Below are 248087 nucleotides of genomic sequence, written 5' to 3' on the forward strand. Positions count from 1 at the left end.
TACTATACGGAGTAACAAATTAGGCAAGATCGGTCCAAATACTCCTCAAACCAAAATCGATCTTGATCTATTGTTAGACAGTTCGAGTACGTCAAGTTCTTCCTCAAACCAAAATCTAGCACATGAAGTAGCAATAGGACACGATTTTGTACACATGTTACATGTAGAAGTGAGCGCACAGACAGAAGAATTCAGGTCTGACTCATAATTGGAGCAAAATAAACTTTTATAGGGTCGATCCAAATTCTTCCTCGAACCAAAATCAATCTTGACCCATTTTTAGACAATTCAAATCGAGTTCTTATTTACAAGAGACTTTTAATTTTTTGGATCGAGATCACCACTATATATATATATATATATATATATATATATTCTAATATCTGTGTTGCTTTTATGGAGTTAATCCATCCTTTTCCAATGGAAAGTGATGATCTAGCCAACTGTGATTGTGCAAAGCAACAGGCAAGGTGGACCTAGCCAACTGACACGTACGTACTTTTTTGAGGGGAGAATCTCCAGCCTTTCTTTTTCTCTCTTAAACAATTATTCATTTCTAGATTTTATTCTCCTATGCCATCTAACTATATATGCTAGCTACCATAATTAATTAATTATTCTTTTTCTTTTTTATAATTCCATTTTTCTAATTTCTTTAGATTATATTTTAGATTCCATAAGCCCATATTACTGCTGGAAATTATGAAATTTCCGACCAACTGAAAGTGATCTTAAATCAAGTTGAAAGTAAAAAGTGGTCGAAAATAATAAAGGTTTTTCCGAATACCAAAAGTGGTCGAAAGAAGACTTTCAACTTAATTTAAGATCACTTTCAGGGGTGGTCGAAAATTTCATAATTTCCAGTAGTGTATCCCTAATGTTCGGGGCAGGAATCGAACCCGGCCTCATATTGCCACTGGGAGCAACTGAGCAAGTCTTAATGAGGAGTTCTCATTTACTAGATCATAACATGTGGACATTGTTTTTTGTTTTTTAATTTTCTTAAGTAAAGAGAGAAACCCACAATCGTTACTCGATGGTGTGGACTGGGTAGACCTTGCTCTTATGTACTAGCTCATAAATCACAGACAAAAGGTAAACGGTATTGCATTAGGAAGGGTCTGTGCGACAGGCTCGACCGAGAGAGTGTTGACAAAGATAAAATTTGTGACATTCTAATACGAGAATAATGTTTCATCCTCTTGACCATTTTTTTGAAGTATTAATTATTACGGTTTTTATATTAAATTACTGCACAAAGAAGAAAGAGAAAAGAAACAAATAAAGACTGCGTGCCATGCAACGTTACTTTAAAGATACCATAACTCCAAAATCCGACCAACCATGTAACAATTATTTAATATTGTAACAATAATTATTTAATTACTGGCATTAAAATATGGATTTTATGCGTTGAAGTAAGTGAAGAAGAAAAAGGGTGATTTGGAATGTCGGATTCGAATGTTTAGTGTCGCACCAAGATTAATTTGATTTTACATTAATTAATTACTGCGGCCGCCTTTTAACACAGTAATTAACAAAACCTAAAAAGCTGCATTTTCTGATCTCCTGATTCGAATCTTACTGAAATTAATATTATGTAAGAATATGCACTCACAAACGGTGAATTATGCTGTGTAGCCGGACCCACCTTGCATTTTAAACTTTTAAAAGTTAGTAATTAAACTTATAAACATGTGCGAAGCACCTCGTGCTCAGATGACATGTAGTTATCTTTTTCATGTGGTGAGATTGAGCCTCAGTGGAGGCATTGTTGACTTTGTGTATCTCATTAGGTTGGGAAAATATGTTTGAACAAATACTACAATATAATAGAGTCAGTAGTATTCAAAAAAAAACTTATAAACATGTTATTTTGAAGCATTTAAGTCCAGAATCGATTAGTAACCTGTAATTACAAGTTACCTAGGTTCCAACGACTCTCCGGTCGTCGGTCGCATTTGGAGGAGGCAACCAACTGGTCTGCCTTCTCCTCCAAGGCGACCAGTTGGTCATCTCCTTCAAACACGATCGGCGACTGGGCGAAAAGTGTAAGAAAGGTCATCGAAATCCTAGGTAACTTGTAATTACAGGTTACCAATCGATTTTTAGGCTTAAATGTTTCGAAATAACATGTTTATAAATTTAATTGTAACTTTTGAAAATTTAAATGCCTAATTAACTTTTTTAGTAAACTTCTGAGGTTTATTTGAGTGTTTTCAAATTTAAGAATAAATATGTGTTTTGAACATGGAGACAAAGCAACAGAAGATGTATAATGTCTCCGACCTCATCACATGTAAACCTGGTAGGTACTACATCCGAACACATGTAACATGCTGTCTTTGATGAATGAATAAAACGCATGGTGGAGTTCTATAATTAATTTCATTGACCTAACAGCTGATAGGATTCAAATTTCAATATCTTGTTAAGATGCTAGTTTGATTAATTAAAATACTATATATATATATATATATATATATATATATATATATATATATATATATATATATATATATCGTGAGAACAGTAAAAGGTTGATCTTGATTGAGTTGAAATGAAGAGTACATGAAGATGATAGAAAGATAAACACCGAAATGATCTATATATGAATGCATTTCGAGAGTAAAAATACTCTCTTGGCATGGCGGATCATGATTAGTGTGCTAGTTATTTAATTAAAGAATCACTTGATTAGACAGTGAATCAATCACAATGCACCAAATCTATTTAATTAAAGAATCACTTGATTAGACAGTGAATCAATCACAATGCACCAAATCTATCATAGAGTACGTATTGTTGCTCGCGAAAGTTTGTCTTGAAAGATTTTTCCTTATTAGATATATATTATATAAAAGGCCTCATGTGGTGCAAGTTTAATTAGGCCAATTAGAAGTTTGGTTATACCAGATTATTAAGTATTTAGTTTGGTTATACCTAAATATTTAACGCGTAAAATGATGGCACGTAGGCTTCTAAGCATAGTACTCCTCCCATGGCTCGTGCATGTGAATAATCACTACACCATCTAGTTCTATAGGAAATTAAGTGGTAGACAATATTTCCAAAAACTCTATTCTTCATGCAATACAACGATGATAAAATCGACTATGATTGAAGATAAACTTAATCTGTTATTACTTCTAGTCCACTGCTATGAGGTTAGAGTTATGTATTAATTTATGTTTAACGTGTCTATCATTTTTGCACTAAAAATAGGAGAGACATGAACACATGAACATGAATTAGAGTGTGATGACAACTTTAATTAGTCCAATGGTGTTTAATGAGAAACCTAACTTAATTTGTTCAAACTTTCACATCAGAGCAAGACAATTTCACAGCTCATTCATTTAATTAACACATGATGTTCTCAATCAGTGTTCTTATAATTCATTAATAATGAATGGATGCTTCATGATGGATTCATCATATATTCATGGGCCACTACATAGCTAGCTATCCTCCTACTATATATACCTATAATCCTATGCAAATTATTAGGATAATTTAATAATATCTATTAATAGAACTTTCTTTCATTTATTTTTGTTCTTAGTATCTTCCAAAATCTTGGAATGCTTATCATGTTGTGTTCCTATTTGTGTCATTTTGTGTATACATGAGTTGTCATGTGTGTAGACGTGTATGAGGTTCAACCTAATTGGTCCTCCTAAACTCGAGAAAAGATTTGGTATTATTGAGGGATTTAGTTATATTCCTCCTAATTATTTAATTTTATATGAATTGATATTTAACTAATCTATATATATATATATATATATATATATATATATATATATATATATATATATATATATATATATATATATATATAATAATTCATGACAGGATCAATTAATCAATCAATTAGTAAATAAATATACTGAAGCACAGTACAAAGAGTCAATGTTCCTACTGAAGTTCGGAACCTGTGACCTCCCATTTGAGGGAGTCACAGTTATGCCACTCGATTGCAAAAATTTTGACAATTTAACTAAAATATTAATTAAAAAGAATCAAAATTTTCATATTTAAATTAGCAGTTGCATGATTAATTAGGTCTAACCAAACCAAATCACATTACATACATACATATACTCATTCCTATGATCTATATAAATATAAAATATGTTTCGTTGATGAGTTATTCATGCATTCATTTTTTGTCTCCATTTATGTAGTTGTCCAATAATTGAGCAATGACCAAGAAAATTGGAGTCAAGTTATCAACTATTTGCAAGTTGAATATTCAAATAACTATGGAAGAGTGAACATGGCCAAATGATGTAAACATTATAATTTATTAGTACAACAAATTTTACTTTTAGTTCTCCAATATTGTGGCATTCTCCCATTTAGTTCTATTCTTTTAATTTTGTTGCATTACATGCATCATCAACTTTTGTTTGTTTGTCACAGTTAGTTCTTCATTTAAAATTTTGTCATTGAGCCTTTAACAAAGAGAACTAACATGTAATTTAACAATTCAAATTAAACTACTTGCCCCAATATATAATTTCTCTCCATCGCTCATAAACTCTTTTAATTGACAATGAAATTATATGTTAACTCATTTTTAATTTATTAAATCGTAGAGTGATAGAAATGTAAATAGAAGACTAATTATGATGAACAAATGGAAGTCAATCAAGGATGTAATGAGACAAAATAAAAGCATCGGACTAAATGCGACAGTGTCACAGTATTCAAGGTTTAAAATTGGAATTTGCTCTTTATTATTAGTATTATATTTGATGTTGGGTATAAGTAGGTCTTGGTTATGATGTCTATATATTCATCCAAGCATGCGAAACCCTAGTTAGAACTAAAGATGTTTGGTGACAAGTGATTTGATCGATGAATGAGCAATATAATAGTCCCTCATGGTGCATGCATGCATGCACCACCACCATACACACATCAAAGCATGCATGCTTTTGATAGGATTTGACATTACATCAATCAGGACTACCGTGTTACTAAACATAAAGTCTTCTTAACGTTAAGTTAGATAAGATGATTAATTGATACTGATCGGTCGTTGAATTAGTCATAATTAAATTATATTCTTGGTCATATTAAGAAAAGAAAGAATAATTTAACGCTATAATATTTCTCTATTCAAAGCATGCTTTGATAGGATTTGACACTGCACCCATGATGATCAGTGAGCTAGAAAACATAAGGTCCCCTTGACATTAAGTCATATCAAACAATCAGTTTCTATATATTCAAAGTAATTTTGATTCCAATACTGTTGATATTGATACGTTGAAATAGTCGTAATTAAATTATATTCTTTGTCATGTTGAGAAAAAAAGAGAGAATATAATGATATAATATTTCTCTATTCAACGCATGCTTTGATAGGATTTGATATTGTACTTACATGACACCTATCGATCGAGTTAGAAAACATAAGGTTGCTTTGACGTCATGTCAAATTAGACAATCAATCTTTATTCATATAGTAATTCTACTCACAGTATCATTGATATTGATAGGTTGACACAATTATAATTATATTAGATTCTTGTTTTATTGATATGAGAAAAGAGAAAACAATAATAACATAAATTTCCCCATATAATGTCCGAGTAAAAATATAAACTTATAATCATATCATAATTCAGAAAAGTTAAAAGTAATCTTTTCACATACGAGGAGAACAAGGGTCAATATTGAGATTTCTAATGAGTGTCCATATATAAGTTTCTTATATAAAATCTGTATATGTTAATAGTCTTAATCATAACTATTTTGGTTTGGACAATGAACTATATATTTTAGATAAAAATTACATAGTTAGGAATGAAAACCCTACTTTCGTACTAATGATCAATTAGTACATCAAAAACGAAATCGATTTCAATATAGGGCAACTTATCTTCCCACCATCACGGCAAATTATATCATGCACCACGGTGCGCGTCCTTTTTTTAAATGAAAAGAAACGGTGTTTCTTTTTCGCCATTTCGCACCCTTTTGCAAAAAGTAACCATGTTATTCAGTGTCATTTTGTATATACTGCAGTTTCAGTTCAACACAACTACAGTTTCATTTCGATATAAGTATAGTTTCATTCAATATTTATAGACTCAAATATGTGAAAATGTTATTTAATTTTATTTTATATACACTATAGTTTCATTAAAACACAACTGCATGATCATTTTGATATAATTACAGCTTTATTGTACAATATACACTCAAATATATGAAATATTATTCAGTTTCATTTTATATACACTGCAGTTTCATTTCACTATAACTACAGTATCATTTTGATATAACTGCAGTGTCGGTTTAGATATACTGTAGTGTCAGTTGGTGTTTAATACACCAAACAAGCAGACTCCGTTAACTATAACGGCGGGCCGTTTCTTTACTTAAAGAAATGGCGCCGTTTTTTACCACGGTGCATATGCACCGCGGTCTATGATATAACGACTCCACCATCACCCAAGCCATCACATTGATCCACCTCTAACCTCACAATTGGGAAGAGATAGGACCCATTTTCATATTGCCCCATGGGCTTTTGTCTAGATGATTGGGGTGGTTAGTGGACTTAATTGGGTGAAGGGAGGAACCAAAAAAAGTTGAGTAGACATTGTGAGTCGCCCAATGTAGGATCTTGCATTGTTTGGGAAATATGAAATCTTCAATAATTGAACATTACGAAATTTGACTAGATTCATGTCGGGTGTTTTACGACAACGTACGTGATTTTTATCACTCTAAGATGTGACTGTATGATAAATGGTTGTTAATTGTTAGCTGATTGGGTTAATTTGAGGGTATAATTAGTTGATAACATTAACTGATTGTAGAAAGGTATTTGATAAATGAGCTGTTAGCTGATAGCTGTTTGGTATAATTTCTTTTCTCAAAAAGTTAATTGAAAAATTTACTTTGAACAACTTTATGAATTTTAGCATTTTGGAGTTACAAAAAGCTAATTAACCAAACACTTGTATTGATTTTTTAACCAAATTAAACAAATAATAGTGGTCAAATAAGTCAAAATTTAACTGATAGGCTAACTATTTTACCAAACAAGGTCGTAGTCATTATTGTAAAACTAGAAATACCATCACGTGAATAATTGTATAGTTTCGATTGCATAATTAGATAAAGAGAGAGATATAGAAAATACAGAGAAAACAATGGATTCTCTTACAAGATATACATAGTTAACTATGTATATAACCATATTATAATACCCACATCTAATTATTTAAAACAGTCATCGTAATTTTATTTTTTTTGAAATACTCGTGATTGTTTACAAATTAGTATTATTTATTCTATATTTTTTTCAGTCCCACCACCGAAGTTTGAACCTATAACCACCCATTTGAAATGATAACCGGAATGCTATCATACGACATGTTACTTGGTCAAAAGACCTTATAATTGAGTGGTGTATATGTGCTTATATTTTTGGATAAAAGATTACAAATTTAATTCCAACTTCTTTAAATAATTTTATTACCGCTTGCTTCGAGTTATTAATGAGTTGATAGAGAGGTATTGGCAATGTATTTAAAAAAAAAAAAAAAAAAAAAAATTGGCCATAAGTAGCTCATATTGCCATAACTATTGATTTAGTTTTAAATTTGATCATTCAGTTATTTATCTATTGAGTAAATGTTAAATTTAAGAGTAACAATGTAACAAATTTGCTTTTTTTTTTTTTTTTTTTTTTTTTTTTTTTTTGGTAGAGAAAGAGGAGCTATAAAAGCTCTAGAAAAGATTAGGAGATTCTTCTTGTTAAGACGGAGTTGGCATCACGAGTCAGAAATCCTTGAATCCCATTCGGTGGATGAATCAGAACTAAGGTCCCCCAAGAAGAATGTTAATCCAGGTTGGTCAAAAAGTCGGCAACAAATTTGCTTGTTAATTGTTACTAAGATGAGCAAATTGAATTCATAAACTTCATACACTAGGTTTATCATTAGTCAAAATGTGAAAGAACAAGTTGATGTATAAGCCAATTTAGACCAAGCTATGATAAGACTTTGCCCCAAATTTGAAGCAATTATATCATTTGTTTCAACGACCTTAAATATGCAAATCTAGAGAGGCGATTCTACTAGTTAATTTTTACATTTTGACCATTAGATTTAAGAGCAAATATCAATTTTGGTTCCACAAGTATTACCAAAATGACAATTTTAGTCCACATGTTTAATTCTTATCAATTTTCATCAACGACTATTGTTTTAGTACCAATTTTTATCCACGACTATTGTTTTAGTGACAGAATCCATCACGTTGGTCACCCATTCGTTTAAAGCATGCCGAAAAATGAAATTATTAAGGGTATTTTTCGTCATTTTCAAATTAAGATCCCAATTTGAGCATGAATAAAGGATTTAAGCCATAAGATCTGTCCAATTCATAGTTCTCCTCCACAAATTAAGGTAGGATGAGGAGGAGAACTGCGAATTGAGATCGATTTTTGGGCTTAAATCTCTTTATTCTTGCTCAAATTAGAATCTTATGTTGAAAATGTCCTTACAATTTTTAGATTTCGGCATGTCTTAAATGAAGGGGTGACCGACGTGATGATTTTTGGTACTAAAACAATAGTCGTGGATGAAAATTGGTACTAAAACAATAATCGTGGATGAAAATTGGTAGAAATTAAACATGTGGACCAAAATCGTCATTTTGTCAATACTCGTGAAACCAAAATTATTATTTGCTCTTAGCTTTTAGGGTTGGGGATCAGCCTTTTGGAAGAATATGGAACAAAATCAATAGTTATGGAATCGGATATGATCAAATTGAATGACCAAAGTACATCATTTTGTTGGGCCATTGACCTATTCATGGGCTTTCAATTGGGCCAAGTGTTTTGAAGTTGGGTTTTCAGCCCAAAATCAATCCATGTAACCTGCAAACAAAAAGCTTTCTTGTAGAAGGCTCCAACTCTACCAACCTTCCAAATCATCATTATAGAAAGCTTTCAACCGCTGTAAAGACGCCATTTTTATACTTTCTTCTGTTTTCCGATTCACGTCAGCTCCCTGAACTTTCTGAATTCCGATCAACTCTCCGATTCGGGCGATGAGTGAAGGAGAAGGGGAAGATGCAGTTCGACGCCGCAATGCGACGGCGGCGGAGTACCGGAAGAAGCTCCTTCACCACAAAGAGCTCGAAGCTAGGCTTAAAACAGGTACTTCCGTTGCTAATTTTTTAAACACATTATTTATTTCCCGTGTTGCTTTTGTTATGATTTTGAGTAAGAGGGCTTTTGGTTAGTTTTCGTCAATTAAGTTTTTTTTTTTTTTTTTTTTTTTCTTACTTAATAAATGATTGAAAAACTTGCAGTTAGGGATAATTTCAGAGCTGCGAAGAAGGATTTCAACAAAACTGAGGATGATTTGAAGTCTCTTCAGAGTGTAGGCCAGATAATTGGTGAAGTTCTTAGGCCTCTTGACCATGAACGAAGTAATTGCTCTTATTTTTTATCTAAAGCTTTGATCTTTGACCTTTTGCTTTTATAGTTTTATTTCCCAGTCCTCTTATTTCTGATTCTGTTTAGAGGCTTATAATAAAGAAGCAAAAAGTTACTTAAATTATTGAGATCAAAGTGCATGAAGAGTACATAATGGGGGTGTTTAGTAAATAGCTGTTGGCTGATTGGGTTAGTGGGTTTGACTAGTTGATAGCATTAGCTCATTGTAGAAAAGTGTTTGGTAAATTAGTTGATAGCCTATTACATACAAAATGACTTTCTCAAAGCTTATTGAAAAAGCTATTTTGAGAAGCTTTTTGAATTTTAGTATTATGGAGCAATAAGTTGTTATAAAAAGCTAATTAATCAAACACTCATATTGATTGTTTAACCAAGTCAAACAACTAATAGTGGTTAAATAAGCCAGAATTGGCTTATAAGCTAACTATGTTACCAAACAGATGTCTACATATTCATCCCCTCTTCTCCCCCTAAGGGAAGAAAGAAGAGAATTTTCTGCTGATTATCAGTCTTATTCATATATGCATCTTCACCTCAAGAATTGGTTAATGGTGAATTTGTAAAAGCTTGAACTTTTTGTGGTCCAACATTTGTGATACTTGCATATAATTGCTACATTGAACCATTAGACCCATGGTTGTGACTTGATTAGGCCTCTTTTCGCTAAAGCATGATAAAGATGGTTAATAATGGCGTGCGTTTTTGCTCTAGTGATTGTCAAAGCGAGCAGTGGCCCGAGATATGTTGTTGGCTGCCGAAATAAACTTGACAAGGAAAAATTGATTGCTGGAACTAGGGTGGTCCTCGACATGACTACCCTCACAATCATGCGAGCTCTCCCACGCGAGGTTTGTTATTCACCCCTTTTTTTTGTAATATGAGTTCCATTTTTGGTACATAGGAGCCCGGGGGAGGAATTTGAACTCTAAAGTCTAACTAGATGCTCAAAGAGGGGCTTAGCCTACCTTTAGGCTGAACCAATAACCAATTCGAGAATGTTGTTTGTTGTCGGTGATTTGACACTCAGGTGCCGTTTACTAACTGAAAATTTCTGGAAACTGGAAAATAGAAAATAGAAAACATGTTTACTAGCACATTTTTCCATTTTGAAAACTGAAAATAATTTCTGGAAATTTCTGGAAAACTGGAACACTCTTAAAAACTGTTTTCTAAATGGAAAACAGAATCATCTATCATCTATTTGTTATATGTCCCTATAACCACGTACATATTGTTATGTCATTGTCCAGGTTGACCCTGTTGTTTATAGCATGCTCCATGAGGATCCTGGAAATGTTAGTTACTCTGCGGTAGGTGGTTTATCGGATCAAATTCGAGAACTTAGAGAATCTATTGAACTGCCTCTTATGAATCCCGAGCTGTTCCTCAGAGTTGGAATCAAACCTCCAAAGGTATTCCTCTTTCCCATCTCGAAAAATTAAGGGTTTCGGATCTCCTTTTCTTCAATGACAAGTAGATGTACTCTGGCTTAAGAAGCATCATCTATGATTTCAGGGTGTACTTCTCTATGGGCCTCCCGGTACGGGGAAGACGTTGCTAGCAAGAGCTATTGCCAGCAACATAGATGCCAACTTTTTAAAGGTTTGTACACATTTCCCATTGCTCTTGGTTTTCTAAACCCGTTTTTCGTTTTGGATCTGGCTCACTCTTCACCATTCTCTCATTTCCTCATAGGTTGTTTCGAGTGCTATAATTGACAAATATATTGGAGAAAGTGCGAGGTTGATTCGGGAAATGTTTAATTATGCTCGTGATCATCAAGTAAGTCTGTAATCCGGGACAGTTAATCAATGAATTCCCACATCTAAAGTAGACGCTCATCCTTTTCTTCTTGTTACCAGCCATGCATAATCTTTATGGACGAGATTGATGCAATTGGTGGAAGACGCTTTAGCGAGGGAACAAGTGCTGATCGAGAAATTCAGAGAACACTCATGGAGTTACTAAATCAGCTGGATGGATTTGATCAGCTCGGAAAGGTACGTCTCTATTCAAGTTTTTGGATATTTATGTTGAGCATATAATATATATAAACCTAAATGTACAGTCCATCTATCAGTTTAGGCTTTTAGTTGAGATGGTGCACATACTTCAATTTGGTATCAGAGCCAGACCAAAGGTCACGGGTTCGAATGTCACGTGTTGGGGGCGTGTTGTGCATATAATATATATAAACATAAATGTGCAGTCCAACTACCAGCTTAAGCTTTTAGTTGAGATGGAGCACGTGCTTCAATTATTTAGTTATGCAAATATACAACTAAATAAATCCTGTAAGAAGTAAGATCACATTTTCCAGATTTATCTTCAAGATTACGTATTTGAAAGCTTAAATAGCATCTCTTTTAGAAGGAGAAGGAAGAAACAACAGCAAAAACAAATTTCTTGTGCAGGTAAAAATGATTATGGCAACGAATCGACCTGATGTTCTTGACCCTGCACTTCTTCGGCCTGGGCGTTTAGACAGGAAGATTGAAATCCCGCTGCCAAATGAGCAGTCAAGAATGGAAATTCTTAAAATACACGCCTCTGGAATAGCTAAACATGGCGAAATTGATTATGAAGCTGTTGTTAAACTTGCCGAGGTAAAACTGTGCAATCTCTAAAACAAAAAGTTATTATATGGGGAGTAATTATGGTACACAATTAATCTTAATTATTCTTAGGGGTTCAATGGAGCTGACCTTCGTAATGTATGTACCGAGGCTGGAATGTCAGCTATCCGTGCAGAAAGGGATTATGTTATCCACGAAGATTTCATGAAGGTAAAATTTCCAAATTTTACATTCATATCTTGTAATCTTCTCCAGTGGCTCATTTGTGATTTATATTTATCGAAAAAAGCTTATACTGTTGACATGGTAACTATTATGTATTTTGTGACTATTTTATTTTTAGGCCGTTCGAAAGCTCAACGAGGCCAAGAAGCTCGAGTCAAGTGCTCACTACAATGCAGACTTCGGCAAAGACTAGGGTCAAGATTCATGGAAGCACAGGTAATTAATTTCCTCTTTTGCCCCCCCGGGATATTGAAAGCTTAGTAATATGCTGCCTCTTCGGACAACCCTACCCTCCAAAACAGCGGATTATGCTGTTCAACCATCCATATTCCATGCCTCCTTCAACTATGCACTTGCTCTGATCTTGTTGTACATTCTTGTTTTTTTGCCAATGAACTTGTTTTTGTCTCGTCTTTTTTTATTAATCATTTGCGGTGGATACAGAACATCATTTTTAAGTAGAAATGAAGCATTGCATATAGCCACATTACCATTACCAGTTACCACTCTATTTTATTTCGATCAAACTGGTATAACAACAATGGTTTTGTGAATCAAGATAGCGGGATTATTATACCATTCTGCACTGAATTCACAAGCTCTTCGAGGTGAAACTCTTGGCTTTTCTCTTCTTAGACAACTTGTATATCACCATTCTCACAATCTTGTAGAACCAGAACGCACTGACAATCAACAGCCCGACAGACATCGCCTGCATAATGCCCGACCAATTGATAGTACGATAAAGATTAATCCTTTGACGTAGCGAAGAACATGGAAGAACAGTTATACCTTGATGAGGATTGGATTTTCAGCCGAGACTGTGAGATATGTGAGGTAAGTGCCTCCTATCATCCGAGATATCGAGAAAATGACTGCAAAGCATATCTGTCGAAAATCAATACAACATCAACTATTTGTCCGACTTCTCCTATATAATCTTGCATTGATATACTCTGAAGTACTTATTTTCCTTATATCTCGGTTTTTTTTTCCAAAAAGTAGAAAATAGAAAAATTATGGAACTCACATCAACTGCAAGATTGAGGGCAGTGTCCCTATAACCAAGCTCTTTGAGAATGTCCCTTAGGTGGAGGAATGGACCTGAAATCTCTGAAACCCACAATGCTCCCACCATTTCTGATCCACACTAAAAATTTCCCAAATCAATAAATTAAAAAAAAAAAAAAAAGATTGACTAAACAAATTTAGTAGAACAAAACTTGATCTAAGAGCCATTCACCCTTTGATAGGCAAGTCCAGCTCCCAGTCCAAAAATGGTAACCAAATGGTGCACCAGATCCTCCGTCTTTAACTCGTGATGATACACACAACACATCAAATCATATATCATGTAGCCGGTTGTGATGGCTATCGCCCGGTTCTGCACTTGTAGTTTGGCACCGTTAGTAAACAAGGAAATCGCGAAAATTGCAATTTTCCCTTCAAACAAAAACGCATAACATCTTCTAAAGCCGAGAACTAAAACTGAAAACGAATCAAAACCAAAAGACAAAAACTTTAAGAAATCATTATAGTCGAGACACCAGAAACTCAACCAAGAACAACTCACTTACAACCTATATATCTATATTTTCAAAAGACAAAAACTTTAAGAAATCATCATAGTCGAGAGACCAGAAACTCAACCAAGAAGAACTCACTTACAACCCATATATATATACCTTAAAAACCAGAAGAAGTAAAAGCTTGGGGGCACAAAAATGGCGGAGCAAATACCTGCTGGGGTGAAGGTTTGGTGGCCAGGGGGCAGAGTGGGCAAGACCAGTCTTGAACACACAGAGAAGCCAACGTTATTGCCAATAATGCATGGAAAGTGGCGACGATTCGGCTCTGGAAATCGAAAGATCGCTTTGGCGCAACCTTTGTTGTCGCCACAAACAACGTTGCCCATGAAACTGAGCTCAACGCCACTGTCTTTATCGCATAATCTTCCATCTATTAACTTCAATTCAATGGAGTTCTGATCTGACAGAACAACCTTAGCTAGCTTAGCTTAGCTTAGCTTGCAGGGTTTCTCAGGAAGAAAACATTAAACTGGTTTTATAGAATGAATTATGGAAAATAAAGGGAAACAAAGAGGGAGGTTGGAGTATTAATGTAAGTAGTTCAAACTTCTTTGTTTCATTAATTCTTTCGAGTATATATATAGCCATACACGTGAGCTGGTGAGGTAGTTTAGCCTGCTTTTTGTTTTCATTTTTCGGGAAAGCAACATTTTTCGTCTTGTGACAAAAGGTGGAATCGCCTACCCCAGTCGTCTCGTACCCCGGTTCGACACATCCTTAATCTCTTGTGATAAATTTTACATTTTCGATCAGTTGATGAGCTGCCCATGTGGGAAACATTTTTCATCTTGTAACTATATATGTGGTCACTTTTTGGCTATGTTTGGTATAACTAGCTTGAAAGCTAACTTAAAATTGAAAGTTTAAAAGATGCTAGCTACTAGTTTATTTTGAAACATTAATAATAGTAAAATTTCAAAATAAGTTAATATTTTAAACTCTTCTTGTTTTACCAAACAAAACTTATAGCTTATTTGTAGGTTAAAATAAATTATAAACTTTTAAAATAGGTTTTGCCAAATATAGTCTAGAAAATGACTTTCTTATTCATTCTTGTTTCCTATAAAAAAGGAGGGTTGTGTAAAAAAAAAAATATAAAATAAAATTAAAAAAACGACTTCATAGACAATTCCGGGGCAAAAAAGTACGGATAATTAAGGGGTAAAAAAAAAGGAATAAGGTTCAAATTGGCCACTGAACGTAACACGAAAATGTAATTAGGCCACTGAACGGAAAAAAGTGCAATTAGGCCACTGAACATACAAAAAATGTGCAATTTCACCTGGTAGCAGGTTACCTTCAATTTTAGCAAGTTACCTGCTTACGTGGCAGCTGAGTTGGCATTTTTAATAAATTTTTAATAAATTTTAATAATAATTTTTTATAAAATAAAAAATAAAAAACGACTGTATTTTGTTTTTTATTTAATTTTTTTTCATTTTTTAAATTTATTATTAAAATTAATTATTTAAATTTATTAAAATTCTTTAAAAATTATTAAAAATGCCAACTCAGGTGCCACGTAAGCAGGTAACCTGCTAAAATTGATGTTAACCTGCTATCCGGTGAAATTGCATACGTTTGGAGAGTTCAGTGGCCTAATTGCACTTTTTTGCAGTGTTCAGTGGTCTAATTGCACTTTTTTTTTCGTTCAGTAGCCTAATTGCATTTTCAGGTTACGTTCAGTGGCCAATTTGAACCTTATTCTTAAAAAAAAAAAATGATGACACTATAATTTGTGGGTGAAAATATTATTTTTCTATAATTCAGAAACAAAAAAAAAAAAAAAAAAACAAAAAAAGAGAGGCCATTTTCTACCTCACCCACAAATTTTTCATTCTTTATTATCTATTTTTTAAATCATAAAAATATATAGGTAAACATATATTCGATTCACATTTTTATTCTCATAGAATAAATAATTTCTCTCATGGTAGCCGCCGCCAACTATATTTCCGGTGCAACTAACGGTCATACATTTTTCTTTTTTAATGTTGGAACATTTAAAAAAAAAAAAAAAAAAAAAAAAAAAAAAAAAAACCTATTTTGTTGGTATGAAAGGAGTGGGCATTCATTATCGTTTTATCCAATGGCACGGCAGTGCCACCGCTCATTCTTGTTCTATCTGTATCGAGAAAATCGCTCGCTGTTATTTAAATGTGCGTTTTGAGTAAACTCATTTAATGACCGTAGTTAATAAAAATAATAAAAATAAGTAAATTAATTTAAATTATTCGTAGTTGAGCTGGTTGGACAACATTTACAAAGGTTGTTGGCTATAAATTTTCAGTCCTGTCCTAGTCAACTTTTACTTCATGATGTGGCAAATAATAATATACTATTTTCATAATATGGGTCCCAAAAAAAGTGTTTACATCAAAAACTTCTGAGAGAGAGAGGGTAGAAAATTAGAGTTCAACAAGTATTTCCTTTTGATTAATTATTTAATAAACGTCAAAAATCTTGTGGTCAAGAGACATAACAATGGCTCTCCCAAATGGGAGGCCATGGTCCTGGTAAAATGGCTGTTTGCTGTTAGCTGATTGTGTTAATTAAAGGGTATAAATAGTTGATAACATTATATGATTGTAGAAAAGTGTTTGGTAAATTAGCTGTTAGCTAATAGCTGTTTGGTATAATTTCTTTTCTCAAAAAGCTAATTGAAAAAGTTGCTTGGAGTAGCTTTTTGAATTTTAGCCTTTTGGAGTTGCAAAAAGCTAATTAACCAAACATTTCTATTGATATTTTAACTAAATCAAACAATTAATAGTGGTCAAATAAGCCAAAATTGACCTATAAGCCAATTTTTTACCAAATAGGGCCTATATATATTTAAGAAAGTATGTATGGACAGATATTACATTCTACGGAGTAACATCTATGGTGCATAGAAACTCTGAAGATAGGAGTGTTTGAGTGTTATAAAAAATGTTTGGTGATAATTTTCATATTGAAAACATTTGGAAATGTATTTTCCAAAAGAAAATACATTCCTTTGAAGAATCGTGGAAGGAAATCACAAACACAATACGCATGCACAAGTATGACAGTTAATTAGTTTCCTTTCTTTTTCAACATGAGAAAAAAAAAACATATAATTATAGAAATACATTGAATATTCTTTACGTTAAATGAGATTTCATGTCCTAAATGTCTTAAAAAAACAAATTTTCGTATGTGTATTATTATCGAAAATATAATATGCACCTACCGAAAGCATTATGTTAGTGAGGGATGCATTAAGAATGGTCTGCAACGAACCGGCCTAAATTGATGTTAAGGAGAACCGGCTCGAGAAGAGGTGATGAACAAACCCGGGCTAGGCCGACCCCAAGGTGGTCTGACCTGAGTTTATGGGCAATTTATATCATGGATCATAATCTGCATAGCATTATGGATCCGAGATCGAAACGACGAGTTACATAATTCATATTCGTAAAGTACAAAATTTTATAACACATGACACAGAAAATTACAAAACGCGCAAGACACATACACATGTTATATATTTATTTAGTTTTCAAATATGATTTAGGTACATAATTTGTGTTCATAAGCACAAAAATTCATAACACAAGACACAAAATTAAAATTCATAACATAACGGCCTTGTTTGGCAATTAGCGGTTAGCGGTTAGCGTTTGCGGATTGTATTAGCGGTAGAGGTGGCCACGGGCCGGTTCAAGGTCGAACCAACCCTGAATCGACCCGGAAAAAGGTGGGCCTGGGCTTTACTGGGCCTGGGCCGGGCTTAGCTCGAACCTGAACCGAGTTATTAAGGACCGGTTCAGGTCCCTTAAAAAAAAATTCGGGGCCCGGCACGGAACCGGCCCAGAGCCCAGGCCCAGGCACCCAGGCCCCTAACCGGCCCAGGCCCAGGCCCGGCCCAGGCTCGGGCCTAGGACCGGGAAAACGGAACCATGGGAGATTGGCAGCAAAGCTGCCTCTCCCATGGCTAATGCTAAAAAAAAATAAATAAATAAATAAATAAACTACTTTTGGCCAGCTGCCACAAATGTGGCAGCTGGCCAAAAGCAAATTTAGATTAGCTAGCTAGCTGCAAGCCTGCAACGTGCAACGGCCAAATATTTGGCTGTTGCACGTTGCATCATGTCAATATAAGTAGTCTCGCCGGAGGCTAGGCTAGGCCTGGCCTCCGGCAGACTACTTCCTCAGTGCAACGGCCAAATTTTTGGCCGTTGCACTGGATGAAGTTTTTTTTTTTTTTTTTCAACTAATAAACTCTATAAATACCCTTACTCAATTCATTTTTATTACACCAAAATTTTCAATCCTACACTCTCTTACTTCTACTCACAACAATTCTCCATATATTCTCTTAATCTTTACAAATTTTATTACTCTTATTATTTATTTTTCATTCTTTAATTTCTTCCAACCTCTCAAATTTCAATACTTCAAATTTTCAATTTCAATTTATATATTTTTAATTTCTTATAATATCCTATATTTTTAATTCTTATAATCTTATATTAGTCCTATATTCTTGTGTGTTCAAAATAAATTATTAGTCTTATATTTTTTTGTTCAAAAAAAAATATTTGTCTTATATTTTTAATTCTTATACTCCTAATATCATATGGCTTATAGTGGCAATCCCGGTAAGAGGCCAATTAATTTTTCTAATGTAGGAGGAGATTCACAACAAATTGATCAACATCAATTTGTTTCTACTCAAGGTGACGGCAATCTTCCTCCTATTCCTCCAACGGAAGGGGGGAAGAAACAAACATCATGGGTTTGGCAACACTATGAAAAAACACTCGTTGAAGGATCCTCCAATCGATATACAGTAAGTTGTAAAATATGTGCAAATATGAAGAGGAGTCAAAAACCATTTTCTTGGCAATCCGGATCAAGTGGCACCGGAACTCTTAGTAGGCACTTGACTTCTTGCCACAATTTGAGAAATGATGAAGGACAACTCGAGAGAGGACAAACACAAATTTCCGGGTATGCTACCCCCGGCGGAGGTATTTTTACTTATTCACGAGAAACAATGATTGATGAATTTGGTAGATTTATAATTAGTGATGAATTACCTTTTAGTCAATCCGAAAGTCCTCATTTTGAAAGATTTGTTAAAAAAACTTTACAACCACAATATAAAAAAGTACCAAGAAATACTTTAAAACGTGCTATCTATAAAAGTTTTCATATGTCAAAAGTTATGTTAATTAATTATTTTGCAAATTTTAATGGTCGTGTTGCATTAACTAGTGATACTTGGACAACTCCTCAAGGTGAACCATATATTTGTGTTACTTGTCATTGGATAGATAATAATTGGATACTCCAAAAAAGAATTATCGGTTTTGAATTAATTGAAGAATCTCATACTGCTTTTAATTTAAAAGAACGAATAATAAATGTTTTGGATGAGTTTGAATTAAGAAATAAATTTTTTTCAATTTCTTTAGATAATGCTTCTTCTAATACTAGATCTATAGATTATTTACTTCAAAGCTTATCTTTACCTGTTAGTGGTAAATTATTGCATATTAGATGTTGTGCTCATGTTTTAAATTTATGTGTTCAAGAAGGACTAAATAGCTTGAGTGGTTTAGTTGAAAAAAATCAAAGGGTAGTGGTAGTGGTAGTGGTAATTCTTCTGAAATAGATACATATTTGTCTTGTAATTTTGAAATAAATGATGATTTTCATATACTAACATTTTGGAAAGGAAACGAAACAAAATTTCCTATTTTGTCAAAAATTGCAAAGGATATTTTTGCATGTCCTGCTTCAACAGTTGCATTCGAGTCTGCTTTTAGTGCCGGCAAGAGAGTATTAGACGATAAAAGATCAAGTTTGGCACCGGATTCCATCAAAATTTGTGTCATGAAGAAGGATTGGGACGCTGCCGAAGAACGCACTCAAGATCAACTTGCACTAATGGAAGAAGATGAAATAGATGAATGGTTGGCCATGAATACATCATGTGAAGCCACGCCTAATGCTAGTTCTCGTGCAACCTCTACCGGTACTTCCGATCAAGAATGAAAATGAGCTAATCAAATGAGGTACGTATCAAGAACTACGAGGGCTTTGATTCCTCTAAATTATTGAGGATACGTAGACATCTTAATTTTTTACAATATTAAGAGCAAGCCCAATTATTTTTCTAAATGATTATAAAAATAAAGAACTACGTGGGTTTTGATTCCTCTAAATTATTGAGGATACGTAGGCATCTTAATGTTTCTCAATATTAAGAGCAAACCCAATTTAGAAGTCTTTTATTAATTTTTGATATTAAGTGAGTAAAAAATCAAATGAAATTTATAAACTATAATACATTTTATAATACTTATAAGTTATCAAATAATATTAAGTCTTATATAAATAAAATTTAGTGAGTAAAAAATCAAATGAAATTTATAAACTATAATACTTATAAGTTATCAAATAATATTAAGTCTTATATAAATTGAATACTAGTACAAGACTACAAGTTTAAATGATATTAAAGTCATTTATAAAATTTAATTTAGTAGAAAATTGTGTTAATTTTTAATTTTGAGATTAATAAACTTAATTGGAAAGAACTTAAATTAAGAGTAAACTTAATTTAAAAGTCTTTTATAAATTTTAATTTATCAGTAAAATTTAGTGAGTAAATAATATTTATAAGTTATCAAATAATATTAAGTCTTAAATAAATTGGATACTAGATTTCTAGTACAAGACTACAAGTTTAAATGATATTAAAGTATTAACAATTATTAATGTAACAAGAGGTTGAATTAGCTTAATTGGAAAGAACTTAATTTGACAACACAAAGGTTGAGGGTTCAAATCTCATTTCAAACAAAAATATTTCAACTTATAAAAATTATATATTTAAGAAAAAATATAAAAAATTCTGGGCCTAGCCCGGGATCGGCCCACAAGAGGCCCGGGCCGACCCGGACTAGGCCCGGCACGAGACCGGCCCTGAACATTATGGGCCGGTCCCGAGCAATGTTAACCGAGGTCCGGGCTCGGCACGGGACCGGCCCAGGCCCGGGTTTTGGCCACCTCTAATTAGCGGTTAACAAATAGCGTATTATATTAGCGGGTTTGACCAGCAGATTGTATCAGCGGTTTGTAAAAAGATGTTTGGTAAAATTAGCTGTTTAGATTAGCGGTTAACATGTAAAATGACCAAAAGGGTATAATAATAATAATAATTTTTGAAATAATAATAATAATAATAATAAAATTTAAAAAAAAAAAAAAAAACAAAAATGATGTGGGATAAAAATCCCACATCGAAAGTTTTATAAAATTAATGGCGTTGAGCTCCCTTATAGGCTCAGGCTTCTTACGTATTAGTTTAATTTTTTTATTTTTTTTTTAATGGAGGGTGTTTTGCGGAAGGAAAATCCTTCCCCAAAATGCCAACCCCAAACGCTGCTCCTAGCAGCGTTTGGGATTTCAGCGGTTTGGAGCAAACTGCTACTCCAAACCGCTGATAACTAAACATGGTTCCCGTCAAAACGCTAAAATGGTGGATCCGCCAAAAATTTGGCAGATCCGCCATTAACCAAACAAGGCCAACATGTACACATACACATGTACCAGGGTCCTTAATGCACTATGAACCCTGGTCCATGGTATAAGGATTGGAGCTCATGGGCGATCGGGTCGGCCTCCCTAAGGTCAGTCCCAATGCCCAAGGCCGACCTCAAGATGAGCCCAAGAGCTCACGAGGTCTGGTTAGTCGAGGCGGGCGAAAGATTCGGTCAAGCTGGACCCTAACCACCCACCCCAAGTGGGTGGCGCCCAGTCCACACGGGCAGTTACAAGGACGCCATCATGCCTAATGGATTAGGATGGTAACACATCCGAAACACTAATCTCCATTACTAATTTAATATATAACTTTCCAACACTCAGTTACCATTTTAGTTTAGCTTTTATTTCTGTGTGAACTTTTTTCACTCCGTACTTTTCTTTCTTTCTAGCATCCTTCCCATCTTGGTTCATTGCACTCTTTGAACAAATAATTTTTTTATTCCTTTCGTTCCGAAATTATGAAAGTAATAATCATTGGGTTTGATTTACAGGAGATCATTCCAACCATTTAGAAAATAATAAAAATAATCACGCAGTGGAATTGAAGTGTTCAAGACTACATTACATATTCAAAGGTAACACTTATATAGTTATATATATAACATTATGTACCAGACTAGTGAGACTACGTTACATATTCAATTTCTTGTATCGCACAACATTATATTATATATATTTCTCTCAAATGCATATTACTCATACATGTTAATTACAAATTAGTGCACAACTATATCTTATACTGCAGTGTTGTTGTTGTTGTTGTTGTTTTTTGTTTTTTTTTTTTTTTTTTAATATTTTGATGAAGCTGGTGTAAAGAATATTCAGCAACTCTGATCTTTGAGGTGAAACTAAGTCTTAGATTTAGTGATGTTTGAGAATTTGAATGTCCAAAATCTCACAAGCCTGTAGAACCAGAATGTACTCACTGTCTGCAGCCCAACACTCATTGCCTGCATGCATAAAAACCAACCAGTATAAGTTGTTGAGCATATAATACATATAAACATAAATGTGCAATCCAACTATCAGCTTAAGCTTTTACTTGAGATGGAACACATGCTTCAATTTGGTATCAGAGTCATGCCAAAGGTCATGGTCCGCACACATGAGGGGGCGTGTTGAGCATATTATACAAACTAAGTTGAGATGGAGCATAATCCACATTAAAGAAGATGTGGGAGTGCAATAATAGTATACCTTGATGAGGATTGGATTATTATGAGCAGACACGGTGAGATACATGAGATAAGTAGATCCTATCATCCTAGCAATTGAGAAAATAACTGCGAAGCATATCTGTAAGTGCAAAATTAAATCAAACAATTTGTTCGATTTAATAAGTCAAAAATCTTGTAGTACAATGAAATTGACATAAAATTTTTATATAGCTGAACTCGATTTTATGACATAAACAAATAAATAAAGCTTACATCAACTGCGAGATTGAGGTTGGTGTCCCTATAACCAAGTTCTTTGAGAATGACTCTCAAGTCATCAAATGGACCAGAAATCTCTGAAACCCACAATGCTCCCACCAATTCTGATCCACACTAAAAATTTCCCCACTCAATAAAATTATGAAACAACAAGATCATCAAGGGTATGGTAGGTGGACCAGATTAATTACCAAAAGGAAAAAAAAAAATTATTGATCCAATTTAATTTATTAATTACCATTTGATAGAGAAGTCCAGTTCCAAGTCCAATACAGGTAACCAAATGGTGCAACACATCACTACCCTTTATTTCCTCATAATAAAGACAGCACACCAAGTCATGTACCATGTACCCAAGTGAGATCACCATCGTCTGCATCTGCATATATTATTAAACAACCAACTATACATATATATAATAATGATCATACAAGTGGCCTTGGTTGGCAGCCTGCTATATAGTGAGCTGGGTTTTAAAATCTATAAATAACTGGCCCGACGTAATTTATGCTTGTTTTAACACCGTTACTTAAATATTAAAATTTTGCCCAAAAGAGATGGTCAAGTGTGATTTTGTATAAGTGCAACAATTTAACTCTTTGGTATAGTTTATTTAGTCCACACATTCAGATAGTGGCTTCAGTTTTTCTGATTTTTTTTTTTTTTTGGTTGAGGGAGGGGGTTTAACCACAATGTGTTATGAGTAGGTGGGTCCTAACTATAAAAGGTAAATTTAAGTTCGTATCATTTTTAGACTAATCTTTGTTCACATCAAGTTGGTCTAGGAACAAAGTGCTTGCCATATTGATTTTTTCATGGCAAATTATGTTGTGAGCACGTGCCCACCTTGCAATGTGGGCACGGTTCCATATTCATAAGTTCTATACTGTATATCAATAATTTCTATACTGTAGATTCATAAAATTTATACTTTAGATTTCAATTGTTGAACTCTGTTTTCACAAATCAGAGAACTATATGTTCATAATTTAATAACTATATAATATAAAAATTATGAATCTGTAGTATAAAAATTATGAATCTACTGTATTTAAATTATGAATCTACGGTTTAAAAATTATGAATCTACAGTATAGAAATTATGGATATAAAACCGTGCCCAAAGCACAACGTTTCTTTTTTCATACGAGGGAGTTTTGTACTCCCAATCCTCTGAAGGAGAAGAATGTATGACCGCTCACACTAACAAAGCTGGTTATATCGGGTTTTTCTTTGTCACCCAAAAAAAAAAAAAAAAAACATGAACCAAATGTTGGGAGTGGTGCAAAAACTATACCTGGAGAGGGGAAGCTTTGGAAGCCAGGGGGCAAAAGGGGCAGGTCCAGTCTTGAACAGACAGAGAAGCCAACGTTACTGCTAAGGATGCATGGATGATGGAAATGATTCGGTTGCAGAAAACGAAAGAGCGGTTGGACAGAAACCTTGTTGTGAACCGAAACAACGTTTCCCATGAAACTAAACTCAACACCAATGTCGTTATGATGTGATAATTATAGTGTTCCATCAATCTATGAATTTCAGATTTTCTGTACACTTCTGAAACCCGGAATATATATATAAATGTATGTTCGTTGCAGAGATTCTCAGGATGGAGGAAACTGTTAAGAATTGAGATTGCTAAGCTAGCTAATTGAATTGGGTTTGAAGAATTGTGGACGGAAGTCCTAAGCACAATACGCATGCAAATTAGTGTTTAATTATATTAGGGAAAAGGGTCAAATAGGCCCTCGAACTTTAGCTTAAAAGTCAATTAGGCCCTTAAACTTTTTAAAGGTTCAATTACACCCATCAACAATTCATTTAGGTGCAATGAAGTCCAAAAACAAGTTAATGACCTGCTATCACAGGTCATTAGGGTTCAGGCCACCTTCCGGCGAATTTCTCGACATAAAAAAGGTGACTAGCAACCGACCCAAATTTGCCGAAAATTTCACCGGTCACTTCTTTTGTCAAAAATTTCGCCGGTCACTTTTTTTTTTTTTCGCCGAAAAATTCGTCGGAAGGTGGCCTGAACCCTAATGACCTGTGATAGCAGGTCATTAATTTGTTTTTGGGTTTCATTGCACTTAAATGAATTGTTGATGGGTGTTATTGCACCTTTAAAAAGTTTAGGAGCCTAATTAATTTTTAAACTAAAGTTCGAGGGCCTATTTGACCATTTTCCCATTATATTATTATATTATCAATATTACCAAAAGAGGTGTCTACAATTCAGCAAGGGGATTAGCGAGTCCGACGGTGAAAACCCTAGTTACATTCAAAAAAAAAAATATTGATGTTGTTCGGCACCATAAAACATGATATATATGGTATATATATTTAATTATTTTTGCGGAGGTAACTCAAGTCGAATTGGTCAGACATTGACTTATAATCAATGTACTTATTAACATTTTTAATTTGAGATTATTAGTTATGAACAATTTAGGCTGATCTTTCACCTTGTGACTTTTTGCCGACTAGAGTTTAAATTTTTTTTCTTGTTTAACATGTGAAAAATGCATGCAATATGCTATGATGAGTTTCGTTATTTGTCCCATTAGCTTAATGTTTTCTGTTATGAGCATTATTGTTGTTGTTTTGGCAATGTAATGACTATCTTATTGGTCAACCGTTGTATGTTTGAACTCATATGTATGTATATATTATGATAATTGAAAATGAGTATAAACTAACCACACCAACAGCATTAAGGGTGTGTGCAGTGAGTGTGTTTGGTTAACATATGAGAATCAAAATACTTGGTAATGGTAATGAATTTTAGTGAAAGTATTTTATATGTTTGGTAGTAGGGAAGAAATTGGAATGATTATCAATATTGATGTTTGGTTACATATGATCATATAATAGGAATAAAAGTTTCAAAAAAAAAAAAAAAAGACAATTTATTATCTTAATATAATGACATCCAAAGCACTAATATTAACAAAAATCAAAACAAAAATTTGAAAAGCACTAATCCAAACTTAAAAATCAAATTACTAATATAAAATGAAATGATACCCCCTTTTAATTAGGGAACGAGGTTCTTAATTCAATGGGTAATCAAATCCCCTAGTTGTGTTTTGTTATATGCATCTTGAAGGGACTTACACTATCAACGAAGCAAAAGCTATTGGTCTGAGAGAGGCTTTAAGCTGGTTGAAAGTTACGGGAATGGGTGGTGTAGATGTGGAAATGGACTCTCAAAACATTTTTTACTCTCTCTCTCTCTCTCTCTCTCTCTTCCTTCGTTTAATTCTACTTTTGGAATTATTATTGATGATGTTAAAGAATTGGCATCAATGATTGATGATGTTAAATTCTATTTTGCTAAACGATCTGCGAACTATGCCACTCACACTGTTGCTAGGGAGGCTAGTTCTGATGCAAGTTATGGGGAGTGGTTTGATACCCCCGCCCCCCCCCCCCCCTCCCTCCCCCCGCCTTCTTTCATTGTAAGTTGTTTTATTCGTGATTTAATGCATTAAATTTTGATCTTCAAAAAATAATTTTGATTATCATTTCTAGTGTGTAAACCCATGAACCAAACACACCTAGGTGTAAACCATGGATAATGAATTCCATTAGAAGGATGATTGATTCACTAGTGAGTTTAGCACACACCGTAAGTACTCCAGGTCAACACACACTCAGTCAAGTTGATCAAACAGTTAGCTTGATAATCACAAGATTTCAAATTCAACTCTTAATTGTCTATTAATTTTTTTGGTACTTCCTTGTGATCTTTTGCCGATTAGAATCACAAAATGTACTACACACAGAATCCATCTCCAAAAAGTATAGCGGCTATAGGCTTAACAAGTAGTCCTAAGGTTTGCATGATCTTTCACCAATTAGAGTCATAAGATGTACTACATATGTATAGTGGTCATGTTGGGCCAACCCACTACTGAATATTTCATCAATCATCAAACACACGTAGATCCAAGTCTATTGAAATTTGTTTTAACTCAATTTACATAGTTATTAGCTTCCTTATAGATAAGCCTGAACAGCTAACAAAACAAGGCCCATAAACTATGCAAAACAATAGTCTACAGTCCAAAAAGAAATTTAAAGCCCAAAGACACATCACAACTAAGCCCAAACCCAAGTGGCCCAAGGCTGCTAAATCGAGTCGTTATGCTGTGCACCATGCATGATGCACACGGATGTAAAAACGACGTCGTTTTGATGTCGACTTAAAAAAAAAAATCAGAAATGCATAACTACACATCCAGAATTGCATAACTACACATCCATAACTTCATTACTATATACATCCAGAATTGCATAACTATACATCCATAACTTCATAACTATAAATCCAGAATTACATAACTTCATAACTATACATTTAGAATTGCATAACTACACATCCATAATTTCATAACTATAAATCAAGAATTGCATAATTATATATCAATAATTTCATAGCCATACATTCAGAAATTATGCAAAACATAATGTTGTTGACGGGAATCGAAACTGATTTTCTTTGTTAAGTTGGACGCGGGTCATTTTTAATCAAAACGACGTTGTTTTTGCATCCGTGGACACTATGCATAGTGCACACAAATGCACAACATAATTTGCCTACTAAATCACATGGGTTCGAACTTATATGACCTCACATCTCGAAAAGCTACAGTTATACCGTTTGATTATAAGATGTTTAGCCCATCACATCTTATTTAGAATCACAAGTTTAATTACTTCCTCCAAGAAACATTGAACGTAGTAAAAGATGGAACATTATGTTCCCAACGTTTCTAATCCTAAAAGCATAAACATATCGTCGTCCAAAAAGAACAGTGCCGCAAACTTTGAGGGGGATATTCCACCACTTTCAACGCCGCCCGTGCCCTGCATCCAGACCAAAAGTAAACATTATTGGTTACCCATGAAATCACCCAAACTATTTTACATATATATATCATATCGGACGGTCAAGAGATCGATGCTCGAAAACATCATCATCAGATGCTTATCTTGACTTTAAACTCCTCAAAAGATTTTACTTTAACCGACCTCCCCTTAGTCTATCTGTGTAGGATACTAGGATGAGATCCTCATGATGATATATATATATGGCTTTTCTTGAGGTTAATGAAAGTTTGAAGAAAAAGATAAAAGAAAACTTCCAAGATTTAATGCTCAACATAAGGCTGAATGTATGGTTAAAGTTGAATTATAGTTATAAGATAACTTTTGTGATTAGAATAATTTATTATTAGCATTTGAGATTGAGAATAGGTTTGGGTTATGTTATGGTTTGGTGTAAATTAGATTGGAACGGGATTGATGATGATATACAGAATGTATATATACAGTAATTTTTTATTATGTCCGACTTAATAAATGCATTTTTTTGATCTGTCAAATTAAAAAATCAGTTGTTCCATTTAGACAAACAAAGGACTCCTGAAGTATCTTTTCAGTTATATATATATATATTCTATCAGCTTGAGTCAATTTAGTATAGACACGTGGTGTGATCAACCTGATCAAATTATAGTTGAGCCTCACATGCTCTTGCCAACGAAAATTACGACATGTGTTCTTCACCTAGCGTTATAAAATTTAAATAACGTAACGCCTAGCTTAAATGGAGGGATTTTTGGACCGTCCACCGAGCACCTGCTCGAGCTTGACTGGTAGACAACTCCAGGGTCGACAACTCAGACCCCTAGTACAATGTTAATGTTAGAGATGAAGAATTGGATTTATGTTATGATGGATATGAGTATGAATTATAGTCGTCAATTTTAGATAAAATTTAGGTTCACGTCTCGTCAGCCTAGCTAAATTCATGGCTCTGGGTCATTCGATGTTTGTAAAAAGTGTTGGAAAAGGGATAGATATATATATATATATATATATAGCAGGACATTTGTGTGTTAGTTGCAGGTAGTCTGAGTCGTTGAGGAAAAAAAATGAATTGAAAGGTAATATATCCAATCATGGATCCATTCTGGCAATCCATAATATAGTCCCCTAACATCCAAACAATTCACGGCATGACGGCAAGTCCGGCCCCCTGCTACATTAGTTGCACATTACTCTAATTACATTACAATATTACATGCTCCACTTCAATTTAATTAACACTCATCTATTCTTTTTTTAATATATTATTATCGATCTCAATCTAACTAGTTCGCCTCATTATGATACTATGTTAGAGTATGTCTTATTTATTTACTCTCAACAAATATAATGCAACGTATTTTTTTGATTTTATAATTCTCCACTAGTTATATCAATTAACACCGTCATTGGTTATGTTTTAAATTATTATTTTTTCATACTTTTTGTTGGTTTTGTGACCTTTGGGCTGTTGCCAGCAAACCAATCTAAGTATCTAAAGAATCGGATATGAAATAAAATATAAATATTTTTTATGGTATTTATAGGAGAGCAGGGGAACACATGCCAGAGGCCCGGCATGCACAGGGGCAGGTTGGAGGCTAAGCTAATTTCTCCACGTGGACTAAGGTTCTTGACGCCCTCGTTCTTGCTACGATCGGGTTTGGCTAAAGGGGAATGAGGTTCTATTTTCTAAGTGGGGAAGGTCGAGTGCTTCGTCGCTGACCTAAGATCGTCGGAGTGACCCTGAAGGTAGGAAACTACTGCCTCTAACTAAACTCTTGCTCAGTCAGTCGGTCCTGTATAACAAGTCAGGTCGGTCAACTTCTATGTCAGTAAGTGCTCAGGAATGACTCCTCTCGACAGCCCGTCCGGGTACCGAGCACATACGAGATACGTACAGGTATTGAATCCGGAAAATATTCCCTATCATTGTCCTAATTATCTCTCAACAATTTTGACCGGGCCACTTTCATAAACTGAATCGCCACAACTATCTTAAATTTTTATGCCTTTTGGACTATTTACCGAGCACCTGCCTCAGTTCAACTTGTAGACCACTCCAAGGACAATCACCTAAGCCCGAGTATCTCATCCATCATTTGTCATATAACGTATGAAGCAAGAATATACTTGGGTTAAAGGATTGAATATTGCAACCCTAATTCCGATCCGGCTCACCGACCGACTTCTATTTTGTGACCTACCCGTCTAATTTTATTTTTTTCTAACGACATCTATTATTAGAGGTCATCAATATTACTGGCCATATTGACTGGTCAATAATATTAACGGATATGTACAATATCATTCTTCATATCCAACGTTGCCCCTAACTCACACGTTGCCAAATATTTGTATATACTAATGTCGTGTCAAAATTATTTTAGTATCTCACTCTTTAGTTTTTAGTAAGAATCGAATCTTGCACCCTGCAACTACTAATTAATAAAGTGAAACTATAAATTTATTTAGGATTATTGTAGGTGGTCAAAAATCACGGAATTCCCAATTCTATTGGTTCAACTTGGCATTATTCCAAATTAAAATTCAGCAATTTGTTTATCTATATCCGTACAATTCCTCATATCCACCCCCACTCATTTTGTCTACAAATTAAACCTCCCACCATGCTCCTTTCTATTCTCCAACCTTGTATGCTCTCCATCACCAAACCAAACAAAGAATCTATCCAAGAACATGAACATGATGGAACAACAACAACAACAACAACCTCTGCAAATCCTCCCAGATTGTTTCTACCCAACCACCCCAACATTAATCCCTCCCACCTCCAAAACCCCATCCCACTCTCTCCCCCTCTCCAACCTCGACGATCAGAACTTCCTCAGATTCTCCATCAAGTACCTCTACCTCTTCCGGACCTCCGTCGCCGTCGACCGCCTCAAATGCTCCCTCGCCAGAGCCCTCGTCGACTACTACCCCCTCGCCGGCAGGCTCACCCCCTGCCCAGACGACCACCGGAAGCTCCAGGTCGATTGCAATGCCGCCGGCGCAGTCTTCGCTGAAGCTTTCATGGATTTGACCGCCGATGAGTTCATTCAGCTCTCCGGAAAGCCCAACAGGTCTTGGCGAAAGCTGCTGTATAAAGTTGAAGCTCCCACTTTCTTGCATATCCCTCCTCTTGTAGTTCAGGTCAGCTCATCTCCATACTCGCTCTGCTTCACTAGTACAAAAACAGCTTTCTGCGTCTACAACAGACCTATAACAGACCTTTCTGCACTTTCTTGCATATCCCTCCTCTTGTAGTTCAGGTCAGCTTTCTGTTGTAAAGACCTTTCTGCATCTACGACAGACCAAATTGATAGAAAGATGTCTGATAAATTAGCTGATTAGATACAAAATAATTTTCTTAAAAAAACTTTAAAAAAGTCACTTTAAGCAGTTTTTTTAATAACATTTTGGAACAACAAGTTGTTACAAAAAGTTAATTAATCTGTGCATTCGATGTTTAATCAAGTCAGATCAAACAGCTAATAGTAGTCAAAAAAAAAAACTGATAAACTAATTATGTTATTAAACATGACCTATAACACTTATCACAAATTATGTTATTCAAACTAAAATTAGGTGTAAACAATTTAAGAGTAAGAAATATTATTTTCTTTTGAAAGTATAACTAAGAAAAAATAATTTTTGTAGTGATGTGTAAAATTTGCAAGAATATGTACTAAGTAAATGTAAGTCTTATTTAATATAGATAACTTGTATTATGAAAATTTTTTGCTACAAATTCCATCGAAGAAGAAAATACTAGTGACGATAATCAAATTAATAATTTTTTTTTTATATGGAAATTATAATTTACCACTCCATCACTTTAATATTACCAATTGTGGTAAATTTACGCAAAGGATAACAGTAATCGAAATCACAGAGCTTTCCCTTTCTATCGTACGAGTTGTTTGGTGAAGTGTGATGATTCCAAAACACGACACCTGTAACCTACGTACACTTGGCACTTCCCACTAACCTTGTAAGAAGTACACTTCATTGATACCACTGCATAAGTACCAAGTAACACAAGAAAACTACTTTTTTTAAATTAAAAATCAAGTCAATCGCATATTGTCACATGTAATTGTCGGTAACAATAATTTCTTTTTCGAAAAAAATAAGAATACTAGATAATGACTTTTTTTAAAAAATAATTGCAAATGGAATAAAACAAGTTTAATTTGTATTTCGTAAGGTTTAAGAGTGAGTTTGATGGATAAAATAAACGATTATTGTAGCTCAAAGAGTAGAATAATGAATTACTAAGATTTTCTTGATCATATTACTCTCAAAAAAATATATAAAAGATTTTGCCTATAAAATTTGATAGACATGACATTACTTCTAAATCTAAAATGTCATTTTTTTTATTTTGTTTTGTAAATTGAATGTTGGGAAACCTGTAAAGTGTTAATTGATATCGATATTTTTTTTTTTTGACTATATATATATATACATGTATATTTTTTGAGTTATACTAAGTATTGTTAACTCTTGTTACATTAGTTGCCCCAAACAGGATGCTTGAGTTGGTAAAATATAAATATCATATCGTACTATAAGATTATAAGTTCAATTATCGTTAATACTATTTCAAGTTCAATTATAACACATAAGCGGAATTTATCCAGCAAAATAAAATAAAAAATCCTTAACATTATATATAGCCTTGGGATTAGGCATGGGTAGCAGCTTGTTAGGGTTAGTACATAGGACATTTGTTGGGTCCATTGAAACTGACCTAAAAGCAAGAGGCCCTACCTCTTATATATCACTATTGCTACTGCCTTTCTATCTTATGTTCCTATCACTGGCCGGTTGTAGTAAGACCTTCGTACAAAAATGGCGTCACCAAATATTCCATTTTAAATAGACACAACCCTTGGGCAAATCCTTTAAAAAAAACAAACAAACAAACAAAACAAAAAACTTGGGTAATTTTTATTTTACCGAACTAATCATAAGGCTACAATACCCTACACTTAAAGTCATTGTGGAGGTAAACTGTACCGCAATAAGAGATCCAATCCAGACCTTTCAGTAAAATTTGAACCTCACATAAGCGCCTTCTGTCGTGATTTTTAAGTCATGCAACGAACGAACTACACTAAGCCCCGGCACTTATTTCTTTCTTTCATTAATTAATTATTGTCATTTATAAAATTATTCCTTATTATTATTTATTTATTAGCTGAGTGGCGGTTAATACAGGTAACAAAGCTCCGTTGCGGGGGAATGATTGTGTGCACGGGGGTGAATCACTGCCTGTGCGACGGGATCGGAACGGCCCAATTCTTGCACGTCTGGGCCCACTTCGCCAGGGATGACGTGGATTCACTCATCACCCCTTTCCACTCGCGTCACGTGTTCAACCCCCGGGAGCGGGAGAGCCACAAACTGACGTCGTTCCACCCGGCGTTTTCCAGGTCTGCCCCCGGCGGCTACTGTAATTCCCATTCTGCCCTCGACGTCACCAGATATTTACAGTCCCAGCCACTGACCCCCGCGTCGCTCACGTTCTCGCAATCTCAGATCCTCCGGTTGAAGAGCCAGTGCGCGCCGCCGCTGAAATGCACCAGCTTCGAGGCGCTGGCGGCGCACACGTGGCGGTGCTGGGCGAAATCGCTGGATCTGCCGCCGTCGCTCGCGGTGAAGCTGTTGTTTTCGGTTAATATCAGGAAGCGCGTGGAGCCGGAGCTGCCGGCGGGGTACTACGGCAACGGATTCGTGCTGGGATGCGCGGAGGCTCCGGTGAAGGATCTGGCCGGCGGCGGCAGCGGTGCAAACCTGCACGACGCGGTGAGGCTGATACAGCGCGCGAAGCTCGCGCTGACGGACGATTACGTCAGGTCCGCCGTGGATCTCCTGGAGGATAAATCGGTGACGACGGATCTGTCGTCGAGCTTGGTGATTTCTCAGTGGTCGAAGCTAGGGTTAGAGGATCTGGATTTCGGAGAAGGGAAGCCGCTGTTCATGGGTCCTCTGACCAGTGATATCTACTGCTTATTTGTGCCCCTTGTCGGTGACCCGAACGCTGCTAGGGTTCTGGTCTCTCTGCCACAACAAATTGTCGGAAAATTCGAATATTACATGACGGAATTCCTGGACAGCAAGCCAAATGAAGGTACCATTAATGGGCATCTTGAAGTGGAAAATCTTGAAATGGTTTTAGCTTGACTCATATCTTTAAACTTTTTTATCAATCCACTTGTTAATTATATGAACTTCATCCCTCTTTCTCATCAATCTAATGAGAATCCCTAGTTTTTTATTTCTTTTTCTTTAAGATAACAAAAGAAATTCATAGTCACGGGATAACAAAATATAATACTTGAGAAAATGGTTAAGTAAACCCTCAAATATTTACTAAAGAGTCAATTAGCCCCTCCAACTTTTTAAAAATGAAATTATACCCATAAACAATGCATTTTGATACAATAAAAATCAAATACAGGTAAATGACCTGCTAATCTGCTATCATAGGTCATTGAAGATTCGATCATTGAAGATCCGGTCATTTTTTGACGTACTTTCAGGTAAAAAAGTGACCATCAAACGGTCGCCGATCACGGAGTCCGGTTACCACCTTCTCGCCGTAGAAGGCAACCCAGATTTGGGTCAAATATTCATATTGACTTGATTGTTTAACCAAATTACGACTAATAATGATCAAACAAACTAAAATTGACTAATACGCTAACTATGTTACCAAATAGGACCAACATCTTACAAATGAGCAAGCGAAGATGAATTGACCGACATATTTCCCGACTAATCGTACTTAATTAGGTTGATTCTTTCAATCATTGGACCGAAAAGATCTAACCTATGTTTGAGTTATTGGACTAATTGTGATATCTTTCAACTCCATCGCACTTTAATAGACAAGTTTTATTGACAAAAAATGTTTATGTCGTAACACGACTACATGACTAAAGTTAAACCATTTGAATGGCCGGAGTCTCAAACATACATTATTAATTCACCCCCCCAAAAAAAAAAAAAAAAAAAAAAAACATACATACATTATTAAAGTACACAAGAGTTTTCACCTTTATATGACCATGCTCCTTGGTTTTCAATAAATTAAATATATTCCCTTTCTGTGGAAAGATTTGCATCTGCATAAGATCATAAGATGACAAGATCGATGGAAATTAAAGAATATGCATGACACTGCATGCGTGGAACAAACTTTTTGATTTTTTTTTTTTGACCATGTTGATCTTTTTATTTAAAAACAATATCAAAGAGACATAGAATACAATCTATCCTTTGATTAAAAAAAAAAAAAAAAAAAAAACCTTGCAGTCGCTATCCGAATATGCACTCTGGTAAAATCCCCTTTAAGACCCCAGCTAATCATTGACAAATCACAAAGAGATCAGATAAACTAGCCTAGATTGTTTATACCGATCTTAACCGACTCAAACTGAGAATGTCAATAGTTGACCACATTTGTGACGACCTAGCCAGCAAAGGACTACAATATAATGAAGTAAATTAGCTTAGATTGCCCATAGCTGACAAACTCAAACTAAGAATGCCAATAGCGGACTACCTTGTGACCTATCTAGCAAAGGACCACAATGAGATAAACTAGCTTATAGGTTGTTCATAACTGACCAACTCAAATAAAGAATGCCATTAATTGATCGACTTGTGACTTAGTCGGCAAAGGATCACAATGAAGTAAACTAGTCTAAGTTATTCATAATTGACCAGTTCTATCGAGAATATTAATAGACACCTCTCACAAAGAGACACAGAATATAGTCCATCCCGATTACATTATTGGTATGTATATGTACGTGATGGACATGATGGTTTGCATTTTGCAAAGTGTTCATAAAAACAACTTGACACAAAGTAAACTTTTTTATTTTTTATTTTTTGAAATCCAATTAGGGATTTTATACTTGTATTCCCTTGTGCATTTTGGGCTCAATTTGCGGCCATCTTACGCTTGATGTAGAAAGCCAAATATCCTAAGATTGACAACATGATCATGAAATGCTTATAAAGGAATGGTTAGGCGTGGGTGCATATGACCTATATGTCACAACGCATCAACCAATTCAATTATCCCAATTTTAATTAGTCTCATCAACATGCTTGTAATTATGTGGATGATGATACAAACCCAAATAAAGTAAACATGACCTATAAGCCACAAGCTAAGAGATTTATCTCCATACTGTCACCAATTTGGAGAGCCCAATCTCCAATCTAGGAAGTCTAATTAGAGTTCAAACTCTAATTTGAGGAGAGTCAAATCCCCACCCTACCGCTAGAGTTGTGTGACTTTAGGTCAAATGATTTACATGTCTTGAGCAATGCTATTTTATATTTCTTTTTTCACATTCAATTAAGCTCTTCTTATACATTGGATGACAAAGAAATTTATAGTCACTATTCGAAAGCATGCACTAGATAAATCTCTCTCCTGTGTAATATATAGCTGGTAAATCACACCAGAAATGTAAACTACACAAGAAAGACCCTATGTGACGGATTCGATCCTTAAGGTACACATAACTCCAAATAAAAAGTCCCAAATTTTATCTCTGTTGGCCTCAACTTTGATTTATAGAAAAGTCTGCAATCACTATCTGAATGTATTATTTTAGTGAAGCACGCCTTGTGATCCTAAATAAAAGATCACAATGATATGAACCAATTTAGATTCTCAATAGTTAACCAACTCAAACTGAAAAAATAAATAAAATTTATTAAAAAAAAAAACAAAACAAAACAAAAAAATAATAAAAAAAAAAACTCCCACAATGAGTTGAATTTAGAACCTTGTAACGTAAACTATTAATACAAAATTGGAGTAATTGTAACCCGCCGTCATCATCACCCAATATTTGGAGTGGGAAGTTATTGGCATAATTATTCCTAGATGCAATAACAGAGACATTTGATTATATTCATATATTGTTCAATCATAATATGACTTCAATCAAGAAAAGATGGAAGAATATGATATCTTTTCTTTCTTTCTTTTTTTAGATCGAGCGTCGGCTTCAAAGTGGTAAAAAATATATTTTAAATGTTCAAGGTGGGTTATGCAATAAATGGAACATTTTCAAATGGAACTTGGTTATGACTTATGATTACCCTACATCCAAATAATAAAAATTTGTTAATAAGTAAAATAGTAAGAATAATATTAGTATAAAATGTTATATATATTTTTAAAATTGATCGAAAGTGGTAGAGGTATATTTTGAGAACATGAGATTACTCTTTAGTTATTATTAGCTAGTCTGTTGAGAAGGTTTAATTTTGAATAGGGAAAACGAGAAAGATTATCCACACTTATATTAATTCCATATCATTGGAATTATTCGAGAGATTTTAGAGTGTGACTAGAGGTGTCATGCATGTGTGTTTCAAAGTTAGACTTGTCTCTTTAGATCTCCGCCTAACAATCTCCCTCCCAACATCTACCTTGAACTCGCAACTAACATGCTCTAATATATAATACAAAAAATTATCAAGGCTCAGTTTGGTAATGGTTGTTAGCTGATAACTGATAGTTGTTAGCTGATTGTGTTAATTAGAAGGTATAACTAGTTGATAACATTAGCTGTTGTAGAAAAGTGTTTGATAAATTAACTGTTAGCTGATAGCTGTTTGATATAATTTATTTTTTGAAAAAAGCTAATTGAAAAAGTTGCTTGGAGTAGCTTTTTGAATTTTAGCATTTTGGAGTTGCAAAAAGCTAATTAACAAAACACTTATATTGATATTTTAACTAAAATAAACAATTAATAGTGGTCAAATAAGCCAAAAATGACCTGTAGGCTAATTTTTTACCAAACAAGGCCCAATTAAGTGTTTATCACTTTGTTGAAAGTTATAACAAATAGTAAATACACAATTTATTTTTTATACTTGCGTAGTCAATGTTACATTATTTAAATAACAAGATGCTAGCGTTAGTAATCCATACGTATGCCCAACAACTATTTCACTAGAATAAAACTAATATTTGCATTATCTTAAGGTTTATGGTAATGCATGTTCATCCTCTTACTTTTAATCTCTTAATTAGCCTCCAAAGTAAGCTAAGCTTGGATGGAACATAAGTGCATAGATAACTAATTAAAGATTCCCTAACAAAAGTCAAAGAATTATATTAATTAACTAAATCTTGAAGACATTCATAACCAACACTTTGTCTTGTGGTGGTATTCACACTCACTTTCATCTCTTACATTCTAAGATAGAAGTGCATTGTGGATTATTAGGTTTTTATTCTTATTATAAAAGTTGTTGGTAGTTCTTAATGGGAAGAATAACATATTATATATTCATGGATATCTATCTAGTTATTTGACATATGCATTTTTAATCTTAATAGTATTAAAAACTTTAATTTTAAACAAATAAATGCTTTTATAAATAATACTTAAATGGCTCTAGGCCCCATATATAATACTAATAACACCCACCATATAGGCAATCTCTCTAATTACTTTCTTGTGGTCCTTTACTGATTAAGGTCACAAAACGAAATTTACCAATACACATCCTCAACTAGTAATTATGAATTTTCCTTGTCATTCAGAAAGGAATTCTTGAACATTTTCGTCACATTAACTCGTTTTTTTTTATACAATATAGTATATATTATAATCAAATTGGATATGTTAAATTAAAAAAAATACGCATATTATGCCCACTAACCCACTATACAGATAATCTAGGCCACTTTGTCCAAATCTTGAATTCCAAAAACCAGAACCTTTTGTGGATCCACACAAACGCATGCTTCCAATTTTCTATGTATGATACCTATGACATGTAAACATTTTGTTTGTTCTTAACAAATTAAATAATAAGAGTTTTTTTTTTTAAAAAGAAAATAGTGCTACGAGGTACATTATTCAGTGAGCACGATTGTGCCCATGACCCATTATCCCCAATAAATTTTTAAAGTAATTAATTACATAAAATAAATTTATTCACATGTACAATTTGGCACTTGCATATGGCCAGCTTATAGTATTTAAGTCTAGGAAGTTAAAAAAATGAAACTATATATAACGTGTTACAATTTGTCAACTCAATTGGATGACCAATTTTTTTAAAAAAATAAATAAATGAAAAACATGCATTAAGTTACGAGGTAGGACCGCGACAAGTTCGCTAGCTTCCTTCTCTTTTTCAATTTTTGACTCATTCTCAACTACGTGTCCTTTGGACCTTCGCCCGCTCCATACGGGGAAATGAAAGCAGAATTCATTCGGTATAGTGGTCGATTCCTACCAATGAGAGATATGAAATTAGTATTGTTGTGAGCATTGGTTACACGTATTTTAAAATAAATCATTAAGACATATCTCATGATTTATCTTCTTCACCAAAACTCTGACATTCTGTAATTTACTCATCCATTAAACTTTCGGGGACAGTAGGGTCATCATTTTGAGTTCAACTTTTTTCCTTATAAATCAGCTAAAGCCTAATTGTAGACCTTATTAGGTCCGGCCCAATTTTATTAGCTGGCCCATCATTGACTATCTCTAGTTGCCCAAAAGTTCTTTCTTCTCGTGAGCACAATGGACCGTTCTTCAGGCCACATTAGAAGCCTAGCATTTAATCAGGCCCAACATACCAACTTCTCTGGTCCGGCCCACTACCCTTTCTCTTCTTCTAGCCCTACAATCATTATTGGAGAAATTATGGCAAATTATGCTGTGGAATCGTGTCCGCCTTGCAATGTGTACACGGTTTCAAAACTGTTCATAATTATGAATATATAGTTCAAAAATTATAAACATATAGTTCTATAATTATGAACATAATTATGAACATATAGTTCTGTAATTATGAATATAGAAATTCAATAATTGTGAATATGAAGTTCAAAAATTATGAATATATAGCTTTATAATTATGAACATAGAGTTCTGTAATTATGAATATAGAGTTCAGTAATTATAAATATATAGCTTCATAATTATGAACATATAGTTCAATAATTATGGACATAGAATTGTGTCCACATTGCAAAATGGACACTATTCCACAGCATAACGATTGACAAATTATTGTGTGGACCATGGTCCATACATTGCCCCCATGACAAAATGTATATTTTTAATATACTAAAAGTACAGTATTTGTACAATTGTACACTGAATGTACATTATACAAAGGGAGTGTCTGGTAATAGTTGTTAACTGATTGTGTTAGTGGGTTTGACTAATTGATAGTATTAGCTGATTATAGAAAGATGTTTGGTAAATTAACTGTTAATTGATAGCTAATTACATGCAAAATGACTTTCTTGAAAAGCTTATCAAAAAATCTGCTTTGATAAACTTTTTGAATTTTAGGTTTTTGGAGCAATATGCTGTTACAAAAAACTAATTAATCAAAGTTGTTTAACCAAGTCAAACAGCTAACAGTAGTCAAACAAGCCAAAATTGACTGATAAGCTAACCACGTTACCAAACAGGACCAAAATAATGTACTTCTAGTACTCAAATAATGTATTTTTCCTTAATATCATGTACATTTTAATATACTAAAATATATTATTTGTGTATTGAATACATATTACTTGATACTATGATTCATACAATTGTGTAGACCACCCACCGTCTCAAAACACATAAAGTACATTATTCTAACACATAAAAGTGCATTATTCAAACTCATAAAATACACATTATTTTATCAATTGAGACTTGTCTTCCAATTTTGAAGTCTTCTGGAGTTCTCTACCAAAGATTAGTTTCTACTGCTATGTAACCTCTACGTTTTTCATTTTTTATTAAATATGGACATCTGTTACTTAGAATGTCATTACTGATTGGCAATGTCTATTAAAATAACTGGCTTGTTTTAAATCTTGTCACTTTCAAGTGTTGCACAATTTAATTCCAATATAAACTACTCCTTAAGATTTAATTTTGTAATCACCAATTTCAGTTTCATAATTTAAAACTTATATTTCCAATATAAATTCAATGCAGGAGATACAAACTTATATTTTAGCACAAAATTTAACTCTTTATCATAAAATTATTTAACTCAGAACTCATTAACTGGACAAATGGAATCCATAATCAGTAACAAAAACACATAGACCCTGTTTGGTAAAATGGTTGTTAGCTGATAGCTGTTAGCACTGCTAACAGCTATCAGCTAACAAGTAATAACACAATCAGCTAACTATTTATACTCTCTAATTAACACAATTAGCTAACTACTAGCAGTTAGCTGATTGTGTTAATTAGAGAATATAAATAGTTGATGACATTAGCTGATTATAAAAAAGTGTTTGGTAAATTAGCTGTTAGCTGATAGCTATTTGGTATAATTTCTTTTCTTAAAAAGCTAATTAAAAAAATTGTTTGGAGTAGCTTTTTGAATTGTAACCTTTTAGAATTGCAAAAAACTAATTAACCAAACATTTATATTGATATTTTAACTAAATCAAACAATTAATAGTGATCAAATAAGCTAAAATTGACTTATAGACTAATTTTTACCAAACAGGGCCATAATATTATTTCACCTATCATACTTCCAAACGTTGTCATTGAATTAGCTTTGGTCTTATCTATATATGTATTTATATGTAAATATTTAATAATAAATAAATTTATAAAATAAACTCCATAGTCCATACTTCATGTCTTCTTCTCTCTCTCTCTCTCATATTATAAAAAACTGTTTTTTCCCATCACTCCATGCTTTCACATAGTTGAACAAAGTTGTCTTTCCTTTATCCATTTCCATCTGCCGGCCGCTAAAATTATCCAATTGTCCTTCTCTGGGCTCACTCATTCCTCTTTGGGCGTCTACTGGTTTTTTTTCCCAGACGAAATTATTCGAAAAGCTGAGACTTTGGTGTGGTTTAAGCCACGATCGCTGTTCATAAGCTCTTCATTGCGTGATTCGTCGAATACCCAGAGTTTCCCGAGAAACTTTTTGGTAATTCAGGTGCTTTGTTTGCGTAACGCGATTGTTTAAGCTGATTGTTTGATGCATTTGTTTAAGAATGTTAAGATTTATGTTATGATGTTTTGATCTGTGATGAATTGCTCTGAAACTTTGAGCTTGAGGTACAGAAATGGACCTTCATCTTCTGCTTTATTTGTTAAAAAGAATCTGTTTCTGGCTCTTTGAACTCTGTTTAAATGATCAGATAGTATTTTATTAGGCAAATAAAAGCTAATGGAAAAAACTACTTTGTGCATCTTTTTGAATTTTAGTATTTTGGAGCAATAAGTTGTTAAAAGAGCTAATTAATCAAACACTTATATTGATTGTTTAACCAAGTCAAACCGCTAATAGTAATCAAAAATTCCAAAATTGGCTGATAGGTTAACTATATCGCGCCCGTCGTACAGATTTTCGGTTTATTGTAGTTTACGGGCTATTACACATTAGCGGGCAGTGGTTTTAGTTTCCCTCGTCATCTAAAAAATATATATATTTATGATTCTCCGAAATGGTTAGTTTGTATAGAAATGCACTGAGGTGATGCTACAAATTGAGAAAAATGAGAGTCTGTATGATCTTTCATATCAAAGTATGCTGTAACATATAACAGAAAGACTACTATTAGAAGGCCAAAATCAGGTTGATGATCAAAGAAACTGATTTCTTCCAAATCAATTTCAAGTTTTGTGTAGTATGCAGGTGAACCTTTTGGGATATGAGAGCCATGTTAATTGGATTAATGTGCCATGTTAGTTGCGTTTGCATGGTAGCCTTGTGTAAATTGCACAAGCAAGTAGAAAAAAGCATGCACGCCATGCTATGAATTAGCAAATTGATGTCTACTTTACAAGAAAAAATATGGGATTTTGTCATAATTCGTGATTTTTCATTGACTTTGAAGGGAGTTAAAATGACCTCTGTACAAGGGCCAGTTGTTTGCCCGTTAGTTCGTGCTAAAAGAACGGGTGAATACTCTGTTCTGGTCAGTTCACTTTCAGTGAAGACTACTAAAGTTCTTAGAAGTGGGTTTAGAGGGTCTACTAGACGAGTTCGAGTGGCTAGACTACCACGACCAGAAATAAGCACGGTGATCAAATGCAGTTTCAGTTCATCTTCCAATGGCAATGGCAGCAGAGCTGAGAACTTTAGCGAGAATGATGCTGACTATGTGAATTCTATCGTTCTTGAAGCTGGTATATAAATTTTCAAATTGCATTCGTGTGTGTGTGTGTATACTAGTATTGTGTATTTGGATATTGCATGTGGACCTTTTTCCACTTGGCTCTGTTTGGCAGATCTTATTTAGGAGCTTATAGCTTATTTTAAGCTACTAATAAGTTATATTGTGTTAAATTTTGAAGGAATTGTCATAATCTAGACATTTTTCGAACTCCCATACAATTGACCTTTTCAATATAGTATCACGAGCAAATCAAATTGACACCTGAACAAATTTTCTGGTAACCGTGTTTTTGCTTTGCTCAGTTCAAGTACAGAGTAGCCGAAATGGTTTCCTGATCAAAATGAGAGATGGTAGGCATATGAGATGTGTCCATAACAACCCTCAAGGCGACCATCTTCCCGAGTATGAACCACATCCCGCAATAGTATTGAGAATGGAAGATGGAACTGGCCTTCTTCTTCCTATCATCGTTTGTACGTCAATATTCATCTATTATTCTTTTCGAGATCTTTTAGGTAAATGCACTCAACTTCCTAATTTCACTTGATCTGTTTTATTTGACAGTGGAAATGCCAATTGTAACGCTCATGGCTGCAGTTCGAAATGTCCAAATTGTATGTTTAGAATCCGTAATTTAATATCCCAATTCTGACTGGTAGTTATGGAAAACAACAAATATTTGCTGCTTTGCAGGCCCGACCTACAATGTACCAAGTGTTTAAGGACATGATTGAGAAGATGGGCTATGAAGTAAGTTTCTTATTTGGTGCGTTATTCTCCACTCTTCCCGTGGATGCATTATCCCTTTTTCTTTTCTTTTTTTTAAATGGTGTAACCTGTTTTATGAAGGTAAAACTTGTTCGTATTACGAAGCGGGTAGATGAGGCATATTTTGCTAAATTATACCTCTCCAAGGTATAACTTATATATGATTTGGTATGTTAATTGCGTTGCTTGAGATCCAAACATCTTTTGTTGAGTATTGATTAACTTGCATCAATGTTATAGCAGGTGGGTAATGAAGGTGAGAGTTTCACCCTGGACCTTCGACCTTCTGATGCCATCAATATAGCTGTCATATGCAAAGTAACTATTCTCGTCTCTCCCTCCTTCGTGTCTGTATGTTGTCCTTTTTAAAAGCTACCGCCTTTTTGTTCCCTTCTTCTTCTTCCCTAACAGGGCGATTGGTTGGAGGGATTTTAAATTCCCTTCCCACTTAATTCCCACATAATTCCAAAGGCTATTAAATTCCGTAGTTTGGTTGGAGGGAATTGCAATTCCCCCATTTTCATGGAATTAAAATCCCATGTCCCCTCCTAGGATTTTAATTCCTGGGAAAAAAAGATAGTGATTAGTCAAAATTACCCCTTCTTTTTTTAATATAAAATTAATGTCTAACAACAATAATGGACATTTTTGACTTTATACTACTTATTCCCTTTCAATTCCCATGTATACCAAACATTGGAATTGAAATTCCAGTAATTATATTCCTGTCAACCAAACACTGGAATTTAAATTCTCGCTTTATTCCCAGTAATTCAACTCCCATGGAATTACAATTCCTTTCCCACATAATTCCCCTCCTCCAACCAAACGCCCTGTAAAGGTTGAATCCCCAACCCCAAGGGCTCCCCACACCCCGGCCCGACGGAGCATCTGGGAGGTTAAATCACGGTAACTCAGCTGAACACAGAGACTAGACCTTTGCTTACTGCGCACAAGGAGCCCCCCTCACTTTGAGAGGTTGCTCCCACACTGCCGCTGGTGAGACTCAATCCCTGATCATTCTTCCCAAACTTCACCCCTGTGGCCAATTGAGCTGCCCATGTGGGCCGCCTTTTTGTTCCCTTGAGCTTATATGTGGTCGTCTTAGAATATAAGGTATATTGCAGTTTTCTTGTAATCACTTCATTGGGTTAACACCAAAGACAGCTTGTGATTGCTTAGGCTGAAATCTGAATATCTGGTCATTGTTTGGTCCTCAATGGATCAGAAAACTCTCATAAATGACAGTACTGGGCTGAGGATAATTAAATCAGTAATCTTATGCAAGTTTAATCCTTACGTATTGTTCTTCCAAATCAATAGACGTTTTCTCATTTTTACAGGTGCCAATTCAAGTAAACAAGTATGTGGCGAATAGTGATGGCATGAGGATAATTGAACCGGCCAATTCATTGGTTCTGGGTTCAACTTCACATGGATCATTGCTCACCGATCTGGACAGGTATATTAGATTCATTTCCCCCCTCTCATAACCGTGGTTCTATATTACCGATCTCCAACAATCAATGCTTTTGGAACGTACATATTTTCGGAGAAAAAATAAAACTAATCCAATGTATTGATTCATGCTTGACTATGCATTTGTGTTCATCTCATGGATTTAGGCCTACTGGCCGGCCATGCTTCGTGACCGAGGAGTTTACTCTCTTGCGCAACATGGATAATGCTGCAGCCGAGGGACGCTACATAGATGCAGGTACATACACTTTCTAACCATGTCTAGAACATCTCGGACTATTGCATCTCCCCTACAGATCTCTTCCCGTTTTTCTTATATCATTTCTGCTCACCGGTTAGTCTATACAAAAACGCAAATGGAGAAGGAAGAAGAGGTAGAGTAACCATAATTTTTTTGTCTAGTTTGTTGGGTGTCGGCCGGGTTAGCCGAGTTCAGCCCTTGCTCGATTCGAGACATGGCGATGTGGCTTACCATAGAGGGATGTGGTTAAATAGTTAATGTCCACCTACTTATCACCAATTGGTTTTAAGTAGGATATGGCAACTTAATAGCCAAAGAACTCTGTGGTTAAGCGTGCTTGACTTACAGCAGTCACAGGATGTCTTTAAAAGTCTTAAATAACTACACTTCATTCCAATGTGCTTTCAAGCCGAAAGGTCTATGTATTCCTCATGGAACTTTACCTTTTAGCATTATAGAACAGTGGGAATCGCTGTTTTTCTACTTTTTCTATCCCCACTCTCCATTAGTATTTGACTGTGATGGTTTGCTTCAGCTATGTGGAGGGACAAACTCGCTCAACACCGCGCCAAGAGGAACTGGACGTAGCAGGTACGAGGTCTGTCATCCTCTACTGTATAATGTAATTGGATTTATGCCCGTTTTGGTTCCACGAGTTTGGTGGCATTCCCACTATTTGGTGCACAAGTATAAAAACTACCACTATAGGTACACAATTTCTGGGTTTTTTTCCACCTTTGGTCCTTCCGGTGAGAAATCTAGTGAAATCTCACTGGATTTTGTCATGACTTACAAGTTACCAAAGTTTATGGGGAAAAATGGGTAGAGCATGACTCTCGTACCTGAAGGTCACGAGTTCGATTCTTACTAAAAACCCTCCGGTCGAGCTCGTCGCGCATGGCTTCCTAGTGCGATATACCTCTCTTGTGTAGTTTGTAAGCTATTACACAATAGCGGGTTTACCCATTACACACTTTTAGACAGTGGTTATGAGTTTTTCTTGTCACCAGAAAAATGTCAATTCGCATGACATACTCTTGTAGAAAGTGTGATTTTTGCCTATAAACTTTAGTCACTCATGGTTTGATAAAATCCGATGAAATTTCACCGGATTTCTAACCAGAATGATCAAAAATGGGGAGAAAACAAAAGGCATGCAGCTAACTTTCAATGTAACTAAACTCGTGGGATCAAAAGTGACAAAAACTCGTGCAATTGCAAATGTGAAACAAAATAAAACAAAAACCCTATTGCTGGGTTTTCCATCTATTTCAAGTTTTCTAGTGAGAACATAATGGATAAAATGCAGTTTTATTGGTTATCATATTGCAGTTGCTGGATGATGACGTGTACATAACTGAAACCTGTCGGAGGTTTATGTGGTTGGCTTCACCGGTCTCCTATCACATCTCTTCCTCAATATGTAAAGCCTGTGAATAAATGTGTACAGATAGACTGTAAATTAAGGTTGTGCTACTTCAAAAAACATAACTGTTTGTGTAATGTGTTGCATTTTTTTTTTTTTTTTTTTTTTTTGAGAAAATAATGTGTTGCATTTTAAGTGTTCTGAATTTTAATTTTTTAATGTTCATTTTTTGAGTACTAAAAGTGCATTCTTAATATACTTATCCAAAAATGAGTCATTCAGTATATTAAAAATGAACATTTAATATACTAAAAATGAAATATTTATCAGTAGTCCACCTCGCAATGTGGCCTATAGTCTTACCGTATAATTTGCTCAGTTAGCCAGAAAAACTAATTCAAATACTCAAATCACTAACAGCTTGTTTGGTTCGCTGAAAAATATTTGAAGGGAAATTGAATTGAAATTTCATGGAAAATAAATTTCAAGAAAATAGATTCTATTGTTTAGTTGGTGGAAAAGAAATTAATGGGAATATGAATTCCATTGTTTGGTTGAGTTTGGAATGATAAGGAATAATGAGTATAATGACAAATATAACCCTACACAATAATAATAATATAATAATAATAAGAATAATTAATAAAGAATGGTTTGGGTAAAATTGTCATATTAGTTTTCCATCCAACCAAACAACATAAAACATCATTTTCCTTCACTTTTAGGAAAACATTTACTGAGCTTAATGTCTGATGCACCCCAATAATATACATGATCAAAATAGTCTAAGAGGACAAAATCAATACATTCTACTATTCTACAAAAGATTCACTGTTATATAATGTCATTTCTATATTTCAAAAGAAAAATGGACCCACTTTGGTGAAAGAAAAGGAAACCAATCCCTTGAGTACATATTAATAGTGCATTACCACAAATTCCATGCTATCACCTGCTTCACCTCAAAGCTTCAACTGATCAACTCAATACAGAAGAAAGTGTCATGATTTCCAGAACTGCAGTTTTGTTCTTTCAATAAGATTGAAGTCTTCACACAATAGTAAGGGACCTTCGCTTTGGCTGTAATAAGTAAAGCAAACAAGCTTAGCACTTTGGTATTTAATTTGGAAATATTAAATATTGCACCAGAATATATCACAATATATAGGTAGCTACCTAATGGAGTAACCTATTTTCAAGTGTTTGTGATGTGATTGAATGTGTCTAGACAAAATTTCAGGTGTTTTAGGTGGCAACCCCAACCAAGTTGGTCAGACTGTTGGCTTGGTAACCACAAGGTTATAAGTTCGACTCATGGGAGCGGCCTTTGGCCTTCTTGGTTTTAACCAGTCAGCTATGAGCAACCTAAACTGATCTACCTCATTGTGGTCCTTTGCTGGCTAGGGTCACAAGGCTGGATTTACCAAATGCACACCTTCAGGTAGTAGTTTCAAGACCGACAACTCCTTAACATCTTTTTGTGTAAACTAAAATATTTACTTACATATTTTCTTTCAACTTCTTCTAGGAATTTCTCAGGGTAGTCAAAATACTGTTCACAATCTTTCTTCACTCTTTTGGCAACTTCTTCATGTTTGGTGTCTTCAAGGTTCTTTATCATGATTGTCATGACCAACTTATCTGGTACACAATGTGATGCCTTCATCAAGTCATACGTCTCGATGGCTTTTTCTATCATATCCACTTTAAAGTACGTTCCAATCAGCTCAGTGTATGTCCGGGTGTCGGGTTTTAAGCCCTCTTTCTTCAGGTCACAAAAGAGCTTCTCAACCATTTCAATTAGTCTGTTCCTTCCCAACAACATTAACATGTCATTGTATATGGAAAGATCGGGAACATACCAAATTTCATTCCTCACATGGTTGAAAACCTGCACCTTAAAGGCAGTTCAGATTAAATGCACAATTATGTGAAGAACTTTTAAACGATAATCAATACAATTTTAGTAAATATCCAGAAAAGAGGAGATTATGTCTTCCCAAAAATATGCCCCCAAAAGATGATATAAATTATCTCAAGATTTTAGCTTCCCATGTATGGTAAGAGTCGAAGAGATACAGAACTGTTCAAAGAGATAAAAAAGTGTACTAGCTTCAACTTATAAAGCTAAAAACTGAACAGTTATTGGAAAATGAGGCATACAGTTAATGTGAAAAAACCAATATATGCATAGGACCAAAACTAGAATTAATTCCTTTTAACCCTAAACAACTGAAATTATTAAAAACCCCAAATACAATGCTTCAGAAAATTGCAGAGTTAATTCAAAAAATCGTATTAATCTTTGCATGATAATACCTTGAGGGCTAGCTCCAATTCGTTTTGCCTCAGCAACTCAGTTAAGGCATCCAGCAAATCACCCTTCAAGAGTCTGATCACTTGGGTCTTGAAAACTTGTTCCAGTTTATTAGGTGTTTTTGCAGCTAATTTCATGGACTGGACTGCTTGTATAGTCTCTGTAGACAATACCCTTGACCTCCACAAGGGCTTTCTTGGCCTAGTCCTCAAACCACAGATTACTTTCACGGAAGAAATTGGAGAAATACTGAAACGTTTAGGTTGAATTTTGGGAAATTTGATGTTTGGGTGTAAACCCAGTTGAGGAAGATGAACTCTTAGACAACCCATAAAACCTAGGTGCTAAAAAAAATCAAACAGAGACCAGTCATTATTTGATTAAAAAGCACTCCAAATTTTTCACACAAGGCATATGGCACTTTAGAAAAAGTTCTAAGCATGTAATTCATAAACAAGCAACATTCACATTTTGTAATATATACTTCATGTAAAGAACTTTGAACAAGGGATTTAACACTAACACACATGTATAAGATTAGAGTTTCCTTAAAATACTTTGATAATTTTTTAGTATTATTATCTATAGTATATTTTTCAAACCCCATAGTGTTATAATGAACCTAACAGGTACAAAAACCAAGGAAAATTAACAGAAACGTGCAAGTTTTGAAACCTTTGGACAAAAATGTGCAACTTCTGAAAATTGGATATTTTTGTGTAAAATTCATTTGGGAAAGGCTGTCTTTTTTTACAAACAAACTCAAACGCATTTGGCAAATACGTTTGAAGTATTTATACTACATACACAACACATTTGGGAAATCTGTATATATACATCAATACGTTGATGTCAAAATGAAGATGGCACTGGTCACGTGATGATATCATCTTCTTCTCCGAAACCTCAAATAGCAAACGACGGCGACTGACGCAAAGGCCACAGAAACCACAGCTGCCGCTAGCGGCAACTGAGTCATGGACCCCTCCAACTCTTCTTCCACGTTCTCTTCAATTATCTTGCGGTCCAACTCCGCAATCCTGTTCTTCTTCACCCTAATCCTTGTCGCCGTCATCTTTGTGTCTCCATCCCGACGTTCCAAATCCATCTTCTCCAAATCTCCCATGCCTGCAAATTTTAATCAAGATCTACTCAAACTCCACCCGTATGCGACATCACTTTCTCCACAATAGTTCAGACGCCTAACTAGCAAATAATTACTCGTAATAGTTATCGCTTTAGGAGTTTTCTGTTGAGAGATACAATGACAAATAATTCAATATTATATAAATAGAGAAGCTGAGTGATTGTGGTAGAAGTTTCCAATTCCTTTTGTGACTCTTTCCTTGTTCAAGCAGCCAAATGTCAACAACGACTCTAGCACTCAACACCAACGCTTGTCTCAGCTGAGGTTTTGGATATTGTTTTTGGGTCTTCCGATTAAAAAAGGTAAAAGGAATAGCATTTGGCATATGCAATTCTGGATTTCTGGTACCTAACCAATGCCAACTTCACTTTGATGTATATATAAGTCAAATGCATTTCCCAAATGCATTTGACAAAATTAATAATAATAAGTTTTTAAAACTGTCAGTGTAAACGCATTTGGCAAAAGTGTTTGGGGCTGAGTTAACACTAACCTTTTCCCAAACGAGTTATACACAAAAATATCCAATTTTTAACAGTTGAACATTTTTATCCATAGGTTTCAAAACTTGCAATTTCTGTCAATTTCCCCAAAAACCCAAGCCTTCCTCCACACAACTCTTATTCTCACTGAATTATTTCATCAACACACTTTCCTTCTGACATTGTTTCCTACTCAATTTCATTCTTATTCATTTATGATTTAGTGATCAGAGGCATCAAATTAATCATTCATTAATTTACTCCCAAGTAGTAATTAATTTACGGCTACTCCAATCCACCGCTACCAGCACCAGAAGGGAAGTTTGAATTAGCAGGCCAGTAACTAATTTCCGCTACTCCAATCCATTACTACCAGAAGGGAAAGTCGAATTAGCAAAAGAGATAGAAGATGTACCAGGGTCAAAGGGCACTTTCTAGTTGAATAAAACTCGTCCAGATAGAGGCAGAGCAGAGAGTCAGAGTTGAGCGCAGAAGCTATGGAAGATTGAAGGTTTTGGCTTGGAGCTTGACGGATGGGAGAGCAATTGAAGCCGAGAGAGAGCAATCGGTCGAGAGATTTATGGCGGTGATGGGAGATTTTGGCTTGGAGCGGAGGTAAAACCCAAGATTTTGGCCATGGGTGACGTCAGGGGTTATACTCCTTTCGAGTTAATTCCAGCATTGGTCCCCCGACTATGTTGATTTTCCAAAATTAGTCCTTGACTTTTAATTTGGACAATTTAAACCCTCGACTATCAAAAAGTTTTCAATGTTACTCCTTCCGTTTCCTTGGTGTTAAGTTGCCGTTAAAAACAAGGCTAAACGAGTCTTTTTGCGTTCAAAGTGTATTATACGTTTGTTTCTCCTCGCCGGAATTATTTTCACCTCCCATTTTCAATATCATAGAGCGACGCTCTCCGGTCAGGTTCGACTCTTTCTATGGAAACTCGTGTATGCATATATTCTCTGATCACCTTTTCTCTCTTTTCATAAGAAGAAGAGCTGAGAAAGAAAAAAAAAATGCAACCATTGTTCGGTTACAGAGAAATCTCCAGAAACGAACAACCATTATTTGCTCGCTCACGCAACTATATATATATATATATATATATATATATATATATATATAGAGAGAGAGAGAGAGAGAGAGAAAAGAGATGTTGGATCTGAATCTGGAAGCTGTGCCGGGGTCGGACTCCGCTTGTGATGATGCCGAAACAACTGCCACCTCCACAATCGTCGGCGGCGATTCCGGAACTTCCTTCACCGCCTCATCCTCCAAAGAGTCTAACAGTTCGTCTCACACTCTCACTGATGGCAGCTACAATTCTCTCTGCACTCTTAATTTCTCCATTCTGAAGAGCAATACCGATCAGGCGATCGAAGCTGAAGAGGACTACAATGGGGACCACTCGGCGGTTACGGATCAGCTTGTTCCCGTGGCCGAACAGTCGTGTCCTTCCACCGTGGAGCCGTCGCCGCCGCTAGCGCAAACCTGTCCGGTTGCAACTCACCGCGGATGCCACAGCCGCACCAGCCGGCCGTAAGGAAACCCCACTGTGGGCCTCGTTCCCGGAGCTCCCAGTATCACGGCGTGACATTTTACCGGCATACAGGAAGATGGGAATCACATATCTGGTCAGTACAAACATTTATTACACACAGTATTTACTACCTGCACATACATACGGAGTATATCACTATACGAATTCCTACCTTCTTGAAGATAAAGAAGAGTTGTAGCTGCTATATCTTCTAGACATAGTGGACGAACGAAACACTATTTGCTTCGACTGGATTTTTGCTGGGTTTCCTGGAGATTCTAGGTCTTCATTTGGTTTGCTGCGTCTTATGAAGATTCTAAGGCTATAAAAACTAAAAAGGGGAGTATTCGACTTTAATTGCGTATATGGAGGGAAAACAAACGTAATATATGCTTTGAAGGTAAAAAGACTCTTTAGTCCTGTTTTTTAACGTCAACTTAACAGCAACGGAACGGAAGGACTAACATTGAAAACTTTTTGATAGTCGAGGGTTTAAATTGTCCAAATTAAAAGTCAAGGACCAATTTTGAAAAATCAACATAGTCGAGGGACCAATGCTGGAATTAACTCTACTCCTTTCTCTCATTATGGTAAAAGAATGTTTGATTGAATTTATATTTAGTAAAATGATATATTTTCCCTCCTGAATTTTACCATATTTTTTCTCGATTTATATTTATTGGATGGATTGGATTGGATGTCAATAAATTGACTAACCCGCTATTAATTAAAAATTAAGATAATAATTATTCAATAAGAAAATATCATGTAAGGATGAGAAAATTTTGGAAGGGTGAGTAGCATTACTCTTATTTTAATTTCATTTTCTCATAATATATTTCGTTATATACTTAGGTGATTTCAAGATTTTTACTTTTGTTGGACTAATTCTAAGCTTACAAGCCGTCTCAGGATGAGCTTTAGCTTCAACTTTGACTATACAAGTTTAAACTTGATTTATTTACATCCCTACTATTGCTTACATTATGTTTCCTCCCATAATAGTATTTCATTGTCTAATTCTTTTTTTTTGTTTTGTTTTTTTTTTTTGTTTTTTTTTGTTTTGTTTTTTTTGTTTTAAACATACATTAATCACAATGTTCCCATTCAAAATAACTAGGGATACCAATAGGTAGGGCTAGAGTGTAGATTATACTTCTCGTCTCCATCCCCGTCCTCGCCAAGAATTGCAATAAATAGAAACTTCTCCCCATTAAAGCAACCACACTAATATTTTTTTTTTTTCATGATTTTTTGAAGTGAACAATTTTACTTTTCAAGCACAAAACTTATGGGAAGCTAAGTTTTTTGAGAAACCTTTTTCTACAAAGAGAAGAAAAAGAAGAAGAAAAAAAAGGTGCATATCATGTGTTTGGGGCGCACTTCACGGCCCATCAGGTGTTCCCACGCGTCCGTTGGGGCGCGTCAAAATGGTCGCCAGCTGGCAGGCACTATGACTGAAACAGTTGATTTTTTTTTAAAATTGTCATAATCTCTCTTTTTTTTTTTTTTTTTTTTTTTCTCCCAAGTAGTTTGGATGTCCTTATCATTCTTGCTGAGAATTTTTAATGACGGAGAATCCCCACCCTTGATTAATCTTATATAGTCAAAATAATAATTTAGTACCATTAATTAAACTCGTGACATATTTATACAATAATTTAGTACATTAACCCGGCCACCTCTTTCCCGCATGTGCACGGCATTTTTATTATTGTCTTGATTGCTTAATCATTAATAATTTAAAAGGTCTTTTATTATTATTATTTAGTTTTTTAATATAAACAACTTTTATTTCTTAACCCCAAAAAAACAAGTATAAATTTTATCAATAAAATTAGGCACCTAAAATAAAATATCTTCTTCCACTACGACAGAAATCATACGAAAATTCGTGAGAAATTCATGGATCCCATGAGCCCATGAACGAAACACTTCCCATATTTAGTGGTATATATATGTGAATGTTACTGCCAAATGTGTTAATGTCCGATTTCAGTAGCGGTGGGATTTGCATGGCAGCCTCTTGAAGAAGGAAAAGACTCGCAGCAAATCAGCTCTCTCTGTCTCCATTGTCACTAGGTATGATCACTGTCAGACAAGACACCCTTTGGTCGTAATCTCGGATTTTTTGGAAGAAAAATTGATTATTTTTATATGATTTTTTAGGGTGTGTGTGTGGGGTGGATCTGATTCGATCGTTTTAACTGACCAATGTCGGTATCTGTTGTTTCGGGTGATTTGATGATTTCATTGTAGGTTATAGGAGAAATGCTTTAGATCATTAGATGTACTATGTATTTGTTTGGAAGAAATGGAATTGGGCACAATCTTGCGTAGGAGATGAGAAATGTGCTTGAAAACGTGTATTTTTTAATTTTAACTTTTTGGTTTGGAAACCCGCAATCCTTATCCAGGTGTGTACGGGGTAAATTCTGCCTCTAACCCTAGCTCGTAAAGGACCACAAGGTAAACTAGGTTGCATATAGCTGACAAATTCAAACCAATAAGGCCTCTCCTGCCCGGAGTAGAACTTGTAACCTTGTAATTATTAAATAAACAGTCTTACCAACTTGGCTGGTCTATTTTGTTTTATAGACTCGAGTCATGAATCTTGCAAATGCTAACAATTGGTTGTGATTTGTTACAACATTTGAAATCGAGTGCAATTTTGGGAAGAAATGGTACATTTGTTTCATGAGGAGAGCTCATTTTTGTTTTATTGTTTTTGTTTAGTGGAGCAGCTCTGGGGATCTTGAAAATGGTGGGGGGATTCTCTGGTTTCTTTTAATGCAATAGATAAAAAGGGGAGGGGGTTGCATGTTGTAGTGTTTAGCTAAAAAACTTGAATGATTTAAGCATTGATATTTGATTGAATGAAGGATTTGAGAATAACCTTGAGATTCCTTGATCTACCTATAGTTTCAGAATGAGCCAAAAACAATTTTTGTATTTCGAAAGAGGTGTTTAATCTTCTGGTTCCAAATTTAAGGAATCTGAGAAAGTATAAGCCAAAATCAAGTGCCTCATTGTCATTACAGTTTTGAAGAGCTTAGTTTTAAGGTTCAATTATGTGTGCGTTTGTCTTAGGTTGCCGCTATATTTGTTCTTTTGATATGACCAACTTCTGACAGTGATATCTAGCTACTTGATGGCAGTGGGTGATTCATTTGCAGTTGTGTGTGTGATACTAAATGCGAAAGCCTTTCTTTCATTTTTATTTCTTCGGCTTTTCTTATTGAAAGTTGTATTTATCAACTTGTGGGAAATGGATCTTTACAGCAGTCAATGAATTTAAATTACTACATTCCTATGAATTTTAATCTTACAGGTAAAAACTAGAGAATACCAGTAACACTATCATCACCATGTTCCGTCGTAAAAGTAATTCTCATCATGAGCTGGGGAGTGACGACCAGCTGCGAAAGGTAACGAGTAGCTTTAGATTTCAGCTTCTCTGTGTCTGTAGTAAAGCTCGTCTTACTTTAAATAGGTAAAAACAACGTAAACATGTCAAAGATCTCAGAACTGATCATGGTTACCGTAATTCTGGCTAGACTATCCTCATTTTAGAAATGATTGCTCCTTTCGAAAATGAGTGTTCTAGCACATAAAAATCACAGCAAGTATTGTTATAAGCTCAGATGTTCAATCCTTGTTTGCAGGTTAATGAGCTTAGGACTTCTCTTGGGCCGCTAACTGGAAGCAACTTGCAGTACTGTACTGATGCATGCTTGAAAAGATACTTGGTTGCAAGGAACTGGAATGTAGACAAGTCAAAGAAGATGTTGGAAGAGACGCTTAAATGGAGGTCAACTTTTAAACCCGAAGAAATTCGCTGGGTAAATGAGAACCAGTCTTCATTTTGTAGTGTACACATAATATTCTCGATCAGTTACTTTTTCTGTAATCCTCTTGGTCTTCGAAGGATAGCTTCTTAAAGATTTTGCTGATTATACAAAACTATTGAATTTTCTAGCACGAAGTTGCTATGGAAGGGGAGACAGGAAAGGTCTACAGAGCAAATTTTCATGATTGCCATGGAAGGACTGTTCTTATATTGCGACCGGGAATGCAGGTGGTGCAAAAACTAATACAATCTTTTATTTAGTATCATTAGGTTTAACATCTTTTTCTACGATACAATCTATTTGGATTTTTGACAACAATTTTTGCATTCACAGAATACGACTTCACTAGACAACCAGATGAAGCATTTTGTTTATCTCATAGAAAATGCCATACTTAATCTTCCAGAAGGTCAAGAGCAAATGGCATGGTTGATAGACTTCACAGGATGGTCTATAACCAATAATGTTCCAATTAAATCTGCTCGGGACACAATCGGCATATTGCAAAACCATTATCCAGAAAGACTAGCTGTAGCGTTTTTGTACAGCCCTCCAAGAATTTTTGAAGCATTTTGGACGGTCAGTTTTAGCCTTAACTCTTTTCCCCTTTCCTGCTTCTAGAGTGCTAACTTCAATTGCAAAAATGTCAATTTCATATGTTTTCCATTTACATTAATGGTTATACAAGTTTGCGAAGAAAACATTGTTGCAACTATCAATCAGCATGCTACCTAATCTCGGGAATTGGTATCTTATGCTTCTGAACAAACAAAAGTTTTTGCTTGTAGATTCTTTGATGTAATCGACACGCTGGTTTTGTGTTCATCCTAATAAGGTGTTTTTATCACCTGCATTTTCTCCATCCTCTAATAGATGCATGCTCGTCTTTCCTCTGTAGATGGTCAAATATTTTCTGGACCCAAAAACATTCGAGAAGGTTAAATTCGTCTACCCAAAGAAGAAGGATAGCGTGGAAGTGATGAAATCTTATTTCGACATGGATAATCTTCCGATGGAGTTTGGAGGGAAGGCGACATTGAACTATGATCACGAGGAGTTCTCGAAGCAAATGGCTCAGGATGATGCCAAGGCTGCTAAGTTTTGGGGTTTGGAGAAAAACCATCCCATTCCCATTCCCAGTGGCTTATTATCTGTGGCAGAAGCTGCTGCTCCTGTAGCCCCATCCTGATGCCTTCCTAAGATGAAATAATGATGTTACAAATGTTAGGTGTTAAGGTTTCCTTTGAGTATTATTATAGGATTATAACTGCTCCCTAAGATGCTTTCTAAGGTTTCATTTGATCATTTGATGGCAGCTGTAGTCCCTTATACAGTGATGATACTGTCTGATGCTTATGGCAAAACTGCCATTTTTAAAGCCTATATTTACTCTTGTTATTTGTTCTTGAGTAATAAATTCAGTTCTTCTCTTTCCATTTTTACAAATTTGATTATTTAATTGTTTTAAAAAGTTGTAAATTCAGTTTTTTATTTTATTTTATTTTATTTTTTATTTAATTTGCACATGAGGATTTATACTGGATAAATTTCACCTTGTGACTTCACTTGGCGAAAGACCCACAAGTAATGATGTCAAAACAGGCCCAACTCAGTTGGTTAGGACTGTTTAGCGCGATTCTCGTTTAACCCGTGTGGACGGATTGTTCTATTTTAACACCTCTAACTACAAGGAAGTAAATGAATACGTATTGATGAAAAATATACCTCAAATATCTAATTACGTAGGTGCTTAGCTCGCATACTATACGCCACAAGGCACACCTCCCGACCTCATTCGGGTTCGCCTCGACTCGAGTCAAAACACATTTTCACCGTGTGCAATATTATCTTCTGTACGCATTCTTCTTGACTCGGTACCGACCCCGAAGCTTGATTTGGCGTCCCCGAGCACACAACCCCTTTTAAACTAGAGGACAAATGCAGGTATCAACATCATGTCCGATCACATTGAAAAGGAGTGTGTCAAGAACCTCTTAACACGTGGGTAAATCTGTGTGGCCTCCGACCGCCTGAACGCATGCGCTACACGTGGCATGCATGCGAAGCCCCGTCATGTATTCTCCTCAGGGACAGAGGGAGAGGGGGGCAGGGAGGGCGGCTGCCCCCCTCACCCCCCCCCCCCCCCACCCCATATATAGTATTTGTATGTATATATGTATATATGTATATATAGTACATGTTTTAGTATTAGTATAAAAAAACTATAAAATATTAACAAGAAGTGAGTTAGAGTAGGTGGTGGAGCACAATTTTGGTAATAATAATGAGGTTAAGAGTTCTAATCTTAGCATCACATAGTTTTACAATTCTTTTTTAATAGTTTTTTTAATATTACACACACTCTATAATAAGATGTGTAATTTATAATGTGTTTTCTATTCAAATTATTTTATTAATTATGTTTCATATTTTGTTATGAATATTTTTATAAAGTTTCGATGTGTTTTATTTTTTGTCCATATCCAACAATATTTACAATTATATTTCTTAGGTAGTTTATTTATTTATTTTTAAATTATCTCTTTTGTTTTAATGTTTCGTCTTTTCTAGAAAAATTTTCTGAATCCGTCTGTACTGTTTCTAGAATGGTGTTACGTCTAGAACAGCACATTAATGCTTTGGGAAGCCCGTCATGTATTCCCTTCAGCCCTCTATATAAAGCACATTAATGCTTTGGGAGGGGCCGGAAAACTTTGAGACTTTCACCTAATCTATACCAGGTCATCAGTTCAGGAACCTCCGACTCACTGTCGTTCATTCTCGAGCCCACATACTATTATCAATACAGATGTACAATTTAATGTATTTACACATCACCTATAATTGACTGGCTTAAATCAAGAAGATCAATAGACCGCTCCTTATATCAAGAATGGTGTTAACTACAACCCAAACATGTTTAACTACAAACATTATACATGTAATCTCAGTTCCCATATTCAATCAAGGATGAATTGCCACACTTTATATCAAGAAAACTTCCCAGTGAAAGATTTTTAAACAGAATGAAAAATACAAGGAAAAAGGTAAAGAAGGCAAAGAAATCTTACAGCAAAAGAAAAGGTTAGCAGTGTAAAATGTCTACAAAGTGAAAAAAAAAAAAAAAAGGCACTCAAAAACCAACCATCATCCCTTTTTGTTAGCAACTCAACAACATTAAAATGTAGAAACCAGCAAAACATGGTAAATCATCATCCCTGTCATATAAACCGCCTTCTGAAGTTCCTAGTAGTGGAATGGTAACTACGGACTAGCAATCCAACCCCTATCCCGATTCCCACACAAATCCCGAGGCCAATCCCAACTCCTACTCTGACCCCCGCGTTAAACCAGGAGAGTTCCCCGTCTTCGCCATCCAGATATTCTGTGTGTCGCCAGTATGCATTGTCGTAGTCTTCTTCGCTTTCTGGTTTGTAACTCGTATAGTCCGGTACCTGCCAATTCAATGGAGAATGCTTAGAGACTGGATACTTAACATTACAGGCTCCAAGACGAATAAATCCCAAGCGGGAAGATTCTAGTGGATTAAGGTTTTCACCACACAAACATGTTTGGAGATTCATGCCACTCCCCCTTCAAATATTTTCAGGGGAATCTACACATTTCTTAGCTTAAGATATGATAATGTAAAGATGAAAACTAGCTTAAGGTGTTTCGGGAATAGTTCTTCAATCATCGGTCATGATATGGTGCTCTCAGAGTCTCAGATGATGATGCACGATTTATTTTCTTCCAAAAATGTTTACTTTAAGTTCAGAATGTTAAACTTGGGTAAACTTCAAAGCTAAAATACCCTTCAGGGAGGCCGCTAAGGAGATGTGGGCCCCACAAGCTTCCATAGTGATGATACATGTGTACATCTATCTTCAAGCAGGAAACAGATAATGTGACAGAAAACAGAAGGAGAATTAGAGCATGCACAGTTGCACACTGCTTAAAAGTATGTGCCCACCCATATCTAGTGGCACGAGATAAGATTTTGTCTGCAGTTAAAAATCACGCTAATAGACAAAGTCCTTATGGTCATTATGCAATAAAAAGAAAAACATGTGTCATGACAGGAAGCATGAATACACTATGCAAGGAACCATGTGAAGGTCGGTCTTGTCATGAAAGGTGTAAAAAGTAATGATAGATATAACGAAATGTATCTCGAATTGGACCCAACATCCCCTTTCTATGGAAATCTCCATGTTTGGTAAATGGCTGTTAGCTGTTAGCTGGTTGGGTTAATTAGAGGGTATATAATTAGTTGATAACATTAGCTGATTGTAGAAAGGTGTTTGGTAAATTAGCTGTTAGCTGATAGCTGTTTGGTATAATTTCCTTTCTCAAAAAGCTAATTGAAAAAGTTGCTTTGAGCAAAAAGCTAATAGTGGTCAAATAAGTCAAAATCGGCCTATAGGCTAACTATTTTACCAAACAGGACAATGAAATGTCGATAGTACCTGCAGATCGAGTCCAGAAGAGGCGACATCTTTTTGTGCATCACTTGTTCCATCATCTTCGGGAATTGAACCCAAAATCCCCTTTCTGTGGTGTTTCTTCCAGTGGTTAAGCTGCAAACTCTTGGTTAAGATGATTGGAGTCCCGGAGAAACATCCAGCAACGTAAACTTCGATTGTTGGTGAATCAGAACCCGAGATATGTTTTCCCTTCAAAAATCCAGAGCCAGCACTCATCACTGGTTCACAATTCATTTTCCATTTCCTGACACCGTTCTTTGATTCCCCTATAACACCGTTGCTATTGGAAATCTCCAAAACCCCAGAAAGCACAAGATCATCTCTATCAAAAACCTCAAACTTCACACTCCCCGTCAATCTTATACTGTCTGTGCTCACAAACGTAGCTTCTTCAGATTTCTTATCCACCCGGTCCCTCCGCAAAATGCAAGATGCTCCTTCTGAATGCATTGAACACCTCGCGCCATTCACTTCAAGGAGTGTATCGGGGCTTAGAGGTATATGGTTAAGAGTGAGACTCCCCGGAGTTGAATCATCGACCATGAAATTGCTGACTCTGATATAGAACACCCTTATATCAAGCCAAGAAAGTAACGATTTGCCATAGGACTGGTACAATAGAGGGTGCTTGATAATCTGGAGACCCGAAACATCCAGTTTTCCATTGGTCAAAGATTCATGAGAACTCCCCATCTTTTCGGGACTTAATCCCAGCTTAAATCCTTCGCCACCCACTGATATAAGGACAAAAGAACAGGGTAAAAATCTCGACTCATGCAGCCCAACAAACCCTGTTCAGATCAGCATGCTCTTATCATTCAGTGATTCACAAAATTATTCAGAATTTTGTACAGACAACAACAAAAACGGATAATTCTTTCCCAGCAACTTTTCATACATCTTGCTAAGCCAAACATATCATATGAAGGTTTTAAGGTTGTTAATAGAACACCTGTTTTAATAACAGAAACCCATGATACGAAGGAGGAAACAGACTCATAACTAAAAAGACCACATATGACAACAAAAACATCAACTGACCAACAGGGACTAGGATGTAATTGCCACTGCTTTATGCCAACAACTATACTTAACAAACACATCTGATCCACTAAGAAAGGATCCTAATCATATAAAAAGCCAAGCACAACAATGATTAATAATGTTTTAAAACACACAAGCATAGAACACACTCCACACAAACATGGGAAACAAATTATCCACCAAACTAATATGAATATAGATATTCCAAACAATCAACTTCCTCACCCCACCCCTCCCACCACACTAAGTAAAAGGGGAAGCTTGGGGGCAACTCCAAGTTAGTCACGAGGTTACAAGTTCGACTCTGGAAGCCTAGTGACTAGTTTGAGCCAATCTGCTAGATTCTTTCCAAAAGATTGAACCCCAACCCTTAGGGGCCCCCACACCCAGCCCGACAGAGCATCTGCTAGATTGGTTTACTTCCTTGTAGTCATTTACCGGTTAGGGTCACAAAGCATGTTTACACCCTCAAGCAGTGATTGAGGATTTCCCCTTCACTCAAAAAAGGGGAAGTTCATAATTGAAGTATTATTAAGAGAGAATAAATGGCAACCCACCAATACACTCATTTATGGAAACCCCAAACACAACCAAAGCTGAACCTTTTTCTGCCTCTTCTTAATCTCTTCAAATTCAGAATCAAGCAGAAGTGACTGAGCTGAAACATAACCTCAGTTTCTCAGAAAGAGCAGAGAACAAAAGTTCAGATAGCATAAACAAATTGTCAACAATTAACAGCACTACAAGTTACACAGTCCAACACGCCTCCCCCTCCATCACCCTCAAACTAGAAATTCAGAAATGAAAATAAAAAAATTAAGAAAACCTTAATGAGAAACAAAGTACAGTGCAACACAGACAAACTTACCAAGAAAATCTTGTATCCTATATCTTTCCGATCTATTACTGATCTTTAAATTCGTTTTCAAGCTCCAAGGTAGGAGCTTTTGATCTTCTGCCACCCAATTCTTGCGGCGCAAATCAATCACAGTGATCCCTCTCCCTGTATCTCTCCACTCAATCAAATCCCCCCTTCTCTCTCCACCTCTATCTATTTATCCTACTCTTAGTCGTGGACCGTGGACAATAGGGATAACTAGATAAGACAAGCAAAGCTAGAGTCTTTAATAATAATTTGCGGCAAACAAATCTGGGTTTATTTGAATATTCGAAGATGCAGCGCTAACCATACGTATCTAGGTGTATAAAATCTACCGCAGTAGTTGTAATAGTGACGATTAAACAAGCACAGAAGAAATGTTGATGGTGATGGGCAGAGCTGAGTATTTGGATTGCAATACTCTGATCTTATCCACAGAAAAATTGAATTTCAGAATTACGAGGTAGGTTTCTTTAAAATTCTGGAAAGGGATGACTAGATTTCTTGGGGATTTTTGCTTAGTTTGTTGGATTAAGAAAACTTGTCAACTTTAAATATCCTTTTTTGTCATGACAAAAGGGTGGATTCAATTAAAGACTTTTTAGATTTTTATAAATTTTAATATTTTAAAAATATTTAATTTAATTTTTTAGAAAAAAATAAATAAATGTCTAATCTAGTGATTTTTGTAGACGTGGCAGAGAAAGAAGGGAGGGTGAGAACTATTGCTTATATATATTGAGGGAAAATGATAAATGTACTCATAAAATATAACTCTCGTCACGTGTACAATTTGTAAAATAATTCAGCGCATTAGCGGCACATAACGGTTTCCCTTTTTCTTTTTTTCTCATAGTTTCATTTTCTCTCTCCTATTTGACACCCAAAAAAAATGGTGAAAATGTAAAAATATTTTCTAAAAAATGATTAATTTTATGAATTTTTTTATTGTTTTGAACTAAAGTTTAAAAGTATTTTTCTATTTGATTCATTTAAAAAAAAACGAACATAAATATATCACAAAGTTATTTTTATAAAATATTACTCCGTATTATTTAATGATGATAATAGTTATTATTTATATTAAAAGTATAAATTAAAATTGGCAATAATTTTAAAGATTAATATAAGTATGTAATAAAAATGTAAATAAATACGGAGTAATTTTTAAATATGTAAAAGAAAAAATAATAATGCAATTTTTTTTTTGAAAATATAATAATGCAATTTACTGGGCTATATATAAAATTCAATCTCTTTTAAATTTAGGTGAAAATCTAGCCCACTTAACTGGCTGGTTAATGGCCTAATGTATTAGAACACTTTTTATTGGGTCATTGCAAATAGCCCAAATCCCTCTGTATTTTTTTATTATTTTTTTTTTTGGGAAAGGAAATCCCTATGCTAAATTTGTTTTCATTATATAGTTTAACTGTACTATTCGCTTTATTTAACATTTTAAAAGAAATTATATATTTGTCTTTTTATAATTACTTTAGGTAAATATTACGTATGCATAAATTTGGCATATCCATGCAACAAAGCAAGTTCATAACGTTGATTGATGATGTGAAGAAATTGTCAAATTTATCAATCAATAGCTTTAATAATTCATCATTATTCCCCTACATGTCAATTCTATTTTTTTTTTTCTTTTGAAGGAATGTCAATTCTATTTTTTCTCACAAAAAATTGAATTCTTAACTCCAATCCAAGGGCCCACATGCCCCGGCTCCCCACACTGCTGTCGTCAAGGGTTGAACATTAGTTTCTTCTCTCAAATATTATCTACTGAACCATTGAGTTAAGCCTATGCGGGCATGCCAATTGTATTTCTAATACACCATCTTTCTTGAATTTTTAGATGACGACAAACTCATAATAACTATTTGATAGTGTATACTCGATACATCTTATTTTTGTATAATAGTTCAAAAATCAGATAAAAATGTAAATCGTATTATGAAGATTATATGCGATAAGCTCGACTAAAAAAATATCGACAAAAATTGATCTTATGATACAAAAATCATACTCTACCAACTCAATCATTCTTTTCAAAACTTCCTTGGATTTTTAGTTCCATCCGTTGAGAAAAAATTGCACCCCGTTTTAATAGAAAGTAAAATATGTTAAGTAAAAAGACGGAACAAGTTTGTTATTAGTTATTACTCTTTTTTCCCCACTTTATTATCCTCTTCTTTAATTTAAGAAAACAAGATATGAATTTTCAAAAAAAAAAAAAAAGAAAACAAGATATGACTATCCACCTAACAAGTGAAAGGTTATGGATAAATTGAGGAAAAAATAAAAATGCCAATGGTATTCATTTTAAGGAGGTGGATGTAGTTTTGGTATGTCTGTATATATACAAACACACACAATATGAAGTAATATACAAAAGATGAATTGGAGTTACATAAAAACTCATGAATTTTTTAGTGTTCTTGAGGTCTTATTCGGTACAAATGAAATTATTTTCGAACTTTTAGTGTATGATCCTAGTTGACAGGGTTGAAAAATCAATGGTTAGACAAAAAAAAAAAAGAATGTTTGTTATGTTATACACGGTCTTATGCTAAAGTCTATGGTGTGCACAATTCGGTGAAATATCGATTAATATGTGGATCAAGTCGATAAATTTTGGTCAATGTATTTCAGTTCAGTTAATGGTTAATGATTTTTTTAAAATTTGATTATTGGTTAATTTGGTTTGAAAGTGTTAGTAACCCAATTAACTGATCTGTTAATTGAATTGTGTGTGTATATATATATATGATCTTGAAGAAAGGAGATCACGTTGTGGCCTAGCAATAATTGAATTTGTAGTCTGCATGGGCAGTTCAACTGGTTGCAGAGGTGAAATTTGTCACCAAGAAACCAATGATCAAGTATCACCAGCGACAGTATGAGAGAAACCTCTCAAAATGAAAAAGGTTTCTTGTGCACGCGCAATGGACAAAACTCACAAAAGTCTAGCATCTGTTAGTCACTTGAGTCATCATGATTTATTCCATTTACCCATTTAAAAACTGTCGAGTTGAGGTGTGGGAACACATGGCGTTAGCGATTTCACCTTTTGTTATAGTGTATTGAATATCTTGGAAATTTACAGAACCCTATCTTTTTTTTCTTCTTCCATTAACTTGTTCCCCAATAAAGGCAATTAGAATATTATGACCCGGTCTCAATTCTCTTAGAATAACTCTATGATGATGAGACATATTTCGATTGCTTCATAAAAAGAGATGAACCATTGTTTTATTCATATTCTTTATCCAATCAAATTTATATACATATTATTTTTTATTTGTTTTTGATTTATCATGTATCTCAACTTATAACACACAAAAAGTCTTCATCTCTACAAAAAATTAATTTTTTTTTAATGTTACTGACTCTATTACATTGTAGTATGAGTCAACAATAACTCCACTAAGACTTGATCTCATAACCTCTCACATGAGAGAGATCATTACATGCCATCTTAACACGAAATTTTTAACAAAAAAAAACTGAATTAACCCTGCATGAATATTATTTTTTCATATTAAGAGTACATTTATCATTTTTGGAAAGAAAAAAAAAATTGCCCACAGCTTAGCAACCAGACAGAAGTGGTCACTGGTCAGTCCTGAGACACTGAATCCCTGACCAGCACACAAAAAGTTACCCACACTACCCCTAACCCTCCCCCCTCCCCCCCCCCCCCCCCCCAGTCTGACCACCATGGTCCATGGGTCACAACACTCCAAACTAACCATGGTTGAGTCAACACAACCACACCCTATTTGTCTCTCCCTTTTTTCTCCACATCACAACTATTTTGTAGCCTCATTTTCTTGACCCCAGTCTCCTCTCCTCTCCTTCTCAACAGCTCCTCCTAGGTACAACACAGGACAACTCCACAGTAATTTTCATATGGTCCTTGTGTATATATACATATACCTGTATTCCACATAGCAGATATGTAGATAAAATACATACTATAATAATGATAATATTGTATGGATATAGTGATAATACATATATCATCATTTATAATAGTTGTTTATGTTACATGTGGGCAGAAAAAAGGGGGAAAAGAAATGAGGAAATAATAAGTAGACCAAGAAAAGGAAAGATGTGGGCTTAGTGGCTTTTCTCCTTTTCACACACACATAAAATATACTTCTGTGTGCTGATTCTGTTGAATTCAAGACTTGTTTTCATTGGGTTTTGGAAGGTGAAGATTAAAGTTTGGATTTTTATTTTTTTGGGTTCCCTTTTTGAATCTTTTCTGCTGCTTTTTGGTAGTTTAGGGTCAATTATATGCTCTGATGATAACAGAAACACTTATGATGATGATTGTTTTGTGTCTGCTTATTTAGTTTATAGAATCAGAAAGCTAGCTTCTTCAAAGATTGGGTTTTTCTTTCTGGGTATTTCAAGATTGGATTTTTTTTTTTTTTTCTGGTTTTTTGTGGGTGATTTGATGGGGAAGAAGAGGGTTGTGAAGAAGACAAAGGAGTTATCAGTTGCAATTGCAGAGTCATCTTCCATGACTGGAGACCATCATCATCAACAACAAACTCCAAGAAAGAGAGGCAGGCCAAGAAAGATTGTGCCCAAAGAAGATGAATTTGAAGAACAGACTGGTAAAGAAGATGTTGCAGAGAATGAAACCAAGAAGCCCAGAGCCAGTGGAGAAGAGGAAGAATCATCAGAACATAAAGTGGAGATTACAGGAAAGGTTGAAGCTTCTTCATCTTCACCATCCAAGAAGGAAGATGAAGAAGCATCACAGAAACAGCAGGCTAGGAGCAGAGGCAGAAGAAAAAGCAAGCCAAGAAAGAGCAGCTGATGAAACCCTATTTGCTTTTGTCTTTCATGGGTGACTAGTGATCAACAGAAAATACTATTGAAGATTAATGGGTAATTTTAGTTTGCTGTTTCCCCTTTGTATCTATAAACTATATATGCTTTATAATGTTGTTTATCTCCTCTTATTTTAGTCTCTTTTTGGTGGGAATGATTGAGTCAAACAGGAAATGATCATGTTTTTATTCCTGATTCAACCTTATTCTATAAGGTGAGTAGAACATATGACTGAACTAATGTTAAAAGAGAGTAAAATGTATATATATCGAAGGGAAAATTGCATTTTTAATTCTCCAGTTATACCGGTGGGTACAATTTTAATAGTGAGTTACATAGGTTCGAATCTCTATGTTATGTGTAAAGTGGTGATTTTAATTTCTCGATAACTATTTCTGCCACCAATAAGTCATTTAAAAAGTGATTGATTCGATCTTTCACGGACTAATATTGCTACTTTATGCACAAAGACAAAATCTATACTACATGTATAACTGGATGACACTAAAAATGCAATTTTTCTTATATTAAACTAATCAACTCTTTTATAAGAATAGTGTTTAATGGGAATAAATGATTTTTTATAATGAATTTACTTAATTTTTTATTAAATTTATTTTTGATTAGTCTGGTGGATACCAATGTAATATAGGGGGAAAAGAACTGCAATCTCAGTAGAGTAGAAAGTGTTGTAATATGCTATTTTGTTTAAACTATTCTCTTAAACAGAGAATTATATCAACCTGTAAGATCAAACTATGTTTCAGAAGCTATTTAAATGTCTCATCATCCAAAAGAGGATGATGTATGATGATCAATATAATACTATAAGTTCTATAACATAAACTTCTTCAGCAATGGCAGATAAAACAGATAATAGAATGATCAAAATTGTAGGCCATCATCCATGGCAGTAAAACAAGAAAGCTTTCAGAAGCCATGGTAACATTCTCAGCGAGTTGATCTGTGATGCCTCTCCTTTTTGTAGCGCGATTGCTCTGGATCAAACCCGCCTTCCTCTGCTCCATACACCGCCCACGATGGTGTGGGAGCCATGTAATCTCCGCTTCTAAAGGGTTTTCCAGAAGCGACCTGAAGCACCGGGGAGATTAAAGAGAAAGAAAGAGTGGTTATTGGTTAAGCAGAGAGTGCATTGAAGTTTCAGAAGTGGGAAAGAAAGTAACGAACCAGATCGTGAAACTTCTCGTAGTCTATCCACGTGAACCACTGGCCATCGATCTTAAACTTCTCGACTTTGGCTAGAAGGACACAACAAGAATGCACGTGTTCACATGCAACTTCATACTCCCCGTTGCTTTTTTTAGCCAAGGCTTCGGAGAACTCCTTCACATCGGAATGCCATGGCACATTCTCCATTGTTAACTTTGATGTAGCAGACCTGTAAGGATTCTTTTGATTATATGTTGAGATAGGACAAGGATAAACAATTCTACAAGGCAGAAACTTACGATCCACAATAAGTAACACCCTTGATTTCAATGAAATCGGGGTTTCCAATGCTGAATAGGCTAGAATAGGCGTCTACATCTTCTGTATTCCACCCTTTAACTAGTGTCAAGCGGTAGACAGTTCGTTGTTGCTTCTCCTTAAGAGCTTTCAAGGAGTCCTACAATAATTTGAGAAATCCTTACTAAATTCACCAGGCAACACAAATAACATTTAGGGGGCTCCCTGCAAACTTTCACCACGAAGGCCACTAATCTAGTAGATTAGTAAAAGGTTGCAGGAGTTGAAGAACTTCTAAATGGCCAAAGCCATTTTGTTGTGCACCAGTTGATCTCTTGTTCACATGAAACACCAACAAATATTATAGAATGTGTGCATTATAACGTTGGATATCATTGATCTTATTTAGACAAATAGATATAGGTTCATTTCCTACTTGTAAAAAAGAAGAAAAAAGTTCAGTGTTCATTGCCTGCCTTACTTTCTTATCCTTATTTGATTCGTTTCTCCATCCACTTACCACTAGAACACTACAAAATCCTGTTTACCATCTATCACTGACAGCAGTTTAAGAAATAAAAATGAGAGACAACTTTTTTTGCATATCCAGAAAGGTACTCACCATAAATCGCTCCCAGAAGTCTCCAAATAGTGGTCTATCAATTGCTTTCAAACTCTCCTTTGTAGCAGCATCAACACTAACATATAACTGCATATTTTAAGAAAGCAATATAAAATTCACAAGTGAAATGATTAACGAAGCGTCTCAAACTTTACAAATCAAATGATGAGAGATGGATCATCATTCATCACAAACCTGTGTGATTGGTTTTAGCATCATTATCCTTTCAGGGAATTGTGCATTTGTTACTAGAAAAGTTGAAATCCGCTTCCGATGCAACTCATCTACAAGTGAATTTATCTCTGGATACATAATAGGTTCACCAACAAGTGATAATGCACAATGCCTAGGAGAAAGACCCTCAGCCAAGCGATCTGCTTTAACACCTGCAAACATGTGCCAATAACAACTGTGATATTTGAAGTTCTAGGAGCCAAAATGCCAATAATAAGTAAATGATGGTGAAGAAGTTTTTCTTCCTTTTTTTCCCCTATACTTTCATTTTTATACTCTCTTCCACAGTTTACACTTTACTTCCATTGTCTACTGGTTTAAACACCATGTGTGGTAGATTTACAAAACAAGTTAACTACCTGGAACTCCTTTCATTTGTTTTATCATTTTCGAGTGCAACTCTATTGCAGTTTCCACAATTTCCAAAGGAGCATCCATCTTCCACCGCCAGCTTTTCCCTACAGGGTTTGTATGATGTCTCCAACAGAAAACACATTTGTTGGCACAGGCTAAACTAGGGGTTGCCTCCATGCACCTATATAGTATAAATCCACATTGAAATTGTAACTCTTCAAGAAAGTTGGCATAATCCCAAACCTAGAAACTATGCAATACAATAATAGAAAAGACAGGCATACACAGTATAAAAGCTAACCTGTGGCTCTCAATGCCATAAAAGGAATGCTTGTAGCAACCTCCACGCCCTCGAAGTTGTGATTTTGTCCATCTACAAATTTTCACACCACTATGTGAACCGATTATTTTATACCCCTAGAAAATATGGATAAAAAGAAAGAGGATCAGTTAACAACAATGTATCTATAGAAAATTTATATAATAAAAAGAAGATTTGGCTAACAATAGAAGAAACGAAGCATGGAAAATGAACAATAATTAGCAAACTCAACCGGAATCCTAAATGATTGTGAATAGGGTGATTAGGGTCACACATAAGCAGTAAACAATAATCTAAGAACAGGTTTAGAAATGAAAGACAGTATCTTCTATCTTGGATTCTTGGTGCTCTCTTGCAAATCAAGATATTTTCGAAGCAGTTTTACACAAACAAACACTAAAAGAGCAATGCCAAGTAACCTAAAAAGGATACCTGCTTCTCCAAACTGGCCCTGATAACAGGAGTAACCATTTCTTTCTCCCCATTTAATGTTTCGCCATTTGCCTTCCCATTGGCCTTAGGTTTCACCATTGTTTTACTTGATGGCGCTTTACCGGCAATATCCTCAAGATCAACAATCCCATTGTCCTCTCCATTTTCCTCTATCTCACTATCATAATCATCATAGTCACTGACCTCACCATCACTCTCCTCAACAACACCATTAGAAGAGCACCTTCCATTTTCACCACAATTATTACCTTTCAAAATCCTAGCCAATCTCTTACACCATTCATCAAACACCTCATCCACATTCCCCTCATCTACATCCCCCTCACAGACCCCCAAAACCTCAGCACCCCCAAGTTTGCGCAATCTTTTCGAAAAATCTTTAGCAACAGCATTAAACGTCTCACCATAAGACCTACTGCCAACACCAAAGATTGCAAATTTACACTTGCTGAGCAACAAAGCTCCAACTCTGAAGTCATCAGAGCTCTCGGTTAACCAATTCCCTAAAAACCCACCATTTTTAGGAGGCTTCCCGTCTTCCCAGGTGGAGGCTACAATGAGAACTACACTTTCTTTATGCAAATCCTCAGGCTCATAATCCCTAGGGTCAACGAGGTCAAACTGCAGATCCTTGAGGGCCAGGAAGGCGCGCAGGCGATGAGCTAGGGTTTTGGAAGTGCCGGTTTCAGAAAGAAAGAATATTTTGCCTCTAGAGTTACGGGTAGGATTCTGGGCAGGGAGTAATGTGGAGGCCTTGAGGCGGCGGAGGAGGTGGCGACGCGACTTGTAGAAGAAGAAGATGGTGGTGGCGGAGAGGAGGCCGAGCACGGCGAGTCGCGTAGAAAGAGAAGTGGCTGAAGGAGACATGGTGAGAATTTAGGTTTTCCCGCGTTTAGCTTCGGGGAAAGAGAGCAATCACTGATCAGCGTCAACTTAAATGCTTCATCTTCGAATCCACCCCTGCAACTGAAGGAGTTCCGCCATGAAAAGGGGCCGTCTTTGCTGTAACCTCCCGAGTCCTATACTTTTTTTTTTCTTTTTTCTTTTTTCTTTTTTAACCAAAAAAACAAAAAACTCATTAGCAACGTGATAATATGCACTAAGTAAATTTTATTTATATATAATTAGTGTTGTAAAATCCCGTCTAAGCTTCGGCTGATTACCTAACGTATCATCATAATCGATAGTCTAGGCGGCCGATTAGATCGCCTACGCACCGTCTAGACCTTGATTACCTAAGCCTCTTAAGCACCGACTAGACCGCCTAGTGAGTCCATTGGCTATTGTTTTTATTTTTAAAAATAAGTTATTTCATTCAAAACGATATCTTTTTGAACCAAATAGACCATAAATTGTTTAAATTCTATATGTTTTTTATGTTAATATTTAATATTTTAATATTAACTATTAAAATATTAAATAGTTTATAATTATTAGTTTTTAAAAAATATTAGTTTTAAAAAAATATAAATATACATTTAAAAATAAAAAATAAAATAAAAAATGCATGACGCTCCGGAGCGTTCAACGATTTTTATTTTTATTTTAATTATAATAAAGTAAAATACCCTACATATACATACTATTTGTCTGCCACTTGGTCATGCATATAACAGGTTATAAATTATATTGAAGATTTTGTGTGATGAGCTTAACTATAAAGACGTTGATAATAATCGAACTCGTAATTTTCAAATACAACAAATTATGTTTCACTCAATTGATCATCTCTTTTGAACTTTTTTTTTTTTTTTTTTTTTTTTTTTTTTGGTTCATGGCAATTATTGTTCCTAAACTATAAAAACTAAAATATGTTTTGCCCATCATTACATTACCATCACAAATTCTAGGGATGAAACATGATAATGATGTAACTAAATGACCAAAAAGTATTATTTCTATATAATTTAGAGACAAAATGTATCATTTTCCCTCTATATTTTATAAGTAAGTTATAAGAAATTAGCTAAGTATGATTTATTATATAAAAAAAAAAAAAAGGATTTTTTTTAATAATTTCGAGTGTTTTGTAAAGTTATAATCTCTCATATATATTTCTAATAGACCTTGTAGTCGAGTGACATGACTTTAGGTCTCTCAAATTTCATATATTATTCTTGATTGACATTACTTTATAATAAAATGTAACTTAGAATTTGACAAGATGATACAATGGTTAATCTCAATACTGTGTAATAATCTGCAAAGTGACTTAACAAGAAGAATGACAGCAAGAATCAAACTCGTGAAATTCACGTACAAGAATCATGCTCCTTCCACTCAGTCGTCCCGAGACAAGATGCAAATTCTTGTGTGCATAGAAATACAGGTGAAAGAATGTGTGAAACCAAAAGAAAAAACATTCTCTTTGATGAAGCAATGTTGCACATATGGTTTGGAATTCTGATAGCCTCAAACAAACAGAAACAATCTCTCCTTGAATTATACAATGTAGGCAAGAACAATTCAGTAGCCTGACAAAAAACATCATTAACTCTAAATCTATACAACCTCAACAACAAAACCACTGAACACCATGCATGAACAAAAAAGTACAGCAGGGAAAATTCCAGTGTTAAACTGTAGGAAAGACGACTCTTTTCGCGTATGTTAGAAGTCGGTACAACAATAAGTACAAAGAATGCATTCCAGCAGCTAATCTGAGTGCCAGCTTAATCACGAGCATTGGCGTTTTCCTCTGTATCCATCCATCCAGACACAGTATATATATATATATATATATATATATATATATATATATATATATATATATATATATATATATTGCTTCGTTTTTTCCTTTTTGGTTTTGGACAAGTGTGATAAAATCAGATGGTTCGATAAAAATTTCAGGGTCGCCATGAGGTTTTCTGTGCACAGAGGATACCCTCTTTGTTTTGAGCAAAAGTAAGTCGAATCTCCCAGTTCAAGCTTCTTAAGATTCTCTCGAGTGGGTCGAGTATCTCTACTTTGTCACGTATAATGACCCAACCGCCTGGCCTTAATATACGATCCATCTCAACTACAATAACTACAGGCTGCTTACACCTGCAGAACACGTTTTACTCAGAATCTATATTATATGCTCAACACGTCCCCTCACGTGTGCGGGGGCCACTTACTTTTTGATGGGCTCTAAGCAACACGATGGGGTTGGCACTGATACCAAATTGAAGCATCTGCTCCATCTCAACTAAAAGTCTAAGATGATAGTTGGATTGCACATTTATGTTTATATATTATCTAACCTGTTCTTGAGCCTCGAGAATAGATGATCAGCATGGAGAAGGTCGTAAGATCTCGGGTAAGTTCCAAATGACTCGCACCAGTCGTGGTATATGCCAACGAGACCACGTTCGAAGATTATTGGAAGGGTGTTCGGAGCATGTACAGGGACAACGTTCATTACCCAAACCTTCTGCTGTGCGAGAGCAGCTGCAAATCTGCGAGTTTTAGCCCCAATCATTGAATAAGCTTTGAAAAATGTTAATATTTAGTCGCTTTGAATAAGCTTTGAAAAAAAAAATGGAACTTGATTTACTCGGCTTACCCTCCATTGATTGCTTTCATGTCCATTGCATTCCGAATTTTGGACCAGTCGATACCCAAACCAACAAGGTAAGATTTGTCCACTATAGCTTTCCAGTGTGCATCGTCTGCAATCAACTTTTCTCTATTGTTCATCCAGTCGGGAAAGGTTTCGAGCCTCTTTGGCCACTCCTCGGGCCACTCACTCCCTCGTTCTTCAATTGCTGAAGGAATCTGATGCAAGCAAATTTTGATAGGAGCATTCCTGAAGCATAAAAACCCGGAGAGTGAGGCTATCTGAAGCAAATACTTCCATTTCTATATTTACGAGAAATCACAAAATCAAATGTTCTGCAATCCCTTCTTACCAGGCAGAATCTGGGTTCTCTTTCACGTTGCATAAAGGAGGAACCTTTTTCCTTCTCACTTCATATAAATCATTTGCTTCGGGCTTTTGATATACTTTAATGCCTATATCACTTTCTTCATCGGTTTTATCAGCCAGGATATTCCAACAAATAGATACGGTGAGCGTGGACATAGCTGGAAAACAAGAAGAAACATTACGGGAAATAAAATCAACATAGTCCAATAATGAGGAAACTCAACAGGTGATTGTTTGCGAGTATAAAAAACATTCTAAATCTGCAAAGGACTAATGGTAGACTAACGATGTGTACATTAAATCTCTGGATTGCTGATGAATCTTACGAGTTATGAGATGTATAAAAAAAAAAGAACTTTTTTCACAGGAAATGAATAGAGAGGTCAAACCTTCTTCAGCCTCGACACTATTGTGTGTTGTTGATAAAATAAAATAACCTCCGGGTCTCAGGACCCTGTTCATCTCGAGAAGAAGTTTGCCCCCTGAAAGAAAGAAGGGTTAAGTTCTATTTTTTCTTGATAACGGATGACATAATAATCAAAATATGTGCCGAGGAAAGGCACTAAGCAATTACGTACGCACCATTAGAATGCCAAGAAATGTGGCATTCGCCACAATGAATTGCGTCAAAAACACCACTAGGGAACGGGAGTCTCCGGGTAGCAAACGGGCTAACCACTGCGGGAAAACCCCGCTCGAGGGCGACTTGTGCTAGGTCAACAAGGTCATCTTTCAATCCCAAAGTAAGTGCCAGTACATCCTTTTCAACTAGAGATGCAACAAAGCTTGAATCTTTGCACCCGATATCCAGCACTACACGGATATTCTTTCCCCACATGATGTCCGGGACCATCTATTAAGTTAAAACGTGTCAAATAGTCAGATTTCACATTATGATATGATTGGCAACTAGACTATCTGTTCACAGAAATTGAAGCATGTGCTCCATCTAAAAGCCTAAGCTGATAGTTGGATTGCACATTAATGGTTATATGCTCACACGCCCCATAACGTGTGCGGGCCAATTACTTTTGGGCTCCAAGCAACACGTGGACATGTGCTCCATCTCAACTAAAAGCCTAAGCTAATAGTTGGATTGCACATTAATGATTATATGCTCACAACAGACATGACCATTATGCTCTAAGTATGCCCGCCCCATTGGCTAGTCATATTTTACTTCCTATACTAAGACATTTAAACAAGAATCACTTGATCTAAGCTTGATCGTTTCCCTTTTTATTCTCAAAATGCTGATTTGAATTGCAAACTTTTCGATAAAAATAAATCTGGCATACTAGAGATCATAAGACATGTTGGCAGGTATTGTAGTTTGGCACTTTATATCAATTAAAGTTGCTTACTTCCTCGATGGAATCCAGGTAGTGGCGAATTCCACCCTTCAAAGCAGACTGGTCCTGTGGAAAAGTGAGATATTCGCCAGACTCCACTACCCAGTTTTGAGTCTTAACAAACTCGGCCAATTTTGGGTGTGCTAGATTCTTGTATATTATCTGCAGGGACACAAAGTAATGCAAATTTAGCTCGATAAACATCAAACATTCCTCGAATAGCATGCTGCAGACCTATTTTACCTTAGAAATGCTTTCGGGCCAGCTTACTGGAGTCTCGTAACCTTCGGGGGGGAGTGGAACAAGACACAATTGATGTGCCTTAGGGCAAGTCCTTTCGTGGTGCCTATAACTTTGCACCTTCCGGGTAGAGATCTCAATGTCGATGCAAGGGATGTAGTTATGTTTGCTTCTCGTGTTACACGATTGCCAAGTGTAATGTGGTTTTGGATCAAACAAGGGCCCCAATTTCTTGGTTTTCTTATCATCCACCTTCTCTTGAGGTTCTTGATCCAACCCATCATCACTAACCATATCCTCATTCCCTTTCTCCTCAAACCCCTCCCCTTGATCTACATCTCCATTCTCTTCATCTTCTTCTTTTTTCGAATCCTCGCCTTCGGGTCCATGATCATCCTCCTTTTTCTTCTCTTCCCCAACCTCTTTGGGAACCTCTAAACCCTCTCCCTTCTCTTTCCCTTTCCCTTTCCCCCCTCCATCATCCAATTTCAGCTCTTTCTTCTCCTCCTTCTCACCAGATTCAGCCTTTAATCTTTCATTACCCTCTTTCTCCTCCCTCTTTACTGGCTCTTCCTTCTTGGGATGAATAACCCCAACCTCAACCCCATTAAATTTCTTCCCATTCCCAGAAATTGGCTCAGCAATGTCATCAAAGGTCTCTCTTTGAGAGGCCACCGAGTAAGAAGAAGGCGAAAACACCGACCAAGTCACCACAAAACAAAGACCCAAGATCACAACCGCAGTTAACTTCACACAGAACCCAAACGACTGATATGAACGCTTCACTTGACGCCCAAATCTTGCAATAGCCATCCCCCCACTAAACCTGAGCTCTGTAAAATCTCTGGCCGGAAGATAAAAACCCAAATGGCGTATAAGATACAGAAATAATAATGCTGGGAATACTTCGGGGTGAAGTTCTAGGACGACAGATAGATGCGTTTCAACTGAAAGAAAGTGAAAAGTTTAAAGTACAGTTAATGTATGTAATCGGCTAATCGGCAGTTCTAAAGTGGAAAGTACTATTACCCAGTTTGTCATATATATATATATATATATATATATCTATGAAAATATACAACTCTCAGTTAAATTACAAGTTGTATATAGGCTGCAGGCTATTTATTAGCAGTGAATTTTATGTACAACATTTTTAATAGGCATAAATTTTGATGAGTTATAGAAGGGAATGGATAAAAGGAAAAAAAAAAATAATTACTCTCAATAAGCGCGTAGAGTGCATGTGTCCGACTGCGACAAACACAACAGTCTTTTCAATTTCGGTGGGACCGTCTGTGCGGATAAAAACAAGGTGCATAGAGGGTCCGGTTGCGACAAACACAACAGTCTTTTCAATTTTGGTAGGGCCGATTGTGCGGATAAAAACAAGGTCTTCCTGTTAAAATCTCAAATATTTTCTCTCCTTACTCTCTCTTCTCGACATGTGCATCAAAACCAACAAAAATCATCTAAAATTCTCTATTGTGAATGTTTTATTCCTCTTGTACACATTATTAGTGGGGCTGACTGTGCAAATAAAAACAAGATCTTCCAGCTAAAATCTCAAATCTTCTTTCTCCTTCACATGTGCATTAAAACCTGCAAAAACCATATAAAAATTAACTATTGTGGTCATGTGGATGCTCATAGTACATATTATTAGAGAGTGGTTGTAAATTTTTTTTAGTTAGTCAAAAAAAATTTAGATAAGTTTATAATAAAAATTTGTGACAATAAATATATTTTTTACTTTTGTTAAACGCGTTTAAAGAATGGTGAATATATTGACATATTAATTAGCATCCTAACTATAATTTTTCCAGCTAACTCGAGTGCATATTTTTAAATATTTCCCTGTAGGAATTTACACTTTAATTGATGGTTGATGCTAGTAGACCAGTCCAAAATACATGTCTAATACTCCTAATTATAAATAATCACTTAATTCATAAGGATGATCAATCAAAGTTTCAGAAGCCAGAAAAGTACACTATCTCAGCCTCATTGAAGAACAAGATCCTGCAGGCAGAAGAGACTCCTCCTGTGAAGTGTTTATGTTTATCTTTATCCTGCAATCAATCAATCCAACACTGTTAGAATTCAAGATTGGGATAAACTTGCAACTTCCAGGATTCTGGGAATTTTTAGTAACAGGAAACCGTAGCTACTATCAGACAATGTGTACTAAGTAGACCTTGCCTTGTGACCATAGCCGGCAAAGAACTATCTAAACTAGTCTAGGTTACCCATAACAAACCAAAAAGACTAATAAACCGCTCCAGTTGGGAGTCGGACTTGTAATACATATTGTCTAATTTGGGGATTTTTGAGTAACAGGGAAATGGGAACCCATAGCCACTATAAAAAAGTGTGCACTGGGTAGACCCTGCTTTGTGACCCTAGCCAGCAAAGGACTAGGGGTAAACCAGTCTAAGTTACCCATAACTCAAATAAAAAAGACTAATAAACTGCTCGGAGTCGAACATGTAATATATTGTCTAATTTTGGGATTTTTGAGTAACAGGGAAACCCATAGCCACTATCAAAAAGTGTTCACTGGATACCCGGCTTTGTGACCCTAGCCGACAAAAGACTAGGGATAAACCAGTCTAAGTTACCCATAACTCAAATAAAAAAGACTAATAAACCGCTTCAACTGGGAGTCAAACTTGTCTAATTTTGGGATTTTTGAGTAGAGGGGAAACCCGTAGCCACTATCAGAGAGTGCGCACTGGGTAGACCCTAGCCAATAAAGAACTAGGGGGTAAACCAGTCTAGGTTACCCATAGCTCAAACCAAGAAGACTAAGATCACTGAGGCTGGGAGTCGAACTTGTAACCTTGTCGAATTCTGGTACTTTTACCTGTTGTGAATGTTAACATATTCATCAGTCTCATCTAGTATCTCCTCCTGACATTGGGGCAAAAATGACAGAATCTCAGCAACACAGACAGTAAGCCATGAAGCAGTAAAGATTGATTCAGATCAAGATAATATATGAAAACTGGATTTAATTTCTCTCCATTTCTTGGGCACCTGAAGAAGCTCCTCAATTACATCTTCCATTGTGATCACACCAACCACTTGTTGATCATCAGGGAACTCGCGAATCGGAGAATTCTCTGGCTTATTAGACTCACTCAGATCTCTATACACAACAGCCATGTGACTGTGACCTTTCTGAAACTCATTCAGAATATCATACAAAGGCATGTCTTCTGAAACCCTGAAAATTGCAGAGAAAAAATGACAGAAAAAACTCAAACCTCCATGAAGATCTGGAGAAGCAGACATTACCCATACCTGGGAATCTTTCCTACCATCATCTTTCTTACTGCAATGGAGTCTTCTGGGAGGATTGCCAAGAGATTCTTCACCTGCCAACACGATAAAACTTCGTTTACCAAAACTCAAAACAACATTCTTTTTTGCAGATAATTAAGGTACCAGAATCAGTCCAACAATGTTGGTAGGATATCTGTGGTAAACAGGAACTCTACTGTGCCCCATTGTGACTATAGAACTCATCGTCTCCCTGCAAGAAACAGAAGATCAGTACATATATGGCCTCTGAAATCCAGAATTTTACGAACAGGAAGGCAATAGAAAGCCCACAAATCAAGAATTCCATCCAGATCAAGACAAAATGTGTTTGATATTGGGGTCATGACATCTTTAGCAGTTCTCTCAGTCAGTTCAAGTGCTCCACCAATAATTGTCGTTTCGTTTCGTGTCAAATCGCCTCCTTTCCCAGCCTAATGCCCAGAATCATAACACACAATTTAGACATACATATATACAAACTGATAGTCTGATTGTACATTTATAACGGGCTTACAGGAACACAGATTACCTCGTTGCTGTGAAAATCTACAAACGTTTTCAGCTCTGCTCGACGCAGAAGAACAGCATGGCCTTTGCCCAACATCCAATCCAAAACCTGGAAACACAACCACAACATCTAATCCATTTCTGCAATCCAAAATTACATTTTTATGCAGCTTTCACTACTGAAAATTATGGAATTTCCGACCACCTGAAAGTGATCTTAAATCAAGTTGAAAGCAAAAAGGGTCGGAAATAGCAATAAAGGTTTTTCCGGATATCAAAAGTGGTCAGAACTTGGCTTTCGACTTGATTTAAGATCACTTTCAGGTGGTCGGAAATTCCATAATTTCCAGCAGTATTTGTATCCGAGTACGAACCTTACTGATTGGAAAGGCGACGGGGAAGAATATCCAGAGAAGGAGATGAACAAGCGGCGCTGCTGCTGCTCCAACCTTCAATCCATAGTGAGGAATTATGGCATGAGGCAAAATCTGCAAAAAAAAAAATGCAGAAATATTAGTTAGATTAGAACAGTTGGTAGGTTGAAGATATGAACAAATATGTATTATTACCTCTGCAAACATGAGAACCAGTGTGATAGAGACAAGAATTGCAGCCCAGGAAGGGAGAAGGCTGTCCAAGAATATGGGAAGAGACTACAGAAGAACAGTGAAGAGAATCAAGAAAACGAAAGAATATTAACAGACAAACAGAATTAACTAACTACCAACAGGAAAATGAGGTTGTTGTTGTTGTTCTGCAGACCTCCATTGCCAGCCCGTTGGCAATCAAGAGTGTGCAGAGCAAAAGGTGCTGCCTTTTCACCACCGGGAGGATCTTAGCTGCAAAAAGAAATAAACTTTAGACATCTGGTTTAGAAACACACATACAAACCGGATATCCACAGCCATTTTACAAGCATGAGAGCGGTCTATAGGGCGCCCGGACTTGCTGAGAACTTCAAGGTCGACGAGGCTAAGAGACATTAGGGCGAGGGTGAGGCCAGCAGTGAAACCTGCGAAAACCACCAAACCCACACAGGCAAACACGTTTAACATGAACTTTGGACCACAACATGGGATGTCAAGCTTTGTCTCCCTCATTCTGATCTCCATTCCATTCCTTTCTTTGCTGAGTTTCAAGAAAATAGAATCCTGCAATCCCAGAAAGAATATGCAGTCTTAATTAACTTGCTGGATATGCTGCACCATTTATAGTTTCATAATTTTCACTAGCATGAGGTTTTCTTTTCTTGTTTCCTTAGCCACACAAGAATTATGGACAAAGATGAACTGAGTTTACTAGAGAAAATCCTCTGGGTGTAAATACTCCAACAAGTAGGAGTTGTGCAGATGGAGCCATGGAAGTCTGGTGGCAGAAGTGCAAAATTTCGGAAGCCACTCTATCAGAGCCAGGTTTCGATCCTGGGACCTGTGGGTTATGGGCCCACCACGCTTCCGCTGCGCCACTCTGATTTGTTGAATGCTATGCTATTATTTATTTTTATCAACATCCACAGATTCTACTTTGCTTACAACCTCAACTTTTGTTTGCAAGTTGCAAAAGTTTGTTTATCTTTTAAATCTCAATACATTATAAGACTTACATATTTTATTTTATTTTTCCTTTAAATTTTCACCTAAAACATTATGTCTCGCCATCCTTCTTTCTATATTTATATTTTAAATGTATTTTCATATAAATTAACACATTCCATCAAACTAAAAAAAAATAAATAAATAAAATGGAGTATTTTGTAAATAATTTAATTTGAGCATCATTATAGATGAAATATAATGGAAAGAGTATCAAGTAAATTGAAATAAGCTTATCAACTTAAGTTTCAAAACTAAATTTGTTAGATCAACACCGTACCCCAATTGTTCATCACACTATATTGAGTGATTTGAGTCTATACATATTATTGGCATATTAATTATTGGAGGTGTTCATTCCGTTTATAATTCGATCAAATTTTGAAAAAGATTTTAACCATGTTTTGCGAATTTGTAAAATGTTTTAATCGTGATTTATGAGAAGTCCATAACAACTACTCGAAGGTGTGTTAGGTAAAACTTACCATGTGACCTTAGCTAGTAAACTATCATAATGCTGTAAACCGTCTCAAAAAAAAAAAAAAAAAAAAATTATAGGAAATCAAATTTATAAGGAATGAGGTTCAAATTGGCCATTGAACGTAACCTAAAAATGCAATTAGGCCACTGAACGAAAAAAAAAATGCAATTAGGCCACTAAACACACCAAAAACGTGCAATTTGACATGATAGCAGGTTACCACAAATTTTAGCAAGTTACCTTATTACATGGCAGCTGAGTTGACATTTCTAATCATTTTAAAATAATTTTTAATAAATTTTAATAATAAATTGAAAAAGAATTAAAAAAATCGACCTAAGCTGCCACGTACAGATGCAAGACCATAAAGTTAATTATTTTTTTTCAATTTTTTCAAAATTTATTATTACGAAAATTTATTTAAAAATTATTAAAAATGACAACTCAACTGTTACATAAGCAGGTAACATGCTAAAATTGATGGTAACCTGCTATCAGGTGAAATTGTATGTTTTTTGAGTGTTCAGTTGTCTAATTGCACTTTTTTTTTTTCGTTTAGTGGCCTAATTGTATTTTCAGGTTACGTTCAGTGGCGAATTTGAACCTTATTCCAATTTATAATATTATGATTATCAAATCAATTGTTTGATTAACTTGGTTATGGAGTTTATATTTCACATTCTTCCACATATTCATATCAGTTGTTGTCTCTTGATGTTTTCAATTTTTAGAATTATTTTAAATATTGTTATTTTTCTTCAAATTGTGTAATCTCAATTTAAATTGACAATAACATTAAATATTTAGATGTAATATAGTTGAATTGTGTCAACATCAACGAAATTGCACTCTTTGACACACCACCTCCTCCCCTCCCCCCCAAAAAAAAAAAATCACATTTTTTGATTTATTGATTACAATTGATTTATGTAATCTCGAGTAGTGTCTTAAAATATAATCTTATTAGTCAATATAATTTCACATTTGGTAAACTAAAAGTTATAAAAATGTGGAAATAATTTGGTAGAATTTTGTATTTTGCATTAGTACATATCACATATTCACATTTGCGTGCGCGGATATATATATTCTTATTTTTTACTCTATATTTGTACTCGTCATATCAAGTAGCCAGATTTGAAAGTCCACTCAAAATGTCGCTACTCAGCCTTGTCCGATATGGTGTTTTCTCCATTTAAACTCCTAACACGCCACGACACGACTCCCCGTAAAATTTCATCCCAATCCAGAGAATTTGAGGGAAATCCAGTGGCGTTAATTTCGCCTTTCCTTTTTAACCTCCGGTGAAAGAAATTATTACTCCGTATTTTGTTGTTTTTCTTTTTATATTTTAAATACAGTATATATTTTATTATCGATAGAAAATTACATCCTCCGTATTACAAAATCCAAATCGTACTTAACCCTGCATTCAGGTGGTGTTGAATGTATAGACTATAGTACAGTACACGTCGGACTTCGATTCGCTGCTTTGGCCGTGTATGCATAGCGTCATTTTATCGTCAGCATCAATTATAGCTCGGATTGGGTGGTAGCATGAGCAATTTAGCATATTCCGTGTTATCCTCAACCATTTGGATGTGGAAATTCTGATTCACGCCCCAAAATGGTTTCCATTTAAGGGAAAGATGCGGCTTCTGGAGCGTTCCATTTCGTTTTGCCTCTCCGGGATCCCTCCTCTTCCTCCTCCCGACTTCCTTTCTTATATTTCTCCAAATCTCCGCTTCCGGGTACGCCCTTTTCGGAGCAGAGCCACACGCATTCGTTATCAAGGTGCGAGCTTGCGCTTCATTTCTTCCTGTAAATGTCTGCCATTGATGTATGTGGGTGGTTTTGTTGTGATTCTAGTTTTGTTTTCCATTTTTAGCATTTTAGCAACTCCCCGTGGTTTAGGCAAAGAAGTTTTGCTTTTCCAAATGTTAAAGGGCCAGTCTTTGCTTCTGGTGGCTGTTAGATGAATGCTGGTGTGAAAACTTCAGTTTATTTTTCATAACCAGTGCTTTTGATTGAGGATGTTAAAGGAATTTCTTTGCAATTATAGAAAGAGTCAGTTTTGTAATGCATTTTATAGAGGATATAACTGTTGGTGATCGTTCTATCTGTCCCTCTCACAGTCATGCTCATTCGATTTTGCATCCTGTATCTAGGCTGTACTTTTGGTGAAAGTTTGGGCTAACTAGTCCTAACACTGTACTAAAAGTTCTTTCTAGGTAAGCAAATTCAGTGTAAGGAATTCTAACTGTGTGAGTGAAATATAGGTTTTCATTGGAGCATACCTTGGAGTATAGGTTTACAAGTTGGAACATAACTCTTGGTGCTTTCAGTTGGTTTTACATTGGATCCCGAAGGTAAGCTTGTAAGGTTTACTTTAGGGAAGAGGCTCGATTAAAAAAAAAAAACTTTTACGTTGTAATTTAGGTTATCAATTCTCAGTATATGTAAGCCTAGTTGTTTGATGAAGTCATTTTCAGTATCTATGGCAAGTTGATAAGGTTAAAGTTGTTGAGTTTTGGTGTCTATTGCAGTAATTTGATCAATGAAATTGATGCAAGTGGGGTTTGGAACTTTTGAAACTGTTAGCTTACATGTACTCTAGATTCCAGACTAGCTTTATTATCCTGCAATGGTAATTGTGTTAAGGATGCTATGCTTGTTGAAATATAGAAATTAGGAACCCTAGCATAGCCTTAAGTCGTAACCTAGCCCATTAATGTGTGAGTATAGTCTTCTGTACATATATGCAATTGCATCATTTTTCATTATGCTGTCCTTGGCGAACATCTAAGTGATGTTGTTAATTCAATTAGGAAGAAATCAGCTGCATACAAGAAGTTATTGTGCTATGGATGGTATTCGCTTGGATGGCAATACAACACAACTTGAGATAGATAATGGTGCATTTGGTGCTCAACGTTCCTGTATTTGGTCATCTCCAGGAGGGTGCAAAGTTGATATTGGAAAACAGATCTTTTGTAATAGATCATTGAACATGAACAATATAGTTGCAGTTGGTTTTGACATGGATTACACTCTGGCACAGTACAAACCTGACACTTTTGAATCTCTTGCATATGAAGGAACCGTAAAAAAGCTTGTTTATGATTTGGGATATCCTGAAGAGGTATGTGCATGGCATTATTGCCTATGGCTTATGTATAGTCTTATGGGATATTCTAAATTCTAACATAAAATAATGTCTCTGGCATTCATCTCTTGGCATGTACATCACACTGCTAAAGTGATTCCTCTGTCTCTAGTCCCACCACCCCAGTATCAGTTAAATGTATTGATAGTGATGACTGATACTTTGTAAATGCATTCATATTTTTTATAGCTGTTACAATGGTCCTTTGATTGGAGCTACATGGTCAGGGGTTTAGTTGTTGACAAGAAGAGAGGGAATATATTGAAGGTTTGTATGTTTGTTGATAATTTTGTCATATTTTTCCTCTTGATGTATAATTTGTATACGTTCCTATTGATTAGGCTTCTAGCTAAAGTAAGTATTCCTTGTCTAAATTTATTTTCCAATATTGTTTGTATCTATAACAGATGGACCGGCACAAATACGTGAAAGTTGCTTACCATGGATTCAGGCAAATGTCAAAGGGGGATAAAATAGCAACTTATGGCAATACTTTGATACGAGATTCATTTGATGAACCTGACTATGCACTTATTGATACCCTTTTCTCCTTGGCTGAAGCATACTTATTTGCTCAACTAGTGGACTTTAAGGACAATAACCCAGGAAGAATTCCTGAAGAGTCTGAGTAAGAGCATAACCAGCATTATTTACTGTTAATATAGAGCATAGTAGCAAGCTAATCTTCTGCATCAATATATATTCTGTATTCATTCTCCCTTACTTTCCTATTTTTGTGTCCACACATTTATGTAATCTGATTGTCAGTTTCCGGGATCAAGGCAACCACCTATACAACTGCAATGTATAGATAAAATATATAATCTGATCTACTTAAAAGTTTTAATGGTTTAATGCAGTGCATAATTCTTTATGTGATTATACCTGAATTGGTTGAAATTTGACTTTTGAATGCCTCCTTAACCTACACCTGCTAAAGCATTTTTTGGTTGACTCATATTGCATCATTGAAAAACAATCTTTTTTTTTTTTTCAAGATGATTTCATCTGTTTCTAATGTTTATATACCATGGTTAACTTTTTCCATGTCCCCACATATCTTTTCTAATTCTACTGTTTTATTTATTTAATTAACCAAAGTGCAATGTGGTATATTGCGATGGCTTCCAGTTCTCATTTCTTCTTACTTGTTACATAATGTTTGCAGCTATGCTTGTATGCACAAGGATGTTCGTGCAGCTGTGGACTTGTGCCACCGTGATGGAACCTTGAAGCAGACAGTTGCACAAGATCCTAAAAGGCATGTATAATATGTTTTTCTTTTTGATATTGTAAATAAAATTTGTGGCAACTGGTTAAGTGTCTTTGAACTTTGAAGATACGATTTGGTATTATTACATTAAAAAAATAAAATTGTACAGCTCTTTGAATAGTAAGACACCCTTGCTGTAAGAATAAAATTTTTCCCCTTATTTAATTTGATACATATCGGTGCCCTATAATAAATCTTCTATGTTGTTGAGGAAGTGAAGGAAAGAGTGCTCCTGGCTTTCTTGATGCACTTATTTTACATGTAGCATATTTTAGTCTTGGTTGAATCTCATTCTCCGTATTTGCTATCAACCAAGAATAAACTAATTCATTAACATGCATCAAAGATTTTTTAACTATGTGAATCTTATTTGTTGCCATTTCCTACAACAGATATATCAACGATGATACCTCAATTGTTCCCATGCTCAAAATGCTTCGAGAATCTGGGCGTGCTACCTTTTTGGTGACTAACAGGTAATGTTGTTTTTCTATATAGATTAGTATGAAGGTTTGCATTGCTAGCATTTAGTGCTGCTTGAGAACTTGTTTGAAGACTAGTGGAAACTGTCGCATGGACCTTCTAGTTCAATCCCATTTCAGTTCAATATATCTTTCTTTTAGTAAGTCACAGTTTCAACTTTCAATGAATAACATGGAGTTGTGCTATGTAATTAATTATAATTAATTATCAAACATACTGAAAAAAAAAACTTGAAATGGTATCTATATGATTTTATGGTACTTAACTGTTTATTTATTTAGAGATTGGCAGTTTGGCACAGAGCCTTCGAAGTTCCCTGAATAAAATTTCCTTCTCCCTATAACCCTCTCACAGAAGGAAAAAATATATGCATTCTTTTTATTTCAATGGTTTCTCATCTAAAGATACTTTGAATTTTTCTATTTGTTGCCCCTGAATTCATGTTTCTTTATGTTAAGTGTAGTTGAACCTTGACTTTGATTTTGTTAGACGTAAATTTGAATGTTTGCAATATTGTTTCATTTTATTTAGATTGCTTAGAAACTTGATTCTACCTATGCAGCCTTTGGGACTATACGAATGTTGTCATGAACTTTCTCTGTGGGCCCAAGTCAACAGATTGTTGTTCAACTCTCACTTTTGAGTGGCTTCAATATTTTGATGTTGTCATTACTGGCAGGTCATCTTCCTTCCTTATAAATCAAAATGTGTTTCTGCCTTTTTCCCTTCCACACCTGATATATTCTATTAATTGGTCATTTTGCTTTTTCCTAATGACATTACTCATCAAGAAAATTGTCTACAGTGCGAAACCAGGCTTTTTTGATGAGGAAAATCGTGCCAATCTTTTTGGGGTTGATCCTAAGACTGGGATGCTTATGAACACCGATAATGGGACTCCTATGGCTCAGGTGAGCATAAATTTCGGTACTTTTCTGCTTGTGATCTCTTTATTGCCTTTGCCTACATGTTGACTTTATTTCTAATTAACCAAATAGGTAGGGAGCACTTCCATAAGATTGCCAATAGAAAGCTTAACCGAAGGATGTAGAGTTTTCCAGGTATGAGAGTTCTCTTCTATTTTGTAACCCCACACTGTTCTTGCTCTTTGTTATGTCAAAGTTGAGGCTTTTAATTGTTAGAGGCCTTATTTTGTAGTTTATATCAATGGCTTCCTTTATACTATTTTCAGGGAGGAAGTGTTGGCCATTTGCATAAATTACTCAACATTGAATCAAGCTCACAGGTATCTTATTGATCGTCTCGTTACTGTAAAATTTCATTCCCAATCTCTTCTTTTAGTAGCTGTTTGATTTGAAACTATTTAGGGGGTGTTTGGTAAATAGCTATTAGCTGCTTGGGTTAGTGGGTTTGACTAGTTGATAGCATTAGCTGATAGCTGATTACATGCAAAATGACTTTCTCAAAAAGCTGATTGAAAAAGCTGTTTTGAGCAGCTTTTTGAATTTTAGTATTTTGGAGCAATAAGTTGTTACAAAAAACTAATTAATCAAACACTCATATTGATTGTTTAACCAAGTCAAACAGCTAATAGTGGTCAAATAAGTCAAAATTGGCTGATAAACTAATTATGTTACCAAACAGGGCTTTAGACAAACTGTGTAAGCAATGTTTGTATGTTCTATACCAACGGATGACTGTTGCAAAGTTACTCAAGATGTCTTATCTAACCTTATAAACCATTGTGCTGATAATTTGAAATTATGATATTGTTTGTAATAATGTGCTTTTGTTGCATAAATTTGAAATTATGTGCTGAAACAATTGCGATTATCTAGCCAAATTTCGTGGTTGTTATTATACTGAGGTGTTATGTTTTTGCTAGATTCTTTATGTCGGGGATCACATATATGGTGACATCTTACGCAGCAAAAAGGCTTTAGGTATACATGCTCGATTCAGTTATTATTATCGTCCTTATTTGTTTCATCTCACAATTGACATTCACTGTATTCTCCTTAGAATCTTAAGATTATTTATTAGTTCATTTGAGAGTTCGGTATTTGAGCAGGTTGGAGAACAATGCTCGTTGTTCCCGAGCTTGAGAGAGAAGTTGAACTTCTCTGGGAGCTCAAGGATACACGCAAGGTATAAAGAACATATCGTCTCGAAGTTCCGTTCCAGCTGCTTATTCATCAGCAAACTTGTATTTTTGACCACCGTATCCATTGCAGCATCTTCAGTTGCTGAGGAGTGAGCGGGATCACATTGAAGATGACATAGATCATTTGAAGTGGCGTCTCAAGTAATTCCTTTTATTTATTTTTTTTCTTTCCCTAATTAGGTGCCGACATTAAAAGTTTGTATTATGGAAGCGGTTACTAGTTTGGTGTAAATTCATTTTATTTCTACTAGTATATTATATGCTCGGTGCCCATGACCTTGTAGTCTAGTGGCACGGAGTGACTCTCCCAAATGGGAGGTCATGGGTTCGAGCCTTAGTGGGGGCGGTATTGACTCGTTGTGCTTCAGTAGGTTGAGAAAGTAGTTATGCACAGATACTACATTGTAATAGAGTCAGTAGTACTCAAAAAAAATAATAAAATTGCTCGGTATTTCACGCATACAGTAATCTCTCTCTTCTCATTCTTGATTCTTGTCCCGACCACCTTTGTATTCATCTTTGCCTCGTTTCCTTTTGTTCTTAAATTTCTATTATTACATTTCAGGTCTCAAGGTGCTGATGATGCCGAGAAGGAAAGGCTGTCATCCAAGCTTGTCGAACTGCAGGTTGGCATATTCGACGTTTGTCATTAATAAATTTGACCAATATCCGGGGACTTCCCCGCCAATTGAATTGTAGTAGAATTTAACTGATATAGTCTACATTACGTTATTTTAGTCACATAGAGAGCAAGTGAGGGTCATTCATAAGCAGACTCAACGCGAAAGTCATAAGAAGGTAAGGCAATTCTCAGCTTGTTTTCAGAGTCGTAAAAAGAGTTGTTCGGCTTGTTTCTTAATGGCGTTCTGTTCTGTCGTGAACATTTCCAGTTCCACAAGGTCTGGGGACAACTCATGAAGACTGGCTATCAGAATTCCCGCTTTGCACATCAGGTCACATAAATATATTATTTACGAAAACTTGTATATAACATTGATCCATCGGCTTTAATTACTCGATATAAAGTATTGTGTTTGTTCACAGGTCGAGAGGTTCGCGTGTCTGTACACCAGCCAGGTTACGAATCTGAGCCTTTACTCTCCTGACAAATATTACAGACCAAGCGAAGATTTTATGCCCCATGAATTTGATATCCTTTCTCTGTAAAAACGACAAATGGATTATGAATATCGTCTGCATTAGGGAACAATTGATTATCCCCCGCCATGATTAAAGGTTTGGCCGAATCAACATTTCTGCTGATTCTATTGTATTGGAACTGAATCATATTTTCTTCTGTGTCAGAATTCTCATGAAACAAAGAACGAACTAGTTTGAATCTATACTCTTTGCTTTCGACAAAGTATGAATCAATCAAACGTGCATTGTTTTTGATTATACTATACTAACGATGGAATGATTTACACTTTTTTATGTTATATGTCAACATTCTTGAGAGCTGATGATCAAATTCTCAGGTTTGAACAGGAAAGTATGAATCTTGCTGATATAGAAATCTCCTTCTTTACAATCTTGTGGCATCTGCCATCATTCTTGAAAGCTAATGATCAGAACAGGTTTATTGAAACCAATCAAGTTTACAGGTTTGAACAGGAAAGTATGAATCCTGCTGATATAGAAATCTCCTTCTGCAACCTGCATGGGCAGCTTAACTGGTAGCAGAGGTGAAATAAGGATAGCCTTATTGTACCTAGTCTTACATTACGTGTGATGGGATCAATATATGAATATACTCTCCATCTTTACGTAGCGTAAATACAAAACTCTATCCCGATCTAATTCTGAATATCAATTATATTTTCACATTCATCATTGTTTACAAATGTGCTTTCTTTAGCATTGTTTTAGGTGACTTTGAGTGATCCAAAAGTTTTGTTACTTTGTAGTTGCAACAATGGCTTTAGGAGCATAATAATCTTACAAAACCAAAGAGCTTATCTAAAATAAAATCCTACTTTTGCAATTTCCAGTTGAAAGTAATTGTCTTTTGAGATTTGAAAAAGATATCATGATAGATATTGGATTGTGTGTTGGAAAGATATGCATACTAATTAAGGGCTAAGATGCTTGTAATGTAATCTAATGGTTGAAAGCAATTGTCTTTTTGGGATTCGAGAAAGATATCATGACAGATATTGGATTTCGGGAAAGATATCATGTCAGATATTGGATTGTGTGTTGGAAAGATATGCATACCAATTAAGGGCTAAGATGCTTGTGATATAATCCAATGGTCGAAAACAATTGTCTTTGGGATTTGGAAAAGATATCATATCAAATATATAAGTACATAACATACAAACTTATCTTTCATCCATTTACCATAGCAATTTTGACTTCTTGAGATATGAATCCCCCACACCCCTTTTCAACCTCACCCCGACACTCATCTTCATCCTCGCAAGAGGATGACGATGATCTCATTGCTATAATACAATCACAACAACAAGCACTACTAAGTACGTATGCTCACAACAACGCTGCCATGGCTTACTGTTTGGAGATTATGTGTACTCAAGCCAACCCAAGTCATGGGGGTTCGACTCTTGGGCATAGAGTGATTCACCGTGAGGTATAGATGCAAATACTATATTTTAAGAGTTTCTTGTTCGGTATAGATAAATTATAGATAAAGAAGCACATTATTCATAAAATTAAATGTAATAGATATTCTATGATTTATTATTTTTGGAGTACCAAAAAGGATAACGAAAGTAGTGACCTAGTCCTAGTAAAATACGATGAGTAACAAATTAACAATCTTGCATTTTTTTCTTAATGGTTGGTAATTGTGAACCGTAGGATTTGAATTAAATCGTAATTGGATATTCAAATAAATCGGTTTAGGATTCACTAAAATAAAAAAATCTTAACTGTAATCGTAATTTTGAGTATAATTAAATGGAATCTTACAACCCCACTTGCTGAAAAACCATCAAATTTCACTTTCATATGTCTGCCATACTCATGAAACATACCATCTTGATTTTCTCGAACCAACCTTAATAATGGCGATTCTCTCTCTTAAAACTAGGGTTCTTTCTTGCATTGGAATTTGGAATCTCCTTTGCTGATAATAATTAAGGTTTCTGGTTTATGTAATTGTGTTAATTAGACTTCAAGAATGGCATTGACTGGGGAGGGAGAGCAAATCGGTGGGGGAATTCAAGGCGGTGTAGATGACGCGCCGCCGCGGAAACAAGAAAATTCTGTCGCCGGACCCAGAGTGATCCGGTACCGGGAGTGCCTGAAAAACCACGCGGTTAGCATCGGAGGAAGCGTTACGGATGGATGCGGCGAGTTCATGCCCGGCGGCGAAGAGGGAACGGTGGCGTCCCTGAAATGCGCCGCCTGTAACTGCCACCGTAGCTTCCACCGCCAAGAAACCACCCACGGCAGCGGCGGCGGCGGCGCTCCTCCGACCAATCCCCCCGCCCTTCCCTCCTTCGCTTCCATGACCCACCGCCACAATGCATGGGCTTCCCTAGCTGCCCAGTCCCCGAAAACCCCCGCCTTCGGCGGCGCTGCACCCCCAACCCCTTCCGCCGCCGCCGCCGCCACGGCGGCGGCGGTTGATTCCTCCTTCCAAGAACCAAACTTTAGCCCCCACAAATGCTTCCCCTCCCCCGCCAGCACCGCCGCCGCTACCGTGGCGGAGACGAGGGGCAAGAAACGGTTCCGAACAAAGTTCACGGCGGAGCAGAAGGAGAAGATGTCGGAATTTGCTGACAAGATTGGGTGGCGGATTCCCAGAGAAGAAGAAAACATCCATGGAGTGGAAAGATTCTGCGGCGAGATTGGAGTGAAGAGACAAGTGTTCAAAGTTTGGATGCATAACAACAAATCCTCTGCTAAACCCAACGCCGCCACATCACATCCGCCATTAACGACGACATCATCATCATCATCATCAATCAACAACTAATAATCATCATCATTATCAATCAATCAATCAACTATATATCTTTAATTAGCTAGTCAGCTTCTTCTGCAAGTATGTAAGAGTAGTTATTAACTTATTATGAGGTTTTAATTATGTATAATGTTAATTAGGTAGAAAAGGAAAAAGTGAATGTGTATATATAAAAGCTAGTAGGTAGCTAGTATTGTCAACCTTAATTAGCTTGTCCGATATGGCTTTGTTGAGTGTACCAAATTTGGTATATATGTGATATTAATGTGAAAAATGTTTGGTGAGTGTACGAATATATAGTTGGGCTGCAACCCAAAATCATAGCTCCGATTAGGACACATTTTGTAGTGGATGGGACGATATCAAAGTGGGTACACTTTCTACTTTGTACATATGGAGGAAAAAACCTTCTAATGGAGGTGGTATTAGTTTATTAGATAACTTAAAATGGACGGTCCCATGCAAGGTGTGTTTAAAGTTTCTTTTTTAAAAAAATTTATTTTAATCTTGACGTATTATAATATTATACGAGTATCCTCATCCTCGTTTGATTGAGGAAGAAGACGTCATTATTATTGTCATCTGTCGTCATGGGATTACAACATATATATAGTCATCTATCCTCATGGGACTACAATATATATATATATAGCCAACTATATACATATAGGTATACACTTTCAAAAAAAAAAATATATACATATAGGTATACAGAAACACAAAACAACTCCAAAGAATAATGTGTTTTGACCATGTCAACACGCATTCCCAATTATATTCACTTCTGCAAATCTTCCATTTCTTTGGTCCTTAGAAAAAGATCAGTCTGTATTGGAGAAAGTACATACCTTACAAGTCACGCTATAAAAAGGGTATGTAGCTGTAGGTTTTCCTCGTCACAAATGAAAATACGTTTGAAAATTGATCAAAAACTTGTGATATTCTATTAGAAAATTGAGTTTCATTTTAGTCACCAACCACTTAGAAAGATGACCAGAAATTTTAGAGAGTAAGTTGATGATGATGACTGGTAATGGGTAATCAGAGAAGTTGATTTTTCATTAATGTTACAATAGATTAAATTACAAGCTATTAAGAATCTTGAAACAAATTAGGTTCAAAGTTACAATAGTTCTTTTTGCAAGAAAGTTTTTCCCATGAATTATTATATATGGAAGACAAGTTTTACGTGAAGGGGATGTAGCTCAGATGGTAGAGCGCTCGCTTAGCATGCGAGAGGTACGGGGATCAATACCCCGCATCTCCATTTTACTATCCTGATCTCTCTTGTCGTTGTTTGTCCACTACCTTTCGTATGTTATAGGTGCTATTACTGCTTACTCCTGAGGAGACTAGGAGAGGCACTGAAAAAAGGGTACAAATTGAATTCAGTAATAAGAATCAAAGTTTGAGAATTTTGTGGGTTTATCCCTTCTACATTATCATATAATTTCATTCCGTATAAATTTTTTTTTACACAACTCACTGACAGATAGTGACTTGGCTATGTTGGAGTTCTGTCCAAGCGCCATCCACTACGATTTCTGTGTGCCTCCTCCTTCCCTTTTCAACGAGATATGACATTATTACGATATAGTACCCGACCAGCTCTCCCTAACTACTCATTCTGAGTGTTGTCTGGTTTCCTCTCTCTCCCTCAGCCATCACCTTTGAGTACCTGCTACATACCCTCCCCGTCTTCATTCAGCTCTTCTAGGTCGTTGCAGAGGGCAAGAGGTCCCTCGACTTTGTTACTATCTCTTAGTGCGACGGTCTGTGCTTTTATTCTCGATAATATTCTCATTTTTAATCTCAGTATATTGTAATAAGTATGTGAGCTTGTACTTGTCTTAACATTTAGGAATAAATCATCTTACATCTCATTACATGTTTTGCATATTTTCATTCATTTTATTCTAATCATCCCGTTTCTGGGTGACCATTGATTTAAAAAATCACCATTTAAGTAGTAATATTGTTGTTTTTTTTTTTTTTTTTTTTTTTTTTTTTTTTTTTGAAAATAAGTAGTAATATTGTTAATCTTTATCTTGTAATGATAAATAATTAATGAGATAGTATTATATGTTTGAATTACACACTACACATAAATAGTTTGAAGATTATATTCTTCAATAACTTCTAGAAGAAGCTAAGTATCAAAACCTTAAAGATCGTTTATCATTAGATAAAGATGAAGAAGTGAAGAACGCATGTGATAAAGAAGTTCAATATCATGGGCTTGTCATATAAAAGGACAAGGATTTAGGAATCTTTTGAAGGGTGTTTGGCGTTAGAATGAATTCAGCATATATATTTTATGGAATTAGGGTTAAAAGTAATAATTGTACAAAGAGTTCTATTATATGCGCATGTATTTTCAATTCTTACTCTCTCAATTTTATTCTCTAATGTTCTATAGTACAATGTCTTATTAACTAGTACGATTTACTTATTCTTTGTGATTTGCGAACTATTACTGTATTACATAGGAGTGACGTTTATCGGTGTGTACTCTAAGGTAGTGGATATGAGTTTCCTTCGTTATTAAAAAATTAAATTAAATAAATAAAAGGATTGGAACATGATTCTCGTATCATAATATCACGAGTCACAAACCCGTTGCAATGGGTCTTCCTACTGCTTTACATTTTCTCTGTGGTTTGCGGATTATTATACAGGACTAGAGTTTACTTAGTGTATATAATCAGATAGTTTATGCAAGTTTCTTTCGCCACTCAAAAAGAAAAAGAACTAAAACATGATTCTCATATTAAAAGATCATAATGAGTTTGATTATTACCAATACTTTTTCATATCAGTCCGTCACACAGTCATTTTAGTACAATTTACTAATCATTCTTCTAAATAGGTTATACTTAAAGCTCACACAACATTGTGGAATAGATGGATTTGAATTTCTCTATGAACAAAAAAAAAAAAAAAAAGGAATGAATTAAACTAGTACAATTGCTTATTGTCTCTACCTAGTTCTCTCTAGGGTTTTCACGTCGGTATCTCGACTTTCCGGCACGGACGATCTCTCCGTTTTCGATCAAGCTTCTCCAGCAGCAGGTTGGGCGAGCATGGCTACCAGTCACACCAGCAGCGACGTAGCAGGGTTGACGAGGAGATGAGCGGATCTTGTTTTGGAGGAGGAGGCCGCGGCTTTTATGCCGGCGGTGGAGGAAGGCGAAGGCAGTGGTGAACCGGACGCCGTGGAGGAGGAGTGGGCGGTCGTCGGCCGTTTCTTGACACGAAAGCTGGTCAGGTTGGAATTTATGAGTCAAGTTATGGCATCTGTATGGCAACCGGTCAGTGGTGTGGAGGCGACGGAGGTGGAACCTGGTCGTTTCTTGTTTATCTTTCACCATGTGATGGATATGCAGCGTGTTCTGAATGATGGGCCTTGGTCGTTTGATAACAACACTTTTGTATGCAAGTAGGTCCCGGATGGAATGTCCCCGTGTGATGTTGAGCTTGATTCGGTTGATTTATGGATACAACTCCATGGTTTGCCGAAGGGGTATGCGTCTGCCGTAATATTGGAACAGATTGGGAATTTCTTGGGGAAGTTTGTCAAGGCGGATGACCGTTTTGATAATGCACCATGGAAGATTTTTCATCGAATTAGGGTTTCGTTGGCTGTTGACAAACCGTTGAGGAGGCGTATGAATTTTATTAAGAGGGATAAGACGAGTTGCTGGGTGAATTTCAAGTATGAACGTCTGCACACATATTGCTATTTTTGTGGACTGTTGGGACACTCATACAAATTCTGTCGGGGAGCGAGGGATTCGGTGCTACCGATGGAGGAATATTTGTATGGCCCGGAACTGAAGGCGGGGGGATCTCGGGGTCCTCGACCGGTCGGTGGGAGCTGGTTGTTACCGACCGGCCGACAGAAGGAGCCGAGGCAGACGGCGGATGTGGCGTCGGGTGGTGCAGCGCCGGTAGAAGCTAGCCGGGCCGGTAACGCCAGGGAGGCGGAGCTGGTGGCCGTGTCTAAGCGGCGCCGTGAGGTGACGAATGAAGGAGGGCGGGGAAGGGTGGAGGAAGATGTTGTTATGGCAGAACAGTCAAAAAACTTGCAGCAGGCGGGTTCTGGTTCCCAGACCCGCCCGACCCAATGAGTACCCTTAGCTGGAACTGTCGTGGCTTGGGTAATCCACGGACAGTTCGTGAAGTTCTGGACTTTGCGTCCCGTAAGAAACCCGACTTTATTTTTTTGATGGAAACTATGGTTGATCGGTCACATGCTGAACGTTTACGTGTCAAGTTAGGTTTTGATGGTCTTTTCTGTGTGGATAGTGATGGTGTGAAGGGTGGTATAGCATTGTTGTGGCGAAGAAATAATACAGCTAGTCTGCTCAGCTATTCGGATAATCATGTGGATATTGAGGTCAGTATGCATGGCTTTCCTAAATGGCGAATGACTGGTTTTTATGGCTTGGCACAGCGACCCAGACGTGAGGAATCATGGGGAAAGTTACGATCTTTGGCTACCAAGTCTAACCTGCCTTGGGTAGTAGTTGGGGATTTTAACGACCTTCTTTTTCAGCACGAGAAACGAGGTGGAAACCCACACCCTGATAGGCTCCTACGCGGTTTTGGGGATACTATTGAGGAGTGTGGCCTATCTCAGATGGCTATGCAGGGATATCCGTTTACATGGGAGAGGGGAAAAGGAACGGCGGACTGGATAGAGGAACGTTTGGATAAAGTATTGGCCTCGGATGAGTGGCGCGAGATTGTTGCAGGAGCCAGAGTATCAAATCTTTTAACCCGCAAGTCGGATCATTTGGCTCTCTTTCTAAGCATCCATGACTCCGTAGGGAGGGGTGGGGCTAGTAGGAGGGGTTTCCGTTTTGAGAATGCATGGTTATATGATGAGGGATGTCGGGGTGTGGTGGAAAAAGCATGGGATGAAGGAAAGGACCGTGGACTACAGGATTGCATAAAATTCTGTGGCTCTCGGCTATCTCGGTGGGGGGGTGACAGGTTTCATATGTTTGGAGAGAGAATTATGAGATTGCGGAAAGAGCAGCTGCGTCTGAGAGGAAAAACGGATCCAGCCTCGTTAGCTGAGTTCCGGTCGTTGGAGGAATGGCTATGCCGAACAGAGACGCAGGAGGATGCATTCTGGAGACAACGAGCTAAGCAACACTGGCTCAAGGGTGCCGATGCCAATACAAAATTCTTTCACAGGTATGCCTCTCATCGTAGAAAGAAAAATAATGTTGATAAGCTTATGAATGATAATGGGGATTGGGTGGAAGGTGAGCCTATGAGGGGGATTGTTTTACAGTATTTCCAAGATATTTTTGCCTCGGGAAACCCGGAGAATGGGGAAAATCTCTTTAATAGTATTGCCCCGCGTGTTACTCTGGCACAAAATGAATCTTTAGTCCGGCCGTTCACTAACGATGAGGTCAAAACTGCTCTCTTTTCTATGTATCCTGACAAGGCACCAGGCCCGGATGGAATGAATCCTGGCTTCTATCAACATTTTTGGGATGTGGTAGGAGGGGATATGTCATCCTTTATAGTCAATTGTTTGAATAATTGCAGCTTCCCAGCAACTCTGAATGAAACGGATGTGGTATTGATCCCAAAAAAGCAAAACCCGGAACGAGTATCTGATCTTAGGCCAATTGCGTTGAGTAATGTGATATATAGGGTAATGGCAAAGGTGATGACTAATAGAATGAAACCCTTGATGAATGAGACTATATCGGATTCCCAGAGTGCGTTTATACCCGATAGGCTTATAACGGATAATATCTTGATAGCATCGGAGGTTGGCACCACAGGAAACAGTGTGGTGCTGTTGGATGGGCTGCACTAAAATTAGATATGGCAAAGGCATATGATCAAATGGAATGGTCGTTCCTACATGGGATGCTTGTGGCCATGGGTTTTGATAAAAAATGGGTGGATTTAATTATGTTATGTGTGTCTACTGTATCGTACAGGTTTTTAATTAATGGCTCTCGTACTGATTCAGTTACACCTACTCGTGGATTGAGGCAGGGGGACCCATTGTCTCCGTATCTATTTATTATCTGTGCAGAGGGACTCTCTATGATGTTGCAACAGGCACAATTGAATAATAGTATTCATGGATGTAGAGTGGCTCGGGGAGCTCCCCCAATATCCCATCTCTTCTTTGCGGATGACAATTTGTTGTTCTTTAAGGCCAATTTGCAGGAAGCAAGTGTGATAAAAAGATGCCTAACGGCATATGAGAAGTTGTCAGGACAAGCGGTAAACTATCATAAATCCAGTATTTGTTATAGCAAAAATACTACTGAGGAGGACAGAGGCATGGTGGCGCAGGAACTGGGGGTGTTGCAAGCCCCGAATTTTGGTAAATATCTGGGGCTTCCGTCTTTTATTGGTAGAAATCGAAAGGCAGCTTTCTCGTATATTGAGGAAAAGATTAAACAGAGAATTGGTTCATGGAATAAGAAGTTGCTCTCTCAGGCTGGTAAGGAAATATTATTGAAAAGTGTGGCTCAATCTATGCCTACCTTCTCAATGAGTGTCTTTTTACTCCCTATGAATGTTGTTTCTTCTATTGAGAGAACCATGAACAGGTATTGGTGGAACTCAGGCACTAATCAGGGAATACATTGGAAGGCATGGGATAAATTATGCATCCCTAAGAAATATGGAGGTTTGGGTTTTAAGGAACTCAGGGCATTTAATTTGGCAATGTTGGGAAAGCAGGCATGGCGTTTACTCACAAGGCCAGAATCCCTAGTGGCACGTATTTATAAGGCCAGGTATTATCCGAAAGATACTTTCTCACAGGCACATCTTGGGAATAATCCAAGTTTTTGTTGGCGAAGTATTATGGCAGCAAAAAGCATGGTTTGTACTGGCGTGAGGCGGAGGATAGGGAATGGCAAGGACACGAGAATATGGGATCATCCCTGGCTGCAGGATGAGCAGAATCCAATTATTCAAACATAAATGCCACCACAACTCGCCGATGCACGAGTTTTTGGATTAATTGACCAAGAGACGGGGACATGGGATACTTCCATTTTAACGGACATTTTTGTGCCAGAAGATGTACCCAGAATTCTGAAAATTCCCATATCACCAGATTATGAAGATACGTGGTATTGGCATGATGACCCAAGAGGATTGTACTCTGTGAAAAGTGGTTATAAGTGTATTGTTGGCAGGTATGATAATACGATTACTCCCTTTAATAGATGGCAAGTGTTATGGAAGCTCAAAATCCCCCCAAAATGGAAAACCTTTCTATGGAGAGCTTTGAGTGACATTCTTCCCACTACTATGAATCTGCGAAACAAGAGAGTTGATATTGAGCCTAGTTGTGCTATGTGTGGAGTGTTATATGAAGATACCATGCATGCCCTGGTCACGTGTGACTATGCCAAGGCTGTATGGGGGCAAGCTAACCTCCCAATCCCTATTATCCAGACGAATATTTTTAATGAATGGTTTAATATGATTTTGGATAATTTGGACACTGATGGTCTGGTGTATGCAGCTGCAATCTTATACCATATTTGGAGAGCAAGAAACAATGCCGTTTGGGACGCCTATATGCCGATGCCGAAGAAGACGCTAAGGACGGCCACCATCACGATGAAGGCATGGTGCGCCGTGCACCGTGGAACCGAGAGCAACCCTGCACCGCCGCACACCAATACAGTCACGGCCACGCCAGGGCAACACACTCGCAGGTGTTATGTGGATGCGAGTTATCACCATGCCACGAATACGGCCTCGGTAGGTGCAGTTCTTTTGAATGGAAACGGACAATATATCTCTGCCTATGTCTCTTCACTTCCAAATTGTTTCTCGTCTCTTATGGCGGAAGCATTGGCATGCAAGGAAGCTTTGTCTTGGCTAAAGAATCGTGGAGAGGAAAGCTTGGAATTACTCACGGACTGTTTAACGGTCAAACAATACCTAACTACTTCAGCTAGTACCGATCGATCATATGTTGGCTACGCAATAGATGGTTGCAGGAATTTAATTAATTCTTTACTTTCTTGTTTAGTTGTTTTTATTCCTAGATCAGAAAACTATTTAGCACATGCTTTAGCTACTTCAGTTGTTAGTCAAACTTCAGCTATGTACTGGGATGCGAACCCACCAGCACAAATCTCGCATTATTTTGAATAAATTGCCACCTTGGCTCCTTTAAAAAAAAAACTAGTACAATTGCTTTAAAGCCTTAAAGATTAATTCTTTGGATAGCATTGGACCACGTATCGTTATTTAATAATCACTTATTTATAAATCATGCACCTTACAAATATTAATTACTAACATTAAATTTGAAATGCATATAGAATGATATCATATTTTTATTCTTATTTTGAGAATGAAGTTAACATATTTTTATTCTATTTTTTTAATCTTCAAACTTCCAAAACTCCATGGTTATATTTATCATTAGTTTCGTCTCTAAATTGTACTAAAATAATGTATCTCTTCGTTATACTATCGTTACACTTCATCTCTTAGTTATACCGTTATCACTTTTCATTTTTCATTTATTTATGAAGTGACTTTTTTCTTTTTTTCATCCATCAATTATTTGGAGAGTGACATTCTTAATCTAATAACAATAATAGAACTCAATCTATACCGACTATTTTGAATTTAGTTCTGATCGTAATTGTTGAATTTGACTCTTAATAAAAAAAAATTAAATATGACTCTTATAAAAATGTACCTTTTACAATACTCGAATCAAATTTTTAACATTACAGAGTCCTATTAACCACATAAATTATATTGTCTTTTTATTATAGTTAGTATAGTAGTATATACTTAACATAATTATTATTATTTTAGATATGTAGGTCAAGTGACAAATAAATTCTCTTTAATTTATAAGAAAAAATTTTAAGATAACTTGAGTTTAATTTTAACGAGTGATGATTTCTTCTGAACCAGCTTCCGTATTTTCAAAGCCAGCAGAGATTAGTCCGGTTTACACCAAAAAAAAAAAAAAAAAAAAAAAAAAAAGTTTGTAATTTAGTATAGTACATTAGTACTCCATACTATCTAATCAACATGATTAGTTTGGGAAGAACATAATTAATTTTTTTAAAATGTGTTTTTTTTTTCCGCAGCACGTAGAAAACAATCAGCGCCTCATGGCGGCTACTATAAATAGGGGATGCAAGCAAAGGAAGTGCGGCGGAGAGGGTGGGGAAGATAAAAGTAGGGGAAATTCTCCAGGAAATTTCCCTTTGCAAACTCTCCAACCAAAGCGACTATTTGTAGAAAATGGGGGCTGAATTTCAATGCAAAATCGACGAGAACGAAGGAGAAAGTCCCCAGGAGAGTTGTGTCGGAGGCGGCGGTGGTGCTGCTGCTCCGGTGGTGGTGGGCCTGCAGCCCGCCGCCCTGGTGGATCATGTGGCTAGGGTCGATTTGTGTCTTCTCTCCCAAATCCCCGGGGAGTGTGGTGGTTCCTTTCCTGTATCCCCCCCCCCCCCCCCCCCCTCTCTCTCTCTCTCTCTATTGAATTTTTGAGCTTTTTTTAGGTTCTGTTAAGAATGAGAACTCTTTCTGATTTCTTCTGGTTCATAACCTTTGAATCTAGCAGTCAGGAACTGAGTTGAAATGCCTAATTGCATCAAAATTGAATCTTTTTGGTGACTGAGGAAAATTCGCAGCCACTACGAGAGTGTGTATTGGATAAACTCTGCTTTCATTTCATGCCTTGTGAATTGTGATCCTAGTCAACAAAGGGTTACCTAAACCAACATAGGTTGTGTATAGCGGAACCTTCTTAATAAGAAGGGTAATTGGCATTTCTTGCTGAGAATCGAACTTGTAACATTATAATTACAAGTGAACAGTCTGACCAACTTGGCTTGGTTGCCTATCAAAATTGAATCTTTGAATCTTTAGGAGTGTGTCTATAACTCTGTATGCATGGTCAGTCAGGAGCTGGGTTGATAACTATGGTGAATTTTCAATTTCAGCTGACTTGTAAGAAACTGTTTGTAGGATTCATTACATCTCACCTTTAATCAAGCAAATAAAGATGCAAAAGGTTTTGCTTAACTGCATTTTTCTGCTTATAAGTGCCACAGTAGAGTCTCCATTCAACAATTTAGAACTTGCAAATCACCTTATGTATACTTCCCAAAACTAACTAGGGGAAACAAAAATGGCAGTATGATTCTCGAAATCGAAAACTGACTAACCTTTGTGAATTTTAGCTGCAAAACTGTGGATTTAGAGTGCTGCTATCTATATGACTTTGGTAGATTTTTTTAGTTCTGGCTCTGATTCTTGGCACTACTTGTGTCAACTGAAGGTTGCAACTGAGGAGCTGAATCATATTTTGGATAAGGTTAATGCCTATATCCTTCCTACCACGGAAAATCCTTCTCCGTTGAAGACCATAGCTGGAGGAAGTGTAGCAAATACTATCAGAGGCTTGGCTGCTGGATTTGGGATTCAATGTGGAATAATTGGGGCCTACGGGAATGATCAACAAGGAAAGTTATTCGTAAGTAACATGAGCTCTTACAAAGTGGATATCTCTCGGTTGAGGCTGAAGAATGGACACACAGCTCAGGTAAGCATAGTTCTGATATTTTAGCTCTAGATCATTGATACCAAGTGCTGAACCCGTTTGAACTTTGGTGTAACAGTGTGTCTGTCTGGTTGATGAACATGGCAATCGCACAATGCGTCCATGTCTTTCAAGCGCTGTGAAAGTTCAGGTGCATGCCACCACTTTTTCCTAGTCAAAAAACGAGTTCATGATTCTCAACATTGCCTAATGTGAATCTTATTGTGTCATCCCTATCAGGCAGATGAATTGAAAAGAGAGGATTTCAAAGGATCAAAGGCAAGTGTTATACTCAACATGAGGCAGTTTTTTTTTTTTTTTTTAATATAATTTAAAAGAAATTCCTGTTAGTAACTTGCTGGACCATGTTTTTTTGATGGTGGTTGCTTTTACAGTTTCATCATTATCCTCATTTCCTTTGTAACAGTGGTTAGTGCTAAGATATGCAATACTAAACTTTGATGTTATCAATGCGGCCGTTCAGATAGCCAAACAAGAAGGCCTCTGTATTTCGCTAGATCTGGCCAGCTTTGAGGTAACACCTTGCTCAGACTCTATGTTAGATGTGATGGTGGCGGGCATGTGGGTGGGTTTGGTTGGGGGGGGGGGGGGGGGGGTTTGTCGCTAATTTCATAAGTTTTGAGAACTGGAATAGGAAAAACATTTACACATTTTCTTGAAAACCACACTTACTGTTTCCTTCAGGTTGTTAAGAATAACATATGAATGAAAATGAAATTTTACATTAAAATTATGAGAGTTACTATCCTACTATATTAGACATACGAGGTATCTGGAGTTTGTATGACAAGTTTAACATTTGTTGACTGTTTGCGATAACCTTCTACTTGAGCAGATGGTGAGGGAGTTTAGGCAACCACTTATCCAGTTATTAGAGTCGGGGAATATAGACCTTTGTTTCGCGAATGAGGATGAAGCGAAAGAGCTGCTAAGGTGATTGCTTATTGTTTTCTGATTTTTACTTTAAAATAGACAATGGAGCTTGCACAAGTAGTTTTGATTTGTTTTATCATTTCATCAGTAGTGAAGAAGAAGATACAGATCCTGAGGTGGCACTTGAATTCATGGCCAAACACTGCCGGTGGGCAGTTGTAACACTAGGCCAAAACGGATGCATTGCAAAACATGGAAATGAGGTAGTTAACACGTGGTTTTCCTATCTCTCTATGCCCCTTAATTGGGCCGGGCCGGTGCAATTGAGGATTAGTCTAAGTATGGTACGGGCTTAAATGTGTCTCTTACAGTTAGGGTACGGGCTTAAATGTGCCTCTTACAGTTAGGGCCTGCTCAAGACACCTCATGGTCTAACCCAAAAAAAAAAAAAATAGTTTTTACTGTTGGGCTGTCATGGATTGTATATTTGGAACTATGTTGTCATTTTAGGTTGTGCGGGTTCCAGCAATAGGAGAGTCAAAGGCGAGCGATGCTACTGGGGCGGGAGACTTGTTCGCGAGTGGATTTCTGTATGGGCTAATAAAGGATCTGTCTCTCGAAGATTGTTGTCGTGTGGGGTCGTGCAGTGGGGGGTCTGTCATTCGAGCTCTCGGAGGTGAGGTGACACCTGCAAACTGGCAATGGATGTACAAACAAATGCAGGCCAAGGGACTCTGCACCCCTCACCCCATCAATCATCAGAAGCTCTTTTGAAACAGGAGAATCATAGGACATTTCTATGTTTTTATTAAGATGTTTGCATACCTAGTTCTCTTCTCTTCCAATCCCCCTCTCCACCCTCTTCCCCTCAAAAGAAAGGATTAGGAAGAAGAAAATGAAAAACAATGAGGCTTTGTTTTTTCTGTGTTATCTTATGTTTGAACCTTTGTCAGGGATCAAGATTCAATACAACTGTTTTGGTTATGTTTGGATCAAATTAGATACAAACACATATGAATGTGAATACTTGTTAATCAAATTAAACAGACACATTAGACACAGATAGATATATATGTGAAAATTCGTTAACCAAACTAGACACAGACACATTAATGTGAATACTCGTTAACCAAATCAGACACAAACATATTATGTGACCGAGAGAGTAATTATAATGAAACTTGAGGATTATCATATAGATAATGAGTTAAACAGAACACTTTGCTAAAGTCTGGACCAATTAAACAAAAGATGGATTGCATAAGAAAACATTCAAATAACCAGGTGGTACCATCTAGGGTCCAAATCTCAACAAACTCCAATTGTGACAGCATAAAATCTCTTAAAATGAAAGGAGAATGACTAAAAGATAGAACATCATCATATATCCATTGGAGCGGCGCCTTCAGCAGTAGGGGCTCCCTCCTCCGGAGCAGCAGCACCTTCTTCGGGGGCTGCAGGGGCGTCATCAACAGCTAGCTCAAACTCGTTGATTAATGCATGTATAGCTTCTTTATCCAATATGTGGAATGCCTCTCCTACTCCTAGCACAGCAACTGTGCATACTGAGCTTGTCAGCTTTTCTCCCTGCAAGGTTTCCCTCAGTGCAAACAGTGCATCCTTGAGCAGACTTTCTCGTGAAGAATCCATGAAAGTCTCAAATCTGCGCTCCAAGTATGTTTTTGCAGCTTGTGATCGTGATCCAATGGCAAAAGCTTGGTACTCAAAGTAGTTACCGCTTGGGCAGTTATAATAGAGGTGAGCTCCAGACTCATCCAACCCTCCTACAAGCAGACCAACCCCATAAGGCCTTTTCCATGACCTTTGTGTGCAAACCTGTAAACAGAAGTGTTAGCAAAGTATAATAAAAAGTAACCACTGGTTCTTTTTCTATAGCCATAATAGAGAGCTGCATCAGGATCTCCAGTCATTTTTAGCCAACTAAATAAATACCATTTCATGCCTGTACACACTGGTTGTTTTTATATAGCCAGTCCCTTGTCAACATTTTCAGCAAGCCTTAGATAAAACCCCCTAAAGCTATTAATTGAGCTTGTATATTTAGTTACTTGGTAAAGAAAGAGAGAGGTGTTTATAAGAACAGAGGCTTCATACCACGTTGTGATGCACAACACAACAAATCAGAGAGGTCATGACAAGCCACAAAACTAAAAATGATGGAGATAGACTTTAACATAATAATATGATGATTTTATGTAAATCTCAAACAGAGTTAATTTTGTATTTGTTTCTGTTGTCTTTGAACTGCAAACTAGAGGTTCCCCTTATTCTTTATATTTTATAATTAACATCAAATGCTGCTTCAGAAGTAAAAAGTTCTGACGATTAAAAAAAAAAACCTTTGAAGATAACAATTAGTTAGAAGTATCTCCACGCATCCAAATCTCCAAACAAAAACACTAATAGATGATTAGTTGACAGAAAATGGCAAGAAACACACCAAGCAAGTGGGTTTGTGAGGGATCCTTTGAGACAATAAGAACCTAAACATTGTCAATCAAATATGTAGTTGAATTTAAAAGACTTGACAAGTAGTGATCAAAACACAAACTGTAGTTCCTAAACCATACAATTGCCTAATTTAGGAGGTTATATGTTTACCATCATAATAGTTGGGCAACAAGTAGTTCCAAGATTCACCTACTTTTATTTCCCTTAACATTCTCTTCAGAAACCAAGGAATGTGAACAAAATACACTTATTGCTAACTTTATCTCTTTAATAGCTAATACATATGATGAACCAACTAGCAGACAAACAATTGTCTCAGAAAGTCACAAACACATTAGTGGAAATGAACATAAAGCAATTTGCTTGTCTGATATACCAAGGTTTCCTAGCAAGCAAGTAAAGTTTTGATAGCAGAACTATTATTCCCAAAAAAAAAATTAAAAATATATTTATTTTTCTTATCTTCCTAAGAATTACAGTAACATTTAACAACCAGAAATCAAGAATATAAACAAATGGAACCTAGAGATTCAAATTCAGCAAATTCTCTTAAAATATGAAAGGAAAGAAATGAGCTGGAGTATCCAATTGAAGCTCATTTGGAAAAAGATTCGATCAGGTGATACTCAACTTTCAAACTCATGCAATCAAAAGCTCAACTGAAGAGAAAATTAAGCAAAAATTAGGGTTTTCGTGGTAGACCTGCGCTTTATCGGCAAGCTGAACAACGAGGCGGCCAACGGGGAGCGGAGACTCGTAAGAGTAACTATAATTAATACACTCGTTGCGCATATACCGGGAGAGAACGCGGCCATCGGCGGTGAGGCCAGCGATGGCGACGCCAATGTGATCGTCGACCTTGAAGATCTTCTTCTGGTGAGAGGAGAGCTCGGAATTGGCTTTGTTGACGCACGCGAGGACCACGTGAGTCTTCGATCTCAGACCTATCGCCGCCGACCCCTGCTTCACTGCCTCCATTGCGTACTCCACCTGGAACAGCCTCCCCGCCGGCGACCATGTCGTCACGTCCGTGTCGTACTGGTTCCTAAACATTTTGCAAACTCTCTGCGATCGATAATCTCGCCCTGCTTCGTTCCAACTGAGTCGCACTCGTTACCGAGTCTCTGACTCGCTTCTGCCCTTCGTATAAATAGCTTTGATTTTCGTTTCTTTTTCTTCAAGACAGGAAATTGGAATGAAAGCAATCTAATAAGGGTTTTTGCTGTTTTTTTTTTTTTTTTTTTTTTTTTTTTTTTTTTAATTTCAATTTTCATAGTTTTGGGCTGGGCCTATTCGCGGGCTGAGGTGACTCAATGGGCCTTATATGATGCAAAAATACTTGGATCAAAACTAAACATGTTTGGGCCTTTAATCAATATATCAATTTTTTTTGGGTTTAAAAAAGAGTTAATACCCAAAATAATCCTTCGACTATGTCGTAATTACCAATTTAGTCCTCGACTATCATTCTTACCCAATTAAGTCCTCAATTATATAAATTTTACCCAATTTAGTCTTTTGTCAATTTGACTGTTTGTTGACTGTCAAAAGTGGAAATAAAGTTGTAATTTTACAAGTTTTCTCCTTCCTCCTCATTTAGTAGCGCCAAACCATGTAGCAATAAGCTCCGATTGGGTTCTAAACATGTCAGTATCGAAGTAGTGGTTATGCATCGGATAGCCCATGAATTTGATTTCCAACGATTTTTTGACGATCGAAATTTGATCGGAGTGTATTGTTGCATGGTTTGGCGCTGCTAAATGGAGAGGAAGGAGAAATCTTGTAAAATTATAATTTTATCCCGACTTTTGATAGTCAACAAACAGTGAAATTAATACAGAGGACTAAATTGGGTAAGAATTATATAGTTGAGGACTAAATTGGGTAAGAATTGTATAGTTGAGGACTTAATTGAGTAAAAGTTACATAGTTGAGGACTTAATTAGGTAAGAATGGTAGTTGAGGACCAAATTGGTAATTATGGCATAGTCGATGGACCATTTTGGGTATTAACTCTTTAAAAAAAAAACTTTTCACTAATAAGGGGTCGTTTGGTTCACGAAATGTCAAATTACCTTAGAGAATGTTAGATTGCTGGGAATGTTAGATTACTGGGAATGTTAGATTCCTGTGTTTGGTTAAAATTGGGGTATGTAATATAATCATGTTTAGTTTAAGGTTACCTTTTATTCACACACTATAATATCCTTAACATATCTTCATATATTTTAATAAATTTAAAAGTTAAAATAAATAAATAAGATAACGGTATCATATATAATTACATGATTTTAAAATATTAACTAAAATCTTGAACTTGAGAAACAAAATTATTTTATATGCTAACCTAACATAATAAAAATAAAAAATATATAATTACAAAAATAATTATGTGTGTGTGTGAGTGGTAAACTAACATAACCAAGGTTATCTTACATAACCTTAGAAATTGAAGGGAATCACATTCCCTCCAAAATCCTATGTGGAGGGAATGTGACATTCCTTGGGAAAGTTAGATTCCCTGAGATAATATGAACCAAACATGGGAATGTGAGCTTTGGAATGTTAGATTCCCTTGGTTATGTTATATAACCTGAACCAAACGCCCCCTAAGAGTATCCACACAATTGTGGATTGGCAAATTATGTTGTGGAATAGTGTCCACCTTGCAAGGTGGACACGGTTCCAAAAACTGTTAATAATTATGAATATAAAGTTAAACAAATATGAACATAGAGTTGTGAACATATAATTCTGTAATTATGAATATAGAGATTCAATAATTGTGAATATAAAGTTCAAAAATTATGAATATACAACTTTATAATTATGAATATATAGTTCAGTAATTATGAACATAGAGTTCTGTAATTGTAAATATAGAATTCAATAATTATGAATATGAAGTTCAAAAATTATGAATATATAACTTTATAATTATAAACATATAGTTCAGTAATTATGAACATGTTTATTATTTGGAGTCACAAAACATGTTTCATATAAAATGCATATTCATATAATTAATAATTTCTCCTCTTTGTAAATCAAGAATGTGCTAAGAATGTTAGTGTGGGCGTTGTCTTTTTTAGAAGTATTGAACTATAGATAGTTTCTTAGATGTTGACATTATGTCTGGACCATACTTCCATAAACACAACCATTGTTTGGCCATGTTATACCACGTGCTTTTGACAATGTTCAAATGTTAAAAGAGAGAGATGAAGAAGAAAGAGAATACTACAACTTTCGTTAAATACAAATAAAACATAGAACAAGTAGAGTTTTCTTACTTTTTTTTTTTTTCATTTTATAATTTTTTTTGGTACATCAATAGTCAAAGATTAAATCCATGACCTTAACAACAAACTTTCGACTAATATGGCTAAAGTGTAAATTGATGACTTTTCATATTTATATAATTTCAAACTAATTTTTCGTCCACAACTTGTGTAAACCTAATAACATCACCAAATAAATAACTATTTTGTTGTGATAAAACAATTTTTTCTTTCACAATAAGACCTAGACAATTATCCCTACTTTCGGTAGCTTACGAGTTTACGTCCATCTCTGGTCGGGTATATTTTCCTTTTGATTTCTCCCTTGTAGTCGTTACCCAAATTCACGCAAGTGTCTTCACATACCCTCCCCCCCTCCCCTCCAAACTTACTTTACGAGAATTCTTTTCTTGCGAACAAACACAACCCCTACAGACACTAAGAGCACCCCTTCCTAAATATCCATACAAAACCCAAGTAAGCCCGCATGTCAGAGGTCCTACGAGGTATCCACTATTCGGAGTACCATCTCAAAATGAAAAAGATGTGTCTGTTAGGTTCAGTTCTTATTAGTTGGATTTGACGAACATATTTTCAGTTAAACCGAACAACAAAATACATATGAGCATCACATTATATATTAAGGGATAACTCCAATTGTAATCCCTCGATTATTGTACTTTTATTGTAAATTATCTAAATAGTCTATTGACTACCGTGATTTCACCGCTTTGATCATCACATTTTAAATCTAGTCCGATGATGTTTTCAACTATCAAAATTGTACATATTTTTGACCATTTGAAGATATTATTTCGCCTAAATTTTTACCAATTTTAATTCTCATAATTCATATTATCAAAGTGAGGGGACAAGATTGACTTGAAATATACTAGCCCGTTCCGCCCTCGTTAGGGCTCGTAGGTCATGACATGGCAACACAGTTCCCTTTTTTTGGTGATAATTTAAATATTCATCTCATCTCCAATTTATTAGGTGATATGGCCAGTAAATCATATAAAAACATGAGATCTGTTACTAAATTTGAATGTAAACAGCCACTCACAATATTTGTACTCATCTTCAATCTTTTTATCTCTAAGAGCATGTTTGATTGGATGAAAAAAAAAATTCTTAAATTTAAAGAAAATGAAATTTTTTTATAGGGTTAGTTCATGGAAAACTTTTTCCACAAGAAAATGTTTTTCTCCTTATTTACTTTTGAAGAAAAAGTTTTCGAAGGGAGGGGTGGTATTTTATTTTCCATTGAAGTTGGAAAAAAAGTATCACACTATTACATGATTGAACAATTTTGCCCTTATTACTTTTATTATCATTATCATTGTGTATTTGTGTATAGACATATTAGTCTTTATACTCATTTCAACCCCAACCAAATAACGAAGCAATATTTCCAGTAATTTCATTTCCTCAAACCAAACAATGAAATCAATCTTTCTTGTAATTTCTTTTATATAAAATTTCAATTCTATTTTTCTTTAAATATTTTCTGCAAACCAAATGGGGCAATTTGAATCTCCATCTCATCCTTAATTTATTAGGTGATGGTGCGAATAAATCATATAGAAACATGAGATCTATCACTAAATTTGAACATAAATAGTCCACTCACAATACTTGCACTCATCTTGGATCTTTTTATCTTTAAGAGTGAGATGTGATTGGTGAGTAAGAATTGAGATAATGTGAAAGAAGTGGACATGCATAATCCAGATCTAATGACAAGATAAAGGAAAAGTGAAAGTGGTTATGAGAATCCACTTTAGCTCCCTTAAACACTCTATAAATTCTTTTAGTTCATCATCACTTTATCTTTTCACAAGATTCTATTCAAAGATTGTTTCTTTAATCATTCCTCACTCACATAAATCTTTTACTTATTGTAAATTTTTCTTTTTTATTAGTAATAATTTAAATAAGTGTACCCTGCATGGGGTCTACACTTGGGCTGAGGGATCTCCCACCAATACTTTACCACTTTGAATCAATTTTTGTATTATTTAATTTATCTTTATTATATGATCTATTTGTAATAGAATTATATTAGACAATATAATTTACAATAATAGATGCATATGAAGAATAATGCTATTTACTTTTTAACATATATGCCTTGTGGTCCAATGGCACCAAGTTGCTCTCTCATATGAGAGGTGGTCCAATGGACCCAAGTTGCTCTCTCATATGAGAGGTTGTGGGATCAAGTAATGTAAATCAATGGCTCAACAGATAGGACAAAATGCCGGTGCACACAACAAATTTGTCCATTTTGAGCATAATTCCCACACTGTCACTAATGTTCGAATTTTGGTATCTTCTCTCAAATATTGCTTACTGAACCAGTGAGCTAAGCCCGTGTGGGTTACTAATACAACATACAATACCCATTTTGGGCATAATTCCCACACTGTCACTGCCGATGTTCGAAACCTTGGTATCTTCATCCAAATATTGCTTACTGAACCAATGAGTTAAGCCCGTGCGGGCTACGGGATATGAATACTAATACAACATACAATATGTGTGAGATATTTGTACATATGCTCACAATATTATATTTAATTGGACAATTTAGTTTCTCATTGGTTTTGGATGACAAAATAAACTTACAATCACAATTCGATGGTGTGCATTGAGTAAACTCTACTTTTGTTTAATAGTCAATAAATCATACATAAAAAGTAAACTACACTAATAAAACTTTATGCAATAGGTTTGATTAAGAGAGTGTCGGAGTTTGATATTTGCTTTTGATTTGAATCTTGGTTGATGTATAGTTATAGTTACTAAAGATATGGATAGATAGATTGGTAGGATGAGATATATGGTCCATATATGAGAGATATCTTTTGGTATATTAATATGCCAATAATGTCATAGGAAAAGACACACCCCACCCTTTCATAAAGACAACAACTTTCAACCCTGGATTCCACTTCTTCATTTCTTCTTTCCTTTATTGTGTTATACCTAACTACTTCAACTTGAATGTGCCATTCTCCTATCCCACAATATCACATAACAACAAGAGATATTTATATCAACAACTACATATGCAAATATCTACCTCCTAGACAAAAACGTTGGCTCATGAGGGGTTTGAAATTTGAATCGTTTTTATTTTCAAATGGGATTTGACTAAAACTCGACCAGATTAGTTTCATTATGCGAGACACAAATATCAGTGTAACATTATTTTTAAAAAATCCCCTTCCAAAAAGAATCATAATTTAAATAAAGAAAAACAAAATATTGTTCCAATTACTTTTCATCTCCGAATAATTGTTATCGTTTTTATCAAATAGTAAAAAATAACCATCAAGATGCCAAGTAATTGAAATAATGCGCTAATAAATCCGAACCATAAACTTAATTGTCTTTCACCATTCATTCTTCCAAAAGGTTGAACCCCAACCCTAAGGGCTCCCCATACTCCGATCCGACAGAGCATTTGGGGATGTAAATTATGGTAACTCAATTGAACATGAACCACATAGGTTAGACATTTGCTCACTGCACACAAAGAACCCCTCATTTTGAGAGATAGCTCCCACACTGTCGTTGGCGAGACTCGATCCCTGGTCTTGAACCGGACACTCTGCAGGTAAAATAAAATCTTTTAATTTATTTTAATTTAATTGACCTGTTAAATTATGTCAGGTAAATTATACGGAGTAAGAAATTAAATATTACCAAATAAATAGTCTGAATTTTTGTCTCTCGTAATTGGACAGATTTCTCGAGCTGTCGCATATGAAATTCTCAACAACATGTGGGAGTGGGCCCAGACACTTGGTATGATTTTGGTGTTTGAATGTGCAATAATAAATCCCACTTTCTAGTCAATTATAATGACATGCAATCTCCTTGATTTAAACATTTTTGCATATATGTCCAATGCTTAGATTACTTTGTTCTAAATTTTTATACTACATGTTAGATTGTATATAATTTTATATTAACTTGTTCTATTTATTTTTATGATGTAAGAACTGTTGGAAAAATAGCATTAAAATGGCATAAAATGACATGTTAAGTAGCTATTTTGTGGTACAATTATCAGTGGGGTCCACTTCCAATTTGGATCGGGTGAAAGTGGATTCGGATTCTTTGTAGTGAGACGAAGAGATTGATATATTGTACGCTCAAAACGGATAATGGGTGAATGAGATATTGATTCTCAAAGTAGACCCATTGAGTTGGAAAATGTAAGGGAAAAGTGAGTTTTGTCCCACATTGATTTGGAAAGAGGATTTCACCCCCTTTTATACAAGAGCTTTTTTAGAGCTTGTAGAATTGTATAGCATAGAGGCTCTCTCGCGCGGGGGGGGGGGGGGGGGTGCAAATCAAATTCCAACTAGAGATGACTTCGGAGAGGTGTGTGCCGGCACGAATGTTGGCCGAGTAGTGCTGACAGTGGAGATTTAATTCATTTTGAATTAAACCTGCACTAATGACCAGCTGTTTCAGATTTAATTCATCCGTTACACTGTATTAATTCATTTTGAATTAAACCTGCACTAATGACCAGCTGTTTCAGATGTTACCAACGTGCTGCACTAATGACCAGCTGTTTCAGATGTTACCAACGTGCCATGAATGCCTCACTAATGACCAGCTGTTTCAGATGTTACCAACGTGCCATGAATGCCTACTAAATGCTATTTAGTACTCCAATTCCTATATAAGAAGAGGTAGGTAGTAGGAGCAAGTGATTTACAACAAGTGTGGGAAGAACACGAGAGTACACAACACACAAAGATAAGCAATTTTCCTTCTCAAAACCTCTGCTCCTACTCTTTTTCTTGCTACTGTGTTTTGCCCGTGCTCTAGTTCGCCGGGTTCGTTCGTTTGGGTGCTCAAACGTCGAACCGTTGTACGTTTTATCCTGGGAAACCTAGGCCACAACGCTCCTAGCACTTTTGGGAGGTGGCAAATAAGGTTTTAAGGAAAGACAAACACTCTGCCTAACTCGTACATTTATTTCTTTCTTCTTCTTTCTTGTTTTAGGATTATGCTCTAAGCAAAAATCCGTTCTTTCTTGTTGATTTGGAGTTATAATCTGAGGATTATAAGTTCCTTTTGGTTGATATATATTGTTATATCTTTCTCGTAGATATATACGTATATATAACCTTTGGATCCGTTTTATATATATTTGTGTGTATATATATATTTCGGATATATATATCCAATAATATTTTATATATATTTCGTGTGTGTATATATATAAATATTATTTTAAGGGATATTAAATCGATTATGGTTCATTATCACCAACAAGAACACAATATAATATCTTTTTACAAACTCAAAGTCTCACGTTCAAGTTATTGACTATAGTTGTAGGGTTAAATAGACCATTGAACTACACATGAAATTGCAATTGGACCATCGAACTCAAAAAAATTACAATTGGGTCCCTAAATAACGTAAAATCATGCAATTAAACTAAAAATGACATGTTTACCTGTTGATGGCTGACATGGCGATTAGCGGATTAAAAAATAAAATTTTAAAATTTTATTTTTAAATTAATATAAAAAAACCGTTGGACCTCTTCGTCTCCGAGCTGCCTGGAGACGTAAAATAAAAAAAAAAAATTGTCAATCCTCTTCATCCGCGACAACTTGGAGACAAAGAGGTCTCTTCATCTCCGAGCTTTCGGAGACGACGAGACCTCTGTCTCCTTCGTCTTCGTTTCCTGGGCGACCGGAGACGAAGAGATGGTATCTTCATCTCCGGCGGCCCCGAAAATGAAGAAGAAGAGTCCCTTCCTCTCCAGGCAGCCCGAAAACAAAGACGAAGGTCTCGTCATCTGCGGGCTGACGAAGGTTTCTTTTTTTAAAAAAAAATTATTGAAATAAAATTAAAAAAAAATATATATATATATTTTTAATTCGCTAACCGTCATGTCACCATCAACAATAAACATGTCGTTTTTAGTTTAGTTACATAATTTTATGTTATTTATGGATCTAATTATAATTTTTTTTTGAATTAGATAACTTAATTGTAATTTTGTTTGTAGTTCAATGGTTTATTTGACCGATATTCCAAATAAAAATAAATAGTGAGAAAGAAAATAATTGGGAAATGAGTAAGAGGTGAGTTGGAGGGAGTGTAAACTCGCAATTTTCCAGCCCTGCAAACGCATTTTCTTTCTCATTTTTTTCTCAAGTGTTTTGTTGTCTTCATCTTTTCCTTTCTCTCTCTCTCTCTATCTCTATCTCTCTCAGTCACTGTCTACAGGAAATTTTTTTGTGTGCAGACAAACAACACAACCGAAGTGAGCAGAGAAGAAATTTCCCCAAAAAAAAAAATAAAATTTTGGTTGGGGAATCAAACCCTAGCTAGAGCCTCACAGCGCTCTGCAATGGAGTCTTTGTCAAGGCCATCGCAGAGGCGGAAGCTGCCCAGCGCCACCAATGGCGTGTCTTTCTCTGCTAAAAACGCGTACGACGACGTTTTCTCGGGCCAGCCGAACAAGCGCGGAGCTGCGCCGAGCAGGGCGGTGTGGGACTACGCTGAGATTTTCGGAGCCTCCCGCGGGTCGTCCATTCCTGTTCTTGATCTTTCGGTTCTCGAGGACCGGGCGGGCGGGTCGGGGGAGGATTTTCGGAGCTCCAAGCTGGATTATTCCATGATCTTCGGTGGGTTTGATGATGAGGATATAGCTTTGCCGTATGAGGACGTGGTTAGCAAAAGAGGGAAACAACGGTCTTCTAGTAAAGCTCGGTGAGTTCATCTTCCGTGATGATTTTTTTTTTTTTTTGAACTTTTATTTCCAATTACGTTTGTAAGGAGAACAAAAGTTACTAATTTAGCACTGATTTATGTGACATTTTGGGGGATCATGTTTTTAAGGAATTATTTTGTGATGATATTTTCTGCAGTGGCAGTTCAACGTACAATGCCTTCTTTGATGGGTGAGAAGTGTTAAAAAAAGATATATGGAGTATATGTTTTTTGGATTCATATGGCTGCCTTGAAGATTTTTCAAAAGATTTTGCTTTTTATAGTCTTATTACTCTCTGTACCAGTCTTGGCTTGAAGGAAAATTTTGTGTTCCTTTTACTGGTAATAATATCAGGTGCTTGATATAAAAAAGCAGTGACTTTAAGGACAGCTCTAAGCCTCTAAAGTGTTGATTTTTAGTTAACTTTGGACCATTAAGTGTATGAAGGATGAAACTTGAAATGCTTTAATCCTTGAGTTGTAATGAAGATGAGCTGTTGGGTATTTCATATTTCATATGTGAAGTAGTGGGGTTTCATTCAAGCATTTCTTTTGGTATGAGGTTAATTTACTTGAACTTGAAGTTGGATTTGGATATTTGTCTCTGGGGAAATGGTTGTGGGCTGTGATGATTGTGTAATTTGTCAAAACTTATTCGCCTCTTGTGATTTGCCACGTGTCATGACTGAAGGTATTTTAGTACTTTTTTATTGATAGTATCTGACAAAGTTCTGGATTATCGTACACGTTCTTCACACGTGTAATTCTTCTCAAGTATAAGCGTTTGTTTATCGTGTGGAAGTTTTATGTATGTGTTCTTTACACGTAAGAATGTAAGGTTCTTCTCAAGTATATGTGTTCTTTACACGTAAGAATGTAAGATTCTTATCAAGTATAAGTGTTCTTTACACATAAGATTCTTCTCAAGTATAAGCGTTTGTTTATTGTGTGGAACTTTTACATATGTGTTCTTTCACATGTGATTCTTCTCAATACAAGTGTTTGTTTATTGTATGGAAGTTTTACGTATGTGTTCTTTCCACATGTGATTCTTCTCAAGAATAAGTGTTTGTTTATTGCATGGGGAAGTTTTACGTATGTGTTCTTTACACATGTGATTCTTCACAAATCACAAGTATAAGTGTTATTTATTGCGTGGAAGTTTTACATATGTGTTCTTCACACGTGGCATTCTTCTCAAGTGTTTGTTTATTGCGTGGAAGTTTTATGTGCATTTATGATCCGTAAATGCAGTTTCCTTTTTTCCTAGTTAATATAGTTTCCTCTTTCAAAATCTTTATGTTCATTCATTCAGAGCTGTATGACATTAAATTGTGTTTAAAACTTGTGCTAGCAACAAATTGGTTGCTAACCTTCTATAGTTTTTAACTGTTCGTGTTTGAAATTATTATGATTATATGTAAAACGATGAGTGGGAGGGATATAATGAATTTTCTGACTTCTTGCAATAATAATAATTTGCCAAAGACCTTGTGGTCAAGCGGCATGACTTGACTCTCCCAAGTGGGAGGTCATGGGTTCGAGCCTCAGTGGAGGCGGTATTGACTCGTTGGGCTTCAATAGGTTGAGAAAGTATATATGAACAGATACTACATGTAACAGGGTCAATAGTACTCCAAAAAAAAAAATCATTTTGCAATATTAAAGATTCTCGGGCTAATTGAATTTGTAGGGTTGTATGATATCATTGTAGATGTATAAATATATTTTCCAATGTTCTTTTAACTTTCTGTTGAGGTTCGTTGTTGATAATGTCTCTTGTTAGCACATCTTCCTTTACAAACCTGCCCCTAATTCAAAATTAGTTACGATATTTACATTTATTATGTATTGGTGTTTTTTGTAGGACTCGTTCCCAAGGATCGGATCACTCTACATCTTCTGAAACGAATAAAGTCTTCTCATGTGATCCTTCTGATCAATCTTTCGATGGGAAAAAGCACTTTAACATGTCATATCATAAGACCAGTCAAGGAACCGATGATGGGTCAAATGGGATGACACACATCGCTGAACTCCATGCTGTTCCGGGATTTACCTATTTTATCGATGAAGCTACTCAACTAAAGACCGCTGGTAGTGGGCCCCCGCCATATGTAAAAAGTGAAGCCTATCGCAAGAGGAGCTTAAGTGGGGAAATAAATAAAAGATCTGCACGGGAAAGGGATCTCCGCTTCAGTGGAGAAATAAATAAAAGACCTGAAAGGCAGGCGGATCTCCGCTTTAGTGGCGAAATAAATAAGAGACCCGGAAGGGAGACCGATCTCCGCTTCAGTGGGGAAATAAATAAAAGACCTGGAAGGGAGATAGATCGCCATGTCTCACCAAAGCAAAGTTCAGGAGATGGGGAACCGAAACAAAGTTCAGAAGACGCAGTCAGAGATAGGGACAGATCGAGTTGGGATAAATTCCATTTCAGTGGTAATATATCTAATGCACATGAACCTATTCCGGAATCAGATCTATCTAAGGGAACAAAACCTTCAAGTTCAAGGGTTAATGACTTCGGCCTTCCTAAACAATCAAAATCTTCAAACGTTGCTTCTAAAGCTGATGGATTTCAGAGAGCTGCTGCTGATTCCTCGTTACATTCTTCCGATGAGGAACTTGATGTAAATTCAGATGCAGCTGTTTCTGCAGCAGCTCTGAAGAAGGCTATACAGAACGCTCAAGAGAGTATAAGGCTGGCGAAAGAGCTAATGGAAAGACAGAAGGAAGGCATTCCATCCCGTCAGAAGCGAAGTTCTAAAGGCAGCTCGAAAGTTGGAGATAAAGAACATAGAAAGGGGCACAACTCAGACAGTACAAAACCCAAAAATACGATATCTAATAAGCATGCATTGGAGGAGGGAGCTGCCTTCAGGAATGGTGCTATTGCTTCACACTTCAAACAAAGTGGGGAAATTTCTACCGATGGGGACTTCAAACCTGAATGCCACAAGGAACACATTGTAGCACCTGAGAGTGACGCTGCAGAAAAATGGATTTTTGAAATGTTAAATGGTGTAAAACATGAAACAGCCACAGTTACGTCTCTGCGTGTAGAAGAAAAGAATAATCCTGTAGCTCCTTCAGTAGTTATGTCTCAGCGTGTAGAAGAGAAGAATAATCCTGTAGCTCCTTCACTAAGGCAGGCATCGGAGATTGAGGATGTGAAGAGAATTGATGAGATCGGAGATCTAGGAGAAGGAACTACCAAAGGCATAGAACTTACCGAAAAGAGTCAGAATAATCCTGTAGCTCCTTCACTAGTTATGTCTCAGCCTGTAGAGGAAAAGAATAATCCTGTAGCTCCTTTACCAAGGCAGGCATCTGAGATTGAGGATGTGATGAGAATTGACGAGGTCATAGATCTAGGAGAAGGAACTACCAAAGGCATAAGACCGGCTGAAAAGACTCCTGATCTGGTGGTCTCAGAGACAAAGATAAATGATCTTGGAAGAGCTGAAAAGCTGGAAGAAACTGTGTCTAACTTGGATTCGGCTTGGATTGTGCCTGAACCAGGAAAAAGTGAGAATTTGAGTGTCATTAATAAACTTGAAATCAGTAAGAAGACTGACAATAATTTTGATGATTTGGGGAATCTCGAGAAAATTCATAAACCGCACAGAAAAGAAAACTTTGAGTTCCAAGAACTGGAGAACAATACTCTATTTAATGAATCAGACAAGCCATTGAAAAATGAGAAGGAAAAGCAGGAGTATTTTGAATGTGGTGAACTGCCTAAGGTAGTAGAAGATGTTCATCATTCTAAACAAATAAACAAGAGGGTACGGAAAACTTGGGATAAAAAAGAAATTGAGCTTGACCATAGAAGAAACGTTCTATGGGTTGAAAATGAAGATAAGTCACAAGTAGGCTTCATTGAAGAAAGCTGTGAGAGCAGCCACCAAGTTTCCCAAGAGGGAGTAGAAAATGATGAGAGATTAAATGGAGTTTGCAAGACTGAAATTCATGAATGCAGAGAAAAACAGAGACTAGAAGAAGAGCATGTAAGACTACTGAAGAGAACTGAAGAGGGTTACAAATATGAGACACCAGATGGGATTCACAAGCCTGAAACTCATGAACTGGAAGACTCTGAGAAGAAACTGGATGAAGAACATGTCAGAGTAGAGGAGAGTGCTCAAGAGGTTTGTAGCAATGAGGCAGTTAATTGTAATGTGAGAGAGACTGATGAAGGAACAGAAAATCAACACATTGAAGAAACGCAAGGGGATGAAGGAATTGAGAATGTGGAAAGAGCATCTGATACAGACGAACGATATCAGAAGATAAATGTAACTCGATACAGGGAGGAAGAAACCAGGCATATGCAAAGTGAAGCTGATAAAAGTGAAAAATATCAGGGGATAGATGTTGCTTTGGAGGCTGCTAATGAGCAAGGGGCTGAAGAAATTCAGAGCAAGGAAAGAGCAACTGATGAAGATGAAGAATATCAGGAGAGGAATGTACCTCTCAATAGGGCTGAAGAAACTGCATGTACTCAAAGTGGAGCTCATAAGAGTGAAAAATATCAGGGGATAGATGTTACCCTGGAGACTGCTGATGAGCAGAAGCCTTACCCAACTTCTAGTGCATGCAATGGCTATTCAAGTTATTTGTTTAATGAGATTCGAGAAGATTGCACATCCCAGGTAAAAGAAAGCAGTGTGGAAACAAATGAACAGGCTTCTTCCTATAATGAAAATGAGGGACTGCAGGGGCGTGCCGATACTTTCTGCAAGCTTGAAGAGGATAACATGGATGATTTGAAAGAAAATAAAGAGCCATGCAATTTGAGGGAGAAAAAGGCATCTGACACTACTGGTGATCTTCAAAGTGCTCTTGAAAGGGATATACATCTGAATGGAAGGCAAGGTACTGATGAGGACCACTTTTGTGATGCCTCTAAAGCTAACCTTGGTTTTTCTTGCAAGAAAAATGGACAAGAAATTCAAAACGAGAGGCAGGATTCTGAAACAGATGGCTTGACTCACAATGCAATGCAAAATGAAAGGGAGGATATTGAAAAAGATAGTGCAACCAACATCTCCAATGAGAATGTCTGTGGGTTCAAAACAGATGATGTACCCGAGATCCAAACTTCTGAAGAAATCGCAAAATCTGCTTTTAGTGGCGTAAACCTTGGGGAGAAAATAATTGCTGAGAATGGTAAAGAATCAGAGCTAACCTCCAATGCTGTCAATGGTGAGAACTTGAGAGTAGAGAAATCTGCACAGGACAAGGAAACCATCAAGGAGAATGTAGTCTTCTTTGATAATGAAACAGATAAAGATGATGTTCAAACAATTCATAAAGAAAGTAGCACTGCTGAAAATAAAAAGGAACAGGAACCTTCTCAGTTTCCCTCGAACAAAAGTGAGGAATCTAGAGTTGGTGATAAAGAAATTAAAACAGAAGAAAGTAAGGAAACAAGCAATTCCAAGAAAGTCTTTGTCGCTGAAGAGAATGAAATTAAAAAATCTGGGCAAAAAGCAGTAGGAGATAAAGATCAATGTAGAAAAGTTGAAGTAGGCAAGAAAGAAAGAGAACGTGACCGAGATAGAATAGCTGTTGAAAGAGTCATCCGTGAAGCTCGTGAGAGAGCATTTGCTGATGCCCGAGAAAGGGCTGAAAGGGCTGCGGTTGAAAGGGCTACAGCAGAAGTTCGACAAAGAGTAATGGCTGAGGCAAGGGAAAAGGCTGACAAATCTTCTGTAGGTAACAAAACATCAGTTGACAAAGCTTCTGCTGAAGCAAAGCTTAGAGCTGAACGTGCTGCTGTAGAGAGAGCAACTGCTGAAGCACGTGAGCGTGCTTTGGAAAAGGCTTTGTCACAGAAGACCACTGCTGAAGTAAAAGTGCTGGCAGGAAAACTTGGTAACGAAAAGTATTCTGGTACTTCTCGAGAGAATGCATTAAGGCATTCTTTTTCCTCTTCTGTGAGTATCTCTTTCATTTCTCCATTGTTTACTACTTTAGCAAGCATACAGCACCATAGGATAATGATTACTTCATGCAGGACTTGGAGAGATTTGATGAAACCACTGAATCAGCTCAGAGGCGTAAAGCAAGGTTGGAAAGGCACCAAAGGATTATGGAACGAGCGGTATGTCCATCTCATCATATGTTTGTGATAATCACTTTGTGGTCTCATCTGATCTTTTGTTTCCTCTACACTGGTATTTTCAGGCGAAAGCTCTAGCAGAGAAGAATATGCGTGATCTTCTAGCTCAGAAAGAGCAAGCAGAGAGAAATGTAATTCTTCCTTATATCATTTGTGCCCTTGTAAAGTTTATTATTTTTGCACAGCAGTGTTTCACATTCATTTAATTGCAGAGACTAGCAGAAGTTCTGGATGCTGATATCAAGAGATGGGCTAGTGGGAAGGAAGGGAACCTGCGGGCACTTCTTTCTACCCTGCAATATGTATGTATTATCCCTTAACTGCATGTTACATCTTCGGTTTTCTCTGTGCTTGCTCACATATTTAGTGGTCTAACACACAATTGGGTCTCAAGCAAATTTCACCCCCACTCCTATCCTTGCATCATTTGTTTTCCTTCACACTTAGCCAGTTTTTCACTAAAAGCAAACAAATAGGTATTCATGCTGTGTGGTATTGTCAGATAGGAACTGCAAGCTCTAGATGTGAAACCAGAATTAGTCAGAATCACCATGTTGTATACTCTGTTAAAAAGAGTCCATGTGGCCCAGTTTTAATCTTTAAGCAGCTTTATAAACTCCCGTAAATGAAAATAGACTGTTGTCAATTAAACTAAATCTGTGCTTGTGTTTGGACCAACTTTTTTGCTCACGCAGATCCTTGGACCAGATAGTGGTTGGCATCCAATCTCTCTGACTGAGATTATAACCACAGCTGCAGTGAAGAAAGGTTATAGGAAAGCTACTCTTTATGTTCATCCTGACAAACTGCAGCAAAGGGGGGCAAGTATTCAGCAAAAGTACATATGTGAGAAGGTTTTCGATCTGCTCAAGGTGTGTGTAGTTGAATACTTCGTTGTGTCATAATGCATGGTGCAGTTACTTCCATTTCGTGATCTGAATCACTAGAAATATATGGATTTCATGTGTTGTCTTTTGCTGTGAAAATGCAGGCTGCATGGAACAAATTCAACTCAGAAGAGAGGTAAGGACTGAAGATGGCAGTTCCAAGCAGGCCATCTTATGCATACTCTATGTGCAGTTCTTTTCAGAAGGGGAATGAAATAGAGGGTCCAAGGCATTGCCTGTAATTTTGTCCTGTATTTACATTGGACTAGCTTAGAGATTATAATTTAACTATTAGAAGCATGTAGCCATGCCAGAAATCTGAGTTTCATGGGCTCATTTGAAAAGATGAGATGATTATTTCAACTGAGTCAAACCCATGTAGATGTGTAAATTTGATATGATTGAAGGGCTTAGGGAGAAGAGACAGTTATCATGTCAAGTTCTACCCATTCCCCTCTCTTGCATTCTTGAACCAAATGTAGGATCAACTAAAATGAATTTGATCCTTAGAGATATGAAAAACACTTCAAGAAGAAAACTTACCAGTCCTTCCAAGGGAAAATTCTGTACAGCATTTGTTGTGACAAAATTCCCTATTTCTTGCTGAAATTGAGTTGTCATTAGCCCAATATACACAAATATGAACCCAGTGGATGAACAGTTGCACCTGAAACTCTCATCCAGTAGCAGGGTGGAGTTTGAACTTCACTGACACCATTTTATCTGAAAGTTAATTACTGAAATGGTCTCTTGACTATAACGAAATTGCCAATTTGGTCCTGAGTTAACGGATGTCTAACGGTTAGGACCATTTCAGGTATTTAAAAAAAAAGAAGACATAGTCTGGAACTAAATTGAGAAATTTTGAAAGTCGAGAACCAGATTGGTGAAATCCTCATAATCGAGAGATCAAATCGGTAATTAACTTATCCTTGTTAGGATTCATTGCCCCAATCTAATTTATCAAGTTTAGTGTTGTGTGTTTCGCTAAGTGAGATTTAGCTAATAAAGTAAGATTAATGAAGATAAAGTCCATGAAAACAGCTTAGGATAAGGGAATAAAGTAAAGTGATGTTGAGGATGGTAGTATCTCTGTTAGACTAATGAAGATAAATGCCATGAAAATCGCTTAAAATAAGGGAATAAAGTAAAGCAGTTCAATCTCATTATGATTTTTCCTTTCAAAATAATGGAATTTTTGTACATAAAAAGAAAAGATATGAAACTCTCTTTCACATGTCTTAGTCTGCTAGAAACAAAAGAGAGAGAATGGAATAGAAGGAAGAAAGTCTCCTTATAATGAGCAAAAAGGCCTTTATATATATCAAGTAGTTAATAGGGCTAAATCGACTAGGCGTTGTCTAGGCTGATTAGGTGTCGCATATTGTCAATTTTGAAAATAAATTAGAGATTGAGAGTGGTAAGATAAAGCCCTAATGTAAAATAAAATCAATGCGCAAAAAGAAAAATGGAAAGGTAAAAATCCGAGTGACTAGGATTTTTCTTTTATTTCAAAAATCAAAAGAGAAGGGGAAGAGTTAAGAGGCCAAAAAGAAAAGTTAAAAACCTTTGGCAATGACTTTGATTGCTATCAATGGCGTTTGGCGAGTGGCAATGCCAACTGTCTTAGTGTCTGCATCTGTCTTAGTGTTTGCATATCAGTGTCATCAGCAACTGCGATGATGACATCTCAATGTCGCCAACTACAGTTGACAAGCTATGTCGGTGGCAAGCCGAGTTGCTTCTCTGGTTGTGACTGATGATGGTTATTGTGAGCTATGCGGTGGTGGACAAAACTAGTGAAGGATGAGGTTTGAAGGGTTGTTCGTTGTTCAATTTAGCTTGCTTGCTCTCCCTTTTTTTATGCTACTTAAATTTAGGGTTGTTTCGCACAAAACTACGTCGTTTTAAATGAAACAACCCTAACTAAAAAAAAATAAAGTAAATGGCCAAAGATGCCATTTGTCCAATTATTCGTATAATTGGGTAAAATGATAATTAGTATCAAAACTGACTCAGCATAGAAACGTCTAGCGCTTAGTCGGCCATCTAGGTTGAGTTTTACAACACTATTTCTAGGCATGAGTGATCAATATTGTTTTCAGCTGACCAACATTAAGGAATTCTCGTGAGTGCATCAACCATTCATCATTTGACAACGATGTATATAGTCATGGATCACGTGGAAAACCAAACGACATCATTTTTAGACAAATTGAAAGATACAAGAGTTTAGCCAAAGAGTTAAATCTAATTAAACTTTGAAATTCAAGCATTTTCTACATACTTTTATATTTAGCCAAAAAAAAAAAAAAAAAAAAACTAGCTCAATTGGTCGACCACAAGTTAGCACTCTAGTAATAGGATGGGAGTTTGACTCCAACCAGCAAAATCTTGGAAATAGAGCCTCCTAGGCTAGAGTTTGCGCCCTTGGGCTTCCCAAGTTGGCAGAAGTGTAAAAATGAGTCCCGGCTCCCCATAGTCGATACTTTTCTCCATATTACCATGATGATTCATATTTATTGGAGGACAAAATCTTATTTGCTTATGAAGTAGAAATCTTTTTTTTTTTCACTCTGTGAGGGGCTCAAAAACTAGTCTGATGGTACAAATTCTCTTACAACACAGAACTTACACAAAAAGGAGAAGCTAAGGCTTATTACTTATTAGCAGCTTATTAACTAATAATAATGCAGATATGCTGCGCTTCGAATTCCCTATAGATCATCCTCCCGAGCCGCCTGCCAACTTCTTCATATGACTGTCTTGTCTTTGATGGTCGCGTTCTTTACTATGACAGTTATCCCCGACCTGATGTAGAACCCATCCTCTGCCCTCTCGGCTTCATCAATGCCCTATAGTGTATACAAAACGACACAAAATCACTTGTTGTTTGTGTGTTTTCGAGGAGTCGAAGGATGTGTTCTGTCTCAGCTAAAAGTTTGCATTTTTAGTATAAGAGGGTGGAGAGATGCTTACCTCTTTGTTAGCAATAATCACTTCTTTCCCGATTCTGGCATTCTTGTCGATTATACAATTCCTTGACAAAGATTAGGAAAGAAACGTGAATTTGTTTGTTGGTTGGGTTGGTTCATAGTTTTGCTTAAATTTCTTTGATCAAATGGTTTGCTCGATAAAGAACATGGAGAGAGATACCTGATTTTGGTGTTTGGACCGACGCCAATTGGAACCTTCCCCTCAGAAAGCAGAGAAGCAACCTCGGCTTGAGTTTGATAATAGTCCGCACCCATCATCATGGTATCCTTGGAAAAGTATAGGTGGTCGATGAATGAGTCGATAATAAAGATTTATGAGCATGAAGGGGGGGGGGGGGGGGGGGGGGGGGCAAAAGTGAAGATATATACTTTGAGCTCAACACCATTCTCTAATCGTGATCGTACACCGATTATAGAATGTTGAACGCTGCATTCTCTCAAGAAGCAGCCGTATGAAATAATCGAATCCACTATCTGGAAAATCAAGATTATCGTGGTGAGACAGAGATAAAGAAACATCAAATTTTATGCGAATGGAATCAAGCTTGTTAGCCTACTCTGCACTTGTCGACTTTAGTAGGAGGTAAGAATCTCGGTGAAGTATAAAATGGTGTCTTCGGGTTGTGGAAATCAAACTTGGGAGGCTGCAAAACAAAACCGTAATGTTTTATGTATCTAGCTTGAAAGTAGTAAAAAGATGTTCCAAACACCAATCCTAGGTTACTGGAAGCGATACTACATTGTAATAGAGTCAGTAGCAGAAACTAACCTGCTCGGTGAGGGCTAAGTTTGCATCGAAGAAAGACTTCATTGTTCCAATGTCCTCCCAATAACCTTCAAACAAATATGCCTAACAATACAAACAAACGCATCGATTAAACAATACAATACCTTTAAATCCTAACAAGTTGGAGTGGAGAGACGGGGGTTTCAACTCTTACTTGGACCTGGTAGTTCTTCAGAGCAGCCGGGATGATTTCAGAACCAAAATCATTGCACGAAGGGTACTCCCATTTTAGAAGCCTTATTAGAACATCAGTTCTAAATACGTAAATACCCATTGATGCGAGATAAGGTTGTTTTGCAGCCTCGTTCTCGGAGAGTCCTAGGCGAGATGTATCAACTTTCTGCAAAACAAAACAAAAACAAAAGGTGTGAGTTTTCGACTAAGATTAAGAATGGTGTAAAAATAACAGTCAATCTTTACCATGTCTTTCAGAGCCGAGCCTCTTGGTTTCTCAGCAAACTGAACGATTCGTCCATTGTCATTCATTTTCATTAGTCCATAGTCCGGAGCTCGGCTATGGAAAAGGGGAAACAAAATCTCTCAAAACTAAATAATGGGTTGTGAATTAAAATCAAATCCCAAAGTTGCAAAGAAAATTCAATGGCCCACACCTATCATCAGTTGGTATACAACAAACAGTAATATCAGCGTTCGTGTCAATATGTTTCTGGCAAGTACAAAATCACCATCAGAAAACAGTAAAACATCATGTAGAGAAACGCGATGAATATGAATCGTGTACCTGAACAAAGTCCATATAGTCCATTCGGTAGAGATGGTCACCCGACAAAATTATAACATGCTCCACACTCTTGAGCTTGGCATCCTGTATAAACATAGAAAACGAGTATTAATTAGTGATGTGATGCTCTCTCTCTAAGAACTCTCTTGTCATCGAGGATTGTTCAAAACCCCATCACCTCGAAAACCCATACAAATTGCCTCACTGCATCAGCAGTGCCTTGAAACCACTTCTTCCCCGATTCCCCAGATGTTTGAGTGGCAGCAAGAACCTGCATTCCAGAAAATTTTCTGTTTCATGCATTCTAGCACAGAAAGGCTGGCTAAAAACTATTTCGAGTCTTTCTTACCTCAACAAATCCATCTCCAAAGTTCATTCCATTGCCAAGATTATACGAACGAGAAAGGTGACGATTGAGGGAACAAGAATTAAACTGCGTTAAGATGAAAATTTTACGAACACCACTGTTGATGCAATTGCTCATTGGTACATCAATCAGCCTATAGCAACCACCTATAGGAACCTGCATAACACAAAACGAGCCGCTAAATCCTAACAAAGTATGAACCCCTGGACAATTCTTGATTTAAAAGTTGGCTAATTAATCGATTCCAAACAAATGGTTCAAATTTGCAGCATCTTTAGTAGTACTACACAATAAATAGTAAGTAGGACAGATAAAATGGTGCTTCTCTTACAGCGGGTTTAGCTCTATTCTTTGTAAGAGGAAAGAGGCGAGTGCCAGCGCCTCCACCCAAAACGATTGCAGCAACAGTGCTTGGGTCTGCCTTTGGAAGCATACCGTCTAGTGGTCCTTCGTATGCCTGAGACTAAACCAGTTCAAGAACAATGCTATGGTTACTTACCAGAAATGTTGATAGTCAAAAGCACAATTTCGTCTGGCAAAAAACGTTTACTTACCAGAAATGTTGTGCTAATTTCTTGTTTAAGCACAGAAAACGCGGGTGAAGGTTTAACCTTGCTACCCCTTCCACCTGTTCTAACAGTCTTAATCCTGATCTTCTCACCCAAAAACACATTATCTCCATGATCCACACCTTTGCTAATGGGTATGGAGTTCACATTAGCCTTCATTGTTGCACATAAGGCATTCATCATTCCTCAAATTCTCCTACAAGTAATCAGACATAAAGCAATTTCACCAAAAGATTTCAACCTTCCTAACCAAATCATATCTCTTACACTAAAGAAACATCCAAAAAAAGGGGACAATTCAACCTAGCCAAATGGTGTTGACTAGATAACCATAAGGTTATAAGTTTCACTCCCGGCTGGAGTCACCTATTGACCTTCTTGGTTTGAGCCGATCTGTTATGGGCAACCGAGCAACCTAGATTGATTAAACTCCAGGTGATTCTTGACCTGGCTAGAGTGTTTAACCAATGGTTTCCCTTGTCACCCAAGAAACATCCGAAAACCAAGAACATGAGAACAGCTTCCAGAATTAATTCAAAAGAAAAGGTGCCATGCAAAACATATTATGAAAAGCTAGGGAAAAGGTGAAAACTCTACAATATATATCCCAAACCCAGATCACATTTCCCCCTAAAATGGCAAAAAAACATGAAATCCCCAGACATCCAAATGACATTACAGAATCATGTCATCAAGAACCCTAGCAAATGGGTCGAATGAGAACATTGTTTGATTTCTTGGATTAACTCAAAACTCAGAATCACCACTTACAATGTCTTTGGAAAGGCAGGTTCTTGAAACAGTATGTATTATGGGAAAGATGACCCAGATTTGTGACTGGAAATTGGAATGGATTGATTCATGAACTTGAGTTTAAAAGCGGGGAGTGATCACAAGAAAAAAGAGAAAAAGTTTATGGCTGTGGGTTAAAGAAATGAAATGAGATGGTTACTTCTCCTAAGATCCAGCATCAAATAACTCATCATCACTAAATTTGAAGAGTGTATGCATTATAGAATAATAATAGTCTTGGTAACTAGCTCACATTTGCATCCACATTCAAAATCTCAACGACTAAAATAAATAAAAGACTTAATTCCATTTATGGCAAGTTAAAGGTGACAATACACTTGTATTTTTTTTTTTCTGATCCTAATATTATTGTTATATGACTATTTTTGATCATCTGTTAACAAAATTGTTGAAATTAAATGTTCTAAAAAAAATTGACTGAAAATTAACTGTCATCTATAAATATATGATCAAAACTAGAATCAACTCTAAATAAAAATTAAAATATATTATTTTCTTTAAAAAAAATTATTATTTTATTTATACAAAAGTATAACTCCAAAGCACAATACAGGCACTCTCACGTTCAATGCATTGCCAAACATGTTTTTGGCAAAACCTCACCACATATGTAAATGTCATATGAGCTTTAATTTTGGGTAAATAATATGCAAAAGTTAAATGTACATTGAGATATATCAAGACTTATTTTAATTTACATACTTGTATAATTATAAAAGATACGATTAATAAATATGTATATCATCTTGTTATCAAGCTTAGAAATAGTTGATATATATTCCATTTTAACTTAGCGTCTTTGTCATTGTCTTTATTGATGAAGTTGAGTATCATATTGATATATTCATTATTATTATTCAAGTTTATATAAAGTTTCAGTAGTGACATATTCTAATGTAATATCGATATTGCCTTTAATTCTTTGTCTTCCACAATCATGATAGCTTAAAAGTTAGAGAAAAGGGTCAAATAGACCCCTAAACATATCGCTAAAGGTCAATTAACCCTACAAACTTTTGAAAAGGTCAATTGAACACATAAAGACACAATTTTGAGTCGCTTGGCCCCATTAACCGGTAACTCCACAGGTAAAAGCCGGTAAGTGAGTATGTGGTGCCACATAAGCTTTATTCTATGTTTTTTGGATTCTTCACATCAGCATAAATTAATAAAATAAAATTAAATAAAAAAAATTTTAATGGGTCAAATAAACTCATTACCGCATCGTCCCTAAATTTATCGCGATTCGTCCAGCCCTCCAGTCCTAATTCATCGCGATTCGTCCAGTAGCCCTAATTCATCGCGATTCTGTCATTCTCGCCTTAGTCCAGTTGCTCGTCATCGCACCAGCCATTGCTCACCACCTTCGTCTCTCGTCATCGCTCCACCACCTCATCGCACCACCACCACCATTGAAGGTATTTTTCTTTTTTTCTTCTACCACTGGTTTTAGGGTGTAGATTTTTTTCTTTTTCTTTAAGCAGTAGGAATTTCTTCTACCACTGGTTTTTGGGTATATGCTACCGCAAATTGTTTATGAGTATGGAAAAATAAAGCTTTTTATATGTTTAGGGTGAATGAGCAGTAGCTTTCAAAAGCTTAGTTGTTTATCTTTGATTGTATTTGTTTAAGGATTGGGTCCCATTATGTTGTCAATAAAGGAGACAGTTTGGGTATTGTGGTCCTGATGAATGCATTGCAATAAGTGTAGTTGTGGTATTTTATATATTAGGTTATTGAATGGTCCCTATATTGATGTTTACTGCCAGTACAGTTTGGTTTATTGGTCGAGAACATATTTTATTTTGGTTTGGTTGGTGTCTGTGTTTCTTTCTTAGACTTGCACTACTATATTTAGATTCTGCATAAACATTTGAAAATCAATAGCCTAGATTTCATAGTACTATACCTAGTTACTTACTTGTTGACAAAGTATGTTGTTTGTAATCCTGGTAATTTTAGGGGCAAAGTAGAAAAGGCTTTTTGCAGGATTAAAGTATGCTTTTTGTAATCCAGTTAGAATGCTTTTAATACAATTAAACATGTCTATATTTTGTAGAATGTATTCCAGTGTTGAAATCAGAATTCACCATGGTGGAAATTTTGTCAAAGAACCTAGGATGGAGTATATAGGTGGTGAGGTGGAAATAGTGACAATGGACCCTGATTATTTATCATATCCTCACTTGTTGAAATTTATTAAGGAGGAGAGGTATGGTAAAATATTGTCACTGTCATTTAAACTACTACATGAGAGTTTAAAGAGCCTCCAATTGTTGAATAATGATAAAAGTACATTGCACATGAGTTACTTGGGTCAACATTGGGGTGCAATTGACTTGTATGTTGATCATGGGATAGATGAGGCAGATGTTGTTCCAAATTTAGCATTACCAGAACCTGAGCATGCAGATCATATTCAAGAAGATGACCCAGATGATGAAGAAGCTAGTTTGGAAAGCAATCATGAAGATGGAGATTCTGATTTGGAAAGAAGTCCTCAAGATGGAGCTGATTTCGTTGATGTTGAGTGCCAAAATGCAGAAAATAATAATGAGGACATTGGAAAGGCTAGGGCAGAAGGTGAGACTCAAAATGTGGGTGAGAAGGATGATGTGCAAAGTCAGTATTATGACTCTGATGACCCATTGAGTTATCAATCTGAAAAAGAAGAGGCACAAGCATCATTTGAGCAGACTAGTGCAGCAACAAGTAGATTTAAATACCCTTCCTACAATCCAAATGTTGAGTCAGTTGAGCTTGAAGTTGGTACCCTATATGATGATGCAAAACAGTTTAGAAAGGCAATGATCAATTATGCTGTTTACTCAAAGAGAAATATCCACTTTGTGAGGAATGAGCCACATCGTGTGTCCCTTGCATGTGACCATCCTTGTCCATTTCAAGCTCATGGGTCATGGGATGACACTTTTAAGTGTTTTCAACTTAAAACAGTGACTACGGAGCATATGTGCAATCTAAAGTACAGCTTAAGATTAGTAAGTCAATCGTGGATAGAGGAGCGATATGAAGATAAGATAAGAGACAACCCTTCAATTGGACAAACAGAATTGAAAAAACACATCCAATCTGAACTAAAACTGAATGTGGGAATCTGCATGGTAAAGAGGGCAATCAAAGCTGTATTGAAGATAATTGATGCTGGTTTTCAAGATCAATTTCGTAGAATAAGGGATTATGCTGATGAATGTATCAATTCTAATCCCGGCACCAAAGCTTTTGTAAAAACCAATAAAATAACACCCGAATGCCCTTCTGTTTTTCAGAGATTCTATGTTTGTTTTGCAGCTTTAAAGAAAGGGTTTTTAGAAGGATGTAGAAAAGTAATTGGGTTGGATGGATGTTTTTTGAAGGGAATGTTGAAAGGTGAAATACTGAGTGCAGTTGGTAGAGATGCTAACAACCAAATGTATCCTATAGCCTGGGGGATTGTAGAGATAGAAAACACTGATTCTTGGGGTTGGTTTCTTGGGCAATTGAAGTCAAATTTGGGCATCACTGATACTTCCCCTTGGACTATAATTAGTGACCAACAAAAGGTAAAGACTAAATCAATACAAAACCACTTGTAACACTTTATTTTAGCTTTGGATTATACTTATTTTGTTTGTTATATTTTGTAGGGATTAACACATGTAATTAAAGAGTTGTTTCCTGACGCTGAGCACCGTAACTGTGCAAGACACGTGCACGCCAATTGGAGTAAGTTACATAGAGGCAAAGTGTTAAAAAAACACTTTTGGATGTGTGCAAAAGCTACTAATGAACCTGAATTCGAAGAACAAATGAAATGTTTAGGAAAGATAGACCCTACAGCAAAAGTTGACTTAGAAAGGTGATTTATAATTTGTGTTTTAGATGTGCAAAATCTGACTTTGAAGTGTGCAGAAATCGATTTATAACTTGTGTTTTAGATGTGCAAAATCTGACTTTGAAGTGTGCAGAAACTGATTTATAACTTGTGTTTTAGATATGCAAAATCTGACTTTGAAGTGTGTAGAAACTGATTTATAACTTGTGTTTTAGATGTGCAAAATCTGACTTTGAAGTGTGCAGAAACTGATTTATAACTTGTGTTTTAGATGCACAATCTGAATTATAATATGTGTTTTGAAGGTACCCTCCAAGATTTTGGTGCAAGGCTTTCTTTAGAACAACTGTCAAGTGTGATGCTGTGGATAACAATCTCAGTGAGGCTTTTAATAGCACCTTAGTCAAAGCAAGAGTCAAGCCTGTTATCCCTATGTTGGAAGATATAAGAGTAGGGGTGATGCGGAGGATTGCAAAAAAAATTAAATCGGTGGAAAGATGGACTGGAAATTATGGACCATTGATCATGAAGAAGTTGGATACAAATATACATGAAAGTATGGGGTGGAAGGTACTTTCAGTTGAGCAGATGAATATGTGCTTAATATAATGCTGAATTTAATTTCTGTTGAATATATGCGCTAGGTTGATTTCAATGGAGATGATGGCTATGAAATTAAGAAAGGGAGACAGCAATTCAAGGTCAAACTTGCAGCTAGAAGTTGCTCATGTAGGGCATGGGATCTTTCTGGTATACCATGCCCACATGCAATATGCGCCATCTTTGACATTGGAAGGGAACCTCATGAGTACATTGACTCATGCTATTCAAAAGAGGCATATCTAAGGACCTACGCCCATGCACTTCAACCAATGAATGGAGAGCTATTCTGGCCAAGGACACAAATTGAGGAAATACTTGCTCCAATTCCTAAAAAAATGACGGGAAGACCAAAGAGAAAAAGAACACGTGAGGCAAGTGAAGGTCCATCTCGTCCTAAGAAAAATACATCAACTACCGATAAGACCACCTCTACCTCTGCAAAGAAAAGAGTCTCAAAGAAGGGAAAAGAGATGCATTGTTCTCTTTGTAAGAACTCGGGCCATTATAAACCAAAATGTCCTAATAGGAATGTAAGTACTCCAACTACTGCCATGTTATAGTTGTAATTGTTATTATATTAATTGTTTATACTCTTTTCCTTTGTTGTAGCTTGGTCAATCACAGGAGCAAGTCATTCACCCTAGATCAAACTCAAGCAATCAAGCTTCTCAAGCCTCAATGAACCAATGAACTGATTTTGGTGTTGACAGCTTGTAAGATACATTGAAACTAAAATGTAAATGCAGTGGCAGTTTGGTATTATCTTTTGGCAGCTTGTATTTCTTTTTGGTGTTGACAGCTTGTAAGATACATTGAAACTAAAATGTAAATGCAGTGGCAGTTTGGTGTTATCTTTTGGCAGCTTGTATTTCTTTTTTGTATATGTGTGTGTGGTATATACACATACACACAAACCACAAATTTTATCTCTTTTTTCTGGATTGTATCTATTTTGAAGAACACTTTAAAGTGGTCACTTCTTGTACATTCTTTATTAGATACTCAACTAAAACAAGTTTAAACTACAACATCAATTTGACAACAAAAAAAAATACAAACTTCATTGGAGTAACTAGCAACGTACATCCATATGACAACACAAATAAACCAAATTAATATATTACTAAACTACGGCAAAGGCATCATAGAACCATAAGGATTTAACCTTTGTTGCAAACTTACAAACATAGTTATTCCTACAACAATAATAAAACCAATTATTATGTTTCTTGGTCTTTTTTTTCTTTCAACTTCAGCTTCAAAATCTTTCTTAACATCACTTCGCAATTGTCGGATTTTTTCCAGAATTTCAGACTTCATCTTTTTCAACTCTATTCCAACATTCTTATTCCAATCAGAGTCAACCTCATCATCTTTCCATAGAGCATTTTTCCAGATAAAAAATCCACATCCCCCTTCCTGGACAAATACGATTAAACAAAAAATTCATAACATTTTTAAACCTTAAATGCAATACATATTATACACTTATCAATAACATTTTTAAACGTTAAATGCAATACATGTACCTTCCACCTTTGACACCCAAAAAATTGTTGCTCATTCTCTCGTGATACACATAGTGGTGATTTCAACCCACAACGGCAATACAATGGTGGTTCATACTGTAGATTTGGTCTCGCCTTTGAGGGAGACGAAAATGGTGAACCACTCCAACCTGATGATGTCATCTCCAATGGTGAAATGCGAAGTAGAAGCCTAAGCACTGTACTGGGTCAGATGGCGTAGAAGAAAGAAGAAAGAGATTTCGAAGAAAGAAGAAGAGAAGATTTTGAAGAAGAAGTGAAGAAAGATTAAGAGAAGATTTCGACGTGAGATTTAGGGCTGTAGAAGAAAGAAGAAACAGAAGATTTCGACATGGGTTATTTAATTTTATTTTGTTAATTTATGCTGATGTGGAGAATCCAAAAAACATAGAATAAAGCTTATGTGGCGCCACATACTCAATTACCGGCTCTTACCTGTGGAGTTACCGGTTAATGGGGCCAAGCGACTCAAAATTGTGTCTTTATGTGTTCAATTGACCTTTTCAAAAGTTTGTGGGGTTAATTGACCTTTAGCGATATGTTTAGGGGTCTATTTAACACATTTTCTCTAAAAGTTAAAACCAATTCTCAGAATTTTCTTACTATACGATTTTGTTCGAAGTTAACTTTATTTTGTAGAGCAGAATAACAATTCCGTTGTCGTCCAGCGGTTAGGATATCTGGCTTTCACCCAGGAGACCCGGGTTCGATTCCCGGCAACGGAATACTTTTTAAATTTTTTTCTCCAAGATTTCATGACAGAAAAGTGAATTGCAATGGTATCAAGGAAACAACAATGGTGACATTATTCATAGGATCAGACTTATTCTGCTGGACAACAACAAGATTCTATATTTCTAACAACCCATAATTCCATAAACTGCTTTTTTTCTCCACAAATGATCAGATCAAACTGTTCCGATCCGGGCACGTGAGATGAGATTACTGAACCTCAAGAATCTCCGGCGTGGCGTGGAGTTCTATCACCAGCTGCGCAATTCTGTCACCAACTTTCACTTGAAAATCAGTATCAGAAAGGTTGAACAATATCACAAAAACAGGATTCTTGTCCAGATCCACCACTCCACCCCCAACCTCAATCGAGTTATGCCACGACAGACTCGACCTTGCAGCTGTAATACGTGTGAAAGATCGACATACAACATGTAAAACCGTTATCAGTTCTCGAAAGTATATAATGGGTAAACTCTGCTTTTGTGATCATACAGTCCGTAAATGACCAAAAGAGATAAATCAGCATTAAACTGGTTGCCTATAGCTGATCAGTTCAAACCAAGAAAGTTAATAAGCCGTTCTAACTTATAATATAAACAATGAGACATCATATGTGGATTACATGTGACCATAGCCCGTAAAGGACCAAAGGAGATAAACCAGCATTGGACTGATTGCCTGCCTATAACTGATCAGCTCAAACCAATAAGGTTAATAAGCCGTTCTGACTTATAATATAAACAATGAGACATCATATGTGTGGATTACATGTACTTACCAATGCGGCCGTAGGTTCCTGGAGGTATGTCTATGCTTAGGTCTGTTGGAACCATGGCCTTGCCTCTGGCTGGCACTGTTGTCTCTACTGCACTAAACACACCAAATAATGGGTTTAATCAAGTTAGGGGTACTAGGATAAGTACATAAATGTCACAAGCATAGTGTTTATAGAAGTCAAATAATATGCGATCAGGGGTAACCTCAGCCAAGATGACTAAAGATACAAACTTGTAAATTCAAATCCCAACTCACTACAAGATTTACCCGTGCACGCCCTCAAGTGATGACTGCAGGTTTCCAACTTAATATATACCGATCAAACAACTTACTAAACTGTGATAAGATCACAGCCAACGACTTACTAAATTGCTGGAAATTATGAAATTTCCGACCACCTGAAAGTGATCTTAATTAAATCAAGTTGAAAATCTTGTTCCGACCACTTTTGGTATCCGGAAAAACCTTTGTTGCTATTTCTGACCACTTTTTTCTTTCGACTTGATTTAAGATCACTTTCAGGTGGTCGGAAATTCCATAATTTCCAGCAGTAAACTGGGATAAGATCACAGCCAAAAAACAGACAGCCTAGATTGATATGCTCACCTGGAAAGATCATAGCCTGCAGAATGAGGAAAACATCTCTCAGGCAAAGTGGCATTCTCAGACAGCCTCTTCACTTTCAGAGTTGGAATAAATTTGTTGATGGCTTCAACCAGATTATTAGAGTTGTTCTCTTCAGCCATTATTTCAGTGCCTCAATTCACAGTACCCAAAAAGCCTAATCTGGAGATCAGAGGGTCAATGCTCAATCCAATTCATTTCTCTAATTTATTATCTATCAAAGTTTTGGCCTTTTCTCATTCTATGGGGCACGGCTGGGTTGTTGGGTCATTGTTTAGTGTTACTTGGATGACTTTAGTGTTTTGTCTTTGTTTATGCATTCATTATATTTGAGGATTAAACAATATAGGTAGAGAAAACAATTGTTGGTATAATTTGCTATCAACCTTTAATTAATTTTCATGTTAATCCATTAAATTCATGTTGATGACACACCTAAAAGTCAAATCTATAATCAACACGAAGCTTACATATAATCAAGATATGGTTAAATGTCTTGGTAATGCCTTCCAAACATAGAATAACCAATTCTACTAATTCAAGTAAGCAAGTACAAAAAAAAAAAAAAAAAAAAAAAAAAAAAAAAAAAAAAAAAAGTCAATAAGTACTCCGTATTAATTGAAGTATAAATTACATATTGTTGAAAAATGGGGAGATGCTTTAGGGACCATTGTGTAACGTGGTGTAGAAGTATAATATAAGTGATTAAATTGAGATTGAAAGGTTCAAATTATGTAGTTACTGTCCTTATTTGAAAAATACTTAAATTATCATCAAACACAGCATTTTACATGTCAGAAAAATCAAACACCTCCCCCTCCAAAATTGAAGTAAAATAATGTTACGTGGGCAAAACAAATTGCGGTTCTGTTTTACTTCTCATAACTGTGCATATCTCAAATATTCTATTGATGTCTCAACACTTCTTTACAAGTATTCAAACGATTCCACAAACGATCTTAAGGTAAGACGCCATGACAAAAACATTTCTTTAAGACAAGTTAAATTACATGATGAATGGTGAAGCAACTATAGTACCATTCATGTATCTATTCATTTTAATTTGTCACTTTTAAAACGTGTAAATAATTGTATTCATGAATTAACACTATTACTCTTGTACAATGACAAGTAAAAAGAGAGATGCTAAAGAGCTCAAGCACATGAGTGCTGTCCTCAAAGGCCAAAGAAAATGACACAACAAAATATTGTTAGTTTATTCTATTTTGTTATTGGGTACTATAAATATTTAACTCGCTTTTAAGATTTTGCAACTAATATTTTATGAGTACTATTGACTCATATATATTGAGTTTACTAAACTTCAAACCTATAATCTCTCATATGTGATAGCAACTTGGTGATGTTCGACTACAAGGTCTTTGACTTGTAAGTAATATTTAATTATAATATATAATATATAATATATAATATAATCACTATTTAGACTTAAAGATAGAAGCTTTTAAAAAATTAAACAAACTAAAATAGTTTGCGACAAATAATAATCACCAAGACTTTGTTTTACATCATTGCAGCACGCAATAAAGAGTTTTCAGCCTTGAATAAGTAGTGTGTCGAGTAGGTGGAGTATGACTATTGTACCAAAATGTTATAAGTTTGATTTTTGTCTGCACCATTTTAATTGGAGTATTGGGCCCACATCATAAGGTTTTTTATAATGCAATTTACATATCTTATGTGATTTGTAAGTTATTACGCATGAAAAGGGTTTACATAATACACATCATCGAATAGTAGTTACTAATTTACTTAGTCACTAAAGAAAGAAAAAAAAGAGTTTATAGTAACATATTTTACAACTTCTAAAATCTAGAACTATATTTATATCACTTCAAACTTATGTATTTTTCTCATGTAAGACAAAGACTTATACAAAACCTTTCAAATCTCAACTTTTTTCCCCAATTAATTTAATGGGTATACTTTAAAAATTAATTTATTATTTATTCATTATCCATTTTAAGTATATAAATATACGAAATACATGTCTTCGTATAGAAGAACGCGAATTTACTTTAACTCAACTTAAATCAGTAATGGACCCTACTCAAATTAATAAATCAAAATGGTCACTCACATATCAATTTCATGCCAATTCTTTAATAGGATTGAAGTTTGTTTTCACATGATTGGATTAGACTTATTATGCTAGCCTCGTATCCAACATTAATTTTTTTTGGGGAAAAGAGTTAAATACATCATCAAACTTTATATGAGAAGTTAATTTGATTCACAAATTTTTGAAAGTTGCAATTAGACATATTAACATATTAATTTAATGCATCAAAGCTCAAAAACCAGTTAGTGACCTACAATAGCAAGTCACGAGTGCGTCGGTGGAGCTTCGGTGATGTTCCGACGACCTTCGGGAAAAAATTGGTGACAGAGCGATCACCCGAGCTCCGTCGATGCACTAGTGACTATCTATTGTAGGTCACTAATTGATTTTTGAGCCTTAATACACTAAATTAATATATTAATGTATTTAATTACAAATTTCAAAAGTTCAAGGGTCTAATTTATTTATCATAAAAAAAATTATCTAATTAAAATTAAAATGACATATATATCAAAATAAAGGTGATATCTCAGTATTCGAACACAAAAATGTTCTTAACAAAAGGAAAAAAAATCATACTAAAAAACCAACCAATAGAAAAAAGACACATCAGTCAGTTCCACACTGACATCTTCCCTATCGGCCCAGCCACCTTAACCTGCGCCTAACGTGGCGTATCGTATACCCAAAACCGATAACAACAATCACACCCATCTACAACACTCCGCGCGTCCATACACGCCACACCTCTACGAGTGCAAAAAGGACGTCACGACATTCAGCAGCGCGTGGAAAAATCTACCCATAACGCTAACGTGCGCCGAAAGCCTCTCAATGCTAACCTACACGAATCCCTCTTCGATTATCCTCACCCCGCTGTTGCCCTATATTCTCACCATTAAGCATCCGCTCTCAGTCTCTTCACACCTTCAAGCAGTCGCCGAAAAAAGGGTTTCTTTGGCTTTCTCACAGCTCAATCTAGAAGCTTTCTCTCTGCTCTACGCTCCGCCGTCATCCATGGCTGAAAAGACCGACTTCGATTCTCGCTCCGGCCAGATCTCCAAAGGTACTGCAGTTTTTTTTTTCCGCATTCGTATTTAACACCACGCCTTCGCCTCCATTTCACCCATCGGTGCTTTGTACTCGCCTCTGTCGCTCGTAATTTTCAATGCTGTTCTCTGTAAAACCCTAGATTGGAACTCGTGTGTTCTCGCCTCGACTGTGGGGTTTTAGGGTTGGTTCCTCTTCGGATAACGGCGGTTGTTTCTGGTTATTAAAAAGCATAAAGACCTTTCTTTTACTCCGGCTTTATATTTATTTGGCTTCATTTTTATGATTGCTCAATCTCAGCGGGAATTGAGTTTTGTATTTCTTGCCGATATTAATTTCTGGTGTTATTGGAAAAAATCAAAATTCTTTTGATTGATTACTTTATTGACTATTCAAGTTAATGCCAATTCTTGCTCGGATAAAAATTGTTTCTTCCTCAAAATATAATTTCCTGTAAAATATTTGCATATTGCTCTTGAGCACTTCTGCATGTTGAATGTATTAATTATTTGAGTGGTTTTGCCAAATTTCTCATCATCTTTTGCTACATTATGTCTATTTTATATCAGTTGCTTTATGGATTTCATGATTTACATATTTTAGCATTATATTTAGCCTCACTATACTAATGGGGCATGATGTGCTTGTCATATTTAGATTTCCAGTAGAGCTTAATCCATTTTTTTTTCCTTCAAAATAAAAGGATGTCTTACATTCTGTCTTGTCTTTTTGGTTGGTTGTTCCTTGTCAATGACACTAAGAAATGCTTTTGGTAGATTAACTCACTGGTTTTCTTTCATTTATTTAGATGTGCAAGGATCCGACATTCCTGTCCCACTTTCACCGCAGTGGCTTTTTCCCAAGTCTGGGGAGAATAAAACTGGGATAGCAACTGGGGTGTGTTATCAATTGCTTTTTCATTTCTTTTTATTATTAGTTCTCCTTGAACTATTTCTTTTCCTTGGTTCTTTTATAAAATATTTAAGACTTGTGAAAGTATCATTGGTTGAGTTACGAGTTTGTGCATGAATCAGATATTGTGCTTGTTTGTTGATGACTAAAATTGCAGGAAAACCATTTCAATCCACATTCAGTTCATCCAGGTGGGTCTGAACCCCCAAAATCACCAGGGATGGCTGAGGATGTTCATGATCACCAGAAGAAGAAGGAAGTCTTCAGGCCATCTGTGATGGATGCGGATTCTGCACGCCGTGACCGCTGGCGTGAAGAAGAAAGAGACACTAATTCCTCTATTCGCAGGGACCGCTGGAGGGAGGGGGATAAAGGGCTTGGTGATGGTCGCAAGGTGGACCGCTGGACTGAGTCAGCTGGAAGGCATTACGGAGAAGCACGCCGTGTTCCAGTGGAACGCTTCTCTGATTCGGGAAATAGGGAAAGCAGTCATGATCAGCGTCGAGAGAGCAAATGGAATACACGATGGGGCCCTGATAGTAAGGAGGTAGATGGTTTGCGTGAGAAATGGAGTGATTTTAGCAAAGATGATGACTTTCCCATAGAAAAAGGGCCATCTGGTCTTGCATATCATGGTAAGGATGAGAGAGAGGGAGACCACTACCGGCCTTGGAGGCCTAATTCGTCTCAAAGTCGAGGTAGGGTGGATCCTCCTCACCACCTAACCTTGACGCCAAACAAGCATGCTTTTACATCAAGCCATGGCCGGGGACGTGGAGAAAATGCTCCAACCTTTTCTCATGGTCGAGGAAGGATCCCCTCTGTAGGCAGCTCTATGAATGATGTTTCTTCTCATATTCAGTCACATAGTGTGCTCCCAGAGAAAGTTGAAAGTGGCCATGATGAGTCCTCTCCTTTTAGGTATAGCCGGACCAAATTGTTGAATGTATACAGGACAACTGATATGGGATCCTCTAGCAAATACTTAGAAGGGGTTTTGCAAATACCTTCACTCATGCAAGAGGAACCTCTTGCACCTCTAGCTATCTGTGCACTTAGTGCTGAAGAATTGGTAAGTTGTTGTGTTAGTTTATTTTCTAGTCCACTTAGTTTCAATCATCCTAATATACTTTTGTTAATAGATTGTTTTGAAAGGAATTGACAATGGGGAAGTTCTGAGTAGTGGTGCGCCACAGATCAATAAAGACAGTTCTATTGGTCGAAATTCAACTGACTTTTTGCAGTCAAGAAGAAATAAACAAGGTGCTTTAATTTTGATGTCAGTCCATTTAGTTTGCCACCCACCATCCTAATTGATATTGCTGGCCACATGATTTTTATTTATTTCATTATTTTGATGCTCACAATTCTTCTTGCATGATCAGGCAGCCGAAATGAATCACTGCAAGGTCTTGATGATTCTAGAGATGAAACTATAGATAATGGAAGAGGTGGTCATTCAGAAGGCTACTATGATAGACAGATACACTCCTTTGAGTCCAATGCTAAAGTTGAGGCTGCACAGGATTATGAGAAATTTTCTGAACTCAAGTTGAATACTGAAGGAGTGTGGAGATCACCATCAATGCGTGAGCGTTCACATGTTGCCTCCAAAGAATTTTTGGAGATACCCGGGGTGGTTGGCTCCAATATTGGCTGGTCTGGGTCCCAGAAGGGTTTGGCTGATGAGCGTGAAAGAAGTCTATCCGATTCATCTTACACTAAAAGTGAAGGGCTAAAATGGCAACTTGGGAATGATCCGTTGCTTAAAAGGCAACACTCTGCCATCCTGGACAAAGAGTTGGATAAGCAGAAGCTGCCACAAGCATCTCCAGAAGACTTCATGCTTTATTATAAAGATCCACAGGGTGAAATTCAAGGGCCTTTTTCTGGCAGTGATATCATTGGATGGTTTGAGGCGGGATATTTTGGAATAGAGTTACTTGTTCGTTTAGTGGGGGTACCACCTGATACACCATTTGCCCAACTTGGGGATGTTATGCCTCACTTGCGTGCCAAGGCTCGGCCACCACCTGGCTTTGGTACACCAAAGCCAAGTACTGATGCTTCTGCTGAAATGAATATGAACCCCTTTCCAATGCTTCATTCAGGTTCAACTGAGATTGATATTTCAAGAAGTGAACAAAGATATAATCATAGTTCAACAGCTGAGGCTGAGAATAGGTTTCTGGAGTCGCTCATGTCTGGCAGCACAAGTAATGCTCCTCCCGAGAAGTTTGTTCACTCAGAAGGTTGGTTTTGTTTCCATTATGAGACTTGCACTGCATTTCCCTTTTTATTTCTACTTTTTCTAAACAAGCCATTTCTTTGTGGCATTTTTGGGGTTAATACTTTTGTAGAACTCTAAATAAAGAAGTTTTTTGTATGCTGGTTGATAGGTATGCCAGGTTATATTGGAAATACTGCTGGTCCAATGCCTTCTCTGGGTCCTGAAAGTGGGGATAATCTGTACCTCCTGGCAAAAAAGATGGCACTTGAGAGGCAGAGATCTCTACCAAATCCGTATTCTTATTGGCCAGGGAGAGATGTTGCTTCCATTGTTCCAACATCGGATGTGGTTCATGATTCGTTGCCACATTCAAAGCTTCCTTTAGTTGCTGACAATGCTCGCCAACAGCCTCATAATCAGAATGTGGATTTGATGTCTTTACTTCAAGGTTTACCAGATAGATCAGCAAGCATGAACAGTGGAACTAGCGGTTGGTCTAACTTCCCAACTCAAGGAGGATCAGAAAATCTTCAAAATAGGTTGGATATGCATAATGGTCAGAGGTTGAACACCCAAGCTGCATTTGGGATCCAGCAGCCAAGGCTACCAGCACAAAACCCACCTTTAATGAATTTTCTAGGTCAAACATTGGATAATCCATCCAGCATTTTAGCTCCTGAGAAGCTGCTTTCTTCTGGGATCTCCCAAGATCCACAAATGTTAAATTTGCTGCAGCAGCAGTACTTGTTGCAGCTGCAATCTCAGACTCCTCTTTCACCACAGCAACTTTTGCTTCTGGATAAATTGTTGTTGCTCAAGCAGCAGCAGCAGAAACAGGAGTTAGTGCTCCAGCAACAACAGCTACTTTCTCAGATGCTGTCTGAGCATCATTCTTCTCAGCACTTTGCTGAACCATCCTATGGCCAATTACAAACAGGTGGCATCCCTACCGGAAATGTTACTACGGATCACGCTCAGTTACAACCATCACGCGAGTTGCTTAATCTGGGTACCCAATCTCAACTACCAGCTAGGCAAGAAGATCGTGCTCCAAATTTTGCGTTGCCAACAAGCATTTCTCTGGATGGAACTCATAGTGTTGGTTCAGAACCCTCTTCTATACATTTGCCGCATCAAGTTTTTGGAGATTATCATCAGAGAAGCAGTGGAAACTATCAGGAACAACTTGCTGGTGTTCAGCAAAGGGGTTCGCTCATATCAACTGGTGTGATTGATCCATTGCCTGGTATGGATACAACCAACAATTATCCTCTGGAGCATAAATCAGAAAATATTGATCCAGCAACAGTCATGAGTTCTGTGGCTGCTCCAAGTTTATCACCTCCAGAGGGTTTATCAACATCTGTTGATTTGCCACCCCCGACTAGTCATGGGAGTGAGTTGACTCTTGATCAGCAAAGTGAATATGTACAGCCTCTACCCGAACAGCATGAGAATCCACAATGTGAAGGAGGTAAAAACTCTTCTGATTCATCTTCAGTAAAGGAAGTGAAGAATCTTGAGTCTTCGGTGAAGGACATGAAGATTGTTGAGTCATCTGAGGTTAAAAAGTCTACCGAGAAGAAATCAAAAAAGCAAAAATCTGCTAAAATGCAAGCTGTTGACACTGCGAATGGAGTATCTAAGACAAAGCAGTTAAAATTATCAGAATCTAAGGGGGCTACTGTTTCTGATGCAAAATCTGATATACATGGTGGTCCAACTGGAGTAGGTGTAGCCTCTGAACCGGAAACAATGGAGAGGAAAAATAATAAAGTTGCTGTTGATAATGTGAATGTACAACTAGGGGAAAATTTGTTGCATGTGAATGTGATGAGAGAAGGTGAAAATGATGTGACAAAGGGTGACTCAGAACAAGTTGGGGCTGTCTCACCGATCAGGTCCCAAGGAGTTTCTGGTGCACGAGCGTGGAAGCCTTCTCCTGGTTTCAAGCCAAAGTCTTTACTGGAAATTCAAGAGGAAGAACAGAGGAGAGCACAAGCAGAAGCAGTTGTTACTGAAATCACATCTCAGAACCCAGTTAATGTTTCTACTCCTTGGGCAGGGGTGATTGCTAGTTCCGATCAAAAGCATCTTAGAGAAACTGAACTAGATGCTAGTAGCAGGGAATTAAATTTGAGGAAATCAGATAGTTCTTTTAATCAAAAGAGTAAGAAAAGTCAACTACATGATGTATTGGCTGAAAATTTTGTGGTTAAGTCAAGTGAAAGAGAAGAGGTTGCCAACAGTGAGCCCAGTTTACCTGCTGTTCCACATACAGGGTTACAAGCTGATACTGGAGATGATGATGCTTTCATTGAAGCTAAAGATACGAAAAAAAGTCGGAAGAAGTCAGCAAAAGCCAAGGCAGCTGCATCTAGGACTTCAGCACCTGTTGCTTCTGTGGAAATCTCTACAGGATCAAGCCCCATTGACAAAGTCAAGATTTCACGTCAAGTACAAATGGAAAAAGAGATGTTACCTGCTGTACCTTCTGGTCCTTCATTGGGAGATTTTGTCATTTGGAAGGGTGAGACTGCAAGCACTTCTGTTGCTCCAGCATGGTCTACTGACTCTGGGAAAACCCCAAAACCCTCATCGTTGAGGGACATTCTGAAGGAACAGCAAAAGAAGGCTTCTACTGGTCCGCAGCATATTCCAGTGCCAACACCTCAGAAATCTGTCCCAACTCAACCTGCCCGAGGAGGCACTGGTTCATGGTCTCTTTCTGCTTCCTCTCCATCCAAGGCTGCAACGCCAATTCAAGTTAATTTACAAGCTGCTTCACAATCCAAGACTCAAGTAGAAGATGATTTCTTTTGGGGCCCAATAGATCAACCCAAGCAAGAAGCAAAGCAGTATGACCACTTTCCCTTTCTCTAACATATACATGGATCAATTGAACTTTGTTTTTCCTAATTTGTCAGTATTTCTATGACATAAATTAAGAAGATATATTTGCTAACATACTTTTAATTTCTCCACATTCCAACATCTGTGTTTAGTGTCTTGGATGTTTTGCACTTAATTTTGTGAAATGAATATTTTCAGCCTTTATATGTGGTTGAAAGTTACTAACAAGACATGAACATTCTTAGGAGTATTAAATGAAGATCTATGTGGATGTAGTGTTTGAAGTGATTCTAACATGCTTGAATGTTTTGTAGGATAAATTTTCTGGAAAATTTTTGGTCTTGAAGTGTGCTGGTGTGAAATGAATTCTTAATCATGAGTCAATAAATTGTCATTCATTTAGTTGAAGTTACTTTCTGTGATTCTTGTAGGTCTGATTTTCCCAATCTTGGAAACCATGGAAGTTGGGGAGTCAAGAATACCCCAGTGAAAGGGACTCTTGGTGGGTCATCTAGTAAGCAAAAGTCAATTGGCAGGCCCATGGAACGTGTAATGTCTTCATCTCCTGCCTCAGCTCACTCATCTTTGAAAGGGAAGAAAGATTTCCAAACAAAGCACTCTGGTATGTGTAATTGTCTGTACTTAATGAATAGTGAAACATTAGTAAAAAATTTGACCCCCAGTCTCTCATGGTATTATTTCAGAAGCCATGGATTTCAGAGAGTGGTGTGAGAGCGAGTGTGCGAGGCTTATTGGATCAAAAGGTATATTAGCAGCTCCTCTTCTTTATTTCCCCTTTCATTTGTTTCATCTTGAATCAACTCATTGTCCAGAGTAATTGTGAAATTTTGGATTTGTTTTCAACTGTATCACTCGTCATTTTGTTTCTTTCTTCCAGATACAAGTTTTCTAGAGTTCTGTTTGAAGCAATCCAGATCTGAGGCTGAAACACTTCTGATTGAGAATCTAGGCTCTTTTGACCCTGACCATGAGTTTATTGAGAAGTTCCTAAACTACAAAGATTTCTTGCCTGCGGATGTTGTTGAGATTGCCTTTCAGAGACAGAATGATCGAAAGGTCACCGGAAAAGGTGCTGGAGATGTGACTTCTGACCCTGTTGGCATTGTAGAAGCTGGTGAGGGTGGTAACACTGGTGGTGCTCTGGATGTGGTTACGAAAGGGGGTGGAAAGAAGAAAGGCAAGAAAGGGAAAAAGGTCAATCTTTCAGAGCTTGGATTTAACGTGGTTAGCAATCGGATTATGATGGGAGAGATTCAGAGCATAGAAGATTAAGTAGTAGGGAGAGGATAACAAACAGTTCAGGCTGTAAATACAGTTTGTTTTTTTTTGAGACTGTACATGCATGTTTAACTTTAGAATTCATAGGGTGCAAAGGTAGCGGTGATATTTAAGCTGCTCAAGCAATTTTGTGGCCTTTTGCGCAGTGTTAGATCCTTTTGTTTGTTTTGACTGATGATGTTTCAACAAAGCTGTTAGCTTTAATTATTTCTATTGCTCATCCTCTGTTAAGGCATCTAGTATTCGATTGTGTGACACTGTGATTAATTGCATTAGGAGAGTTTGGTTTTTACTGTTTATGCATAATTTTTATTTGTAAAATCAAATGTTGGAGTAGAGTAGGAGGTATTGAGGTTTGTGGGTAGATCATATTTGTTGGTTAAAGTTTGTTATATCACATGTTTTTTACCTATTGGTATTATTTTTTGGTCAGACCATGAGGTGTCTTGAGCAGGTTCTAAGCTCTATTTGTATTGGGCCGGCTCAATACCAAGCTGGTTACCATTGGTATTATTTGATTAGAGGTGTCTTGAGCAGTGTGGGAGCAACCTCTCAAGGTGAGGGGGGTTCTTGTGCGCAGTGAATACGGTCTAGTCTCTGTGGTTCATGTTCAATTGAGTTATCATCCTTCTAAATACTCTGTCGGGTCGGGGTGTGGGGGGGGGGGGGGGGGGGGGTCCTTAGGTTTGGGGTTCAACCTTTTGGAAGAATTAATCTCCATTCTCTCCATATGAAAGGGGGTTCAAACTTCACCAAGTTGGTTACAGAATGAGATTGCACGACCACTCACGCGAATGAGAGTGCACAACCACACAGGTCAGCCAACCAACCAAGTTGGTTAGAGAATGAGAGTGCACGACCACTCACGCCAACCAAATTAGTTATAGAATGAGATTGCATGACCACTCACGCCAACCAAGTTAGTTATAGAACCAACCAATCAAGTTAGTTACAGAATGAGAGTGGTGATCATGCCAACTAAGTTGGTTACAGAATGAGAGTGCACGACCACTCATACCAACTAAGCTGGTTATAGTTACCTATTTGATTATTTTATGAAATGATAAAATTTGTTTTTCCGTGTATCATTTACGTTTTAAAGTTCCAAATTATTGGAAATGTTGGGAGTTGGGACCATCGTAGTCTGGTGGACTGTAGCCTTAAACTTATCGGCGCTTTCTACCTTATTTTCTTGTTTACTCTTCTCTCCATCTAGCTTCTCTCTCGGAGAGAATGAAGGGCTCGCTCAAAACCCGATATGACCTCGACAAAATGGCGGCCGGCGCCACTGTCTCCGTCAACGCCGGCGACATCAAACTCCGAGCTACCATGACTGACGCCACCGTCGTCAAAGGCCCCTCCTTGAACGGCTTAGCTCTTTCACTTGAGAAACCTGGCTCTTTCATTGTCGACTACAACGTCCCCAACAAGGTACTACTTGCCTACTTGCCACATTTCCTCACTTTGAACTCGTTAAAATCAAATTAATGTTTGTTTTTTTTCCAGGATTTTAGGTTTCAATTTATGAGTACGGTTAGGGTTTTGGAGAAGCCGTTGAACTTGAATTACATCCACTTCAAAGGAGATAAACGGACAACGGTGGATGGGACTTTGGTTTTGGATCCGGCTAACAAGGTTTCGGCTAATCACTTGATCGGCTCCGGGAATTGTAAGCTTAAGTATACTTATGTGCACAAGGGGCAGACTACCTTTGAGCCCAGCTACGATTTCGCCAAGAATGCCTGGGATTTCTCTATTTCGCAGAGGGTTTACGGGGACGATGTGTTGAAAGCTATGTTCCAGACGTCCAACAAGAACTTGGGCCTAGAATGGTCCAGGAATTCCAAATTGAATGGCACTTTCAAGGTATTCTCACCCCATCATTTTTCTCTTTATCTGTCAGTGAGATGCATTACATTTGTTTCATGACTTCGCTAGATTTAACCAAATATTTTACTAAAAGTAAAAGTTAGACATGGCTTGTTGTCATTACCTAATTCAGCAAACCTCCAAGCCTCCAAGGCTCCTAAAATGGCAATAAGTCACATTAACATTTGCTAAATTTTTTGTTAAAAATGTTTGCCAATCAATCTTTATTCTTTTCCTTAGGCATGCAAAGAACTCTATTGATTAATGCTCAAAGTGGTAATCTTTTTTTTTTTTTTTTTAAATAATAAATGGTGATGAATTTTACTTGATATTGCATATGCTTTTGAATCATATAACCTGCTCTATTTATTTCGGTTACTTTCCAACCTAATAAACTTTTTGGGATACTTGATTGATTCGGTGTAATGTTCCTATAGGCTGTTGGGTTTGGTGTAATCTTTCTACACTTGCATATTGAGACACTTCAATTATGTTTTCACTCTGTATAGAATACTAGAATAGAAATTACTGACATGATATTATTAGATTACCTGCTTCTTTTTTTTTTTTTTTTTTTTTGACACATGCAACTTGTTCATCTTGTTGTTTATGCTCTGACTTGAGTTACAAATTGATGTATAGTTTGAATTTATTTGTGTTATAATTCAGGCTTGTGAAAGATGATTATAGTATTTTTAGATATTTTGATGCAAAAGCAATGTTAGCATCAGATTTGTGAATACATTTAATGGTACTTGATTAGACTTTCTGTATTCTCTTGGAGAATCCTACTTTAAATTGATTAACTTTAAACAAGGAAAATAGAATTATAAACCGAAGTGGTGGAGTTGTCTTTTATCTTGACCAAGGAAAATATAATGAATCATCAATTCATCATATTAGATAACTTTTATGGTTTTGTTACTAGACACTTCATTTCAGCTGTTCTATGATACAAATGGGCAGTGAACTAAAAAAGTACAAGAAACTTCATTCTGGCAGTGAAGCTTGTACTGCACAATTAGTATTTGGCAGTATGGTCAGATTATTGTACTAGAAGGTTTCAAGCTAAGTTTCAATTTGGCCCAAGTATTTTAATAGTCTCAACTTGATCTTGATTGCATGACATTGGTTTCAATTCGATCCTAATCCTAATGTTATTTGCAACCAATTTGTTGACAAATACCAGTATAGATAAATACAATTTGGGTATTTTTTCTGAAGTATCAAAGAGGGAGGGAGCTGAAAATGATTTGTTAGCACATACTAATTGTAGAATAAATGATACTTGTTGACGGCTTCTGATGCTGGTTATACGCATTTAAAATTTGTAATTTCTATCCCTGGAATTTGACGTCTGACTCATGTCTTCTCTTCTGCCTTCAGATTTCTGCATCTCTTAATTTGGCCGAGGATCTTAAAAGGCCAAAGGTTATTGCCGAGAGCACCTGGGACTTTGAAATGTGATGCTTCTCTGTATCATGATTCTGTCGTTTTCATCTTCTTGCTGCAATCATACAAACAAACCATATTCATTGACCTAGTGACTATCATCGTCTGGCTTCTTTCCACAGCTAATATTGTCGGTGTATTCAAAACATGGAGCCGAATATTGTGTCGTGGACAAATCCAAAATTTTATTTTCCAATGGTTTTGTTTAGATACTGTGTCCATTGTTCAAGAAACCTTTGCATCAAGTCTTAGAAAAAATGTTTTGGTTAGGTTACTGATGATTTCAGCAGCTTGCCAAGCACCATTTTCATGCCCACTGAATAAAATGAATGTAGTCTATTGGTTATACACACTATTTTTTCCATTCACCTGCAGATGGCATTTATGTTCATGGCATCCAGTAGTCACAGTTGGATTTTTCTTTGACATTTTTTGTCTACTTTGGAAGTGATTTTCTAGTTTTTCTAACATGACCACAGTTTGGTTCAAACTGAACCATGCACTGTTGAAACCGGATCGAAATATATGGAACTTTTATACAAAGTTTGGTTTCGGTTCGGTTGATTTTGGAACTGGGAATTGCCGGTTGATTTAGGTTGGATTAACACTGACCTATTCTTAAATTCAACAAATTCGTATGTCTGATAACCAATTTTGTAGGATCAAAAGAGCTGTATATGCAAACCTCACAATCTACAGAACACAGTATTTCAACTAAGATAAATGAATAATAAAAAAGTAACAATTCTGAAATACAAGACGACTAGCAACGACTTACTTTCCATGTATATTGTTTAAAGAAAATTACAAAATTTGTCTACTTACTTCTGCATCATAAAATAAGCATTTCATGCCTTTGATTGTTTTTTTTTTTTGTTCTAATGGAGAGTGTATCTGATTAGGTGATTGGATTTTCAAAAAATAGAATCATTAACCCAACCGTCCATTTACATCTTCTGTGCATGTTCGTTCAATACTGTTTACCATCCAAGCAAACGCCTAAGGATACGCCTATACCTCTCAAAGCGCGAAGGAGGGCTCTTAATTGGGTACGAAGCATCCAGGTTGATCGCACACAACCCTCCCCGAGTGCCAGTGTTGCGTTGCATGTACATAAAACCATTGATTCCCCATTCAGTTCCCCACGAGTTCTTTATGATCCAATAGTCAATGTCATTCTCAGAAACGTACCCCACGATCAATACGGCATGATGTATTTTTTTTTTAACAGGCCCCGTTGAATATCCCCTGGAAAATAAACCACAGGACATTACCAAAATTTGCTTAACAAAAAAACAAAAAAATTTCAATCCTATAAACACAACTCTGCACAATTAACAGACATAATCCTGGTATCAGAGCAGGAATCCAGTAGCTTTACATATTGCGTCAAATCCACTTTTTCATGAAAAAACGAAACACATTGAAATTGATTGCCAATTTGTTCGAGAGAAAGTTGCATCTGGAGATATTTTATTCTTTTGTAGGCTCAAATAATCAATTAGCTTATATATTTACTAAAGCTTTAATAAGTCCTAAAAGAAATTAAATTTTTGCTCTGATACCATGTTGAATTTGAAAGATGGAATGGCCTGGCGGGAGAAGAATAACACCACCCGCCAGTTAGGCGGAAACAATGATGAAGAATCAAGGAATAGAAAGTGTATATAAGACTGAAATATATTAGTATTATCTGTGTTTTGTAAATAACTACCCATAATTTACACAACCCTATGGATAAATCTAACTCTTTATTTTTCAACACATAATATCCATACCCAATTATATATCTTAATTGGGTACGAAGCGAGCGTGTTGATCGCACACATCCCTTCCGGGGTGCAAGTGTCACGTTGCATGTACATAAAACCATTGATTCTCCATTCAGTTCCAACGAGTTCTTTATGATTCAGTAATTAATGCCATTCTCAGAACCGTACCCCACGATAAATACGGCATGATCTATTTTTTTTGAACTAGCCCCGTTGAATATCCCTGGAAAATAAACCACAGGACATTACCAAAATTTGCTTAACAAAAAAACAAAAAATTTCAAAAGGAAAACAAACAACAAAACTTTGTTACAAGAACCAACCCTGGTATACTCATTAAACGCAGGGCTTGAACCACATACACCAACACTGACAGGCTGAGAGGCAACTGCTTTTAGTAGTTCCTGCTCATTACCTGCGGGTACAACCCTATACCCATCAATGGTCACTGCAGGCGATCTCGGCGATCTCAACTGCAACGTAAGCACACTAAAGATTAGAGATGATGAATATGTTCGAGAAGTAATATGAACAAAAATGGATTAGAAAAAAAAAAAAAAAGAAAAGGAAAGACTTTAAGAAAAGAACGTACGGTGTCCCATATATTATCTCGAGCCTGATAGGGGTAATCATTTTCTGTGCTGATACCCTTATTTTGAAGCACATAATCATATGCATAAGTCAGATTCCCACCTGCAGGCCCTCTATAAATACCTCATTTATTGTCTTAGAAATGGACTTTTTCACCTACCAGAAACACTGTATTTAAGAGGTTCCCGATCACGCCAGAAACACTGTATTTAAGAGGTTCCCGGTCACGTTATTCAATCGGTCAACCTACCATTCTACTGTACAGAACTACGGTGATTTAATCTACGGGGTAATCATCAGCCCACCAGACACTATGCCCACCAGACACTATTATATATTTTGTCATAGTAAATTAACTCTGTTTAGACCGGCTATGTTTTGTCATAGTAAATTAACTCTGTTTAGACAGGCTGATAAGAGATCCCGTCACCAGGCCAACAGAGATTATATAAACATTTATCTATGATAAATGTGAATTACAAGATCATCTTTCAGTGCTTGTTGAAATAAAATTAGCATATCAAACAAATAGTAGTTTGCTAAGAAACGATTATGTATTTATGTGATTAAATTTTGTCAGAATTTATTAATTCCAAACAACAAACACGCGAAATGTATGAAACGATGTCGTTTTGGGTCAGGGTGCACAATGCATTGTGCACCCTAATGCACGATATAATTTGCCATTATATAATGGTTGTAAATTTTTTAAATTACTCAAAATAAATAAATAGTCACATGACTTTGTGATCTAGTAGCATGGAGTGATTCTCTCAAATAAGTCATAGGTTTGAGCCCCATAATAACTTGGCCAAAATAAGCATGATATTCTTTTCTTCATTGTTTTCTGATCAGAGAAACTAAAATACATAATTTGAATGTGTATATACACATAAGAAATAAATCGCACTAAAATTTTTTAATATGACTTGTTTAACCTGAAATGTGTTGACAAGAATCGAAATTGTGACCATTTCGTAATTTAATTTTTTTCCAATAAAATAAGACATATACCTAAATTAATACTCTATAAAAAAAAATACTAAACATTTACAATACATCCTTAATATTCAATTTATAATAACATTAATACTGACAAAAAACAATTTAGGAACAACTCCTACACTTGCGGATCATCCTCCAGCCCCGCAGCAGCTACTCCAGATTAAATCCCACAAAGCCACGTGTAACCTTTTCTCAGCTTATTTTTATAATATCACTGTCCTTACAGCCAAAGATGACGATTAGGAACACTAAAAATAACGAAACCATAAAACCTTCAAATCCACCAAAACATATTCATAAATAAATGGAACAGAAAATAACTTTAATACTAATCTGAAAATACTGATGTCCAATATAAAGCTCTGATCTTTTTCAGCAAATGCAAACAGCTCAACACTCATTTATTGGGGGCAACCCCAGCCAATTTGGTATGGCAATTGACTTGGTAACTACAAGATTACAACTCTCAACACGAGTGGCCTATTGACCTATTGGCCTTTTAGTTTGAGTCGGCACAAGTTTTTTAGTAATCAAAAGAGAGAAAAAAAAAAAAAAAGATATTAGCTTTATAGATTCATGTGAAAATACCAACAGGAACAAGTTGGGAGTTTTTTTAGTAATCAAAAGAGAAAAAAAAGATATTAGCTTTATAGATTCATGTGAAAATACCAACAAACCACAAAACTGCCTTGATCGTTCACCTTGGTGAAAGCACCTTTAGCCCTCCAATCCGAAGAAGCAGGAACATCAAAACCTCTGACAACATCTTTCCCAGGAGCCGAGGATAGCATCAACCCATCTTTCCCAGGAGCCGAGGATGGCATCAACCCATCTTTCCCAGGAGCCAAGAACCCCCTGAACCCCCTGTGGCAGGCCATCTCATCGTCGGTGAGATCCGAAAACTGATTGAGTGCAACGGTATAGGTGGAATTCCCCGCTCTGTTGTGCTTCAAGACAAAATCATAGTTTTTCTTGAACGCCTCCAGCCTGTGCTGCCTTTCATGATCCGAGGAGTACGTTTTCCCATAATACCGGCACCAATTGTCGAACATGTCCTTGGGTGACGAGGGTGCCTGAAAGAGTAACCCAATCAACAGTTCATTATTATGCAAAATAAAATATAATAATGAAGCTGGAAAGGGAGTTTGACTCACCCTTACAGAAATCTCAGAAATGGCCTATCAAAGCACAATCTCTAAGGCAGATAATACATTATAAACACAAGAATTTCTCTAAACACAAGAAGTAGGCATAAAAATCTCCAACATAGAATCCAAATTACATAAAAAATTACAGAGTATACAGTAGAAGATCAATGAGTTAATGCAGCCAAAACATTCTCCATAAGTCAAATTCTACGTTTCAACTACAACAAAACGTGCTGATCAATTGCAGTTCAACGAAACGAAATCAGGAACATAAACAACATGCATATATGTGCATATGATTCTAATCTAACTAGCAAGGTGTACTAAATAGTACGAGTAATTCCCAAAATTGTTTCAACAAAACCGCCGCAGAAAAGCAGATTCAAAACCCTAGATCGACGAAACAAGAGACAGTAAATCAGATTCTCCATACTGATCAATCGAAAGAGAATATCAAAACCCTAGATCGACCAAACTATCAATCGAAAGAGAATATACCAACAGTTCTTCGTTCTCAAGGCCCTCATCGAACTGCACTTGTCCCTCCTCTGAAGAAGTCGCGGCGCCCATTTCCGTCTCTCCGAATTCTCTAGAAGCCAAACTCGTTTTTTCGTATTGTGGGAAGAGCATTGATATTTGGAGCCGTTTATATAGCGGGTGCGGTGAGGTGTGAAACTTGACCCCCACGAAAACTAGTTTCACTCTTCATTTGAAGGAAGTAGTAACGTAGCATGTGAATGATCTGAGAAATTCAATTTTTACGTGTTCACCACAGGTCCAAACGGTGTTATTTTTATAGATTTTTTTTAATAGCTAATGTGGTGTTAATAATGTGCGTTTGGTCAGATTATAAATTTTTTGTTATGAGATTATGAATGTACTGTAAATTCATAATCTCATAACAGAAAATTCATAATCTCATAAAGGAAAATTCATAATTTCATAACTGCACATTCATAAATTCATACAATTATGAATGTGCAGTTATGAAATTATGAATTTTCTTTTTATGTGATTATGTTGAAGAAGCTTGCGCGAAAAGGAAGTGAAACTGCAAAATCAAAATGTGAAAAATGAAGAAGAAAAGTCGCGCGATTAATTAAGAAAAAAAAAAAAAAAGATAATGGTATACTGTTACTGTTGGGACCATGTTCATCATAGATGATGAACACGGTTCCATGACATATCCATTGTTGATATTTGGGGCGGCTTATATAGCGGGTGCGGTGAGTTGTGAAATTACCAAAATTATGGACTTGACCCCCACAAAAACACGGTTTCACTCTTCATTTGGTTAATGGCTCCAGAAGTCTAGAGTCCAAATGTGAGGCGATACGTCATTTTGGTGTTCCAGATTCTTCCACCGTTTGAGTTCTGTATACCCATATCCATATCTATATATCTATATCAATCAATCTATATATATAACTAGTAAAGTACCCGTGCGATGCACGGGATGGATATTGTTAAAGATGTTGTCTAATTATTTTAAAAATATATTTCATTAATTAGATCAAATAGTAAAAATAATGAAATTAGTTTAGCATACAATATACAAAAATCATTGTCACAAAATTACAAATTATTGAAGATTTCGTGGTATACCACGTTGGTTATTGATGTAGCACTTGATCTTGAGTCGTTGGCATTCAATATTTTAAGACCATTTGGGTTGTTAACTCGAGATGCAGCCACGTACAATTGACCATGCACAAAAACTGGTTTTTTAAGTAACAAACCTACATGTGACAATGTTTGACCTTGACTTTTGTTAATTAGCCATTGCATATAGGGATGGCAATTTCAATTCGACCCGTGGATATCCACCCGAATTCACCCCGCATGGATCGGGTTTTTTTGGATGATGGTGGGTGGTGGGTCGGGGGTGGGTCTTAAAAAAGAAAACCCGCGGTGGGTCGAGTTGGATTCGGGTTCTATGTACAAGACCCGCCTAGAACCCCACCCGACCCACCATGTGTGTGTGTATATATATATATAATAGTAAAATAAATACTAGTATGTAGTTATTTATAATAGTTTATATAACTCCGTGTATCTTTTTACTATTTTTTATATCAAAACTACTAAGTTTATTTTTAAAAAGTAACAATTTAGTTATTATATTTAAATATTTCCATTATTTATGTTTTAGTATCACTAATGGATTTTATTTTTTTATTATGTGTACATAATTTAAATATTATTTTTTGAAAAACATAATAAGATGATAAGTGGTGGGTACCCGTAGTGGGCACCCGCACCCGGTGGGGGTGGGGGTGGGTTCTGAAAAAGTCCACCCGATGCGGGTTGGAGGTGGGGGTGGGTGGAGAAAATATAAGGTGGGTTGGGTGATGGATGTAGCCCTCCCCGACCCACACCCGACCCATTGCCATCCCTAATTGCATATGATAACATCAACGGGAATTGTCTTCGTTGAAACTTGAATGGCAACCTCATATCAGACGGTGACATTAACAATCTAGGTATCAAGACTTTTGCTCATTTGTTAGCACCATCCATTAACTCAGCTTCAATTACACGGTCTGCTAACTTGGTGATTACTAACCGCGTGCCATTACACAAACCAACATAGTGATGAATATTTCTTAATAACATGACTGGTGATCCAATTTTTAGAGTTAATGCATGGTTTGGAAGACCTGAAGCTCTAATGCCATTCAAAAATTCTGGTGTGTGGACATCACCAAGTATCCCAGTGTCTGCATTGGCTTTGCATACTATGTCGCAACTAAAATATGTTCTACTTTCAGCCGTATGCAAATCACTCATATAGTCATTCACTGAATTCACTACCTCTAGTGTAGGTGCTAGAATAACATGCCCTTGAAGATAACTTGCATTAGAATTGACATTAGCAAACATAGGAAATGTACTTCTAACAATGGTTTCAATATGGTCACCATCGGACGGTAGTAACATAGTACTGAGTATTTCTACTTCTGAATAACCATTGTTAGGTCCACCAATTTTGCCATCACCAATTGCAGCTATCCAATTTGCAAAGTGTTGTGAAGATTGTTGTTCTACAGAGTCGTGTACAACATTCAAGCGAAGGTTCTTTGTGAGCTTCATTACCTTGCAACTGTTCCACAAATAGGAAGAATTGATAGCTGCAGAAACTATATCTTGTCTAGTACCTTTGGGGACTACGGGTAGAATTTGATGGAAGTCCCCACCTAGTACTACTGTTTTACCACCAAAAGTCTTGTTAGAACTGTTAGGATCTACAAACCGCAACAAATCCCTCATGGTCCGATTTAGAGCTTCAAAGCAATACTTGTGCATCATCGGGGGCTTTTGGTGCACATCGAGCTTTGGTTAGTTGTGATATACTTAGCTTTACTTGAAATATTGTTGCCAATTTTAGGTCTATTCTTCTCTGCTCTCAGTAGTAGGCATGTTTTTTACCTTTAGCCAAAGAATCTATTCATTCCTCTAATGTCATTCACAATCCTTTGCTACAATTCATGGTGTGTATTGCAATGTGATGAGTGGATCTTATTTACAAATCATGACTCGCGCAATATAAGTTGTGATGTTAACCTTCAAAAAAAAAAATATTCTTCTGATGTTAACCTTCAAAAAAAAAAAAAAGATTCATCTGATGTTAACCTTAAAAAAAAAAAAAAAAGATTCATTTGATGTTGATGAATCGAGCTCCACGTCATGAATTACAACCCAGCCAGCACTCGCCAGCAACAGTAACGAACTAACGATCTTGATGGGCAATCAGCTTACATCTCTATCTCTCCAAGCAAACAATCATATCAGCACCGTTCAAAATGATTCAGAAGCTAGCAGGGGAATCCAGATCGACACACATAAGGCCATAAGGGACTGTGCTACAAACGAAATACCAAAGTGGAAGCAAAGTCGAGGGGAAAATGATAGTGTAACATTCTTTGAACATTGTCAAGTGTCATACAATTGCATTGCCAATGCAACTCTTGAAACCATAATCAATTGTAGGCAAAAACATTATCACGGCTAGATTGCAAAAAGCTGTAATAATACCTTGTCGGGGTGTGAATCTTCTCTGGCTCCTCCTTGTACGTACATTTCCGGCGTCGGTTGAGGTTCCTCCGAATCGCATGACCCTTCTAAACAACTCCATAAAACCGCACCAGAAGCCATTTTTGGTTCCTCCGAATGTTGTCTCTCTCGTGACACCAATTGCCTCCGCCAATCCGAGCCCGAACGGGTGGAACCCATAGTCGCATACGAGGGAGCCGTCGAGATATTCCGGCGCCTTGGTTGAAGAACGAAGCGTATATGTCACGTATACAAGGAAGGGAGAAATACGGAGGAATTAATGAATTATACACTAAGCTTGAAATGACTACTTTACCCCTTAATTTAACATCCATTTAAGCTTCATCTGACAGAAAGACCAACATTGGAAAAAATTCGAAAGTCAAATGTCTAAATTATCCAAATTAAAAGTCGAAGACCAATTGTGAAAAATCACAATAGTCGGAGGATCAATGCTGGAATTAACTCTTGAATTTATCTTCTTTTATGTGCTTGTGGCGAGTGACCAGGAATCTTAAAGTGGGGAGGACCACAGGAAATCCGCTCTAGTCATTACACCAAGAAAGTCTCCCGCTGACCCATTTTCTCCGTCAAAGCTTCACCTGAACAAATCTGAAAGTTCAGTAATTTTCTTGCCCTAAATCCACACAAGATTACTCCTTCCACTCGGGTCAATCACACTACATAATCAACCAACAACAGTCAAGATCAATGTGGAGAGAGCTCTGACTCCGAGTAGACCTTTTCCGAAAAGCTTTCTTTTTCTATCAATGGCTGCCGCCTCTCATAAAGGCAAGTTTTTCCTCTTCTCTTTGCTTATAGCCTCTGATTTTCTGCATATTTGTTGGGTCGATGCGGACTCGAACTCAGAGCCATCCTCTCTGATTGAGAAAGAGGATAAAAATGAAGGGACGTATGAATCAATAACTGATGCCTTAGATGTGTTAAACAGACACCAAGTACAGTTAGAGAAGCTCGAGGGGTTAGTGAAAGATCTTAGTGAATTAGTGGCTAGGTTAGGATCAAGATTATCGGAGTACCCAGAAGAAGTTAAAACTTCAGATTCTGCAAAACCCAGTATTGGAAGGTTGTCAAAATATGATCTTGAAGAGAAGTATGCTGGGAAGGGGAGGGATAGTGATTCGTTTTTGGAGAAAACTGGGGAGAAGGATGGGATCAGTGCTGGGGATAAAGTTGGGGCAGTTTCAGTGACAAAGTACAGTCCTTTTTGGTCTGAGAAGTTTCAATTTGTATCTGCAGTGAGATTGGATTCAGATGCTACTTGCCTTAATGTGTTGCCATTCCGAGATTTCGATGGAATGAGCAAGTATGTCGTGGTTGGGGATGCTCGGGGGCAGTTGTATGTGTTCTCGAGAAATGGGGAAGTGCTGATTGAGTTCAACACATTGTTAGATGCTCCCATTACAGCTCTCGCGTCGTTCTTGACACTTTACAAGAACGAGAGTGTATTAGTCACGGGGCATGAGAATGGTGTGATTTTGAAGCATAGAGTTTGGGAGGGGGTGCAGAATGGGGAGGAGTGGCCTTTGCTTCATATGGAGTTTGTTGGGAAGTTTTCTTCTCCCGAAATTGGGGAAGGTGGATCTTCGATTATCAGTTTGGAAGTGCACCATATGGGGAGAAATAGGTATGTCTTGTCAACGGATTTTAACGGGAATCTTAGGGTGTTCAGGGAGAATGGATCGGTTTATGGATTGGCAGTGCCAAAAAGCAGGCCGCTTGCGTTCTTGAAACAAAGGCTCTTGTTTCTAACAGAGACTGGCGCGGGATCATTGGACTTGAGGACGATGAGGATTAGGGAATCTGAATGTGAAGGCTTGAACAATTCGGTTGCTAAAAGCTATGTGTTTGATGCCATCGAATGGTCAAAAGCATACGGCTTTACATCCGATGGTGACATGATTCACGTGCTACTTTTAGGCGATATAATGAACTTCAAGTGCAGGGTTAGATCGAAGAAGAAGCTGGAAACGGGCATGACCGAGCCCCTAACGTTTCAGGCGATTAAAGGGTATTTACTCATAGCTAACCTCGAGAAAGTTTGGGTGTATAATGTGTCATCTCAGCATTACGTTAGGGCTGGAGGACCCAAACTCGTGTCCTCTGCACGCCTCGATGAGGTCATGAACTCGTTCCTCAATTACCAATCGGTGGACTTAAATCCCAACTCGGGAATGCTAACCCCGCTGCTAGCTAGTGACCGGGAAAAGCTCGTTATACTCGGGACAGGAAACGGTTACATAGGGATGTATCGCTCGAACCTTCCGGTTTTCAAGAATGAATTCAACACCATGCTGTGGACAAGCCCCGTGTTGCTCTTCATCCTTTTCCTATTCGGGGCATGGCATTTCTTCGCCAATAAAAAGGAAGCCCTCACGTCTTGGGGCCCCGACGATCCCTTTAGTTCTACCTCGGGTACAGATGGAGCTGCACTGGGATCTGGCAAGGGCAGCGACATATCTTTCGCAGATTCGTCAAGGAATTCAGACATAATGGACCTAAGGAACAGCGGTTTAAGAGGCTCATCGGGACGGTTTGTATCTCAACCACAATATCCGGGCGGATCTACCACCCCGTATAGGCCAAGTGCCGCCACGGATGCTGCAAGTTCTAGGCCATCTTCAGTTGATAATCCAAACTTCAGAGCAGCAGCAGAACTGAAATATAGGGGCCCAAATCTTGACACTGGGGGTTTTCCTAAAAGAAGGGAGAGCCTGTTTGGCAACAGCCAAGTTGTGGATGATAACAGTTGATTTACATTTACCACATCATGCCTGTATGGCTGTATCTATTGTTACCACATAGAGTTTAAAAAATCTTTGAATATTTACTTTTTACTGTCAACCAGAGTGGTCAGTGTTTCAGTTTTATCTGTTGTTGTAACTTTGCAGTTTGAGAAGAAATAATGATGGCATTTTGGGAATGTTTGTCTGACTCTCTTGAACTGCATAATTAGTACTCCATATAACTTTCCTATTTTGTCAGTCTAATGGTACACATCTTTATTGTGATTATCCCACTGCCATTATTCATCTTCAGCAAAATGGGTCTACTTACCGGAAGAATAAAATGGGGAATTGGGGAAATTATATATATATATATATATATATATATATATATATATATATATATATATATATATATATATATATATATGTGTGTGTGTGTGTGTGTGTGTGTGTGTGTGTGGGGAGCTGCCTTTGAATGGATTCAATTGAAATTTAGCTGAATTAGTCTCATTATGTAATTCTAAAACAAGTTGCATTTAGGTGTTGTGTACCACTCCTAGTTTCGAACCCCACTCGCTCCAACTTCATCAACACATTAGTTAGACTTAGACACGTTCACACGTTTTCTAATTTGAAAGAAAAAAAAAAGTAATGCCTTAAACTATCATTATCTCTAAAACACTCGCTCTCTTTAAGTAAATCTTTTACATCATTAAAATTTACAATTTATTCACTATTTTCTTTACATATATGTAATTCCAAATTACTTTAAAAAATAGATCCTATTTTTATAGCTAAGAGCATCCATATTAGTATGAAATTTTACACGATTTTTCAGGTGCCACTAAGAGAGAGAGAGAGAAGAAGGAAAAAAAAAAACCCAGACGTGCCTAGCTGGGCGTTTGCGTCTCCAGCACGCGAGGCTAGACTGCTTGCTTTGCTTTCCTTACCTTTCTCAATCATTGGGTCCCACAACAATTTTACTCTTGCAAGAATAAAAAGCTCCAAAAAATCTCACTCCCCATCAACAAAAAATCAACACCTTATTTTTTTGGGTACTGTTCTAAGTGCATCCATAGTGGTGCATATTATTTGGTTTTTTCTGATGAAAAAATTGAAGATGGGTTTTTAACTAGTGTGAGAGGTTGTGTGTGTGTGTGTGTGTGTGTGTGTGTGTGTGTGCAAGGGATGCATCTTTGTGGGGCCCATTGGTAAAAATTAATGAAGGCAGGTGCGCGTTTCGTGCGCCTAGCTGGCGCTTAAACGGTAAAACTTGTTCAACTTTTTTATTTATTTATTTAAATGTCAGAATTTGTTTTGTTTTTCTCCTTCCTAATCACACTTACAATTACTCCTCAAAAATCACAATGGAAATAAACTACTAAGAGGATCCACAATGGTGATGTTTTTTTGTGATTTTTGAGAAGTTTTTGTAAGTGTGATTAGGAAAGAGAATATGGGAGGAAACAAAAAAAAAAATATAAAAATAAACAAGAATACTCACCCTGCGCTGTCCGACCACTCCGACGACTGTCCTTAGAAGCTATATGATCATGCCACCTGGAAACCTAAGATCAAATCTTGCAGATTAAGCACCTCAACTCAGTTTCGATCTCATCACTCACTAACCACGGTTAATTAAAAAGCTTTAACTACAGTCAAAACTTGTATATAATTACCTGGTCCACTGTTTCTCTGTCACCCAGTGATTCAAGAATATTTTTTCCCTTGATTTTCTCCACAAAAAAAAAAAAAAAACCAACATTTACCTTGAAAAAGACCTTTTTCTTTCAGAAACAAACTATGTACTATATATATACTACTATGTAGCGCGCGCGCGCACACACACACACACATATATATATATATATATAGGAGTAGAAATTTGTTTATTAGGACGAAAATTAAATAGCTTCACAACATGATAAAAATAATTTATGATAAACTATAAAATAGTTAGAATAAATTGTATATCTTTTCTAATATTTATAAATCTTTTAATTGTAATTTTTTTAAAGGATCTTTTAATTTTGATTACATCAACTTAAAATATACAATGACACAAAACTTCTAGATTATATATATATATATATATATATATATATATATATATATATATATATATATATATATATATATATATTTCACAAAAATTAAATTCTCTTTTAAAATAATTGTTATAATTTGATTACAAAATATATTTCATATAAATTCTAATTAATCAATTTAGATTTAATTCGTAAAACCAAAACCTAACTGTAAGAGAAATATTACTCAGACTAATCTTGGTTCACACCAGGCCAGTCCAATCAAGGAAAGAGAGTGCACGGCCATTCACGCAAACCAAACTAGTTATTCCTAATAAATCTTTCATAATAAAAACTTGTAATTACCGACTGCCTCGGTTGCCCCTCTCAAGTCTGAATCTGCCCCTATATATGTGTGTGTTCTTGTAATTTGGAGGAGTTTTTGTAAGTGTGATTATGAAAGAGAATATGGGAGGAAACAGAAAAAAAGAGAAAAAAAATAAATAAACAAGACTGCTTTTAAAAAAAATAAAAATAAATAAAGAAGCATGTCAGGCGTGCGGGGCACGTGCGACGACCGACTCGGCTTTGCTATGCGCACAACAACTGCTTCTCTCTTCATTTATTTCTCTTTCCTTACGAAGAGAAATAACCCCTTCTTGCAGGAGGTGCGAATGTCAATGAAATATATATATAAAAATTAAAATTTTCTTATTCCATAAGGCTTCAGTCGTTCACGCAGCACGCACAGCTCCTTTTCGTGCTTCTCTCTCTACTGGTCTACGTCGTTGCCTCGCTGGAGTGTGGAGTACAGGAGTCGCCGCTTCTTCCCGTCAAACTCGTTGCCGAGGCGTCGTCCCTGGTTACCGGCAACACCGCCTCAGCCCTCGGCCCCTCGCAGTTCTGGTCTCAGGTCTCCTCTCCGGCCTCTCATTCTCAGGTTTGAATATTGCCCTAATTTCTCTAATTTCCCTAAATCCTCTAATTTTAGTTTAATCAATTTAATGTATGTGCTTTGTTAGTTTGTTAATACTGGAATTAGTTGAATACATGAATTTGTTTAGGGAAATTACTCAAATTAGGGCAAAAGGATTTCTGCTTTGTTCAATTGTTCTCTACTGTTCTACATGAATTTGTTTAGCAATTTAGGAAATATTGCCAGTTTGCCATACTTCCATGTCTCTCAAATTTTATATAATTGTTGGATTTGTTGGCTGCAATTTGGAACTTTGGAAGTTGGATGGTTACTTAGTTATATAAAGATTTCTGCTTTGTTCAATTTTATATAATTGTTGTTTATAATCTACCTACAACCTACTAAGATTTCTGCTTAGTTATAATTGTTCAATTTTCTGCTTTTGGCCGATTGCCTTACTGAGTTACTGCCTACAGCCTAAATTTTATTGACGTACTGTTAGCTATAATCTTTCTAATGTTATATTTGGACCTTGTATTTGAACATTTTTGTACTCATTTTACATTTGCTTCTTCGCCCCCCTCACTAGAAATCCTGGCTCCGTCCCTGGTGGTGCATATTATTTGGTTTTTTTCAGATGAAAAAATTGAAGATTGGTTTTTAACTAGTGTGAGAGTTTTTTTTTTTTTTTTTTTTTTTTTTTTGGGCACCTGATGTGCGCCTAGTTGGCGCTTAAACTATAATGCTTGTTCAACTTTTTTTTTTTTTATTTAAATGTCAGAATTTGTTTTATTTATTTTTTTTTTCTCTCACATTTTTTCCTCTTTCCTAATCACACTTACCAAAACTCCTTAAAACCGCAATGGAAATAAACTACTAAGAGCATCCACAATGGTGGAGTTTTTTTTTTTTTTTTTTTTTTTTGGTTTTTGAGGAGTTTTTATTAGGAAAGAGAATAAGTGAGGAAAAAAAAAAAGAGGGAAAAGAATAAACAAGACTTCTTTTTTTTAAAAAAATAAAGAAGCATGTCAGGCGTACTTGTCAGCGCGCCAGACGCGCCACCCAGGCACGTGCAGTGCACGCGACCGACGTGGCTTTGCTGTGCACGAAATGCGCACAAAAACTGCTTCTTTCTTTATTTATTTCTCTTTCCATAGGAAGAGAAATAACCCCTCCTTGCAGAAGGAGCTGACCCACTCTCTCTCTTATTTCTCACTCCGCCATGTGGCCTACTCAACCTTAAAAACCGTGAAAAAAACTCAAATGATCTACTGATATTGATGCTCTAAAAACTCACTAAGATCCATTGGTGTGGTTGCTCTATGTACAAAAGCTGCCAAAATGTCAAGTTTCGTATTTGTTTCAAGCTGGCATTTTTTACATGTCATCTTGCAAGATTATTTCTTCCAGAGATAAGAACATCATCGATTGAAGATTTTATTTGGTTTTTGTCATATCATATAGGAAAGAGAGGGAGAAGGAGAACGAAAAACAATGAAAGAAATGAAAAGAAGAACGTAATTGACAGGCAAAAAGGGAAAGAAAGAATTAAAACATAAGGCATTTACGCGCTAGCTAGGCGCAGTAGATGCGCAAAACTGCAAACTTGCTTTTCTCCTTTCCTTTCAAAGTTTAGGCCCCACAACAAACCTAAATTTGCAAGAATAAAAACCTCTCAAAAACCACCCCTCCCATCAACTAAAAAATCATATATTGATTTTTTCTTTCTCACAAACCGAGCAAAATCCACTGATGTGGTTGCTCTAAAGACAACTTTAGACATGTTTTTCAATTTGAAAAATTGTGCATGTGGTATAGTTCAACATATCGAACCCCATTGTCACTACCTCCATATACGCTGTACGCACTAGTTAAACATGTATCTCAATTTGAAAGGAAAAAACATTAATACCAATTGTATAACTCCACATACATATTAAACCTCATCAGATCACTAGCTCAAACTTCATCAACACACTAAACATAAAAATTGATTGACATTTTTTTTGTGGATCCATCTACATTTACTCCAACTTTCCTCCATTGGCTCCTCACTCACTAAAGATAGAAAAACAAGCATGCCAAAAGCTGCGAAAGATTAGTGATTTTGAACTAAAAGTATAAACTAACACATTTTCCTCCGTAAAGCATCAGTACAGTGTTCCACTAAACAACAAAAGATTACTCACCCTGCGTTGTTCGACCACCTCCGACGACTGTCCTCAGAAGCTACATGATCATGCCACCTGGAAACATAAGATCAAATCTTGCAGATAGATTAAGCACCTCAACTCAGTTTCGATCTCACTCACTAACCACGTTGAATTAAAGCTTTAACTACGATTAAAACTTGTATATAACCTGGTCCACTGTTTCTCTGTGACCCAGTTATTCAAGAACATTTTTTCTCCCTTGATTTTCTCAACAAAAAAAAAAAAAAAAATCAGCATTTACCTTGAAAAAGACATTTTTTCTTTCAGAGTACTATATATACTACTATGTAGCATATATATATATATATATATATATATATATATATATATATATATATATATAGCGGAGTATAAATTTGTTTATTAGGATAAAAATTAAATAGCTTCACAACATGATAAACATAATTTATGATAAACTATAAAATAGTTAGAATAATTTGTATATCTTTTCTATTATTTATAAATTTTTTAATTTTAATTTTTTTTGAAAGGATCTTTTAATTTTGATTAGATCAACTTAAAATATACAATGACACAAAACCTCTAGATTATATATACTATATTGATTACACAAAACTTCTAGAGATTATATATATACTATATATAGTTCATAAAAAATAAATTCTCTTTTAAAATAATTGCCATAATTTGATTACAAAATATATTTCATATAAGTTATAATTAATCAATTTAGATTTAATTCGTAAAACCAAAACCTAACTGTAAGAGACACCTTTAAGCTCGTACCATACTCAGACTAATCCTGGTTCACACCAGGCCAGTCCAATCAAGGAAAGAGAGCGCATAGCCATTCACGCCAACCAAACTGGTTATTCCTAATAAATCTTTCATAATAAAAACTTGTAATTACCGACTGCCTCGGTTGCCCATCTGAAGTCTGAATCCGCCCCTATATATGTGTGTGTTCTTGTAATTTGGAGGAGTTTTTGTAAGTGTGATTACGAAAGAGAATATGGGAGGAAACTGAAAAAAAGAGAAAAAATAAAAAATAAACAAGACTGCTTTAAAAATAAATAAAAATAAATAAAGAAGCATATCAGGCTTGCGGGGTGCGTGCGATGCACACGGCCGACGCGGCTTTGCTGTGCGCGAAACACGCGCACAACAACTGCTTCTCTCTTCATTTCTTTCTCTTTCCTTAGGAAGAGAAATAACCCCTCCTTGCAGGAGGTGCTGGCCCAATCTTTCTCTTATTTCTCACTCCGTCATGTGGCCTACTCAACCTAAAAAACCGTGAAAAAATCTCAAATGATCTACTGATATTGATGCTCTAAAAACTCACTAAGATCCATTGATGTGGTTGCTCTAAGTACAAAAGCTTGCAAAATGTCAAGTTTTGTATTTGTTGCAAGCTTGCATTTTTTACATGTCATCTTGCAAGATTATTTCTTCCAGACTAGAGATAAGAGCATCATCAATTGAAGATTTTATTTGTTTTTTGTCATATCATATAGGAAAGAGAGGGTCCGGAGAAGGAGAAAGAAAAACAATGAAAAGAAAAGAAAAGAAAAACGTAATTGACAGTAAAAAAGGGAAACAAAGAATTAAAACATACAGCATTTACGCGCCAGCTAGGCGCAGTAGGTGTGCGAAACGCGCACCTGCCAACTTGCTTTTCTCCTTTCCTTTCAAAGTTTAGGGCCCACAACAAACCTAAATTTGTAGGAATAAAAACCTCTCAAAAAGCACCCGTCCCATCAACTAAAAAATCATATACTGATTTTTTCTTTTATGAAAAACCGTGTAAAAATCACTTATGTGGTTGCTCTAAATACAACTTTGGATATGCTTCTAAAAAAAATGTGCACGTGGGTATAGTTCCACATATCGAACCCCATTGGCACAACCTCCATCTACCCACTAGTAAAACATGTATCTCAATTTGAAAGAAAAAAAAAAAGACGCTAATACTGAGTAATAGAGTCAGTAGCATTCAAAAAATAAAAAAATCCACATACGTATGAAAGCTCACTAGCTCCAACTTCATCAACACACTAAACATAAAAATTGATTGACATTTTAATTTGTTGGTTGGATCCATCTACATTTACTACAACTTTCCCCCATTAGCTCCTCAACTCACTAAAGATAGAAAAACAACCATACCAAAAGCTGCGCAAGATTAGTGATTTTGAACTAAAAAGTATTAACTAGCCCATTTTGATACGTAAAGTATCAGTACAGTGTTCCACTAAACAACAAAAGATTACTCACTTTGTGCTGTCCGACCACCTCCGACGACTATCCTCAGAAGCTACATGATCATGCCACCTAGAAACCTAAGATCAAACCTTGCAGATTAAACACATCAACTCAGTTTTAGTCTCACTAACCACAGTTAATTAAATATTTAACTACGGTTAAGACTTATATATAACCTGGTCCACTATTTCTTTGTGACCCAGTGATTCAAGAACTTTTTTTTCCCTTGATTTTCTAAAAAAAAAAAACCAGCATTTACCTTGGAAAAGACCTTGTAGAAATTTGTTTATTAGGTCGAAAATTAAATAGCTTCACAACATGATAAAAATAATTCATGATAAACTATAAAATCGTTAGAATGAATTATATTATATATACCAAGACTATGTGGTCTAATGGTACCCGGGTTGGACTTCCATTTGGAAGATTATGAGTTCAAGCCTTAGTGGAGGCGTTATTGGTTCTTTGTGTTTCAGTAGGTTTATAAATCTTTTAATTTTTTTTTTGAAAGGATCCTTTAATTTTAATTAGATCAACTTAAAATATATATTGACACAAAACTTCTATATTATATTTACTATATAGTTCATAAAAATTAAATTCTCTTTTAAAATTATTCTCATAATTTGATTACAAAATATATTTCACATAAATTTTATAATTAAATCGTAATAAACCTTTTTTGGGAAAGGGGATTCGAACTCAATATATTTAATAGGGGATTCGAACTCAATATATTTAACAGAAGGAGATGGAAAGCTCATCAGCAATGGCGGCAAAAAAGAGAAAGCCAAGATCCCCTGCAACTCCTGGTGATTTAAGGACATTTCCCTTTCCTTTTTTTTTTTTTTTTTTTTTTTTTGGGTTTTTCTTGGATTTTCTGTTAATTAGATTTGTGGAATGGGGGCGTGTTTTGCAGGTGAAGATACAGAAGTGATAGCTCTGTCGCCGGCGTCTATGACGGCGGCGAGCAGATTCTTCTGCGACGTCTGCGGAAAAGGGTTTCAAAGAGAGCAGAACTTGCAGCTCCACCGCCGGAGCCACAACTTGCCGTGGGGGCTCAAGCAACGAACCAGCGGCGGCACTGCGGCGGCGTCAAGGCGGCGCGTGTACGTTTGCCCAGTCCCGAGCTGCCCCCACCATGACCCGTCCAAAGCCCTCGGCGATCTCTCCGGAATCAAGAAACATTTCTGCCGGAAACACGGCGAGAAGAAGTTCGGCTGCCACCGCTGCGGCAAGAAATACGCCGTCCAGTCCGACATCAAAGCCCACGCCAAGATTTGCGGCACCAAAACGTATCATTGCGACTGCGGCGTCATGTTTAACCCCCCCCCCCCCCCCCCCCCCCCCGCTAATCCCCTAAAATCCCCAAAATTCTGACAAAATCTCTTAAATAACCTAACAACCCCAACCCTCTCTCTCCTCCAACACATCAACTTTTTCTTAAAATATGTGTAAAATCCCCCTAATGGGGATGCCCTAAGTGTGATTAGGAAAGAGAATATGGGAGGAAAAAAAAAAGAGAAAAATAAACAAGACTGCTTTTAAAAACAAAAAAAATAAAGAAGCATGTTAGGCATACTTGTCAGCACGCTTGACGCGCCACCCGCGCACGTGCAGTGCACGCGGCCGACGTGGCTTTGTTGTGCGCGAAATGCGCACAACAACTACTTCTTTCTTCATTTATTTCTCTTTCCTTTCAGACGAGAAATAACCCCTCCTTGCAAGAGGAGCCGACCCATTCTCTCTCTTATTTCTCACTCCGCCATGTGGCCTACTCAACCTAAAAGACCGTGAAAAAACCTCAAATGGTCTACTGGTATTGATGCTCTAAGGATGCTCTAAAAACTCACTAAGATCCCTTGGTGTGATTGCTCTAAGTACACAAGCTACCAAAATGTCAACTTTTGTATTTGTTGCAAGCTCAGATTTTTTACATGTCATCTTGCAAGATTATTTCTTCCAAATATAAGATGAGCATCATCAATTGAAGATTTTATTTGGTTTTTGTCATACCATATAGGAAAGAGAGGGAGAAGGAGAAAGAAAAACAATGAAAAAAATGAAAAGAAAAACGTAATTGACAATCAAAAAGGGAAAGAAAGAATTCAAACATATGGCATTTACGCGCCAACTAGGCGCAGTAGGTGCGCGAAACGCGCACCTGCCAACTCGCTTTTCTCCTTTCCTTTCAAAGTTTAGGGCCCACAAAAAACCTAAATTTGCAGGAATAAAAACCTCTCAAAAACCACCCCTCAGCTCCCATCAACTAAAAAAAATCATATATTGATTTTTTCTTTCTCAAAAATCAAGTACAACCCACTGATGTGGTTGCTCTAAAGACAAATTTAGACATATTTCTCAATTTGAAAAATTGTGCATGTGGTATAGTTACGTTCCACATATCGAACCCCATTGTCACTACCTCCATCTACGCACTAGTTAAACACGTATCTCAATTTAAAAGGAAAAAACATTAATACTGAGTATAACTCCACCACAACAAGAAATCTTTCATTTCCCGACGAAAATTTTAATGACGCTCTAGAAAACATCGCTAAATATAACAATTTGCGACGATATATTAAATAACGTCACTATATATTTTGGTAGAGACAATAATTTTTTTTTGTAATATTTGCTGACGAAATATAATTTTTTTTTTGTAATATTTGCTGACGAAATATAATTTTTTTGTTATTAAAGATATAGAATCAATGACGTTTTATAATAAACGTCCCTAAATGTTTTATTTAAAAAATCAATTTTAACATAAAACGTCAGGAGAAGTGAAAATATTTTTGCGGGAAAACTATTTATCCTTTGGTGCAATCTTATACATAAAATTTTACAGCCATAAATCTTTCTCATTTACTCCAGTGAACCCTCTTTGTCTCCCAGTCAACTAGTATTACTCTCTTTGTCTCTCAATCTCTCCGTCTCTCGCAAACCCTAAAATCCTAATCTCAAATTCGCAAATTCGCAAATCGTAAATCGCAACCCTCTCTGGCTTCTCTCCCTCGCTCTGTCTCTTAATCTCTCAAAAGACTGTCATAGCCCGCCAGCCCTCTCGCCTGTCCCCGCTCAAGCGCTCGCTGCCTCGCCGGTCGCCGCTCAGCCAGTCAGCCTCACGGCCCTCATCCATTGCAGACTCTTGGTTCTTCACTTCTTTGAAGTTCCAACTATCAAGGTAAGTTACTAACTTGCATACTAATTTTATAATTTTCATTTGATTATTTGTTCACTTTGATTGTTTAATTTATAGAAAGAAAATCATACAGATATTTATTTTTAAAAATTTGCAGTGTTTCTGCAGTGGCTTAATTGTTGATCACTAGCTCCAACTTAATTACCACACTAAACATAAAAATTGATTGACATTTTAATTTTTTGGTGGATCCATCTACATTTACTCCAACTTTCCTCAATTGGCTCCTCAACTCACTAAGGATAGAAAAACAACCATACCAAAAGCTGCGCAAGATTAGTGATTTTGAACTAAAAAGTATAAACTAACCCATTTTGATCCGTAAAGCATAAGTATAGTGTTCCACTAAAGAACAAATTAAAAGATTACTCCGACCACCTCCGAGACTATTGTCCTCAGGAGCTACATGATCATGTCACTTGGAAACCTAAGACTAACATTATCCCTGCAAATTTCTCCCACTCTAAAAAATGGGTCCCACTTCCACATTATCATATTTACAAATCATCTACTATTCACACTATATTCCTGTAATATTCTCTCACTTTCTAAAGTGATCCCACCTTCATATTATATTATAAATATAATAATATAATAATAATAAAAGAGATTTAAAAAAAATAGAAAAGAACCAAAAAGTCAAATAATGCTGCTGTTGACAGCAAAAAGCTGCCTAGCAAGCTGTTTAGCAAACTTGCTAATTCTGCAAGTTTGCTAGACAGATGGCAGTAAAAAATAAAAGAAAATAATATTGTGTTTCCATGTCATCATCCATGTCATCTTGTAAAGCTTAAATTTGCTTGGATAATTTCAGTCTAAGATCAAATCTTGTAGATTAAGCACCTCAACTCAGTTTCGATTTCACTTACTAACCACGGTTAACTAAAAAGTTTTAACTACGGTTAAGACTTGTATATAACTCACCTTGTGATTCAAGAACATATTTTTTTCCCTTGATTTTCTCCAAAAGAACCCGCATTTACCTGGGAAAATTACCTTTTTTAAGGAAAGGTTCTAAACAAGAAAAGAAAGGAAGAAGGAGATGGATAGCTCATCAGCAATGGCGGCAAAAAAGAGAAAGCCAAGAACCCCGGCAACTCCTGGTGATTTAAGGACATTTCCCTTTTCTTTCTCTTTTTCTATTTTTTTTTGGGTTTTTCTTGGATTTTCTGTTAATTAGATTTGTGGAATGGGGGGCGTGTTTTAATTTGCAGGTGAAGATACAGAAGTGATAGCTCTGTCGCCGGCGTCTCTGACGGCGGCGAGCAGATTCTTCTGCGACGTCTGCGGAAAAGGGTTTCAAAGAGAGCAGAACTTGCAGCTCCACCGCCGGAGCCACAGCTTGCTGTGGGGGCTCAAGCAACGAACCGGCGGCGGCACTGCGGCGGCGGCGAGGCGGCGCGTGTACGTTTGCCCAGCCCCGAGCTGCCCCCACCATGACCCGTCCAAAGCCCTCGGCGATCTCTCCGGAATCAAAAAACATTTCTGCCGGAAACACGGCGAGAAGAAGTTCGGCTGCCACCGCTGCGGCAAGAAATACGCCGTCCAGTCCGACATAAGAGCCCACGCCAAGATTTGCGGCACCAAAACCTATCATTGCGACTGCGGCGTCATGTTTAACAAGTAAACTTCTATCATTAATTTCTTCCGATCCTTAAACCTTTCAAGATTTAATTCACTACGTTAATTCATCCTTAAATCCTTAAAATTTCAAACATTACATGATGATTTGCAGGTGGAACGACTTTGCAAGGCACAAGGAATACTGCGGCTTATTATTAGCACAAGCCATTGCGAAATCACCGCCGGTTTCCAGTCTGCAGCCACCGCCGTCTCTAGCGCTGTCCATGGCGGCTTCCGGTGAGAAAAAAACGTTCTTTAGTACGTGAAGATAGTAAGTTTACATGCATAAAGCGGTTTGTTTGGTCATATGCTACGTACGTGGCATCCTGGGAGGTGTTGTAGTGACGTAATTAACGTAACGTTTTACAGTAAAGATGAAGCACCGTAGTTGGATTGTTTGCGGATGTCAGAGGTTGTTCAAATGATGGGTTGGTGATGAGCGTTTTCATGTGAATTGGGTCTTTATTCTGTTGCTTTGACTTGTCCCTTTCTGCCCTTCTCTTGTTTTCATGACTTGGCTTAGCTATCTATATTTTATTTTGTTAGAGCACCGAGTTGTCTTGAGCAGACTCTTTGACTAATCTTAGGGCAAAGTGCTGGTCAGATTGATTATTCTATACGAGATGGGGATTCGAACTCCCGACTTCTCTTAAGGGGCAAGAGTGCACAGTCACTCACGCAAACCAAGTTGGTTATAGCTATCTATATTTGGTAATGGGTTGGAATTGAGTTATTGTCCAATTTTATTTTTACTCTAGACTAGATAAAATTTTTCAAGAAAATTTAAGTTGTTTGTGGGTAAATTTGTAGACGTTAATAAGCCAAAGACCTTATGATTAAGCGGTAGATTCTCCCAAATGAAAGATCAGAAGTCTACACCTTGTTGGGTATGCTTCCAAAAGAAAAAGAAAAAGAGGTTAATAAGTCGTTTACGCGCCCAAGGGCGTGTGCACTACACGCGCTTCTTGCGTGCGACGCTGTAAAAGTATTTTATGCGCCTAGGGGCGCGTGGACTACATACGCATCTTGCATGCGATGCGTTGTTCATGTGCGCTGTCCATTTCCACGCGGGCCCCGCATATTAGATCAAAATCCCTAACTCCAGCAAGTAACTCACTCATTCTCTCTCTTCATATTCTCTCCTCTACATCATCCATTTTCTCCTAAAAAACTGTGAAGATCCCTCTATTGGGGATGACCTAAGGGTTTTACCAGCCTTGGTTACATGTTGTTCTTTTTGGAGTGCATAAAGTGTAACTAACCTAAGTTAATTACCCGTTGTTCTAATTTATATAGAGTTCGTTTGGAATAGAATATACAATAAAAATTATCAGGTAGACATCAGGTGTTAACTTAATAAACGCTTTAGCATGCTAAATAGATTATATTATAATCTAATTACGTTAGATTTTAGAGACCACAGTAGAATGAAATTTTATTTTTTCCCTTTTATATGTTATATATGTATATGGTGAATAATATAATGTTGATTTTGGTGTGACAGAAATAGAATTCCCTGCAAGTGAGGATGGCCACGAGGAAACACTTGATGCTTCTGCCGCCGGCGACCTTATTAAGCTGAAGGCCGGAGATTCCCCGTCAACATCATCAGCTCCGGCGAGACAATCATTGATGGCGGCCTCCAAGTCAATGGCGTCTTGTTCTGATGATTTTTTTGGTGCTTTAATGGAGCCAACGCTGCCGCTCTCTTTTCTATGTTCTCCTCATCATCTCGCCGCCACCAACGCTGCATCGTCATCTCAGTACGTGGCGGTGGCGGCAACAAGTCCTCCGCCGGCGCTATCCGCCACCGCACTGCTTCAAAAGGCGGCGCAAGCAGGCTCAATTTACTCCGCCGGTGGTTCGTTTCTTCATGGACTCGCCGGTTTATCAATGATGAGCGGTTTCAATAATAATAATCCCCTGCAGAATAATGGTTATGTAGCACTACCTGAAAATACTACGTCAATGGTTTCCTCCGGTGGGTTGCCGGATTCCATGGTGGAGCGGGCATCTCCGGCGGTGATATTCAGTACCCAGCAGCTCCAAACCCTTGATTTTCTTGGCAATGGCAATGACAATCACAGCGGCATTTTTGGTCGATTGGGTTTTCCTTAGGCCGCCATATCTGATCTGATCGAGCTCCATAGCTGTCTGCTTCACTCAGCTCCTGTCTTGGCTTTAGTTGATGTATTCAATATTCATGGCCTTTAATTTCTATGTTTAGTTTTAATTTTGTACCTAAATTAAGTTGATTTTAGTTTTAATTTGGTGGTATATTATATTATTGCTGCTGTAATGTTATATTGAAACTTCGATGGGCGCTTGTTTTTATAAGTTTTTTAAAAAATATATATAAAAAGAATTTTATTAACTCTAGTCAATTAAGTTCGAGTTTTAATTCACTTTTTTTAGTCGAGTCCAACTTTGAATTTTAATTATTCGGACTCGATTACTCGAATCATAATTTCAAAAATTTTACGTCGAATATATTGATAATTAGTTTGGAATGTCTCGCTATATGATTTTCGTAGGTTGATAAATCTAGACCTAGCATAAGCATGTCTTCCCAATTCTTATGAACTCGTCACAAGGCCTATAAGGCTATAAAGGAAGTAAATCCTGATCGAGTTGCTTAAATGATTCCTATCGGCCCCCATCTCTCATTTGTATTGCTTAGTGAGGTTTGGTCGATCACTTGAACTACCCTGACAGGCAAGTTGGACGATAACTGTTTTTATTTTGTTGGTTTGTCTTTTAAATTACTTTTAGGTTGTATTGTTAAAAAATTGACAAATTTAAAAGAATTAATTAATAAGTTAATGGTTAAAACTAAGGATTAATATTTGATGCACCCTAGATGCTATATATCCGTGGTGAAAGAGAAGATGCCACATCATTAAAAAAAAAAAAAAAAAAAAAAAAAAAAAAAAAAAAAAAAAAAAAAAAAAAAACTGAAAAAAACCCTCAACCCCCCCCCCCCCCCCCCTCCCCCCTCCCAAATCCCAAAAATTCTGACAAAATCCCTTAAATAACCTAACAACCCCAACCCTCTCTCTCCTCCAACACATCAACTTTTTCTTAAATTAAAATATGTGTAAAATCCCCCTAATGGAGATGCCCTAAGTGTGATTAGCAAAGAGAAACAGAAAAAAAAAAAAAAAAAAAAAGAGAGAGAGAGAGAAAAATAAACAAGACTGCTTTAAAAAAAATAAAAATAAATAAAGAAGCATGTCAGGCATACTTGTCAGCATGCCTGACGCGCCACCCGCGCATGTGTGTAGTGTACGCGGTCGACGTGGCTTTGCTGACGAGATATAATTTTTTTTGTAATATTTGCTGACAAAATATAATTTTTTTGTCAGTAAAGATATAGAATCAATGACGTTTTATAATAAACGTCCCTAAATGTTTTATTTAAAAAATCAATTTTAACTTAAAACGTCAGGAAAAGTGCAAATATTTTTGCGGGAAAACTATTTATCTTTTGACGCGATCTTATACATAAAATTTTACAGCCACAAATCTTTCTCATTTACTCCAGTGAACCCTCTTTGTCTCCCAGTGCACGCAAGACTTTTACAGCGCGTCGCACGCAAGATGCGCGTGTAGTGCATGCGCCCCTGGGCGTGTAAAAGACTTTTATTTTTATTTTTTTTTTCTTTTTTGCCGCCATTGCTGATGAGCTATCCATCTCCTTCTACCTTCCTTTTCTTGTTTAGGGTATCTTCAAAATCTACGAACATTTCCTTAAAACCTGTCTGCAAAGTTGAAAGCTTTCATGTTTTTGTGTATGAACATAGCTCATAGATTTTGTTTACAATGCAAGAAAGAACACACACATATATAGGGGCGGATTCAACTTCAGAGGGGCAACCGTGCACTCTCTTTCCTTAATAAAGGCCGGGAGTTCGAATCCCCGCTTGAATCACTAGCTAGGTTACAGAGAAACAGTGGACCAGGTTATATACAAGTCTTAATCGTAGTTAAAGCTTTAATTAACTGTGGTTAGTGAGTGAGATCGAAACTGAGTTGAGGTGCTTAATCTGCAAGATTTGATCTTAGGTTTCCAGGTGGCATGATCATGTAGCTTCTGAGGACAATGTCGGAGGTGGTCGGACAGCGCAGGGTGAGTAATCTTTTGTTGTTTAGTGGAACACTGTACTGATGCTTGACGAATCAAAATGGGTTAGTTTATACTTTTTAGTTCAAAATCACTAATCTTTCGCAGCTTTTGGTATGCTTCTTTTTCTATCTTTAGTGAGTTGAGGAGCCAATGGAGGAAAATTGGAGTAACTGTAGATGGATCCACCAAAAAATTAAAATGTCAATCAATTTTTAAGTTTAGTGTGTTGATGAAGTTGTAGCTAGTGAGGTTTAATATGTATGTGGAGTTATACTCGGTATTAATGTTTTTTCCTTTCAAATTGAGATGCATGTTTAACTAGTGCCTAGATGGAGGTAGTGTCAACGGGGTTCAATATGTGGAACTATATCCACGTGCACATTTTTTCAAATTGAGAAATATGTCTAAAGTTGTCTTTAGAGCAACCACATCAGTGGCTTTTGCTCGATTTTTGAAAAGAAAAAATCAATATATGATTTTTAGTTGATGAGAGAGGTGGTTTTTGGCAAATTATATCATGTACCAGGGCGCACAATGCATTGTGCGCCCTAACAGTTATGTGTCTTATATTAAGAGTTTATGTGTATCGTGTATTATGTATTATGTTAGATTATGTGTATTATATTAGTAGTTTATGTATATTCTTGTATATAATTATATACATACGGAACAAGAGATTTTTAGGGTGCACAATGCATTGTGCGCCCTTGTGCACGATATAACAATTGGTGGTTTTTGAGAGGTTTTTATTCCTGCAAATTTAAATTTTGTGTGGGCCCAAACTTTAAAAGGAAAAGAGAAAAGCAAGCTGGCAGGTGCGCGTTTCGCGAACTTACTGCGCCTAATTGGCGCGTAAATGCTGTATGTTTTAATTCTTTCTTTCCCTTTTTGACTGTCAATTACGTTATTCTTTTCATTTTTTTCATTGTTTTTCTTTCTCCTTCCCCTCTCTTTCCTATATGGAATGACAAAAACCAAATCATTGTGGATGATCTTAGTAGTTTATTTCCATTGTGATTTTTGAGGAGTTTTTATAAGTGTGATTAGGAAAGAGAAAAAAAATGTGGGAGAAAAAGAAAAAGAAAAAATAAAACAAATTTAGACATTAAAAAAAAAATTGAACAAGCTTTACCGTTTACGCGCCAGCTAGGCGCACGAAACGCGCACCTGTCATCATTAATGCTTTCATTAATTTTTGCCAATGGGCCCCACAAAGATGCATCCCTTGCAGGAAAAAAAAAAGAGAAAAAAAAAAAAGAAAAAAAAAGAAAAAAAAGGCACCCCTTCCCACACTAGTTAAAAATCCATCTTTAAATTTTTCATCTGAAAAAAACAAATAATGTGCACCACTATGGTTGCTCTTAGAACAGTACCAAAAAAAGGGGTTGAGTTTTTGTTGATGAGGAGTGAGGTTTTTTGGAGCTTTTTATTCTTGCAAGAATAAATTTTTTATATGACCCACTGATTGAGAAAGGAAAGCAAAGCAAAGCAAGCAGCCTCGCGTGCAGGAGACGCAGACGCCCAGCTAGGCGCGGGTTTTTTCGGTAACTAAAAAATGCTCTTAGCTTGTTGTTTTTTATTATTTTTATTTTTTATAGAAAGGGGATACCCTATTATTACATCAAATGCCTCCATTAAGGTTCAAAATTATCACCTCCCACATAAGAAAACAACATAGTACCATTGGACTACAAGGTCCTTGGTTGTCTAAAATTGTCATTAGAGCAACCATATAAGTGATTTTTACTCGATTTTTTAGAAAGAAAAAATCAATATATGATTTTTTTTAGTTGATGGGAGGGGTGATTTTTGAGAGTTTTTTTTCCTACAAATTTAGGTTTTTTGTGGGCCCTAAACTTTGAAAGGAAAGAAAAAAAGCAAGTTGGCAGGTGCGTGTTTCGCGCACCTACTGTGCCTAGCTGGCGCGTAAATGCGGTATGTTTTAATTCTTTCTTTCCCTTTTTGACTGTCAATTACATTTTTCTTTTCATTTTTTTCATTGTTTTTCTTTCTCCTTCTCCCTCTCTTTCCTATATGGTATGACAAAAAATCAAATAAAATCTTCAATTGATGATGCTCTTATCTCTGGTAGAAATAAAAGTAATTTAAAAGACAATCCAACAAAATAAGAACAATAATTATCGTCCAACTTGTCTTGTTAGGGTAGTTCAAGTGATCGACAAAACCTCATTGAGCAGAAGAAACGAGGGACGGGGGCCAATAGGAATCATTTAAGCAACTCATCATTAATTACTTCCTTCATATACCTTTTGTGACAAGTTCATAGGAATTGGGAAGACATGCTCATGCTAGGTCTAAATTTATCAATCTATGAAAATTATATAGCGAGACATTCCAAACTAATTAACAATATGTTTGACGTAAAATTTTTGAAATTATAATTCGAGTAATCGAGTCTAAATAATTAAAATTCAAAATTGGACTCGACTAGAAAAGTGAATTGAATCTCGAACTTAACTAGAGTTAATAAAATTCTTTTATATATTTAATTTTTACACAAAAACTTATAAAAACAAGCGCTTTACCAATAAATATCATCAAAATTTCAATGTTATATCTTAGTTATTTTATAATAAAAATAAGGCTCAAATGAATCATTTCAAAAAAAAAAAAAAAAAAAAAAAAAAAAGGCTCAAATGAATCATTAAATTATACACAAAACTACAATTGAGCAGTCCTGATTAAGGAACAACAAAATATGAGATATAACATTACAGCAGCAATAATATAATATACCACCAAATTAAAACTAAATTAAAATCAACTTAATTTAGGTACAAATTAAAACTAAACATAGAAATTAAAGGCCATGAATATTGAATACATCAACTAAAGCCAAGACAGGAGCTGAGTGAAGCAGACAGCTATGGAGCTCGATCAGATCAGATATGGCTGCTGGGGACTGAATATCACCGCCGGAGATTCCCGCTGGTCCACCATGGAATCCGGCAACCCACCGGAGGAAACCATTGACGTAGTATTTTCAGGTGTTGCTGCATAACCATTATTCCATTTCATGATAGCGCCATTATTCTGCAGGGGATTATTATTGAAACCGCTCATCGTTGATAAACCGAGTCCATGAAGAAACGAACCACCGGCGGAGTAAATTGAGCCTACTTGCGCCGCCTTCTGAAGCAGTGCGGTGGCGGATAGCGCCGGCGAAGGATACTGAGACGACGATGCAGCGTTGGTGGCGGCGAGATGATGAGGAGAACATAGAAAAGAGAGCGGCAGCGTTGGCTCCATTAAAGCACCAAAAAAATCATCAGAACAAGACGCCATTGACTTGGAGGCCGCCATCAATGATTGTCTCGCCGGAGCTGATGATGTTGACGGGGAATCTCCGGCCTTCAGCTTAATAAGGTTGCCGGCGGCAGAAGCATCAAGTGTTTCCTCGTGGCCATCCTCACTTGCAGGGAATTCTATTTCTGTCACACCAAAATCAACATTATATTATTCACCATATATATATATATATATATATATATATATATATATATATATATATATATATATATATATATATATATATATATATATATATATTGTTGGCTCAAAGTATTTTGTCAAAGTTATTTGCAAAAAGAATTCCACTTCTATAAAGGAATGGGGATTTTTTGTTGAAGATTTTCTAGTTCTATTTTGATTAGGAATAGTTTGTTATTCACGAATCTGTTAGGAATAGCTACTATAAATAGGGGATGTCCTTTATTGTAGATCTCAAGCATTCAACATTAATCTTGTGAGGTACGAGAGTCTTTGAGAATAGGATACTAAATTCCCCTAGAAAGTAGTACATGTGTTTAGGTTTCAATAGTTTGGTAGGAAAGATCATTCTATTGTGTAATCTCAGGTTCCAAACAATGTACTTTAAATATTGAGCTTTTAGTGGATTTTAGGCAAGTTCTCAAATTGAGAAGTGCCTCGCAGATTAGGGTTGTTTGCCCGAACTGCGTTACAGATCGTTTGTGTTACAACTTCAATTTCGGTGCTGCGGGCTTTACAAATTTTCATATATATATATATATATATATATATATATATATATATATATATAACATACAAAAGGGAAAAAATAAAGTTTCATTCTACTATGGTCTCTAAAATCTAGTGTAATTAGATTATAATATAATCTATTTAGCATGCTTAAGGCATTTATTAAGATAACACTTGATGTCTGCCTGATAATTTTTATTGTATATTCTATTCAAAATGAACTCTATATAAATTAGAACGGGTAATTAACTTAGGCTAGTTACAATTTATGCACCCCAAAATTAAAAAAAAAAACAAGCTAAGTAATCAAGGCTGGTTAAACACTTAGGCCATCCCCAATAGAGGGATCTTCATAATTTTTTAGGAAAAAATGGATGATGTGGAGGAGAGAATACGAAGAGAGAGAATGAGTGAGTTACTTGTAGGAGTTAGGGATTTTGGTCTAATATGCGGGGCCCGCATGGAAATGGACTGCACACATGAACAGCGCGTCGCATGCAAGATGCGTATGCAGTGCACAAGCCCCTAGGCACGTAAAAGACTTTTACAGCGCGTCGCACGCAAGAAGCGCATGCAGTGCACGCGCCTAAAAGACTTAGAGATCCGAGACGAGGGTTAAAAAAGCCTTATTAACCTCTTTTTCTTTTTCTTTTGGAAGCATACCCAACAGGGTGTAAACTTCTGATCTTTCATTTAGGAGAATCTACCGCTTAATCATAAGGTCTTTGACTTATTAACCTCTACTAATTACCCACAAACAACTTAAATTTTCTTGAAAAATTTTATCTAGTCAAGATTAAAAATAAAATTGGACAATAACTCAATTCCAACCCATTACCAAATATAGATAGCTATAACCAACTTGGTTTGCGTGAGTGGCTATGCGCTCTTGCCCTTTATTAAGAGAGGTCGGGAGTTCGAATCTCCCTCTCGTATAGAAAAATCAATCTGGCCAGCACTTTGCCCTAAGATTAGTCTAAAGGTGTCTCCTACAGTTAGGGTCAAGACAACTCGGTGCTCTAATAAAATAAAATATAGATAGCTATGCCAAGTCATGAAAACAAGAGAAGGGCAGAAAGGGACAAGTCAAAGCAACAGAATAAAGACCCAATTCACATGAAAACGCTCATCACCAACCCATCATTTGAACAACCTCTGACATCCTCAAAACAATCCAACTACGGTGCTTCATCTTTACTGTAAAACGTAACGTTAATTACGTCACTACACGACCTCCTAGGATGCCACGTACGTAGCATATGACGCAAACAAACCGCTTTATGCATGTAAACTTACTATTTTCACGTACTAAAGAACGTTTTTTTCTCACCTGACGCCGCCATGGACAGCGCTAGAGACGGCGGTGGGTGCAGACTGGAAACCGGCGGTGTTTTCGCAATGGCTTGTGCTAATAATAAGCCGCAGTATTCCTTGTGCCTTGCAAAGTCGTTCCACCTGCAAATCACCATGTAATGTTTGAGATTTTAAGGATGAATTAACGTAGTAAATTAAATCTTGAAAGGTTTAAGGAAGAAATTAATGATAGAAGTTTACTTGTTAAACATGACGCCGCAGTCGCAATGATACGTTTTGGTGCCGCAAATCTTGGCGTGGGCTCTGATGTCGGACTGGACGGCGTATTTCTTGCCGCAGCGGTGGCAGCCGAACTTCTTCTCGCCGTGTTTCCGGCAGAAATGTTTCTTGATTCCGGAGAGATCGCCGAGGGCTTTGGACGGGTCATGGTGGGGGCAGCTCGGGGCTGGGCAAACGTACACGCGCCGCCTTGCCGCAGTGCCGGCGGCGGTTCGTTGCTTGAGCCCCCAAGGCAAGTTGTGGCTCCGGCGGTGGAGCTGCAAGTTCTGCTCTCTTTGAAACCCTTTTCCGCAGACGTCGCAGAAGAATCTGCTCGCCGCCGTCAGAGACGCCGGCGACAGAGCTATCACTTCTGTATCTTCACCTGCAAATTAAAACACGCCCCTCATTCCACAAATCTAATTAACAGAAAATCCAAGAAAAACCCAAAAAAAAAATAGAAAAAGAAAAAGAAAAGGGAAATGTCCTTAAATCACCAGGAGTTGCCGGGGTTCTTGGCTTTCTCTTTTTTGCCGCTATTGCTGATGAGCTATCCATCTCCTTCTTCCTTTCTTTTCTTGTTTAGGGTATCTTCAAAATCTACAAACCTTTCCTTAAAAAGGTAATTTTACCAGGTAAATGAAGGTTCTTTTGGAGAAAATCAAGAGAAAAAAATATGTTCTTGAATCATTGGGTGACAAAGAAACAGTGGACCAGGTTATATACAAGTCTTAACCGTAGTTAAAACTTTTTAGTTAACCGTGGTTAGTGAGTGAGATCGAAACTGAGTTGAGGTGCTTAATCTACAAGATTTGATCTTAGGTTTCCAAGTGGCATGATCATGTAGCTTCTGAGGACAGTAGTCGTCGGAGGTGGTCGGAGTAATCTTTTAATTTGTTCTTTAGTGGAACACTATACTGATGCTTTACGGATCAAAATGGGTTAGTTTATACTTTTTAGTTCAAAATCACTAATCTTGCGCAGCTTTTGGTATGGTTGTTTTTCTATCTTTAGTGAGTTGAGGAGCCAATTGAGGAAAGTTGGAGTAAATGTAGATGGATACACCAAAAAATTAAAATGTCAATCAATTTTTATGTTTAGTGTGTTGATTAAGTTGGAGCTAGTGATCAACAATTAAGCCACTGGAGAAACACTGCAAATTTTTAAGAATAAATATCTATGTAATTTTCTTTATATAAATTAAACAATCAAAGTGAACAAATAATCAAATAAAAATTATAAAATTAGTATGCAAGTTAGTAACTTACCTTGATAGTTGGAACTTCGAAGAAGTGAAGAACCAAGAGTCTGCAATGGGTGAAAGCCGTGAGGCGGTGAGGCTCACTGGCTGAGTGGCGACCGGCGAGGCAGCGAGCGCTTGAGCAGGGACAGGCGAGAGGCCGGGCTGGCGGGCTATGACAATCTTTTAAGAGATTAAGAGACAGAGCGAGGGAGAGAAGCCAGAGAGGGTTGCGATTTGCGATATTTGCGAATTTGCGATTAGGATTTTAGGTTTGTCTCTCAATCTCTCCGTCTCTCGCAAACCCTAAACAAGAAAAGGAAGGTAGAAGGAGATGGATAGCTCATCAGCAATGGCGGCAAAAAAGAAAAAAAAAAAGAAAAAAAAAAGTCTTTTACACGCCCAGGGGCGCGTGCACTACACGCGCATCTTGCGTGCGACGCGCTGTAAAAGTCTTGCATGCGACGCGCTGTTCATGTGTGCTGTCCATTTCTAGGCCATTTGAGATCCAGATTTGGCCCTCATGTTTGACAGCCGTGGCTGTCCGGCTGCCCTTGTCGGATAGCCACAGTTGTCTGTGAAATACGGAGCCACCGGACAACCGGTGGCTTAAATTCTTTTTTTTTTGGTTATATATATATATATATATATATATATATATATATATATATATATATATATATATATATATATATATATATATATATATAATTGAATAGACAACCTGTTAGCAACCTGCAAAAAAAGTCAATCGAACAAATTTAGCTGGTGGAACCTATTTGACATTTAATTTAGTTCGTGGTGAGAATTGAGCACTTTGCAGTAGTAGATAGGCCTATTTGACATTTCTGCATTTTTTTAATGTAATTATGTTTTAAGAAAATTATACCTTTCGTCCATAAATTATATAGTAATTGTAGAATTCGTGCATGAGTGTTGGCTATACTCACTTTTCGTCCCTAAATTATTATTGATGTTGCACTTTTCGTCCATTTACTAATAAAAAATTAGAGACAAAACTTTACAATTTTAATATAACTCAGGAACGAAAATGAGCACGAAAAGGCCAAAAAAAGTTACATCAATGATAACTTAAGAACAAAAAGTTATCTTGACCAACACTCAGGATCAAATTCTATAATTATCTTATAACTGAAGAATGAAAATACAAATTTTTTTTTATATTCTTTTATATAATTTATAAATTATTACACAAAATAAAATTTATTCAGTGCAAAATTTTTTATAGTGACTGCGGCCTAAAAACATCGATGGTATGTGATTAAATGATAGCTATATATAGAAAGATTACTATACAGATGAATACGGAGAGGAGTATTTCACTGTGTCTAATTTCAAATTACCATATAAAAAATTAAAAAGAATTGGATTAGATGAATGATACATGCATCTTAGAAAGGGTTGAATTCACAAATTATTATATGAATTCACAGATTTGATTTCCTTAGAACAAACTTCAACTCTTACCACTTTCCGTATCTTTCAAGTGTCTTAGATTTGCAGTTCAATTTTGGATCTTCTCTGATATCTCCATCTGCAAACGCTCAAATCACATTGTTTATCAAATGCTGCGTCGATGCTTGAGCGCCTAATCGGGTCAGGCGCTTCATTTCTCTTGGATCCTGTACTCCATCGAGCGTCTAATCTGGTATACTCCACTTCACTTTTATTTGAATTATTATTCTGATAGAGTTTATTTGCGTTGGTTTTCTGCTTTGGATTTATTATTATTGTTGTTGGGTTTCTGTTTTATGTGCGAATTGCCAGGAAGAAAAGATGTAATATGGGGCCGGAAGTGTTAAATTCAACCTAATTAATATGAATTTTAAAGGCTAGACCTTTGATCAGTGCCGCTGAAAAAAAATCCGATATTGGTTCTATACATTTCTTGCTTGAGTGAAAAGTGGAATGCTTAAAACATAGTTACCGTGCAATAGATGGTTAAGTTGTTAAGGACTTTTACCTCCTCAAGGGGTTTGCTTGTGTTTCTCCAGATAACCTGATTATTTCTGTTTTCTTTTGGGTAGGATGGGTTTTTGGGTTGGGGTTCCTTTATACGGAAATAGTGGAACATCATCAATTTTGTTATTGTGATTGTTAGTTAGATGAGTAGAACAATATCACTTTTTATGCCACATGTAGAAATAGTATTTTATAAAGTTGTAAATTTTTCTTTTGAAACTTCGGTTTTACTTTTTTCCGACCTTTGTGAATTAAGCAGAACTTTACATATGTTATCATGGATCTTGAATCCTTTTTCCAACAGTCATTTATGTTTTTAGACCTTTTTCCTCATTTCAGGGTTAGAGGGTAAAGCTAGTTACATAAATTATTATATGCATTCCTGTGATACCTCCATCTATGTTTGGGGGTCCTGTGACTCCTGTTAACAGTCCGCTTCTACGGAGGTCTGGCAGCCGAGCAGTTGTCTCTGATCTTGGTAAGAGAAGGTTTTGCATTTGAATGTCACCATTGACTGATTGACTTGCAATCTGTTTTCCCTTTTGTTGTGCAATTGGTTATGCTATAGGATATCCTAATGGTTGGGAAAAAAAATACTAGGTGTGGTTGAGCTAGGAACTGGTGCTGAAGAAGAAATTTTGCATTCAATTGAGGTGAATGAAATGAAAGGTGTGAGCACATCATTGAGCAGCACGGCAATATTGCCATCTCCAACCTTGCTGTGGAGATTTAAGGTGTCAACTCCTGTCATGTTCTTCAGTCAGAATCATGTTTCATGTCTCACTGATAAATTTCCATTTTATATTTCTTTCCTGTTTTCTTAGAGGGTAGTCTTGAATTCAAAAGGAACTTTTTGTTCCCTGTGCCATTTTATTTCTGCAGTTTTAAGTGCACTACATTTTTTCTGTTATGTTTCTGTTTCATTTAACCCTTACTTCTTTGCAAGAGTCTAACCAAGATATGTTCAGGTTCTTCTGTTTTTGGTATGGGGTTTCAGTTGCTGTAAGGTCAGTGCGTTTCTTTCGTTTTAATTTGCCTAATACATTGTTGTGTATCAGTGACAAGAGATTTGCTTCAATAGGGTTGTTTTTATTAGCAGCCGATGGCTGATATGTGAGTGTTAACTTGCAGATTGGGTGGCATTCAGTCATGAGAATGAGTGTAAACCTGCGGGATTTATTTTTGTATGAGGCTTTTCTTTACTATAATCCTCTTCTTCTCGTGGTTAGTGGGATTTGCTTAATATAATATTTATTAGATCACCAGGACCTTTCAATTTTTATTTATTCCTGCTCTTTCTGGTATATAAGGTTTTTCCCCCTTTTTGTTATTGCAGACCTTGATGGTTTGGTTTTGGGGTGCAAACTTGTGGGTATTTGTGCAGTCTAATGTCAACTACTCCAAAATATTTGACCTTGATCAAAATCATCTCACTCATAGAGAAATTTGGAGGGTATTTATGCTGACCATCAGATAACAGCCTCTATGCTCCACAATGGTGTACTGTCTTGGCATATTGACTTATTCTTATTTGCTTCATATTGCAGTGTGCTACCTGGATGACAATAATTGTCCCAACTAGCATGACAGCCTATCTATATCTTTATTCGCACGGGGAAGTCTCATTGGCTGCATTCCAACCAGTGTAATAGATGACCCCTCTCTTAAAATCAGTTGTTAACTTTTTCTCTCATGCGTTTTAACATACAGCAGACCACTTTTTAAAATCTTAAAATATTTGAAGTCAGATTTCCTTTTTTCATATCTAATGTAGATATAGATCTGACATACTTGTGCTAAAGAATTCCTCACATATGATACTTAATTCCGATGCATGCAATTGTAGGTGCTCCTATATGCTGCTGTTACCATGGCGCTGATATCACCTTTTGATGTTTTCTATTTATCAACTCGCTACTTTTTCTTAAGGACTTGCTGGAGGATAGTTTTCCCACTACAGGCAAGTTTGCTTTATTGCAATTTTTATAGTTAACCATATGCTTTGTTTTTCTTAGCGACTAGCCTTGCTTTGACATATGGTTCCATTGCTTCAAATTGCCAGATCTCCCATATATTCTCATGGGTTAAAATTTTAGACTTTAATGGTTTTTGTTGAACCAATAACAAATTATTTGCTGTTTTGCTTCAATACTAATTTAATGAAAAGTATTCATTGCCTTATTTGAATTTTAATTCTGTGAATGCAGGCAATATCTTTTGCTGACTTCTTTTTGGCTGATATTTTCACCTCCATGTCTAAGGTATCCATATTTTGGTATGTTCTTATAAGGATAATTTCATCTAAACCACCTAAACCCCTAAGGTTTCTGATAATTTGGTTGGATGCCCTCTAGTTGTGTAATTACACCCAGAACCCCTGTTTTCAAGTTTGCTTCATATGTGTTTGTCTCCGAACTTCTGAATGTGAGTCTTCTAGATAGAGATGGTGCATGCTCCTATAATCTCAAGGTCCAAAGCCATGGATAAAATTATTGGACATTGATGGACTGTCACCGATTCCTCATTCCTGTATTAACCCCATAAAAGAGGAAAAGTCTCTTCCTTCCTACCATCCTAAAGGAGGATAAACATTTTTGGTGTTACAGCTTCATTAAGATGTTCATTGGTCTAGAAATTTTTGTTGGTAATGTAGATTTTGGTGAATGCTTTTCATAAAATTTTTCTTATATGCTCTCAATATGCAGGTTTTCTCAGATTTGGAGCGTTCAGTTTGCCGGATGGTTCATCGCCAGGTTCTATGATTTTTTTTTTTTTTTTTTTGTTCTTGAGGTTCTTCCTGCATGTCAAAAACATGATTGATGGAAAAGTGAATTCTGAACCTCAATTATCTGAAAGATAAATACTCACATGTGCAGGTGGCAACCATTGCATGGTTTGAAGCTGATTCTGTTTGTGGCAGCCATGCTGTTGCAATTCCCATAGTTCTTGTTTTGCCTTATATCTTTCGTCTTTTTCAATGTCTTCGGCAATATAAGGACACAAGAGAAAAAACTGCCCTATTTAATGGTATATTCCTTACTCTCCCTTTTTTTTTTTTTTTTCCATGCTGCTAAGTACAGCTTAGTGCATTTTGGGGTGAGTTGGCCACTGGATATTGCTAGCACATCTTGCTTTTTACTGTATATCTTTTACAATATAATTATGATATTAATCATATTTATATATGATTTCAGCTCTGAAGTATTCAACAGCAGTTCCAGTGATTTTTCTCTCCGCACTAAAGTATCACGTCTTTCCTGCCAAGTGGGTCAACACCTTTCGACCTTTGTGGCTAATCTCCAGTGTTTTGAACTCTCTGTACTCGTTCTATTGGGATCTGACCAGAGATTGGGACTTGAGGTATGTAACATCTTTCCAGCAACCATTGAAGATTTTCTATGGCGAGTTCACAAGAAAGCCAAAAAGATTAAAGCGATAAAGTCAAGATTTAATTTCACCTCTTATACGCTCTTTGGAATGTTCTCTTTATAAATTTTCAATTATCCCAAGTTAGTTGAGTTCCGGCTGCGGTGCCCTTGTGCAAGCTAGTACTCGGAATTATGTGCATAAGTGTTGGATCTGTTGAATTTGGAAGATGGAATGGCCTGGCCGGTGGAGAATAACAACCACCCGCCAGTTAGTAACTGACACCTCCTATTCATAAACAGACACAACTCTATAGATAAACCTAACTCTTTATTTTTCAACAGGATCACCATACACGAAAACTTAGATATCAGTTCCGCACTTTCGCTTGTACATTGTGATCGGGCTATTTATAGTTTTGCCACCAGAAAGCTATATGCTTGTTAACCTATTTCATATCTGCAATACAATGGCTTGCATGATTATCTTCGTGACTAGCTTATTTGAATTGTAACTTCAATGTTGTTTTTGTTTTCTGGCAGTTGCTTCACACGCATCTTCAAATTTAGCAAACCAAATTTCTTGTCATCCATGTTATACGGACAGAAATGGGTAAGACCGTCTTCTTCATATCTTAATTCGTTTTACAGGTTGAAACAAAAAACCATGTTTCATTCAGCTAATTCTGATGTGTCAATAACCTCCCATAAGTGGCTATAGCCATAACCGCTAAATTGGTCTTGCATTAATGGGAGAGTTGGCCGAATATTGGCTGAAATTAAAATTGTTGAGCATAGTATATATATAAATAATAATTGTGTAGTCTCATTATCTGCTTACATTTTTTAGTTGAGACGAAACATATCCTTCAATTATAGCAGCTTTTGGTAGAAAATAGAGGAGATGTGTTAACGGGGAAGTGTCCCGAGTGTTGATTCTATCTGTGACTCGGGATCTTGCAGGTTTTCTTTTGGGTAATCGGAAGCAACCTCATCCTCCGGTGCACGTGGACATACAAGCTTTCCGCCCATCTCCGCCACAACTACCTAACTGTGTTCGCCATTACCGCCTTGGAGATCTTCCGACGCTTTCAGTGGGCATTTTTTCGCGTGGAGAACGAGTGGATTAAAATGAGCAACAGATCCAACATTCAGCTCTCCATGAGTGACATGACAAATGAAGAAGAGAAACTGCTCAACTCCAATGACCACAATGTATAGGCTGCAGCAGCATCTGATCTTCTGTAATCATCTCAACCATTCAATTCTTTGCTCTCTCTCTCTCTCACTTGCATATAAGAATTTTGTCAGATATTACATGGGGCCATTCATGGATGGTATTTATAGTGTAGGTAGATAATGGATAAAGAACTATGTTTAGGTAAACCTTCATGACAATTGAAATTTGAACATTCTTTTAATGTGCTTCAACTCCATTCAGATTTATTTTTTTGGCAATCCCAGTCAAGTTGGTCAGCTTGTTGGTCTGTACTAAAAACCATTTGGATGTATTCAAATCATTATATTGTGAACTAGAGTCCGCATCAAAGGTACAAAATGACGTCATTTCAATGTAAAACAGTTAACGTTATTTGCACTATTCACCACACACTACATTCATGATGCACCTATTATCTATTGTGTAATATTTATGTATATTAAGCTATGTTTTAATGAACATATAGAATAAATATTATGAACATTATAGAGTAATGAAAATAAATATAATGTCCATGAAATTTAGTGTTTATGTATATTAAGGTATAGATTTATGATCATATACAAATATTATAAACATAGTACATGATGAATGTTATTAAACATGATTTGCCTATAATGTAGTATTTATGTACATTAAACTTTATTTTTATGAACATATAAAATGAACATGGACATACTACAGATTGTTTTGGACTATGGTGGATCTTGGTCCACAATATAATTTGCGGATGCATTCAGTATGATGTCATCATTCTTGCTCCACCTAATTACAGTATACAAAACGCAAATTTACAAAAACGACGTCGTTTTGACTAAAAACGCGCGTCCCACTTAAAAGAAAAAAATTCAGGATCGATTCCCGGCAATAGTATTTTTTGTGTATAATTTGAATTATATATCCACAATGAATGAACTAAATATCCACAATGAATGAACTAAATATCCACAGTGAATGAATAACTAAAAATCCAGAATGAATAAATTAAATATCCACAATGAATGAACTAAATATCAACAATGAATGAACTAAATATCCATAATGAATTAACTAAAAATCCATAATGAATGAACAACGCAATATTGTTGAAGGGAATCGAAACTGAATTTTTTTAAAAAAAATGGGACGCGCATTTTTAGTCAAAACGACGTCGTTTTGCAACCATGTGTACCATGCATGGTGCACACGGTTGCACAACATAACTATTGATATACAAAATATGGCCCACATAACTTGTGTAGATCATGGTCCACACAATAATGATTGTAATTTGCATACTCAAAGAGAACTCAAGACAGATATTGGGCCTGGGCTTTCTAAAAGTCCAATAACAGCGGCCTATCTGAAGAATATTCTGCAAAATCTTTTGGCCCAAGCCCATCAGGTGACGAGGTCTACTAACCGTTGGAAGCGGGCCCATTATGGTTGTAGTGGCGCGCTTTGGATTCTTTTTCGTAACGGTAAGGGAGTGTTTGGGTACCAGACGTTGAGTACTCCTTTTAACCCACTCCCACTGACCAACCGACTACGACCCATAACCTAAGCCTCTCTACTGCCACTTGCCGGTCACCTCTCTCATTCAAATTCCAAATCTACCCCCATTCAAATCCCTCTTTCCTTCTCTTTCAAAATTTCAATTGGGATTTTTTTATTTTTTATTTTTTTTTAAAAAGGGATTTCTTCTCTATATTTAGTTATGAAATTAGGTTCGAAAACACTAATTAGATCATTAATTTATTGAAAAAAAATTCAATTGAATCTCTCATCAAATTAGTGCAATTTAACCAACTAGCATGTAACTTTCCAATTAAATTTGATCAAATATGACATGTAAAATCTAATGGGTGTTGACATGAATAATACGGAGTATAATCTATTTCTCCTAATGTAAGCTTCCCATGTGTTTATTCATGGCAGTAAAAGTCTAAAAAGAAAATTTATAATTTAACACTAAGAACAACTATAATGATTGAACTCAATTTTAAATTTTTTGTCATACTAAAGTGCCAAGTAAGAGAGAGAAAAGTAAAAATAATTTTTTTTGAAAAAAAAAAAAGAAAAGAAAAAATTCACCCTAACAATGGGTGCGTGGAACATGCATTAGCTCTACTCTTTTTTTTTTTTTTTTTTTTTTTTAAATATTTATAAAAATCTATAAAAAAAAAATCATATTTTAGCAGTAAAACCTATTTTTCTCCCTCCTTTAATCTCTCCTCCACACCATCCTTTTATTCTAAAAAATTGAGCAAAAAAAAAAAAAAATTGAACTAGTGGAATGCTCTAAGAACACCTTTGATGGAAATTTTGGGGATAGGGGTTGCTAACTTAGAAGAAAGAGATTATGCACATGTTAGAGAGTAAAAGAGACAATGCAGGTGTGCGTTTGACGCACCTGCGGCTCCCAACTGGCACATGTACTTTTATATATATATATATATATATATATATATATATATATATATATATATATATATATATATATATATATATATATATATATATATATTACATGTCATTGTAAAAATTAAGCAAAAACCTAAACCAGCTAAGAGCGTGAGAGAACTTTTTTTTTTTTTCCTTATTGCTAGAATTTGTTTTTTTTTTCTTTTTTTTTCTTTCAATTTTCCTCTTCTCTCGGCTCTATCTTTTCTACATGTCATGGTAAAAACCAAGCAAAAAACCAAACCATTAAGATTGCTCTAATGTACTTTATGGCAAATGTCTTTAACTAGAGGATACAATATTTAAAATTTGAAGGAAAAAAATGCTTGAAAAAGATTATGTTGTTTGAATTTTGAAACTTGAAGCTTGTATCATACTACTTTTGGATTGCCCTTTTGTAGTTTATACTTTATAGTGGCAAATTCGAGAAATCGCACAAAATTGGCGTTTATATTAAAAGCGCAAGACGGCAAACGAAACCGACACGACAGCATAGCTACCTGCTATTTCCGGTAGCCGGTATCCAAACAGTTTACGTTATAACTCCAAAACCCCCCGTCAGTTTTTCCGTCGTCTTCTTCCTCTCTACACTTCACTCTTCTCTCTCTCACTTCTCTGCTCCGTTCTCCATTTCCAATTTTAGCCCTAGAGTTTCCTCTATTTCCCTATCCGTTCCCCAAGCTCGAATCATTTTCCATTTAACAATGTCGCCGACGACGACGACGACGGAGGTGAAAACGGCGGTGGAAAGGAGAGAAATACTCGGCCCGGCGGGGAACCGGGTCCGGGAGGTGGAAGAGCAGAGAAAGAAGAAAGATGGGTTGATGAAACCCGAGAGAGCTAAGAAACTGGGCGCTGAAACTCCGAAACCCGGTCCGGTGCTCGGCCGGAGCACCGGTCCGGTGGATAGGTCCGCCTCTTCTTGCGGCGGCTCCACATTGAAGAAGTTGAATTCGAAGGGAAGAGTTAACGGAAATGTGAATAAACCGGCGAAGGTTGTTCCCGACGGAGCTGTGGCGGCGGCTATGTCGCCAATGGCTCCGGTCCCACTCAAACGTTGTGATTGGATAACCCCAAACACAGGTAAAAACCATAACTTTTTTATTCAAATTTGTGCAATTCTCTCTTTATATATATATATATATATATATATATATATATATATATATATATATATATATATATATATATATGAGATTTTGGGAAGGTAAGATTAGTTGTTTGGTTTGAAATTACAGAAGTAAATAAGAGAAACAAAGCTTCATTACTCAGTTCTTGAATTGAACTGAATCTTGAATTCTGCAGAGCCACATTATGCTTGCTTCCATGATGAAGAATGGGGAGTTCCAGTTCACGACGACGCGAAGCTAATCGAACTTCTTGTTTTATCACAAGCATTGGCTGAACTTACCTGGCCAGTAATCCTTGACAGGAGAGAAGCACTCAGGTTCACCAAAACTCTGAAACTTTTCAACTTCAATTCTGTCACATTTCTAACAACAGATCATGTCAATGGCTTGCAGGAGGCTGTTTAACAGCTTTGATCCATCCTATGTAGCAAATCTTGATGAGAAGAAGCTGATGATAGGTAACGGGAACAGATTGCTGTCTGAAGCAAAGCTTCGTGCCATTGTAGAGAACGCTAAGCAGCTGCTGAAGGTAATAGCATCGAGCCTGTAAACATTGAAAAGAAAACGAAAAGGTATCAGCTTTTGAGTTGATTGATGTATACAACATTTTTTCTGAGTAGAGATGTTGACGATTTTGCAGATTCAATCAGAGTTTGGATCTTTTAGCAACTACTGCTGGCGTTTTGTAAACCATCAACCTCTACGAGGCAGGTTCCAGTACGCACGCCAGATACCAGCTAAAACGCCAAAATCTGAGTTCATAAGCAAGGATTTAATGAGGAGAGGCTTCTGCTGCGTTGGGCCTACTGTGATATACTCGTTCATGCAGGCAGCGGGGCTAGTTAACGATCATCTCGTTACATGCTTCAGATATAATGAATGCAGCAGCAATAGCGTCGTGAAATCAAAACCGATGCTCGAAAAGGCTGTCGCCCGAGGAGAAACTGAAGAAAAAACAGGCACGAACAGCAAAGCAGTCATTGAACATCTGAAGTAAGTGCTGAACTTAAAATTGACAGTATGAGTAAGTAGCAGAAACCATCTAGTTTAGCATTAACAGAATTCATTGATTCAATCCTCCATCGCGATATAAGTTAACCGAGTGAAGTCTAGGAATAGCAAGAAAACTACGGCTTGATTGGATTTCTCATGTATAAGCAGTGTATGTTTGTTCATGTCTGTCAGTATTTTGAACACTTGTATTATATGTATGTATGTTGAGCTCTTTCATTAAACTTATCAAAGAATTTGTATGTTTGTACTTCTATTTGTTCTGCGAATCATAGTTTTGTTGAACAAGATTGTGTTGAACAAGATTGCAACAACTGAGCACACCTTCAGATAGTGACTGCAAGCAGCTAAATGCACCTTCAGGTAGTGGTTGCAAGCAGTTGAACGCACTTTCAGATAGCGGCTACGAACTTTCCTGTAAGTCAAAGATTGTGGCAGCCAAAGCTGTTGAGCATTTGTAGACAAAACAGGCATTAAGGAAATGGAAAGAAGAGGAAATGATATCATAAAAAAGAATTAACCAATTGAAGACCATCATTCATTAACACGAGAGATTTCAAACCCTAGAAAGCAGTTGAGTTCACAATCTACATTTTCACATGGGAAAACTGAAAGTACCCTATTAATTTTTGCTGTATTTAAATTAAAAAGAAACACAGAAATGCGCTATCTGAATTGTTTCTGCAAGATGCAGAGCAGATCTCTTTGATGAGCCTCTCTCATATACGAGTACTGCCGTTTCCAAGTTTGAGCTCCAGATCGTCCAATCCAACCTCGTGGGCTCTTTCCCCTTCCCACGCCTTCATTGCCACATTCTCAAACCCAAAATCGATGCTTTTACCCTTATCGAACATCATGCTGTTAGGAGGAATTCGCTGAGCAACTGGTTTCACGAGATTGAAAGTAGGGGAAGTAGGAACTGCATTAGGGCCACACTTCTGTAAGCTCATCCACTGCTCTGAATCAACAGTGGATGTTTCTGACTCGTCGCATTCTGGAATAGTAGCAGGGAAGCGATGGCCACGAGTTGGACTGGTGGGGCAAGAAGCGAAGAGAGGAATGTTGAGGGCAGACATGGACTCTTTGGTCAAATTCTCCAGATTGAAAGTTGGCTTATGAACTCTGGTTGGTGAAGACAGAGGTGGCGTTACAGGAGCACTGTTTGATATCCGTAGGGGAGGGAGGGAATTACGGAGAAAAGCAAAAGGATACGGTGACACATTGGCATCACCATGGGTTGGACTCGGACAAGAGGACGATAAGGGACTGGGTTGGTAAGACGGAATAGGACTAGCAAAGTATGAAGATGGCGGGCTAGGATTCCTGGAAGAGCCTGGGGTGATGTTGGTTGAAGTGCCTCCAATCTCCATTGGGGTTGGCCTCCCTCCCTGCTTGGCAATTCATCAAACAATCAAATTAGCCAAACTACTCTACATACCAAGAGTACCAAACATGAAAAATTTGAGCATATAACACCAGTCATCAGCAACTAGAACAATCACAAAAACATCAAAAAGACACTAATTGTTAAACTTGGGAGAAGATTGAGAAACCACAAAGACACCAGAGCATGAACTGATCATGGAACTTGCATTTTAGAGATACATCTTTTCAAGAAACAGTAAAGTGACGTACTGGCATCTGCTAAATACTAGAACTACCAAAGATACTTATTACGAAACGAGTTTTTTCCACTTTTGATTCCTCTACTATAATACCCCTTCCAAAATTAGGTCCCCGACTATCAAGATTTCCAATTTTTGTGCATGACTATTCAATTTCTTCACCCTTAGCTCAATTTCAGCCCCCACCCCAATCTCATGCTTATTTTATCTGCAATTAAGGGTTTCTTAACTAAATACTCGAAAACCCCAAAAGAAGAATCATCTAGAAAAGAGAAATTACACTTCAATTCCCTTGAAACCTAGCTCGAAACAGCTATCATCTGCTCAAAAAGAAATCAGATATCAGCAATCTCGGTCTAAACAGAGCTAAATTAGTCCAATAAGCTCCGGATCCAACTAAATCCAAGCTAAAACACAGAAATTCATTTCAATAACATTGGCACCCCAAATGAATCGAGTAAGAAAAGGACGAAGAAAGCAGAAAGAGGACATTGCGATAGGTGGTGCCATCGGGCTCGACGATCCAGCCAGCCTCAGCACACAGCGCCTTGAGAACCTCGTTGTTGTCACAGTGCTTGGGGAGATTGTAGTTCCCCTGAGCTCTCAACCCTGTGTATATCTTCGCCGCCATGGCTCTCCTCCTCCTCTCTCTCCTCCTGTTATTCTCCCTCTCCCTCCACGACGGCTTCCTCCTCCCGCTCCCGCTCCCCCCGCCAGCTCCCGTCTCTCCCCCTCCCGCTCCGCCGCCAGCTTCTGACAATGATCCCGCTGATCCTCCAGGCTCCCACATCATTTCCACTCTATCTAACTCTCTCTCTCTCTCTCTCTCTAGTACGCGCTCTCTCAATCTCTGCCTGTGTGAGTATATATATATATATATATATATATAGAGAGAGAGAGAGAGAGAGAGAGAGAGTCGCAGGCGTGGAGTGGTCACGAGAAATAGGCTCCCACCTCCCTCCCGGAAGCTCTTGCTTTTAGAAGGATGGGCGTGTCGTCTTTTATCCGTATTTTGGTTGCCGCTTTCCGTTGGGGGTATATATACCCTAAGAGCTCGTTTGGTTCGCTGGAAAATATTTGAAGGGAAATGGAATTGAAATTCCATGGAAAATAAATTTTAAGAAAACAGATTTTATTGTTTGGTTGGTGAAAAAGAAATTATTGGGAATATGAATTCTATTGTTTGGTTGAGTTTGGAAGGGTAAGGAATAATGAGTATAATGACAAATATAACCCTACACAATAATAATAATAATATAATAATAATAATAAGAGTAATTAATAAAGAATGATGAGGATAAAATTGTCATATTAATTTTCCATGGAAAAGGTTTTCCATGGAAAACAAAATACCTAGCATAAGCTAGGAATTTGTTTTCCTTGTTCTTAAGAAAATGGAAAAAGTTTTCCATCCAACCAAACAACATAAAATGAATGGTTTTTTTTGGGTACACTTATTTATATTGATATATGGCATTTAAATAATTCATGCAACATTGCCTAAGGAGTACATAATTTTTTGTTAAATTTGACTTTATTTGGTAATTAGCAGAAAGAGAAGTGTGTTAACAGTTAATATGTGGATTATATTAGCTATTTGTGGAAAGTTGTTTGATAAAATTAAATATTCATTGTTAATGATTACCATATAAAAAGAATTATAAAGGTATGTGTATCTTTTATAATACCAATTTATTTTTATTTTATAAAAGATATAATTTATTAATTATATACTACGTAATAATTACAAGTAATAAATAATCTTTATAATAACAAAACTGACACAAAAAAAAAAAAAAAAAAAATTGCTATTGTTGGTTGATGTCCCACATCGGCAAGCAATCAAAAATGAGGGGAAGATTTCCCTCTTTATATGTTTTTTGCTTGCTAAGCAACCAAAAAGGGGAGAGGATATCTTTTTTCATGGTTATTGGTTGATGTAAAAAGGAGTTAATTCTCCTCTTTTAAGGTTTAATTTGGCCATTGAACATCCTAAATGTATGCAATTTCATTTGATACCAGATTATTATCTAATCGAAAAAAATGGATGGTAACCTATTATTGTTAGACATGTTATGTTTAGTATGTTATTTTGTTACATTATTTATATATGTTTGTATTTCATTCAAGTTACGATTGAATTCACAGAAAGTACGTTCATCCGGTATCAGTTAGCCACAGGTGATCCTTTTACTCTTTCCTTCCAAAAGATGTCGACCAACTCTAGTGAACGCACGGTGACAGCCGCCACCATGCCACCATCAACCACCACAAAACTCTACCCGAAACAACTTTCTTTTCTGGATGACTCAATTAATTCCCTTTCTCCGTGGACAAGGGCTGTTGGGATACGTTGATGGAGCCACGCCATGCCCGCCAGCGATAATCTTAGATCCGTCTGCCAGTGATGCTGCCTCCGGTGAAACGACGGCCACTCCCGTTCCAAATCCGGCACACACCCATTGGATTCAACTGGATCAGTCGATCCTAAGCCTTCTCATCTCCTCCTTGTCTGACGAGGTAATGTACCTTGCTTGGGTCGTCGACGAGGGCACGCTGCCTGAACCTTCTGGCTCAGTTTCAATCTCTCCGTCAAGGAGACAGCTCGCCCGGAGAGTACCTTGGCCGAGCCCAGCTTCTGGTGGAGGATCTCGCGTTGGCCGGACGCCCCGTCTCGTTAGATGAACAGAACCTGTACGTCTTCCGAGGCCTACGGCCGGAGTTCAGATCCATGGATTTTTTACAAGCCCAGGAATTCATTTTGGCGGATGAGTTCTCGCCGGCCGGCGCAGTCAACCGGTTGTGCTAGTTTATGCATACCCTGACTGAGGAACATTGGGGTCTCCTAAAGCGGGTACTACGCTACATCAAGGGGGCTCTCACGCATGGGTTGCGGCTGACTGCGTCACCATCCTCAGACATGCATGCTTATTCCGACTCCGACTGGGCTGGCTGTCCTATTGACAGGAAGTCGACTAGTGGATATGCTGCTTTCCTAGGCTCGAATCTCATTTCGTGGGTATCCCGTAAACAGAGGACAGTCGCCCGTTCGTCTACTGAGGCGGAGTACAAGGGCTTAGCTGACGTGGAAGCAGAGGTTACTTGGGTTGTCTCTCTACTTCGGGAACTGGGTCTTCATTCTGGTTCACTAGCTACTCTGTGGTGTGATAATTTAGGTGCTACCTACATGTGTGCAAATCCGGTCTTTCACGCCAGGACCAAGCACGTGGAAATTGACTATCACTTTGTTCGGGACAATGTGGCATCCGAAGACTTCTTGGTTAATTTTATCTCTACGAAGGACCAGGTAGCTGATATCTTCACAAAGCCGCTTCCTGCAGCTCGGTTCAGTGCTCTGAGGGACAAGCTCAATGTTGTGTCTCACATACCTTGTGCTTGAGGGGGTGTGTTAGACATGTTATGTTTAGTATGTTATTTTGTTACATTCTTTATATATGTTTGTATTTGATTTAGTCTTTAACTGTAGCCTATTGTATAGGGTTAGTTAGGCCTGAGACTTCTATGTCTTTTGTATCTCTGTAACTTGTTACTATTGAATTCACAGAAAGTACGTTCATCATTATCAAGTGAAATTGGACACATTTGGGTTGTTCAGTTGTCTAATTGCAATTTTATGTTACATTTATTGACTAGTTTGGACTTTATTCCTTTGTGTTTAGTTGCTTGTTTAATTGTTAGCCTCCTAAATGTATGCAATTTCACCTGATAACAAGTTACCATACAAGTATACAACCGGAAGAAATGGATGGTAACGTACTATGAAGTGAAATTGCACACATTTAGATGTTCAGTAGCTTGATTACAATTTTATGTTACATTTATTAACCAATTTAAACTTTATTCCTTTGTGTTTAGTTGCTAGTTTAATTGTTAGCCGATGTCAAAATGAGCTCTACTTTTCTTTGATCGATGTCCCACATTGGCAAACAACTTAAAGAGGAGAGGGATATTCAACCGGGATGTGTTAGAGTCATTCTACAAATAACTAATAAAAGTCCTTTTTATTTATTATTTATGGGATTGCTCTCACATGTATCACTTGGATATAGTTATTTTATTATTATTATTATTTTATAAAATATGGTCATTTTAGAGATTTTTTCTCTAAATAAAATGCTTAACTAAAAAGTTGTATAAATTCAGTGATGACAAAAAAATTATTTTAATAAAGTGATTAAATTCGTTAACTTCGCATATCAAACAAGTTTTTTTTTTCATCTCAAATGCCAACTTGACAATAATAATAAATAATTGAAAAGGATTTTAACTGAAGAAGAAATATAACAAATTATTAAAATACACATACACTAAATAAACCCCTAAAAAGTTTAATAGTTTTAATTTATTGCTCTACATACTAAAATTATAACATTTTTGAAAATTTGAAAAATATTACATCGAAAAAATTAAAATTAAAACAACTAAAAAAAATTGAGTTACTAAAATAACATTTTTCTAATAAAAAATAATGTTCTAATCCCTTGTGCGTTGTTGAGCTCTTTAGAACAACTCCAAGACTCGGGTTTTTTCAATTCAATTGAGAGAGAAAATAAGAAGGAAAAAAAAAAAAAGAATTCGTTGTCAGACCAAATATATATATATATATATATATATATATATATATATATATATATATATATATATATATATTAACGTGCCCACCCTGGGTAAGACAGTTTCCCACACGCGCAACTACGCGGCAACTTTCTCTTATCCCCTCACCCCCATTCAATGGACTTCACAAAAAAATTAGTTTTTGCAGGAGAAAAAATTACAATAAATTCCACCCCAAATTTTTTATCCTGAAAAAAAAAAAAAAAAAAAAAAAAAAAAAAAAAAAACTTTTTCAGAAATTGGGCTCGCGTAAATGATTTTTTTTTTATTATTTTTGCTTTTTCTTCCTTTTATTTTCTGTCTCTAGTTAACCTGTAAAAGTTTAGCCAAAAAGAAATTTATACTCTTGGAATCGCTCTAAAGAGCTCAAACGCACAAGTGATTATAAAATTATTTGTTATTAGATCCTGGGGTGGTCAAAAGGCCAATCCCATTCGCCACGTCAGCATGGGACCCAATGAGACATAGCACATGGGGTTATGTTTGCTACAAATCTAGAAATGTGAGAATCTAATGGATAGGGTATTGATTAGAGAATGGAATTATATAAAAAGGATTGCTAATTCATTGTTTTTGTTTATATAATAAGGAAACTTAAAATAAACAATTATTGTTTCGTTATAAATGATCAATGTATAACTATAGAAAATTTATAACTTCTAAAAAAAACTATAGAAGGTTTTTTTTTTTTTTTTTTTTTAAACTATAGAAAATGTATACTCTGTATATCTGTATATTTTTAAATCTGATTTAAGTACATAATTTGTGTTTATAGGTACAAAATTACACAACACAAGACACATAAATTAATAAGATAAGACACAAGTACTAATTTGTTCCAAGTATATAATTCAGACTTATAAGGTACAGAATTTCATAACACAAGACACAAAAAGTCATAACACAAAACACACACATGAACTAGGGTCCGTAGTGCAATATGAACCCTGCTCAATGGTATAACAATCGGGTGTTCATTCGGTAAAATTAGTTAAACCAAACTAATCAAATTTCCAAATGAACTAAACTGGAGTTTTTCAATCAAAGTGACTAATTTAGTTCATAACAAATCAAATTCACCACTAGAATGAGTAATGGAATTTTAAGCAATATTTGTATAAGCAAAGAATAAACTGATGAGACTGGGTAAGAATGAGGAAAAGAGGTGCAAGCAGGGTTAATAAGCAAATTCATCCAAGCAGAGGTCTAAAAACTTTGAATCTCTTACAAATAATTTACCCAAATAAGTCATCACATAGCATACAATCAACAGCTTTCTGCAGGGTCTCATTTATGCATAGATATAAAGAAAAAGCGCACCCAATCTATTGCAGAATCCACCCACGAGATGTTTCTTCACAATACTTTCTGACCTTACAGCACCGGGCAGGGACTCACTCTATACGCACCGAGGAAAGAATGTCTGTCCCACGTATCCTCCTGCCATCGCCCTTCTCACATTGGACTCGAACAACTTTGGGTTGTCCCTCAACACAGCAGCAGCGTCTGGATTAAGAGGATCCTCGTGATTGGGTTCCTGAATGGATACAAGTTCCGGTTATCACTGGAGCTCTCTTTTGGTTTTGAAGAGCACAATGGGTTAGAATCACAATTTGCTAGTGTGGCATTACCGTGAAGAGATGATACAGGCCATATATTATCGTGTTAATATTCAACACAGGTTTCCAGTCTTCTCGAAGAATGTTAAGACAGACATTTCCCTCCAAGTCAATATTTGGATGGTAAACCTGAAGTAAGCCAGTTTTATTACGAGTACGATGATTAAGAGGAATTTTAGAAGACGTAATAAGTAAAGCTCTAGAACATACCTTCGTCTTGCATTTAACCTTTGGTGCTTCATGAGGATATATAGGAGAAATATGGAAAGAGAATACGAATGTGCCACCTCTGAGTACAATGGATTTTATTAAATACCAAAATATATTGGAAGGTGCCGATTTGAGAAACAGAAGGAAATACTTACAAGTAGTATCCTTCATCGGGCTTAATGGTAACTTCAAAGTTCATTAGATCATCTTTGCCATTAGGGAATGATATACTACATGTTTTTGGTAGATTTAACTCACTTATATCTACAGAAAGTACAAAAACCAAATGAATGTTAGTTTTATCCACTAAATTTAGGATTTGAAGTGAATGACAAGCAGAGTCAACTTCACAACACTTTGCTAAAGAGTATTAAAAGAGTAGTTTACCAGTAAAAGAAGATAAATTTGTTAATACACTATAAAATGCACAGAAATGAATGTTTCAATATCATTTCAGGCTTTCAGCACCAAGGAAAGTAACATTCTTCTTTTTTCTCTGTATACATGATTGCATGAACATCAACATCACCACGTAAATTAAGTAACATTCTTCTTTTTTTATCTGTATGTATGAACATCAACATCACCATGTAAATTTGAGGAATTTAGCTATGCAGACTTAATACTCCTAGCAATTGCAGAAAGAGATAGTTCAAATCCTTTAGAATATGCTTGCACTCAGTTTCCCACTTGGTTAATGATGAGTTTTAACTCTTCGATAGATAGAATGGGTGTAAATAATGATGATAAATTAAGATCAAGGCCTGATAAAAAACTGCTTGCACAATTGAACTTTTTTAGAGTAAAAGACAAGTTGGGTATGGGCAAGGATTAGATGTTAATGATCACTTTACCAATTAGCATCACTGCGAATTGTTCAATATGTAAACCAAAGGGATAATTTCTCCCTCAACTTTTCAGTCAAAAATCAAAGCATCAAACTATTCGTTTGGATCAGCTATAAATTATTGAGATGTAGAAAGCAGAAACGAATGAATCAAAGAACAGAACTTGTAGATAACTATGACAAATATCATTGTAGCCACATGGAAAGCAAAACGACGGAACAAGTTCATGAGTTTGCAACTTGATCATGTGATGAAAGCTAAGACCAAATAGAGAGCGGGAGGGGGAACCAGCAAAAGGAATAACCTTTATGAAGACGCAATTCTCCTGCACTTTGCTTCTTCACTGGTGGCTTCCCATTTGCATTTTCAGCAAGCTCCCTTTGCTTTTCCTTAACTTTAAATAACTTAATCATGGTCTCTGCAAGAGATAACATATTATCAATCCAACTTTTTCTGTCAACATAGATGGAACAGCAGCGTTGTCATTCAAAATGCACTGTTTCAGATTCACCAGCACATCATTAACACAAGAAAAAAAAAGTTTTTTTTGCCAAACAAGTTAGAATGAGATTGAATGCACAGCCTATCTCAGGAAAAACTTCAACATCTTCTTAGTAAAAGTCATTACCTGGGCAAAGGAATTAAGTCTTCTTCATGTTATGAATTATATTTAAAGACCAATCATTGATTCAAAAGCATATAATCTATTCTCATAAACAATTATAAACAACCCATCCTCTCAAATTCAACCACTCACAACCAGAGATTTCAAGCATACAACTCCAGCTGGTAATTATGTGCTTCAATATAACCCCCTACCCCAAGAAAAAATAAATGACAATTTCTTACTGAAGTAGGGCTTAGAAATCGGAAGAGCTATTTATAAGAGTTCAGCCTCAACTATATATCTCTCTCTCTCCTAATCCTGATACTCCAACTGGGTAGCAACTAACCTATCAAGGAAGCAAGACGAAAAAAGCACCAGAGATTCACAAGAGCCAATTCAAACTCGGCAACCAAAAGATAATTACAGAGAAACCCCAGAATAACAATTGGATTAAAAGAAGAAACCATAAGCTCAGATCAAACACAGCAATCTTAAATTGGAAGCCGATTGTAAAGATTATAAGCATGCGATCCAGGAAAGAATCGAAATCAGAGTATAATTGAATCCAAAAAAGGGTATACGAGCATAAGTATGTATGCGAAATGAAATAATAATAATAGAAGAAGAGATTTGGTAGAACCTATTGGATGAGAAGCTGAGGATTAACAGTAACAGGCCTCAATCCTCAGAAAGAAGAGGCTCTCTTATCGAATGATGAGAGAGAAATGAAGATTGAAGCGAATCTGAGACAGAGAGGATGCTGAAAGACAGTCTACTTTTTACAAAGAGGAAAATTTCAGTTTTCGTCATCCACTATTATTGCATTTTCACCCTTTTCACCATTTCTCTTTATATATATATATATATATATATATATATATATATATATATATATATATATATATATAGGTTCTCGTGCGGGTGAGGGCTTCAGGTGCGGTTGTGCGGTTTAATCTTAGCCATTCATCTCGCTTTAATCAACTTTCAGAATTATCAAAATTTTTAAAAAAACGCGGTGGCAATTTTGTAATTTTTGCATCTAGGTCAAAATTAAGGTGAGCGGATCTGTGATTAATGTGCGTGAGTTTTGTGCTTAATGTGCGTGTGTTTTGTGCTTAATGTGCGTGAGGTTTGTGCTTAATGTGCGTGGAGATGTTCTTAACGTGAATAGTTGTTAAAACTTAAAGTCTGTGAGTGAATACTTAAAGTGCGTGAGTTTTGTGCTAAATGTGCGTGATGTTTGTGCTTAATGTGCGTGGGTTTTGTACTTAATGTGCGTGAGTTTTGTACTTAATGTCAGTAGTTGTTGAAACTTAAAGTCTGTGAGTTAATATTTAAAGTGCGTGGATTTTGTGTTTAATGTGCGTGAGGTTGTGCTTAATGTGTGTGGGTTTTGTACTTAAAGTGCGTGAGTTTGTGATTCAGATCTAACACTTAAGGTGCACCTTAGCTTATACTTCTTTGTTCCAGGCACACGTTTTTTTTTTTATAATTTTCATTGATTTGAGCCATTGATCTAAATTTGATCAACTGCTCAGATTTAACCGCACAATCGCACGGGAAGCTATACCCGCACCTGAACCCTTCCCTATATATATATATATATATATATATATATATATATATATATATATATATATATATATATATATATATATATATATATATGTGGTCATATGATCAATTACAGGTCGTTAGAGTACATAGATTCAATGAATCACATTAATCAAAATTATTCAAGTATTTTCGTGCACGTTCTCCTACCCAGCGAACTGCAAAGGTAAACTCGTTTTAGGGAACCGAAATAAGGGAAATCATATTGTTGTGTGTTTTATTTGTGTAATTGGTGCATTATTAGCCTTACTCTAGTATACTTGTAGATTCCCATTGGTGCCAAGTTCAGGTGCAGCAACGCCTTCCTGTGTGGTCAGTGCGACCGCACCAATTGTTATACAAATATACACCATCTATGTTATGAAATGCACAGCAAAAAAGCATACACAAATTAGGTACGCATCACCAAAACGAGCCATTAGATATGAATAAATACACCATACAGCGTTCGAGAATACACTATTGGTGTGTTTCACTATGGTGTATTTTATTACACTATTGGTGCATGTTGTCAACACTGTTGGTGTCTTCTGGAACCCGGCCGCCATAAATGGCCACTATAATTACCATAACACCCCCACTTACCAAAACACGCGAAAATCCTCAAATCCTCAGAATTAGCAACTGCCGTTAGATTAAACTGGTTCAACGACACAAATATGACCACACCGCCACACCTAATGACATGACCACATATGAGCGCTCTTATATATATATATATATATATATATATATATATATATATATATATATATTGTGCGCCTTGGTGCACGATATAATTTGCCAAATAATGATGTATTTGAAAATTTATAAAATATTTTCTGAAAATGATTTATGAAAAAGTATTTTTTGAAAAACATTTGCATTCTCTTGTGTTTAATTAAATGTCATAAAATAATCTTTTGTGTTTGATTTATTTTTCAAACAAATGAAAGGGAATTTATTACAAAGTTATTTATTATATACTATTATTTATTTTAAAATAATAAATCTAATAACTCTAAAATAAGAAATTTAAGAAAAAAGTAATAACTTAATTTTTAAACAATTAGGGCTAGGCTAGATCAAGATTTTTGATTGTCTAAGCCAATCCAACCAACTAGCAATCCTTATGCTGTGCATTCATATGCACCGTGCATAGTGCATACTGATGCAAAAACGACGTCGTTTTGACGTCTAACTTAAAAAAAAAAAAAAAAAAATCCGAATTGCATAAGTACACATCCATAATTTCATAACTATACATCCAGAATTACATAACTACACATCCATGATTTCATAATTATAAATCCAGAATTACATAACTACACATCCATAACTTCATAACTATACATCCAGAATTGCATAACTATACATCCAAAATTGCATAACTATACATCCATAACTTCATAACTATAAAATCCAGAATTGCATAACTACACCATGCATAATTACACATCCATAATTTCATAACTATAAATTCAGAATTGCATACCTACACATCCATAATTTCATAACTAAAAATTCAGAATGAATGAACTAAAAAATGAACAACATAATGTTGTTACTGGGAATCGAAATTGATTTTTTCTAAGTAGGACGCGCGTTTTGATGCAAAACGACGTCGTTTTTGCATCTGTATGCACCATGCATGGTATACGGATGCACAACATAATTTTCCACCAATTAGGCTAGTTTAGTCCAATCTAAATAGTAACTGGACAAATGGTTGCACAGAGTCAGTCATCTGACGCCATTCAGAGAAAGAGCGATGAGTGTGAAAAAGAGATCCTTAAAATGTCTTACAAGTAAAATAAATGTTAGAAGACATATTTTGCCAAAATAAGTTTTCTTTCAGTTGACTAGAGTGAGAATTTTATGTTAATTTTATTTTTCTCAAATAGTTAACACTGAAAATTTTGAAAGATTATTTTCAGAAATCTTTATTTTTATTTTTATTTTGATTGTTTGCTTGTTTTTAAATAGACCCTAAATTTATTCAAAAAAAAAAAAAAAACCCTAAATCAAGTAACAAATACATAGTCAACGACTTAAGGTTGTTTTTGGTTCTTGAATTCCAATAGCCATTTATGGTGTTAATTCTTTAAACAATAATCAAGTATAATTTTATCCATTTTACCACAATATCAACTTATTAATATAGCTTTGTTTTGCTAGCAAATGTAGGATTCAATTCCTACTAAAAAAAGGTATAAAATTAACTTTATTGTACATACTAGTGTATAAGTATTTAGTGGCTCGTGGACCGATTGAGACACATCCCTTAATTTATCTCATCTACCAACAATTCGTGTATGAATGGTGAGATGTAATCTTAATAATATTTTGAGTAAATTTTAATTTTGGTCTCGTGACTATAGGGGTCCTGTTAATTGCAGTCCACGACTTTCAAAAGTTTTAATTTAATACCTTGACTATGCAATTTTTTTTTATCAATTTTGGTCACTCCGGCCAAATTTCCGGTCAAATTTTGTCGGAAAAACATAATTCATCAATTAGTGTTTAATCTAAGGGGCAAATTCGTCTTTTGAACTTGTAGACACTTAAATTTTGATAAATATTGATTATTTATCAATATTAGTATATTTAAATATATTTTGGATAATATTGATATTATCTAATTTGTTAATAAGAGTTTAAGCTTATCAAAACTCTCTATCCTACAGCTATAAATAGGGTCTTTCATTTCTATGTAATCACTAGGGGTGGGCGTAATTCGGATTATCCGAACCAACACCCGAAACCCGAACCGAATTTTAAATTTTGGATGAACCCAAATAGTTATCGGTTCGGATATTTTAAAATTTGGTATATCCGAATATAAATTCGATTCGGATATCGGGTGTTAAAAATTTATCCATACCCGACCCGAAACCCGAACTAACCGAAATTTTATTATAAATATAATAATATAATTTATATATTTAATTTTAAATGTATTTCATAATTAATAATACATTAATTTTTTAAAGTCTATTAGTTCATTATTAGTATTTATCTTATTTTTAGTTTGATAGTATATGAAAAAATATAAATAATAAAATAATAAATTTATTTAAAAAAAAACTCAAAATTGATAAAACAATATTTTGGGTATATTCAAACTAACCCGAAGTAAATCCGAAATAATTTCATCCGAACCGAACATATCCGAATTAAATTTAGTTCGGATATCGGGTGTCAAAAATATCACCCGAAATTTTCGGATACCCGAAATAAATTTCGGGTATCACCCGAACCGAACCGACGCCCACCCTTAGTAATCACACATCCTAGGAAAAGTGATGTAATCATCTAGAAAAATATTATTCAGGATCACAATAAAAATGTGATACTGAAAGTAGAAGTCCCTCCTCCATAATGATCATGCGTATGCCTATTGATCCAAACCTCCATTGAAGATCAAGTCATTTGAACCAGGAGGCCCTTCAAGAAGAACAAGCTATATATACAAGCCCTTCTTTGAAGATCAAGCCACTTGAAACCCGGAGGCCCTTCAATGGTGAAGTGTTCAAGACATCAATTGAAGAATCAGAGGATCTATCCAGAGACTTGTACCTACACCGCATTTGATACTCAATGTAACCAGAATTTTGGATATTAAATATTTTATTCAATTTTCTTTGTTCACAAATTGGCACGCCTAGTGGGACAACTCTGCCTCTCATCTCTTCATAGGCACTTTCAATCGATATGGGGGCAAACCCTGTATGAAATTTGAAACGGAGGAAGCTAAACGATACTCCTTGGCACGAGTTTAAACGGCCTTATATTCAGACTCCTTGGCACGAGTTTAAACGGCCTCATATCTTTCAAGGCTCCTTGGCACGAGTTGAAACGACCTTATATCTTTAAGTTGTAGTGTCAAGACTTTCTTGCACTACATACTTTCGAGTGTTATATGCTCTCAAGTGGTGTACAAGCAAGTCTTGAAGGGGCATTTGTAGACACTTAAATTTTGATAAATATTGATTATTTATCAATATTAGTATATTTGAATATATTTTGGATAATATTGATATTATCTAATTTGTTAATTAGATAATATCAAAAGAGTTTGAGCTTATCAAAACTCTCTATCCTACAGCTATAAATAGAGTCTTTCATTTTTATGTAATCACACATCCTAGGAAAAGTGATGTAATCATCTAGAAAAATATTATTCAGGATCACAATAAAAATGTGCTACTGAAAGTAGAAGTCCCTCCTCCATAATGATCATGCGTATGCCTATTGATCCAAACCTCCATTGAAGATCAAGTCATTTGAACCCAGAGGCCCTTCAAGAAGAACAATCTATATATACAAGCCCTTCTTTGAAGATCAAGCCACTTGAAACCCGGAGGCCCTTCAATGGTGGAGTGTTCAAGACATCAATTGAAGAATCAGAGGATCTATCCAGAGACTTGTACCTACACCGCATTTGATACTCAATGTAACCAGAATTTTGGATATTAAATATTTTATTCAATTTTCTTTGTTCACAGAACTGTGGTCCGAATTAAGCAAAGTCAGTTTTTAACCCGGTTAAGACATCACGTTCAAGCCCCGAGGGCTATTTAATATTAACGTTAAAATGACGTACTACTACTTAACAATTATTTTTAAAAAAAAAATTATAACAATTAACCAATTAGGAGACATAATCTCAAACAAAAATTAATTCACACCCCTAATGCACTCAAATCTTTTTCATTCTCTTTTGTATGACAATCTGAAAATATGCATAAATATCGCTCTTAGGTAAACTAGTTAATCCCCCTATTTCTTTCTTTAAAGATATATCTCCAAGCTCAAGAGTTGTAACCTCATCCCTCTATCTTTGCTTTTAAAACAATTCATTATAACATATTTGTTTGATATACAAATTAGATCGCTTTCCCTCATATGCTATCAACCCAAGAGTCGTAATCTCATATTATCATGTTATATGTACAAAGTAATCTATTCAAAATGATATGTATATAGAATATTTTGCACTAAAAGGAAAATTTTACAATTGTTTGATTTTAGACTTAAAAATATCCGTCACAGATACTACATCATAATAGAGTCAGTAGTAATAAAAAAAAATACCCAGAATTAGTGTTAGTGAAATCAAATTAGTTCGATGAATGATGAAACCATAATGCTCGTAATATATAATGGCACTAAGGCTTGGGAATATTCATGAATGTATAATGAGTAAGAAAATTAGTAGAGTTTCGTTCACTACTACGGAATGAAATTGCCTTCATGGGAAGTGTAAAAATGTCACAATTTATATATATATATATATATATATATATATATATATATATATATATATATATATATAAGGGGAGTTTGTATTCTAACCTTAGCCAATTAGAATAGAGGAGGCCGGCTAGCTTTGTTCGGTATGGACTTGTATGTAGCTCCACACCGTACCCCTACTTTCCATGATCTCTGTCCGCTTTGGCTTTCTTTTTTAAGCGACAAAAGCTTGGGACCATACAAATTTGTCTTGATTCTTCATGGGCTGGACTATTGTGCGTTAGGCGTATTCTAACCTTAGCCAATTAGAACAGAAGAGGCCGGCTAGCTTTGTTCGATATGGACTTGTATGTAGCTCCACACCGTACCCCTACTTTCCATGATCTATGTCCGCTTGGCTTTCTCTTTAAGCGACAAAAGCTTGGAACCACACAAATTTGTATTGGTTCTTCATGGGCTGGACTATTGTTTTTTTTTTTTTTTTGTTCAGGAGAGAGGGGGATACCCAACTCATCTACGCTGCATAAACCGCTCTAGGATGATCGATACGTTGAAAGGACGCAGCTCCAACCCTGTCAAGGGCAACTAAATCTTCTATTCCTCGTGGTGGCGTCTCTAAACTATGCAAGCCACTATGGTGTAGAGTCGTCATGGACGCCAGCTTGTCAGCAACCCGGTTTTGTTCTCTGTAAACATGAGTATAGCGCACCTCCTCAAACCCCATAGCTTCTCTCGTGCACATGTATGCAATGTTATTTGGGTATTGCCGCCATGTGCTGGACTATTGTGCGTTAGGCATATGCCTCCCTTGAATAATAAATGGGTTGATAATATTTAGACTCTCAGGCTAGGTCAGGTTTTATAACCCCAACAATAATATAGCTAGTGTAATTTGAACTTTACAAAATTATACCCCCACCTATATACATTTGACAAAATATACTTCACAAATTTACAAAGTTATAAGACATGGTACAAATTTACTACTATTTAATATTATTATCTCTTTTTTAGTGACGAGAAAAACTCACAATCAGAATGTACACTATATAAACCTTGTCGGCTTTTTTTTTTTTTTGAATACTACTGACTCTACTACATTGTAGTATCTGTTCAAACATTCTTTCTCAACCTAATGAAACAGACATATTTTCTTAACCTAATAGAGTACACATACTTGCCATCTAAGCACAATGTGGTTGTCCGCCTTAATATCCTTAAATTTGACTAATTTCCTTATTCATAACCAATTTTTTAAGGTTGAATTTAAATTTAAAAGAAGTTGAAGAGCTTTTGCTTTATTATTAAGGGTGGCTTTCGAGTTTCTATTGGTGTTTGGTAAATGTGGAATCAAAGTGCATATCCCAATTGCCCCCCATTCCCCAAATGCCCATTCCTCACATCACACGTCATCCATCATTTACGATACAATAAATAGGCATATACATACACTGATACACACACACTTTTTTGATCCAAAACCCTATCTTCATCTCATGGGCCAGGGCCACCTCCATCCTCCATTGGACCTTCTATATATATATATACACACACACTCTGACACACTGCCCATGTGTCCATTTCTCAACCGCCAAAACGTCACTGCAACTTTTCTCTGTTTTTTCACTTTCCCCAATCCGCCATTGAAAGCATTTGGAATTCCCAGTCTCAGAAGATGAGGGCGATGAATCTTGTGAATTCTTGGACCCGGACAACCACCGCCCCACCGTATGAGTGCTTCGCCGGCAATCCTTTGGTGAAACCCAAGAGGTTCTTGAAACTCCGGCGAACACCCATTTCCGGTTTTAGTGTTTCGGCGGTTCTGGTGAAGCCGGAGGAGGGTGTGAGGGTCAGTGTGGATCGGAGCTTCGATTTCGTGGCGTACATGGAGGAAAAGGCGTGTATGGTCAACAAGGCGCTGGATGAGGCGGTTTCCGTCAAGAACCCTCCGACCATCCATGAGGCAATGAGGTACTGTTACATATAAATGTATATCAACATAAACATAATGAAACTTAAATCACTATGAGGTATATTCTTTCCGTTACTAATTGATTGTCTTATTTACTTTTTGCACGGTTTTTAATGTAATATTACAAAGTTTTTTAATTTTACACTTCAAAAATATGTGTTATTTGTATAAAGTACAATTGTACTTATCTTGAAAATTTGAAAAGTCAAAAAGTATAAATTAAGAAATGTAGAGTGATAGTTATGTTCAATTTTGAAAACTTAGAGTGAGTAATTTTTTTTGGGACAAATTAAAAAGGAAAGTAAGACAGGTAAAATAGGTTAGAGTGAGTAATTTTTTTTTTTTTTTTGTGTAAATCAAGCCTTGTTCACTCTGGGAGACATAGAAATTGGTCCATGTAGAATCGTCACGTGTAGAAATTAAATTTGGATTACCTTTAGAATTGTCCTCACACAGAAAAGTTCATTTGTCACTTAAACTATCCATTTGGGTTAAGACTAACTTTGTAGTAATGAAAGTTTTCATTATCAAAATATTTTGACCACTATTTATTGATGTGTTGTCTCTTAAATAGTAGACCTGAATCTTGAATAGAAATATATGTACCATTTTCCTTTTGAATATTAGATGATCTAGTATATTTTATCTAGTTAGTTTGGGGTTTGCTTAGAATCTAGTAAATTCAAAATAGATTATTTTTATTATGTTGGTCACAAAATGTGCTCACGTCAAGAATTTGACAACAAGAAAAAAAATAGGAAGTATATATAATATTTTTTCTAAATTAAATTGTATATTATATTGACTAAATAACTTATATATGTACTTGAATATGGAAAATTCTTGAAGGTACTCTTTGTTGGCCGGCGGGAAGAGGGTGCGCCCCATGCTGTGTATCGCGGCGTGCGAGCTCGTCGGCGGGAAGCAGTCGGACGCCATGGCCGCCGCCTGCGCGGTGGAGATGATCCACACCATGTCCCTAATCCACGACGACTTGCCCTGTATGGACAACGACGACATGCGTCGCGGCAAGCCCACCAACCACACGGTGTTCGGCGAGAACGTGGCGGTGCTCGCCGGCGACGCTCTCCTCTCCTACGCCTTCGAGTTCTTGTCCACCGCCACCGCCGGCCCCGCCCCGTCCCGAATCCTCTCCGCCGTCGGCGAGCTCGCGAAATCGATCGGAACCGAAGGGCTCGTCGCCGGGCAAGTCGTCGATCTCGAGTGCACCGGAAAGCCCAACGTCGGCCTAGACGAACTCGAATTCATTCACATTCACAAAACCGCCGCTCTGCTCGAATCCTCCGTCGTTCTGGGCGCCATTCTCGGCGGCGGGACCCACGAAGAGGTGGAGAAACTGAGAAAATTCGCGAGGTGCATCGGCCTTCTTTTCCAGGTGGTGGATGACATCCTCGACGTCACGAAATCTTCTGAAGAGCTCGGAAAAACCGCCGGAAAAGACCTCGTCACCGATAAGATGACTTACCCGAAGCTTCTGGGATTGGAAAAAGCGAGGGAATTTGCAGAGAAGTTGAACGGAGAGGCTAAAGAACAGCTCGTTGAGTTCGATCAGAAAAAGGCAGCGCCTTTGATTGCTTTTGCAGATTATATAGCTTATAGACAGAATTAAATATTAGCAATAATATTGGAAAAATTGGGAAACTTTTAATAATATAACAAAAATAGTATTTATATATTTTTGTTTAGAAAAAAAAAATTGTTGATTGTCAATGTTGAGTTTAATTTGTGCCCTTTTGCATAGTAATTAAGCATATTGGACCTAATAGCCCAACGAATTATAAATTAATTTCAGTCAATTTGGATATGATAGCAATTAATTACAACAACAAAATTACAAAAACACACACTTTTAGTGTTCGATCCACTCATGTCTCTCTATCATAGCCTACAAACCAAAAACAAACAATTAAGAGTATAATCTACCGCAAAACTTGTCAACAATTAATCAATTAGAGCACAAATTAAGAAGCAAAATCATGACAAAATATTACTTATCACATACAAAAACTCTAAGTTTGGACCCGATAATGATGGCAATGGGTCGGTGCTGATTACATCCACCACCCGGCTGCCCTTATACTTTTAGTTCCCATCCCCATCTTTAACACACAATGGGTATACAAAACAGCAAATTATGCTGTGCAACTGTGTGCACCATGCATGCTGCACACGAAATTAGATCCATAATTTCTATACTATATATCCATAATTTCTATATTATAGATTCATAATTATTGAACTCTATATTCACAATTACAAAATTCTATGTTCATAATTTTCAATGTTCAGATTCCTAATTGTTGAACTCTGTATTCCCAAATCACTGAACTATATGTTCATAATTTGATAACTATACAGTTTAAAAATTATGAATCTATAGTATAGAAATTATGAATCTACAGTTTAGAAATTATGAATCTACAGTATAGAAATTATGGATCCAATTCCGTGTACACCTTGCATGGTGCACAGCATAACGCTCCATAAAAATGAAATAAAATAAAAAACTCAATCGATGCGGAATGAATTGGAATTGTCACCAGAAAAAAAAAACTTTGTAAAATACATAAATACTATCATAAAACTTTACATACTTCCATATATGGAGTAGTACTGTCAAAACGGGCTAGCCTGCCCCATTAATCCCACCCTACTGCGGGCCTAATGATTTGCTGGCTTTTGCAGGTTGGCCCGCGGGCGTTTAGGTTATCCTAACCCGTCCCACGCAAGTTAGTGGGCCAGCTCGCGGGTTGTTTTAATTTTTAAATTATTCTTATTATTATTATTATTAAACAAATTACTACACTTTTCTAGTTTATATATTCAACCAAATCAGAACACATTTCTATTTAGACACAATTATACAAACATAAACGAGAAACCGTGGGAAGCCATTTTCTCCGATTCGGACTTTAGAGTTGTGACCTGTGGGCGAGAGGGGGTTTGGAGTGGCCGGACAGAGTCACGTAGAGAGCAGTCTATAGACAGCACAAGTGCACAACACTATCTTTAGTTTATTTATTGAGTTAATACCCAAAATCGTCCTCGACTATAGTGGTTTTTCTCAATTTCGTCCTAAACGACTTTGGTGACCTAATATCGTCCCAGACTTTTGTGTTTCGCTCAATTTAGTCCCAAACTTTTGTGTTTTTGCTCAATTTAGTCCCTCATTTGTTATTCTGTCCATTTGGTGTTAAATAAATAGACAATTCAGTAATTTTAATATTGGCATCTCTTTACTTATAGACATGTGAACTGCGAAATTCTTTTTTTTTTTTACGAATTACTCCCAGAATTACTCCTAAAACTGCGAATATAAAATTTGATTTGCAGGTCCAGGAGTAATTCTGGGTGTAATTCGTACCAGAAAGAGGAATTTCGCACTTCACAAGTTGAAAGTAAAGAGAGATCAATATTAACATTACTGAATTGTCCCTTAATTTAACACCAATTTGACGAAATAACAAATGGAGGACTAAATTGAGCGAAACACAAAAGTCTGAGACGATATTAGGTCACCAAAGTTGTTTAGGATGAAATTGAGAAAAACCACTATAGTCGAGGACGATTTTGGGTATTAACTCTTTATTTATTTAAAGGTTGGGCCCACGGGTTGGCCCGCATCCCGTGCAGGTTGCAGGTGAAAAAGGAGCCATGTCCGTTCAATCGTTATGCGTTGGACCCGTGTCCAGCATGCTTGCTGGACACGGGTAACAGTGCCGTTAGGCACTGTTATCTCTTCTTCTTCTTTTTTTTTTTTTTTTTTTTTTTAAATTGTAGACCGCTTCGTTATAGGAGTATATGTTCATAATTTTATTACTATATTATTAATAACTGTACATTCATAACTCCATAACTGTACGTTTATAACTCTATAACTGTACATTCATAACTCCATAACTGTACATTCATAACTCCATAACTGTACATTCATAACTCTATAATTGTACATTCATAATTTTCGAAGCTCTATGTTCACAATTTTAGAGCTCTATGTTTATAATTTTATCACTATATGTTCATAATTGTAAGTTCATAATGTTAGAGCTCTTTGTTTATAATTCGATCAATAACTGTACATTCATAATTCCATAACTGTAGATTCATAATCTCATAACTGTAGATTCATAACTCCATAACTGTAGATTTATAACTCCATAACTGTACATTCATAATCTTCGAAACTCTATATTCACAATTTTAAAGTTCCATGGTCATAATTTTATCACTATATATGTTCATAACTGTAAGTTCATAATGTTAGAGCTCTGTGTTCATAATTTCATAATTACATAACTGTACATTCATAACGGCATAACTGTACATTCATAATCCAAAAAAAAATAACGCCGTTAACGGCAAAACGCGCGCGAATTTTTTTTTTAAAACTAAATGACGCGTTTTTTTTTTAAAAACGACGTCGTTTTGGGCCCGTGTCCACAATTCACTGTGGACACAGGTCCAGGGCATAATTTGCCATGTCCGTTAGGTTCGCATATTCGTGAGCCACTTTTTTGTGGCACTATCCGTCCCATCGTGGAGCGGGTGCGGACCAGCCTGCAGATTTTGACTCACTTTGACACCTTATATAATTTTATTAAGTGAATGTTATGTTTACAACTCAATAAATAATTTTAAAAAAACTTCATTTAAAAAATTGAAAGTATAGGACGACATTAAAGTGCACTTTTCTCTTTTTATCTAAATACAAATATCCTTAAATAATAGTAATTATTTTCCTTATTTCATTTTTTAAAACAATTACATCATTAGTATGGTAAGTGCACCATATACTTTCTAAATTTTATTATCATCACCCTAAGTTCACAACTTTCTCAAATATACCCTTTCTCTAAAAAGCTTCTCCAGTAGATTTTAAGAAATTTCTGAAAGTTGATTAAGGAAATTGTAATAATGTTTAGGAACTTTCAGTTTCTTAATTACTCTGGATTTCCACACAAGATTACTTTCCATCTTTTCTGGATTTCTGTTTTTTTGTTTTTGTGTTTAATAGTTCTAAATGTTTCCTTACTGAAGTTTCTTCTATCCATGCATATATGTTGTACCCTCCACCAATGTTTTTGTGCTTTACATGAATCAATTAATGAATCTTTTTGTTGCTTTAATGAAAGAACAGCTTATTATGACTGTTTGTTTTGTTAGCTTATGGACTCAACCTCTTAGGTGGATGGGAGGGTCCGTACCTGATGCCCGCTCTCAGACTGCGATTATCAGGATTGATCCTGAGTTCTCATCCATAATTTACTACTTAGAACCAACTGAGTTACCCGTGGCCTGTGGGGCTGGCAAAACAATCTTCTAATTCTGTTTCATTTCATTTCAAAGTAAAACATAACATTCTCTACCTTTCATGGCTCTAGCTTGCAGGTGGATGGTCAGTCATTGTTGCACTTAATTTTGTGGTTGACACTGTTGGATCATGTACAGACAAGACAGTAATAGTGTTCAGACCAGACAACCTAATGATGTGTAGCCACCATATCCGCAATTTACCTCTTCCACTAAGACTTTAAGGCAGCACAAACCGGGACGGTGAAAACAGAATCGAAGTATAATGTTGAACAAGTAGGATAAATGTAACTATTGCGCTTTACAGTGGTCCAACCATCACTACTGGAAATTATGGAATTTCCGACCACCTGAAAGTGATCTTAAATCAAGTCGAAAGCAAAAAGTGGTCGGAAATAGCAACAAAGATTTTTCCGAATACCAAAAGTGGTCGGAACAAGGCTTTCGACTTGATTTAAGATCACTTTCAGGTGGTCGAAAATTTCATAATTTCCAGCAGTGCATGGTGATGACAAACTATGCTAGATGCCTAGACGCGCTGATCAGTTGGGTGAAAATTTTAAAATATAATGTGCTGCTTTGAAATTCGATATTAAAATATAATAATTTGTCTGACCCACAACCGTCTAAGAAATTGATCTACTTTTAAGTATCTCGAAATTAAGATGTAATTCTTTACTAAAGATGAAAAAAGGCATCAACTAACTTCACCAAATCCCTCCTAGTTTTCCTCCTAGTATTAATGTTGTTTTTCCGAGGCTCTGGATTTATCCAGTCAGCAGCAGTCACAGTCCCATGAAAAATCTGCAGCCACTTGACTCATGTCTGATAGCAATGTAGCTAATTTCCATCTAATAAAGGAAGAACACATGCATCAACTCACTAAATAATCATTAATTAAAACATGAATTTTCATCCACCTCTGATGTCTTACATCATTATTATTCTGGCTCTTATCGTGAAATTTCTTGCCCACAAAATACCTCGGGTAAATCAAGACAATTCAACGCTCATTAGGTGAGAGGACCAGTTCTGACCCACAAGGAGCCACCTCAAAAGAGAGTAAAACTCTCACTGTGATCTCTTGCCCACAAAATATCTCGATCTAACAGGATTGTGGAGTGGTAAATCAAAACAGTTCAATGGCCATTAACAGGGCGTTTGGTTCACTGTAATTTAGCTGTAGTTGAATTGCAATTCAATGGATGCCTCAATTACGTTGTTTGGTTGGAGGGAATTGCAATTCCACAGAATTGCAATCCCCTCCTTTCGTTGAATTGCAATTCATGGGACAATTCAATGAATTTGAGAAGGGGAAAACATATGAAATGACACTACTACCATGGGTTGTTATTACTATTATTATTACACAAGGGTATTTTAGTCTTTATATCATTTCTTTCATTCTCACTCTAATAATTCTATTTCTCCCTACCAGTAAGTGCTAGGACCCGTGTCTGGCCTACAAGGAACCACCTCAAAAGATAATAAAATAAAATTTCCACACTGAGACTGCTAGGATCTGACCCTTACCACAATTTGTCACAAAAAAAATTAATTAAATTACCTATAGTCCCACATAAACACTCAAGAATCAATTGAGCTACGGACATAAACACACACCCATCATCAAATACATAGAAAGATTTATTCATTCATTTTAAATTTAATACAATAATTAAGAGCAGATGGTACAATAATCAGTGATTATTAAGTGCTAATTATTACAGTATTTCAACGATATGCATAATGCATTCACTATGATGCAGATAATTTCTTGATTCTTTAAAGGTTTGATCAGCTGCTTGGACAGAAGGTGATCATGTAATCGGAGCCGGCGCAGGTGAAAGTGCTGGTAGCGTCATCGTAGGCGTAACTGTAAGCACTAGGGCAGGCGGTCTTGAAAATCTTGGAATACTCATTCGGCGAGCATGTCTCCGGCGTGTTGTGGTCGCCGGAGCAGCAATATTCCGGGGTGTTGAACTGGGCGCAGGCGCTCTTGCAGGCGACGACGGAGCCGGAATCGGTGACCTGGAGGACCTGGGGGCAGTTGGCATTGAGGTCGGAGACGCAGCCGGCGTACTTGCAGTCGCCGGAGCCGCCGGAAGGCTGGATGCCGAGGTCCACGTTGTAGCCGTCGACGAGGCTGACGTCGTAGAAGTCCTTGTCGGCGCTTCCTTTGGCGATGGTGAACTCGGCTAGACTCACCGGAGGCGCGCCGCCGCCGGCGCACTTCAGCCCGCCGCAGTCGCCGGTGACGCACTTGCCGTTGCCGCTGGCGTCGAAATTGCAGCCGGTTCTTGCCCAGAACCGGCCCGACCACCCGGCCGGGGCTTGAAGCTGGACGCTTTCTCCGGGGGGCAATGCGAAGCCGCCCTCGCCGAGAAGGGCGCCGCCGTTGCCGGAAAGTGTTCCCGGCCACACCGTATACGTGCAAGCGTTGTGCAGCGTGAAAGAACCAGCCGCCCAAACATTCGTAATTCCTGCCAAAAACAAACGTAAGATGGCTCAGATTATTGATATAATTGTGATTAAATGCTAAAGATCGAATTGTTTACCTAACATCATGAGGACGGCGACGACGAGAGAAACGGAAGAATTTTGTAGGGAAGCCATTAGCATTGCGGGAAGAACACAGCAGTCTCTGTTAACCTTTCAACGGCCGGTGATCGACGGCGGTGATCGGCGGCGCTAATGGAGGTTATGGTGGAGGAAGATGGATGGATTCGTGGGAGTTAGAATGGGATATTTATAGGCACGTACTCTCCCCAGTTTTTTTGTGTTTTTGTTTTTGTTTTTTTTTTTAATATTTAAAAAAAAATTATTTTCTTTGGGTGGAAAGTTGAATTTCTTAATTTAATTGACTTCATGCAAATTTATAGATATTTCCATGTCTTCTTGTGACCCAAAAAAAAAAAAAAATCATTGTCACTTCTTAGAGATATTTCAGTGGTAAAAAATTGTTACCAGTACAAAAATTGTCACTTTTTAGAGGTATTTCTGTAGCAATAGTAATTTTACTTCATAATATTTACAATTTTTTTTTTCAATATAAGATTAGTTCTTTTCATATTTATTAATAAGTAAATTTTTTAAAAAAACATAAAAGTGGTAAAATTGTCACTTGTTTTGAAATATTTTGGTTTAGTTTCTATAAATTTTAATATTGTAATCTCTCAATATCTTATAATTAAATTATGTAAAATCTGAACGAAAAAAATTGGTGAATTAACTTTAATTCACATAACTTTGCATTTAATTTATATTTCAAAATTTTTTTTAAATCAAATTGATTTTAAAATTACTTGAAAGTATTCTTACAATCTCTTACCTTAAAAGCAGGCTTTTTATTTAACTATTGTTTTTAGTACCAACTCCATTAGTTCTTCCCAAAAGGTTGAATCCCCAACTCCATTAGTTTAGTTCCTATATTGACGTATTTAAAATTTTCTAAATGAAATTAAATCATTAAAAAATCAAATAAAAAGGTAAAGCATGTCTCAAGAATGAGAATTCAAACCATATTTTCAGAAATATTTTAAAATTTTGGTAAAAGAAAAACTAAAAATATAGCCAATAAATCCTCAAAGGCTAAAAAGTGACAAAATTAATAATTCAACATAATTAATTACAACATTAAAATGAGAAAAAAAAAAAAACATTTACCAAAAGGATGAAGTTGCAAGATTTTTTTTGAAAATAATGCAATAAAAATCCAGGATTGAGGTTTTAACTCTTTGCATGTATATTAGAATTTATATTAGGAGCAAATGTTTTAGGTTTAGCAATTCTTGTCTTGGTGGTTTACATATGAAGTGGTTTTACAAAGATTGTGATGCAACTAATGTGGTTCTTGATTTCCTGTCTTGTCATGCTCCATTAATCCATTATGCTCCAAATTTTCTAATTATTGATCATGTTTATTCACAAGAGTAAGCAAGTAAAGTTTTCCGGATCAGATTCGACAGATGTTTAAATTTGATTTAATTACTATAATATTGAGTCATATTTGAATATCTTAATACTTGATTTAAATAATTTGAGAGAATAATGAATTTTTGTAATACTTCGTATATCTTATATATAATATTACAAATTTAGCTGATATGTTTATATTTATATGTTATAAAATGACAAATAATTGAATTTGGTGAAATCTATGTGCTCTTAGTCTAGTACTTTGATTAGTTGGCTCAATTACGCTCCTCTAATTCTTCACGCTTATCGAGAATCATTAATAACACACACATTTTTATATCATTTATATATTTATGACAAGTGAGATTGCATATGAAATTATGAGGTGATTGAATAAATAACGTAATGGTAATGTCATGACAATAATATGAAATAGTTTTTATATATTAAAAAAAAATTAACTTCCAAAGAGACTCCATATTCTTGGTTTTGATCTTGTCTTCATAGGAAGACTATTTAATGTGTTCTCCATATAAATTTATAACGACGTAGAGACTTGCTCAAGACTTAGAAAATTTCCCTATATCTCAAAAGCTTTGAATGGAAATGCATGTTCTTGATAGTATAGCTATTGTTTTTAATTAGAAGCTTCCTATTAAACTCCCATGGAGTGTAAATGGGGTTGTATGGCTCAATTGGAAATTTTCCAAAAAACAGTTTTTTTTTTTTTTTTTTTTATTAATAAATGGGGTTAAATGATAATTTAATGTTCAAAATTAACTTTCTAATTAAACGAACAACCCACGTCCAGCAGTTTGGAAAAACTATTGGGAAACTTACAAGTGGACTAGCTAATATCGGTCATTAATATGTTACCCTTTTATGAGTCAATAATTATCATATTATGTGGCTTATGTGTCTTCAATTTATTTATAGATACATAAGCTGTTACCTAAAGGTAGAAAATATGTTAACGACAGACACATTGTGTATCTCCAATTAACATATTCTATATATGGAATTAATATTTTATATGTCAGTAGTTAACACAGTATGTGCTCTCAATTTAATTATTTAGAGACATCAATTGAATTCATAACAATCAAATAATAAAAAAATATTAGGAAAAGAGTCAAATAGGCCCTTGAACTTTAACTTAAAAGTCAATTAGGCCCCTAAACTTTTTAAAGGTGCAATTACACACATCAACAATTCATTTAGGTGCAATGAAGCCCAAAAATAAGTTAATGATCTGCTACCACAGGTCATTAGGGCTCAGACCACCTTCCGGCGAAATTTTCGGCAAAAAAAAAAGTGACCGGCGAAATTTTCGGCAAAAAAGTGATCGGTGGCGACCATTCGCCGGTCACTTTTTTTTACTGAAAATTTCGTCGGTCGGTCACCGGTCATTTTTTTTTTTGCCGGAAGGTGGCCTGAACCCTAATGACCTGTGATAGCAGGTCATTAACTTGTTTTTGGACTTCATTGCACCTAAATAAATTGTTGATGAGTGTAATTGCACCTTTAAAAAGTTTAGAGGTCTAATTAACTTTTAAGCTAAAGTTCGAGGGCCTATTTGACCCTTTTTCTAAAAATATTCATAACAGTTCGGATTAATATAGTAGGGATATTAAATGCTATATAAAAAAAATATTGTTGACGGTTGTACGTCCAATTCCAATTCCAATCTTCCAATTCATAAATTTCCATCAACCACTTCATAAATTTTCATCCGCTGAAACCTCATGTGACATGAAGAATTAATGTTGTTATTTTTGTTGAAAATATCGAATGCTATAAAAAAAAAAAAAAAAAAATCGTTGACGGTTGACTCAATCCAATCAATCAATTCTTAAATTTTCATCCTCCGAAACTTCCTGTGAAACGGGATGCGAGGAGCGTTGGAGTTAGGGATTCAATCTTTTGGGAAGAGTTAATATTGTTCTTCTCCCATAATTAATGATGTTCTTCCTTCTATTGTTGGTTGTTTTCTAAATTATAAAAATCACATGAGAAAGATAAATCATTCTAGAAAAATTATGTGTGATTAGTTTTACTGAGTCACATAAGAAAGGTAAATGGTATTAGAAAATATTGTGTGACGGGTTCGATTGAGAAGATGTTGGCAATAATCAAACTCGTATCATTTTGATAAATATATGTGTGCACCACTTGGCCACCCTGTTCGGATTGGAGTATGTTTATTTTTTAGTTTTTTAAAAGGAAAAATGACATCTTATCCCCCTTGATTTATATGATTATAATACGTTTTTCTCTGAATTATTTTAAAAGTGGCAACTTTTTTTCTTTATGTTAAATTGACATTTTTACACTTAAAAATAAGTATTTCATTTATTTTCTTTCTCTAACAAATTATTACTTATATATGAGAATCAGAATATAAATAAATGCGAAAAAAACACATCTTTTGTAATTACTCCGTTTAATTTTAAGCTAATGCTACTAACAGAATTAAGACTTAAACAAAAATAATTTATTAATAATAGATAATCATAATATTAATATTAATTGTGTCTTTTATTTTCCACATTTATTCTTATTCTTATATATAACCAACGGTTCCGATTTGAACCGCCAGTTCGAACATCTTTTTTTTTTTTTGTTAATTATATTTTTAATTTTTAAAATAGTCTAAATTTAATAATTAATTAATTTTTTCTCGATTTAGAACCAAAATTGACCATTTTTTAAATTGGAATTGGTGATTCTGATCCCCAATTTTAATAAACTAGAACAAAAACGTTTGTAGGTTTCGGTTCTAAATTGTAACCAAAGTCGTCCCTACGATTTCGGTTGCTACAGTCTCCGGTTAGTTTAGACCAAACCGTGATCATCCGTACATATAAGAAATAATTTGTTGGAAAAGAAAAATAAATAAAATACTTATTTTAAGGGTAAAAATGCCCATTTAACAATAAAAGGAAAAAATCACCAATTTTAAAATAATTGAGAGATCTAATATGAATACATGGATAATTCATATGGAAAAAGCGTTATAAGCATATAATATAGCGAAAAAAGTGTTATTTTTTGAATTTAATTTTAATTTTTGTAATTTAGATGAGTATTACATTATTGAGCACAAGATAATACCATTAACGTGATTAAATAAAATGTAATTTACTAAAGTAATTCATTCAATAATCTTTTATCTGTTTTATTGACTCGTATTATTAACGGGTTAAATTAATATTTTATTGACTAATTAAAATGTAATTTACCCTGATGCTGCAGCAGCTTTTGTCCTTTTTATTTTATTTTGTTTCTCAATTTAATTTGTTTTATTTCTTTATTTATTTTATTTATGGAGTATTTGTTTTGTTTCATTATTTTGTCCCTTTTCTTTATTTATTTATTTTGTTTTGTTTCTTTATTTATTTTGTAATGTTTTTTTTTATTTTTAATTATATTTTGATTTAAATAATTATTTCTTTATTTTTTATTATGTATTAACGAAATAATTTATTTTATTTTTCTAGAAACAATGACTATTATTTCATTAAAAAAAGTTCTATACACGCCAAATAATAAAAGAATGGAATAAGATCAAAATAAAACTAGCTACCAGCTGGTCTATACCTCATTAATTAAATGGAATTGGTCCAAAATTTCTTTCAAAAAGTTTGAATAATTAATGATACATAGACACACATTCTGTAAAATGTTTGAAGCTCGGAGTATACGCAACTACAATGGCAATTCTAAGAATATTCATAATCGGTATGAATTCAAAATTTTTCTCAACTAAATCATTTTTGCTTGTTAAATCCATACATCATTCTTTTTATTTTTGGTAAAATTCGAACCCTACACTCTAAAGCAGCTAGCAAAGCTAAACCGCCTCTCAATTTATTTTCGGTTACCTTGAAATTAGTAATTAATCAAAGTTTTGGATTATACTCCAAGGATATATATAAATTACTCCGCAATATTTTGAAGTTTTTTTTTTAAATTTTTTTTTTTTTTTGGGTGTGTGTCGGTAATATGACAATAAAAAGGACTCCAAAATTTCACAATTTCAACCAAAGCAGCTTGATGTATATGCATTGGACAAAAGTAAACCTAATTCCCAATAATGGTGATAAAGCATTTCCTATGAATTTCAATTCGTTTGTTTCCATTTAGGAAGACACTGTATTTGGAGCTGACTTTATTATCATTAGTCCACCTAATTAAACATTGTTAATGTGAAGTTCAAAGAGGACACTTTTTCTTCTTGTTTGATGATCAAAATGGAAAGCTTGTTTGGTGTCAAGATAAGAAGTTGTATTTGTTAGGTTTTAAAAAGTTAATAATATTGGAACAAACTGCATGTTATGTTGTTTGGTAATTAGGTTGTTAATTGAAAATAACGATGGAGACTTTTCATGTCTTTAAAAGTGGTCTGAAATGTCATTTTTAATTAAAAATTTTAAGTTTTGATAACCTTTCATTGATAAGAAATTCTAAAATTTTCATATGTGAATTAGATATGACACATTATTTGTTAGTCACATTAACATTTGATTAATTACATATTAAGAGTGTGTTTGGAAAGTAGGAAAATATTTTATGAAAAATGAGTCATTTTTCAGAAAGTATTTTTTTTCTAGTATTTGGTTGCATTGCAAAAAATTGTCTTGATGTGTTTTCTAGCCCATCGCACAGTTCTTTCTAGTTCAATTTTCTTTTTATGTGTAATTTGTGAGTTATTATATCGAATCGAAATTTATTCAATGCACATCTGTTACAGATTTTCATCATTGACCAAAAAGAACAAAAGTTTAGAAGCTGGTGGATTAAATGGGAACAAAGAAACCTAATACACGCAAAGAATGTTAGGCAAAGAAAGGTTGATGGTTTATTACATGTCTGATTAACCAATCTGAAATTCTGAATGACTGTTGATTGTGTTTAAGGTGAGGTTGATGAGAACCAACTAACCTAACTGTTCCCTTTAATTTCCTCGTATCATCTCTCTTTGGGTGAAGTCAAGTTGGTTGATCCAACCCACACAACCCTACACCGCCCATTCTTTTTATCATGCCATCCATCTTTCTAAGTTTCGGCGGCAAACACAATCAATTAATTCAATAAAAATAATAATAGAAAGAAAAAAAAAAAAAGAAAGAGAGACACAATATATTTACGTGGACATCGAAACGTAAAAATTATAGGCCTTTTTAGACGATGTGCTAAGTCAAAAATTCATAAATTTATAAGTAATTTATACATATAATATTGTGTATGGATGAAGTTGTCGGTCTCTCTCGAATGATGGCCCCCCACCTTTGATCCTTACTTTAGCTTTTATAGGTAGAATGAGTAGTGGGTATTCATGGTAGTTTAATCGGGCAATTAGGGGGAATTAATTGGGTAACTAATGGGGTTACGTTCAATAGGTTTTTATGGGTAGTTAATAGGTTTTTTAATGGGATTTATGGGTGATAATGAGTTTTTATGGGATTTATTATGGGTAATAGTGGGGTAGTAAAGGGTAATTATTTTGGGAGCAATTCTATCCTGGACCATATCCAAAAATGGCGTCGTTTCTTTAAGTAAAGAAATGGTTGCCGTTACAGCTTAACAAAGCTTGTATTTTTGATGTGTTAATTACAAAATAAAATTATAATGTATTTAAAATGAAACTGCCTCACATATTGTTTTTATATTATCAAATGAAACTGTAATTGAATTGAAATGAAATTGTAGTTGTGTTGCATATAAAATGAAACTGAATATAGGGATGGCAACGGGGCGGGTAAAATCCCCGTCCCCGCTACCCCGACCCCATCCCCATTCCCGGCAGGGAATTGAAAAAATTTCCCGTCCCCGTCCCCGCGAGAAATTTAGCGGGGACGGGGAATCCCCATCCCCAATCAACCATAGTCAAATATCAAACTATTACAATTTTTTATAAAAAAAATAAAATGAAATCAATAGTATCATTTACTTATTGTTTTTATATATACACTACACGTATTATTGAATGTTATCAACATTCAATATTCAACTAATCCAATATATACATATTCAATATTCACAGTGTCTGTGAGTTTGTCTGCGATTAGGTCTTAGGGAATTAGAGTTACTGGCATAGTGATTTCTGATATTTTAATTTTAAAATCTAATACAACTAATAATCTAATTCATAATCCTAAAATTATATATATATATATATATATATATATATATATATATTTATTTATTTATTTAATTTTCGGGGACGGGGCGGGGCGGGGAGGGGTTTCGCCGTCCCCTCTGGGGAATTTCACAAATTTCCCGTCCCAGTCCCCGATTCCGAATTTTCCCCCGTCCCCGTTCCCATCCCCTACGGGGACGGGGCACATTGCCATCCCTAACTGAATAACTGTTTCACATATTTGAGTGTATAATGTCGAATGAAACTGTAGTTATATAGGAATGAAACTTTAGTTATGTTGAAATGAAACTGAATAACAGTTCACATATTTGAGTGTATATTGTCCAATGAAACTGTAGTTATATCGAAATGATAATGTAGTGTGTTGTAATGAAACTATAGTGTATATAAAATGAAACTGAATAACTGTTTCACATATTTGAGTGTATAATGTCGAATGAAATTGTAGTTATATCGAAATAAAGTTGTAGTTGTGTTGAAATAAAACTGCAGTGTATATAAAATGAAACTAAATATGTTATACAAATAGAGTTACTTTTTGCAGAACAACGCGAAACAATTGTCGTTTCTTTCATTAAAAGAAACAACGTCGTTTTGATGCCTGGACCAAAGTATAATTTGCCTTATTTTGGGGGTTATTATGAAGGGGCGTTAGGTATCCATTCATCACACTCCTTCATGGATTTTAAGTTGGTAGAGCTAGACTTGAACTATCCTATTTACACTCATGGCACTATTTTAGAGGGTGTTTGGTAGTCTGGAAAGTTCATATTTTTCAAAAAGTTCGGGTCAATGAAAATATAATTCCATGATATATCAAGAAAAGTAAATCTCTATCTCACTTGAGGGATGTAGGATTCTTTTTCCTGTGTGTCTAAGAATATACAAAATTTATTCAATTACGTATTTATCCTTTTTGACGTTAGGTTAAAAGTTTCTTATAAATATAACAACACTATTTATCATAGAGATTTGACTCTCTCAACACTTTGTTACATACGTACTGTTTTGACTTTTGAATATTCTAGTTGCAATTTTTTTTTTATCTTTTTTTTGCCATATGATTTATTAATTTACAAGTGATTTAATAAAACTCTTAATTATTCGTTACGTTTTTTCTTTCTTTCTTTTTAATGTTTGTATATTGCAAGGATATATTAAAGATCTAAAAAAATTTCATGGGAAATCAAGCTTAAACAACCAAACATCTTAATTAATTTTTTAGGTAATTTAATTCCTATATTTCTAGGGTAATACCTAGCATACTAATTAATTTTCTTTGCAAAGTTACTTCCATGAGATACATTTTTTAGAAATATTTTTTTTTAAGAATTTAATTGATGAAAAAGTATCAAACGCCCTCTTAAAGTTTTTAATTATAAAGAGTAATACGTACTACGTGAATTGTCCATTTTTACTTCATTATTTACTCTCAGTTTACACGTCATATTTTAATTTATCCAAGAAAAAAGAGTATGTATGCCACATTTTGTATTACTCTATTTCTCTTTTATTAATACAATTGTGACATGTGATTTGACTCTGTGGGTGTTCATATATTATTTTCATTCTATGAAGATAACAATGTTTTGGTAGAGTTCTTCAAAATAAGATTTGCTAGACTTGAAGTGATAGAACCAAAGTTGGGCTATCATGGGAATAAACAAACTTTGCCGATGTTAGCCCACCATATTGGGCTAATGGATCATAGTTCTCTGTTTTAAGGCTCGAGGTGTTGAGACTGACCCGGTCCAATAAAATGTGTTATTAATTAGGAACTTAGGATCAACATGACAACCTGTAGACATGTGCTGCCAAAAATTTTATGATTGAGTGGTTGAGCCTGGACCTGAAGTTCAGTGGTATAAGTATAAGACTTTTTATAAGAAAATTTAATATGGGTTCCTCTCTAATCATTCATGAAATTAAACCGTCACTCAATCTGCAAGAAACAAGTGATTCATTTAATTCGAGAGTGTGTACGTATTAGATTTCTATCATTGTTAATGTTCTTAGATAATTATCAAACTTGAATGTTAATTTTGTCAAACAGTCTGCGAATGTGTCGGGGTTACCCGTTGTCTAACAAAGAAATTCCGTTGTTTCCATGTCTAACCGTATAGAGTGATTTTTTAACTCTCCTGCTGCTTTCTTATGTAATGCTTTTTTACTTATATGATGATAAATTTGCCCTTTTTCCCAAAATAAAATAAAAATCCTATATATATGCACAAGCCTTGATGGAGTAATTAACAACTTTAGTTTTGGGGAGTTATCCCCATATGACAACATACAATTATACAAACATGAAACAATGAAACATGCCCGCATGGGTAGCTCGATCAACTGGTCATAGAGGTGAAACTTTGGAAGAATGACTAGGGATTGAGTCTCATCAGGGGCAGGGAGCCCCGGTCTAGCCTCTGTGGTTCATGTTTAGTTGAGTCACCATGATTTATATCCTCCCAAATGCTCTGTCGGGCCGAGATGTGTGGGGCCTTTAGGGTTGGGTTCAACCTCTTGGAAGAATGAAACATGGTCGTATAAGACTACTTTTATTTGTTAGTTGAGGACCCAGAATTCCTGGAAGCCAGAATGTGCATGTTACGTTGTAGGGCACATGGGCTGCTTGTCTCTGCATGCCACCAACTACATTCATGATTAGCTTAGCTATACAAAGTGCTAAATAGGTTTCCCATATCATGCATGATTTCAATCTCACTCTCAAAAGACGAAATCCCTCACCTCAATTCCTGAATCTTATAAAATTGCAGATAGATAAATCACGGTGATTCAACGACTTCTTAAGGAGACCATTATATTAGATGAAACTTCTACACTAATCAGACTCAAACCCTCAATCTACTACTTAAGTACCAACTGAGCTGCTTGTGTGTGCCGAGCCATACATGATTTCTAGTTCCATGATATATAGTTGTTCATCACCACAACTTCACAAGGCTGCTCGATCCCACCACAATTATCATTAGTAGATGACAAACAATCAATTCAAGTACTGTTAATTGAAATCATAGTCTTCCCTTAAAGAGAGCATTTTTGCAATTCTTGCTACCTTGTTATGACAGGTTTAAGGTGCATTATTATATTTTTGCTTGGGGATTATTATATTCAATTGTAGATTACTAGATTGTGTCAAGTTATCCAAGTTGTACATTATATTATTATTCTGCTATAAATTGATCTAAATATATATCTGAGATGTGCTGGCTGGGGCTTGGAGTATCTTTTGTGCTCTTTCACTAATAACATAATGCTTGATGGTTATGGAGGTATGGAGCAACCTTAAATTTTCAAGCCAGTTGTCTCATCCAATATAGGTGTCTACAATTCAGCGAGAGGATTGGATTAGTCATCATTGTGTTTGACGGTGAAAATCCTGGATTACATCCAAGAAATAATGCATGATGGATGTGTTTATTTTAATGGGGAACATTCTTTAGTTGTTTTCATGTCTGTACTTATATCTTTCATTATCATGTGTATATATACATACATACATACATACATGTATACCTAGCTAGCTTTCTCCAAAAATGAAAAGATTTAGAATGGAGAAATTTTGATCATATCGATTGCGATGTAAATAGGAATGTGTATGTGTGAGTTAATCTTAATTTTGATCCCCAAATTATATATATATAATGTTTTAATTTTCACTTTTAATCATGGAAATCAAATTCGATCATATTTGATTTTTTTTTTATTATTGAAAATATGTTACTTCTAATGATCACACGATTGAAAATATTTTACTTTTAGTCATTATAAAGGATTAAGAATGACATATCTTCAATAATTAGCACTACTGAAAACTTGTCAATTTTTATTGTCCACTTAAAAATAGATGGGAATCGATGTGATTCCGAATTCGTCATGTTTCTATATAGCATCCACCAATTGGGGATTAAAAAATAATGAGTCCATAATGTTTACAAGTCACCTATCAAAATAGACAGTAATTTTTATCACCCGAAAAGTAAATGAAAATGTAGTCAGAAAGATTAAAAAAAATTGTTCAGATATTTTTTTAAATGATTTATTATCCACCGTCACAAATTCGAATGTAGTGTAATTAATGATAAGACACTTCATTGGAAGTCAGATCACTTTAACATTCATTTCATTTCTTTGCATTTGCGGGTGAATTTATTATTGTGATGTGATGAACATTGAAGAAAGAGTGATTGTGTGAACATTTGAAACTTCCTAGCATCATCCACATCCTACATACAATCATTTGCACGTTGGGATTATTATTATTATTATTATTATTATTATTATTATTATTATTATTATTATTGTTATTGTTATTGTTATTGTTATTGTTATTGTTATTATTATTATTATTATTATTATTATTTTAAGAGTAATGATATTCACTCTTAAAAAATTTCCCTCATAATTTTTCTACTCACATGACATTATTTGATTAGTTACTTTAATTTTTTAAATTAAAAATTGGTAGAGTTAGTCAATTCATGATACCTAAAAGCATCCCCAATAGTTGAAGTTTTTTCCACGACTATGAAAAAGAAAATGAGAGGTAAAGGAAAAAAAGAAAATAAAAAATAACGCGCCCAATTGGGCGGAAGATTTACGCCTCACGCGGGACAACATGACTTTGTTTCTTTCTTGGTGGGGCCCACAGATTCAACAAAACCCAGCTCCTTCAGTTCAGATCTCATTTACTACTCTCTCCTCCATATAAGCTTGCCCCCTCCAAAATCATCCAAAAAATCATTGATGGAGATGTCTAATAATTATAAGGTATGTAATGAAATGAATTTATTAGAGAAAAAATAAAAATGGGTCAAAATTTTCTTATTTTAAAATTTAAAATTTGGTTTTTGGTATGTAAAAGTGGTCCCAAAATTGAAAATTCCGTGTCTGACATAGGAAGAAAAAATAGGCATAATAGAGTACATATTTGACTGCATTTCTGCCTATATACACCCAACTAATTAAATTTTGAGTTTTAATGTGTATTGTCCTTTGTACTTGTGGACTTGTGGTCTCGACTCTTGTGGTCTTGTGGAGTACGTGCTAGAAGGGATAGGAATGCTATTTTTTAGATATTTTTTAAGTTTAAAAAATAAGTTTTTTTAAAAAAATAGTTTAAAATTTTTGGGTATGTTATACTTTATAGGTAAAGATGCATTGGATCACTTTTCTTGTTTTATGTTTCGGTTCCAAACATTGGAACAATTAGTTTAGAGTAACCTACTTCATTGGGTGGAATTTTTTTGACAAATTTTGTGTGAGTTATAATTTATTTTTTTAAAGAGTAAATTTATAAAATACAAAAAGCAAAAATAAAAATAAAAATGGAGTGGTCTGGCGAACATTCCAATCAGTCATGAGCGTGTGAAGTGCGCATGCCTGTTAGGTAGCCTACGATGGCACATTGCATTATAGGTTTGTTTTTTTTTTTTTTTTTTTTTTTTTTTTTTTTTATAAAGAAAAACTAGATTCTAGTAGCTGAGATAAACGAACATGATTGAGTGGAGGATAGGAAAGCGTGTGAGTATGGAACCTTGTTGATAAAGAGAACATGTGTCTACGTGATTTTGTGCCTCCAAGAGAAAATTAAATAATGTATTTGGGACGAATAATGTATTGTTATAAGTCATCATTATTCGAGGATATTTACATACCCTCTTTCTCACTTTGTCATCCTCCACTTAGCCATGTCTGCTTGTCCCTCGAAATCTTTGCGTTCCATTCTTAACAAATCGTGTTTCACTCTATTGAAGTTTATAAATAATACAATATTGTGGACCATGATAACATCCACCTATATATACACTACAAATATATTTAAAAACTCTTCCTTATTAGATCATAAATATGTAATGAGAGATAGGAAATATGTTTGCAATCATTCAGATCTCATTGATAAGTAATGTATAAAGTTTTAAAGTATTGCAGTATTTTTCGTCATAGTTTTAGCTCAAATTAAGAACTTTTAGGTTAAGAACAATATTTTAAATATTGTGTATGTAGCTATTCTTTGAAAGTTACTAACTCAATTCTTTGAAAGAGTCAACACTATCTTCACTGAGCCTCGATCTCATGACCTTCCTTATAAGAGAGTCACTACATACCACATGAGCACAATGTGCTTCACACACACAGACACAGACACACACACACAAATATTCAATGTTATCATTTCTTTTCTCTTTGTATATATCTTTAAAAAAAAAGGTTTCAAATTCAAACTTAGTGTAATTATTGGTATTACTGAGTATAGAATATATCATTATTTACTTTCATTATATCTGAATATAATATATGAATATTTTTTTTTTTTTTTTGAATGTTACTGGCCCTATTACATTGTAGTATCTGTTCATATACTTTCTCAACCTACTGAAACACAAAGAAACACAAAGAACCAATAACGCCTCCACTGAGGCTTGAACTCACAACCTTCCAAATGGAAGTCCAACCCGGATACCATTAGACCACATAGTCCTGGTATAATATATGAATATTTATTATTGCATACACATAATAAAGTTTGTCCCCTGTTTAGTTTACACCAAATTATGTTTAAAGTGAGCAGATCCCTTGTGCGCACCGATATTTGGATCTGTTGTTGAGCCATTGAGTCACCGTGATCTACATTCTTCCAAATATTCTATCGCGCTGTGGTGTGGACGACTCTTGAAATTGGGAATTCAACCTTTTGGAGAAGAAAAGTTTACACCAAATTAATGATTCCTAGGAAGTTGCAAATTTCAAATTCTTAGAGATTAAGAATGCATTGATATGCCTTTTCTTCTACCCTTTGGGAAGAAGAAGACTTGCAAGGAAGTTTGGTCGCTATACAATGTTTTTCACCGACGGTATTACGTCAATATTGATGGGTGAGTGTTCAATTGTCTGACAATTCTTCCTACCACGTTTTTGTTTTTATTTTTTATTTTTGTGGCATTTAACTCAAATAGAAAAAACAATCTAAGTCTAGAAGATGAAATGGTTTTGACGGTTCCTGCCATGCCAAGCTACCAATTTGTTAGTTCATTTGTCACCTGCTTTGATTTACGAGAAAGTTAGCAACTTATTAATCACCTGAACGATGAAAGTTCATAATTACTGTATAAGGGTATGCAATTGTGCATTGGGTAAACTATTGTCCTGACTTTTGTGTAATAGCATACAAATCACATATGAGAGGTAAATTGCACTAAGAAAATCTAGTGTAACGTGTTCGAAAGAAAGAGCATTGGCGATAGTACAAGAATCATGTTTGTTGATACAGTCTTTGTTACACCAATTGGTTAATATAAGGCCCGCATATAGATATGTCAGTTCAAGGACGCAGGATCAAACCCTGACAGTATTATATGAGAGTTTTACCATCTTGTGAAGTATCTCATTGTGAATATCACATATTGATATTCTCATTTAATGGGTTGCTAAGCTACTGTGATTCACTCCTCGAACGGGATGATTTAGAAATTTATGGCATCGAATCAAATATATGGTACGGCAAAGAACAATATAGAAACTACTCCGTATATATGTAATTGATAGACATTATTATTGCATGATACTTTTCAATTACTTTTAATTATGTAGATATTGCACCATAATGAAATGAAACTTTGATTAGAAATTAGGTAGAGGTAGGTGGTAGGAAATGTTCTCCATAGGTAAATAGTTGAAACATAAATTTGTTTTTAGCGCTCCTCAATTAATGACTTAACTAGTATATATTAGTTAAAAATTGAATTGATATTATACTTTATATACCAAAAACTCTTTTAATACCCATCGATTCATTCTTTGTTTAAAAGATTCAAACTATTTCCACTTGAATCATAAGTCACAAATGCAGAAACACAACCTTTGCAATGGCCTTTAGTAGGCATGCCATAATGTGAAATATTTGTAATAAATTGTAACCTAAAAGATATTATTTTCTTTCATAAAACATTAGTATTCCCTACTTCAATTCTAGCATGTTGTTGGTACTCTTACAAAGTAAAATTTTTACCACATGTTTTGATTTGATTGGAGAAGAAAAATAAAAACAATGACACGTCTCTTATTATAAATCATAAGTTCAATTTTTATCAATACTTTTCATCTTAATCTCTTTATCAAACTTGTTATGATTTAATGAATAAACAACTGTACTTAAAACTCTCTTTCACTAGGCAGAATGGACCAATTATGGTCTCATACTATCCAAATTGGCAGCTCAGTTGGTTACATAGGTGAAGTTTGAGAACAATGACCCGTGATCAAGTCTCACAAGCGGCAACATAGGAGTAACATCTCAAAATGATAGGGTTCTTTGTGTGCAGTAAACGAATGTACAAATGTCTAACATCTGTGTTCAGCTAAATCTTAAATACTCTGTCGGATCAGACCTTGGGAGACTATTGGAGTTGGAGATTCAACCGGTCTGAAAACTAGTCTCATATCTTTTCTTTATTATTCCCCATATGCCCAAACCGTGTCTAGAACTTCATACTCAAACTACCTACCCCCACCCCCCACCCACCGATCAAAGAACAAATAAATTCTAGTTTTCTCTCTACACCCAATTACAAACTTTCCCACATGAAGGCTATTCAAGAATCACTCTTAACCTTTCTTCTTCTTCTTTTCTTGTGTTTGCACTTCATCGCCGCCGTCGAATCTGCCACGCTTCCGATATCGGAGCAGTTTAGGGAGGCGCCGGAGTATTACAATTCCCAAGAATGCCCTTCCATAAACGGCGCCACCGATGACAGCTACTACATATGCTCCGATGAGGCTGTCCACGTGGCGATGACCCTCGACGCCGCCTACATTCGCGGATCAATGGCGGCCATCCTCTCCACACTCCAACACTCCTCCTGTCCCCAGAACGCCGTCTTCCACTTCGTCGCCTCCGCCTCCGCGAACGCGTCGCAGCTACGCGCCACCATCGCCGCGTCGTTCCCCTACCTCAAGTTCCAGGTTTACCGGTTCGACGACTCCACCGTCGCCGGCCTGATCTCCACCTCCATCCGCTCCGCCCTCGACTGCCCTCTCAACTACGCCCGCAGCTACTTGACCAACATCCTCCCGCTCTGCGTCCGGAAAGTGGTGTACCTCGACTCCGACCTCGTCCTCGTCGACGACATCGCCAAGCTCGCCGCCACGCCGCTCGGCGACGACGCCGTGCTCGCCGCGCCGGAGTACTGCAACGCCAACTTCACCGCCTATTTCACCCCGACATTCTGGTCCAACCCCTCGCTTTCCTTAACATTCGCGAACCGGCGGCCGTGCTATTTCAACACCGGAGTTATGGTGATCGATCTTGACCGGTGGAGAACAGGGGATTACACGACCAAGATCGAAGAATGGATGGAGCTCCAGAAGAGAATGAGGATATACGAACTGGGTTCACTGCCGCCCTTCCTGCTAGTCTTCGCCGGAAAAATAGCGCCGGTGGATCACCGGTGGAACCAACACGGGCTCGGCGGGGACAACTTTCGCGGGCTCTGCCGGGATCTGCATCCCGGTCCGGTGAGCCTCCTGCATTGGAGCGGGAAAGGGAAGCCATGGGTGAGATTAGATGCTAGTCGGCCATGCCCGTTGGATGCTCTCTGGGCTCCTTATGATCTGTTAAAGCCGCAATTTTCTTTCGATTCTTGAATTTTCTTGGAAAACAGAGAAGCCGCCGGAGAGGCACCGGAGACGGAAACTTCCACTATAACGCCGTTAACTTTGAGTCTCAAAAATTCGTTTCAGTACTGTAAAGATGAAGAAGGTTGAAGTTTTGAGTTTTTGAAATTCAGCTTAGGAAAATAAAGAAAAAATAAAAATAAAAAAGGGTGAATACAAAATTCATATTATTACTGCTGTAATGAGGATAAAAAGTAACTCCACTTTTTTTTTTTTTTTTTCTTCGGAATTTTCCTGAATGGTGTATGTTTTGTACAGGAGAGAGTTAATTTTCAGAAATGAACAGGAAATTGTCAAATTGGGATATTTTTCTATCTTTTTTATTATTATTTTGTAAAAATTAAACAAAAAGAAATAATATAATGAGAAAGGAAAAAAAAAAAAAAAAAAAAAAAAAAGTTGCAGGCAAATTGCCAGCTGATTTATGCCCCTTTTCACCAAATTTAATAAAGTTTGGTATCCACTATTTTGCTACAATTCCTTTCTATCATTGCATACTTTTTTTTTTTTTTTAAATTTTAAAATTAAAAACTTATAAGAAACTATGATTGGGATGTTAAACCGCGCATTCTAAAATATACTCCGTATTTCCGCCAGCTCTTATTGTCAACAAATGGAGTTTTAGTAAAATTTATATAAATATCTACCATTCATTTTGCTTAAATGCTTTTTAAGAATATTACAAATAAGACGTACAGGTTATATATTACATGCAGTACTATAGAAATATGAAATCAAGCATATAAATATCACCTTGATTATTTAGAAAGATAAGTTCATTTTCTAACCAGTAAATTGATATTTAACCTCGAAGCTAAAGATAAGTAGATACATGTTTATAAATCTTAAAAAACTAACAATTATTCATTATGAATGAAGAGAAGCGATATATATGAAGATTTAGTTGAGAGGAATTTGAGAAAACTATATGAAATGGCTAATATATCCTTCAATTATTTGAGAATTTTGAAGTGCAATGTTAATTTTAATAGAATTTGTTATTAATGGATTAAAACCATCACTTTACACATAATTAAAGGGGAAGATATGTATATGGTAATAATTTATGGACTGAGTCTACAATATATGTATAATTAATGGACAAAAATTGCTATTTTTTCTTTAATTTATATGATATTTGTGACTAATTAAGTTGAGCTGCATTCAAAAAAAAAAAAAAAGTTGAGCTTTGCTCGGGGAAAAATTATATCATGCGTCCCATGGTCCACCTTGTAATATAAATCATAATACAAGTTTATTTTTAGAATTTAATTGCAAGTTCATATTTAGTGTATTACATGTTTATTTTTAATAGATTTACTAGATTTTGATATATATTCATTTTTAGTGTACTATAAGTCAAAAATAACATGTAACATACTAAAACTGAACTTGCACTATACTAAAAATGATTTTTGTATCGGCATCTATTTTGTTACGTAGAACTTGATTCGGAGGAGTACAAGCTCATTGATATTGATTGAAATTTGTTTGGTGAAGACATGATTTGTGACATAAATATTTAAGATATGCTAAGATTCCATGTATAATTTTCTTAACCATAATCTTTGAAGATATATTCTAATTAAGCTCCATAGGTTTGTTATCCTTAACCATAATTATCTTTGGAGAAATTCCAATGATAATAATTTTGCAAGTCATGGTCCAATGCCAGCGATATAACACTGTCACTTTGACTTTTTTTTTTTTTTCCTTTTTTTCTTTTCTCTTTTGTCCTTTTCTTCTATTTTTTTTTTTTTAAATCAATATCATTAGTCAAGTTTGGGACAATCTATGCAAGTTGACTTGAAAAAATTCTTCTACAATGTTATCAATGGCGTGCCACATTATTATATTTCATTTTTTGCTGGATTTGATTATTGTATGGATGGTTAACAAATTTATGAATAACTAATGAAAATAAATATTTTTTCATTTTTAATACCTATAAATATTGCCCTAGTCAGGGTCTTTGGACGTTTGATAGTATGTAATTCACTGTTTAGTATTTAGATGTGTGTAATATTATCTATAAAATTTAATAAGTTTTTTTTTTTTTTCATTGGCAATTACATGTGAATTTATTGGTGCCACTTTGAGTTAAGAAAAAGTTAACACAATAACTGTCCTAAATGAGGTCGGACAAAAACTCGCGGTTGAATTAGTTTTAACCCACATATAAGAATATCACCGTAGTTTGTAAAAAGAAAAAAAAAATCAAATCTAATAATAAAACATAAGGATTATAATTTCCATAAATAAAATGTAATATTACTTATAAACAAAATCATTTTTCTTTTTTATTTTTTGGTATTAAGATAAATCTGCACTCACTACTTAATGGTGTGTATTGGGCAAACGACATAGAAGAAGTAAGCCGCACTAGAAAGACCTTTTGCGACGAGCTCAACTAAAGGAGTGACATTCATGTATGAGAATCATGTTTCACCAATTTGGTTACCTCTTTCGAGATAGAAAACCATTTTTATTAAATATATATATTTTTTATTTTTCATTGGTTATTTGTGAATTGATAGGTCCTATCACAAGTTAGCAACATGTTCACATAATAACTGTTTTAAATGGATCCCGACCAATACTTGGTTGGATTAGTCTCTCCCACTGATAAGAATACCAACATATATACATTATACAACAAAAAAATGTAATGATCAATGACACTTAGGGATTATAATGCGTAAATATTGCTCCTCTTTAATAGCTATGAAACCACGTACGAGAGTGTTTGACAAGAATTGAGTTTATAATCTTCATATACGATAATCATACTTAATCCACTTATGCATCCCTTCAGTGCCAAAAAAAAAAAAAAAAAAAATCTTAAGAAAAATGATTTTTCATATATATATATATATATATATATATATATATATATATATATATATATATATATATATATATGTTTACTTGTTAAGTACTCCTATCCGTAGTAGGAATGATTAGGATTAGGTAGTGGGAATAGTGAGATACTCCTATCCTTAGTTATTTAGCTTGGATTAGGTTGTATTAAGTGGTGGGATTTAGCCATTTTAGGTCGTATAATTATATTGTGTAAGAGAGTACAACTTTGTCATATACTTTTTTTTTTTTGAAAACCCTTTGTCATATACTTAATTCATACGGAGTATCAATTTAACATTTCATATCAAGACCTCAATTTTTTCCTACTAATGGAGAGTGTACACTAAGTAAATCTCACTTATCGATAACAGTTTACAAATCACACGTATAAATAAATAATACTAAGAAAACTCTATGTAACATGATATGCTCGATCAATAAGATGTTAACAAGAACTATAGTCATGATCTTCTGATACTAAAAGTCGCTTTCTTCTCTTGATTTTATAAATAATATTTTTCTTGATTTTGGTCGCGGTGCAGGCGTTAAGCTGTAACGCTCTAATTATTACTAAATATTTTGTTTGAAATGTGTGAAATGCATGCCAATTGCCAATCTGATGTACGTAGAACGTGCTCTGGATTCAATACAGTCAACAAAAAAAACAAATTAATATTGCAAATGGCATTTCCAAGTCAATTTTTGTGTTATTATTTAGTAGATTTAGATCGAGTGTTTTTTAGTATAATATAATTTAAAATATTGTATGGTATCATATTTTAGGATTTTTTGGGATACATTTAAAGTTGAAAATCTCAAAGAGAAATGGAGAAAATAAAAAACCAAACCTGAACGGAGAAGTTTGGGTTACGTTAGAGAAAATTTATTTGTACATTTACGTATAAATGCATTATGATAGTTTTTTCAGGACCGAATTCACCATAAATCGAATATAGGTGTACAGACCGGGGTAGGAAAATTGTAATATTATTGCTTGGGACACTAGGTCCAAAAAAGCACGAACAAAGTCCAAGATACCAACCCAAACGCCAAAGCGATGGTACAAATAAATAAATAATACAAGCTACAATCCAAAATAGGGGACTAGAAATAATAATGCTATTGCTAAAAATTGAACCCTTAGCTAAAGGTTAGGAACTCAAGTCACTGGACCAGAGGGGACTGAGTGAACCAAGGGATGATGATTTAAGTGGTAGAAAGGGTGCCTTATAGGACATTCAATATTGACAAATGTACAGCATCAACTTGCCTTCAATCTTGGTCGTACACGTGTTCCCCTTACTTGGATGTCAACAATCTCCACATGTGTAAATAGAACGTCCTACTTACATAAAATGCATGGTAGCTTAGTGGGTTAGAACTTGTGTTGTTATTATGCTAAAAGTTTTGGGTTCAATTCCTCTTTTGCTAGTTTATTTTGCTCTATTCTTCCTTCTTTCCTTTGACGATAAAAATACTCTTATTGGGCTGTCTCGGGGTCCCATATCCTCATCACACTAAAATCTAGCTAACCCCAATTTCGATGATGTGATTCCATCTTGACTTTAACCTTAGTAATGATTTTTACGAAACCTATGGATAAGATAAATCATATTACGAAATGCGTCTCAATTGATCTACATGTTTCTAGATACTTTTCACTCATGCTCATAACAATTTTAACTTTACACCTTTACTTTTACCATTAATAAGATTAAAACCCTACTGTTTGTGATTACTAACAAAATAAAACATTCTTTAAAAAATATATATAAAAATAAAACTTAACTCATTAACTTATTTTAAAGTGTTAAGTAACTAGTCGAGTTGTGAGTTGTGACCCAATACCATCTTAATAAAGCATTGACAGAAACGTGGAATCCTATCAGAAATTAAAAGAGATAACGAAATGGGTTAAGTCAAAAGGACAAACGCGTTTTGAGGTTGATTTGATTAATATGTAAAATTATTATTATATATTTTTATTTTGAAGAAATATGTAAGTCGGAGATGTCCGTAACGCCGTACGCCGTTACTTTCACTCTTAGCTATGCCGTACCGCCGGTGCGTATATGTTGTGGAAGTCTATAAAGGATTTGCACTCGTTGTCATGAGGAATATTTCACCTACCAAAGCTATAAGGTAATAATTGATTGGAGGTAATGAAATCTATAAAGGAGGGAAAGAAAATTTATTGCATTCATTCAATACACAATAAAACAATTATGAGAAGGGTAGAGTAAGTTCGTAATCGCTATCTAAATGTGTATTTTTAGTAGAGTAAGTTCGTAATCGCTATTTAAATGGATATTTCTAGTAAAGTCAGTCTTATAATTTGGCTAATAAAGACTTATAAGGACATAAATTAGTCTAAGTTGTCTATAATTAATGACCAGCTCAAACTGAGGGAACTATTAAGCAACTTAAGAAGGTAATTACCAACAAATAAAGTAAATGAGGTTGTATAACAACATCAACGAAAAAGATTAAAAAATAAAAAAGAAAAAAAAAAAAAAGAAAAAGAAGAAGAGTAATACTACATTTTCCTTTTTGGTTTTGCCTCCTAATTTTCATCTCTTTATTTCACATTACAATATTTGATTAGTTTCTTTTATATTCGACTAATATGTAAATTTTCTAAAGGACGGGTAGAATGGACAAATTCACAATAATCAATGGATAAAAACTTTTTATTATCATGTCATGTTAAGAGACAAAATTAAGGGGAGGAAATAACATGAAAAATACAAACAAAATTAAAAGCGTTTTGCAAACCTTTTGCCTATTTTGAATTTTAATATGGAAAATGCTATTTACTCATATATATGTCACTTACAAACTTATTACTCCCTGACGTGGCAAGTTTTATTAAATTTATTTTTCTTGTTTTTCTTTTCTATTTTAAATCTCAATCAATTTAAATTTGTCACATCCGAAAGTGACAAATTTGTGAGTGGGTAATATATTAATGTAGGGGTATCTAACATGGTCCATTTCGATATTATATTAAAATTAGTGTTCTACCAATAAAAACAATTACTTCGTGGAGGATGGCATTCTTATTTCTTACAATCCTTTGTGGGCTGAAAGTTCTTTTGGGTATGGGCCGGAAAATTTAATTCAATCTAAATCATTCTTATATTCCTTATTGAGTTATTGTTGGCAAGACTCATTTAATTTCTTGGCCACTCTAGTACGTGGAAAATAGAAAAAAACAAAAACAAAAACAAATTTGGGTCTAACCACATGATTTTGGCAAATTTTTATGTAAACCATAATCTACAAAGTGTTATGTTGATTATAGCGTACACAGTATTGTATGGACCATAAAAAGTATAAAGTATATTATTTGTGTACTGTATGTACAATATACATTATACAAAATAATGTATTTTCAGTATTTTTTTTGAATGTTACTGGCTCTAAACACAAAGAACCAATAACACCTCCACTGAGGTTCAAACTGACAACCTTCCAAATGGAAATCCAACCTGGGTACCATTAGAAGACCACATTGTCCTGATGTATTTTCAGTATTTAAATGATATATTTTCCCTTAATACAAGGTACATTTTTAATATATTAAAAGTACTTATTTGTGTATTGAATGTACATTATTTAATCGTATACAAAATAATGTACTTTCAGTACTCAAATAATGTACTTTTTATTACTTTCAAATAATGTACTTTTTATCTGTCGTCTAGACAACTATGTG

At 36.0% G+C, this 248087-nt stretch overlaps 33 protein-coding genes and 3 non-coding genes across 51 annotated transcripts; 20 read left to right on the plus strand and 16 right to left on the minus strand.

The window, feature by feature from the left end:
- Window positions 1–8928: 8928 nt before the first annotated feature.
- LOC109153333 (26S protease regulatory subunit S10B homolog B-like) lies at window positions 8929–13254 on the plus strand. The gene is made up of 11 exons (XM_019301235.1): window positions 8929–9196; window positions 9352–9471; window positions 10211–10347; window positions 10750–10911; window positions 11015–11101; window positions 11195–11281; window positions 11362–11499; window positions 11914–12105; window positions 12187–12285; window positions 12419–12516; window positions 12972–13254. Exons 1-10 carry the CDS (start codon window positions 9088–9090, stop codon window positions 12491–12493), a joined length of 1206 nt encoding a protein of 401 aa, XP_019156780.1. The 5' UTR covers window positions 8929–9087; the 3' UTR covers window positions 12494–12516; window positions 12972–13254.
- Window positions 12788–14479, minus strand: LOC109153334 (transmembrane protein 136-like). Its single transcript, XM_019301236.1, has 6 exons — window positions 14344–14479; window positions 14041–14307; window positions 13544–13684; window positions 13331–13450; window positions 13093–13188; window positions 12788–13012 (listed from the first exon to the last, which is right to left on the minus strand). Exons 2-6 carry the CDS (start codon window positions 14257–14259, stop codon window positions 12893–12895), a joined length of 696 nt encoding a protein of 231 aa, XP_019156781.1. The 5' UTR covers window positions 14260–14307; window positions 14344–14479; the 3' UTR covers window positions 12788–12892.
- Window positions 14480–22153: 7674 nt separating this feature from the next.
- On the minus strand, window positions 22154–24600 carry LOC109152869 (transmembrane protein 136-like). 2 transcript variants are annotated; one of them, XM_019300538.1, is made up of 5 exons: window positions 24204–24600; window positions 23145–23279; window positions 22901–23020; window positions 22668–22766; window positions 22154–22420 (listed from the first exon to the last, which is right to left on the minus strand). In XM_019300538.1, exons 1-5 carry the CDS (start codon window positions 24429–24431, stop codon window positions 22319–22321), a joined length of 684 nt encoding a protein of 227 aa, XP_019156083.1. In that variant the 5' UTR covers window positions 24432–24600; the 3' UTR covers window positions 22154–22318. The 2 variants fall into 2 exon arrangements, with proteins under 2 accessions (XP_019156083.1, XP_019156082.1); XM_019300537.1 differs by having other exon boundaries at window positions 23145–23285.
- Window positions 24601–30440: 5840 nt separating this feature from the next.
- LOC109153363 (omega-hydroxypalmitate O-feruloyl transferase) lies at window positions 30441–34070 on the plus strand. Its single transcript, XM_019301282.1, has 2 exons — window positions 30441–30934; window positions 33008–34070. The coding sequence occupies exons 1-2, from the start codon at window positions 30479–30481 to the stop codon at window positions 33971–33973; spliced, it is 1422 nt and encodes a 473-aa protein (XP_019156827.1). The 5' UTR covers window positions 30441–30478; the 3' UTR covers window positions 33974–34070.
- A 7390-nt stretch (window positions 34071–41460) lies between these two features.
- LOC109153364 (bifunctional nuclease 1-like) lies at window positions 41461–46965 on the plus strand. The gene is made up of 11 exons (XM_019301283.1): window positions 41461–41764; window positions 42669–42960; window positions 43253–43423; window positions 43515–43564; window positions 43644–43700; window positions 43800–43865; window positions 43962–44036; window positions 45062–45180; window positions 45344–45435; window positions 45974–46036; window positions 46771–46965. Exons 2-10 carry the CDS (start codon window positions 42678–42680, stop codon window positions 46024–46026), a joined length of 966 nt encoding a protein of 321 aa, XP_019156828.1. The 5' UTR covers window positions 41461–41764; window positions 42669–42677; the 3' UTR covers window positions 46027–46036; window positions 46771–46965.
- Window positions 46966–47538: 573 nt separating this feature from the next.
- LOC109153286 (pentatricopeptide repeat-containing protein At3g46870-like) lies at window positions 47539–51410 on the minus strand. 2 transcript variants are annotated; one of them, XM_019301163.1, is made up of 5 exons: window positions 51166–51410; window positions 49959–50249; window positions 49124–49465; window positions 48309–48695; window positions 47539–47884 (listed from the first exon to the last, which is right to left on the minus strand). In XM_019301163.1, exons 3-5 carry the CDS (start codon window positions 49451–49453, stop codon window positions 47855–47857), a joined length of 747 nt encoding a protein of 248 aa, XP_019156708.1. In that variant the 5' UTR covers window positions 49454–49465; window positions 49959–50249; window positions 51166–51410; the 3' UTR covers window positions 47539–47854. The 2 variants fall into 2 exon arrangements, with proteins under 2 accessions (XP_019156708.1, XP_019156709.1); XM_019301164.1 differs by lacking the exon at window positions 49959–50249.
- A 2744-nt stretch (window positions 51411–54154) lies between these two features.
- Window positions 54155–57579, plus strand: LOC109153285 (random slug protein 5-like). The gene is made up of 6 exons (XM_019301162.1): window positions 54155–54376; window positions 55626–55722; window positions 55960–56136; window positions 56274–56372; window positions 56479–56724; window positions 57044–57579. Exons 2-6 carry the CDS (start codon window positions 55663–55665, stop codon window positions 57332–57334), a joined length of 873 nt encoding a protein of 290 aa, XP_019156707.1. The 5' UTR covers window positions 54155–54376; window positions 55626–55662; the 3' UTR covers window positions 57335–57579.
- Window positions 57580–59081: 1502 nt separating this feature from the next.
- LOC109153278 (uncharacterized protein At1g01500) lies at window positions 59082–62877 on the minus strand. 4 transcript variants are annotated; one of them, XM_019301150.1, is made up of 4 exons: window positions 62545–62876; window positions 62240–62334; window positions 60615–61423; window positions 59082–59600 (listed from the first exon to the last, which is right to left on the minus strand). In XM_019301150.1, exons 3-4 carry the CDS (start codon window positions 61323–61325, stop codon window positions 59367–59369), a joined length of 945 nt encoding a protein of 314 aa, XP_019156695.1. In that variant the 5' UTR covers window positions 61326–61423; window positions 62240–62334; window positions 62545–62876; the 3' UTR covers window positions 59082–59366. The 4 variants fall into 4 exon arrangements, with proteins under 4 accessions (XP_019156695.1, XP_019156694.1, XP_019156696.1 ...); XM_019301149.1 differs by having other exon boundaries at window positions 62234–62334; XM_019301151.1 differs by lacking the exon at window positions 62240–62334 and having other exon boundaries at window positions 60615–61366; window positions 62545–62877.
- Window positions 62878–66392: 3515 nt separating this feature from the next.
- LOC109153126 lies at window positions 66393–67665 on the plus strand. Its single transcript, XM_019300912.1, has 2 exons — window positions 66393–66443; window positions 66927–67665. The coding sequence occupies exon 2, from the start codon at window positions 67031–67033 to the stop codon at window positions 67397–67399; it is 369 nt and encodes a 122-aa protein (XP_019156457.1). The 5' UTR covers window positions 66393–66443; window positions 66927–67030; the 3' UTR covers window positions 67400–67665.
- Window positions 67666–68089: 424 nt separating this feature from the next.
- LOC109153124 (S-adenosyl-L-methionine-dependent tRNA 4-demethylwyosine synthase) lies at window positions 68090–71882 on the minus strand. The gene is made up of 8 exons (XM_019300908.1): window positions 70845–71882; window positions 70392–70507; window positions 70096–70271; window positions 69698–69888; window positions 69503–69589; window positions 68883–69040; window positions 68602–68812; window positions 68090–68505 (listed from the first exon to the last, which is right to left on the minus strand). Exons 1-8 carry the CDS (start codon window positions 71730–71732, stop codon window positions 68365–68367), a joined length of 1968 nt encoding a protein of 655 aa, XP_019156453.1. The 5' UTR covers window positions 71733–71882; the 3' UTR covers window positions 68090–68364.
- Window positions 71883–73210: 1328 nt separating this feature from the next.
- Window positions 73211–77342, minus strand: LOC109153123 (probable methyltransferase PMT28). The gene is made up of 9 exons (XM_019300907.1): window positions 76374–77342; window positions 76143–76292; window positions 75361–75631; window positions 75168–75260; window positions 74762–74936; window positions 74416–74658; window positions 74114–74308; window positions 73651–73913; window positions 73211–73596 (listed from the first exon to the last, which is right to left on the minus strand). Exons 1-8 carry the CDS (start codon window positions 77181–77183, stop codon window positions 73715–73717), a joined length of 2136 nt encoding a protein of 711 aa, XP_019156452.1. The 5' UTR covers window positions 77184–77342; the 3' UTR covers window positions 73211–73596; window positions 73651–73714.
- A 589-nt stretch (window positions 77343–77931) lies between these two features.
- Window positions 77932–81347, minus strand: LOC109153125 (DUF21 domain-containing protein At1g47330-like). 3 transcript variants are annotated; one of them, XM_019300910.1, is made up of 12 exons: window positions 81115–81347; window positions 80964–81040; window positions 80771–80854; window positions 80576–80689; window positions 80224–80310; window positions 79986–80125; window positions 79818–79905; window positions 79674–79747; window positions 79407–79596; window positions 79234–79280; window positions 78360–78439; window positions 77932–77969 (listed from the first exon to the last, which is right to left on the minus strand). In XM_019300910.1, exons 1-11 carry the CDS (start codon window positions 81311–81313, stop codon window positions 78361–78363), a joined length of 1179 nt encoding a protein of 392 aa, XP_019156455.1. In that variant the 5' UTR covers window positions 81314–81347; the 3' UTR covers window positions 77932–77969; window position 78360. The 3 variants fall into 3 exon arrangements, with proteins under 3 accessions (XP_019156455.1, XP_019156454.1, XP_019156456.1); XM_019300909.1 differs by lacking the exon at window positions 77932–77969 and having other exon boundaries at window positions 78327–78439; XM_019300911.1 differs by lacking the exon at window positions 77932–77969 and having other exon boundaries at window positions 78327–78439; window positions 81093–81205.
- A 254-nt stretch (window positions 81348–81601) lies between these two features.
- On the minus strand, window positions 81602–81673 carry TRNAM-CAU. Its single transcript has one exon. It is a non-coding gene; the product is annotated as a tRNA-Met (tRNA).
- A 2047-nt stretch (window positions 81674–83720) lies between these two features.
- Window positions 83721–90719, plus strand: LOC109153317 (5'-nucleotidase domain-containing protein 4-like). 2 transcript variants are annotated; one of them, XM_019301210.1, is made up of 17 exons: window positions 83721–84068; window positions 85103–85416; window positions 85630–85707; window positions 85848–86068; window positions 86609–86701; window positions 87106–87189; window positions 87759–87875; window positions 88002–88107; window positions 88195–88257; window positions 88389–88442; window positions 89043–89100; window positions 89229–89305; window positions 89392–89462; window positions 89887–89947; window positions 90060–90119; window positions 90212–90274; window positions 90366–90719. In XM_019301210.1, the coding sequence occupies exons 1-17, from the start codon at window positions 83924–83926 to the stop codon at window positions 90486–90488; spliced, it is 1788 nt and encodes a 595-aa protein (XP_019156755.1). In that variant the 5' UTR covers window positions 83721–83923; the 3' UTR covers window positions 90489–90719. The 2 variants fall into 2 exon arrangements, with proteins under 2 accessions (XP_019156755.1, XP_019156756.1); XM_019301211.1 differs by lacking the exon at window positions 83721–84068 and adding an exon at window positions 84554–84643.
- A 970-nt stretch (window positions 90720–91689) lies between these two features.
- On the plus strand, window positions 91690–93545 carry LOC109153318 (zinc-finger homeodomain protein 1-like). The gene is made up of 2 exons (XM_019301212.1): window positions 91690–91914; window positions 92458–93545. The coding sequence occupies exons 1-2, from the start codon at window positions 91690–91692 to the stop codon at window positions 93265–93267; spliced, it is 1035 nt and encodes a 344-aa protein (XP_019156757.1). The 3' UTR covers window positions 93268–93545.
- Window positions 93546–94449: 904 nt separating this feature from the next.
- On the plus strand, window positions 94450–94522 carry TRNAA-AGC. Its single transcript has one exon. It is a non-coding gene; the product is annotated as a tRNA-Ala (tRNA).
- Window positions 94523–100230: 5708 nt separating this feature from the next.
- On the plus strand, window positions 100231–101421 carry LOC109152747. Its single transcript, XM_019300395.1, has 2 exons — window positions 100231–101185; window positions 101297–101421. The coding sequence occupies exons 1-2, from the start codon at window positions 100231–100233 to the stop codon at window positions 101419–101421; spliced, it is 1080 nt and encodes a 359-aa protein (XP_019155940.1).
- Window positions 101422–102400: 979 nt separating this feature from the next.
- Window positions 102401–105718, plus strand: LOC109153168 (uncharacterized sugar kinase slr0537-like). 3 transcript variants are annotated; one of them, XM_019300981.1, is made up of 8 exons: window positions 102401–102732; window positions 103580–103843; window positions 103920–103991; window positions 104081–104119; window positions 104268–104375; window positions 104697–104794; window positions 104883–104997; window positions 105245–105718. In XM_019300981.1, the coding sequence occupies exons 1-8, from the start codon at window positions 102538–102540 to the stop codon at window positions 105506–105508; spliced, it is 1155 nt and encodes a 384-aa protein (XP_019156526.1). In that variant the 5' UTR covers window positions 102401–102537; the 3' UTR covers window positions 105509–105718. The 3 variants fall into 3 exon arrangements, with proteins under 3 accessions (XP_019156526.1, XP_019156527.1, XP_019156528.1); XM_019300982.1 differs by having other exon boundaries at window positions 104886–104997; XM_019300983.1 differs by lacking the exon at window positions 105245–105718 and adding an exon at window positions 105183–105204 and having other exon boundaries at window positions 104883–105032.
- A 185-nt stretch (window positions 105719–105903) lies between these two features.
- LOC109153169 (proteasome subunit alpha type-1-A-like) lies at window positions 105904–108416 on the minus strand. Its single transcript, XM_019300984.1, has 2 exons — window positions 107909–108416; window positions 105904–106570 (listed from the first exon to the last, which is right to left on the minus strand). Exons 1-2 carry the CDS (start codon window positions 108257–108259, stop codon window positions 106115–106117), a joined length of 807 nt encoding a protein of 268 aa, XP_019156529.1. The 5' UTR covers window positions 108260–108416; the 3' UTR covers window positions 105904–106114.
- Window positions 108417–116691: 8275 nt separating this feature from the next.
- On the plus strand, window positions 116692–124708 carry LOC109152894 (auxilin-like protein 1). Of its 2 annotated transcripts, XM_019300574.1 has the most exons (8): window positions 116692–117246; window positions 119114–119453; window positions 119550–123191; window positions 123272–123358; window positions 123442–123507; window positions 123589–123678; window positions 124072–124248; window positions 124368–124708. In XM_019300574.1, the coding sequence occupies exons 1-8, from the start codon at window positions 116885–116887 to the stop codon at window positions 124401–124403; spliced, it is 4800 nt and encodes a 1599-aa protein (XP_019156119.1). In that variant the 5' UTR covers window positions 116692–116884; the 3' UTR covers window positions 124404–124708. The 2 variants fall into 2 exon arrangements, with proteins under 2 accessions (XP_019156119.1, XP_019156118.1); XM_019300573.1 differs by having other exon boundaries at window positions 119114–123191.
- A 1890-nt stretch (window positions 124709–126598) lies between these two features.
- On the minus strand, window positions 126599–130784 carry LOC109152896 (glucose-1-phosphate adenylyltransferase large subunit 1-like). Of its 2 annotated transcripts, none has more exons than XM_019300577.1 (15): window positions 130496–130784; window positions 129710–129920; window positions 129487–129612; window positions 129138–129311; window positions 128967–129059; window positions 128789–128872; window positions 128658–128713; window positions 128467–128560; window positions 128201–128386; window positions 128029–128109; window positions 127817–127903; window positions 127629–127733; window positions 127420–127526; window positions 127243–127303; window positions 126599–127118 (listed from the first exon to the last, which is right to left on the minus strand). In XM_019300577.1, the coding sequence occupies exons 2-15, from the start codon at window positions 129905–129907 to the stop codon at window positions 127017–127019; spliced, it is 1554 nt and encodes a 517-aa protein (XP_019156122.1). In that variant the 5' UTR covers window positions 129908–129920; window positions 130496–130784; the 3' UTR covers window positions 126599–127016. The 2 variants fall into 2 exon arrangements, with proteins under 2 accessions (XP_019156122.1, XP_019156121.1); XM_019300576.1 differs by having other exon boundaries at window positions 129487–129618.
- A 6388-nt stretch (window positions 130785–137172) lies between these two features.
- Window positions 137173–137244, plus strand: TRNAE-UUC. Its single transcript has one exon. It is a non-coding gene; the product is annotated as a tRNA-Glu (tRNA).
- A 52-nt stretch (window positions 137245–137296) lies between these two features.
- On the minus strand, window positions 137297–138792 carry LOC109152900 (deoxyuridine 5'-triphosphate nucleotidohydrolase-like). The gene is made up of 3 exons (XM_019300580.1): window positions 138638–138792; window positions 138033–138124; window positions 137297–137652 (listed from the first exon to the last, which is right to left on the minus strand). The coding sequence occupies exons 1-3, from the start codon at window positions 138775–138777 to the stop codon at window positions 137462–137464; spliced, it is 423 nt and encodes a 140-aa protein (XP_019156125.1). The 5' UTR covers window positions 138778–138792; the 3' UTR covers window positions 137297–137461.
- Window positions 138793–141557: 2765 nt separating this feature from the next.
- On the plus strand, window positions 141558–149302 carry LOC109152893. Of its 2 annotated transcripts, none has more exons than XM_019300571.1 (9): window positions 141558–141804; window positions 142597–142685; window positions 142858–143772; window positions 143843–143963; window positions 144086–144952; window positions 145100–147788; window positions 148215–148405; window positions 148488–148547; window positions 148682–149302. In XM_019300571.1, the coding sequence occupies exons 1-9, from the start codon at window positions 141573–141575 to the stop codon at window positions 149074–149076; spliced, it is 5559 nt and encodes a 1852-aa protein (XP_019156116.1). In that variant the 5' UTR covers window positions 141558–141572; the 3' UTR covers window positions 149077–149302. The 2 variants fall into 2 exon arrangements, with proteins under 2 accessions (XP_019156116.1, XP_019156117.1); XM_019300572.1 differs by having other exon boundaries at window positions 144086–144916.
- A 900-nt stretch (window positions 149303–150202) lies between these two features.
- LOC109152897 (outer envelope pore protein 24A, chloroplastic-like) lies at window positions 150203–152769 on the plus strand. The gene is made up of 3 exons (XM_019300578.1): window positions 150203–150513; window positions 150589–150948; window positions 152338–152769. The coding sequence occupies exons 1-3, from the start codon at window positions 150316–150318 to the stop codon at window positions 152416–152418; spliced, it is 639 nt and encodes a 212-aa protein (XP_019156123.1). The 5' UTR covers window positions 150203–150315; the 3' UTR covers window positions 152419–152769.
- Window positions 152770–156139: 3370 nt separating this feature from the next.
- Window positions 156140–175238, minus strand: LOC109152899 (senescence-specific cysteine protease SAG39-like). The gene is made up of 4 exons (XM_019300579.1): window positions 175234–175238; window positions 167140–167142; window positions 157418–157520; window positions 156140–156844 (listed from the first exon to the last, which is right to left on the minus strand). The coding sequence occupies exons 3-4, from the start codon at window positions 157487–157489 to the stop codon at window positions 156419–156421; spliced, it is 498 nt and encodes a 165-aa protein (XP_019156124.1). The 5' UTR covers window positions 157490–157520; window positions 167140–167142; window positions 175234–175238; the 3' UTR covers window positions 156140–156418.
- On the plus strand, window positions 161522–163920 carry LOC109152895 (uncharacterized membrane protein At1g75140-like). Its single transcript, XM_019300575.1, has one exon. It carries the CDS (start codon window positions 161743–161745, stop codon window positions 163744–163746), a length of 2004 nt encoding a protein of 667 aa, XP_019156120.1. The 5' UTR covers window positions 161522–161742; the 3' UTR covers window positions 163747–163920.
- Window positions 175239–175656: 418 nt separating the features above from the next.
- Window positions 175657–178050, plus strand: LOC109152748 (protein indeterminate-domain 2-like). The gene is made up of 3 exons (XM_019300396.1): window positions 175657–175932; window positions 176045–176169; window positions 177437–178050. Exons 1-3 carry the CDS (start codon window positions 175922–175924, stop codon window positions 178048–178050), a joined length of 750 nt encoding a protein of 249 aa, XP_019155941.1. The 5' UTR covers window positions 175657–175921.
- A 4906-nt stretch (window positions 178051–182956) lies between these two features.
- Window positions 182957–186248, minus strand: LOC109152749 (protein indeterminate-domain 2-like). The gene is made up of 4 exons (XM_019300397.1): window positions 186148–186248; window positions 185633–186035; window positions 185409–185533; window positions 182957–183510 (listed from the first exon to the last, which is right to left on the minus strand). Exons 1-4 carry the CDS (start codon window positions 186206–186208, stop codon window positions 182957–182959), a joined length of 1143 nt encoding a protein of 380 aa, XP_019155942.1. The 5' UTR covers window positions 186209–186248.
- Window positions 186249–188241: 1993 nt separating this feature from the next.
- Window positions 188242–193684, plus strand: LOC109152977 (SPX and EXS domain-containing protein 5-like). The gene is made up of 14 exons (XM_019300683.1): window positions 188242–188559; window positions 189213–189351; window positions 189474–189607; window positions 189842–189880; window positions 190005–190097; window positions 190210–190326; window positions 190421–190516; window positions 190720–190833; window positions 191081–191134; window positions 191579–191626; window positions 191750–191900; window positions 192068–192233; window positions 192782–192851; window positions 193202–193684. The coding sequence occupies exons 2-14, from the start codon at window positions 189273–189275 to the stop codon at window positions 193457–193459; spliced, it is 1419 nt and encodes a 472-aa protein (XP_019156228.1). The 5' UTR covers window positions 188242–188559; window positions 189213–189272; the 3' UTR covers window positions 193460–193684.
- A 2663-nt stretch (window positions 193685–196347) lies between these two features.
- On the plus strand, window positions 196348–198296 carry LOC109152981 (probable GMP synthase [glutamine-hydrolyzing]). Its single transcript, XM_019300687.1, has 4 exons — window positions 196348–196982; window positions 197205–197346; window positions 197423–197558; window positions 197670–198296. Exons 1-4 carry the CDS (start codon window positions 196604–196606, stop codon window positions 198024–198026), a joined length of 1014 nt encoding a protein of 337 aa, XP_019156232.1. The 5' UTR covers window positions 196348–196603; the 3' UTR covers window positions 198027–198296.
- Window positions 198297–198538: 242 nt separating this feature from the next.
- LOC109152978 (protein BRASSINAZOLE-RESISTANT 1-like) lies at window positions 198539–208420 on the minus strand. 2 transcript variants are annotated; one of them, XM_019300685.1, is made up of 3 exons: window positions 208301–208420; window positions 200156–200580; window positions 198539–199428 (listed from the first exon to the last, which is right to left on the minus strand). In XM_019300685.1, the coding sequence occupies exons 1-3, from the start codon at window positions 208392–208394 to the stop codon at window positions 198760–198762; spliced, it is 1188 nt and encodes a 395-aa protein (XP_019156230.1). In that variant the 5' UTR covers window positions 208395–208420; the 3' UTR covers window positions 198539–198759. The 2 variants fall into 2 exon arrangements, with proteins under 2 accessions (XP_019156230.1, XP_019156229.1); XM_019300684.1 differs by lacking the exon at window positions 208301–208420 and having other exon boundaries at window positions 200156–200670.
- LOC109152983 (NEDD8-conjugating enzyme Ubc12) lies at window positions 205469–208338 on the minus strand. Of its 2 annotated transcripts, none has more exons than XM_019300691.1 (6): window positions 208225–208338; window positions 207282–207395; window positions 206285–206393; window positions 206130–206208; window positions 205932–206048; window positions 205469–205837 (listed from the first exon to the last, which is right to left on the minus strand). In XM_019300691.1, exons 2-6 carry the CDS (start codon window positions 207388–207390, stop codon window positions 205700–205702), a joined length of 552 nt encoding a protein of 183 aa, XP_019156236.1. In that variant the 5' UTR covers window positions 207391–207395; window positions 208225–208338; the 3' UTR covers window positions 205469–205699. The 2 variants fall into 2 exon arrangements, with proteins under 2 accessions (XP_019156236.1, XP_019156235.1); XM_019300690.1 differs by having other exon boundaries at window positions 208229–208311.
- Window positions 208421–215947: 7527 nt separating the features above from the next.
- LOC109152980 (geranylgeranyl pyrophosphate synthase, chloroplastic-like) lies at window positions 215948–218106 on the plus strand. The gene is made up of 2 exons (XM_019300686.1): window positions 215948–216404; window positions 217255–218106. Exons 1-2 carry the CDS (start codon window positions 216109–216111, stop codon window positions 218033–218035), a joined length of 1077 nt encoding a protein of 358 aa, XP_019156231.1. The 5' UTR covers window positions 215948–216108; the 3' UTR covers window positions 218036–218106.
- A 5256-nt stretch (window positions 218107–223362) lies between these two features.
- LOC109152982 (pathogenesis-related protein 5-like) lies at window positions 223363–224470 on the minus strand. Its single transcript, XM_019300688.1, has 2 exons — window positions 224295–224470; window positions 223363–224219 (listed from the first exon to the last, which is right to left on the minus strand). Exons 1-2 carry the CDS (start codon window positions 224356–224358, stop codon window positions 223534–223536), a joined length of 750 nt encoding a protein of 249 aa, XP_019156233.1. The 5' UTR covers window positions 224359–224470; the 3' UTR covers window positions 223363–223533.
- A 15863-nt stretch (window positions 224471–240333) lies between these two features.
- LOC109152959 (probable galacturonosyltransferase-like 1) lies at window positions 240334–241813 on the plus strand. Its single transcript, XM_019300666.1, has one exon. It carries the CDS (start codon window positions 240416–240418, stop codon window positions 241475–241477), a length of 1062 nt encoding a protein of 353 aa, XP_019156211.1. The 5' UTR covers window positions 240334–240415; the 3' UTR covers window positions 241478–241813.
- Window positions 241814–248087: the final 6274 nt, after the last annotated feature.

The sequence above is a fragment of the Ipomoea nil genome, unplaced genomic scaffold, assembly GCF_001879475.1.
Source record: "Ipomoea nil cultivar Tokyo-kokei standard unplaced genomic scaffold, Asagao_1.1 scaffold2480, whole genome shotgun sequence".
NCBI classification, from domain to species: domain Eukaryota; kingdom Viridiplantae; phylum Streptophyta; class Magnoliopsida; order Solanales; family Convolvulaceae; genus Ipomoea; species Ipomoea nil.

Bases quoted from the DNA above. Each gene is read 5' to 3' on its own strand.
- LOC109153333 (XM_019301235.1), top strand. From the start codon at position 9,088: ATGAGTGAAGGAGAAGGGGAAGATGCAGTTCGACGCCGCAATGCGACG. The intron at 9,197-9,351 runs GTACTTCCGTTG...AAAAACTTGCAG, and splicing joins CGAAGCTAGGCTTAAAACAG to TTAGGGATAATTTCAGAGCT. The intron at 12,106-12,186 runs GTAAAACTGTGC...AATTATTCTTAG, and splicing joins CTGTTGTTAAACTTGCCGAG to GGGTTCAATGGAGCTGACCT.
- LOC109153334 (XM_019301236.1), bottom strand. From the start codon at position 14,259: ATGGAAGATTATGCGATAAAGACAGTGGCGTTGAGCTCAGTTTCATGG. The intron at 13,189-13,330 runs GTGAGTTCCATA...GATTTTCGACAG, and splicing joins CCCTCAATCTTGCAGTTGAT to ATATGCTTTGCAGTCATTTT. The intron at 13,013-13,092 runs GTATAACTGTTC...GGCATTATGCAG, and splicing joins AAAATCCAATCCTCATCAAG to GCGATGTCTGTCGGGCTGTT.
- LOC109152869 (XM_019300537.1), bottom strand. From the start codon at position 24,431: ATGGAACACTATAATTATCACATCATAACGACATTGGTGTTGAGTTTA. The intron at 23,286-24,203 runs GTATAGTTTTTG...TAATATATGCAG, and splicing joins CCAAAGCTTCCCCTCTCCAG to ATGCAGACGATGGTGATCTC. The intron at 22,421-22,667 runs GTATACTATTAT...TTATGCATGCAG, and splicing joins ATAATCCAATCCTCATCAAG to GCAATGAGTGTTGGGCTGCA.
- LOC109153363 (XM_019301282.1), top strand. From the start codon at position 30,479: ATGAACATGATGGAACAACAACAACAACAACAACCTCTGCAAATCCTC. The intron at 30,935-33,007 runs GTCAGCTCATCT...CGGTTAATACAG, and splicing joins TCCCTCCTCTTGTAGTTCAG to GTAACAAAGCTCCGTTGCGG.
- LOC109153364 (XM_019301283.1), top strand. From the start codon at position 42,678: ATGACCTCTGTACAAGGGCCAGTTGTTTGCCCGTTAGTTCGTGCTAAA. The intron at 43,866-43,961 runs GTATAACTTATA...ATGTTATAGCAG, and splicing joins CTAAATTATACCTCTCCAAG to GTGGGTAATGAAGGTGAGAG. The intron at 45,181-45,343 runs GTATATTAGATT...TCATGGATTTAG, and splicing joins TTGCTCACCGATCTGGACAG to GCCTACTGGCCGGCCATGCT.
- LOC109153286 (XM_019301164.1), bottom strand. From the start codon at position 49,453: ATGGGTTGTCTAAGAGTTCATCTTCCTCAACTGGGTTTACACCCAAAC. The intron at 48,696-49,123 runs GTATTATCATGC...TTTAAGGTGCAG, and splicing joins AATTGGAGCTAGCCCTCAAG to GTTTTCAACCATGTGAGGAA. The intron at 47,885-48,308 runs GTAAGTAAATAT...TACTTATTACAG, and splicing joins AAGAAGTTGAAAGAAAATAT to CCAAAGCGAAGGTCCCTTAC.
- LOC109153285 (XM_019301162.1), top strand. From the start codon at position 55,663: ATGTTCCGTCGTAAAAGTAATTCTCATCATGAGCTGGGGAGTGACGAC. The intron at 55,723-55,959 runs GTAACGAGTAGC...CCTTGTTTGCAG, and splicing joins GTGACGACCAGCTGCGAAAG to GTTAATGAGCTTAGGACTTC. The intron at 56,725-57,043 runs GTCAGTTTTAGC...TTTCCTCTGTAG, and splicing joins TTTTTGAAGCATTTTGGACG to ATGGTCAAATATTTTCTGGA.
- LOC109153278 (XM_019301151.1), bottom strand. From the start codon at position 61,325: ATGGGGAGTTCTCATGAATCTTTGACCAATGGAAAACTGGATGTTTCG. The intron at 59,601-60,614 runs GTACTATCGACA...TTGAATTGGCAG, and splicing joins CTTCTGGACTCGATCTGCAG to GTACCGGACTATACGAGTTA.
- LOC109153126 (XM_019300912.1), top strand. From the start codon at position 67,031: ATGGGGAAGAAGAGGGTTGTGAAGAAGACAAAGGAGTTATCAGTTGCA.
- LOC109153124 (XM_019300908.1), bottom strand. From the start codon at position 71,732: ATGTCTCCTTCAGCCACTTCTCTTTCTACGCGACTCGCCGTGCTCGGC. The intron at 70,508-70,844 runs GTATCCTTTTTA...CATATTTTCTAG, and splicing joins GGGCCAGTTTGGAGAAGCAG to GGGTATAAAATAATCGGTTC. The intron at 69,590-69,697 runs GTTTGTGATGAA...TAAAATATGCAG, and splicing joins TGCTAAAACCAATCACACAG to TTATATGTTAGTGTTGATGC.
- LOC109153123 (XM_019300907.1), bottom strand. From the start codon at position 77,183: ATGGCTATTGCAAGATTTGGGCGTCAAGTGAAGCGTTCATATCAGTCG. The intron at 76,293-76,373 runs GTAAAATAGGTC...GTGTCCCTGCAG, and splicing joins GGCCCGAAAGCATTTCTAAG to ATAATATACAAGAATCTAGC. The intron at 75,632-76,142 runs GTAAGCAACTTT...TTAACTTAATAG, and splicing joins ACCTGGATTCCATCGAGGAA to ATGGTCCCGGACATCATGTG.
- LOC109153125 (XM_019300910.1), bottom strand. From the start codon at position 81,313: ATGGAGATCAGAATGAGGGAGACAAAGCTTGACATCCCATGTTGTGGT. The intron at 80,126-80,223 runs GTAATCTGTGTT...TCTGGGCATTAG, and splicing joins TAGATTTTCACAGCAACGAG to GCTGGGAAAGGAGGCGATTT. The intron at 79,906-79,985 runs GTGGGCTTTCTA...TGTTTCTTGCAG, and splicing joins CTGGATGGAATTCTTGATTT to GGAGACGATGAGTTCTATAG.
- LOC109153317 (XM_019301210.1), top strand. From the start codon at position 83,924: ATGCGGCTTCTGGAGCGTTCCATTTCGTTTTGCCTCTCCGGGATCCCT. The intron at 89,948-90,059 runs GTTGGCATATTC...ACGTTATTTTAG, and splicing joins CCAAGCTTGTCGAACTGCAG to TCACATAGAGAGCAAGTGAG. The intron at 90,120-90,211 runs GTAAGGCAATTC...GAACATTTCCAG, and splicing joins AACGCGAAAGTCATAAGAAG to TTCCACAAGGTCTGGGGACA.
- LOC109153318 (XM_019301212.1), top strand. From the start codon at position 91,690: ATGAATCCCCCACACCCCTTTTCAACCTCACCCCGACACTCATCTTCA. The intron at 91,915-92,457 runs GTATAGATGCAA...TGTGTTAATTAG, and splicing joins ATAGAGTGATTCACCGTGAG to ACTTCAAGAATGGCATTGAC.
- LOC109152747 (XM_019300395.1), top strand. From the start codon at position 100,231: ATGCCACCACAACTCGCCGATGCACGAGTTTTTGGATTAATTGACCAA. The intron at 101,186-101,296 runs GTTTAACGGTCA...TTTCTTGTTTAG, and splicing joins CTTGGAATTACTCACGGACT to TTGTTTTTATTCCTAGATCA.
- LOC109153168 (XM_019300981.1), top strand. From the start codon at position 102,538: ATGGGGGCTGAATTTCAATGCAAAATCGACGAGAACGAAGGAGAAAGT. The intron at 103,844-103,919 runs GTAAGCATAGTT...TTGGTGTAACAG, and splicing joins AGAATGGACACACAGCTCAG to TGTGTCTGTCTGGTTGATGA. The intron at 104,120-104,267 runs GCAAGTGTTATA...CCTTTGTAACAG, and splicing joins AGGATTTCAAAGGATCAAAG to TGGTTAGTGCTAAGATATGC.
- LOC109153169 (XM_019300984.1), bottom strand. From the start codon at position 108,259: ATGTTTAGGAACCAGTACGACACGGACGTGACGACATGGTCGCCGGCG. The intron at 106,571-107,908 runs GTCTACCACGAA...TTCTGTTTACAG, and splicing joins AGCTTGCCGATAAAGCGCAG to GTTTGCACACAAAGGTCATG.
- LOC109152894 (XM_019300573.1), top strand. From the start codon at position 116,885: ATGGAGTCTTTGTCAAGGCCATCGCAGAGGCGGAAGCTGCCCAGCGCC. The intron at 123,192-123,271 runs GTGAGTATCTCT...TACTTCATGCAG, and splicing joins GGCATTCTTTTTCCTCTTCT to GACTTGGAGAGATTTGATGA. The intron at 123,359-123,441 runs GTATGTCCATCT...TGGTATTTTCAG, and splicing joins AAAGGATTATGGAACGAGCG to GCGAAAGCTCTAGCAGAGAA.
- LOC109152896 (XM_019300576.1), bottom strand. From the start codon at position 129,907: ATGATGAATGCCTTATGTGCAACAATGAAGGCTAATGTGAACTCCATA. The intron at 128,714-128,788 runs GTACACGATTCA...TGTACTTGCCAG, and splicing joins ACTATATGGACTTTGTTCAG to AAACATATTGACACGAACGC. The intron at 127,904-128,028 runs GTTAGTTTCTGC...TTTGTTTTGCAG, and splicing joins ACTTAGCCCTCACCGAGCAG to CCTCCCAAGTTTGATTTCCA.
- LOC109152900 (XM_019300580.1), bottom strand. From the start codon at position 138,777: ATGGCTGAAGAGAACAACTCTAATAATCTGGTTGAAGCCATCAACAAA. The intron at 138,125-138,637 runs GTGAGCATATCA...TGGTGTGTTTAG, and splicing joins GCAGGCTATGATCTTTCCAG to TGCAGTAGAGACAACAGTGC. The intron at 137,653-138,032 runs GTAAGTACATGT...CACGTATTACAG, and splicing joins AGGAACCTACGGCCGCATTG to CTGCAAGGTCGAGTCTGTCG.
- LOC109152893 (XM_019300571.1), top strand. From the start codon at position 141,573: ATGCTAACCTACACGAATCCCTCTTCGATTATCCTCACCCCGCTGTTG. The intron at 142,686-142,857 runs GTGTGTTATCAA...CTAAAATTGCAG, and splicing joins AAACTGGGATAGCAACTGGG to GAAAACCATTTCAATCCACA. The intron at 148,406-148,487 runs GTATGTGTAATT...GTATTATTTCAG, and splicing joins TTTCCAAACAAAGCACTCTG to AAGCCATGGATTTCAGAGAG.
- LOC109152897 (XM_019300578.1), top strand. From the start codon at position 150,316: ATGAAGGGCTCGCTCAAAACCCGATATGACCTCGACAAAATGGCGGCC. The intron at 150,514-150,588 runs GTACTACTTGCC...TTTTTTTTCCAG, and splicing joins ACTACAACGTCCCCAACAAG to GATTTTAGGTTTCAATTTAT. The intron at 150,949-152,337 runs GTATTCTCACCC...TTCTGCCTTCAG, and splicing joins AATTGAATGGCACTTTCAAG to ATTTCTGCATCTCTTAATTT.
- LOC109152899 (XM_019300579.1), bottom strand. From the start codon at position 157,489: ATGGGCGCCGCGACTTCTTCAGAGGAGGGACAAGTGCAGTTCGATGAG. The intron at 156,845-157,417 runs GTATATTCTCTT...TTACTCTTTCAG, and splicing joins TTGAGAACGAAGAACTGTTG to GCACCCTCGTCACCCAAGGA.
- LOC109152895 (XM_019300575.1), top strand. From the start codon at position 161,743: ATGGCTGCCGCCTCTCATAAAGGCAAGTTTTTCCTCTTCTCTTTGCTT.
- LOC109152748 (XM_019300396.1), top strand. The intron at 176,170-177,436 runs GTGAGAAAAAAA...TTGGTGTGACAG, and splicing joins GCTGTCCATGGCGGCTTCCG to AAATAGAATTCCCTGCAAGT.
- LOC109152749 (XM_019300397.1), bottom strand. From the start codon at position 186,208: ATGGATAGCTCATCAGCAATAGCGGCAAAAAAGAGAAAGCCAAGAACC. The intron at 185,534-185,632 runs GTAAACTTCTAT...GGTGATTTGCAG, and splicing joins TGCGGCGTCATGTTTAACAA to GTGGAACGACTTTGCAAGGC. The intron at 183,511-185,408 runs GTGAGAAAAAAA...TTGGTGTGACAG, and splicing joins GCTGTCCATGGCGGCGTCAG to AAATAGAATTCCCTGCAAGT.
- LOC109152977 (XM_019300683.1), top strand. From the start codon at position 189,273: ATGTTTGGGGGTCCTGTGACTCCTGTTAACAGTCCGCTTCTACGGAGG. The intron at 189,881-190,004 runs GTCAGTGCGTTT...GTTAACTTGCAG, and splicing joins GGGGTTTCAGTTGCTGTAAG to ATTGGGTGGCATTCAGTCAT. The intron at 190,098-190,209 runs GTTAGTGGGATT...TTGTTATTGCAG, and splicing joins ATAATCCTCTTCTTCTCGTG to ACCTTGATGGTTTGGTTTTG.
- LOC109152981 (XM_019300687.1), top strand. From the start codon at position 196,604: ATGTCGCCGACGACGACGACGACGGAGGTGAAAACGGCGGTGGAAAGG. The intron at 197,347-197,422 runs GTTCACCAAAAC...AATGGCTTGCAG, and splicing joins GACAGGAGAGAAGCACTCAG to GAGGCTGTTTAACAGCTTTG. The intron at 197,559-197,669 runs GTAATAGCATCG...ACGATTTTGCAG, and splicing joins ACGCTAAGCAGCTGCTGAAG to ATTCAATCAGAGTTTGGATC.
- LOC109152983 (XM_019300691.1), bottom strand. From the start codon at position 207,390: ATGATTAAGTTATTTAAAGTTAAGGAAAAGCAAAGGGAGCTTGCTGAA. The intron at 206,209-206,284 runs GTAAGTATTTCC...CATTGTACTCAG, and splicing joins CCCGATGAAGGATACTACTT to AGGTGGCACATTCGTATTCT. The intron at 206,049-206,129 runs GTATGTTCTAGA...GGCTTACTTCAG, and splicing joins AGGTTAAATGCAAGACGAAG to GTTTACCATCCAAATATTGA.
- LOC109152978 (XM_019300685.1), bottom strand. From the start codon at position 208,394: ATGACGAAAACTGAAATTTTCCTCTTTGTAAAAAGTAGACTGTCTTTC. The intron at 200,581-208,300 runs ATCATTCGATAA...CACGCCTGCGAC, and splicing joins TCAATCTTCATTTCTCTCTC to TCTCTCTCTCTCTCTCTCTC. The intron at 199,429-200,155 runs GTCCTCTTTCTG...ATTGCCAAGCAG, and splicing joins ATGGCACCACCTATCGCAAT to GGAGGGAGGCCAACCCCAAT.
- LOC109152980 (XM_019300686.1), top strand. From the start codon at position 216,109: ATGAGGGCGATGAATCTTGTGAATTCTTGGACCCGGACAACCACCGCC. The intron at 216,405-217,254 runs GTACTGTTACAT...AAATTCTTGAAG, and splicing joins ACCATCCATGAGGCAATGAG to GTACTCTTTGTTGGCCGGCG.
- LOC109152982 (XM_019300688.1), bottom strand. From the start codon at position 224,358: ATGCTAATGGCTTCCCTACAAAATTCTTCCGTTTCTCTCGTCGTCGCC. The intron at 224,220-224,294 runs GTAAACAATTCG...TGTTTTTGGCAG, and splicing joins CGCCGTCCTCATGATGTTAG to GAATTACGAATGTTTGGGCG.
- LOC109152959 (XM_019300666.1), top strand. From the start codon at position 240,416: ATGAAGGCTATTCAAGAATCACTCTTAACCTTTCTTCTTCTTCTTTTC.